The sequence below is a fragment of the Pipistrellus kuhlii genome, unplaced genomic scaffold, assembly GCF_014108245.1.
Source record: "Pipistrellus kuhlii isolate mPipKuh1 unplaced genomic scaffold, mPipKuh1.p scaffold_m20_p_2, whole genome shotgun sequence".
Lineage (NCBI taxonomy): Eukaryota > Metazoa > Chordata > Mammalia > Chiroptera > Vespertilionidae > Pipistrellus > Pipistrellus kuhlii.
Window position 1 is genome coordinate 129,525,418 of NW_023425515.1, and position 213,580 is coordinate 129,738,997.

The 213,580-nt window shown below is 40.2% G+C and overlaps 3 protein-coding genes across 24 annotated transcripts; 1 reads left to right on the forward strand and 2 right to left on the reverse strand.

Moving 5' to 3' along the window:
- Window positions 1-40,464: 40,464 nt before the first annotated feature.
- Window positions 40,465-137,387, reverse strand: RPAP2 (RNA polymerase II associated protein 2). Of its 15 annotated transcripts, none has more exons than XM_036444293.2 (13): window positions 137,274-137,387; window positions 136,557-136,602; window positions 131,780-131,894; window positions 130,336-130,434; window positions 130,098-130,163; window positions 125,836-125,924; window positions 111,559-111,594; window positions 108,520-109,456; window positions 103,577-103,659; window positions 101,368-101,448; window positions 89,886-89,954; window positions 51,265-51,414; window positions 40,465-40,732 (listed from the first exon to the last, which is right to left on the reverse strand). In XM_036444293.2, the coding sequence occupies exons 1-12, from the start codon at window positions 137,332-137,334 to the stop codon at window positions 51,273-51,275; spliced, it is 1,824 nt and encodes a 607-aa protein (XP_036300186.1). In that variant the 5' UTR covers window positions 137,335-137,387; the 3' UTR covers window positions 40,465-40,732; window positions 51,265-51,272. The 15 variants fall into 15 exon arrangements, 12 of the variants coding, with proteins under 12 accessions (XP_036300186.1, XP_045440300.1, XP_036300189.1 ...); XM_036444294.2 differs by lacking the exon at window positions 40,465-40,732 and adding an exon at window positions 41,846-42,632; XM_036444295.2 differs by lacking the exon at window positions 40,465-40,732 and adding an exon at window positions 43,788-43,832.
- Window positions 137,388-137,562: 175 nt separating this feature from the next.
- On the forward strand, window positions 137,563-184,404 carry GLMN (glomulin, FKBP associated protein). 8 transcript variants are annotated; one of them, XM_045584348.1, is made up of 19 exons: window positions 137,565-137,619; window positions 138,639-138,711; window positions 139,349-139,474; window positions 147,334-147,450; window positions 148,524-148,632; window positions 150,189-150,429; window positions 151,688-151,790; window positions 160,362-160,549; window positions 161,211-161,264; window positions 163,727-163,757; window positions 163,856-163,945; window positions 164,869-164,910; window positions 165,016-165,089; window positions 167,048-167,132; window positions 167,887-167,996; window positions 168,843-168,933; window positions 182,906-183,029; window positions 183,651-183,733; window positions 183,841-184,404. In XM_045584348.1, the coding sequence occupies exons 2-19, from the start codon at window positions 138,673-138,675 to the stop codon at window positions 183,955-183,957; spliced, it is 1,824 nt and encodes a 607-aa protein (XP_045440304.1). In that variant the 5' UTR covers window positions 137,565-137,619; window positions 138,639-138,672; the 3' UTR covers window positions 183,958-184,404. The 8 variants fall into 8 exon arrangements, 7 of the variants coding, with proteins under 7 accessions (XP_045440307.1, XP_045440304.1, XP_045440306.1 ...); XM_045584350.1 differs by having other exon boundaries at window positions 137,566-137,619; window positions 168,843-168,906; XM_036444289.2 differs by having other exon boundaries at window positions 137,568-137,619; window positions 138,636-138,711.
- On the reverse strand, window positions 184,378-197,335 carry CUNH1orf146 (chromosome unknown C1orf146 homolog). Its single transcript, XM_036444303.2, has 5 exons — window positions 197,229-197,335; window positions 189,169-189,262; window positions 185,897-186,065; window positions 185,231-185,309; window positions 184,378-184,653 (listed from the first exon to the last, which is right to left on the reverse strand). The coding sequence occupies exons 1-5, from the start codon at window positions 197,295-197,297 to the stop codon at window positions 184,522-184,524; spliced, it is 543 nt and encodes a 180-aa protein (XP_036300196.1). The 5' UTR covers window positions 197,298-197,335; the 3' UTR covers window positions 184,378-184,521.
- Between the last annotated feature and the right edge of the window lie 16,245 nt (window positions 197,336-213,580).

Genomic DNA, 213,580 nt, shown 5'->3' on the forward strand with positions numbered 1-213,580 from the left:
TAGTTACATATTTGTTGTTCATAATTTTTATCTTTATTTTCTTCCTCTTCCTAAAGAACCCCCTTCAGCAATTCATATAATTCTGGTTTGGTGGTGATGAACTCCTTTAGCTTTTTTTATTTATTAGTGAAGCTCTTTAACTGGCCTTCGATTCTGAGTGATAGCTTTGCTGGATAGAGTATTTTTGGCTGTAGGTTCTTGTTATTCATCATCTTGAATATTTCTTGCCATTCCTGTCTGGCCTGCATGGTTTCTGTTGAGAAATCAGCTGACAATCATATGGGTGCTCCTTTATAGGTAACTACCTGCTTTTCTCTTGCTGCTTTTAATATTCTCTCTTTGTCTTTTGCTCTTGGAATTTTAATTATGATGTGTCTTGGTGTGGTCCTCTTTGGATTCCTTTTGTTTGGGGTTCTGTGCGCTTCCTGGACTTATAAGTCTATTTCTTTCCCCAAGTGGGGGAAGTTTTCTGTCACTATTTCTTTCAGTGTGTTTTCGGTATCTTGCTCTCTGTCATCTTCTGGGATGCCCATAATTCTGATGTTGGTTCGCTTGAAGTTGTCCCAGAGGTTTCTTACACTATCTTCAACTTTCTGGATTCTCTTGTCTTCTTGGTTCTGTGGAGGAGTGTCCTCTGGCTCTTTGTGCTCCAAATCTTTGACTTGATTCTTGCAATCTTCCATTCTGTTTTTAGGCTTTGTATAATATTTTTTATTTCAGAGAATGTATTCTTTATTTCTAGTTGATCCTTTATTATTTCTAGTTGATCCCTTTTCATATCTTCATAGGTCTTGTTTATTTTATCGGCCTTTTCTAGGAGATTCTTGAAAAACCTTATAAGCATGGTTTTGAACTCTATATCCAGTCACTTTTTGTCCTCCATTTCTTTCGTTTGTGATCTGTTTCCTTGTCTCGGCATTTTCGCTGCTTCCCTGAGTTGGTAGGGTGGGAGGATCAGCTGTATCTATGCCAGGAGACAGCCTTATTCCATTAGACTTGGAAAACTGCAAGAGCCTCTGTGCTCAGCTTGGATGGGGCAGAGTTTCAGGGTGGAGCCTACAGCCTTGGCTTCTGGTTAGCCCCACCCTATGAGGTCCCTGAGTCTCAGTGTTCCCCAGTGTTTTTTGGTACTCGCTGTAAGCACCTCTGAGAGAAAGGTGCCCTAGAGTTTCGCCCACTACCAGACAGTCTAGTCTCTCCCCCAACGAGCCCGCAACTGGGGTTCAAGTGCAGTTGGAAGTGGGGTTAAGAGCAGTCCGGAGCTGAAACTGGTTTGGCTCAGTGGATAGAGTGTCGACCTGTGGACTGAAAGGTCCTGGGTTCGATTCTGGTCAAGGGCATATACCTTGGTTGTGGGCACATCCCCAATAGGGGGTATGCAAGAGGCAGCTGATCAATGATTCTCTCTCATTGATGTTTCTAGCTCTCTTTCTCTCTCTCTTCCTCTTTGTAAAAATCAATAAAATATATTTTTTTAAAAAAGAGCAGTCTGGAGCTTATGTCTCCTTCCCGCTAGGGCAATCCAGCAGCTCAATCAACAGTCTGTCCTCTGTGTGAAATGTGGCAACTCTGGGGCTCTGCCTTTCACCGCTCCTCTGAGCTTCTGCCTTACAGCCCAGATTCCCTCTGTATGAGCCTGGGGCCCAACACAGTCCGGAGCTTTTATCTCCTTCCCGCTAGGGAACGCCAGCCAGGCTCTCAGCCGCCCCCTCCTCTCCAGCTCTGTACTCTCCATGTGCGCACCATGTCTCTACCTTAGGCTTTTACAGCTCCTCTGATTTTCCTTCTGGTTTTCTCTTTCCTTCTCGTTGTAGAATTTCCCGTCAGTCAACTTTCCTGTAGTTCTGGATAATGTCCACTTTATATTTTAGTTGTATTTTTTGAAATTGTTGTGTAAGGCTGCAGTTAGGCAGTTACCTATGCCGCCGTCTTGGTTTCTCCCTTAGTGCTCTGTCTTAATTTAAAAATTTGAACTGACCTGATTGTTTAGTCAATTTTACCTATATGTTCCCAAAAATTCTATCATACAATAGTTTAGCACTTCTTAGTTGGTATTTTAACTTTCTTAGCAATGAGCTTTAAGGATGGCTCACCCACACGCCAGGATGGGCGGGCGGTGCAGAGAGCAGCAGCCTTCCTGAGACGTGTCTGATCCTAAAGAAGCCAGCGCCTCATTTGGGATGAGCTCTGGAAACAAAGATGTGACAAAGCCCCTCACAGTGCATTCCCCAGGGCCAAATGCTCTGAGAGCATCACTCTAAGGAAGAGGGGCATGTCCACATCTCTGATTTATGTAAAACTGTCCGCCCCAAGCCAACACAGACCCTCTCCCTCGCAGCCTGGCCGCCTCCCAGCTGTTCCCAGTCCCCTCTCCCGGCAGGCGGAGGCCCCCCTTGCTTCACAGGAGCCAGAGGAAAGCAAACAGCTCGGTGGGCAGGCACCGCACCCACCGTATTATTTTCCTAAATCACTCCTTTAGCTAATGTTTCAGGGGCAGACACGCGACGCAGCTGGCTCCAACCAAATAGTTTCAGTCACTCGGATTCCAAGGTAAATATTTGCCAAGGCGATGGCAGTAACATCGGTAGCGCGGGGAGCCACTTATCAATTTTCAATGGGGCGGGCCCGCCTGCTCCCGGCGCGGGCCACGCCCTCCTGGGAGCCCGGTCCCTTCCTTTCTGGTTCCCCAGTTTAGGGTCTCAGCCTCTGGGAGGCCCTGGAGGAGAAGCCTGGGGTGAGAAAGCCAGCCGCGGTTGCTGCGTGGCTACCTTTCAGGAGGTCATTTCAGCTGGTACTGCCTCGCCTTATGCTCTACCACTTGCCTTGGGGCTGTGGCCAGGTGAGATCCAGGAAGTCTCTCAGAAGGACTTGGTGAAGGGCCAGGAGATGGCTCCTATGGCCTGTTCTATGGCATTAATGACCGCCTTAAGAGACTCTTGACCTTGTGCTACCAGTGAATAAACAGTGCCCTGGGCATTGTGTCTTAAGTCATTTGCACTTCAATCAGAATGACTACATTAGCCTCTTTCTTTCCTTTTTTTTTAATCCTTACCCATTGATATGTTTTTATTGATTTTAGAGAAAGAGAGAGGGAGAGAGAGCTAGAAAGAAACATCGATGTGGGAGAGACCATCCATCCATATGGGTATCAGGTGCTCTGTTCGAACCCCAACTGAGGTATGTGCCCTGGCTAGGAATTGAACCCTCAACCTTTCAGAGTAGGGGACCATGCTCCAACCAACTGAGCCACATCGGCCAAGGCTATTAGCCTTTTTCTTAGGAGGCACATTTTATGTGGGAGCAATAGTAAAGTGGGACGAGGACACAGGGAAATTGGGCCTAGGCTGGGTGTGCATTGAAAGCAAACTTCCTGCCTCATTCTCTGACAGAGGTTCTTTACCTTGTTGGGCTCCTTTTGAGACTCTGTGAAAACTAAGGACCATTTATTTCCCCAGGAAAAGAATTGTGAGCTCAATATTTTGTCTCTAATCTAAGGAGATTCATGGATTCCCCAGAACTCATCTACAGACGCCATGGGAGAGCCGTGGACCCCGGTTAGTAAGCCTGGACAGTCAGGGACAGGTTGCGCTGGTGCAGAACTGGGACAGTCTTGTCTCACTCAGGACAGGCCTAGTGTGAGGAGAGTGAGGCCCTCACCTTGGGCACAAACTGTAAGGGGCCATCAGGAAGTTCAGAAATCAAAGTAAGTCATGTTTTAATGCAACATTTTAAACAATCAAACTATGGCTGTGGTTTGTCTCCTCCTTTTGTAAACAAAACTTTATTCTAAGCAGGGCTAGGACTAGGATGACATGGGTGAGGCAGGGCTGCACAGTGCAGGGGCAAATTCCATCTTTATTTAAAATTTAAGTATTTTCTTTATCATAGATTTTTTCTTTTTAAAATAGTGCATTGATATTGTTTTGAATACTGAGTTTTTGTGCTCCCTGCCCTTTGCTTTTGGACTGGACACTAATACCTCTTTGCCCTAACCCTAGCCCAAGCCCTGCTTGTGTCCAGGATGCTGTTCCACAAAAAAAACAAACTTAAATGATCACTTGCTGTGTGCTAGGCCCTGAGCACCCGCCCTCTCCCATTCCCAGACGGCAAGAGTGGCTCCTTAACAACCAATCAGGATGCGGGAAGCCAATCAGGACAGTGATATTTTGACTGATTAGACGGTGCAAACTTGGATCCTCATTTGCACAAAAGTGGACCAATCTGGAATCTGGGTGGGAACTTTAAAAAAATAGGTCTCTTGTGTTGGCTGAGTTGCTCAGTTGGTTACAGCAATGGTTGGCAAACCATGGCTCGCGAGCCACATGCGGCTCTTTGGCCCCTTGAGTGTGACTCTTTCACAAAATACCATGTGTGGGTGTGCACGTACAGTGCGATTGAAACTTCGTGACCCATGTGCAGAAGTTGGTTTTCGGCATGGGCGAGTTTGTTTTGAAGCAGTGGCGTTAGAACACTCAAGGGGCCAATGAGCTGCATGTGGTTTGAGAGCCGCAGTTTGCCGACCATTGGGTTAGAGCATCATCCCAATAAGTTTCAGGTCCCATCTCTGGTCAGAGCACATACAAGAAGCAACCATCCTATATAATAAAAGGGTAATATGTAAATAGACTGAGCAGTAGAACAGCTGAACAACCAATCACCGTGCAATATGCTAATGATATGCTAAGGGTGCTCAACTGCTCCCTATGATGTGCACTGACCATGAGGGGGCAGACAGTCAACTGGTCAACCAGTTACTATGATGTGCACTGACCAGCAAGAGGCAGATGCTCCAACTGATAGGTTAGCTTGCTGCTGGAGCCCAGCTGATTGGCACTGAGTGAGATGGGCCAGACACAGCCTGGAGCCCTCTTGTGGTCCCTCCCCAGCCTGATTGTGCACTGGTGGGTCCCTCAGCCTGGCCTGTGCCCTCTTACAATCCAGGACCCCTTGGGGGATGTCAGAGAGCAGGTTTCAGCCCCATCCCACAGGCCACTCCCCTTGGGAGGGCGCCATGTGCAGGGCTCATGGCTAGCAAGCACTGCTATACTATAGCAGCGTGAGGCTCTCCTGATCAGGACCGATTGAGCTCAAGCCCAGGGCGGGCACAGTGGGGCCGGGATGAGTGGAAGCGGCAGGTAGGAGCTGCAGGCGACATTGACTGCAGGTTTCAGTGCAGGCCACCCAGAGGTACACCACCCATGCATGAATTCATGCACTGGGCCTCTAGTCTAAATAAATATATATATATATATATATATATATATATATATATATATATATATATATATATATATATATATATATCCCTGATATGCAAATTGTCCCCACAGGAGTTCAACCAGGAATCCGAATGCTCGATATGACATGTGCTGACCACCAGGGAGTGTTGCTGAATGAAGGAAGGCCCTGGCCAGCAGCCAGGGAAGGGAGGCCATGGCTGGCAGCTAGAAGGCTCCAATCTGCCCTGATCGCCAGCCAGGCCTAGGGACCCTACTTGATGCACGAATTTCGTGCACCTGGCCTCTAGTGAATATGTAAATAAATGGAACAACAAATGTTTCTCTCTCTCTCTCTCTAAAAAACAAAAACAAAAACAAAAAATCAATAAATTAAAAAAAAAATTGGCCTTACTTTGTCTCTGGGAAGTTAACATTTAGTTTCCACCAGAGCCTGAGTCTCCCTTATAAAGTTTCTCTTCTTTCCGCACCCCTGGTTTGGGGCTTTCGTTGATGTTAGATTGGTGGCAGCAAACTCTTGTGGACAGCTACAAGGTATATAATCTTAGAAAGCTCATTTCCTCCTTGTTTCCTTTGAAAGACATTTTTAAACATGGAGAGAACAGTGATACATAACAACTCTCTGAGGTAGGTACTGTTATTATTCCTATTTTACTGATGAAGAAACTAAAGAACAGAAAGTTGTGATTTGGGTGAAGAATTCATGGGAGAAAACCACTGACAGTTGCATTGCAAATGCACTGCGAGCAGGCTACCTTGACAAGAAGTACTCATCTAAAGACCGTGCTATTGCTAAACATGAGAGATTTGGCCCACTGATTCTGAAAGAAATGGAGTCACAAGAAATTCACCAGGAAATTCAGGAATTGGATTGTTATGATGATGTTCCAGAAGATGATGACATGATTGTCATTGAATAAATGAGTAAATTCTTGATACTGTAGAATTCACAGTTTGTCTGGTTTGTGTTGACAACTACCGTACTACTGTACTGTATACAGGTAATAAATTTCCTTTATTTTCATTTAACAATAAATGTGTACCATATTCTTCTTCATGGAAAAATAACATATCTTCTGAAAATAAGACTTAGCGCATCTTTGGGAGCAAAAATTAATATAAGACACTGTCTTATTTTCAGGGAAATGGGGTATTTTTGTAATTGAACAAAGCATTGTAGGAAATTTAAATGCACATCAATAAGAAAATGGCTAAATAGATAATAAATAATAAAGTAACTTTACTTTGAAATATTTTATAGCTATTCAAACAAAAGGAAGCTTTTTATGTACTAACATGGAAAGATGTCAGTAACATAGTGTGGAATTTAAGAACTAATTTTTGTGATTATTTGTACAAAGAATGCTTTTATGTGGTATGCATTGAAAAGTGATTGGAAGCATATACTTCAAAATATTAACAATGGCTACCCCCTGGGTGGAAGTGATTATGGAAAAGGCGAGAAAACCTTCAGTGAATCACGATCACCCCATTACCTTTAGGATTTTCTGAGCACCTTGGCTCAGATTCAACACCTTCTGAATGTTCAACTACTGTTTGTTGAATTGATTGGGAAACTGGATCATATATTCAATATATATTGGTAAGTTAAAGATTATTGCTGGTACAGTAAATTATCATCTTAAGGAAAAAAAAAACCTATTCCAAATCATTGATAAAAAGTATCAATGTTGCTTCTCTGCTATTCAGATTACTTCTTTAAAAAAGTAGTTTATTGGGGTGACATTGGTTTATAAAACTATACAGGTTTCAGGTGTATAATTCAACAAAAATCATCTGAACACTGCGTTTTGTGCCTGTCACCCAAAGCAAAGTCTCTTTCTGTCCGCATTTCTCTCCCCTTTTGCCTCTTCCTCCTCCTCCAACCTCCCCATCAATCCCTCTGGCTATCACTAAACTGTTGTCTGTGTGTATGTTTTATATATAGCATTTCCCAAAAAAAATGTATATACACTCTACCAGCTGGTTTTTACTACACTTTAGTAATGAAATATATATTAATAAATAGTGCCTTTATAATTATTTAAAGTGTTTATGCATTTGAGGGACACTCTATGTATAAATTTCTTTTTGCTTAATCTCTTTACTTTTTTTCACCCAAATCCCCTCTCCTCTGACAGCTGTCAGTCTGTTCTCTGTATCTATGAGACTGTTTCTATTTTGTTCATTAGATTCAACATGTAAGTGAGATCATATGGTAATTATTTTTCTCTGACTGGCTTATTTCACTTAGAATAATACCCTCTAGGTACATCAATGCTGTTGCAAAAGGTAAGATCATCATCATCTTCTTCTTCTCCTCCTCCTCCTCCTCCTCCTCCTCCTCCTCCTCCTCCATCTCCTCCTCCTCCTCCTTCTTCCAGCTGAGTTCTATTTCATTGTGTAAATGTACCACAGCTTTTTTTATCCACTCACCTACTGATGGGCATTTGGGCTGTGTCCTGATCTTGGCTATTATGCTATTATAAATGCTGCTGCTGTGAGCATAGGGTGCACATATTCTTTTGATTTGTGCTTTGGGATTCTTCAGATATATTCCTAGAAGTGGAATTGCTAGGTCACAAGGCAGTTTCATTTTTAATTTTTTGAGGAAGCTCCATACTGTTTTCCACAATGGCTGCATCAGTCTGCCTTCCCACCAGCAGTGCAGGAGGGTTCCTTTTTCTCAACATCCTCGCTAGCACTTGTCGTTTGTTCACTTATCATAGCCATTCTGATGGGTGTATTCAGACTACTTTTAACTATTTTCAATGCATAATATTAAGATAAAGTCCATTTTTACTCTGGAGAAAATCATTATTAACATTTAAAAATTGGTGCTTAATGGCCTATTATATCCCTTCCATTGTCATCCCAGTGGAGTTACAACAGTCAACAAAATTTCCCAAAGGTTCATTGAAGAAAATGTGGAAAATAAAAGTGTAAAGAAGAAAACAAAGAACCCGTGATCCCATATTGTAAAGAAACTTTAAATGTGTTTTATATATAACATAGCATTTGCCATTTTAACCATTTTTTACTTCAAAAAGATCTTTTTATTGATTTTAGAAAGAGGAAGAAGAAAGGAGGAGGAAGAGGAAAGAGAATGAGAGAGAGAGAGAGAGAGAGAGAGAGAGAGAGAGAGAGAAGAGAGACTGATTAATTGCCTTCTGAATGTGCTCCAACCAGGAACCAGGAATCAAGTTTGCAACCAACTGAACCACACCAGGGTTATAATTTTTTACCTTTTAAAATCTAGGTAAAATTGCATCTAACATTATATTAGTTTTAGGTATGCAACGTAACAATTCAATTTTCGTGTACATTAAGTGATCACCATAATATGTCTAGCTAGTTACCATCTGTTACCATACAGATGACTTGCTTTACTCATTTCATTAACCCCCAACCACTCTACCATCTGATAACCACCAATCTGTTTTCTGTACCTATGGGTTTTGTTTTTATTCTTTTGTTTTTTATATTCCACATGTAAGTAAAAGTATATGGGATTTGTCTTTGTCTGACTTATTTCACTTAGCATAATACTCTCAAGGCTCATCCATGTTGTTACAAATGGCAAGATTTCCTTTCTTATGGTTGAGTAGTATTCCATTGTGTGTGTATAATATATGTACTAAAGGCCCGTTGCATGAAGATTCATGCAATAGGCCTTCCTCCCCCAGGCTGCCAGCACAGGTATTCCTCTGGCACCCGGGACCCAGGCCTTCACTCTGACCACCGCCTTCTGTCTTCACTCTGGCCAGAGCCTTCAGTCTTCTCCGTGCCCCTCCTCATAGCAGGCACCTGCATAGGCCAATTAACCCACCATCTTTGTTGGGTTAATTTGCATACTCACTCCTGATTGATTGGTGGGTGTCATGGAGGTATGGTCAATTTGCATATTTCTCCTTTATAGTAGAACTATCTCCATATTCTATCTAATAAAGAGGGAATATGCTAATTTACTGCCCTGCCCTCAAAGATGGTGGCACCCACAGCCACAAGATGATGGTGCTCAGTCCCCTCAGTCCTGCCAGGGCAGCAGGTGCACAGCTAGGCTGGGCCCACCCCCAGGAGGGCCTGACCACTCTGCCTGCCTGCCTCTGGAGTTCCCCAGTCCCTTCAGCACCCCCAGCCACCCGGGGCCGCCCAAAGTTCAGGTAACCAGGGCCAGCTGAGGCTTGTGCTGCCGGAGTGGCAACAGCAGAACTGTGATGGGGCGTCGCATTCCCCCAATTGCCAGGTCACGTCCCACCCCTGAGGGCTTTTGGACTATGAGAGGGGGCAGGCCAGCTGAGGGACACCCCCTCCAGTGCATGAATTTTCATGCACTGGTCCTCTAGTATATTATATATAAAATATCTATATATGTAATAGAGAAATATGGTAATTAACTGGGACACTATAACAGATCAGCCTGAAAGGAGGGGACTGCACATGCAGCATCAGGGGTGGGGCGGCAGGGGGTTCCCCACATCTGTGTTGGGGGCAGGCCTGATCAGCAGTCGCCACGTCTGCTGCGAGGCCCAGAGAGTAAGGCAGGGCTGGACTGGCAACTCAAGGGTGGGTGGCATCATGTGATTTTGAATAGTGTGCTGGGCTCCTAGTCTATATTAGTAAAAGGGTAATATGCAAATTGGTTAGGATGCCCTCATAGTAATGACTGAACAGCAGGCTTTGTGGGGTGACAAGGCTGGCAGAAGGGTTTGTGAGGGATGACTGAATAGAAGCAGGCTGTGTAAGGTGACCAAGCCATCGGGGGGGGGGGGCATTGAGGAGCAACCAGGCAGGCAGAGGGGGCATTGAGAGGCAACCAGGCCAGCAGGGGGGTCAGTTGGTGGCAACCAGGCCAGTGGGGGGGGGCATTTTAGAGCCACCAGGCCAGCAGGGGTGCAGTTGGGGACAATCAGGCCAGCAAAGGGGCAGTTAGGGGTGATCAGGCTGGCAAGGGGGGCAGTTAGGGGCAATCAGGCAGGCAGGCAATTAAGCAGTTAGCAGCCAACAGTCCAAGATTGTGAGAGGGATGTCTGAGGGGTCCTGGATTGGAGAGGGTGCAGGTTGGGCTAAGGCGACCACCCTGTGCATGAATTTCATGCACCAGGCCTCTAATAATACATATAATATATATATACAATATATATGTATCTCCATCAATCGATCGATGGACATTTAATTTTGGCTATCTATCTATATAAAAGCCTAAAAGACTGGAACAACCAGAATGACCGGAAGGACCAGTCACTATGCTGCACACTGACCTCCAGGGGGCAGGCACTCAATGCAGAAGCTGGCCCCTGGTGGTCAGTGCGCTCCAACAGCCAACTTCCTCTGGCCAGCCAACTTCCTGTTGTCCCTTCCTCCCATCACCCCCTCCCCAACTGGTCAATCTCCCATAGTTCCTCCCTCTGGCTGGCAGACCCCAATTGGACCACCACCCGCTGCCTGCCCATTGACGATGGTGGTGTCAGCATCTAGCATCTGTTCCTTCTGCGCTCTGTCCAGGGACCATGGCCTCCTCTCTGGCCTAGCCCTGATCAACCTGGCCCCGATTGCCAGCCAGGCCTAGGGACCCCACTCATGTGCAATTTTTTTGCACTGGGCCTTTAATTGTAAATAATGAACATAGGGCTGCATATATTTTTTTCAAATTAGTGCTTTTATTTTATTAGGATAAGTACCCAGAAGTGGAATAGTTGGATTAGATGGTAGTTCTATCTTTAATTTTCTTGAGGGAACTATGCTGCTTTCCATAGTGGCTGCACCATTCCCACTAATAGTATGCATATAAGGGTTCCCCTTTTCCCACATCCTCTCCCACACTTGTTATTGTCTGTCTTCCTGATAATAGTCATTCTAACAGATGTGAAGTGATATCTCATTGTGGTTTTGACTTGTTTTTCCCTGACAATTAGTGATGTTGTACAATGTCTCATATGCCTGTTGGCCATCTGTGTGTCTGCTTTGGGAAAATGCTTATTAAGATACTCTGTCAATTTTTTAATCAGATTTTTTTTGCTGTTGAGTTGTTTGAATTCTTCATATATTTTGGATATTAACTTCTTATCAGATATGTGAGTCTGACAAGAAGTTAATGTACAATTCAGAATCCAATAGCTTCTCCCTTTCAGAATGTTGCCTTTTCTTTTTGTTGACAGTTTCCTTTGCTGTACAGAAGCTTTTTAAATTTGATACAGTCCCACTTGCTTATTCTTGTTTTTTATTTTTGTTTTTTTTTTTTTTGCATTTGCTTTTGAAATTGGTTTTTAAAAATTAAACACCAGGACAGATATCAAGGAGCTTACTGCCTATGTTTTCTTCTAGGATTTTTATTGTTTTTCAACTTACATTTAAGTCTTTTATCCATTTTGAGTTTATTCTTGTGTATGATGTAAAATAGTGGTCTAGTTTCATTCTTTTGCATGTGGCTGCCCAGTTTTCCCAACACTACTTATTTATTTTAATATTTATTGAATTTATTTTGGTGCCATTGGTTTCAGGGGTACAATTCTATAAGACATCATTGTGTGTTCACCACCCCAAGCCAAGTCTCTTCTAACACCACTTATTGAAGAGACATTCTCCCTGCATTGTATATTCTTGGCTCCTTTGTTGTAGATTAATCGACCATATACGTGAGGACTTATTTCTGGGCTCTCTATTCTTTTCCACTGCTCTATGTGTCTTTCATGTGAATAGCATGTATTTTGATTACAATAGCTTTCATATAGTTTAAAATCAGGAATGGTAATATCTTTGTTTTTCTTTCTCAAGTTCGCTTTGGCTATTTGGGGACTTTCGTGGTTCCATACACCTTTTAGAACTGTTTGTTCTATTTCTGTGAAAAATGCCATTGGAATTCTGATAGGGATTGCACTGAATTTGTAGATTGCTTTAGGTAGTATGGATATTTTAACAATGTTAATTCTTTTCTTTTTTTTAAATATATTTTATTGATTTTTTACAGAGAGGTAGGGAGAGAGATAGAGCCAGAAATGTCAATGAGAGAGAAACATCGACCAGTTGCCTCTTGCACACCCCCTACCGGGGATGTGCCTGCAACCAAGGTACATGCCCTTGACCGGAATCAAACCCGGGACCTTTCAGTCCGCAGACCGACGCTCTACCACTGAGCCAAACCGGTTTCGGCAACAATGTTAATTCTTTAAAAAATTAATTAATTTTTCAGTTACAGTTGACATACAATATTATTAGTTTCAGGCATACAAGATAGTGATTAGACATTTATATAGCTTATGAAGTGATCACACCAGTCAAGGTTAATTGTTTTTAATTAACCCTTTAAGGTGAATTATAATGATTATACTGGTCGCATAGGAAAGTCTGATCTGTTTATTTATGAGACAGGAATACCTTGTGATCACCTACTTGGAAAGGCCAATGTGAAGAGAGGTTTATTAGCAGGCATCAGTACCAGTGGCCCAGGAAATAGCTGGCTATGTATGTTGGCCCAAAATACACAGCCAGCTATTGTGATGTTTTAACACTCCTCATTTGGGCTGATAAAATGCCATTTCCCCAAACCCCTTTTCATTTTAGTACCGTTGCTCATCTCCTTTACTGATTTTTTAAAAGTAATGTTTACAGTGACGATGTACAATTGTCCGAGGCCAAACTACAAGAGGCAAGCAGGACTTGAATCAGTACATTAGGATAGTCCTTAGTGATTGTGTTGCTCTGGGCCACATTTTCTGGTTATTACTTAGACGTTCATTGGGTGGGTTCAGGCCACACATTTCCTCTTTGGCTGTGGCTAATAAATTAACTGGCAGCGGATCAAGTCCTCGTCCCCAGTGGCAGGTGGGCCCTCCCTCGGGGCCCCTCTACAATCCCTTCATTTATTGCTAATTGACTTCCTAATTCCCCACAGCAGCTGTTGTAACCTCTTCCACTCTCCTGCATCCCCTTAATCTTCTCCCTGTTTCACACACACACACACACACACACACACACACACACACACACACACGGGGTGGCAGGTGATCGTGCCTCCTGGTCAGTCCTCTTTCCCACTGCCTTTGGGTCCTCTGCGTCCTCCCGCCTCTCCCTGGTGGGAGGGCCGTCATCCTCAGGACCCCTTTCCAGGCCTGGCTCCCTCATTTACTCCTTTCTTCCAGCTTCACTCTCTCCTCTGGGTTTCCCTTCAGCCATGAACAAGCTCAAACCTTCCTCAACCTGTAGGAGCCGACCATGTTTCCCTTGAAGTTCATTCCTTTCTCTTTTCATTACTGGCAAGCTTTTAACATCCCCCCCCCCCCCCTTATTCCAAAGTAATATTGTAGAAAATTTGGGGAGTAAAAATAATCCAACATGTTTCAAACACCCATAATCATACTTCTAGAAGTAACCACCAATGCTCACATTTGGTTTATCTCCTCCCAATCTTATTTCTAATCATAGATAATAGGCACTTATTTCGACCTTGAGAGCATTCTGGATGTTCTGTTTTGTAACCTGACACTTTCTTTTACAACACGATTTTTAATGATTCAGTAAAGTTTCCATTGTGTGGATGCATTGTAACTTACTCAGCCATGTTAAGCCATAACCATAGGGTTATGTCCAATCATTTCCTATACTTAACATTACATACAACCCTTGTTAATGAGTCTTTGTACATATTCCTAATTATTCCTTCAGTAAAAATTTCTGAACAGAGGTTCTGGAGAGCATACGTTAAGTATTTGGATACAGGCTTTATTGCACAATACAGACGTTTTGGGAGAGTAGCCTACTATCACCACGTCAACTTCAACTCTCGTTCACTGAATCCCAGGCAATCCTGGCCCTTCACCTTCACTGAAGCGGCTCGGTCAGAGGCCACGGCCACCATCAATCACAAAACACAGGTCTTCTGAGGCCTTATTCTGCCCTGTCTCTTCACGGAAACAGCCACTTTGTCTTCTTTTAAAGATGGTTTTTTTCCTTCTGTTCACCCGAGCCCTCTGCCTCTCTGGCAACAAACGCATTTTCCGGCTCTTCCTGGTTTGTCTTCTGCCTGATCTTTTCTCTATTTCCTACTCTTCCCTGAGCATTTCAACTATCAAATGCATGCCAGTGCCACCTAGATCTCAGCGTCAGTCTGTCCGATCCCGGGCCTGCTGGCCTCTGCAACCTCCATCTCACCACCCGTCCCTGGCTCTTCCCCCTCCCTCTCCCTCTCCCTCTCCCTCACGCTCAGGCACTGCGCACCGCTTGTGTCTCTGTGCCTCTGATGGTGCAGTGCTCCGTGCTTGGAAATTCCTTCTCCCCTTCTCCCCTGATAAGGCTTTCCTAGCCCTTCAAGGTTCAACTCCTCGTTGGGGAAGCTCCATGACAACCTTCCCTCCCACCTGTGTGCCTCTTGCCCCGTGGCCTGGCGGAGTGCTGTGCTGCCCCAGTGCATGCTCCCCTCCGTGCAGCGTGGGGCTGCCTCCGCCTCTAGGCTGTGGGCTCCTGGGCTTGGGGATTATATCCTCAGAGCGCAGGGAGGTACTTGTCATCTAGCAGAGACCTGCAGTGTCCGTCTTTCATCCCTTGGCCAAATCATACTCTGGTCTGGCCTCTGCTCACTATCTAGGTTGGGTGGGTCTGACGTAAACCCACCCTCATCCTGCAGGGGCGGGTCCTTACTGGCCATACCACCCAGTGACAACCAAGGACAAGAAAAACCTTCTTGCTGTTCGGTGACAGCTTTCCTACGTGCTCCTGGTTTCCCTACACGACAGAAAGATCTAAGGTGGAACGGTTCCTCCGTTTTGCTGGCGTAAAGGGTGCCTGGGTCCACCCGAGAGCTGTGTGCGGAAGATGAGGTTCGTGAACTGGAGGACAGAGCAGCCACGCAGCGAATCAGCATGTGTGTGTGTGTGTGTGTGTTATTATTTGATTAACAACCGTGTGTGATGGTCCTTATGTGCCAGGTGCTGTTCTATGTGCTTTATAAATATTAACTCGTGTAATCATCATGTAAATCTGATACTATTACCAGCCCTATTTTTATGGCAGAGAAAGGCTGTCCATAGAAAGGCTAAATCACTTGCCCCAGGTCACACAGCCCCTATGTGGGGATTTAGAGCTGGGCTCAGTCACCGGTCTCTGCTGACTGTCATTGTACAGTGGCACCAAAGGAGGGCTTTCCGGGCAGTTGGGCATGATTCGGTGAGCGGTCCTTCCTTCATTGTGTTTGGAGCCTGAGGACTCAGGCCCCGCACCTGGGTGCGAGTGAGGGGGTCTCCCCGAGGCCTCTGCTCTCTTGCCCGTGGCCAGGAAGCTTTTTGCCTCAGAAAGCCGGAGTTTTCAATCCTCCCTGCTCAGGAAGAGCTAGGCAGGAGTCTGTCTTTTCCTGTGGTTTATTGGCCGGTGGAATATGAAGGTGGAAAGGGCTCGTTCAAGACAAGCCCCTGTGACCCTGCACGTTACCGCGGGGAAAGCTGTGTCTCGCTTGGGGGCAAAGGGAGGGACGGTGGCACCAGGACCGGTGTCTTTCCCAGGATGCCCAGGGGCAGTCTCCTTGCTGTACCGCTGGTTTGTAGCCCTCTCCATGTGAGGACACTTTCTAGGACTCGGAATGCCCCCGGCCAGGCGGAGAGAGTGCACAGTAGTGACACAGTCTCGGTCCTGCACAATCGGGACCAGAAAGCAAAGGGCGGGGTCAGCTCAGACACAGCGCAGGCAGGGCGGAGGCCCCACTGTCTGACCCTCCCGCCTGGATCATTCTGAGAGACGCCGCCCAGGAAACCCGAGATTTTTATTTTTATTTTTTTACAGAGAGGAAGGGAGAGGCATAGAGAGCTAGAAACGCCTTCTGCACACCCCTCACTGTGGATGTATCCACAACCAAGGTACATGCCCTTGACCGGAATCGAACCCCGGACCCTTTACTCTGCAGGCCAACGCTCTGGCAGAAACCCGAGATCTTGATGGCCATGCCAGGGCCGCTTTTGAATCTTCATCTTCCTTGCCGTCTCAGAAGTGCTGACACGGTTACTCACGCCCTCTTCCGAACTGGCTTTTCTCCGGGGCACCCCAGCCTCTTGGCTTTCTTCCTTTTCCTCTGGCTGCTCCTCTCTGACGCCTTTGGCAGCGCTTTTCCTCCCCCTGACGCCGTGTCCATCCCGGGCCTCTCTCCCCTCCCTGCTGCATTCTCCCCGAGGACAGGCAGGCGTCCTTTGTCCTCGTGGCTGTAATGGTTTACGTGCTGGTATTTCTCACTCATTCTCCTAATGGCCTCTCCCCAGAGTCCGTCCCGTGTGTTACCAGCGGGACAGCCCCACGCAGCATCCCGGGCACCTGGGACACACGGACAGGAGGGTTCACGCTGTTTCTGCCTCTCCTGCCCGCGCGCGCTGTCTCAGCAAAGCTGCCACCGCCCACACAGCTCTGCAGCATTAAAATGTTTCTATTGAATTCATTGGGGTGATATTGGTTAATAAAATGGGTAAGTTTCAGATGTATAGTTCTATAGCACATCATCTGTACATCATTGTGTGTTCACCACCCAAAGTCAAGCCTCCTTCCATCACCATTTGTCCCCCCTTTACCGTCTACTCCCTCCCGCCTCCCCATTCCCCCTCCACCCCCCCACCCCACTCTCTCTGTAATCACCATACTGTTGTCTGTGTCTACGAGTGTTTTTATTATCTTAATCCCTTCACCTTTCCCACCAGCCCTCCCCTCTGACAGCTGCCAGCCTGTTTTCTGTATCTATGAGTCTGTTTGTATTTTGTCTGTTGATGTAGATGCCGCATATGAGCGAGATCGTATGGCAGCGAGAACTGGTCTCCCTGCTCCCCAGCTCCAGAGTCTCCCACTCCTGGCTGTTCCTTCGCCGCGTCCCCACCGCCTCTCACCTGCGTTAGGACTTCATCGCCTGCAGGATCCCGGGCCTGGTCTCCCTGCTTCAGACTCGCCCCACACCAACTTGTTCTGCACATTGCAGCCAGAACTAATCTTTTAAAGAATATTTTCAAAAGCGTGTACTTTTAAAGTATAAAATTGTGACGTACAAATTTCAAACGACACAGTGGAGTGCAAAGTACACACTGGAAGTCTCCCCTCCGCCGCCTTCCCATCCTCTGTGCGGGTGAAGCTTGTTGTGTTTTCTACAGACTCTTCACTGAGCTTCCCAAGCAAACATACCCGGGCATCCACCACGGGCCTTACTTTCTCACCCAGACCTGCCGCTGCTCTGCCCACGCCAGGAGCTAGGTTCCTCCTAGATGTTGTTCCTGCCTTTTCCTCTGCTCCTCCCTCACGGGCCTTCCTCCAGCCAACACCCAGACCCTTCAGCTTTTCAGGTCCACGGCCCTGAGAGGGGGCTACGAGAGGCTCTAGTTTGTACTGAAGGAGTGAGTCTTCCAGGCAGAGGCCAGCAAGGCTTTGGAAGTCTCCCCCAGCCCAGCCTTCCCCAAACCTCCCTCAGGCAGCCGTGCCTCCCCCACCTCCTCTGGCCCCTCCAGCCGGATCAGCCCGGGTGGCTGTGTCATTCCAGGACCTGCTGGCCAGATCACACCGATGGGACAGCCTGGGGCCCCAGCCCCTCGACACCTGAGCTTTGGGTGCTTCTTGGCAGCTCCGAGCCCCTTGAGACTGGGGAGGGCACCATGGGACGGGTGGGGGCTAAGAAGCTATGTCCGGGGGTGAGACTGACACTCAGGGTGGCTAGTCCTTCAGTCCATAGATTTACTGATGCTGCCTGGGTTTTGTGGGTCTCTGCGGGCAGTCCCGAGAGAGGCAATGACAACAATAACCACCACTTTTTACCCAGACCATGTGTGTCAGAGGCCACACACACTGTCATTTAATTCTCCAACAACTCTGAGAGCGCTAATAATAGTAAAAAAAAGAAAAAAAAAAAAAAAAAAAAAGACTCTGAAGCTCAGAGAGGTTGCCCATAACCACTGAGGGAGTTGGGATGTGAACCCAGGCCCAGATCTGTTTGTCTCAAGCCTGCTAATCTGCCTCGGGAATATCGACTCCATTCCCACCCTCAGAGCTGGCAATCCTTGTCTGCTCTCCGCCCAGCCGCTCAGCGCCCTCTCTCGCCCGGTCCGTGTCACGCCGCTCCAGGTGTGCGGGAACGCCGCAGTCCCAGCATGCTCCGGGGTGTCAGTCTCCAGAGCCTTCCACAGGCTGTTTGCTTTTCCCACAATGCCTTCCGCCCTCCTGTCCCCGGGTCACTCCTTTTCATGCTCCTGGTCTCAGCTTGCTTGTCATCTGACTCTTCAGGGCTGGGGACCTCACGCCTCTCTTGGAGGGAGGGCCTTAGCTGGTTCGCTCAGCACTTCCATTTCCCCTCTTCTCTTGAAGGAGGTCCCTGGATTCCCCACTTTAGGAATTGCACTCCTCCATAGCCCATCTCCTTTCTTCCCCCCGAGCCCCCTTCCCACACACACACACACTCCAGGCATGGGTCTGATTGTCTAAGTCAATCAGCACGTCTCATTCTGCCCGTCACTGTGATCAGTTCAGGGATGGGGTTAAGCTCAGAAACAATGAGCCAGGGAGAAACTGGAGGTTTTAACAGTTACCAGAAGAGTCACCTCTTTTCTGTGAGATTGAATGAGGAAGGATGTAGGGATGCAGCCTGGCTATGAGCAGCCTAGAGCTTAATAGAGGAGAGAGGCTTCAGAGTTGACAGTCTGTGTAAAAACAACAACAAATACACCATGCACTGACTGGTAGGAATACAGGCTAGGGGACTTAGCCTCTCTCATTAAAAATAGGGTATTTTGTTCCCCATATCAATCCTTTGTTTACTCTCAACTGTCGGAACCTTAGAAAAGAAGAGGGGTGCTACTCATGGAGGCCCCTCTAAGACCCAACCTAATCTTTGTAGACACACCCTCACAGAGTCTTGGGTCATCCTATCTAATAAAAGAATAATACGCAAATTGACTGTACCTCTGCCACGCCCACAAACCAGGCCCATCAGCCAATCAGGAGCGAGTATGCAAATTAACCCAACCAAGATGGCTGTGGCCATGGAGTGAACAGGAGGCTTGGATTTCCCTGGCAATGGAGGAAGCCAAGCTTCTTGCACACCCTGGCCAGCCCAGGCCTCTGCTAAGGCTACAAAGTTTCAATTATAGAAGATAAATAAATCCCAGATACCAGGGCCTCCACTTGGGTGGCTGTGGGGCATAGCCGGCCTGAAAACCACCATAGGCCCCTTGCCCAGGCCACCCCAAGGGAACCCCCACCCTTATCCAGGACACCTTTCAGGGCAAACCAGCTGGCCCCCACCAGTGCAGCAGGCCTCTATCCTATATAATAAAAGAGTAATATGCAAATGGACCATCACTCCAACACACAAGATGGCTGCCCCCATGTGGTCAAAGATGGCTGACCCAATGTGGATACAAGATGGCTGCCACAAGATAGCCAGCATGGGAGAGCAGAGGGATCAGGCCAGCAGGGGAGGGCAGTTAGGGTTGACCAGGCCTTCAGAAAAGAGAAGTTAGGGGCAATCAGGCTGGCAGGGGAATGGTTAGTGAGTGATCAGGCTGGCAGGCAGAAGCAGTTTGGGACAATCAGGAAGACGGGCTGTTGTACATCCCTCGAGGGGTCCCAGATTGGAGAGGGTGCAGGCTGGGCTGAGGGACACCGCCATGCCAGTGCACAAATTTTGTGCACTAGGCCTCTAGTTTAATATAATATGCCTTGGATCATATTCTCCTACCTTTTAAATAAATATTATCTTTGAAAATCTGTCTTACAAATGTTTTCTCAGATATTTTATTTCTCTATGGCCTTTGTTTATGCTACAAAAGTCATAAACATATAGTCAAATACTTCTTCCATCTCTTTCAGCCTCCAACTGACCCTCTCCCCTAATCTCTGTTTATAGTAGAGTCTTCAAAGTTTTCTTACAATATTTTTTTCACTGTTTTATTCTTTACTTTAAAAAAAATTCATTTGGAAGTTTTTTGGAATTGTGTGTTTGGGGCACGGTGTTAATAGGTTTCAGTCCCACTGTGAACAGCTGACACAGAGAAGCAAAAAACAGCAGGGTAAGCAGAAGGACATTTACTTCTCTTTTACATGAAAGAAATCTATTGCAGGCCGTTCAGATGCTCCAGTCCTCAGGAACCCAGGGTGCATTTAGCTTTGCTGTATCCTGCTATCTTTCAGACGTGATCCTCATCATTAAGGTCCAAGATGAACTCCAGGCCTCACATCCCATGTTTCGAGCAGGAGGATTGAACAAACAAAGGGCACATCCCAGGTATATCATAAAGAAATTCCCCAGAATCGGCCACACAATAATTCTACCCATCCTGTTGGCCAGGACCGAGTTATTTGGTCATGTCTAACTTCAGGAGATGTGGGGATATGTTTTTATTTACAATAAAATCAAAATTCTAAAGACTGTAAGATTTTTATTCCAAATCGAGATTCTGAAATGGTGGTAATGGACATGGGATCAGCTCTCAGCAGTGCAGGCACTGGGGGTGCGTGATTGTTTCTGTAGTTCTCAGCCACCAGGGCAGAGAGGAGGAGGAGGTGAATGGCACATAGTACAGAGGGTTGAGGAGCAGCAGAAGAATAGGGTGCCAGGCATGGATGGTATGGGCGAGTGAGCAGTTTAAGCTTGATTGGAGAGCAGGTTGTTTGGGGGATGAGGGACCAAGAGGAAGAGGGAGGGGTGGAGGAATGAGTGATCTCAGAGAGACTGAGGTTGAGGTCACTGGATGTAAGGAAGGTCAGGCCTGGCATGGAGGGGTCGTCCCGTGCACACTGACCTGCTCCGGGAGATGGCAGGAGTGGGGGACAGGAATATAGGGAAGCTGGTGAGCCTCAGAGTGTGAGTCACCTGGGAGGAAAGCAATGGTGTCCAGGCCCATTGAGTGTGAGGACACGGATGTCACCTTATGGCTTCATCTGCTGACACAGGCAGCACAGGCATGAGACAACAAAAGGTCATCATTGAGGAGATGCCTGTGGTCAGGGGAGGACCGTGTCTCAGGGAGCTCCAGGAGAGGAGAGAGCCCCCTGTGAGGCGGTGAAGGATGAAGGGGGTCTGTTTTCCATGGAATGGGGGGTCACAGAGGAAAGCTCTGAAGGGAAGAGGAGCAGCTGGCATTTGGGAGAAGAGACATAGAACAGTCCCTACGAGCTTCAGCATGAGAGAGAACAGATGAGAAGGCTTACGTTTTTTGCAGTGACCTGTCTATGAGATGTAACATCTGGGCGTGGAGGATCCGCACAGGTCATTGGCGTCAGGTTGTCTTGGGGCCCCAGGCTGGGATGTAGAGTGAGCTGGGCTGGTGCAGGACTGCTGGCTGTGGGCCAACCCCGGGATGGACACTGGGTGGTCAGGGGCCACACCAGGAGGCGTCACAGACTCACATACAGAACAGTGCCGGCCCCGAAGAGATCTTTCTCTTCCTTGGAGGCCTCCCTTGTCTGGCTCCTCCCGCTCCCAGGATGAAGCTGAAGCCAGAAACAACGAGCTGCCCAGCAATGCCGGGAATCCTGCTCTTCTAACACCCGTTTTGATTTTAAATCTTTTATGTTTGAGATGGACTTTTCTCTGTTGACAATGGGCTGGGTTTTGCCTGTTCATGAGGCGTGGAACGCCTGGCTTGTGGTAAATCCTGATTGGAAAACAATATAAACACATTTCCTGGTAAACGTACACATATATATGGATGTTGGTTGTACCCCTCCCCGCCACCAACACACACAGCAGAAGCCATTTAGGCGTGCTCCGCATCTGGCCCTCATAAAAGACCTTGGGTGAGTCATGATCCTGCACCAACAGAGAGGGCTTGTCCTGCTTGTGGAGAGAATTATATTTACCTCCCATTCTGCCCGTGACCCTCTCTATTGCTTTATGATGATCAGCCTGATTTGTATGCAAAGAGGCTGGTGAGATAAGAATTTGAGGAAGGGGAGCAAGAAGAGGGGAAGGACCCACACAGCTGCAGATTCAAGGCAAAAACCACAGTTTAGGGGACAGTGATCTGATTTTGCTTTTGAAGAGCCAGCAAAACAAAAACAAAACCCCAAATCAAATAAACAAACCAGTGGAAAGAGCTTCGTCTTGGGAGTTAGGAGAGGCCGCTACTGCCAGCTGTAGGCTGCTCAACCTCTTGGCCCTCAGCTTGCTCATCTGACCAGTGGGACCAATACTGGTGACCCCATGCAGCTGGGAGAGGAGAGGGGAGGGGAGGAGAGGAGAGGAGAGGGGAGGAGAAGAGAGGAGGGGAAGAGAGGGGAGGAGAGGGGATGAGAGGAGAGGAGAGGAGAGAGGAGGGGAGGAGAGGGGAGAAGAGTGGAGGAGAGAAGAGAGGAGAAGACAGGAGAGGACAGTGGAGAAGAGGAGAGGAGAGGAGAGGGGAGGAGAGGGGAGGGGAGGGGAGGGGAGGAGAGAAGTGGGGAGGGAAGGGGAGGGGAGGGAAGGGGAGGGTAGGAGATGGGGGAGGGGAGGAGAGGAGAGAAGTGGGGAGGGAAGGGGAGGGGAGGGAAGGGGAGGGTAGGAGAGGGGAGGGGAGGAGAGGAGAGAAGTGGGGAGGGAAGGGGAGGGGAGGGAAGGGGAGGTAGGAGAGGGGGAGGGGAGGAGAGGAGAGAAGTGGGAGGGTAAGGTGAGGGGAGGGAAGGGGAGAGCGTAGGATGAGGGAGGGGAGGGGAGGCAAGAGGGGAGGGGAGGGGAGGAGGAGAGGAGAGAAGAGGGAGGAGGGAAGGGGAGGGGAGAAAAGGGGAGGGGAGGGGAGGGGAGGGAGAGGAGGGGAGGGGAGGGGAGGGGAGGGAGGAGAGCTCTCTCTCGCTTGGGAGCACTGTTGTGTGCCAGTTGAGGAGTGAGCTTCCAATGCCATCTGGTTTAGTGCCCGAGACAACCCGTGAGGACAGTGGCATCAAACCATTCTCCAGCTGAAGGGACTGAGCCCCAGAGCTGATCAGGACTCAAAGACATCCGTCTGGCTTCACGTCCCATGTTGGTCCCATTGCTTCAGGCTGGACACAGGCCAAGGGACACACTACAGTCTCCTCTGGGGTGGGGTGGGGGGGGGGGGGGTGGAGGGGAAGCACACTTGTGGCTTCCTGCTCCAAGGCCAGAGGGGTCCCTGTGTCCTTGTCCCCACAGACAGCCCAGCCCAGCCCAGCGGTGTTTCCTCAGAGCCCGCTCTCCGCCGCGGGAGCGGGTGGGGTCTAATCTGATAAACGGCTTCCTGCAAAGGGGGTGGGGGTGGGGGCGAGCTAACGGGCCGCGGCATTGCCCGTCGGGTGGCAGGTGGGAGACACCAGTGCCTGCAGCCGCGGATCCTCCAGGACTGAGTGATCGGGAAGGAGGAGGGCTTTGGGGGCCCTTGGCCCTCAGGGGGAGTCCTGGCTCTGCCTCTCGCTAGCATGTGACCTTACTGGTCCCGCCTCTGAGACGGTGTGGGAGATGTGCCTCGCACCTGTGTCACACACACGCTACACACAGCCTCGTAAAACGCAGCTGCTGTTTCCATGGCGGGGACCTCCCTGGCGTTGGGTGGTTTTTGTGTCCCATCCCCTAAGTCCACATCCCAGTTGATCCTTTATTCATTTGTTCAGGAAAAGCGTTTGACACTCAGGGCATCAGCTTCCGGGGAGAAGCAGGTAGGAGGCAGCGGGTCCTTGCCCTTTGACCTGGAGCCACGTGGCAGGGGCGCCTGCCGCAGTCACACAGGGGCCCGGGGCGGGAGGCAGGCCTTTGGAACCCAGGCGTCCTCTTTAGGTGCCGGCAGGGGTCTTACTGTGGGTGGGCCTGCCCCTCCCTCCGTGGAGGCAGAGAAGGCCAGGCTGACTGACCGCTGAGCCAGGAGGCGGCAGAGCCCTGGGGTGCATGGTCCCCAAGGCCATCCTGGGGTGCTTCCCATCTGGTGCTGACAAACCCACCACCTTCGGCAGAGGCAGACACGCCTCTAGCTCAGAGTTTGTGGGATGATTTGCTGGTTATCTGAGGCATTTGCAGAGCGGTGGGTGCTGCCATGTCTACCATGGCGGTAAATACATCAGGGACCTGTTGTTGCTCCAGCCTGGCTCACAGGCCACTTTGACGGCGGGTGATCGGTGATGTCTCCCGAGGCAGTGAGCTGGGTGCCTGGGTCCATGGAACTTGGGGAAAAGGCTCATTGATTGCCCACAATCCAGCCCATTCCCAACCCCTTTGCCCCATTATTCTGCGTATTTCTCAAGAACCCACTCCTACACCACACTCGCAGGCAATTCCTCAGGAGCCCCCAAGAACATGGAAGCTCATCCCACATCACTGGTTTTGTTTGCAACTGGATCCCGACTGTTCCACTGGTTAGCCATAATAGCTCATCTCTCAAGCCCAGTTCTCACGCTGCCTCCTTCAGAAAGCTTTTCTTTTCTTTTTTTTCTTTTCTTTTTTTAAAATATATTTTTATTGATTTTTGTACAGAGAGGAAGGGAGAGAGATAGAGAGTTAGAAACATCGATGAGAGAGAGTCATCGATTAGCTGCCTCTTGCACACCCCCTACTGAGGATATGCCCGCAACCAAGGTACATGCCCTTGACCGGAATCGAACCTGGGACCTTTCAGTCCCCAAGCTGACACTCTGTCCATTGAGCCAAACTGGTCTCGGCCAGAAAGCTTTTCTTAACTTCTATAGCATCTGCTGACTTCTCTCCTCTTACAGCTCCTCACTTCAGTGATTATTCATTTATAATGATCTCATTCATTAGTGCATTCAAGGCATTGGCAAGTCTTACCCATTCTGTATGAAAAATACTTTGTGTTACTTTGAAGCATCCTATCTAATAAAAGAGTAATATGTAAATTGACCATACCTCTGCTACACCTACAAGCCACAACCACCAGTCAATGAGAAGCAAGTATGCAAATTAACCCAAGCAAGATGGCTGTGGCCATGGAGACAGCAGGAGGCTTAGGTTTCCCCAGCAATGGAGGAAGCCAAGCTATCCGCCTGCCCTGGCAGGGCCAGGCCTCCACTCAAGGCTACAAAGTTTCAATTATCCTATCTAATAATGAGGGGATATGCTAATTGACCATCACTCCATCACAAAGATGGCTGCACCCACAGCTGAAACCAAGTTCCCAGAAGGAGCCTTAACGAGCAATCAGCAGGGACCTGAGGCCATGCCCCCAGCCTGGCGGGGCTTGATGGGGGATCTCAAGGTGCTCTTCCCATCCTGGTGCTAGGCTAGGGGACCTCAGGCCATGCTCCCCACCCAGTGGGGCTTGACGGGGGACCTCAAGGTGCACTCCCAGTGCTGGGTTGGAGGAACTCAGGCTGTGCCCTCTGCACAGCAGGGTGGGACTGGGGACCTGAGGCTGCACCCCACTGCCAGTGGGGCTTGACGAGAGACCTGAGGCTGTGCCCCCTCCCAGTGCCAGGCCAGGGGACCTAAGGCTGCGCCTCTTCCCCCACCTGGCGGGGCTTGATGGGGGACCTCAGGGCATGCCCCACCCCTTGATCTGGGCTGGAGGACCTCAGGCCATGCCCCCCATCCTGGCACCAGGCCAGGGGACCTGAGGCTATGCCCCCTGTCTGGTGGGGCTTGACAAGGGTGGGACTGGCCAGGTTTGGATCTAGCCCAAAGGGGGTGGGGCCGGCTGGGTCTGGGTCTGGTGCAATTTTGAGGCACACATGGGTGGGCAGGGACTTGATTCTGGTTCCCAAGGCATGTCCCAGACTCTGACAGGAGATATACATTTTACTAATTTTTTTCATACTTCTATTATAAAGAAAGGGCAAATAGCAATATTAAAATACTTCCTGTAATTAATCCCCTTTTAACGTGCACGATTTTGTGCACCAAGTCACTAGTTTTCAGATAAAGATGCTAAAGCTCAGAGAAGTTGACCACCTGTCCAGGATCAAGCAACCAGTTGCTGCCAATTGCTGTGCTGTTAGCATTTCAATTGGGTCCGTCTGGCCACCAGTCGCAGCCTTTTTTTTTGGCCTCCTGTGCTCGTGGTTTTCTGAATGTTTTATAAGCCTGAGCTAACCCAGAAGCTCCGCGGGGAAGGAGGGAGCGAGCAGGGTGCCTCTCTCTCCCTCTCCCTCTCTACTTGACTCAGAGGAATTACACTGGGCCCTGCAGGGGCTCTCAGTGAACGTCCCGGAGGGGAGGCCTGGCCCATGGTAAGTGCTCAGTGAATATTTGCTGAACGAATGAATGAACGAATGAATGAATGAATGAATGGATGTGTGTGAGTGGTTCTAAGGCCTGGGCAGATGTTAGGATGCTTCCCAGGAATGCAGGTTTTGTGTGTGTGTGTGTGTGTGTGTGTGTGTGTGTGTGTGTGATGGTTGGTGGGGGGGCAGAGTGGACAAGGGGAGATCAGAAGACCTTCCCGCTGCCCATACTCCAGGCTGTATAGACTCGAAAGAACTCAGCTGCCCTCCAGCCTGCCCTCCTCCAGGAGGACCTCGAGTGGAACAAGGCCGAGTCTTTCTGCATTTATTCAGCCAGTACATTCCATGAGTTCCCGAAACGAGATCTAGAAACCTGCACACACCGTCATATTAATGTTTTTATCACCGCCCCCTACCCTGGAGCAGCTCAGCATCCTACCCCTGTGGCTCTGTTACTTCTCTCAGCGACACGAGCAAGCTGGCTTTCCTGGTGTATGTGTGGCTTCCATCCCAGCTGTGACCGGCGTGTTTGCTGGCTTTATTACTGGGCCTCAGCGGAGTGGGTTAGGAAGGTCTTCAGTGACAGCTTCCTCTCCCTTAGGGAACAGTCCTCCTCGGCCCTGGAGGCTTTTCCTGAGAAACGCCCAGTGACACCTGAACGGAAATGCCAGGGCTGCTCAGTGGCCCCGGAGTCTCTCGGCCACTAACCAAGCCCGGAGGCTCCATCCCAAACGGTTCTGGGCCTCACAACCCAACTGCGCTCTGACCCAAGCCAGGGCCCTGCACGGGCACCGCGCCCCGCAGTGACCCTGGCTCTGCGGTGGAAGGGGGGGGGGCAGGAATTGCAGTTTCGCTCTCCCCCATGGCCGCTGCCCTCAGCCAGGGGGGCTGGATGGAAAGAGTCCCATGTGGAGGTCAGAGCTCCTGGGCGTTCTGGGGGCCGTAGATTGGGGGATTGAGGCTTGGTTTCTAGTAACTGCTCTGCTAACAGTGTCTGACCTTCTGTCACGTAAATCTGTTCTAAGGTGAGAGGTTTAGACTGGCTCCGTGATCTTCAGACTTTCCCTGGGAGCAGGGTTTTGTCTGAAGGAAGTCTGCAGTATCCGGATGCCCGACGGAAAGAGGCAGAGCCGCTCTGCTGGACTCAGCAGGCACTCTCTCCCCGGGTGTGGCCAGACTGAGTAGCTTCAAAATCCTGTGTTTTATACCCCCCTTTCCCCTGAAAGATGAATAACCTATTAATAGGACAGAACATGGGGAGAAAACATGAACAAGGATGTGGGCGGGAGCAGGATGGCAGGTCATGGGCGATGCTTGTCCATATCAAACATGAAGACATGTACGATATTAGCGGTACCTTTTCTCTGAAAAAGTCTTACAAACGGTGGCATGAAGCCACATGAAGCTGTATGTGTGCTAACCCCAAAAGAATCACGTTTTAGTGCTTTCAATGGACACGTGGGCTCGCCTAGTAGGTGAAAGGTCAGACGAGCACTCAGGGGGCTGGCTCTTCCTACTCATCTAAAGGACAATTTCACTCCATTCATCTGATTTCTGTCACAGGCCCTGTGAGCTTGGTTGGGTCAAGGGTTACCCAGAAGACAAGCAGCTTCCACTTTCTTTAATTATGCGAACCAGAGCGGGCTGGCTGAGCTCCTGCCTGTAGTCTGCAAGGCAGAGGGAGTTTTGCAAGCCCAGGGGAGAGCAGAATTTCCTGGAGGTGTTGCAAGGTGGCTGGGTTTTTTTTTTCTTCTTTTTTTTTTTTTTTTCTGAAGTCACACAATATTCTCCTTCGGTTTGGTTATGACTGCAGAGGTGCTAGGAAGCAAAGTGAAAACTAGCACCTTGGAGCGGCTCCTCTGTCGGCCCAGAGGTGAGACGCCAGCTGGTGTAGGGGGGGTGGGCATGCCCATGCCCATGCCCATGCCGGCTCATTTAAAGACATTTTGACCCAGTGCCACTTCCCAGCTCATTTCCTCACATGTGTTTGTTTTGCTGAGGCAAGACGGCTTGGAAATTGATAGAGCAGATAGCTGGATGGACCAAATTCTCAGAGAAAACGAGCCGTGTTGAGAAAGAGAAAAAGCAACCACACAGGGCGCACCCTTAGCCTCCGGGCTGCACTCAGTCGGGGGGCCTGGGCAGCAGCAGGCTCCTGGGCTGTCCCGCCTCCCGCCCTCGCTCTGGCTGCCTTGGCACATGGCAGTGGGCCCAGCGGCCTTCTAGACACTGTTGCTCTTCCCTTTTTCCTGGGCTTGCCATGGGAGGCTGTCGGACATTGCAGACTTCAGAATGGCACCCCTTTCCTTGGGAGAAGGCAGACACTCAGAGAACTGGTCCCGTTCTCCAGGGAGGAGGGCCAGCTGGTTCTGGACATGACTCCACCAGGCGGAAGGTGCTAAATAATGCCCTGGGGAGACTCTGCTCAGTGGATTAAGTCTAGTTGGGGTTTTAAGTGTTTGAGAATCTCATGGGAATGGAATTATTCAAAGGGCAAGATTAAAAAAAAAAAGCTTATATATATATGAGCTATAAATATATATACCAGTGTATGAACTCATTTCTGAGATATTTAAATAGAAAGTGAAACTGAATCACACTGTTTACTTTGCACAGTAAAAATTCAAGTCTTCTTGCCGGAAAGGGCAGCAGGGTTTTCCTTCCATTCTTGGAAATCTGGAGTTCACCAGAAAACCTGGGGGCTGTGCTTGCTGGAAGGTGACATTCACCGCAGCAGGGAGGTGTGCGGGGCCGGGGAGCGGCCTTCTGGGCGGGGGCGGGGGCTCTGAGTCAGCAGAGCACGTGGCCGAGCGGCAGACTGGACCTGGGGACGCGAGCATCTTTCTCAAGAAAAGAGAACGCGGAGGTTTGTCACGTGCAGGGTGGTGGATGCTGATCGATGATTCTCTCTCATCGATGTTTCTAACTCTATTCCTCTCCCTCCTCTCTGCTGGAAAACACATGCTTGCTCCAGTAAAGTTCCCGTGCTTTCAGCCTGCTCCACACCCTCGTTGTCTCCATCTTCCGAGTCATGCTTGTCATGTTCCTCTCGGTCTTCGCCAGCTGCGGGCTTGTCTTAAAAGAAAAACACACCCCTGGTCCCACCTGCCTCAGGGCCTTTCCTCAGGAGGCACCCTGCTGGGGCCAGCCCCTCCATCCTGTCCCCTGGACGACCTCCACTCACAGCCCCCTGAACCCTCCAGCCCACTGCGAAGCCCCCTCCCCTCTCGGACCCCCACGGCGTCCCCTCTGCCTCTCAGGTGATGGGACCGTAGAGTTTAATGTCCAAACCACAACACTTCCGGAAGGAAAAGCTTGTCTTTGATAACGATGCTGAGCTGATGGGTATGAGGCAGGGACTGTCCCAGGCAGGCCAGGATGGGTGTTCCCTTTCAGGGTATTTACCCTCATGATGCCGCCTTCCCACCCGCAGGCTGAGGATTCTGAGAAGAGTGACTGCCCTGTCTCTGAACCCTTCTCATGTCCAGTCAGTAGTTAAAATATATATATATATTCATTATTGATTTCAGAGAGGGATGGAGAGGGAGAAAGAGATAGAAACATTAACGGTGAGAGAGAATCCTTGATCAGCTGCCTCCTGTATGCCCCCCACTGGGGATCAAGCCTGAAACCTGGGCATGTGCTCTGACCAGGAGTTGAACCATGACCTCCTGGTTCATAGGTCGATGCTCAACCACTGAGTCAGACGGGCCCAGCCCAGCCAGTAATTAAAAAAAAAAAAAAAAAAAAAGACACTTTTTTTTTTAAAAAAAACACACACACACCTTACATTTATATATATATATATATATATATATATATATATATATATATATGTAGATATATAGATATAGATATAGATATATAGATATATAGATATATAGATATAGATATATATTTTTAAAATAAATTTTATTGATTTTTTTACAGAGAGGAAGAGAGAGGAATAGAGTTAGAAACATCGATGAGAGAGAATCATCGATCAGCTGCCTCTTGCACACCCCCTACCGGGGATGTGCCCACAACCAAGGTACATGCCCTTGACCGGAATCGAACCTGGGACCTTTCAGTCCACAGGCCGCTCTATCCACTGAGCCAAACCGGTTTCGGCACACCTTACATTTATAGAAAGTTGCAAAGATAGCACAGAGTTCCTGTACACCCGTCCCCCAGTTTCCCTATCACTTACACTCTGTATTTCCATGGCACATCTGTTAAAACTAAGAAACCACATTGGTTTATTACGATTGACTCAACTCCAGACTTTATTCAGATTTCCCCAGTTTTTCCATGAGTGTCCTCTTTCTGTTCCGATGCGGACCAGGACACGGTTCTGCGTTTAGTTACGTGTCTCGCTGGGGTGCGACAATTTTCCAGCCTGTTTTTCATGATCTGACGGTCCTGAGGGAGCACTGGCCGGACTTCCTGTAGAAATATCCCCCAAACTGGGCTTGTCTGTTTTCTAATGATTAGACTGAGACATCACACAGACCAGGGGCACGCGCTGGGCACAGGACATCACTGGGGACGGGGACCTTCAGCACGTGAACGTGGCATTTCCCTGCCCCATTCTTGGGGGGCAAATCACTGAGTTTAACCCACTCTCCAGCGGTGCGCTCAGCGCCGCCTCCTGGGAGGGGTAGCATCTCCATGTAGTTTTATTCATTTGCTTCTTTCAAAACTGGCATTTATTTTCCGACAACTTCATTGCCACTTTCTGCTGAAGAGCCTGTGAAGAACAACTTGAGACCACGCAGCAGCTTGAGCAATGGGAGTGCAGACCAGTCTCCAGCAGTAAGCACTTTGCTTCCTTGCTGGTGCGACAAGATGCTCCAGGTTTTTCTCTTGTTGCTGCGCCAGCCTTAGAACTAGCAATTTCCCCAAGAAACCTTGTCCCCTTTTATTGGAGAATGACATTTAGAAACCAAGATCCAGCACAGTTCTTTGGGCTGAACGGAATTCTGCTCCAGTCCTTCCAAGCAAACATAACTCCGGGAGGAGTGCGGGAGGCAGATGCAGCGCCCCAGAACGCTGCTGGCCCTGTCAGTGACCTGGCGGCAGAGGTGGTAGTGGTCTATCTGGCTTCTTAATGCTTCTGTTGTGAGCTACTGGCTCCTCAACTAGGGCCCAGACCTGCAGGGTGTGGGAAATAACTAAGGTGGTGTCTGGGCAGTGGGGAGTGAGATACAGCCGATTCCCTTCTTTCCCCAGGAGAATTGTTACTAGTCAGAGGGAGGGGTCCTGGCAATCACTTGTGACTTTTAAACATTTATTTTTTAAGTTATTTGAGGTATAATCTATAATAATAAAAGTATAATACGCTAACTAGAACGGACAGCTGAATGACCTTTTTGATGTCATTCCAGAAATCCTTCCGCATGAAGCCTCAGCAGCAGGGGCAAAGGCAGAGGTGGTTAGGGACGATCAGGCAGGCAGGTGAGCAGTTAGGGGCAATCAGGCAGGCAGGCAGGCAAGTGGTTAGGGGTGATCAGGCAGGCAGAAGTTGTTAGGAGCAATCAGACAGGCAGGCAAGTGGTTAGGGGTGATCAGGCAGGCAGAAGTTGTTAGGAGCAATCAGACAGGCAGGCAAGTGGTTAGGGGTGATCAGGCAGGCAGAAGTTGTAAGGAGCAGACAGGCAGGCAAGTGGTTAGGGGTGCTGAGGCAGGCAGGTAGAGTGGTTAGGGGCAATTGGGCAGATAGGCAGGAAAGTGGTTAGGAGCCAGCAATCCTGGATTGCAAGAGGGATGTCCAACTGCTGGGTTAGGCCCAATCCTGCAGGGATCCTTGTGGGATTAGGCCTAAACCAGCAGTTGGATATCCTTTGAGTGGTCTTGAGTTGTGAAAGGGTGCAGGATGGGCTGAGGGACCCCCAACCCTCATGTATGAATTTCATGCACCAGGCCTCTAGTCTACGTGTGTGCCTGTGCCTGTGTGTGTAGTGTCCCCAGGGGAATGTGATTGGGAGACTGGGAGTTTGATTGCTTGCTATGATGTGCGCTGACCAGCAGGGGAAGGTATGGAAGGAAGGAAGGCCCTGGCCAGCAACTAGAAGGCCCTAATCAGCCCTGATAGCCTGCCAGGCCTAGGGACTCTACCTATGCACAAATTTCATGCACCAGGCCTCTAGTTGACCTATGTTAGTGTTAGGTACACAACATAATTCTTTGATATTTGTATATATGGTGAAAAAATTACTAGAGAAGGAGTTAACAAATCCCTGTACATAGCTACAATTTTTTTTATGATGAGAACTTTAAGATTTACACATAACAACTTTTAAATATGGAATACAGTATTAACTATAATCACATTGCACATTACATCCCCATGATCAACACTGATAAAAGAGTAAGATGCAAATTGACCGCACCTTTGTGATGCCCACCAACCAATCAGAAGTGAGCATGCAAATTAACCCAACAAATATGGTGGGTTAATTTGCATATGAATGTGCCAAGCAGCCTGGGGTGGGGCAGACACTTGTGTCATTGCATGGTGATGACACAGGTGTTCTGCACAGCCCCAGCAATTCTGGGCCTCTGAGCAGTGTAGGAAGGTGGAAAGGCAGCTCTGGTAGGAGTGAAGGTTGTGGCGGCAGCCAGGTCAAGGAAGGCCCATTCTTGCACAAATCTTTGTGCATCGGGCCTCTAGTTTATTAATGATTGGAAGTTTGTACTTTTTTTTTTTTAATCAATCTTTATTGTTCATATTATTACAAAGGTTCCTCATTTCTTCCCCCCTCCACCAGGTTCCCACCCCACCTTCCGCCCCCTCCCCCTCCCCCATTGTCCTCATCCATAGGTGCACAGTTTATGTTCAGTCTCTTCCTCCCTCCCTTTCCCCGATAGTAAATCCCTTTTCAGATAGTAAATCAGTTACTTAGCATTTTCTCATATCAATAATACCACCACATGCCCAAAGATACACTTCACACAAAAGACATTTCCAAATAGGTCAACCAACCTCATCCCGGCCCCGCACAAGGCACTCACAGATCAACACCCCAGCGCTATACTAACTCAACACATCCAGATCTAAGCCTTCATCTCTTGATTCAGCAGACCCTCAAGTTCCCCCAAAAGTTTCCAGCCATGTCTGAGAGGCAGCCTTGGGGCGGGGGCAGGCGAGGAGCGAGCGGTTTCGGGCCTGGCTGCTCTGGGCCTGGCCTCTGTTGCTCTGGTCCGTTCCACAACCAGCTGCTCCGGGTCTGGCCACTGCCGCTCCCGACCTGGTTGCTCCGGGCTTGGCTGCTGCTGCTGCTCTGGGCCTGGCCGCTCCCAGCCTGGCAGCTGCTGCTCCGGGCCTGGCCGCTCCCAGCCTGGCAGCTGCTGCTCTGGGCCTGGTCACACCTGACCCAGCGGCCCGGCCGCTCCGAGCCTGGCCGCTCCCGGCCTGGATGCTCCGGGCTTGGCTACTGCTGTTCTGGGCCTGGCTGCTCCTGACCCGGCTGCTCCGGGCCCGGCCACTCCGGGTCTGGGTGTTTCTTGACTGGCCACCCTGGGTTTGCCCGCCTCCGCCTCAGGCTTGGCTGCCACTGCCCCAGGTCTGGCTGCTCCAGGCCCGGCTGCCAATGCCTTGTGTCTGGCCACTCTAGGCCTGGCCACCGCTGTTCCACATTCTGTCCTTTTTTAAAAAAAACAAAACACGCATTTATGTTGCAATGTTGGCTGGTGAGTTGAGTTCTGACTTAGTCTTTTGATTTTTCAAGATCTTCTTTGTGTTCTTTCTTAAGTAATTTTCCTATCTTTTGTTCTCACTTGATTTCTTCACATTGAGACCTTTGGTTTCTTCCTCCTTGTCCTGGGAGCTCAGCAGGTTGGCCTGTGGCACCCCTTTGTTCTCCGCGGGCTCCTGCGCTGCTCCAGCCTGTTGCCGGGGTCGGCACCGCCGCCCAGGAAGCAGCCCCCGGCCTCGGCTCCGTTGCCCGCGCTCAGCGGTGGAAGGCTTGGGGACACCCCCCTCTGGGGGCCCCGTTGCCCGGCTCTTTGCTGGCGCCTGGCTGGCCGGTGTCCGGCAGGGGCTCCTGCTCCTCGTCGCGTTCCTCCAGTCTGGAGCTTTTTTTTTCTCCTTCCCGCTAGGGAAGTCTAGGATCAGAGTCAACAGACTGTCCTCTGTGCGCAATGTGTGTGACTCTGGGGGCTCCACTTTTCGCCACTCCCCCAGGACTCCACCTCACAGCCCCGTCTCCCTCTGCTTGAGCCTGGGTCCCCAGGGACTGGCCCAGAACTGGAGTTCGGGGCGGTTGGGAGTGGGGCTCAGCACCGCTGGAGGCTTTGTTTCTTCCCGCTAGGGCAATCCAGCATCAGAGTCAACATTCCGTCCTCTGCGAGCAATGTGCGCGACTCCGGGGGTCCTGCTTTTCGCTGCTCGCTTGGGATTCCGCCTCACAGCCTCATCTCCCCCTGCCCGAGCCTGGGTCCCCAGGGTCTGGCTCATATCTGGGGCTCAGCGCTGCCGGTTCGGGGGTTCAGCCCAGGCTGGGGGTTTTATTTCCTTCCTGCTAGGGAACGCCAGGCAGCACCCAGCCCTCTCCTCCTCTCCGGCTGTGACCTCTCCTCACGTGCGTGCGTGCGAGTGTGCAGCATGTCTCCGTACCTTAGGCTTTTTTCAGCTCCTCTGATTTTCCTTCTGGTTTTCTCTTTCCTTCTCGTTGTAGAATTTTCAGTCAGTCGACTACCTGTAGCTCTGGGCGATGTCCACTCTACATTTTAGTTGTATTCCATTGAAATTGTTGTGTGCTGCTGCGGTTAGGTGTCTACCTGAGCAGCCATCTTGGATCCTCCTCGGAAGTTTGTACTTTTTGACCACCTTTACCCATTTTCCCTACTCCCCACCTCTGGCAACCACCAATCTGTTCTCTATATCTATGAGCTTGAGCTTTTTCATTAATTAATTTTTAGAATCCACATAGAAGTGTGAGCATATATGTCCTTTTCTGCCTGATTTATTTCACTTAGCATAATTCTCTCAAGGTCCATCCAAATTGTCATAAAAGATAAGATTTGCCAAAACTAGTTTGGCTCAGTGGATAGAGCATCGGCCTCCGGACTGAAAGGTCCTGGGTTTGATTCTGGTCAGGGGCATGTATCCTGGTTGCAGGCACATCCCCACTTGGGGGTTTGCAGGAGGCAGCTGATCGATGTTTCTCTCTCATCAATGTTTCTAGCTCTCTATCCCTCTCCCTTCATCTCTGTAAGAAATCAATAAAATATATTTTTTAGAGAGAGACAAGATTTCATTTCTATTTATGGCTGAATAATATGCCATTATATATATATTTAAATCCTCAGTTGAGAAGTGAGGATGTTTTTCCATTGATTTCTAGAGTGGATGGGAGAGGGAAAGGAAGAGGGAGAGGGAGTAAGGAGGGGAGGGAGAGAGAGGGGAGAGAGATATCAATGTAACAGATACACATACCCCAACAGGGGGTGGGAATTGGACCTGCAACCTACGGTAGGCACATGCCCTTGACCGGGAGTCAAGTCCATGACCCTCCAGTGCACAGGCCAAAGCTCTAACCACTGAGAACAATGGTCAGAGCTCTATAATATTCTTTATCCACTCACCCATTGATAGACACATAAGTTGTTTCCATATCTTGGCTATTGTAAATAATGCTGCAATGAACATGGGAGTGCATGTTTTTTCAAGTTAGTGTTTTTGTTTCCTTTGGATAATTACCCAGAAGTGGAATTGCTGAATCATATATATATAGTAGTTTTATTTTTTAATATTTTTAGGAATCTCCATACTATTTTCTATAGTGGCTGTACCAACTTATATTTTACAAGGATTCCTCTTTCTCTACATCCTCTCCAACACTTATTTGTCTTTTTGATAATAGCCATTCTAATAGTTGTGAAGTGATAATCTCATTGTAGTTTTGATTTGCATTTCCCCAATAATTAGTGATGCTGAGCAGTTTTGCATGTGTCTGTTGGCCATTTGTTGTCTTCTTTGGAAAAATATCTCTTCAGATTTTCTGCCATATACAGTACATATATTTGATGTTTCTATCATACATATATATATATATATATATATATATATATATATATATATACACACACACACACACACACACACACACACACACACACACACTAATGCCCAGTGCACAAAATTCGTGCATGGGGAAGGGGGATGTCCCTCAGCCTAGCCTGCATTCTCTCCAATCTGGGACCCCTGGAGTGATGTCCGACTGTCCTTTCACAATCCAGGACTGCTGGCTACCAAATGCTTGCCTGCCTGCCTTCCTGATTGCCTAACCACTTCTGCCTGCTAGCCTGATCATCCCATAACCACTCCCCTGCCAGCCTGATTGATGCCTAACTGCTCCCCTGCCAGCCTGTTTGCCCCTAACTGCCCTCCCCTGCAGGCCTGGTCACCTCTAACTGCCCTCCCCTGCAGGCTTGATAGCCCCCAACTGTCCTCCTTGCAGGCCTGGCCCCTCCCAACAACTCTCCCTTGTTGGCCATCTTGTGTCCACATGGGGGCAGGATCTTGTGTGTTGGAATGATGGTCAATCTGCAAATTACTTTTTTATTAGATAGGATAGAGGCCTAGTGCATGGGGTAGGGGCTAGCTGGTTTGCCCTGAAGGGTGTCTCAGATCAGGGTGGGGGTTTCCTGGGAGTGTGGGGTGGCCTGGGTGAGGGGCCTGTGGTGATTTGCAGACCGGCCACGCCCCCTGGCGACCCAAGCGGTGGCCCTGGTATCTGGGATTTATTTACCTTCTACAACTGAAACTTTGTATCCTAGAGGGGAGCCAAGCCTCCTGCTCACTCCCTGGCGGCAGGCATTTCTATTTGGGTTTGTTTACCTTCCATAACTGAAACTTTGTAGCCTTAAGGGGAGGCCGAGACAGGCCAGGGCAGGTGGAAAGCTTGGCTTCCTCCATTGCCAGGGAAACCCAAGCCTTCCTCCTGCTCTCTCTGGCAACAGCAACCTTGGTTAGGTTTATTTGCATATTTTCTCCTGATTGACTGGTGGGTGTGGCTTTGTAGGTGTAGCAGAGGTACGGTCAATTTGCATATTACTTTTATTAGATAGGATATTTGATGTTTTACACACACACACACATACACACACACACACACACACACATTTATTGATTTCAGAGAGGGAGAGGGGAAGAGAAAGATAGAAACATCAGTGATGAGAATCATTGATGGGCTGACTCCTGCATGCACCTTACTGGGGACTGAGCCCACAACTAGGGCATGTGCCCCGACCAGGCATCAAACCGTGACCTCCTGGTTCATAGGTCCCTGCTCAGCCACTGAGCTATGCCAGCTGGGCTCTGCCCTTTTAAATAATGGATTGCTCTTCTTTTAGCTATTGAATTGTGTGATTTCTTTATATATTATGGATATTAACCCCTTATCAGAAATATGATTTGCAAATATCTTTTCCCGTTCTGTAGTTGCCTTTATACTTCATTAGTTTCCTTTGCTATGCAGAAGCTTTTTAGTTTGGAGTTTAATGGTTTCATGTCTTATATTCAGTACTTTAATACATTTTAATTGTGTATGACTGACGTATGTGGTTGACCAATTTTCCCAAGGGCACTTATTGAAGAGACTATCCTTTCCCCACTGTATATTCTGGCCCCATTGTTATAAATTGACCACACACACACACACACACACAGTATGGTATAGGCATAAAAACAGACTCATAGATCAATGGGTCAAAATACAGAGCTTAGAAGTAAACCCATATATATATATATTTACTTCTGAGCTCTGTATTTTGACCCATTGATCTATGAGTCTGTTTTTATGCCTATACCATACTGTTTTGATCACTATAACTTTAATATAGTTTTAAATCCAGTTATATTCTTCTTTCTCAAGATTGCTTTGTTTATTCGGGGTCTTTTGTGGTCCCATACACACTTTAGGATTATTTATTCTATTTCCATGAAAATGACATTGAACCTATAGATTATTTTCGATAGTATGAACATTACCTATAATTTATTGAGATGATTTATATACATAACATTCACCTGTTTTAAGTGCACAAAGCAATTATATTTAGTTTACAAAGTTGTACAAAAATCATAATTTAATTTTATAACATTTCATCACCCCCATTTGCAGACGATCCGTTCCCATCCATGTCCATGCAACCACCAATTAAGTATCTAGTTGAGATTTTTCTTTTTTGATATTTTATAAAATGAAATCACCCCTTATATGGTTTATTGTGTCAGACTTATTTCACTTAGCATAATGTTTCTGGAGTTTAGCTGTGTTATAGCATGTATCAGTATTCCACTGTATGGATTTTTTGTTTATCCATGTACCAGTCGATAGTCATTTGGGTTGCTTCCCTAATATGAACAATGATGCTATGAATATTTGCCTGTAAGTCTTATAAACATGTTTTCATTTATTTTGTGGTAGGACACCAAGTACAATATAATTTCTAGGTCATATGGTAAACTTATATTTAACTTAGAAACCTCCAGATTGCTTTTTGAATCTGGCTGCACCATTTTACATTCCCACTAGCAATGTATTGGGGCTTGTTTCTTCACATCTCACCAACACTGCTTTTTTTTCTTTTCTTTTTTTTTTGAAGAGAGGGAGAGAGAAGGCTAGATAGAAACATCCATCAGAGAGAAACATCACCAATTGGCGGCCTCCTGCACGCCCCCTTCTGGGGATCGAGTCCATATCCAAGGCATGTGTCCTGATTTGTTTTTGGAATCTTATCTAAGAACTCTTTTCCTAAACCAATGTCATGTAGGTTTTCTCCTAAAAGCTTTATAGTTTTAGCTTTTATATTTAGGTCTCTGATTCATTTTGAATTTACTTGTGTATGGTAGGAGGTAAGGGTCTAATGAGTCATTTTTGCATCTGATATCCAAATGTCCCAGCACCATTTGTTGAAAAGACTATCCTTTCTTCATGGAAATGGCTTGACACCTTAGTTGAAAATTAACTAGCCACAAATATGAGGGCTTATCCTAGGTGCTCAAATTCTGTTCCACAAACTTTCTGTCTATCCTTATATCAATATCACACTGTCTTGATTATTGTAGTTTTGCAGTAAGTTTTGAAATCAGGAAGTGTTCCTCATTTTTAGAACTGTTTGGGCTATTATGGATCCTTTGCATTTCCCTAGAAATTTTAGGATCAGTTTGCCAATTTAAAAAAAAAAAAAGTCTGCTGGGTTTTTATAGGGTTTGCATTGATTTTTAAATAAACTTTTAAAAGACAATTGCCATCTTAACAATATTGAATCTTTTAATCCATGAACATGGAATACCTCTATTTACCTCCCTTAATTTCTCTGAATGTTTATAGTTTTCGCTGTACAAGTCTTGTACTTCTTCTGTTAAATTTATTTTTAAATACTTCTTTTGTTAATATTTTAGATGGAATGATTTGCTTTCTTTTTGAGGAGAGTATGTTTATTAAAACTGGGGACAATGAAACAAGGAAGGACGAGCATGCCTAGAATTATTTTCTTAATTCCATTTTTGGAATTTTCATTGCTAGTATACAAAAACAATTGATATTAGTGTATGAATATTGTAGCCTGTGACCTTGCAGAGCTTGTAGATTCCTGCTTGTGTGTACCAGGCTGCTTTCCGGTCCTTTCCGTGGCTGGGCTTTTAGCAGCTGGCATTTCTTCTATGTCCCCGAGTATAGGTCTGATTTTGTTTTGTTTTCCCTCCAGTAAAGCTGCTCAAATTGTCTAAGATCCCTTTAACTACCCTGAAGGCCCTGTTAACCTGTATGCTTCAATACACATTTTGAGAAAGCATTGTTTCTAGAGATTGTCTCTCTTGAAAATAAACTCTAAATTCCACACTCTGCCCCTCCCCACCTCCTTGCCTTTTAAAAAAATTTCCTCGAGTCCAGAAACTTCTGGGACACTTCTGTTTGGACGTGTGAGGTTAACCACATTATAGCACAGTCAGCTTCTTTAGAAGACCAATGAACGGCTTTCAAAGGGCTTTTTCTTCAACTGCATTTACTGACCGCTTTGCTGTTCTTTAGAGTCTAGAGTTTAGACTATGAGGCCAAAATAGGACTTTTCTCAAATTTTTTGTCAAGTGTTGTGATGGAATCATTCAAACAAACAAGCAAACAAACAAATGGTCATCATATTTTCTTAAATATTCATTTATTTTCAGATAAAAATCTTATGTCTTATAGGCAGGGATGCAAGGACTTGCATATCCTTGTTGGAATAATGGCTCCCCTCTAGGGCCTGGAAGTCACTCTGTAGAGTTAGGGGCTGGGAGGGAAGGGGATGAAATCTAAGAAGATTTCTTGGAACAAAGCTAGTTGCCAGTCATCACCAGACCATTATTGTGGCTAGAATTTTGGAAATGGTGTACAGATTATTTTCTATTCCTTCTTCGTGAAATACACCTGTGAAGCAAAAAAAGACAGTCTGAATAAAACACCTAAAATATTTTACCAGCTTTTGGAAACACTGTGTTGTTTCCCAATATACACCAAGTGGCCAGATTATTATGACCACCCCATCAGTACTTTGATGGGCCACCTTTTGCCTTCAATACTGCAGCGATTCTTCTTGGCATTGACTCCACAAGATGTTGAAAGGTGATGCGAGGAATCTGACACCATGCCTGATGAATAGCACTGTCCAGTTCTGTGAGATTTGATGGTTGTGGAACCAGCTGCCTGATAGCTCTTTTAACTTTGTCCCATAAATGCTCAATTGGATCGAGATCTGGTGATTGTGGGGGCAAGGTAGAGTCTCCCTCATGTCCTTGAAACCACTCTTGCACAATACAGCACCGTGGCATGGCGCAGTCTTGTTGGAAGAAGCCATCTCCATTTGGATACGCCATCAACATGATAGGATGAACTTGATCAGTAACGACACTTAGGTATGTTGTGCTATCAGACGTTGTTCCACACAAATTAAAGGGCTCGAATCATGCCAGGAAAACATTCCCCACACCATAACACTGCTCCCACCAGCTTGAAGAGTTGTACTCATGTATGTGTGGTGCATGCTTTCATGCTGCTTCCGCCAAATTCTCACTCTGCCATCTGCATGATGCAACTGAAAACGTGATTCATCGGACCACATGACTTTTTTCCAATGCTCGACTGTCCAATCCTTGTGTTCCTGTGCGAATTGGAGACGTTTTATCTTGGTAACTGCAGACAGCAGTTTCCATGTCCCATACGATGCAGTGTACGGCTAATTTGCCTCCGAATGTCAGGTGGTCATAATAACCTGGCCATTCAGTGTACATTCCATTTTTCATTATATAGCAAGAATGGTTGGAGTGGAATAGACCCAAGTTCATAATACAGGGGTAGGCTTTGATGGATCTAGCAGGCGTCTTCAAACTACGGCCCGCGGGCCACATGCGGCCCGCAGAGGAGTCTGATCCGGCCCGCCAGGTTATTTGGGCAGTGAGCGCAGCCGAGGTGTTACAGTAGGAATTAGTAGTTCATATAGTCCGGCCCTCCAGCTCTCTGAGGGACCGTGATCTGGCCCCCACTTTAAAAAGTTTGAGGACCCCTGACTAGGTCAACAAGAAAATCCTCCTCTGCCCCATCACTTCATAGAAGGAGTGGGTTAGCTTATAGCATACCTGTGGCTACATGGATTGGTTCAGGGGTGCCCTGAATTTAGTGTGAAGCTCAAGATTTCACTTGGACAGTGTGGTATTTTATATAGGATGGGGCAAAAGGAGGTTTACAGCTGTGAGGACACAAAACAGTTTATTAATTATTGTATTTCCCATATGAACAACGTTACTTATGCCCCACTCTGTATAAAGCTGGGAACTTTGCCATCTATTGATATATTAGACAGCTTCTAAGTTGGCCCCCAATGATCCTTGACTCTTGGTACTCACATCCTTATATCGATACAATCCCCTCACTTTAAGTGTGGCTAGACCTGGTGATTAGTTTCTAGTCAGTCATGAAATACAGCAAAAGTAATGGGATGTCACTTCTGAGATTAGTTACAAAAAGAGTGTGGCTTCCGCCTTGGGTACCGTCTCACTTTGAGGGGAGCCACGTGCCACGCTGTGAGGCGCACTGTAGAGAGACCCATGTGGAGGAAATGGGAGGGGCCTCTAGACAAGGGTCAGTGAGAGACAGGCCCCGAGTTCAACAACCTGTGAGGAACTGATCCTGCCAACAACCACACGAATGAGCTTAGAAAAGGGGATCTTCTTCCATTGGGCCCTCAGATGGCATCACAGTCCCGGCGGATAGCTTTACTGCAACCTCGATGAGACTCTGAACCAGAGGCCCTATGCTAAACTATGTCCAGATTCTTGGCTCATAGAAAAGATACGGTTAAAAAAAAAAAGTTTGTTGTTTTAAGCCACTAGTACACCATAAAAAGAAGAAAGTTTGAGTTGGATTTTTGCCCCCTGATATTTGTAAATGAAAACATACTTACATATATTAGTTAGAAGTAATTTAATCTTTAAAAGGTTCTTAGACAGCCCTGGCTGGGTAGCTCAATTGGTTAGTGCACTGTCCTGAAAAACCAAGGTTGTGGGTTTGATCACCAGTCAGGGCACATACAAGAATCAACCAATGAATGCATAAGTAAGTGGAACAACAGAATGATGTTTCTCTCTTTGCCCCCTCCCTTCATCTCCCTCTCTCTAAATTCAAGTAATAAAAGATTATTAAACATTAAAATCTTTATATTCAAATAAATTTACAGCTTAAAAATTCATGCAAGCAGAAAAAATCCATCTGCCTACTCACAACCATCTCCATTTCTCATATGAGAAATTAAATAATAAGACTTATTTATTCAGAATTTCCTGTAATACTAACAAAGTCTGGGCTTAGGTTTACTTTGATTATTTACACAAATAATGTAAATAAATATTAACAAGGTAGTTAAAACATATTGTTGGAAGTCCTTAAAAGAACTTTAACACAATCTGTTCATATACAAGTTTTAAATATACTAATTAAAGATGATTTTTAATTGCTACCTATTTATTAAACTAAGTCTGGAAGGGCCTCTGGCTAGGCATTCTTTGTTTTTAGTCTATCTGGAAAATACCCCACCTTTCACTTCATGGAGAAAATATGTTATGAACCAAAGAGTATGATTAATTCAATCCTCTATACCTGAAGCTCAATAAAATAAAATAAAAAACTCCAACCTCACTATATTCTTAGAAGGGATTTTGAGTTGATGCTTACACAGGCCATTTTGAGCTCACTGCTAAAATCCTTTGTTTTACAAGATCTTCAAGGAAGCAGGATCATTTGAAAAGGTCACTCTGGGTATAAGTTGGGAGGCAGGTATAGTGCTAATTCCTTATGTTATTTCCTTATATTTCATTTTTTAGAAAGTTCAATAAAAGAATACCATTCTTTCTTGCTTACCAAAAATACCTCTCTTAGTATTCTTTTCATGTATTTAAAGATTTGCTCGAAGGCCATGTTTTTTCTTTTACAAAAATTCAAAAAATAAAAAATAAAATGACAGATAACAAGTGTGCTTCTGGAAAAAAGACAGGATAGAATTGAAGGCAGAGGTGAGGGAGAATTTTTTTTTTTTTAATCTTTTTTAAAAATATATTTTATTTATTTTTTACAGAGAGGAAGAGAGAAGGGTAGAGAGTTAGAAACATTGATGAGAGAGAATCACCGACCAGCTGCATCTTGCACACCCCCTACTGGGGATGTGCCCACAACCAAGGTACATGCCTTTGACCAGAGTCAAACCTGAGACCTTTCAGTCTGCAGGCCGACGCTCTATCCACTGAGCCAAACCGGTTTTGGCTCTTTTTTAAATCTTATATGCAATTATTTTAACTTTTATAACAAGGTTGTATGTTTTTATAATTTTAAAAATAATTGAAAGTTGAAAAGAAAAAGAGAGAATGCTCCCTGAGAAGGTCTTATTTGTAATTTAGGATGAATTTCTTTAATCACAACATTAAATCAAAACCTATCAGGCGGGTCCAAACTAGTGGCATAGAAGGAAACTAAATTGCCCCATCTGTGAACAAACCTACATTTAGAATAATTTCTCCTCAAAGACAACTCAGGGCCAACTGAAAAGCTTCTACACAACAAAGGAGAGGGAGGGAGGGAGGGAGGGAGGGAGGGAGGGAGGGAGGAGAGAGAGAGAGAGAGAGAGAGCGCGCGCGCGCGCGTGTGGGCGCGCGCGTGCGCGCGCACGCGCGAGAGCACAAACATGAAGGTTCAAGAACCATGACAATGCTCTGCGATCAGCAGTGCCAGGTGAGTGCCAACTTCCCCTCCAGCTGGATGCAGGGCGAGTGCTATGGTGGACCTACAGGCTATTGCAGTGAATTTCCAGGTGCCCTGTCCAGAGCTTGTTTCAGTGAACCAAATGGTGCTGTAGTTGACAGCCTAGCCTGGACCGCAGCTCTGGCTACAGATGACTGGATCAAGAGGGCTTTGCCTCATCCAGACCTTGCTCCTGTGGGAACTAAAAGGTCACCAAAACACGCATGCACTGGGGCTTCCCTGCCAGTGCTTTGCTCTGGCCAGGACAGCCAGACCAATAGGGAGCTATTGTATGCATGTGTGTGCACTGGGCCACCGCACCCTGGGCTAGCACCTCCGAGGCAGCTGACACCAGGCACTCAGGTGTCCTCCCTGACTCCACCCACCTTGCCAAAACCCAGCACACAGTCTGTACCAGTCTGCCAAAGGCCATACAAAATTATCAACTTAAAAATTAGCCTGCTATATTTGGTCAAACATTTAATTAACTTGCCCCTAATGACTTTGCAGGGCCAGGCTAAATTATTTCCTGGGCCTACGTGGCCCGTGGGCTGGATGTTCCCCACCCCAGGTTTATACAGAAGTTGCTTCTACACAAGGCCATCTTTTTGAGATTGGAAGAGATGGGTATCACATCTACTTAACAGGAACAAACACAAAATCAAAATGAGAAATCAGAAACATGTTCCAAATGAAGGAACAACAAATCAAGGGGGAAAAAAAAGCTGAATGAAATGGAGATAAATAATTTGCCTGATAAAGATGCAAAGGAATGGCTATTAGCATTTTCACCAAATTTGAGAGTGGAAGAGAGGAACTCAGAACTTGAACAAAAAGTTAGAAAATAAAGAACTAATCATAGCTAAAGAACAACTGAAATGAAAACTACCCTAAAATAAATGAGCAGATTAGATAAAACAGAAGAATGGATTAGTGACTAAGACAGAATAGTGGAAACCATCCAATCAGAAAAGCAAAGTAACACAATAAAGGATAGTTTAAGAAATCTCTGGGACAACATCAAGCACATGAACATTTTGCATTGTAGGGATTCCAGAAAGAAGAGAAAGGGGCAGGATGTTAAGACATAATGACTGAAAATAATATGAGAAGAAACAGATATCCAGGTCCAGGATGCACAGATTTCCAAACAAGATGAACCCAGAGAGGCCAATACTGAGACATACTGTAATTAAAATGGCAAAAGTTAAAGAGATGATCTTAAAAGCAGCAAAAGGAAAACAACTTGTCATATATAAGGGAAACCCTATAAGGCAATCAGCTGATTTCTCAGCAGAAACTTTACAGGCCAGAAAAGAGTGGTATGATATATTTAAAGCTCTGAAAGAAAGTAATCTGCAACCTAGAACACTATACTCAATGAGTTTATTATTCAGAATTGAAGGACAGAGTTTCCCAGACAACCAAAAAATGGTGTTTATAACTCTTAACCCATTTTTACAAGAAATACTAAAGGGTCTTCTTTAAACAGAAAACAAAGGTCAAAGGCCATACAAGCAAAAAAAGATACATGAAAGGAAAAAATCTCACAGGCAAAGGATAATAGACACATCAAATTAGTCATTTAAGGAGCTAGTATGAAGATAAAAGTAGCAAAATTATAAATGGTTAAGGAATACACAAAACAGATCTAAAATATGACATAAAAAACATAGAGCATGGACAGGAGAGTAAAAAGGTGGTGTTTTTAGAATTCATTTGAACATAAATGCTCATAGCCTTCCAAGAATGGGTGAGGAGGGAACAGAAAACCTGAATAGACCAATTACTAGCAATGAAATTTAGTAATAAAAAAAACTAACAAACCAAGCCCAGGACTAGATGACTTCACAAGCAAATTCTATAAAAAAAATTTAAAGAATTAATACCTATCCTTCTCAGACTATTATAAAAAATTGAAGAGGAAGGAACACTTCCAAATGCATTCTATGAGGCCAGCATTACCCTAATAACCAAAACCAGACAAAGACATGACCAAAGAATTCCAGACCAATATCCACGATGACCATAGATGCAAAAATTCTCAACATGTTATTAGCAAATTGAATTTAACAATACATTAAAAAGTTCACACATCATAACCAAGGGGGATTTATTCTAGGGATACAAAGCTGGGTCAACATCTGCAAATAATCAACATGATACACCATATCAACAAAAGAATAAAAATCATACAATCATTTAAAAGATGCAGAAAAAACATTTGACAAAATTCAACATCCATTTATGATAAAAACTCTCAACAAAGTGGGAATACAGGGAACATATTTCCATCATACTCAACGGTAAAAAGCTGAAAAGCTTTTTTTGCTAAGTTCAGGAACAAGACAAGGATGCCCATCCTCACCATTTTTATTCTACACTAGAGGTCTGGTGCACAAAATCTGTACACAGGTAGGGTCCCTAGGCCTGGCCAGCGATTAGGGCTGATTGGGGCCTTCCTTCATTCCGCACCACTCCCTGGTGGACAGTGCATGTCACAGCTAAATGAAATAAGCCAGTCAGAGACAAAAATCACATGATCTCACAAATACGTGGAATCTAAAGAACAAAATAAACTGATGGAAAAAATAGATCCAGAGACATAAAAGCATGGAATAGACTGTCCAATCTTAGAGGAAAGATGGGAGTGGGTAAGTGGGGAGAGATTAAAGAATTTATAGTCATACTAGAGGCCCGGTGCATGAAATTCATGCACAGGGGTGTGTGTGTGTGGGGGGGGGTGTCCCTCAGCCCAGCCTACACCCTCTCCAATCTAGGACCCCTAATTGGGATCGGGCCTAAATGGGCAGTCGAACATCCCTCTCACAATCCAGAACTGCTGGCTCCCAACTGGTATTCCTGCCTGCCTTCCTGATTGCCCCTAACCGCTTTTGCCTACCAGCCTGATCACCCCCTATCCACTCACATGCCAGCCTGATTGATGACTAACTGCTCCCCTGCCAGCCTGTTTGCCCCCAACTTCCCTCCTCTGTCAGCATGGTCACCCCTAACTGTCCTCCCCTGCAGGGTTGATCATCTCCAACCGCCCTCCCTTGCAGACCTGATCCCTCTCAAATGCCCTCCCTTGCAGGCCTGGTGCCTCCAAACTGCCCTCCCCTGCTGGCCATCTTGTGGTGGTCTCCTTGTGTCCACATGGGAGCAGGATCTTTAACCACATGGGGGCAGCCATCTTGTGTGTTGGAATGAAGGTCAATCTGCATATTACTCTTTTATTAGATAGAGGCCTGGTGCATGGGTGGGGGCCAGCTGGTTTGCTCTGAAGGGTGTCCCGGATCAGGGTGGGGGTTCCTTTGGGGCTTGGGGCGGCCTGAGCGAGGGGCCTGTGGTGGTTTGCAGGTCAGCCACGCCCCCTGGTGACCCAAGTGGAGGCCCTGGTATCTGGAATTTATTTACCTTCTACAATTGAAACTTTGTAGCCTGGAGCGGAGCCAAGCCTCCTGCTTGCTCCTTGGCTGCTGCCATTTCTGTTTGAATTTGTTTACATACTATTACATACTATAATTGAAACTTTGTATCCTTGAGTAGAGGCCTAGGCCAGCCAGGGCAGGTGGAAAACTTGGCTTCCTCTGTTGCTGGGGGCAACCCTAGCCTGTTCTCTCCAGCTCTGTGGCTGCTGCCATTTTTCTTGGGATTTATCTTCTATAATTGAAACTTTGTATCCTTGAGTGGAGGCCTATCTCCTCAGACAAGGGAAACAATGTAAAAATAAATGGATCTCATCAAACTAAAAAGCTTCTGCACAGCAACGGAAACCATCAAAAAGAAAAGACAACTGAATGAATGGGAGAAGATATTCATAAATGATATATACCGTGTAGTTTATATCCAAAATATATAAGAAACATCAACATAAAAAAAACTCCACAAAACAATCTGATGGGAAAATGAACATAAGATCTGCATAGACATTTCTCTGAAGAGGACATACAGATGATCAGCAGACAAAAAGATGCTCAGTACCAATAATCATCAGGAAAATATAAATCAAAACCACAATGAAATTCCACCTCATAGAATTACTATCATAAAAAAGTCAACAATAAGTGTTGGAGAAAATGTGAAAGAACAAGGAACCCTTACGGAACCCTTGTGCACTGTTGGTGGGACTGTAAATTGTAGCAGTTGCTATGGAACACAATATGGAAATCCTCAAAATATTAGAAATACCATACAACCCAACAATGCCACTTCTGGGTATTTATCTGAAGAAAATAAAACACTAATTAAAAAAGATATAATCACCATTTTGTTCACTGCAGCATTATTTGCAATAGGCAAGGAAGCAACCTAGGTGTCCACTGATATATGAATGAATAAAGATGTGGGACATATATACAATGTAATATTCCTCAGCCATTAATAAGAATGAGATCTTGCCATTTGTGACAACATGGATGGACCTAGAGAGTATTGTGCTAAGTGAAATAAGTCAGACCAAGAAAGACAAATACTATATGATTTCCCTTATATGTGGAATCTAAAAAAACAAGACAAAGGAACAAACAAACCAAGAGGAGAATAAAAAGGGAGAATAAACTAGATGGTTGCCAGAGGGGAGAAAGTAGGGGAATTATTAAAAAAGGTGAAGGGAAATAATAGGTACAAACTTTCAGTTATAAAATGTAGTATAGGAAATACAGTCATAATATCACAATATCTTGGCATGATGACTGGTGGTTACTAGCACAGTGTGGTGATTACATCATAAAGTATATAAATGTATAATCATTAAGTTGTACAGCTGAAACTAATATACTATTGTATGCCAACTAAACTTGAATAAATTAAAAAAAAAAACCTATCTGAGCACTTGAGAGTATGTGAAATGAGCAGCAAGGAGAGGAAAAGATGAAGAGTTATGATTAAAATAATACAGGCAGTTCTGAAAGAGGTGTAGAAGAGGGTCATGATTCAACAAAGCCAGACTTGTAAATATATCTGTTTATCTGCACATGAGATTACTAGGGTGTTGGCTGGGTTGGGGTGATTTCTTTGAAGAGGGAAGTAAGATGAGGATGTTCTCAATTGATCATCGCAGTAGTTGGGTTGAAGTTAGTTGCTACTTCTTGGAAAAAAACTTAGCAGGTGGGAAAGGGGGTTTGCGTATGAAAATGATAGTGGATTGCAAGAATCAGAATTAACTGTAGTAAGCCTATAAAGGAGGAATAACAACAACAAAGTAATAAAAGAGGATAGGAAGTGAGTATGGCAGCTGAGAACTAAGGATGTCATTTTCTCCTTTAGCAAGCTGAGGATATTCTGATGTCTATACTTGGTTTTTATTTTTATACTAGAGGCCCAGGGCACAAAATTTGTGCATGGGGGAGGGGGGTATCCCTTAGCCCAGCCTGCACCCTCTCCAATCTGGGGCAGCCCTTTCACAATCCAGGACTGTTTGCCTGCCTTCCTGATTGCCCCTAACCGCTTCTGCCTGTCAGCCTGATCACCCCAGTCACTCCCCTGCCAGCTTAATTGATGCCTAACTGCCCTCCATTGCAGGCTTGATCACCCCCAACTTCCTTCCCTTTCAGGCCTGGTCCCTCCCAACTGTCCTCCCCTGCTGGCCATCTTGTGTCCACATGGGGGCAGGATATTTGACCACACGAGAGCAGCTATATTATGTGTTGGAGTGATGGTCAATCTACATATTATTCTTTTATTAGCTAGTATAGAGGCCTGGTGCATGGATGGGGGCTGGCTGGTTTGCCCTGAAGAGTGTCCCAGATCAGGGAGGGGGTTGCCTTGGGGCATAAGGTGGCCTGGGCAAGGGGCCTGTGGTGGTTTGCAGGCCAGCCACACCTCCCAGCAACCCAAGCAGAGGCCCTGGTGTCTGGAATTTATTTATCTTCTATAATTGAAACCCTGTAGCCTGGAGTGGAGCCAAGACTACTGCTCGCTTCAAGGCGGCAGCCATTTCTGTTTGGATTTGTTTACCTTCTATAATTGAAACTTTGTAACCTTAAGGGGAGGCCAAGCAGGCCAGGGCAGGCGGAAAGCTTGGGTTCCTCAATTGCCAGAGGAAACCCTAACCTCCTGCTCTTTCCAGCTCCGTGGCTGCTGCCATTTATGTTGGGATTTATTTATCTTCTATAATTGAAACTTTGTACACTTGAGTGGAGGCCTGGGCCCGTCAGAGTGTGTGGAAAGCTTGGCTTCTTCCATCGCCAGGGAAACCCAAGCCTCCCTCCTGCTTGCTCCATGGCTGCAGCCATTTTGGTTTGGGTTAATTTGCATACTAGCTCCTGATTGGCTGGTGGGTGTGGCTGTGACATGATGGTGTAGCGGAATGATGGTTAATTTGCATATTACTCTTTTATTAGATAGAATTGATGTTTTTAGAGAGAGGGAAAGGGGGGAGGGAGGGAGGAAGAAAGGAAAAGGGGCAAAAGGGAGAGGAGGGAGGGAAGGGGGGGGAGAGAGAGAGAGAGAGAGAGAGAGTGAGTTCAAAAGAGAGAGATTTGTTGTTCCACTTATTTATGCATTCATTGGTTGATTCTTACATGTGCCCTGACCTATCTTGGTGTATCAAAACGATGTTTGAACCAATTGAACTTCCAGGGCCTGAACTTGGTTTTCAAAATTTCCAAACTAAAAAAAGTATCCAAAGAGGCTCAAATGAAAAATAAAAAAAAGTAAAGCACAATCCAACTCACCACTCTATTTAACAGCTGGTTCTAAATATGATGGTTAAATTTTCAAGGTCTTCATTCTTTAAATGCAATTCTTCAAGCAGGGTGGCTAGAAACTGTGTAAACATCATATTTTCCTGAGAATGCTTCTGAATGCCAAGAATCGGGGTCAGTCTGAAATACCAAAAATAAATACATATCCATGAAATGGAAAGGAATAAGGGAGCTTCTGTCCTCAACATGTTTTTGTCATGGCAGAGAAGTCTTTCTGATTTATCAACATTCCCAGGGAGAGGCTTTCCTAATATAAGCAGAAGAGAAATCGCAGGAGAAAAACTGGAAAGATCAAACACATTATTAATTATTGAAAGAAGCCTAAAAGTCTGCATCTATAACATGTTCTTCATGCCAGCAAAACCCACAAAAATTCTGGTCAGAAAGGAAAATTAATGAAGTCTTTTCTTTCCACTTGGGGAAAGGAGGTTGTGGAGAGAAGCTTTAGCTGAGAATTGCTTTAAAAACATCTATAATAATAAGAGCATAATATGCTAATTAGACTGGACAGCCAAACAACCTTCCAGACGAAGCCGTGGTGGCAGGGGCTGAGGCAGAGGCAGTTAGGGGCAATCAGGTAGGCAGGCAGACAGAATGGTTAGGGGTGATCAGGCAGGCAGGAGAGCAGTTAGGGGCATTCAGGCAGGCAGAATGGTTAGGGGAGATCAGACAGGCAGGTGAGCAGTTAGGGGGTGATCAAGCAGGCGGGTGAGCAGTTAGGGCAATCATGCAGGCAGGCAAATGGTTAGGGGTGATCAGGGATGATCAGGCAGGCAGGCAGAGGCAGTTGGGGGAGAGATCAGGCAGGCAGGCAAGCAGGCAAGCAGGCAAGTGGTTGGGAGCCAGAGGTCCCAGATTGTGAGAGGATGTCCAAAGGATCACAGATAGCGAGAGGGTGCAGGCTGGGCTGAGGGATTTCTCCCTCATCACCTCCATGCATGAATTTTGTGCACCAGACCTCTCATAATTTATAATGAATGTTTATCGATAGATTATATCACCTGGAAAAAGACAATAAATAAAAGAATAGGACTGCCTTTTAGATAAAACCTTAACATTTTTACTCTTAAAACACTAAAGAGATGAATTACATAAGGCACTTAATGCAAACTTTATACATAACAGTCTGCTTTTTTCTTTAACCATTTATAGTAAATATCCCTAAAGATTGATTGCATGTAAAATATTCTTAAAATTGAAATTTAAATGTGATTAGCAAGTATGATTTTTTAAAAGGGACTAATCTAATTACAAATACTCAAGACCATTACTTTCACAAATATTTTTTATCTCCAGAAATCATGATTTATAGAACCTCTGCAAATTACTCACATTCCTAGAAAGCTTTTTGGAGAGAAAATCATTTTTTTTTCCTTAAATAGCCTTACACCTTACACAAAGCTCTTCCAGATGCTTAATCTTTTAAAAAAAAAAATCAATATTTTTATTGATTTTCAGAGAAAGAGATAGTAATATCAATGAAGAAAGAGAATCATCAATCGGCTGCCTCCTGTACTCCCCCTAATGGGGCTGAAGCCCACAACCTGGGCATATGCCCCGACTGGGGATTGAACAGTGACCTTCTGGTTCATGGGTTGACTCTCAACCACTGAGTCACACCGGTTGGGCAATGCTTATTTAATCTTGGTCATTGCCTCTGGGCACATAAAATATAAATAAGAAAACTCTGATTTAAATCAATAACAGTCAAGAAATCAGAGCAGAGCAATTCTGGAGCAGTGTGAGTAATATGGGAAAAGTTATTTTCCGAGAGACAGATTTCATCTTTGCTTAGCCTTTTCATAGAGAATACAAAAGTAAAAAATTGTCAAAATTGTTCACAGATGGCCAGGACTTTGAGAAGGTGGTAAATTCTCTATTTCCCTGAAGGAGTCTTAACCAGAACTAGAGGCTAAGTGACTCCAGTAATAAATACAAGCAGTCTAGTGAAATCCACAAAGTTCTAAATGGGAAAACTACTGTAATGTGTACTCTCCCCACCTCTCTGTATTTCTGTAGAGGTAGGGGATGGAGGACCAGGTCTCATACTTTCTGAGCTTTGTCTGCTGATATTTCTCACAGGTAGTTCATACTGGGAAACAGGGCTACCTAAGCCTTCCAAAGCCTAGCCCAACCTGGGCACTTGGTTGAATGTAGGCAACTGCGGCCAGCTTTTCCTGAAGCATCTTGCTGTAGAGAAGATGGACACTGGAAGTCAACTCTTCCTTTTCTCACTCTTAGGTAAGTTGATATTTAAAATACAAAGTTGCTACTTTCCCACAATAAGACCAAAGATACTGGGGATAGGATAATATCGGCTAAAATAAAATCAAGAAGTCAGAGGAAGTTTTGTGTGTATTTAAAATGGTTCTTATATCACACATCTTAGACAACTTCTCTCACCTTCAAGGAGACTAATAATTGGTTCATATATGAAAACAATTTCTTTCTAAATTACTTCTTAAAAGTGCCATGTTTTAAACTTAACCCTCAAATTAGAAGTAAATGGTAACTACTAGATTTTTCAACCCGTGTGCTCATGAGAGCAGAAAATGAAAAGATGATAGAGAAACAGCTTGTAAAAAAATGTTCCATCAATTGCCCTAGTTAGAAACTATTTTAGAAATAGTAATACTTCTTTAGCAAACTTATAAGGATATATTTACACTATAAACTAGTAAGTTCATTAAATGATGTGTTAAAATGTACCTAAATGTTTTGTTTATAAAACAAAACAAAACTGGAGTTAATGGGAAACTTTAGCTAGGAGTTAGAAAAAAGAAAAAAAAGAAAAAAGAAAAAAAAAAAAAAGCAACAATGCAATCCTGCTCCATGCTCCTGGGCCCATGGCAAACAATGCTTATCAATCAGGCATTCTCTTCTTAATGAGCTGGACCTGCTTTGAGAATCTTCAAAAAAAAGCTCTGAGCATCCACTTTGAATGTTTTAGAGCTGACTCTTCAGATGAAACCTGTTCCCCCCTCAGTCTAACTGCAAGCACAAGAATGCTGTCTCTACGCAACACAGTTCTAATCCTAGATCTGCCCGGAATGCTTGTTAACTATTTTGGGCAAGTTGAACATAAACACCTTAGGTTCTATTATCTATAAAATGGGGCTAATAATACTTAAGTTCCTTAAAAGTTATTGCAAAATTCAAGTAGGATACTGTAGATGAATAGGCTTTAAAAAAATAGTATGACATACCACTTCTGATGGTGACCACCTCCCCACAGCAACATGCCTCTCGCTAAGGATCTCCTCCATCCCTCTCCGGAAGAGAAGAGAAGAGAAACAGAAGCAGCAGCTCCTGGTGTAGAGTCCTAATTCCCACTGCATGGATGTGAAACACCCAGCATGCTATAGAATCTTCAGCCATGCACAAACAGTAGTTTTGTGTGTTGGCTACTCAGCCTACTGGAGAAAAAGCAAGGCTTCCATAGAATGCTGCTTCAGAAGAAAGCAGCACTAAAAGCATCCCGAGCCATTCCAATAAACACATTCTGGATTAAAAAAATAGTTATGGTAACGACTATCAATTAATACTTACCACATGTTATCTATAGATACTATTTACATGTTCTTAGCATGAATTATGGCTCCCATTTTATGGATGAGCAAATGAAGGCACCAAAAATTGAAGTACCTTCCTCCCTTCTCCCAGGTCACAAAGATAGAAAGTGGAAAGTCAGAGCTTTGCACCTCGGCAATTTATCTTAAAGAATCCCATTCTTCTGGCTAATATGCTAGCTTTCATTTTTTGCAGGCTATAGAGCACCCTAAGTTTAATCTTTACCTGACTGATGTGTACTGAGCCCTGGATGAAAATGCAAAAGGAACAGAAGGTTTTAAGTTTGCTTTAGAAAACTAAAGGACTACCCATATAATAAATGACAAGTACCAGGCAGGCAGGCAGAAGTACTGATAGAGAAATCCTACAAGGTCTGATATCTGTTGGGAGAGATCAACCTGGTGCCTGGAGATTTCTGCAGCAAGCTATCAAATGGATAAACAGCAATCCTTAGGCATCTGGAGCCTCTGAACACTGGATCCCCAAGTGGTGTTGCATAATTATACTCCTGGAAAGTTAGCTAATGAGATTTCCTTTAACCTTACTCCTTGTGTTTCTCCTTTGATCTTTAACTGAAAAGACTAATTCCCCTTGCCAAAACCAGTTTGGCTCAGTGGATGGAGCGTTGGCCTGTGGACTGGGGGGGGGCGCGCGCGCATGTACAAGGTTTGATTCTGGTCCAGGACATGTATCTTGGTTTCGGGTACATCCCCAGTGGGAGGGGTGCAGGAGGCAGCTGATCGATGTTTCTCTCTCATCAATGTTTCTAACTCTCTATCCCTCTCAATTCCTCTCTGTAAAAAAAATCAATAACAATAATAAAAAAGACTACTTCTTCCCCATCCCCCAGTTTCTAACACAAAATGTAAATGATTATAGAAATATATATTATTAACTCTCTAAAAATTTTAAATTGACTCAAAATAAATCCTTTTTGGAGTAAGGTGAGGTGTAAATGAATAAATGCTCTCAGTTCCTGTGTACCACTAAACATTAATAAGCAAGTGGAGAGTCATGTAAAAATTCTGTTCCCCCTTTAAAATCTTTTCTAGAAACCAGGCTCATGAGTACAAAAACCTGAAGACTGCTTTGACAAGTTATAAAGTCATAATGAATAATGTATCAAGAAAGATGATGAACCCTAAAAAAATCTTACAGTATACTATCATTTTATGTCCGGTTCATTCAAAAGAATTCGATTTGCTTCTATCTCCAAAGTAATTTACATTTAAAGTAGAATAAGGACTATATATAATCTTTATGTTTTCCAGATTCCTCGGCTCATCTAACATGATTTATTACTTCACAGCAAATGACTACAAGCCTGCTCTAGTTTAGCCTGCTGCTCACTGGCCATCTGCTGACTTTCCATGTGATCTTCATAGCCAGAGGCTTTTGTTCCTACTTGCATGGATGAATCAGAAGCAAGATCAGAATGTTTTATCAGTTTATTATGGTTTTGGTCAATGATAAGATTGGTTATAGCCATTGCCAAGGTGCTACTGGGGTTTTTTTTTTAGAATATACGATGCCCTAATGATAGGTGCTATTTGGCCGAGTAGAGTTTGAGGGCTGATGTGATGTAGAAGAGCACTGTACTGAGCTTGGAAACAAGGTTCTATTGTCTGCTTTTGTTAGGAGTATGGTCGAGAGCTTTGGAAACCACAAAGCACTAAGCAATACTGTTCCTACATATGTTACAATTAGGCCCGATTACAAATGAATAAAGACTTATTACAGGAATTGCTCCTTTCATGGCCAATAACAGTTTCTTAATTGGCACATCCAAAAGCCAGCTCTTAGTTCTCTTCCCAATTGACTCAATCTATTTTGTAGGTATTTCTTGTTCCAGCAGCCCATGAATGATAGGTCTTACCTAAGGTTTCATAAGGACCTTCTTTTTGTACTACATCCCATCTTATGACTTTGACTATCAATGACTCAAATCTGTAAGTTACCTTCTAGAATTTTTCTCCCCCTGGGTATCTAAAAGGTATGTCAAATTTTACATTACGTTCAAACCTGAATTCCTGACCTCTTATTTTCATAAAAATCTTACAGTATTAGAAACTAGTTATCTTTCTTAATGTAGTGATTTGGTTCCTTTTCACAGACTGCAAGTCAACTATCTTGAAGGAAGGGGATTCTATACCTCTGTGTGTGTTATGTTGCAATGGTTAATAAACTTCTAGCCCTAAGGAATTTGATTCAAAGGATAGACCGTTGGCCTATGGACTTAAGGGTCCCAAGTTTGATTTGGTCAAGGGCATATACCTTGGTTGTGGGTTTGGTCCCCAGTGATGGGTGTGCAGGAGGCAGCTGACTGATGTTTCTCTCTCATCAATGTTTCTAACTCTCTATCCCTCAACCTTCATCTCTGTAAAAAATAAATAAATAAAAATAAATAAATAAATAAAATATTTATTCATTTTTAAAAATGAAAAAATTAAAAAAAAACTTCTAGACATTGTACTTCATATATAATCTAAATATTTCTTACAGAATTTTATTTTCTCCTTCACAAAACAATTTTTGGGGCATGGTCTTAACAGTTATTTCTTTAACAGTTATTTCTTTTCTGAATAATGTGTGTGAAATATTGAAGATCACATCAGGCACTTGCCTGAAATGACAGAGCACAGACATCCTTTCCTCTGGCCCTCCAAACTAGGAGAAGCAAACACTCGTGCTTAATCAGTTTGGCTCAGTGAATAGAGTGTCAGCCATGTGTCCTGGGTTTGATTTCAGTCAAGGGTACACAACTCGACTGCAGGCTCGATTTCTGGTCCTGGCTAGGGTGCATGCAGGAGACAACCAATTGACATGTCTCCCTCACATTGGTGTTTCTCTCTGTATCTCTCCTTCCCTTCCACTCTAGAAATCAATGGGAAAATATCCTTGGATGAGGTTGGTAAAAGTGGCATTTAACAACAACAACAACAAAGTTATTCCTTTATATTCTTGAAAATGGTTCTAAATTAATAGTAAGTCCTTTTAATCTTTCCCCAGAGATGCCATCTGACGATGACTCATTTAGATTGGTATTATTCCTTATAACCTCTTCTAGCATCTTATTTTACTAAAATATAGTGCACCAGAATATAAATATTATTCAAATTCATTAATTTAAAACATAAAACAACATATCTTCCACCCCACAGGAAACCAAGAAGTAAAATCTTGCTTGTCTTAAGTTATTTCTAAAACACAATCTCAGAACCTTATCCAATACTCCCCTTTTTTGTTAAATTAACTCTCCAGACTTCTTTCCCCTTGACCCTTTATCCATACACTATTAATTATAATATGTTCATCACTTATCTGTTTAACCTTTTTATTAAAAAAACAACTCCTACCTTATTATATATTGAAAAAGACTCTAGCATCTATTCTAGTCCTGCAACTTCTAGTAGTGTGTATCAAAGAAAGCCACAATACACTGGGCCCAAATAACTACTTCTACTTTAAAAACAGCAATATACCACAGATGGTATTTTAACAGTGTGTCTTATGTAGGAAATATCTTTAAAATAACAGAAAATGTGATTGGCCATGAGTAAAAACAAAAAAATTGTTATGTTTCAATTTATTTCTTTCAAGTACTTTTAAGAATGAATAAAAACTTCTAAAGATGGCACTAAAAGGATGGCTTACCACAAACAATCTGTATGCTGGAAAATATATTAATAATTTGAAAAAAAATGACATAACTTGCAATATATAAATCACAGATAAGAGAGGAAACTTCTCATGAAACGCCACTGATTCAAATCTCCATTCTGAAAAGACAAAAAACCTTCTATAACCAGTTCTTTACCATATGGTAAATGGCATGACAACACAAGCAAAAAGCCAAGTATCTGTATCTTAATGATAAGCCTTTATTTAGCTGACTGCTCCACATATGCTGCACATCAAAAAAAGAGAATGCAAGACAGGTTAGGACATGGACTCTCCATTTGTTATTACCGAGCTATCAAACAACATCTGGTTAACAGGAATTATTATGCATAGTAAGAGGAGTTTCTAAATTTGACAACTGAAACAAGAGAAAGATTTTTAATTAGAAAGTTGCATTTAAAAAAAATAGAATCCTTACATCCAAGGATTTAGAGTTGTACAAATTCTTGATTAAGCCTCAGAGTAAGTTATCACTGGTTTGTATCTTACCAACAGAGAAAGCAATATAAAGAGTTCAAGTTGTGGTTTACTGAGCAAGTGGAGCTGAACAACTGATGGAATAATGGAACTCTGTTGTGCATCTCCCATACACAATAAAAATTAATGGAAAATATCTTTGGATGAAGTTTTTAACAACAACAAAATGATTTCTTCATATTCTTGAAAATGGTTCTAAATTAATTGTAAGTCCTTTAATCTTTCCTCATAATGCCCTCTGACTACTCCTCATTTAAGCCAATAATGAACTCGGATTTTTAGATGGCCTTTTCAATAATAGACCCTGTTGCTTTGCTCACTGCCCTCATTCTCCCCCAGGGAATAAGCAGTGCAGCTTCTGGAACACTGGAAATCACAGCACAGTCTGAATTATTCTTTTCTGAATAATCTGTGTGAAATATTGAAGATCACATCAGGCACTTGCCTGAATTGATGGAGCACAGACATCCTTTACTCTGACCCTCCAAACTAAGAGAAGCAAACACTCTTGGAGTTTTCTGAGTTATTAATTTCCAAACTTGCAGAATCAAACTGCTAGGCTGTTGTAAAATGACAATGAACAACACTCCTCATACTCAATCTTAAGGGGAGAAAAAGCTGTGAGATCGTCCAGCAGACTAAATGTAACCAGAAAGCATGCTTCTCTATGGTTTGGGGTTGGAGGAAGGGACAGGAAGTGAAAAGCCACACACTTTCTGTACCTATCAGATTTGAGAAATTGCTGGGTTCACATAGAGTTCTGTTGCAGGAGGGAAACCTGTTCTGCTGATTACCGTGCATAAAGGTGATGACATGCAGAGACTACTGAAGATAATGTTCAGTTTAAAAAAAAAATTTTTTTTAACATTCTCTTGTCCTTTATCAATTAAAACAGAACAGATAATACAATACTAGACATTTTGGGAGCTTAGAATCAAACAAAAACAAAAGCCTTATGGGAAAGATGAGGCATCCTTATTAATAACAGCCTGGGTAAATGAAGAATCTAAAAGATGAGTTACCTCTTAGGAAAGTTAGGAGGTAACTACTTTCCTAAGCTGTGTTGATGTTGTTTTTAAGTAAAAAGTAAACATGCCTTTATAACTGACAAGGAAACAGATATCAAGTGGTCAGAATTTAAAAGGCAGATACTTTAAAATGGGTGGTGGGTAGGTTTCTAAATGGTAGGTTTCTAAATAGTCTTATGAGGCAATCCCACTACCGAATTTCCTCAGGCGTGACTTGGTCTCAACCTAGCTGGTTTTCCTTTGACAGCTGAAGTAACTGAGGTTTTGGACAGAGTAAGGGATTTATCAGGGTCACAATGGTTAAGAACAGTGCTAAAAACCGACACCTTTATCACAAAGTCATCTTATTATCAAGTCTCACTATTCCTTTCTTCCTGCATGGCAATAACAATCGTCACTTCACCTATACTTTGTCTTCTTATAAAACGTGAGTTGGGATTTTCCTACCTTCTCTATATGAACAAGTGCTAAATGATAAAGGATTAAACCAGAATACCTCTGCACAAACATACACTCAAAACTGAAACAAAGAGCTGTGACCAGCAAGTAACACAATCGGTCAAAATGTCATCTATTTTCAGAAATCTGAGGGCCCACACAAACCTAAGACATTTTGTAAAATGCCTCTCTCAGATAGCAACAAAAATTTTAAAAATTCTAGGTACAAACTTTCAAAAGGAATTGTAGCTATGTATTCAGGCTCTTTATCATGCAAGTCATTAGGGTTACATATTTAACATACTTTTTTTCATCTTGCTTTTTTCTTACTGGGGAGAAGGCAGAAGAAGATTCAATTCTGTCAGGATTCTCTAAAAACATTTGTCTAATCTGTGGCCCCTTGGCTTCCTCCCTGAAGCACCACAGCCAGGGGAGGGGGCGCAGGGAACGAACAGAGCCGCCCTGTGGAGAGCTTTTCCTTTTCCTGTTAAGAACGAGGACTGGGCCGTGTACAGAGGTAACTACTTTCCTAAGCTGTGTTGATGTTGTTTTTAAGTAAAAAGTAAACATGCCTTTATAACTGACAAGGAAACAGATACCAGGTGGTCAGAATTTAAAAGGCAGATACTTTAAAATGGGTGGTGGGTAGGTTTCTAAATGGAAAAAAACGTATGTATTTCCTTTAAAGAATGCCAGTTCTTTTTCCCAGTTCCCTTTCTGGCAAGGTCTCAACCACTAAGTCAAACATAAGAAACATCAGTGATTTCCAAGTTTGTAAAAAGATTTTTTTCTTTTCTTTATGAAACTAACTTGTTGATTGTCAACCTTTATGTGAAATTGCATCGTGTTAAGTTCAGGAGACTTTCTTAAGGTCACGTAGTCAGTAACAGATGAGCAACTAACCCCAGAAGCACTCCCCACAAGTCTACCCTCCTAACCACTATACCACATAAGCTCACATCTGATTCATTTTAAGAAGTGAGCATACCTTATGATTTCAAACTTGTATATGTTCTTCAAATAATTTTTGAAATCTATCATTATAAAATAAAATGTGCCAATGAAAACTGACAATTCTATTGTTCCTAATTCATCCCTTCTCCTGACAGCCAAGAAGCAACTTCCAATACCAAGAATTAAGTGAAGACTTTAGAAGAAAGCTAATTAGTGCCTCTAAGCAAGCAAATCCTGGCAGCCACAGCTAAATTAACTGAGTTAGCATATCTCTACCTAATATGCTAATAATTGAACTACAATTAAGGATGGTGGTTCTCAATTGTATCTGCACATATTACAATCACCTGGGGAACTTAAAAAAAATACCCATGTCCTGCCCTATCCCAGACCAAAATCTTTGAATCAAAAATTAGCATTTTAAAAAAGCTTCTTATGTGATTCTAATGTGCAACCAGAGTTGAGAACCACTGTTAAATTTTCGCAGTGAATAAATTTGTCAGTTCTGATCATTTGTCATACTTGTTGGAAAAAACTGAATAGCAAAGGAATCGAGATATTTACTAAATACCTATGTTGTGAAGCAGAAGATAATATGGTCCAAAAGAAAGGTCTCCTCTATAGGAATTTATACAAGTAAGGCAATACTTCTGCCTGTGGGAGGTTAAAAAAGGCTTTTTTAAAAAATATATATTTTTATTGATATTTCACAGAGAGGAGGAAGGGAGAGAGATAGAGAGCTAAAAACGTCGATGAGAGAAACATCAACCAGCTGCCTCTTGCACACCCCCTACCGGGGATGTGCCCGCAACCAGTGTACATGCCCTTGACCGGAATCAAACCTGGGACCTTTCAGTCCGCAGACCAACGCTCTACCACTGAGCCAAACCGGTTTCGGCTTAAGGAAGGCTTTTAAGGAGGTGGTGACTTTTGAGCATTTGACATTTGAAGATGAGGAGAGACAGATACAAAAATGAAAGGCAACAAGAAATAAAAAATACATTCTCTGAAATAAAGAATATTATACAGAGTCCTAAAAACAGAATGGAAGATCACAAGAATCAAGTCAAAGATTTGGAACATAAAGAGCCAGAAGATACTCCTCTGCAGAAGCAAGAAGACAAGAGAATCCAGAAAGTTGAAGATAATGTAAGAAACCTCTGGGACAACTTCAAGTGAACCAACATCAGAATTATGGGGGTCCCAGAAGAAGAGAGTAAGATACCAAAAACATACTGAAAGAAATAGTGACAGAAAACTTTCCCCACCTGGTGAAAGAATTAGACCTATAAGTCCAGGAAGCGCACAGAACCCCAAACAAAAGGAATCCAAAGAGGACCACACCAAGACACATCATAATTGAAATTCCAAGAGCAAAAGACAAAGAGAGAATATTAAAAGCAGCAAGAGAAAAGCACATAGTTACCTAGAAAGGAGCACCTATACGATTGTCAGCTGATTTCTCAACAGAAACCATACAGGCCAGACGGGAATGGCAAGAAATATTCAAGGTGATGAATAACAAGAACCTACAGCCAAAAATACTCTATCCAGCAAAGCTATCACTCAGATCGAAGGCCAGATAAAGAGCTTCACTAATAAAAAAAAGCTAAAGGAGTTCATCACCGCCAAACCAGAATTATATGAATTGCTGAAGGGGGTTCTTTAGGAAGAGGAAGAAAATAAAGATAAAAACTATGAACAACAAATACCTAACTATCAACAAGTGAATCTAAAAACCAAGGGAATTAAAAAAAATCTGATGAACAATATTAACAGGTGAATATAATAGAATCAGAGGTATGGAAGAGGAGTGAACTGACGATTCTCAGGGAAAAGAGGAGTGGGGGGTGTGGGAAGAGACTGAACATAAACTGTGCACCTATGGATGAGGACAATGGGGGGTGGGGAAAGGGCAGATGGTGGGGTAGGAACCTGGTGGAGGGGGGGAAAATGAACTTTTGTAATAATATGAACAATAAAGGTTTATAAAAAAAAAATCTTTTCCTTCGACTTACAAACTTACCTATAATCACATATTCTTCACTTTTTTTCTTTCTGTCTCTCCTGTTCAAGCTATTCCATCTGCCTGTGACCAGGATTCCATTTCTTTGTGCCTCCTCTAGGACTCTGTTTATATATATATATATATCCCTCACCACACCAAGCTTCACATTATTTTTCTTACTGGCTCCTTCTCCACACCCTGTCAACATGCTTAAGCTTCTTATCCAAAACAAACTGTTACTGTTCAATCTCTCTGCTACCCTTATGGAGTTTCTAAAAAACAACAACTACATTTGCTATCTCTACTTCCTCCTCTTAACAGGATATAAGGGTTCATATATCCCTTCAAATTATATAAATTGTTTTCCCAAATGTGCAATTTTTTCCCTTGAGGAAAGAATGTATATCTTTATTCCTACTTTCAGTGTATAACTATATATCTCAATGTATAACCTTAGCTATAGAGGATTTGTTAATGGCATTTGACTTTACAGTCTGGAGAATTTTGGAGCATGTGTAAGTCTTCGTGTTTCAGATAAGCAGCATTTCTCAGTGCACTGAAACCATAGGAATTCTAGGTACAACCTGGTGGTTGTTCTATTATTACAAAACTTTTTGCAGTGTGGTTGACTTGTCACTCATTGAAATTAAAAACCTCCAGGTGATGCACGACATCATAAAGTGGGGCCTGAAAAACTCAACGGAAAGAAAATCAGTAAATAAGGAAACTGAAATAGTGCAGGCAATTTAGTTACTGAAATGTGATTTCACCTCCACAGAAACTGCAGGTGTTCACCAAACAGTTTGTAGTAGTTTCCTGAGTACTTGTGCTCCATAGGAATACTGACATTAAGTCTAGTGTATTTTCATACGTCCTGTCTTTTAAAAATTTTTTAAAATATTTTTTATTGATTTCAGAGAGGTAGGGAGAGGGAAAGAGAGAGAGAAACATCAATGATAAGAGAATCATTGATTGGCTGCCTCCTGCAAGCCCTCACTGGCAATCAAGTGCAACCAGGGCATGTGCCCTGACCTGGAAGCAAACCAGGACCTCCTGGTTCAATCACTGAACTACACTGGCTGGGCCATAAGTCTCCCCTTTTAAGGCAGAGTATACTTGAGCTGTACTAAAATGACAAGGAGCCAACTCTGAAACTCTATTCAAAATGGATAATGGGATAAATATACATCGGCCCAGTGCATGAATTGGTGCTGGGGAGAGGGCGATTGGTGTGAGCTGGCTAGGGGGAGGGGCTGCAGGCAGTTGGCTGGCTGGCCTTGCCCCCTGGTAGAACTCCTGGTGGAACTCTTGGTCGAGGAGACAATTTGCATCTTAGCCTTTTATTACATAGGATACATATACATATATCTTCTATAATAATAAAAGCATAATATGCAAATCTGCTGAACGACCAAACAGCAGAATGGCCGTCTGGACGACATTCCAGAAGACCACGCTATGACATGCACTGTCAAGATGAGTGTGATGCAATTGGTCAGGAGGCCCTGCCATCACCCCACGATCACCCCTGCAGAGGGGCCACCCTCTGTAGAACGATCAATCGGGGAGGGGAGGGAGGTTTCTGTGATTGATCACTGCAAAGAGGGAGGCCCAGGCTACCCAGATGGCAGCTCTGGAGAAGGTGGGCGGGGCTTCCCTCGGTGCAGCGATGGATTGCAGAGCCCCAGCCAGGTGGCGGGGCCTCCCTCTGCTGGGCAATTGATCGCGGAGCCCCAGACTGCGAGAGGGCACAGGCTGGGCTGAGGGACCGCCCCGCCCCACCCCTGAGTCCATGAATTTCATGCACCAGGCCTGTAGTATACACACACACACACACACACACATATTGTATGTGAAGTACACATATACATTCCTAACTCTGGTTTGTGGGTCATGAAAATGAGAAGGTAGGGAATGTAAAAAACAGCCAAAGAACTAAACAATATCAAGCCTCATTTTATCCTCCAGGCTTTACCATTTGCTCTAAACTTATGTAAAAATATTTAAACACTGAGTAAAATGGAAGCACTTAAATTTTGCTTACAAGAATCATATGACTTAATTGTTAACTAGGACTATCAGATTGAGAAGGGTTAGAAGCAGAAAGAATATTTAAAAAGGTGTTAAGTCTCTATAATACACAATTTAAGTGGAAGTGTTTAAAGACAATAGAGGAAAGACACACTAGGCGAATAGGAATTTGAATTTAATAAGTACTCAATACACCCGAGAATAATCTTTTTTTCCTCTTTATGACTTTCAAGTTTGCAAGACTAGTTAATACAATACGTTCAGTAAAACTAGTTAAAGGAAGAGTTTGCCTCAAGAGTGAAATTTTCCATTAGAATCAATTAATATTTGATAAGTGCTTCCAATTCAATGAACAAATACTAACAAGTAAAACATTTAAAGGATTCTCCAGAATTGGGTCTGTGATGCATCAGATAAAGATTTAGTGCCATATGTACACTCTTGGTAATTAACTGCCTTTTAACCGAGTTTCTTATTTTATCATCAGCCCACAGAAGATAAGAGAGCAAGTCCATGATAGACAAGAGAAAAGTAGTATTTGGAATAAAGTTTTTAAATCAAAGAAACATTAAAGAAAATTAAAATGTTCAATTTTATAATTATGAGTTAAAAAATAATCTCACAGTTACATCTAGCTTTGTGTTAATTTTAATAAAGATTTTACAAAATTATATTTGCAAAAAAAAAAGCAATGCTAGATTTGGTTAAAAGTGGCAATTATTTTTTAATTTTTTATTTGATTTTGAGAAAGAGATCAATTTGTTGTTCCATTAATTTATACATTCATTGGTTGATTTTTTAAAAAAATATATATTTTATTGATTTTTTACAGAGAGGAAGAGAGAGAGACAGAGTTAGAAACATTGATCAGCTGCCTCCTGCACACCCCCACTGGGGATGTGCCCACAACCAAGGTAACATAACCTTGAACAGAATCAAACCTGGGACCCCTCAGTCTGCAGGCCAACGCTCTAGCCTAGGGGTGTCGAACTCAATCAGAGAAGGGGCCAAAATCTAAAATCCAGCCTAAATCGCGGGCCAAATGGTTTACTGAACAGTCATAAACTGTCATTGTGATGGAAACGCAGTGGAGTGCAGTGATGACAGCGCGGTGCAGGCCACATTGCAAGGCCTGGCGGGACGGATTTGGCCCGCGGGCCTTGTGTTTGACACATGTGCTCTAGCCACTGAGCCAAACCCAATGGGGCCATTGATTGATTCTTGAATGTGCCCTGACCTAGGATTGACTCTACAACATTGTCGTATCAGGATAACGCTCTAATCAACTGAACTGCAAAAGTGGTAATTCTTGTTAGCCTAAATAGTCACATTCCTTAGACTAGGGGTGTCGAACTCAATCAGAGAAGGGGCCAAAATCTAAAATCCAGCCTAAATCGCGGGCCCAATGGTTTACTGAACAGTCATAAACTGTCATTGTGATGGAAACGCAGCGGAGTGCAGTTATGACAGCGCGGTGCGGGCCACATTGCAAGGCCTGGCGGGACGGATTTGGCCCGCGGGCCTTGTGTTTGACACATGTGCCTTAGACTATACCCACCCTAGAAAATATGAATCATTACAGAGACACAGGATCACTGTTCTCCCTTTCATTCATAATAGTAAGCAACTATTTTTGTTTTTCCCTGTATAATGAAATTTTACCTGTTTACCAATTCTGTGTTTAAGTCTGTGACATTAACAATAAGTTATCCAAGGCTGTCCTATCCATACATTCATTTGATTTATTTTACAAATATTAACTGAGAGCTTATGAAGTGCCAGATTGAGTGCTTGGCACCAGGGAGATAAAAGTAATCTAGGTAATGTTCTTGGCTGCATGGATGCTATCCTATGTAGCAAAAGCTTAATAACTAAGTGTCCAGTCGTCCGTTCAACCAATCAAAGTGTAATATGCTAATGATATGCTAAGACTGTTCAACCACTGGCTACACAGCATACACTGACCACCAGGGGGCAGATGCTCCAACTGGCAGGTTAGCTTGCTGCTGGGGTCAGCTGATTGGGACTGAGCTAGACAGGCCAGACACAACCTGGAGACCTCCCATGATCCCTTTCTGGCTGGCCAACCTCCTGCGCCCCTCCCTGGCTCCGAAAGTGCACCAATGAAGTCTTTTGGCCTGGCCTGCACCCTCTTGCAATCCAGGACCCCCCAGGGGATGTTAGAGAGCTGGTTTTGCCCAATCCCACAGGCCAGGCCAAGAGACCCCATTGGGGCGCCAATTCATGCACTGGGCCTCTAGTGTTTTAAAAAGACAATAGTTTCAAATTCATCTCACTGTAGATATCTTTCCTGACTTAGTACTGTTCAAACATTATCCAAACACATTTTTTTTTTTTTTGATGAGTGGAAAGTCTCTGATTCTCATGTAAAAATCTCTGTGTGTGTGTGTGTGTGTGTGTGTGTGTGAAGTACATGTATACGTCCCTAACAGTGATTTGTGGGTCATGAAAGATGAGAAGGCAGGGAAGATAAAAATCATACACATGGGGAAAAAAAAAAAAAGTCACCAGAATTAGACATTTAGGTCAAATGCTGCCCTGAATTAATTCTCCTAGGGCAGATCACTGACCTGTGGATGAGGGGTAAGAATCAATCAGAGCAAGTAATGGAACAATAATACTAATATGGATTTCCAGAAGGAGACATAAAAGGTTTGGTTCATTCACTTTTTAAGTTAAGTACAGGAGGCAAATGTTAGGAAATAACACTGACATTCAAGGTGAAAGGAAAGAAATGGGTGGAAGAAACAATGGGAAAGAAGATGGCCGACAGGGATTAGGGAAGAAAAATGAAAACCTAAATATATCTTTCTGGTTTTTTCGTGGGCCACATTCTGCCAGTCACCCTATGTCTTATGAGTAATCTCAACCTACCTAACAACTCCTGCCCCTGCTTTCAAGATGCTCAAGCCTCCACTATCCTGATAAGTCTTCTGAAGACCTGCCATGTCAGATCCAGTTATAATCCCTCTCTCCTTTCCTTTTCTGCCCACTACGTGAAAAGAATGGTCAACATTTGCCACATCTACTATTTTTACAGCTGTTTACTATAGCAGCCCTTGCAATTTACTATCATTCTAAAGAAACTGCTTTCTTCAAGGTCATCTACAATTGCCAAACCACAGCCTGTTTTCAGTCCTTCTCCATGTTGGCAGAGAATAAGGACTGCTTCTCAGAAAGATAGTTACCACCTCTCTTTTGAACCTCAAATCCACTTTGGATTCCTCGAGAGTGTTCTGGTTGTACACATACCTTCCTGAGGTACACTGTGCAGTGGAAACTGCATGCATTTTGACCTTTGACTAAGTGCTTATCTTCCCAGAGTCTGTTTCCTGCTTCTGGGAGTCAAATATGACCACAGACCTCACTGATATGGGGATCAAATAAAATAGCTTATATAGAGAATCTAGCTAAGTATTTGCACATAGTTGATGTTCAGGAAATGTCCATCTCTTCTGCTTCCTCTGTATCCTCAGGCATCCTTGGCATGGATGTGCATGTCCCACAGGTTCTATCTCATTTGACTCTTCACTTAACACCCTCTACCCCTGCCATCTCACCCATCACAATGCTTACTCCAAAATCTAGGTCTTTTATTTTTCTTACCATTCTTTAGCTCTAATTCCACATTTTAAAATTCCTACAAGGGAATCACTCAACTGGATAATCTGAACCTTACACAGAACAAAAATAGTCCCATCCTTGTAGAACAGGTATTAATTAGTTCTTCCTATTCACTTCCCTTCAGGCAACAGTATTTTTCCAGCCATCTGTCTTAAGTGTTGTGAAATCAGGGCTGACTCTCCCACACCCCTCTGCTAAACCGTATAGATCTGGAGCTACAATGTCTCTCAACATTTAACATTTAACATTACTCTGAAATCGTTTTAGTTCACTGTCTCAGTGCTCTTTGGTTAACTAGGCTATTATAGCAGAAGCTTTAAAAAAAAATCCATTTTATAAATGGTATGGACAAGAGCCAGAATATAAAGGATTAATGAAAAGCAGACAATTACTGACAACAGACTAGCTCTCCAAGAAGTTTGGCTAATGGAATAGTCTGAGGGGCTAATGAAGTTAAGAATAAAGGACAGATGTGTGCTTGCAGGCAGTAGGGAAGGAGTCAACAAAGAGCAAGAAATGACTGTTTCCTAATTAATCTCATTCATTTTCTGCCAGATATTTATTATAAATCTATAATATTCTAGGCATAATGCTAAGCTATAATGGTGAGTAAAATCAGATATGGAACCAGTCCCTAAAATCTTCAAGTTGAGTGAGGGAGACAGACATCAATAAAGTAATCATACAATTAAATGTGAAACTGAAAATAGGACAAGTGCTAGAAAAGTTAAGTGCCTGGTGTTATGAAGGTCTATTTATAAGGATATTTAATCTAGTTCAGCAAATCGGAAAAAGTTTCTTGAGGAAGAAACACTTTCTCAACTTCTGAAAGATGAAGATAAATTAGAGGAAATGGGAAAGAAAAAACATTTTGGACAGAGGGAACAACCTGTGTATTATGGCGAGAAAGAGTATGATGAGAAAGACTGAAAGAAGGTACAAGTGGCAGGAATGGGGAGAACATGATAGGGTGATGTGAGATGAGACTGAAGAAGGGGCTGGACCACACAGGGCCACAATGGCAGCCTCTGAAGGAACCAGTACAAGGCAGAGGACAGGAGCATATTTGCCTCCAGATCTCTGGAAGACTGATCTTCCTAAAGCACAGGCTGCATGATGGTACCCTCTGCTCAAAACTTAATGACTCACTGTCCACTGAAATAAGTTTAAAGTATCCATCTCTACAACAGACCCAACTTCCCAACCACTCTTTCCAATTATCTTGTACTTTTACTACAGCTCTTCTTTTTTTTATGCTATAGGTACCCCCTAGAACAGCGGTTGCCAACCTGTTGACAACCTCTGCCCTACAATGCCCCATCTTTTCATTTCTGTTTTTTAAAACCCAATCTATCTTTTGGGCCCATCACAAATGCTACTTCTGTGCAACCTCCTTTTGATGTTCCTAGTCAAGATCTTTGCTTCTTTGAACTCCTACCACAGTTTGTGCTTCTTTTTGCCATTTAATACATTCAACTTTTTTATTGTAGTTACCTGTCCACTAATTGATTTCTCCTTTTCTCAATCTCCAGCAGGCTGTAAGTGTTTAAAGGCAAGGGCTTTGTTTAACCTTTATATCACCCACAGTGCCTAGGTCACAGTCTTACACACAGCAGCTGTGCTAAAAACATTTGCTGGCTATTTTTTGAGTGAGATTTCTATGTATTTGAAACGTTGCCACTGTCATGTAGAGGACAGCTTCTACACTGATTTATAGTTATGATGCTACAGCAAAGTGTGAGCCTCATTTCCTTTTTTGGTATACATGGGCACTACTTATGATGGTTTTCACGGCATGATATTAAAGAAAGAAAAAATAATCCAAATAAACTCTTTAGAAGAAAAACCAGCGCTGCAAGTAAGGTACTTATTAATCTGTTAGTTAACAATTCGATGATATTATTTCAGAGAAGAAACTCAAGTTACTCTACCATACCTAGTTAACAGAAGATGTATTAATGAATTTTTGGGATATTTTCATCAATAAGAAAAAAAGTAGGAAGCCAAAAAGGAAAACGTCATTTTAGAATTATTTAAAAAATTTCCTTAAATGTGATCTGAACACAGAATCAAAAACTCACATAAATAGCTTTCAAGACATTTCTATTCATTGATAGATTTATTTCTAGAATAAAATATAAAAATAATGTGGAATAGAGAAAAAAGGTTCATGATTGTGGTGAGAATTCTATAAGCAAAATATTTCAAAGAATATTTTCACATTAAAAGATCAACTTACATATTTCATTTTGCTCTTCACCACTTTAGTATAATGCTGATGTACTAAACCACCCAGCCTCCTTCTGCATCTAGGGAAGATTCCCCATCTTTGATGTAAAGAGCAATATAATGTCATCTAAGTCTGTACAAAGAGATAAAGAAATCTTGGGGGTATTCTCCCCATTTATTTAATGAGTATTCGGTAGCACTTCCTCAGAGAGTGACTAACTATATTATCCCATGCATATCTTGGTCAAGCTTAATAACTAAGGTACCTAACAAAGCAGTAATACTCAGGCAGTCTCACCATGGCTCTCTATCAGCAAAATCCAATTGTTTCCCATGCTAACTGTTCCTCTGCCTTGCCTCTTTCAGTAGCCGTGGACATTATTGAAAGCTCCTTACTTATAACATCTCAAAGTTGAATTTATACTGCCAAGTTGATATAACATGGGTTTAGTTCAACCCCTCATTTTGCCAACAAGAAAAATAAAGCACAGTGAGGTTAAGAAATTTGTGCAAGGCTACACTGCTAGTACTGCTAGTACAAGGCAAAAAACAGGATATTACACAGAATACGACTGAATTTAGGGTTTTTGCATAGCTAAGGTGGTTACTGGGGTTAGGGAATTACATCTAATAAAAATATAATGCTCGATAAAAATTATTTGTATAAATTTAAATTGCTCTTAATTTTATCGTAGGCACAAACCTAAAGTCCCCAAATTTGAAAACCAAGAGGCATGTGAGGCTATTACTATTAAAAACTTCTAAGAAAAATAAAGTAGACAAGAACATACCACAAAGAAATATGCCATTATGGGCTTTCTATTTTAGAACTATTATGTAGAATATTGAGATAAAAACTTTGATTATAAAAGACTATGGATAGCCAAATAAAATAAAATGCTTTTGTTATAACAGATGGTTTATATCCTGATCATATTTGCATTTAATGCTTTAGGATTACCTATTAATAAGGAAGCAGGGATGCTTTCCATTGATATTTCTAATTCAAAAGAAACAAGTTCTTTGTAACTCACTTTGTAGTGATATATTTACACACAGGTTTGTTTAAAGGGCTGGGCTGTGGTGACTTTAAAACTTTATATCTAAATCCTGTTTGTGACAGATCTATAGAGGAGCTTTGTAGATGAGTGTTGGAAAGCTTTTTGTCATAACTGTTGTTGTGTAACAATTTTCTCAGAATAGTGGCTCTAGCTTTTTTCCCTACGCTCTAAGATTGAAAGCATGCTCACAGTCTTACAGGGCAGAACACTGATGCTGAGGAGAATAGTGCCCATAAGGCTCATGCTTCTTGGCTGCCCTGCCCTGTCCCATCCTCTCAGTGAGCTCAGTCAGGATGTGAAGATGTCATGGTAGACATGGAAGCTGACTTCATAGGTCAAGGCTGTGACTTGCAAGGGCAAGTGCTACTTACTGACACAGTGCTGCCGTCACTGCTGCTGGGATGAACAGTGGGAGAGCACATGTTTTGGCTGAGGATTCTTGGGAACTTTAATATGTATTGTGGCCAGAAGTTAAAAACAAAACACCTAACATTACAAAATTATAAAAAATATGGGGAATTCTGAGGGGGGGAAAGTAAATAGCTATTATTTTTTCTTGAGAAAATATTTGGATTCCCACATAGCCTTGGTGGCTGAGGGCAAATTCTCAACAATGAATATAGGGAGTTTGAAAATAATCTAAGTATTGCTTAATCCTCAATAATAAACTTTACAATGAAAAAAGTACGTGATAGTGTATACCATAAGATAAATCCAAGATTTACACAAGCAAGAAAAGCAAACAATAAAGGAATGGTATGGATAAGGAGGAATCCAAAATAAATACCACTAGTTACGGTTCAGACATTTAACTTATATGGTCTCATTTCGACACTATTATCTTTATTTCGGTATGTGTGGAGGTGCTCACAGGTACTCATTTTGCATGTGTAATAGAAATTTCTAGAACATAAGAATTTGTTATTATAAGCCCATGAAAGTCTAAAATCAATTTGAATAGATATTTAAATTAGAAAAAAATTGCAAATATAAACCTCTATGACTAGTGGGTATGAGGCAAGAAGTGATGACAGTGGAAATTAAAAACAGTGCAGCCACTGTGGAAAACAGTCTAACACTTCCTCAAATGGTTAAACACAGAGTTACCATATGACCCCGTATTTCTGAAAACATATGTTTATACAAAAACTTGTACCAAAATATTCATAACACTCAAAAGGTAGAAACAACCCAAATGACCATCAACCAATAAATCAAATGCTGTATTACCCATAAAATGGAATATTAGTCAGTCATAAAAAGAAATGAAGTACTGTTATATACTACAATATAAAAGAACCTTGAAAACATGATGCCAAGGGAAAGAAGCCAAAAACAAAACACCACAAATTATGATTCCATCTACATGAACTGTTCAAACAGGTAAATCTATTCACAGATCAGTGGTTTCCAGAGGATTCAGGAAGGGGAAATTGGGACTAAGCTAATACATCTGAGGTATTTTTAAAAAAATATATTTTATTGATTTTTTACAGAGAGGAGGAGAGAGGGATAGAGAGCCAGAAATGTCGATGAGAGAGAAACATCGGCCAGCTGCCTCTTGCACACCCCCTACCGGGGATGTGCCTGCAACCAATGTACATGCCCTTGACCGGAATCGAACCGGGACCTTTCAGTCCGCAGACCAACGCTCTACCACTGAGCCAAACCGGTTTCAGCCTGAGGTATCTTTTTAGGGTAATAGAAATGTTCTGGTTTCAGAGTATGGTCATAGTTGTATATATAGTATACTGAATATATACTAAAAACCAATGGATTGAATATTTTATTTTGCTATATGAATTATATCTCAATAAAAATTCACTTAAATATAAAAAAATTCATAATTATAAGGCAACATAAAATTTCTTCCCAATGATCTTCTATTATGATTTCAAATACTCAGAACTAAATAGGGATGTTAAGAGAAAGGCCTTGGAATACTTTTGAGAACCAATAAATTTCTAAGGAACCATCTCTTCATATTTCATTGTGTGCTCACACATTTTTCCAAGGATATTAGTGATGGGTGGGGGGGTGCTATAAAAAACAATATGCTGAGGCAAAAAGCCTTAGTCCCATCTTTCCATTCATGCCTGTACCCTAGGGAAGCATCTCTCCCGAGTGCCTATCTGGATGATGGTTACCTAAAGTGGCTGCCCATGTCCAGGGAAGGCTTTGTTTAGTGATCATGGTTAAGTTGAGCTTGTTTAAATACCATTTCCCAGGACTAACATGCTACTCCCTGAATGACTGGAATACTCAAAGCTTTTACGGGGAATAAACTATTGCATGGTCTCTGCCTAGGAAGTGGGCCACAGTTCATTGGAAGCAGACAGTTCACATAAATAAAATGAAAGCAGACATTTCTGAAGATGATCTTGAAAGCTTTCCATTAGAGAACATCAAGGTCATAAAACTAGGAATAGCATGTATCTATGTTTGACTATCAAAAGTCACTCTCTACCCTCTATTCTTTCTAAAACAAAGTATTAATCTCCTTCATTAGATAACCAAATCATTTCCATGGAACATAACATGTACCTCTCTCCCTGGCTACCCAGTAAGAGACATTAAAAAAAAAAAAATCTTTATTGTTGAAAGTATTATAGATGTCCCTTCCCACCACCACCTTTGACTCCCTCCAGCTTACCTCTCCCCCCTCCCCAGGCCTTCCCCTATTGTTTGTGCATGGGTTATGCATATATGCAAGTAAGTTCTTTGGTTAATCTCTTCTAGCACCCCTTGCTCCTTCCCTCTTTTTTTTTTTTTTTTTTTTTAATATATTTTATTGATTTTTTTACAGAGAGGAGAGAGGGATAGACAGCTAGAAACGTCGATGAGAGAGAAACATCGACCAGCTGCCTCTTGCACACCCCGTACAGGGGATGTGCCTGAAATCCAGGTACATTGACCGGAATCGAATCTGGGACCTTTCAGTCTGCAGACTGACCCTCGACCACTGAGCCAAACTGGTTTCGGCTGCTCCTTCCCTCTTAAACGTGTCAGTCTGTTGCATGTTCAATGGCTCTGGATATGTTTTGTTCCTGTTTATTTTGTTGATTAGATTTCACATATAGGTGAGATCATGTAATAATACTTGTCTTTCTCTGACTTATTTTGATTAACATAATACTTTCCAGGTTCTCCTTGCTGTCTCAAAAGGTAAGAGATCCTTCTTTTTTACAGTTGCATAGTAATCCACTAAGAGACATTTGATACTTCTATCTACAATTAACCATAGATCATCAAAATACAAAGTAGTGGCCTATTTACATAGGTTCCATATAAACTTGGGTGGAAAAGTTACATTTTTAAATACAAGAAGTCAGGGGCTGGGAGGAGGGGAGTAAAGGAGAGAGAAATGGAGATATCTGTAATACTATCAATAATAGAGAATATTTAAAAAATATAAGAAGTCTTTGAGGAAACCGATTCCCATTTCTGGTATGTGGACTGCACATAAAGAAAGTCAGGCTTGGTCTACTTGCTTCTCCATATACTTCTCCATTGGCTTCTCATTGGCTGTCAGCCTTGGCCTGAACCTCTCTCTAGACTTCTCAGCTTTAAGTCAACACCTGCATAGTCCCCTCTTGTGTTACAGGCTCAAGTATAATGACAAAGATCAAAGAAGACTGGGAAGACTAAGAGCAAAGGGAATATATATATATATGTGTGTGTATATATGACTATGAAAAGACCTAATAATATGTGGAAAAACCAGATTCAGCTTTGTATTATTTCAACATATAGTATGTCAGAATCAAGTGTGATCAAGTTCAATTAAGATATAAAATTACTACTATAATCAAGTGCTTATGCAGTAAATATCAAGTTGGTGTATTGCACTTGTAATCAATTATTTTTTAAAATATATTTTATTGATATTTTTACAGAGAGGAAGGGAGAAGGACAGAGAGTTAGAAACATCGATGAGAGAGAAACATCGATCAGCTGCCGCCTGCATACTCACTACCGGGTATGTGCCCACAACCAAGGTACATGCCCTTGACCAGAACTGAACCTGGGACCCTTGAGTCCTTAGGCCAGTGCTCTATCCACTGAGCCAAACCAGTTAGAACTGTAATCAATTATTTAAAAAAAACACACAACAAATTAAAACTGGATCAATTATCGCTATATCTATATATAGACCCTAATATACAAAAAGACCGAACTATGGAACAACCAAACAACTGGTCACTATGATGTGCACTGACCACTGGGGGCGTGCACAGAACATGACAGGCTGCAGTGGGATGGTGGAGCAGGTGAGCAGAGGTGTCAGACCAAGGCAGGGTGCTAGTCACTGTCATTGGGGCGAGGCTCTGGAGGTTAATAAAAATTCTTTGCTCTCACATGCCATGGTCCTGCCCAGCACTCGCACCTGCTGCTGGTGCCAGCCCCATTTGCCCCTGCTGCCAGCACTGGAGCCACCACTTACACCCACTGCCAGAACCGGCCCCAATTGCTCCACGCTGTTAGGGGGACTACAATGGGAGGGACTGGGTGGGGGCAAGGAGGATGGGCCGAGATCTGCCTCTGTGCCCACCACAGCCTTGTGGCCCACAGTTCCTTTCAAAGTGCATGAATTCGTGCACTGGACTGATAGTTATATATATTCTTCTATGCATAAGGAATTCTTAAGAATCTTTGCTAACTATAACATTAAACAAAAATTAGAGAATTTAAGGGACATTTTTTCCTTTACTACTGATAAATAAATGTACACTGCTTCCCTATGTTATTGGTAACTATTTAGGATTTGAATACATAGTATAAATATAAAAAAATGTTACAGTTCCACTGGCTATTCAAATCCCATGAAAGTAAATGAAGTGGGAATGGGTCATAATGTCTTTTTATAGCTACATTTCATTGAGTGTGCAAAGATCAAGTATATCAATTTGATCAATTTCTTCCTTAGATTTTATGGATATAACATTTTCATCAGTATATACTGATAAATTACACATTGTAGTTAAAATTTTTTAAAATGTTCATACATCTGTTAAAACACAAGGGAAGTAACCAGAAAAATATGATTAGCTATAGAAACGCCTCTTACTTTTTTTTGTTTTGTTAATCCTCACCTGAGGATACTTTTTCATTGATTTTTAGAGAGTGGAAAGGAGGGGGAGAGACAAAGAGAGAAAAGCATCAATGTGAGAGAGACACATCAATTGGTCTGCAACCAACGTATGTGCCCTTGACCGAAATTGAACTTGCAAACCCTGTAGTCCACAGACTGATGCTCTGTCCACTGAGCCCAACTGCCTGGGCCTTATTTACTTTCAAAATGCAAATGTGAAAACTCAAGACCCAGCTTTCTTTCTTTCTTCTGGACTATTATGTTTTGCTAAAAATGTTTACTCCCCCCCCGCCACCGCTGCCCGATAAGAGACTTCAGCCAGTATAGCAACATATTAATAAAATTATATGAGTGTATCCAAGGAAGGGTAAAGGTAGGCTTACAGTTGTTCTTATGGAACATAATACTATACTATATAATAACTTATATAATAAAAGGCTAATATGCAAACTGACTGAACGGTGGAACAATGGGTTGCTATGATGTGCACTGACCACCAGGGAGCAGACACTCAACACAGGAGCTGCCCCCTGTGGTCAGTGCGCTCCCACAGGGGAACTGCTGCTCATCCAGAAGTCGGGCTCATGGCTGGAGACACAGTGGCAGTGGCTAAGGATGTCCAACTGACGGCTTAGGGCCACTCAGGAGTGGGCCTAAGCCATCAGTTGGACATGCCCTAGGACTTTCGAACTGCAAGAGGGTGCAGGCTGGGCTGAGGGATCCCCCTAAAGCCCGAATTTTGTGAACTCCAGGCCTCTAGTAATCTATACTAATAAAAAGGTAATATGCTAATTAGATCAATCATCTTCTGGACGACCTTCCTGACAAAGCCGGAACTGGGAGAAGCTGCCTGCCCCGCAGTCATGGGCACCAGTGGCTGTGGTTGTGGCCCAGGAGAGGGAGAAGCCACCTGGCCCGTGGTCCCGGGCGCCAGCAGCCAACCCGGGCAAAGCCGCCCTCCCATGTGGCTGTGGCTGTGGCTGGCCCAGGCAGAGCTGGCCCAGGTCCTGGGTACCTATGACCAGCCAGAGGGAGGGAAGGCCCTGGGTGTCTACGGCCAGCTGGGGGAGGGGATCCTGGGTCCTGGGTGCAGGGCCAAGGCAGAGGCAGTTAGGGACGATCTGGCCAGCAGAGGTAGTTAGGGGCAATCAAGCAGGCAAGCAGAGGGGTTAGGGTGGTCAGGCAGTCAAGCAGGTAAGCGGTTAGGAGCCAGCAGTCACAGATTGTGAGAGGGTGCAGGCTGGGCTAAGGAACCCCCAACCCCATTCATGAATTTCATGCACCGGGCCTCTAGTCTCTCTATATAAAAGCCTAAGTGACCATTGTGACCGAATGACCAGAGTGACTGGTTGACCAGTCACTATGATGCACACTGACCACCAGGGCGCAGACGCTAAATGCAAGAACTGCTCCCTGGTGGTCAGTGTGCTCCCACAGCCAACCTCCATGGCCTTCCCCTCCCCCGGGCCTGCCAACCTCCCGCAGCCCCTCCCCCACTGTTGGTCAACCTCCTGCGCCTTCCCCCCTTGGCCAACATCCTAGAGCCCCTCCCCCCGCCAACTTTCTGCAGCCCCCATGGCCCTGATCGCCAGCCAGGTGAGGGATCCCACCCGTGCACAAATTTGTGCTCTGGGCCTCTAGTTAATAAATAATAATACAACCATAAACTGTTTTATGATTTCATAACTATAAGCCTACTTTTGTCCCATCCTGTGTGTACCCTTTTCTAAGCTCTCGTGAGAAATTTTGAAAACAGCTTTCATGTATTAAACAAATACTAGTAATAAAAAAAAACTTTGCAATTTTCATATATAAAAAAGTACCATTGTTATAATATGGAACAATTATACTCATTTCAGTGACTACAATTGCCATTCAAAATCTTTATCCTAGCTATAAAGACTTTTAAATATATATTTAATATAAACTCCAGAAATGTCTACAGATAATGACTAAAAAAAAAAAAATCCATTGAAAGTTTAAGAGTAGATGTGAAGGTTTTCCAAATCATAAGCTAATTATTTTTAAAAAGGATAATCCTATGTATGCCTATGTTTAATCTTAGTGGTGATAAGCTAAAAGGCTGAATGCTGGGTTACTATTCCACAAATATGTATGAGTGTATCACTCTCTTTCTCTGTATGTGTATGTCTCTTTGGGTGTCTAAAATCTCCCTACTTTCCACTGTGTTTAAGGCTCTTCATGCAATGCTGGCCCTTATGCCTGCTTTTTATCTCCCCAATGAAGTGCTTTCTTAATTGTAAACTGTAAGTGGGAAGAAAGAGGGGTACCAGTATAAAGTATAATTATACTTTATAGAAGTCAATAGGATTAGTTTTAACAAGATACAATAGATATGTATTTTAATTTTATTCCCATTTCATATAGTAATATTTATTCTAAAAGGGTGATAAAAGGACAAGCTGAGAATGAAAGGGGTTTCAGTTGAGCCATACATTCTCTGGGGGGTAGGGGAAGAGCAGGGGGAGAGAAATATGAAAAGCCAAAGGGGACTTTCTGAGAAAAGAGGAAATAAGAAATAAAATAATATGGGGACAGGAGATAGAAGTCTTAGAAGATGACAACCAAAGCATAAGGAGATTTAGCTAATGAAGATATAGAATGCAAATGCAGAATAGGAAGGATCAATAATAACTTATAATGAGGGCCTATAGTGAAAGTTAGAATTATGAGAAAAGATTTGAAAGACAAAAACTAAGAAAGTGGCATCTGACTTGGTATCTATAGTGACTGAAGATTAAAAAAAAAAAAAAGATATAAAGGGTCCTAACTATAAAGTAGTTTAGTTGTATAGGTATCAAAAAAACCAAGGACTAAAAGAAGATGGGTAGCCGAAACCAGTTTGGCTCAGTGGTAGAGCGTTGGTCTGTGGACTGAAGAGTCCCAGGTTCAATTCCAGTCAAGGGCATGTACATTGGTTGCAGGCACATCCCCGGTAGGGGGTGCAAGAGGCAGCTGGTCAATGATTCTCTCTCATCGATGTTTCTAGCTCTCTATCTCTCTCCCTTCCTCTCTGTAACAAATCAATAAAAATATATTTTTTTAAAACTTAAAAAATAAATAAAAGAAGATGGGTATATCTAGCTGTAAGGATTAGAGAGTAATGAAAGGATTCAAGGCAAGTGACAAAAAGAGAGCATTTACTGCTACAACCTCAAGATGGATTGCACAATGTGAAACATGCAATACATCTAATTGTTTCTTGAATTGAATTACTAGTAAGTTACTGTTTTTATGAGACACTGACCCCTGAAATAAGAGGTTCCCTACATTACATCCAAAGACAAATAGTGCATCAAAGGACTGGGAAAGCTTTCAGTGCTTTTTGCCACATGGTGCCTCCATTAAAATCAAACATTAGGGGGGCGGAGCTTGAAGATGGCGACCGAACAGTCGGACTTGTTCTGACTCTGGTCCCAGAACAGATAGAAACAGCGTGAGTCGCTCAGGGAATGTTGATTGGCAGCTAAGGGGCTTCGGAATTCTCTAGGAAGGTAAGGAAAGGTCCGCTGGACAGGATTTCCTGACCAAGAGGCCAGCACTGCCGCGGCTGCAGCGGCTCTCCCAGCGAGCTCTCGCGGAGAGAAGACAGCGCCATCTTACCAGGAAAGGAGGAGCATCCCTGAGGCCTGGAAAAACACGCAGCGGGGAGGTCCATCAAGCAGCTGAGAAGCCCGAATCGGCACGGGCGTGTGGAATCCGGGGAGTTCTTCGGTCACCCACGGAAAGGTCAGAGTTTGCGGGGACAGCCTAGGGGACCGGGGTCCCGCGGCCCAGGCAGCTACGGTAGCCGGGGATCTCCAACCCCTCCCTCAGGGTAGCCGGGAGCGCGCACTACCGGCCGCCGAGCGGCACCCAAAGAAGGCTGCAGCGACACCTAGTGCTGGGTTTGACGTAATCCTCCCCAGAAGCGGGACTTGTTTAAAACGCCACAGGTCACTGGACAGAGCGTTAAGAATCTCGGCTGTTTCGCCAAGGGCGGAACATCTGGACACCTTGGTGCCTGATCCCCTTCACCCCCTTGCTTCTGAATACTAGGGAAGGACTGCCCAGTTGGGCATATCCGGGGAAATTGCAGGGGGAAATTGCCTTCCTGGAAACAAGGGATCTGTACCAGAAGAGATAGTCTGGGAGCCAGCTGGCACCCTGCCAGCTAGAGCCATAGAGAAAGAAGGCCAGAGCAACCAAAAAGACTGGGAGGTCAAACCAGTAACACTGACACCTAAGAGCTGAATTACAAACTGCCCCCCCCTTTTTTTTTCCTTCTCTTTTATTTTCTTTTATCTTTTAATTAATCAAAAATAAATGGACACAAATAACTAAGATATAGTCTACTTAAAATTAAGGATTACCTTACAAATCTGAGGTGCAGTGGAATGCTGGGAACTGCAAGACTTTTTGGGCCGAGAATCAGGAGTGCCAACTACATTAACAGAGGAAGTGAATGACCACTACTGGACATTTTTATGCTAATTTTACTATTATTTTATTTTCATTTTTTACCTCTTTTATTTTATCTTCATTTTTTATATCTTTTACTTAAGAAACGATTTTTTTTTCCTTACTTGATTTTACCTTTTTAATTATTACATTTTTCAATCTCTATCATCACTATTACTACTGCTATTTTGCAATTTTTTTTTTTTTCCCTCTTCAGTACCATTTTATTTTTTTTTCTTTATTTTACCTTGGGAGTAACCTTCATTCTATTTTAATCTCTACTATAGCATCATCCAACCCTATCTCAACTCGACCTTTACACCATCACTCTCTTGCTAAACTTTACCCTTTTAGTCTACGGTTTATCCTATCCCTTTCCGGCTTTAGTTTTTCCTCTATTCTTTCTGTATACCCCCTGCTAAAACTCTCACTATACTTATAGACCTATGTTCCAACCCCTGATCCAAGTGTATAAATACCAATCTCTGCACTATATTAACTAGTTAAAAAAAAAAACAAAAAGAAAGAAAAACTGTTCTCCCCTCTATCCTTTTCGCATTGTTTGTGTGAAGGTTGATTATTGTGAATTTTTAGGCTTGTTAGTGAAATTGTTATGCTTATTACTGTGTTGTTATTGTTGCTTTGTATTTTTTTAAAAAAAATACTCTGTTCTTGTTTGTATCTTTTACTTCTGTATATCATAGCCTTACTTAATAATAGGGGATATTGTAGTTTGTATTAATCTCCAAGTATTGTTACTGGCATTAGCTGGGTTCAGTGGTTGTTCTATGGCAGTTTTCTCCACATATATATAGTTTGTTTCCCATTTCTCTTTTAGTTTGCTTCTTCTCTCTCTTTCTCTCTCTCTCTCCTTTCTTTTTTTCCCTGTTTTCCAACTTTATTTTGTCATTACGTTTTTTCCTCTTTTTCTATCTCTTTATCCCTCTTTTTTTATTTTATTTACTTAATTTTTTTTAATTTTAATTTTTACTTTTTAAAATTTTTCTTTATTTTATTTTTACCTTTCTTTCTTCTCTCCTATCCCCTAAGTTGCCTTTCTCTAGTGGTCACCTTTACTAAAGGTTATTAATATTGTAAGTACATTCCTGTTAAGTGCCTCTTGTGTTGTACCAGGTAGTGTTTGTATTTTGAAATTTTAAATCAACGCAGGAGAAGGAACACCACATAACCAGACATCCTGAGAAGAGAGGCCATGGGGAGACAAAAACATAGTCCGCACATGAAAGAAAAGCAGGCATCACCAGAAAAGGAAGTAAACGAGCCCGAGGTAAGCAGCCTACCAGAGCAAGAATTCAGAATAATGATCATAGGCTGGCTAAAAAGAATGGAAGAGAAATTTGACAATAACCAAGAAGAAATGAGGAAGAACCATGAGGAACTGAAGAAGAACCATGAGGAATTGAAGAAGAACCAAGAAGAAATGAAAAATGACATTGCTACCATGAAGAACTCAATAGAAAGCATCAAGAGTAGACTAGAGGAAGCAGAGGACCGCATCAGTGAGCTAGAAGATAAGATGGAAAAAAATACCCAAGTAGAGCAGCTTCTAGAAAAAAAGATTAAAAAGCAGGAGGAGAGCCTACGGGAGCTTTGGGACATTACAAAACAAAATAATATTCGAATAATAGGGGTTCCTGAAGGAAAGGAAACTGAGGTAGACATGGAAAAAGTATTTCAAGAAATAATGACAGAAAACTTTCCTGAAATAGAGAAGAAAAAACCCACACAAATCCAAGATGCTCGCAGAGTCCCAAGCAAAATGAATCCCAGAAGACAGACTCCAAGGCACATTATAATCAAATTGGCAAACAACAATGACAAAGTAAGAATCTTAAAAGCAGCCAGAGAGAGACAGAAAGTTACATACAAAGGAACCCCCATCAGACTAGCAACTGATTTCTCAACAGAAACTTACCAGGCCAGAAGGGAATGGGATGAAATATACAAAGTCATGCAAAGGAAGGGTCTGAATCCAAGAATACTGTACCCAGCAAGGCTATCAATCAAAATTGAAGGGGAAATCAGGAGCTTCACAGACAAAAAAAGACTGAAGGAATTTATCTCCACCAAACCAGTAATGCAAGAAATGCTAAAGGGTCTACTGTAAAAACAAAGAAATAGGAAGTGAAGAAGGAACACGGGTATAGAATAAAAATGGCGTCAAATGTGTACCTATCAATAATAACCTTAAATGTAAATGGATTAAATGCTCCAATCAAAAGACATAGGGTAACAGATTGGATAAGAAAACAAGACCCATACATCTGTTGTCTACAAGAAACCCACCTCAGAAAAAAAGATGCACACAGACTGAGGGTGAAGGGATGGAAAAAAGTTTTCCAGGCAAATGGAAATGAAAAAAAAGCTGGGGTAGCAATACTTATATCTGACAATTAGATCTCAGAGTGAAGGACATAATAAGAGATAATGAAGGCCATTTCATAATACTAAAGGGAACAATCCAACAAGAAGAAATAACCCTGGTAAATATATATGCACCCAATACAGGAGCAACCAAATATATAAAAAAACTGCTGGAGGACATTAAGAGAGAGATTAATAGCAATACAATCATAGTAGGAGATTTTAATACCCCACTGTCACCCTTCGACAAATCATCTAAACAAAAAAACAGCAAAGAAATATCGATCCTAAGTGACTCACTAGACCAGATGGAATTAATTGACATCTTCAGAACACTCCACCCCAAAGCCACAGAATATACATTCTTCTCAAGTGCACATGGGACATTCTCAAAAATAGACCACATTTTGGGACATAGGCAAAGTCTCTTCAAATTCAAGAAGATAGAAATCATATCACGCATCTCAGATCATAATGGCATAAAACTGGAAATTAACTACAATAAAAATAATCCAAAGAAATCAAACACATGGAGACTAAACAGCATGCTATTAAACAAGGACTGGGTTACCAGAGAAATCAAGGAAGAAATTAAAAACATCCTGGCAACAAACGACAATGAAAACACAACAATCCAAAATCTATGGGACACAGCAAACGCAGTTTTGAGAGGGAAGTTCATATCCTTACAAGCCTATTGCAAAAAACTAGAAAAAATGGTAACAGATGATCTAACTCTACAACTCAAAGAGTTAGAAAAGGAGCAACAAGAAAAGCCCAGTGTAGGCAGAAGGAAGGAAAGAACAAAAATCAGAGCACAGATAAACGACATAGAGACCAAAGAAACAATACATAAGATCAACCAAACCAAGAGCTGGTTCTTTGAAAGAATAAACAAGATAGATGAACCTCTAGCCAGGCTAACTAAGAAACAAAGAGAGAGGACCCAAATAAACAAAATCAGAAATGAAAGAGGTGAAATAACAACAGACCCCAACGAAATACAACGGATTGTTACAAAATACTACGAACAACTCTATTCCAACAAACTGAACAACCTGGAGGAAATGGACATATTCCTAGAAAAATACAAACTTCCAAAACTCGATCAGGAAGAATCTAAAAATCTCAATAGACCAGTGACTTGGGAAGAAATTGAAACAGTCATCAGAAAGCTTCCAGCAAACAAAAGCCCAGGGCCAGATGGCTTCACAGGAGAGTTTTACCAAACATTCAAGGAAGAACTAAAACCTATCCTCCTCAGACTTTTCCAAAAAATTCAAGAGGAAGGAACACTTCCAAACTCCTTCTATGAAGCCAGCATCACCCTAATACCAAAACCAGATAAAGACAACTCAATGAAAGAGAATTACAGGCCAATATCCCTCATGAACATAGATGCCAAAATCCTCAACAAAATCCTAGCAAATCGGCTCCAGCAGAGCATCACAAAGATCATACACCATGACCAAGTAGGATTTATTCCAGGAATGCAAGGATGGTACAATATCCGCAAATCAATAAACGTGATACATCACATAAACAAATTGAAAGATAAAAATCATATAGTCATATCAATTGATGCAGAAAAAGCATTCGATAAAATCCAACACCCTTTCCTGATAAAAACTCTTAACAAAGTGGGAGTACAAGGATCATACCTCAACATAATAAAAGCTATATATGATAAACCCACAGCCAACATTATACTCAATGGGCAAAAACTAAAACCATTCCCTCTAAGAACAGGAACAAGACAGGGATGCCCACTTTCGCCACTCCTGTTTGACATAGTACTGGAAGTACTAGCCATTGCAATTAGACAAGAGGACGAAATAAAAGGCATCCAAATTGGAAAAGAAGAAGTAAAGTTATCCTTATTTGCAGATGACATGATATTGTACCTAAAGAACCCAAAAGACTCCATTAAGAAACTAATTGACTTAATAAATGAATTTGGCAATGTAGCAGGATACAAAATTAACGCCAAAAAATCCATGGCATTTCTATACACCAACAGTGAAACTACAGAAACAGAGACTAAAAAAGCAATTCCATTTACCATCGCACCAAAAAAATTAAGATACCTAGGAATAAATTTAACTAAGGAAGTAAAAGATCTATATGCAGAAAATTACACGACATTGAAAAAAGAGATAGAGGATGATGTAAGGAGATGGAAGAACATACCATGTTCATGGATTGGTAGAATCAACATCATCAAAATGTCCATACTTCCTAAAGCAATCTATAGGTTCAATGCACTCCCCATTAAAATACCAAGGGCATATTTCACTGACCTAGAAAGAACTCTCCAACAGTTCATTTGGAACAATAAAAGACCCCGAATAGCCACAGCAATCCTGAGAAAGAAGTGTAAAGTAGGAGGGATCTCAATACCGGACTTCAAACTGTATTACAAAGCCACTGTTCTCAAAACAGCCTGGTACTGGCACAAGAACAGACATATAGATCAATGGAATAGAATCGAGAACCCAGATATCAACCCAAATCAATATGCTCAATTAATATTTGACAAAGGAGGAAAGAATATACAATGGAGTCAAGACAGTTTCTTCAATAAATGGTGTTGGGAAAATTGGGTAGACACATGCAAAAGAATGAAACTAGATCACCAACTTACACCATACACAAAAATAAACTCAAAATGGATACAGGACTTAAACATCAGACGGGAAACCATAAAAATACTAGAAGCATCCTCAGGCAGCAAAATCTCAGACGTATGCCAAAAGAACTTCTTCACTGATACTGCCCCTAGGGCAATGGAAGCTAAAGAGAAAATAAACAAATGGGACTACATCAAAATAAAAAGCTTTTTTACAGCAAAAGAAACCATCAACAAAACAACAAGAAAGCCCACGGTGTGGGAGAACATATTTGCAAATAACACCACTGATAAAGGTTTAATCTCTAACATCTACAGACAGCTGATACAACTAAATAAAAGGAAGATGAATGATCCAATTAAGAAATGGGCAAGGGACCTAAATAGAATATTTTCAAAAGAAGACAGAAGGAAGGCCAAAAGGCACATGAAAACATGCTCAAAGTCACTAATTATACGAGAGATGCAAATCAAAACAACAATGCGGTACCATCTCACACCTGTCAGAATGGCCAACATCAACAAATCGACAAACGACAAGTGTTGGCGAGGTTGCGGAGAAAAAGGAACCCTCGTGCACTGCTGGTGGGAATGCAGACTGGTGCAACCACTGTGGAGAACAGTGTGGAGTTTCCTCAAAAAACTGAAAATGGAACTCCCATTTGACCCAGTAATCCCACTCCTAGGAATATATCCCAAGAAACTAGAAACACCAATCAGAAAGGATATATGCACCCCTATGTTCATAGCAGCACAATCTACAATAGCCAGAATTTGGAAACAGCCTAGGTGCCCGTCAGCAGATGATTGGATCCAAAAACTATGGTACATCTACACAATGGAATACTATGCTGCCATAAAGAAGAAGGAATTCTCATCATTTGCAGCAACCTGGATGGAATTGGAGAACATCATGCTGAGTGAAATAAGCCAATCAATGAAAGAGAAACACCACATGACCTCACTCATTTGTGGATAATAAAGAGCATTATAAACTGATGAACCAAAAGATAGATATAGAGACAGTAAAGCAACAAGCAGATTGTCAAATTACAGCGGGGAGGGGAGGAGGATCTGGGGGAGATAATAGATCAACCGAAGGACTTGTATACATGCATATAAGTACAACCAATGGACATAAAACTATGGGGAGGGAGGGGATATGGGGGAGGGAGGGAGGGGGGCAAAAAAAAAATCATTAAAATATGTAAAAAAAATAAATAAATAAATTAAATAAATAAATAAATAAATAAAACAAAAAAATAATAAAAAAATAAAATAAAATAAAAAAAAATAATAATAAAAATAAAAAAAAATAAAAAAAAATAAAACAATAAAGGAAGAAAAAAAAAATCAAACATTAGAGGTTTATTTTTTGTATGGAAAAATCATGAAATTTTATGGTTGCCTTTATTACTTAATTTTCCACATTTTATTTGTTCCTTGTTGTACATTTTGGAGATGCAGCAAAAGTTTGACAGACAAAGAGAAATAGGACTTAACATGTGTCCTCAGTAAGCAGCTGCTCAATAAGATAATATTTCCAGTTACTGGCTTAGAAAGCAAGATTCTGAGATTACTGCTGGACGTAGGCCTCTGACTTGTCAACCAAAAAAGTTACTTCCTCTTCAGTATAATGAATTGCAGAAGTACAGTTAAACAGTTGTCTTTGAGGGTTTATTAGCAGGCATCGGATATGGTGGGTGAGCAGATACTGATTTTTTTTTTCCGCCAGTGACCAAAATATTTACGAATTTCATAAAATGGAAAGAACTTTCTAAAAAATTAATAAGATCTGTTTCACAAGTAAGCAATTCAACTGGAACAGTGAATAGTAGAAATGATAAAGATTTGTTCTTATGGTTCATAAAAAATTTATATCAGGGCATTCAAGTAAAGTTATTTTCTGTGTTCTGATTTAATGAATCATGTGAGGTGTATCTGGTTGGGTGACACAAATGCTTGCTCAGTGAACCCTACCCTAATGTTTCCCAGCACAGCCTTCCTTGGGACAGTAAATCCACAATAACATGTCTGACTAAAGTAATATAAGAGAAAGAGAAAGCAGCACTGGAGAGGCTGTGAGGCAGGCTCATAACATTTCTTGACCTGTGAGTGTCCAGTATGTATTCAATGTCCTATGGGCTTGAATGATCTAACAAGTACCAAAAGCAACAGTAATGCAGTAATGAATGGTCTTCAAAAAAGACTTTTGCAATTCAAGCTGAAAAACACACACTTACTAGATGGATTTAACCCTGCTGAAAGACATCCTAAGAAACCACTAGTGATTTCTTTAACCCTTTGTATGCCGTAGACACAAGGATGGTTTCCGTTTTGGAAGCATAGTAGTTAATTGGTTACGGGTGAGTGAATATTAAATGTTTTATATATGCTTGTGTAGTATCTATTTTAGTTCCTTTAAATATTTGATTTTAAAGATATACATTAATTTTGAAAATGAAACTTTTATTATACTATTGATGATAAAATATGTTGAAGAAAAATGAAATAGCATTAGATATTTTGATTACAAATGTAGATTTAAAATAATGTGGTCCATTTATTTTTAATAAAATACACTGTTAAAAATGAAACTAAAGGAACCTCTGCATATATCCCACATACGGATGCTTTTCTCTTTCAAAAGATAAGTTATTTGCAAAGAAAAAGGCCATCAGGAAAAAAGACAGTTAAAATATAGAAAATGATTACAACTTATCAAAACATAGTATATCACTTTACATAAAAGTTATTTTATTATAAAGGAAATAAAAATAAGACACAAAATAGAGGTACAACATTTTCTAAGGATGTGTACAAAATCAATGAACAACTCTGTTTTTCCCTAATCAATGTTCTTTTTATTTAGTATTTAGTTAAAATCTGAAAGAGTACTTACAATGACAGCAACACCATAGCAATTAAGGTCCATTCTGCAGGTTTGTGTATAATATTTCTATTTGTTAATCTGAAAGATAGTAAGATAAAATTTACCAAAGGATTGTTATATTTTTCTATTTATGGAAAAGTCAGAAATATGACATCCTGTGTCAAAGAGCACTATTTTTTTTTTATTCTTGTTCAACTTGATAGGAGTCAATCCTATATAATAAAATGCAAATATGCAAATTGTTCCTTTGATCAGGAGTTCAATTGGGAGTTCGACCAGCGAGCAGAGCTGGCTGGCCAACTGCCCACAGCTCCTCCCTCCCGCCAGCCTGGCCAGACTCCACCCATGTACAAATTCATACACTGGGCCTCTAGTAGCATAATAATATAGCTTGATATTCACTATCTAATAATGACCATCTCAAAAGAAAATATTCCAGTCCTACAATTATGTATTTATAACAATAATACTATTACACATAATGGAAATAAAGGAACAACATGGGAAACTAAATGGCAGGGTTTATTAAAATACACACATCCCTATAACCATATGCTTTATGTTTTCCGTAATCAAACGTTTTATTAAAGCTACAAGGTAAACAATTTTTTATTTTAATTTTAATTCATCTTTTGTGCCTTTCTATCTCATGCTAGGTTGCCAGTAGTCAATTAAGGGATGTCATACTCCATAATATACAGAAATGAGCACTCACTTAATACATTTTAAGGCAAGGTTTCTATTAAAAAAAACCTTAAGTTTTAAAAAATCAGCAGTAAATTCTACCACTTAGCAGTTGATGACAACAAAATGTTATAATTACCTTAGTTTCTCAGGAAGCATTTAAAAAGATTGCTCTAAATAAAAAATAGTATCAATCAATCAGGAAAAAACAGCCAATAATACCTGATAAAAGGATGTTATCCAAAATATACAAAGAATGCTTAAAATGTAACAAGAAAACAAACAGCCCAATTAAAAAAATGGGCCAAACACCTTAATAGACACTTCACCAAAGATAAACAAATGACAAATGGCTCCGTATTATATGCCATCAGAGAAATGCAATTTAAAACAAGTTAACACTATATACCCATTAGAATGGCTAAAATCCTAAACATTGACAAAACCAAATGCTGATAAGCATGTGGAGCAAAAGGAACTCTCATACATTGCTGGGGGGAATGCAAATGGTGCAGCCACTTTGGAAAACAGATTGGATGATTCTCACCAAGTAAACATACTTCTACCATATGATACAGCAATCACGCTCCTTGGTATTTACTCAAAGACGTAAAAAAATCATGTCTGTACAAAAATCTACACACAACATTTACACAAGTTCTATTCATAATTGCCAAAACTTGGAGATAACCAAGAGACTTTCAGTAGGTGAATGAATAAATTGTGGTATATCTAGACAAGGAAACATTATTCAGCTGTGATAAAGAAGTGAGTTATCAAACCAAGAAAAGACATGGAGGTACTTTATATGCATATTACCATAGTGAAAGAAGCCACTCTGAAAAGGCTACATACTGTATGATTCTAATTATACCACATTCTTGAAAAAGGTAAAACCATCAAGATAATAAAAAGATCAGTAGTTGCCTTGGGGGAGAAAGGGATGGGGAGTGGGTTAAAGAGGGATAGATGAATAGGTGGAATTCAGAATTTTTAGGGCAGTGAAAATACTTTATGGTACTATAATGATTGATACATGTCATCATACATTTGTCCAAACCCATAGAATATACAAAATCACTAGGTGATAATGATGTTGTCAATTTAGATTTACCAACTGTAGGAATGTTGATAATAAGGTATACATCTAAATAAAATGTTACAAAATACTATATCATCCATTAATTCTGAGTAGAGAATATGTATATCTTTGACAATCTGAATATTTTTTCAATAGTTAAAATGTTTTACAAAATTTTAAAAATTCTAGATGATATAAAAAATACAGTACAGTGGCTAAAAGGTTTGACAGACATGGACTCAGTACTCATATCAATCACTTAGTAGTGTTTTACCCTGGTCACACTCAACAGCTGTAAAACTTTTTTTTTAATTTAGTAAAATAGAAAAAATGTACTACCTATCCCAGGTTTTTTTTTTTGTTTTTTTTTTATGAGGATTAAGTGTACAAAAGACGTCCACGTTGCAAAATTCAACTGACATCTCTGAGTCCTCTTACTTTATCAGCAGCATTTGACACAGTTATCACTCCCTTCTCCTTGGAACACTTTCTTCAGTTGGTTTCCAATTGCCTGATTTCCCTCTCTCTCACTAGCATTCTCTCCCAGACCTCTTTTTAAAAAATATATATATTATTTTTATTGATTTCAGAGAGGAAAACAGAGGGAGATAGAGATAGAAACATCAATGATGAGAGAGAATCATTGATTGGCTGCCTCCTGCACCCCCTACAATGAGGTCACGTGCCCTGAATGCCTTCCCAGACCTTTTAATTTTGGTTTGCCCAGGGTCTCTGCCCTGGGGTCTCTGTTCTCCTCTATATATGCTCATTCCCTTAGTGATGCCATTTAATCTCAAAGCTTTAAATATTAAATAACTATGTGCTATACTGAAACAAATGTTGTATTTATTTCTTAAACATCTTCCTATAATCTATTATAAAGTTGAAATTAAATATAGAGAATGTTTTCACAGTTTTTTAACTCAAAATTTGTTAATCATTTTTAATACTAATTTGTGTTTTTTTTTGTTTTTTTTTGTTTTTTTTTTTAAGAAAAAGGGATTTCAGGACAGGCAGTACCTTCTTTTAAAATTTATCAACAAAGAACCATTAACTGCACAGTTGCTGTTAGCTGCCTGTTCTAAAACAAGTCTTTTTATTGAAACACAAATAAACTTTTCTGTAATATTTTATGGAATATAAAGAGACTTCAATTGTTTGACTTATTTAACGTGGCACTGTTAGTTTTTATTAATAAAACGCACATGGACGTTTAAAAACAAACAAAGAAAAACTATGTGCTGACAATTCTCAAATTTATTATCTCCAGCCTGGGCCTTTTCCTTGAATTCCAGACTTCTGTATTTAATGGTCTACTTGACATTTCCACTTGAATGTAAAATAGGCTTCTCTAAACATAATACAGCCCAGACCGAATTCCTCATTTTCCCCCTACAAACTGGTCCTTCTGCAGACAGCTCCATCCCAGTAAATAGCTGCCCAATCCAGTTGCTCAAGTCAAAATTCTCGTGCTTAAACTTGTCTCCCTTCATGTCCTATGTCAAATAAGCCATCAAGTTCTGATGGTTCTATCTTCAAAAAGAATCCGATTACTTATTACCTCCACTCCTTTCATCTTGGTCCATATCATCTCTTGTTTAGATGACCAAAACAGCATCCTAAAAGGTCTTTCTGCCTCTGCCCATCTATTTTAATTCTGAAGTTATCAGCCAGAGTGCTGCTGTATGTATCATTCCTCTGTTCCAAATCCACCAACTGTTCTCCATCTCAGAGTAAAAGTAAAAGAATGACCATGGCTACAAGGTCTGTATAATCTGTACCATACCCACTCCCATCCTATATTTGTTTGACTGTATCTCTTTGTAGCTTTGCCTCTGCTCATTTCTCCAGCCTCATCAGCATCCTTAATGTTCTGTGAATACACCAGGCCTGCTCCTGCTCCTGCTCCAGAGCCTTTGTACCTTCTGTTTCTGATCTGACGTATTTTCATAGATAGTAGCATGGTTTGCTCTTTCACCACCTCTTAGATCTTAATACAAATGGCATCTTCTCAATGAGGTATTCCCTGACCAACCTATTTAAAATGACTTCTTCCCTCGTCAGTACTATCCCCTTTTCCTTCTTAGGGGAAAGGGAGGAGAATGAACTGGGAAAGGGGATAGGACATATCACCACATAATAATAATATACATAGTGTTTTTAAAAATTTACATATCCTTTTTATTAGAATAGTTCCATGAGAGAAGGAACTTTTGTGTTTTGTTCACTGCTTCATTGGTAGCAAAACAGAATCTAGCACATAACCATAAAAGGTTAAAGAATAAGCATGTGAGGGGGGGGGGGGAAGGCAAATACAGTTAAGTAGAATCCAAACATCTAAAATTAAAACAAATTTAAGATTTAATGAATTTCTTTATTCATTCAGCAAAAATGTATTGTGTACCTGCTTTATCTAATCTACTCCATTTCAGGCACCAAGGAAAGCATGACAAGATCTTTGCTTTCACTTTAAATACTTCAAGTGGCAGACTCAAAAATTTTATTTGCTCTCATATTTTTCCTTTTACTAAGTCAAAATAATTTCAAGCACAGACGCTAAGTAAATGTATTTATTATTGTCTGAGTAATAATTTCAATATGAAAATAGGAATATTTGATATAATGCATTTAAAAAGCACGGTTTCAAAATATAATTTAAAATTCAATACAAACATTAGGAAAAAGGCTTGATTTATCACTGATGAGATTTAAAAATAACTTTTGTGTCAAAATGTAATTTTAATTCAAATTTGACTTAGAAAAGTCTCTTGAGTCAACACGGAGGACAGTGAACTATTACTGAACAATTTCAGATGGAACTACTATGACAGGTAAATCAATATAACATTCCGGATAAATGACTGTGATGCAATTCAGTGGAAAGGACAGCTCTAGTCACTGGGGAAAGATTCTTCAAAGAGCTGAAAAAGCTGCTTGATGTTTAAGTTATAACAGGCTTTCAAGTTTGGCTGCACATAGGAATCACCTAAGGGGCTTTAAAAGAAAATACTAATGTTCAGGCGTCGAATAGGAGGATACTGCATGGACATGCTTCCAGGAACAAGCTGGAATTACAACTGAAATATGGAAAGGCTTCCAAATAATCAATAGAAAATTCAAAAGAGAGAACTCTGATACTCAAGGATTGAAGGTGGAGACCACATAGAGACTGGTAGGAGGGCGGGTGGAAAGGGCTGGCTGGGCACCCACAGACAGCAGCTGAAGTCCCGGAGAGCTATCTTAGCTGTGGGAGGAGGAGAGGTGCCACTGAGAACTCTGGGATCTAATCCCCAAGCTGGGCTCCCCATCAGAGAACACCAAACCGAGGAGGGTACCCACATAACAGCCTACCTAATAAAAGAGTAATATGCAAATTAACCACCACTCTACTACACCCACCAGCCATTCAAAGCGAGTAAGCAAATAAACCCAACCAAGATGGCTACACCCACAGAGAGCAGGAGGGAGACTTGGGTTTCCCAGGCAATGGGGGAAGCCAAGCTTTCTGTCTGCCCTTGCTGTCCTAAGCCTCCACTCAATGTTACAAAGTTTCAATTATAGAAGGTAAACCAATCCAAATGGAGTGAGCAGGAGGCTTGGCTCCACTTCAGGCTACAAAATTTCAATTGTAGAAGGTAAATAAATTCCAGATAGGAGAGCTTCTGCTTGGGTCACTAGGGGGTGTGGCCATCCTGCAAACCACCACAAGCTCCTAGCCCAGGCTGCCCCTCCACCCTGATCCAGGACACCTTTCAGGGTAAACCAGCGGGCCCCCACCCCATGCACCAGGCCTCTATCCTATCTAATAAAAGAATAATATGCAGATTGACCATCATTCCAACACACAATATGGCTGCCCTCGTGTGGTCAAAGATCCTGCCCCTATGTGGACACAAGATGGCCACCACAAGATGGTGAGCAGGAGAGGGCAGTTGGGAGGCACCAGGCCTGCAAGGAAGGGCAGTTGGAGGCAATCAACCCTGCAGGGGAGGGCAGTTAGGGGTGACCAGGCCAGCAGAGAAGGGAAGTTGGGGGCAAACAGGCTGGCAAGGGAACAGTTAGACATCAGTCAGGCTGGCAAGGGAGTGGTTAGGGGTGATCAGGCTGGCAGGCAGAAGCGGTTAAGGGCAATCAGGAAGGCAGGAAGGCAAGCAGTTGGGAGTGAGCAGTCCTGGATTGTGAGAGGGATGTCCGACTGCCCATTTTGGCCCAATCCCAGTAGGACCTTCCTTGAGGGGTTCCAGATTGAAGAGGGTACAGGCTGGGCTGAGGGACACTTCCCTGCCCCTGTGCATGAATTTCATGCACTGAGCCTCTGGTCTAGCTATGAAAAGCAGTGGGATGCAGTCTGCCAGGGAGTGGCAGCTGAAAGTTGGACACCCTCTTAAAAGGGCCAATGCACAATAATTCCCTGTGGAGCCACCCACCTTGTGCTCTGGCAGAAGGAGGGTGAAGTGGACTGGAGCTGTGAGAGCATAACTCAAGACTGGAATTCAGGGAATAGAGCTAAGAAGGCAGACACCCCAAGTTTCCTAGGCTGAGTCCATTCCCTTGGGCAGCGGAGAACATCTTGCCCACATAGACATTTGCCTTGCCTGGAGGAGACAATTGATACAACCTATTGGGAAAAACCTTGCCCTGAGGCCACTTAAGAGATTAAAAGTAACAATTAGCCTCCAGGCAGAAGCAAATGCCCCACCCTGTTGAAAAACTCCTGCCACACCTGAGGACAATTGCCTGGGGGCAATTTAAGTCAGAATCCTATCAGTCTGTAGTACCACCTGTGTCAAACACAAGGCCCACGGGCCAAATCCGTCCCGCCAGGCCTTGCAATGTGGCCCGCACCGCACTGTCATCACTGCACTCCGCTGCGTTTCCATCACAATGACAGTTTATGACTGTTCAGTAAACCATTCGGCCCGAGATTTAGGCTGGATTTTAGATTTTGGCCCCTTCTCTGATTGAGTTCGACACCCCTACGACAGAGATGGTCTCTGGAGGCTTTGAGTCTTTGCCTGACCCAATGAATCAGAAACAGCCTTTAACACTATCCTGCATTAGATATTGAAAGGTATAGAGGACCTACCTAAAACAGAAGTCACAAACCCAAATAGACAACCAAAATGAGAAAACAAAGAAACAACCCCCAAATGAAAGAACTAGCAAATTCTCCAAAAGAAGAGATAAATGAAGCAGAGATAAGAAATTTATCTGAAACAGAGTTCAGAGTAATGCCATTAAAAATACTCAACAGTATAAAAAAAAAAAGATATAGTAACTATGAAAAAAGAACAGTCTGAGATAAAGAATCACATAACACAAATAAAGAGTACATTGGAAGGAATACATAGCAGGTTAGTGGAAGCTGAGGATTGAACCAGTGAATTAGAAGACAGAGTTGAAAATATCACTCAATTAGAGAACCAAAAAGAAGAAAAAAATTAAAAAACAGGACAGTTTGAGAGCTGTGGGACAATGTGAAATGTAACAATATTAGAATAGTAGGTGTGCCAGAAGAGGCAAAAAGGGAGAAAGGGATAGAAAAGGTGTTTGAAGAAATAATGGTAGAAAATTTCCCTAACATGGTAAAGAAAAAGTTACACAAGTTCAGGAGGTACAGAGAACCCTACACAAGAAGAACCCAAACAGACCCACACCCAAACACAACATAATTAAAATGCCAAAAACTAAAGACAAAATCTTAAAGACAGCACGAAAAAAGAAAACTGTTACCTACAAAAGATTACCCATAAGGCTGACGCCTGATTTCTCATCAGCAACTCTACAGGTCAGAGGAAATGTCATGAAGTATTCACGTTAGTGGAAAGCAAGGATCTGAGACTAAATTTACTATATCCAGCAAGGCTATCATTCAAAATAGATGGTCAAATAAAGAGCTTTTCAGACAAAAAAAAAAAAAAAAAAAAAAAAAAAAAAAAAAAAAAGGCTAAAGGAGTTCACCACCACTTAGCCAGCATTACAAGAAATGCCAAAGAGATTGCTGTAAGGAATTGGTGAGAAAAAGAAACACAGAGAGAAAACTAGCCATACAGAATTAAAGTGGCTATAAATAAGTACCTCTCAATAATAACTCTAAATGTAAGTCGATCAAATGCTCCAATCAAAAGGTGTAGGGTAGCTGAATGGATAAAAAAAAACATGACCCTACTATGTGCTGTCTACAAGAGACCTAACCTCAAAACAAAAGACACACACAGGATGAAAGCGAAGGATGGAAAAAATTTTTCCATGTAAATGGAAAGGAAAAAAAAAGCTGGAGTAGCAATACTCATATCTGACAAAATAGACTTTAAAAACATCATGCTAGGTGAAATAAGCTGTTGGAGAAAGATAAATATATTATGATCTCACTCATTTGTGGAATATAATGAACAACATAAACTGATGAACAAAAACAGAGCCAGAGGGGGGGGAAATATTCTAGAATAGAATAGAAGTAATCCTGTTATTGGCAGATTTTTAACATTTCCTATAACTTTTGTGATATTATATTATGTTAATAGAGTTCTGATAATATTTCTATATTTAAAATCCTTGTATTCTTGAAATATTAATGTTTATTGCATGTAATATTATATGTAAGGTAATTTTTCTTAAATAATTGGTATTTATTGCATGCAACATTATCATATTTAAAATAGTTTTTCTCGCACCCTCCCTCCAGTTTTACTAAGGTGTAAATGATGCAGAATAATTGTATACATTTAAGGTATAAAGTTTGATGTTGATATGTTATATTGTGAAATTATTATTATTATAGCCAAGCTAATTAATATATTAATTACCTCACATATAGTTATCCTTTTTTTTATTTTTATGGTGAGAACATTTAAGATTTATCCTCTTGACTTTTACTTGGGGTCTAAATCCAACTATTAGTTGTATGACTTGAGATTCCTGAATCTCTTTTCCCTCATCTGTAAAATGGGATAATACCACTATTTTCAGACATTAAATGAGATAATATATGTAAAGTGCCAAGGACAACCTGGCACACGGTGAGTAATGACCACAGGATTGACATGGGCTAAACATTATTAACAAAAGACCAAAAATAACATCCTGGAGAGTGGTTTCTAACTGAAAATACCTAAATTCCTAGAGTATATTGTAGTAATAATGGGTCAATCTTGCAGTAGAAGTCTAACTTTTTTTCCCCAGTGGGTTACTAGTAAGTGCTGAGAACTTGAAAGCAGTTTAAAAATACAAGCTATCCAATTAGATCTATAGAAAGATAGCTCTAGAAAATACAGTTTAACTAAATCAAATTGCTACTTAAACTATCCTTAGTGGGTGGAATAAAAAAATGAAGTACAGACTTAGTATTTGTAATATAAGATCAAAGGTCTTATCTAATATCTCTTCTGATATGTCTTCAGTGACTTTACCAGTTTATTCAGAACAATGAGTAAATAAACACTGTAAGAAACTGAATGGGAGATCCTTTTAAAATCGACGAAACAGGGCATCCAGTCTTCATCTCCCCTTAGCTAACCTTTCTGTTAATGATATTCACTTCCTGGAAATCTTAAGTGAATCCTAACCTTCAGTGCTTCCATATTGTATGTATCTATTCGAACTTTATCACCAATGCAGACAGTTGAAAAACAGCCCTCTCCCCGTTTTTGGATGCATGGTTCTGTGATATGTATGAGAGAGCATCTAAAAAAGCAAGTTATCTCTCTCTTCATCACTAATAGGGATACAGAGAAGTTCTACTTTAGTCTTGGTATTTGGCCCAAACTCTTTTTGACAAGGCATTTAGTAAGTATTCCAAAGGCCTAGGCCAATTTGAGCATCACTTGTGGCATTCCTAAACTTGTATATGATCAGTGATCTTGTGATTGTGTAGCTTCCATGATATCTAACAATCTCAGTAATGAGAACAATCACATCATTCAGATTTACTGTTATTACCTGAACATTCACTTTCAGATATAAACATTCTAGATGAAATGAAGTGAAAATGTCCTTACATGTTTGTGTTATCAATAGCAGAATAAAATGCTGCAGTAATTAATGATGTTTGCAAAGTTAATTTTATGTATAAAATAGTAAAATATTTCAATTATTTAGCAAAATAGATGGCTACTCAATATGATTAATATATTTAATAGATTACTTTCTCAATAACATGTATCTTTAAATTTTTTATAAAAATTCAAATAATGTAACATAATAATTAGGTTTAATAATAATTCAATCTTTGCAGAGTTGTATTATGTACTAACATTTATATATATATTAAAGAAAATAACATTTAAAGAGCTGTATTTAAATTTTAGTTACTTCCATTTAAGTCATAAATCTTTTCAGAAAAAAATGACTTAAAAATATCACCTCAAAATACAAAGAGTTGGATATTATATATAAATTATATAAACAACAGATGTACAATAATCCAAATATAATTTCTAATCAAAATAATAAAAGATGTTAAGGCCAAACTATTAGAGAAAATTGAGGTACACCAAACATTTTTGGGTCAAATTTCAAAATAAAAACCTATAAGAATGTCTTAAGATAACTCCTAAAGTCTTGAGTCTATGAAGGCTAAACACATAAAACGTGAAATGTAATACATGATCCTTTTCTGTATTTGAAGATGAATTTTTGAGATTTGCCTAAACTGAATCCTAGCTCCTAGTAAATACCGAGCTGAAAAATGTTTTTTTGAACTATTTTGTGACACACAAAAAGGTTAGTGATGTTATTAAATGTGCATATTGAAAGTTGTCTATTTGGTATTTCTGATGTACAGTATAGTGATTGCAGTAGAAATCTAACAGCTTACAGTGAAGAAATTATTCCTGCACTATAATCTTAAACTTTTCAAATCTTCCTATTACTGTTAACAACAATAAACCACAATGATAATTGATTTTTTTGGATGAAATGATTCTTCTACCCTAAAAGTTCATTTTATGTTAGTGGTATCTGGCTATTAGGTATATCTGTACTATTAGGTATTTAATGGCCTATCTTTATGCTTCTTAGAGAACCTAGTCTTAGGTTGGTTGAATATTTTTACATTGACAGTTTTAGAAAAATCCCAAGTGCTCTACTTCACAATATTCTCTATTCTTTCTTTCTGTTCTACACAATTCAATATTAAATTATTACTGTTTGTACTGTTCACTGTGTTTATCTTCTCACGGGAGAGTTTTTCTTCAAGGATGGCTAATTTAATATTGTATGATGCTTCTTTTGTATTACCCATGTGCCTAGCACAGTGCTGGTCATCTAATATGTATTTACTAATTCACTAAAATCCAAGATTAGTAGCCACCTTTGGGTTATAATATAATTTTCCTCCATAGTTTAAGCTATTCTATAAATAAACTAGTCAAAGCTAAATATCTCACTGTGTGAGCAAATGAAGGATTGCATTTAATAAAACACCGAAGTAATATTGTTTAGTGGTAGAGAAAATAGACACTATATTTAGATTTAAGACACTATAGGTAAGTCACTTACTTTCTTCATGCCTTAGGTCAGTGGTTGGCAAAATGCAGCTCGCGAGCCACAGTTTGCCTCTCTGCTGACTAATGAGTTTGCCAACCACTGGGATAGGGGTTTAATCACAAGGAACAACAACAACCTGCAATTATTGGAATCGAGAGTCAGTAGCTCTACCTATGGTTTCTGCAAGGCAATAACATTATAGTTAAAATACTGAATGAAAATCATAATATTAACACCAACCTGAAAGTTCGAACAAGATTTTTAAGTTGTGTGTAAATATCTCCTAATGTAATTTGAAGAGGCCCCAAAAGTCCAGGCAATCTGAAAAAAACACACATTATATTTCTTTTAAAATATAATTTAATTATATAGATTTTTTTGGGTGGAACTTGCCTAAGTCTGAATTTTCCATAAGTAATAATGGCACTTAGGTGAAGGCAGTTAAGCTAGGTTGTAACTGGTAAGAAGTCATAAGGAAATATTTTGTAATAACCCCACACTCAACTTTGTAGTCTATGCTACAGTGTGAGGCTATGAAATACAAAAATATTATTTTGGCTGCTATCTATAATCTTGTCTCTAGCTGTCTCTTTACTTTCAAACATTAGGCCAAATGGAAAGAATACTAGACAAGAGGAAATACCCTCCAACTGAGAGTAAAAATTGGTATATTTCTAGAGAGCAAGGTGACAACATATACACTAACATTTTAAATGTCGATATTCTGCTGAAACTGGTTTGGCTCAGCGGATAGAGCATCAGCCTGTGGACTGAAAAGTCCCAGGTTCAATTCCAGGCAAGGGCATGTATCTTGGTTGCGGGCACATTCCTAGTAGGGGGTCTGCAAGAGGCAGCTGATCCATGATTCTCTCTCATCGATGTTTCTAACTCTCTATCCTTCTCTCTTCCTCTCTGTAAAAAAATCAATAAAATATATTTTAAAATAAATAAATGTGGATATTCTTTGACCCACTAACTTTTCCCCACCAAAATATTTATTCTGCAAAAGTGATCAGATAAACATAAAAAATATGCTTGTTGTAGGAATATTTTTAGTAATATTAAAGTAGAAACAATGTTCATCAACACATGATTGGTCAAATACATTATGACATACATATATATATAATGGAATATAACAGAATGTTTAAAATGATATGTGGTCCAGCTAACGTGGCTCCGTGATTGAGCACTGACCTATAAACCAGGAGGTCATGGTATGATACCTGGTCAGGGCACATGCCCGATTTATAGGTTCAATCCCCAGTGTGGGGCATGCAGGAGGCAGCCGATCAATAATTCTCATCATTGATGTTTCTATCTCTCCATTTTTGAAATCAATAAAAATATATTTTAAGAATGATAATGTGAATCTATTTTCTTTTTTTAAAATTATTTTATTGATTTTCCTACAGAGAGGAAGGGAGAGGAATAGAGAGCAAGAAACTTTGATGAGAGAAAAACATCGATCAGCTGCCTCGTGCAGGCTGGGCTGAGGGACATCCCCCTCCCAGTGCACGAAATTCATGCACTGGGCCTTTAGTATTTAACAGAAATGTGTAAGTATGAGAACATATAAAAGGCAAAATTAATAACAGATTTATCATACTTGAAGAGCCTAACATATAAAAGGCACTCAACAAATATTAAAATTACGTATAATTTAAAATGTAAAACTTAGAGAAAGGAATAAGCTGCTCATAATACTATGGCTTCCAAAATGTTTTTGTTCATTTGAATAAATCACATAATTAAGACTTCTCCACATATATAACACCTTAAGCAAGGACTAAAAACACCTTTCCATCTTTCCTACTAAAGAAAGAAAATGCAGGCTAAAAAGTTCAAAACAGCTCTCATAACTCTGGAAAAAAAGATTGAAAGCTTCTTTTGAAAGAGAAACCAAAGCTGCAATTTTTAAATGTCATTTATGACTGGGCTAATTACAAGAACAGTAATTTCCACCACAGGAAGCTTAAAACTAAAGTGCAAAGTTGAGTTGAACAAAAACTCAAGTTGCTGAGTGTGAAATTGTTCTATGAATATTTATGCAGAGTGAGTTAACAGACTGTTAAAACTTTATAAAGTCTTATTCCATGTGAAACTGATGTGACACATTTACCACAAATCAGTAACTAAATGGGTCTAGCTTTGATATTTTTCCCCCTGACTTCATTGGATTATTTAGTTAAGTGAGGTAGTTTGGTTTTCTACTCCCATAATCTCAATCTTCCTCTTTACTATGTGCATCTTGTACACAAAACTTAATTTCAGTATTTCCTTGGTAGGATGTCTTAAAAATCAAAATTTCTCAGGTGAAGAAATCCATGTAAACCTTTCACATTATTCTTCACTGTTCAAAATCCAATAACACCTATATATTATGAACCCATAAAGACGTAGTTAACTTAAAAATATTGTAAAAGTGGAATGACAATTAAATACTTACACTTTACTCAATTTTTCGAGTACGATGCGTTTTCTAATCTGGTTCTGAGAACTTGAATCTATCAGTGGAAAGGTGGGATCGTGCTGAATCACATTTTTAAACAAAACAAAATAAAAACATGAATTTACATTCTTTTATAAGAATAATTAACATTAAAATACAAAAATTAACACCTGTGGTATGGCAGAATGAAACCTAGACTTGAAATTTATAAAATTTAAATTCTAGTATCAGTTCAGTCATTAGGTTTATATAAACTTGCCTGAATCATGTGCCCACTTTTGAGTATTTTCTCATCTGCATTAAAAGGAATACTAATACCTTCTTCATTGAATGAGAAAATGCATACAAAAAGACTTTGTAAACTACTAAATACTATGTAAATGTAGGAAATTAAAGGATAAAAATTAGCAAATAATACAAATATATTATGGGGAATTCCGCTTCTAGAAATGGCAAACAAGAAATGGCAAACCACTCCTCCTGCTGAGAACTGAAAAGGCTGGGGGGAAAAACGCATTTGAAAGCATCAGACTGCTAACAAGGCAGTAAAGAATCATGGCTGAGATTCTGGAGAGGTAATTCCAGAGAGGCCACTGACTAATTTCAGAAGAGACAATTTAGAAACTGAGAACCCAAGCATTGCTCTTCTAATAGACATTGGGGCATGCCAAGAAAGGAGAGGCACCAGCAACACTCCAAGTTAGAGATCAGGACTTAGAAGGATCACACTCTCTAGGAGTAAGAATGAATAGGAAACAGGCTGGCTCTTATAGGGACTGAAGCCCATCTCCAAATCATTATAACTCCTGATTGGATTAAGGAGATTTGGCACTAATACAACTCTGCCAGAAGCAAACATAAATACATTCTAGAGGAAGATGTGTTAGCCGAGGTCTCAAATTATCTCTGTAACTTCTACTATACAATGTTTGCTACATAATGAAACACTAAAACAATGTTACCGAAATAAGAAACATTAGTCCATAAAAGTCAATCCTCAGGGAATCCAGATAATGAAGTTATCAGTTTTATTTAAAATAAATGTTCAATATATTCAAAGAAATGAAACAGTGCTCAACTCATTAATCACCAGAGAAATGTAACCAAAAAGCAATGCCACCAGAATGGTGAAAACTAACAATATCAAGTATTGTGAAAGTATGTAGTTATGGAAACTCTCATAGTATGGTAGGGGAATATAAACTGCCACAGCCATTTTGGTAAACCATTTATCATTATCTAGTATAGTTGCATGTATACCCATACATTATGATCCAGAAATTCTAGTCCTAGATACATACCCAACAGAAATGCATGCACATTAGCAGAGAGATATATAAGAAAGTTCATACAGCAGTTCATAATAGTCTCAAATTGAAACAGCCTAATGCTCATAAATATAAATAAATTATTTATAAATAAATAATTTCTATAATGGAATACCCTCTATACTAATAAAAGGGTAACATGCAAATCAGCTGGGACACCCTCACAGTAATGAACGAATAGCAGGCTGCATAGGACGACAAGGCCAGCAGGGGGGTTAGTGAGGGACGACCAAATGACTGAACAGCAGGCTGCATGGGGGACCAAAGGGAACAGGGGGGGGTGGGGGGGGCGGCGGACAGTGAGGGCCAACCAAACAACAGGCTGCGTGGGACGACCAGGTTAGCAGAGAGGGGGCAGTTAAGGGTGACCAGGCCAGTGGCAGGGGGCAGTTAAGGATGATCAGGCCAGCAGGCAGAGGCAGTTAGGGCTGATCAGGCTGGGGGGGAGGGGGGGGCAGTTAAAGCAATCAGGCAGCCAGGCAGGTGAGCAATAATTAGGAGCCAGCAGTCTCAGATTGTGAGAGGGATGTCTGACTCCCGGTTTAGGCCTGATTAAGGGTTCTGGATTGGAGAGGGTGCAGGCTGGGCTGAAGGACCTCCCTCCCCTTGCATGAATTTCATGCACTATGTCTCTAGTGTAGCAATAAAAGAATAAAACTAGAGTTAACAAATAAGTGATTCACAAACATAATGTTGCAAGAACTAAATTAGACACCAATGAACATATATTATGTGAATTCATTTATATATAGTTCAAAATTGGCAAAACTTATCTGTGCTATTATAATAGTCATTCATTTTGGAAAGAGGTAATGCCTAGGAGAAGAGATAGCGTGGCTCTGGTTTACTCAAATTTTTGTCTGGGTAGTGCTCATTTATGATAATTCAATGAGCTACAGTATTGAGCTATTCTTCAATGGAAAAGTTCTAAAACGTTATGCAACAGAGGAGCAGTCAAAGTTCAGGAATTAATTTTTCCTTCTTAAGGCTTGTAAGCACAAAAATGATAAAACAAGTTATGTACTAAGATAGGTTTATACAACTGACAAAAATTAATGTTTCTTCAAACTTAAAATAAAAGTTATAGATACTGTCTAATAATACTGTTGAAGTGATTTCAAATATAGTACTGAGTTAGGCAATATTCTCAAGAAATATAAAAAATTTCTAAACTGTTATATTTTCACTTTCATCTTCTTTCTAAATCTCCAAATGTTTTCAAAGCCACATTTATTCACAAGTCTTTAGTAACAAAGTTTTGTGGTTAAAACCAGATTATTGCCTACTCCTCTTTATATCAAATGACTTCAATTCCCAAACTACACATCAACCAAAATGGGGTACTAGAAATACTGAAAAATCTCCCTGAACCTCAGTGGCATACATTCAGTCTCCATATGTATTAGGTCTAGTAATAATTAATGTCGTTTTCTAATACTTTTGAAAATCGAATTTTTTAAACAATACAACAAAATTTAATCAACAATATAGTTGCCGTTGTTTTCTACTACTTGTGCCCAACGCTCAGGAAGCATTTTAATCCCTCTGTTGTAAAATTCTTGTGATTTTGATGCAAAAAATTCGGTCAATGCATTTTTGAGGCATTCTTCATTATTAAATTTTTTTCCAAGAAGAAAGTTTTGCAAAGAACGAAACAAATGGTAATCGGAAGTGGCAATATCAGGAGAATATGCAGGTTGAGGGAGAACTTCCCATTCCAACTGGCGCAGTTTTTCAGCAGGGATTCTTGCAGTATGCGGTCATGCGTTATCGTGGTGAAGAATTACACCCTTCCGATTAATCAGTGCGGGTTCTTTTTCTCTTAAAGCTTGGGCTAACCTTTCCAATTGGGCACTATACACTGCACTTGTAATGGTTTGGTTAGATTAGGGGTGTCGAACTCAATCAGAGAAGGGGCCAAAATCTAAAATCCAGCCTAAATCGCAGGCCGAATGGTTTACTGAACAGTCATAAACTGTCATTGTGATGGAAACGCAGCGGAGTGCAGTGATGACAGTGTAGTGCAGGCCACATTGCAAGGCCTGGCGGGACGGATTTGGCCCGCGGGCCTTGTGTTTGACACATGTGGGTTAGATGGTAAAAGTTCATAATGAAGAATTCTTTTAAAATTCCACCAAACACACATCACTTTTTTCGCATGCAAGTCAGGTTTTGGCGTGGGCTGCGGAGCCTCATTTTTGTCCAACCATTGAGGCTGCCTTTTCAAATTAACATACAGCACCCATTTTTCAACTCCGGTAACAATTTGCTCTAAAAACGGCAAACGGTTTTGACGAGAGAGGAGCGAACTGCAAATTGTGACTCTTTGATTACGGTTGTTGTCGGTCAACTCATGAGGAACCCATTTTCCAAACTTTGGGACTTTGCCAAGTGCACGCAATTGATTGGAAATTGTTTTTTGTGAACAATTTAAAGTTGTCGCAAGCTCTTGTTGGGTAATTTGAGGATTTTGCACCAAAAGAGCTTGAAGAGCTTCTTGATCAAAATTGGACACAGGGCCTCGACCACTCTTGTCATCTAACGAAAAATTTCCCTCGCGAAATTTCTCAAACCAACGCTGGCATTTTCTGGCGCTAACTGCATCTTGACCAAGAGCACTACAGATGTTTTTTGCAGCCTCACTTGCTTTTCTTCCTAATTGGAACTCGTAAAGCATGCAGTGCCGAATATGCTCTTCATCCGCCATCTTCTTAGCCCTAGTTTTGCAACAAAAACCAAACCAAACACAAACTTTTTCAAGCAAAACTTGTTAATTGCACTTCACACGTTCTGTAGATACCACGTGTTTGAAGGTTCTGTCAATACAAGTCAACGCCAAGCAAGATTTTAAACGAATGTTTAAAAACGACATTAATTATTACTAGACCCGATAATTACTGTTACTGAGTACCAATTATATGACAGGCACTGTGATAAATGCTTTATATTTATTATCTTTAAAACACGTAACAACTGAGCAAGAGAAGCTACTTACAATCCCATTTACAGATAAGCAATCAAACTCAAGAACTAACTTTTCATACAGCTAGTAAAGGACAGAGCAGATATTCAAATCTAGGTCTTACCTGAATGTGTTATTTCCATTTTCTCTATTATTTCCCAATAAGTCTCCTTTAATATATTATTTTTCATTTATAATATCTTAAATGGGCATGTTTGCCAAATATTATACAAACAAATATCTTACCACTCAACTCCATTGCATACAGCCCCACTGAAAATAACACAAAGATATGTACTTCATGTAGAAATCGGAAAGAATACATATAAAGAAAAAGCAAGCCTCTTTACAGGTTCTACATATATACGAACTATGTTTAAAGAACGTTCTGTCCCACAATTAGAGCCTATTTCTACATTACAGAAAAATGTTCCACATTTATGAAAATTTTCAGGGGCAAACTTCAACTTATTTGGAAAACAGTAATGACATTATTAGAAATGGCATTTTAAATGAAAAGACTGACCAACTAAAAAAGCCTTCTGAAAATTTAACAACTATCTCTCCAGTATTTTTCTTCCTGGTCTAAGATTTGCTATGAGTGTTCCATATGTTAGCAATAAAGAAAACTCATCACCATTAAGACGTACCTCTTGTGAGTCTTGCGATTTGGTGGTTTCTTCATTTAAAATGTATTGTCCTCTATAAAACTCTCTGATCCTTAGGTTTAATGTTTCCGTTTCCTTCTTTAAGCTCTCATAACTTGGCAGTGGTTTAATGGCTGTATCTGAGGTTCTGAAAGGCAAAGACGCATCCAAGCTGTCCTGAGATTCCCGCAAGGAGAGGGAGTGACTATCTGGGTCAGAATTTATGTCATCTTCATCAAGCTCTTCTTCTTTAACCAGAGGGGCTGACGAGGGTTTTAGACACACAGAAGCATAATTCTGGCCATACAAAAACTTCAAAGTTTCTTCTGTCTTCCACTCAATCAAAGTCTCCTTCAGTACTTTAAGTAAGTTTGTCTTTGCAACTTCAGGACACACCTGCACTGAACTAGAAGCTGACCTGGAAACTTGGTTTGATTTGACAAATTTCCTCTTAAAATGCTCAGCACTTTTCTTACTTATGCCTACTAAAGTTATTTCTGAACTACTGTATTTCTTTTCAGGAATTTCTGAAGCATCTAATTTTTCTCTTGAAGGACTATTTAAAGAAACCTGAGTATTTACCTTTTGTAAAGGAAGTTCACAAGGAATAGCTTTCTCCTCACTATCTAATCTGCAATTGCCTAACTGCTCAGTAATATTTATTACTGCCTGTTCTTTGTCTTCTTGCTTGAAGTTAGATTTTTGACAAGCTTTCTTTTTCATGATGCTTTTTTTGTGAAGCTGTTGCCTTATACCCTTTGCATTTGGTTTGTTTCCTGGTAGAATGGAGGAAACAAAGTCTTGCTCATTATCACTGCTACTATCGCTATGAGTGCTAGAAAAATTAGATTCATACTGCTTCTCAATATGGCCAGGATTGTCAACATCTGATGTTTTAATGGCCTTATTGAATAACTGTACTTCTTCTCCAGAATGGCCACTGTAAAAGAAACAAACAAACTAACTGTAACAGAAAAGCACAATGTCCCATGTATTTACACTTTGTACCTTTCAAGGTAGATATTTTTATTCCTTATGCAAAGCCTTATTTCTAGGCTTACATAAGTAAAAGCTTGTACACATACCAGTACACACACACTTCAGAAAAAAGCTATAATTACATAATTTCTTCAGTTCTTATTTATTCGATATCATTATCTTCTTTCCTTGTCCTTTCCCTATAATTATTTTAAAAATGTTAAAAGAGCCCAGACCAGTGTTGCTCAGTGATTAGCACATTGGCCTGAGCAATGAAGGGTCATGGGTTCAATTCCTGTTCAAGAGTACATACCTGGGTTGCAGGTGCAACCCTGCCTGGTTTGGGCGAGTGCGAAAGGCAAACAATCGATGTCTCTTTTTTACATTAATGTTTCTCTCTCTCTCACTCTCTCTCCAACCCCTCCCTCTCTTTCTTCCACTCTCTCAAAATAAATTAATTAATTAATAAGAATAATAGCAACAACAACAAAACAACCTATTGAATTATTTTTTTATTTTAGCCTGATCCATTTCTGTTTCATATATCCTTTTTTTAAAAGAAGGGTTTCTTTTGAGAACTTCATTACTGGTTTCTCAAACAAGCAAAAAAGCATATATTTTTATATATGTACACACACACACACACACACACTTACATATTACAGGGAACTTTGTTTAGGCTTTGAAAGATATAAATATAAAAAGAGATATTTAAACATTTTCCAACTCTAACTGATAATAATACAGAAAGTTCCAAAGAATGAAAAACACAAGGAAGTCAGTCACAATAAAAAAATAAAGTTGGAAAAATCAACATTTATCAATGAAAGATATTTACATTTTAAACTCTAGAATTACAACATAATGCTAAAAACAAAAAACAACTTTTCCTTTGACTATATTTCTTCAATTTTCAGGTTTAAAAAATATTAAGAATTATGAAAGAGTGAAGGCAAAGAGTAGCTTTGTCTATACAATCTTGAGGTAAAGAAGGATAGATGAGCAGTTACTCTTACACAAATTCAAGGATAGGAACTTTAAAGATCAAAATGAGGGGGATTCTGGACCAAGAAGCATGTACAGGGGAATGAGTGTATGGAAACTGCTTTCTGTGCAATTTTTCTTTAAACCTAAAACTGCTCCTCCAAAAGGCTATTACATTTTTAGAAATGATTTTTAAAAATAAAGTAAAAGAATGCAGCAGTTTAATAAAAGTATGTGCGACTGGGGAGTAAAAGAAGAAAAATAGAGTTGAAGGTAAGGTTGTGAATGGAAATGGAGAAAAGATGGCAAGTTTATTCAGTAGTAGATACAATTTTTTAATTTAGAATCTAGCCTATATCATAAGAGACTTGTCTCTTGTACATATAATTTTAAAAAAAATAGAATAAGTAAGCTTTCATATATTTCAGACTCTTCCCTGGATTTGAAGTTATTATGTTTTTCTGTACTACTTTGAGCTATAAATTAAAGAAATATATCAATAAGTCAATATCTCTCACTTTATGGCTCAAGTCCATGTAACTAAGGTAGTGACTAATAACCAGGAAAATTTATTCTCAGAGATAAAAGGATGTATTTTGAGAGATGATTAAGATTGGGAAAGCAATATCATGAAGGGATTTTAGGGGGGGGGAAATCACAACTTGGAACCTCTATTAATGCTTTAGACACTCTTTCAAATAATTAAATAACAGATACATTAATGTTTTGAAATCCTATAAGGCTATAAAAACCTTTCAACAATGTAAATTGGCACAATCTGGTTGACAAAGCAGCATATTATCTCAGATGGAAGCTGTGTTTGAGTCATATTTCAACAGGTTCAATTAGACTTTCTTGGTAGAAAGAGCTGTACAATAAATCATACAGAGCAAACACATCATCTTACCATCAGAAAAGAAAAAGCTGTACAAGGCAAATATTTCTTTATGTGGGCTAGAATGAGCACTCACATAATACATCAGTACAGGAAGTCCAAGAGCCCATACCACCTGGTTTACTCTTAATGTTTTTATTAACATGAATATATATAGAAGGTAAGTGATACTGATTCAACCATACCTTTGTCCCTCCTGTAGCAGCTGAATATCAGGGTGCCTGTGACCAACACACAGAAATAGAAAATTGAAGGTAACTGATATGTCAAATATATTCAAGTGTTTACTATAATTACATTGGAGAGAAAATATAAAGAGTTTTTAAAGAAAAAAAATTAAGGGCTAAAGTACTATGAAACTCATCCACAAGAAATCTGGATTAATATCTCTACCCAAAGTTAACTAATAATTTAGTTCAAATTCTATGAGCCAAATAAAGGTTTCCCTGTCTAACCTGCTAATGTAAATCACTCCCTCCTCTAAATTGCAATGTACAATTATTATATATTAATCATGTTCTCTTTTATGACCTAATACTAGAATATTATCTAAATGTCTTACTTTTCATGTTTAATTCAGATTTCTTAAATAAACAACAAGCTCTTTGAGGGCAGATATTATAGAAGCTCTTGTATTTCCTTTATATGGTTAGTAAAATTTTTTGCCCTAATTTCTGATAAAGCAGTTATATTATAGTATAGATGTAAACTACGTATACAGATGGTTTAATTTAACTAGAAGAAAAATTTTGCTATGCAATACCAGTAATCACATTTGGCTGAGCATCATGATGTTAAAAATGGGGAAGAAAAAGCTCTTAGAAAGCCAGGTATACTAGTAAAAAGAAACAAATATAAAAGCAAATAAATCCAAGAAAACAAGAAACCTGTAACATACTTCTAAAGTGACTCAGAAAAAGTGCCTTCTGAAGACTATAAAATGGATTAAACAAAAGTAAGTTTACAAATAAATAAATAAATGAAATGATATTCCATGTTTATCAACAGGAAATGCAATCCAACCATAATTTCAGCAAGTTATTTTGTTGATGTCAACAAATTTATTCTATTTTTATTCTAATGTTTTTATATAGAGGCAAATACCCAGATTAGTTAACACAATATTGAAGAAGAACAAAGTTGGACAATTAACATTCCCTGACTTCAAGTCTTACTATCCTACCTAATAAGAGTAATACGCAAATTAACCATCACTCTGCTACACTCACAAGCCACATCCAACAGCCAATCAGAGCGAGTATGCAAATAAACCCATCAAGATGGTACAGCCCCAGAGAGCAGGAGGGAGGCTTGGGTTTCCTAGGCAACGGGAACATCCTCTAGACCCAGGCTGCTCCTAGCCTGTAGGCCCATAGGCCCTGAGCAGCAGGGGTCCCAGACCACCCCCTGCCCACTTGGAGCCTATGAGTGCAGGTGCCAAGCAGTTGGGGGTGGGGCGGGAACGTCACTGCATCACTCTGCCCCCCACCTGCAGCCACTTGGGAATGCTCCAGCACTAAGCGGCAGTTTGGATCCATGCCCCCAGCCTGGGGTCTCAGGCTGGCAGAGGCATGGATCCATGCAGAGATTCCTTCATGGCCCAGCCTGGGTTCGCAGCCACTGAGTCACACCAGCCAGGCAGATATGGAGGAATCTGAATTATATATATATATATATATATAATAGATGTTTTACAGAAAGGAAAGGAAAGGGATAGAGAGCTAGAAACGTCTATGAGAGAGAAATATCGATCAGCTGTCTTCTGCACAGTCCTCACTGGATATGTGCCCCCAACCAAGGTACATGGCCTTGACTGGAATCGAACCTTGGGACCCTTGAGTCTGCAGGCCATTGTTCCATCCACTGATCCAAATCAGTTAGGGCTGTCCAATATGTTAAAGAAAAAACTCTATCTAATAAAGAGGAAATATGCAGGGGAGAGCATTTGGGGCAAACCAGGCTGTCAAGGGAGGGCAGTTGGGGATGATCAGGCTGGCAGGGGAGTGGTTAGAGGGTAATCAGGCTGGCAGGCAGAAGCAGTTAGGGGCAATCAGGCAGGCAGGCAAGCAGTTGGGAGCCAGCAGTCTAGGATTGTGAGAGGGATGTCCGACTGCCTATTTAGGCCTGGCAGTCGAACACCCCCTGAGGGGTCCCAGGTTGGAGAGGGTGCAGGTTGAGCATGAATTTCATGCACCGAGCCTCTAGTGGTTATATAAGAGACCCCTCAATTCTTAGGAAATACCCACTGAAATACTTAGGGGCAAAGGGCCATAATTTATATAGCTTACTCTCAAATACTGATGCAAATGGAAGTAAAATATTAACAATAGGAAAACCTGCCGGGACCAGTTTGGCTCAGTGGATAGAGCGTCGGCCTGTGGACTGAAAGGTCCCGGGTTCGGTTCCGGGCAAGGGCATGTACCTTGGTTGCGGGCACATCCCCAGTAGGGGGTGTGCAAGAGGCAGCTGATCGATGATTCTCTCTCATCGATGTTTCTAACTCTCTATCTCTCTCTTCATCTCTGTGAAAAATCAATAAAATATATTAAAAAAAATAAAAACAATAGGAAAACCTGAGTACATGAATGTTCCTTGTACTATTGTTAGTTTTAGAATTTTTGATAAGTTATAAATCACTTCTAAATTAAATGTCAAGGAAATACATGTGATTAAGTCACTAAGGTGTTGGGGTTTACTATTGTCACAGCATAGTCCATACTTTCTTGATGGAATTGGGAATTTATTGCAGGCTAGCAAGTTAATTTAGTGGATGAGGGAAGAGTTTCTAGAGGAATATGGTTTGAAAAATAAGTAGGAATTAGCCAGTGAAGAGGGAGGAGCATTCCAAACAGTGAAACTATATGAAAGCCAGCAGTAAGAGAGAGTATAGTACATTCATAGGACAGAAAGAATTCAACATGGCTAAGACATAGAGTTTGGAGAGGGAAGAGGTGAGAAATGAAGCTGGAGATATAGACGGCCAGGTCCGTAAGGGCCATATAAGCATGTTAAGGCATTTGTACTTCATACAAAGGGCAATACAAAACCATGAAGAGTTTCAAGCATTTTAAAATGGATTTGTAGGGAAGAAGGCTACCTCAGAAAAGGTCAATGGGGTAGTGGCCACAGGGATGGAGAGGTGTGGGAGATGTGAGGTTTGAAAGCCAGTGGGAGATGAAGTCTAATGTTCTGGGTGATTGATGAGTGAGAAATGGGAAGAGTGAATAATTCCCTAATCTGGCTAGGGGAATCTGGTATATGTTGCTACTGTGTTTCCCTGAAAATAAGACATCCTCCGAAAATAAGACCTACTTACAGGTTTCCTTCTGAGTGAATATAAGGCATCCCCAAAAAAATAAGCCCCCCCCCCCCCCCCCCCCCCCCGCCCAGGAGTCACAAGAAATTGACCAGGAAATTCAGGAATTGGATTGTTATGATGATGTTCCAGAAGATGATGACATGATTGTCATTGAATAAATGAGTAAATTCTTGATACTGTAGGATTCACAGTTTGTCTGGTTTGTGTTGACAACTACCGTACTACCGTACTGTATACAGGTAATAAATTTCCTTTATTTTCATTTAACAATAAATGTGTACCGTATTCTTCTTCATGGAAAAATAAGACATCCCCTGAAAATAAGACCTAGCGCATCTTTGGGAGCAAAAATTAATATAAGACACTGTCTTATTTTCGGGGAAACAAGGTACCATTCTCAAACTAAGAAACACAGGAAAAGAATCAGGTTTGTCAAGAGAAAATAATTTCAATTGGGAGCTCCAATGGAAAATGGCCAGGAGGCAGCTGGATGAATGGGCAGGAAGCTCATAAAAGAGATTAAGCTGCAGATAGAGATGTGGGGCTCTTGGCATCTTTATGGGAGTGGTAAGGCCACCAGCAAGAGGGAAAAATGGAGAAGAGGGCCCCAGGCAGAACCTGCATGGACAGTAGGAATATGAATGCGTAGAGTAGGGGTGTCGAACTCAATCAGAGAAGGGGCCAAAATCTAAAATCCAGCTTAAATTGCGGGCCGAATGGTTTACTGAACAGTCATAAACTGTCATTGTGATGGAAACGCAGCGGAGTGCAGTGATGACAGCGCGGTGCGGGCCACATTGCAAGGCCTGGCGGGACGGATTTGGCCCGCGGGCCTTATGTTTGACACATGTGGCGTAGAGGATTTGACACTAATTGATGTTTCGCTCTCTCTCTCTCTCTTAGCTCCCCTTCTTCTCTCACAAAAAAGAATAGAAAAGAAAAACAAATATATACATATGGCAAATAAACATATACAAAGATGCTCTACATTAGGGGTGTCGAACTCAATCAGAGAAGGGGCCAAAATCTAAAATCCAGCCTAAATCACGGGCCGAATGGTTTACTGAACAGTCATAAACTGTCATTGTGATGGAAACGCAGCGGAGTGCAGTGATGACAGCGCGGTGCGGGCCACATTGCAAGGCCTGGCGGGACGGATTTGGCCCCAGGCCTTGTGTTTGACACATGTGCTCTACATCATCTCATCAGCAAAATGAAAATTAAAATGAAGCACCACTATATACCTATTAGAATTCCACAGTGCCAGTATAAAGAGGCTATTACCACACTTGTAAAGCTATAATACTCAAGATAGTGTGGTTATTGGAGAAATAACCACAAATAGGTAAGTAGAATAGAATAAAAAGGTACAGAAATAGACCCGTCCCATATAATAAAAGCCTAATATGCTATGTGTCCAGTCATCCAGTCGTCCATTTAAGCAATCAAAGTGTAATATGCTAAGACTGCTCAACCGCTCGCCATGAAGAGCACTGACCACCAGGGAGCAGACAGTTGCCCAGTCGACCAGTCACTTGATGTGCACTGACCACCAGGGGGCAGATGCTCCAAGTGTAGGTTAGCTTGCTGCTGAGGTCCAGCTGATTGGGACTGAGCAAGATGGGCCAGACATGCCCTGAAGCTCTCCCACACTCCCTCTCCAGCTTGCCAACCACCCAAGTCCCTCCTCAGCCCCAATCATGCACTGGTGGGATCCTTCAGCCTGGCCTGCGCCCTCTTGCAATCCAGGACCCCTTGGGGGATGTCAGAGAGCCAGTTTTGGCTGGATCCCACAGGCTAGGCCAAGGGACACCACTGGTGCATGCATTCATGCACCAGGCCTCTAGTGTGAATATAATCAACTGATTTCTAACGAAGGAGCAAAGGCAACAAATTCAATGGAGAAAAGAAAGTCTTTTCAACAAATGGCACTGAAACAACTGGACATCTATATGCAAAAAAATAAACCTGGACACAGACCTAACACCCTTACAAAAGTAACCCAAAATGAATCACTGATCTAAATGGAAATGTGAAAGGTTAAACTAGAAGATAACAAAGCAGAAACTAGATGACTACTTTGATCTGACACCAAAGACATGATCCATGAGAAAAAAAAACAAAAAAACAAACCTGAAAAGCTGAACTTGATTAAAATTAAAAATTTCTGCTCTACAAAAGATACTGTCAAGATAATAAAAAGATAAGCAACAAAGTAGGAGAAAATAATTACAAAAGACATATCTGATAAAGAACTGTTATCCAAAATATGAAAGAACTCTCGAAATACAACAATAAAAAAAACAAACAATGCAATTAAAAAATGGACCAAAGAACTTCACAGATACCTCACCAAAAAATATACATAAAAAAATGAAGAGGTGGGAGGGTGGGAGAGGTGGTGGTGGCAAGCCAGAAGTCTTTCAGGAATATTCTTGCAACAGGTCACTAGTCTATATATATAAAAGCCTAAGTGACCGAACGACTGAATGACCAGTCGACTGGTCCCTATGAAGTGCACTGACCACCAGAGGGCAGATGCTCAATGCAGGAATTGCCTGCTGGTGGTCAGTGTTCTCCCACAGCCAAGCTCCCTGGCCAGCCAACCTCCCGAGGTCCCTCCCCCAAGTGAGCCAGCCCCGATCGCCCTGATGGGGACTGAGTGAGACAGCCCTGATTGGCCCAATTGTCGGCCAGGCCAAGAGACCCCACCCATGCATGAATTTGTGCACCAGGCCTCTAGTTTCTCTATATAATTAAAACATCACAGCATTAGGCATATAACTCTTACCTAGATAACCCATTCATCTTTTGTTCGGTTTCAAGCATAGGAGGCATTGCAGACTCTCTTGGCAATCCTCTTCTTAGTTATGGGGGGCACTGCTAGCTGACAAAGGCATTCTTTTCGACTATACTCCTTTCCGGTGCCACACACCAGAGGCATACAAGATAAAACCAGGATTTGGCATCCCTGCTCTAGAGACTGCCCTGCAGTTCAGGAATTCCCCAAGAAAGATAATAAAAACATATAAAAGGAAAAGGCAGAATAAGGCAATGGCCATGAGTTGCCTGAGAGTAAAAATTTAATCTATTTTTTCTCCTTCCTTAAAGTCCCTCAGCCAATTGAGGAGTATGCTTTCCCAATCATCCAAATTATTCTGTTTACCCTACTTCTTCCCACTCACTAAAACTATAATCATAGAAGCTACCATGGTTTTCTTTCTCAAAGAAAACAAATGACACTGCTTGGGTGGTGATTAGCCTTGACTGCTACAGGGATATTTATAACTCCCTTGTAGAGGTTTTTTTTTGGCCTAAATAATATGCTAAAGTTTACAATTGTGTTTTATTCCCGGTTGACAACGTTCTCCCACTTCCACTTTAGTTCTCTCACTCTTATTATCACATTTCCTGGTCCAAGTCTTCATGCCTAAAATTATGAAGGTTCAGTACTATGTAGCTGTCTGGCATTTGGTCCTCTGGGGTCTGAGTATCACTGTAAGGAAGAAAGTATGTGCAGATACAGTGATTCTCAATTGGATTCTTACACTAAATGGCTAACCTGCAAATACAGAGTATATTCCATCATTCAACAAATTCCTAATTATATAAAATTATGAACTATTAAATATATAGACCATGAGGGGTATGGTGGTACAAAGAATAGTTTCCTATTCATCAGGATCTTATAATTTAGTAGAAGGAAAAACATATGTTCTAAGAACTTTATAAATATTAATCCTTATAAGAATCATATACCTGCTATTATCATCCTATTACAGATACAAAGACTGAGTACCAAAGTCATTTGCTGAAAGTCACACAGCTCATAATTGGCAAAGCCAGCAATCAAACACCAACAGCACAGCTCATGAGAACTACACTGTTGCATCACTAATTTCACGAGTACTTGATAAGTACCAGGAGAGATGTATGAGCTGCCACAGGAAATTAGAGAATTTTTAAACACTTCCTGCTGAGCTAATGAAAAAAAGCTTCAGATTCAGCTAGGTCTATAAAGATAGTTTGTACAGTAAGGCATTTGAAGCTAATCCTATGTATTTTACTTTGATGTTTTACTTCACTCTTCCTTTTCCTCTTTCCTTTCGTATGTTTTCCTTTTAGCAAATGTACCCCATCTTTTTAACCCTGTTCTTCAATTGTACAGCCCTGTCTCCTTTCAATATAAGCCTTCTTTAAAGAAATCTGCACTCATCATTTTCTATTCAATCATCAACTCTTTGCCTCCTGGAATATATTTCCTCTATTTCAGTAGAGTAGGCATTTACTCTACTGAAATAACTCGCAATGACATAACTAATTACTATAGGACTACTAAATTTAATTGGTATTTTTTAGGATTCTTTTGCTTTTTAAAACAGAGGAAAAAGAATCTATATAAAATATCTAGAAACAACAATTACTAGTTGTGCTGTTTTTTTTTAACCATTAGACAGAAAAATGAAACAAAGGAAATTTGGAAAATAGTAGCTTGTAAACTATATTGAGTTTTTACAACAGGGGTTAAGCAAAGTTGGTATTCTCACAACTTTTGCATTATTTTCTGACTTTGGTTAGAGGCAGCATGTTGTAGAAAGAGCTTAGACTTTAAAAGACCTAAATTCAGACCCTAGATTTACTACTTGTTAGCTGTAGTGACCTTAGGAAGTCAGCTAACCTCTGAAAGCTTCCATTTCCCCCTCTATAAAAAGTTATGTTATGTGAGGATTAAATGAAATGATACATAAAACCACGTAACAGAAAGTGTGGGAAGATGAAAAAGTTCTAGAGATGGATGGTGGTGATAATTACAGGGCAATATGATTGTACTTGATACCACTGAACTGTACACTTAAAAATGAAAAATGGTTAAAAGGGTAAAATTTGTTATATATTTTATCACAATTTTTAAAAATCTACCTACTATTCTAGTTTCCCCCTTGCCTTCTTTAGAGATTAATTTTTTAAAAAATATTTTTATTGACTTTTTACAGAGAGGAAAGGAGAGAGATAGAGAGCTAGAAACGTTGATGAGAGAGAAATACCGACCAGCCACCTCCTGCACACCCCCCACCAGGGATGTGCCCGCAAACAACGTACATGCCGCCCCTGACCGGAATCGAACCTGGGACCTTTCAGTCCGCAGACCGACGCTCTACCACTGAGCCAAAAACCAGTTTCGGCAGAGATTGAATTTTTTTTAACTCATTTTTTTTTTCTCAAAGAATATCAAGTTGTGTAGCTGGAGATTTCTCATAAAACTATCTTGAATTGTAAGCATGATTTAGAATCAATCAATGATTTAGTTTACATTTTGATTTCCCCCTGATTCAGCCATACTTAAACCTCATTATTTGAAACTATTTGCCTCCAAAATCTTGAAATAAGAGTTTTCCGTCTCTGACCACAACCTCTATCTCATCTACAGCTATCACTCCTAAGTGTGCTTTGTGACCTCATTTTGACCTCCTGCCTCTACATTAGCTCTGTCCTTCTAGGTTGGCAGACCCTCATTAAATTTGTTTTCTTGAGTTCTACAATTATGAGTTACAGTATTGTCCTCTCAAGTAATCCCAGATTCTTTCTCCCTAAACCTTCTACAATGTCCACCTTCACTTGTCATCCTTTTTTTTTCTGAGCTTAGGTTGCTGAAGATTATTGGGTAAGTCCTCAAATAAGACGTTTAGCACTTTAAACAAGCTGTCTTATTTAATTCAGTTCTCACAACATCTTTCTAAGTATCTTCTATTCCCTTAAAAGTTTTTGTTGTCCTGGAGATAATTCTCAATTTAACTGAAATAAGCTCACTTCAAAAACCAAAATTAGTAATCATGTTAGTTAAGGGTATTATTAAATACGCTTCAAGCTTGTTCTTCATAAATGTTTTCATATTATTTTACTAAAGTATAAATTAGATGATTAATAGTGTAAATTAGATGATTAACTGTAACTTCAGCAAAATAAATCTAAAACTAGAAATAACATACTGAAAAATCTTTTGTATCTATTGTATGTTTGTATGTACATCTGTTTATCGCTTAGAATATGTATACTAGAGGCCTGATGCACAAAAATTCGTGCAAGAGTAGGCCTTCCTCCCCCCTTCCCCCCCCCCCCCCCCGCCCCCGCTGCCAGCACCGCTTCCCCTGGCACCCGGGACACAGGCTTTGCTTTGTTCCAGCCACCGGCAGACACCCAGGACCAGGGCTGCTTCCCTCCAGCCTGGGTCCAGCGCTTCGTCTACAATGGTGTCTGGAAGGACTTTCAGTCTAATTAGCATATTACCCTTTTATTGTTATAGATAAACCAACAGAAGCAACAGGCCACAATTGCTCCTTGAAGTGGGAATTTTTCAAATATAATTTAAGACATGTTAAACTTTGTTTCAGAAAGTCTTTATTCTGTATATCAAGCAACAGAGTTAGCAGTTCAGGAAGAGGTTATAAAAGTTGTTCTGCAGAGGTTTTTGGCTTCCGCACATCTGAGATTACACTATGTTTATTGCCAAGAAGTATGTGTGAAAATCCCCTAACCTGAGCCACATGATGGCGCTTTTAGCTCTGTCAGCATTAACCATTCTTTTCACACCAATGTGATCTTTTAAATCACAATTTGATTCTGAACATATGTCCTTCTTAGTTTTAACTCCTGATTTTTTTCTGTTACAAATTCAAGAAATTTCCCTCTTTCAAAAATTTGTCAGAGCCTACAGTCAACCAAACAGAATTTATAAATACAACTATGCAACTACCTGAATGAATACACTGTCTCACAGCAACAAAACCATATGTGGTCTGTTTCTGGCTACCAAGTGGGTAAAAAGTCTCTAACATGAGAAGCATCATACTGCATCAGGAGCATTTTTGTCTCTGACGGGGCATCAGGAAACATTTTGTGAGAAGCACTACTTTTCTCCATGACATTAATATACTCCACATATTTTTTCATACCTGAATAATAAAAATGAGGGCCTAGAAAACCTCTAAGGCCCTTTATGACTCCAAAGCCTTGATAGAAATATGGAGCTAGAATTCATAAATTTATCTACATGTTTCTTGATCTATTTATACATTTTTATTGTGATAGTGAAATTATGATATAAAACAATAAAAAATTTTGAGACATTATAGATTTTAGTATTTTAGAATCTGGTGAATAAGTTTATATTTGCTTTCATAGTAATCTAAGAAAGACCAAACTCTGTCAAATTCAGTATTCTATTTCCAAGTGGTGTATAATATCATGGTGTTCCTGCAGATGTCAACTTCAAGTTGGACATAGAATAAAGCTCTCCTGGTTCCTCATAATTTAAAAACTTTGACCCAATCCTTTATCAGTCTTCATCTTCACAAACTGAAGTAACTTTTATTCTAAATTCTTAAATAACTATAGAGACTTCCCTACAAGGACAAGATAGTATAAGTTTCTCTAGATAATCATTTAAATTTAATTATTTCTATAAAGGAGACATTTCCTTACTAGAAGACTTTCACTGTAAAAAGAGACTAAGTGAGAGCTGTAAAACATCAGAACTAAAGGGAACTAAGACCACAAATGCAACTTTCTACTTTACAAATGAGGAAACTGAGGCTTAGTGTTGATAACAGACTTTGCTATAGTATAAGAAGAAACCCTAAGCTAGATGCAGCAAAGCAGTGCTCTTAAGACTGCAGATCAGGACTAACCAATTCAGTGCTACCAGCATTTTTAAAAAGCAACAGAGTACAAAATATCAGAGGCTTTTCATGTAGTGAAGATAAAGTATTATTTCATAAAACTTTTGTTTCAGTTATATGTATGTGAGGAATCATAATGTAAAATGCATTTATTATAGTAGTCAAAAGTTTTGGAAATCAGTGCAATAAAATATCAATTCTTTGAGTGGATTTTAAAATCTATTCTTATTTTAAAATTATTATTATTAAATAAGTACTCAATAAATATTAATAATAAGATAACTATCATTAAAATTTGTGATTTATTTTTTATTATGATAATTCATTTTTAAGCTAATAAAAAATATCTGCACTAAATACTAAATGCCACCATTTAAAAGAATTTTTCCTGCTTTAAAAGAAAATAGGTTCTGAATATTATAATCCTATATCAATTTGAATAGACTTTCTTTAAAATATCACATTCCTGTTGAGCTTATTATATGTGCAATAGCTAGACAAACTCTTAAAATATTGACTTCTAGAATTCTGATCATTGGCACATAAAAATATCACTCTCTGTGAAAACACAGTGACCTCTAGTGGACTCATTAAATAAACTGACATAATCCTTGCCCATAAGAATTTAGAAATCAAGGTAACTCTGATACTTCTAGGTATAAAATACACTGATATGGTTATATACTAAAAAGCATTATACATAGTAAGGGCTATAGTTGCATTATGTACAATGTGACAGTGTATATTGGTTACTTACAATGTGACAATATAGATTGGTTACTTACAATCAAGTGGAATATGATGAAAGAATCCTGGCCTTGCTCAGAATCTATCAATAGCTTAAGAAATAAATACTCTTTCTGAGCTTATTTGTTAGTGGTTGGATTAAATTACCTCTAAGGATCCTTTCTGCTCTTAAATTATAATCCTTTCTTTAATTTATTTTGTATACCAATGCCAGATTAAATTCGGTTCAAAAACATTTGATGGCTCCCCAGGACTTGAGGACATACCAAACTTAGCTTGGCCCCTTGTTATCTATCATTATCTTCTATTTTTTACCAAAACATAACCTCTTTTTTCCAGTGAGCTAATGTCCTCACTATCTACTTCCAACATCCCAACCCACTCCTGCAAGTTTATTTTCTCATATCTGCTTAGAGTTTCTTATTGTGCAATGTTTTATTCTCACTACTTACATAACAGGTCACTATTAGAATAAGTACAAATTTGTTTCACTCATGGGCTATCCCAATGAAATTTAAATTTACAGGTTGGACTTTATACATGTGTGTAATCTGCTATGTACTAAGCACATACTACATATTTTGAATGTAAACTCAATTGATGCTTAGATTAGGGAAGCCAAGGCCATTTTCATGTTTCTATTTCATTTTTTAAATTTTTATTATTTCTTAAAATATATTTTTATTGATTTCAGAGAGGAAGGTAGAAGGGAGAGAGAGATAGAAACATCAATGGTCAGAGAGAATTAGTGATTGGCTGCCTCCTGCACCACTTTTTGGGGGTTGAACCACAACCTGGGTATTTACCCTTGACCAAACCCGCTAGGGCCATCTTTCTTTTTTAGTGAGGTAAGGATGTATATATAGGTAAGGTAGAAGTTCAAGAGCCACAAATAAAAAGTGACAGGGTTTCATATTTCAGAAAAAGTGGGCATTCTGAACATAGAATGGTAAGATTTTAGAAAAAGATTAGAGGGAAGAACTATTTTAAATTAGCTAAAGGAAGTAACTATGACTATATTTGAAGAAAAAAGAGATGACAGAAAAGGTGGTTTGGTAAATAGTTTTGAAGCAGATATGAAGATTGGCTAAATGAAAGGGCTAAATTTAAGTAGAGAGATATCTTTGGATGTAGGGGTAAGGACAATGTAAGGATACAGTGGTTTTAACAGTAGAGAATGGAATATATTGCTAATGTAGGGCTAAGGAAGGTAATGGACAGCTCTGGTGATATAAATGCTAAGTAAGGAGATAAAGAGTAAAAGTTTAAAAGGTGCTCTCAGCTTCCCAGTCAACTTGGACAATGCTACCATCTTTTATCCTCCAAACAAGAAAGTCAGATGGCTGGTGGGAAAATGACTAACAGTTTAGTCTTCCTTATGTTTAATTCAATTAAAAAAGGCCATAGGGTAATTAATATATTTTACATATTCTAAACCACACGGGATGGATCATCAGGCAAAGGTGTCTGCCTACAAAGATACTGTCATCAATACAATTAGGGCTAACTGAACCTGCAGTAGCATGGTATTACACCATTCATCAGGTAAGACCAAGAATTTTTTTTAATATATTTTATTGATTTTTTTACAGAGAGGAAAGGAGAGCGATAGAAAGTTAGAAACATCAATGAGAGAGAAACATCGATCAGTTGCCTCTTGCTACTGGGGATGTGCCCGCAACTAAGGTACATGCCCTTGACCGGAATCAAACCTGGGACCTTTCAGTCCATAGGCTGACGCTCTGTCCACTGAGCCAAACCGGTTAGGGCTAGACCAAGAATTTTGTTTTGTTCTTTTTAGGTAAATATCTTTCATCAACTCGCATCTCAGTATATTTATGTCATTTACTCTATTTAGAAAAAATCCTAACTATTTTACCACAAATAACAATGCCTAGTGTTGTTATAATATTCGCTATCAAACATGAATTACTTAATATATTATCTCATTAAGCCTGTGTTTGGAATTTCTAGAAAATATAGTTTAATTATATAACAATAATTTTTGTTACTGATTTTTTATTTTATTATGCCATTTGTCCCCACAATAATAAATTTTATCTCAAATTCAGCAACTACTAAAACATTGTAAATGCTTAAACATTTCCCAAGAGGCAAAATCCCAGGAATGTCCATAAACCTTTTTGCTAAAAATGACTCTCAGTTGGGGTTCTTTAAACTTATAAAATATTATACTGATGTTTAACAAAGATTGACCAAATTAATAATCTGAACTTTTAAATCTTAGAACATAGTTTCCTAACAACAAACTGAGTTGAGTTAGATATCAAAATCTAGTATCTTCTGAAAAAAGTTAACATTCTTACTCTAGGACTACTATATTAATAGGAATATTGAAAGAAATAACTGGCGATTGCACCTTTCTATTCACTAGATGGGATGCTACCCGATTCATGAGTCACTGAATACATCCAATTATCTTTTAAAAAGAAAGAACGAACCAGTGTAGAAGGAAGCAAAGTTCAAATTTTGTGATTAAAGCTAAAACAACACACAAAACATTTGCATGTATTAATTTTCTGATTTTTAAGTGTAAAATCCTTAATAGTTATTCTTAAAATATAACAATTTCCCTACAATTAAAATGTATACAGTGGTAATATTCCAAAGAGACTTAGATCTATTTGCTATATACCTCAAAAAGCAGAAGGAAATTTTTAAAATATATGGACAAATGTATATACAATGATTTAAATTACCTTTCTTCTTCTCGAACCCATACTGGAGTTTTAGGAATTTGTGCTTCAAAAAACTTAGATGCTTTATAACAAAAATTGCTGCAAAAACACTGAAAAAAATGTAAACTGGTTAGTTTTTTTTAATTGTGAAACACAGCATATGTACAGAAGAGAGTATAAAACATAAATATGTAGTTCAAAAAAAAAAAGAAAACCCATGAATCTACCACCCAAGGTAAGAAAAAAGGTAAGACCTTTAAAGGCCTCTATGTGCCCCTCTCTGATGGCACCACACTCCACATTCCCCAGAGGTAACCAGTTAAATTTTATTGCTCATTTCTTTGCTTTCTCTTAGTTGTGTTGCTTATACATAACCCTATCCTATATACTAAGTATACCGGTTAATAATGCGGATTTTTTCTAATAGCTGGAGTTACACATGTGTTGATATATATCCGATTTGATAGTATGCTATTGTGTTGTATTAACAAGCTTCAAAACTTCATATGTCAAATTTGCTGAAGATGTTAATATCATAGATATTTTTACACTTAAAAATGTTGAATTTTGTGCCCCCAAAAAAGAGTATTTGCGGGAAGTTTTAATTCATTACTTTATTTTGAAGAAAAGTGCTGCTGAATACTTTGGGAAGCTTATGGTGAACATGCTCCATCTCAAGATACTTGTGAACACTGACTTAAACGCTTTAAAAGTGATGATTTCGAGGTGAAAGACAAAGAACATCCAGGTTAACCGAAAAAGCTTGAAGACCAACAATTACAAGCAGAATTGAATAAGAATGCGTGTCAAACTCAAAAACAACTTGCAGAAAGATTAAACATTGCTCAGCAAACAATTTCCGATCATTTACAAGCAATGGGAAAGATTTTAAAGGAAGAAAAATGGGTGCCACATCAACTGAATGAAAGACAAATGGAAAACCAAAAAGTCATCAGTAAAATGTTGCTTCAACGGCACGAAAGAAAGTCTTTTTTTGTCTCAAATTGTGACTGGTGAAGAAAAGTGGATTTTGAGAATCCCAAATGCACAAAATCATGGGATGATCCAGGTCAACCATCAACATGGTCTGCAAGGCCAAATCTCTTGGGAAAGAAGACAATGCTCTGTGTTTGGTGGAATCAGGAAGGTGTGATGCATTATGAGCTTTTAAAACCAGATGAAACAGATAATACTGATAGCTACCAACAACAAATAATCAATTTGATCTTAAAACGACCAGAATGTTCCAGAAGGCATGGCAAAGTAATTTTGCTTCATGATGATGCACCATCACACACTTTAAAACCAGTTAGACTCGTTAAAAGATCTTGCCTGGGAAGTATTAACCCACCCGCTGTATTTACCAGACCTTGCTCCTTTAGATGGCACACACTTGTCCCTATCGATGGCACACACACTTTCTGAGCAGCACTTCAAAACGTACGAAGAAGTGGAAAATTGGGTCTCTGAATGGTTTGCCTCAGAACAAGAAAAAAGTTCTATTGGGACAGTATCCACAAATTACCTGAAAGATGAGGAAATGTGTAGCTAGTGATGGGCATTACTTTGAATAAAGCAGTTTTGATGTTTATCTTGAAATTATTGTGTTTTCTTTGATTATAAAATCCGCTATTATTAACTGGTATACCTAGTAATTAAAGGTTAATATGCAAATCGACTGAATGGAGGAATGATCAGTCGCTATGACGCACACTAACCACAGTGTTCAGACCTCCACGCAGGGGAGCAGGCCTAAGCCATCAGTCAGACATCCCCTGAGGGCTCCCGGACTGTGAGAGGGCACAGGCCAGGCTGAGGAACGCCCCGGACCCCTGCTCCTTGCTGAGTGCATGAATTTTGTGCACCAGGTCTCTATTTTGTGTGTGTGTGTGTGTGTGTGTATGTGTGTATATATGTGTGTATGTATATATGTACATATGTGTATATGTACTTATATACTATATACACATACATGCATACATATACATTTATATATATATACATATACATATATATGTTCTTATAAAATTTATCAGTTTTCCCTACTTTTAAACTTTGCCTAAATGGAATCATATTCTTATATATTCTTGTCATTTTTTAATGTGTTTTTATTGATTTCAGAGAGAGGAAGATTGAGATAGAAACATCAATAATGAGAGAGAAACATTGATCAGCTGCCTCCTGTACACCCCTACTTGGGATCAAGCCTGCAACCCGGGCATGTGCCCTGATCAAGAACCAAATCGTGATCATCTAGTTCATGGATCGATGTTCAACCACTTAGCCACATTGGCTGGACATATTCTTGCCATTTCTTATTCCATATTATGTTTTTTGAGATTCTTTCATGAAATTGTAGCTTATTCAGTTACACTATATGCAAGTACTCTACCCTTTATTGTTTATGGACAATTGAGTTGTTTCTAATGTTTTTGCTATCAGTACAGTGTTATATAAACTTTTTTTTAACAAATTTTACAATTAAAAATGTAGTAAAATATGCCAAATTTACCATCTTAATCATTTTTTAAGTTACTTAATGTCACTGAATCATTAGTTCAGTGACATTAACTTTCTCACTGTTGTACAATCATTGCCACCATCTACTACCTGAACTCTTCATCTTGCAAAACTGAAACTCTACACCGATTTCTGCCTCCTCTGACAACCACCATTCTACTCTCCCTCTATGAATTTAATTACTCTAGTTACCTCCTATAAGTAAAATCAGGTATTTGTCCTTTTGTGCTGAACTGTTTCATTTAGCATGTCTCTAAATTACATCCATGTTGTAGCATGTGTCAGAATTTCCTTTTTAACTTTTAAAGGGGGATAATATTCCATTTTATGCATATATTATAATTTCTTTATCCATCTAGGAACATTCATATACACAGCGTGTCCCAAAATATGTATATACACTTTATCAACTGATAACTCAATTTTGAAAATGAAGTGTATTTTAATAAAGACTGCTTTTATAATTATTCCAAGTGTATATGTATTTTTTGGAGGACACCCTATATACTTGTGCACATTAGGAAGAATTTCCTCAGATATACACCAAAGAATAGAAAGGCTTGGCCATAAGAGCATGAAAATTTGACTTTACCAGATAATGCCAAACAGTTTCTCAGAGGTTGTACCAATTTTTATTTTATCAGCAGAATACAGTTATTAATATTGTCAGATTTTTATAATTGGTGGCAAGCTCAATCAGCCAATCAATATGTCTTTTTCACATCCCTGGTGGTCAGTGCACACCATAGCGACTGGTCATTCCACCATTTGGTCAATTTGCATATTAGCCTTTTATTATATAGGATTTTCCCATATGTCTTTTTTTTTAAATATATATTTTATTGATTTTTTAGAGAGGAAGGGAGAGGGATAGAGAGCTAGAAACATCGATGAGAGAGAAACATCGACCAGCTGCCTCCTACACACCCCCTACTGGGAATGTGCCCACAAACAATGTACATGCCCTTGACCGGAAACAAACCTGGGACCTTTCAGTCTGCACACTGATGCTCTATCCACTGAGCCAAACCGGTTTCGGCTCTCCCATATGTCTTGCCAAAGGTTTGTCTTTTACACTTAGGTCCTTAATTAACCTAACATTGATCTTTGTGTGTATATTGAGATAAAGGTTGATTTTTATTTCTTACATAGGGTAACTAATTGTGCCAGTGCTATTTATTGATTCATCCTTTCTTCAGCAATCTTTAATATTGCTGTTGTCATGTATCACATGTTCAAAAAATATAAGCCTGTTTCTACTTCTCTATTCTGTTCCATGATTTACTTGCCTGAATTTATTCCAATAAGCACTTTTAACTTTTAAATGTTCAAAGATTAATTAAAGCATAAGCAAAGAGTTTTTTAAAACATCTTAAATGGAAATCTATAAATGAAACTTTTAATGTGACTATTTTCTAAAAGGCAAAATTTTTAAACAGTTGTATGTGTGTTTTTTGTTTTCTTTTCTTTTTTTGTTAATCCTCACCTGAGGATATTTTTCCATTGATTTTTTAGAGAGAGTGGAAGGGGAGAGAAACAGAGAGAAACATGGATGTGAAAAAGACATATTGATTGGCTGACTGAGCTTGCCACCAAGGTACGTATAAATATCCTTGACCAGAATCAAACCCGGGACCCTTCAGTCAGCAGGCTGACACTCTATCCACTGAGCCAAATTGGCTAGGGCTAAACAGTTGTTTTTAGAATCATTTAGTATAAGATTAAAAATTAAGTGCTAAATTGAAAATAAACTTTAAACTTACCTTTCTTTCAGTAATATCATAGACCTTATTGGTTTTGGTAGAAATTTTATATTTTTGTTTTGGTACCTAAAGAAAAAAAAGTATGGCTTACAGAAGAATTCAAGTAATAAATTTGAACTTATGTTACAAATTATCTATATAGCATGTCATTCATTTATAACTTCAGTTTCTTGTTCTTTCTACAAAGTAATTCATTAAAGATAAAAATTAAAAGTCTATATATTTTAAAATTACTTACAATTCCTAGCTTCTTGTGACATAAGGGATAACCACAGAGCTTGATAATAGAACGTTCATCCACAACATCACTGTAGTGAGCAGGTGTGATTAAATTCCCCTGTAATAAAACAAAAGGGGCATCCCCCAATCCCAGATTATTGAAAAAAGCTCATATCAGCTCTCTAGGCCCCATAAATCTCATCTGAAAATATTGAGATAACAACACTATCTATCTCATAGGTTTGATGTTAGAATTGGAGGAGAAATACAGAAAAAGAACTTAGAAGAGTGCTCAACATGTAGTAAGTACTCAAAAAACGTTAGCATTATTTAAAAAGAACAAAAACATCTTTGTAGATTATATAGTTCATAAAAAAAGTCTGAGGTAGAAGGAAAAGATGGCGTTATAGTGAGTACCAAAGCAAAATACTGATAGTATATTTTATTTTAAAAATTATTATTATTAAAAAAATAAAGCACATAAAATAACAAGATATAATTTTACCTATTTTTAAAGCATAATGTAAAAAAATAAAGTATAACAAAGGTCAAAGTGACTCCAAAACAAATTTTTGTGCAAAATCTTCCAGCTTCTGAAAAAACTGTACCAGAGAATGCTGAAGTGATAGTTATAAGCTAACAGCAAATGTTTTTCCATTGGTATCTTCCTCTTCAAATAATCTTACTTTTAGAGATTTTTGAAGATGTTTTTCTGTATTAGCAGAGACTGAACAACTTTTTATTGAGAGTACTATAAGGTACTTATTTCAAATGAAGCATTTCTAGTTTGTGTTTGTATTTAGAGTCATTATGGTACACAGATTTTGATGCAGTTACCTATATCAATTTAAATTTATCACATTTATATTCCTCTTATTTAGAAAAATCTATGAGCCACATTAAAAATTACATTTGCAATAGAAGCTCTGAGTTTTAATTTTCTATTTCTTTTTTATCTTAAGGATTATGAGGACATAATATAAATTTCCATTCACAAATTTAATGTAATAAAGCCATTAAAGAAAAAAAGCAAACAAAAATGCAGATTATAATTTTCTTGTTAAGTGTTAAATCATAAAGGATCTATATTTGAGGTTTTAAAAAATCCAAATTAATGGAATTACATTAACAAATATAATCAGTTACTAAAATAGGACAATATACAGAACATGGAAAATGACACTGGAATCATTAGTGCAAAAGATGAAAATAAAATGAGAATAGCAGAGTGGTTAAAACAATTACTACTAAGGGTTGAAATATTTATGTTATTCTTCATTAGTGCACTTAAAGTCATTATAAAAGAAATACATGTGATTATTTTTAATGCACGAATTATATAGCATGTTACCTGCATGTGGTGACTAAGAACAGATTTCAAGATTTCAATAATGCAAGTAAGTTTCACGTTGCACATATTTAAAGATTTTCTACTACAAAAATAATAATTTGTGAACACATACACACTCTATTAAGAATTCTTCTGTAATATTTTCTTCTAAAAGCTGTTCAACAATATGTAGAGCTTTTCTCTCAAACTCAATCTTCTTTCTCACAGTCTCTTCTAGTTCTGCTTTCCTAAAATTAAAAAAGAATTATTTAAAATGTAACTTATTGTATTTATAAGTTTTATATAGCCAATTTTCTGTTTTAAAATACACTAAGAACTTATTTGCTACTTAAATTTATATTTTTAACTAGAGGCCCGGTGCATGAAATTCATGCATGGGGGGGTGTACCTCAGCTCAGCCTGCACCCTCTCCAATCTGAGACACCTTGATCCCCCCAACTGGGATCAGGCCTAGATGGGCAGTCGGACATCCCTCTCACAATCCAGGACTGCTAGCTCCCAACAGCTCACCTGCCTGCCTTCCTAATTGTTCCTAACCGCTTATGCCTGCCAGCCTGATCGATGCCTAACTGCTCCCCTGCTGGCCCAATTGCCCCTAACTGCCCTTCCCTACTGGCCTGGTTTCCCCCAACTGCCCTCCTCTGCCAACCCTGTCACCTCTAACTGCCCTCCTATGCAGGCCTGATCACCCCCAAATACCCTACCTTGCAGGCCTGGTCCCTCCCAACTGCCCTCCCCTGTTGGCCATCTGGTTGTGGCCATCGTGTGTCCACATGGGAACAGCCATCTTTGACTACATGGGGGCGGCCATCTTGTGTGTTTGAGTGATGGCCAATTTGCATATTACTCTTTTATTAGATAGGACGCTGTTACTTTTGACTCAATACTTTTCAAAAAGGAAACAAGCTACTTGTTGTACTAGATACATAGGTCAGTCATAAAACAAGATTATTTGATTTCTAGAACCCAGAGTACAAAGAACTCCAGAGATTCCTACAGAAAAGGAAATGAGGTGAAATCTTTTTGCCAGTTACAAGTTTATACTCTATTACTTTTGTGGGTAACTAAAAACGAAGGCTTTTCCTTTGAAATCTTTATAAATAAGAAGAGATCAGAGAGGAAAAATATAATTTTGGTTCTTCTTACAAGTAAAACTTTATTTGTGTCAAGTCTCAAAGGTCAACAGATGGCCCAGTTTGACAAGAGAGAATCATATTTGCAAAGAAGTGTTTATTTACTTTTGTTGTAAGTTTTATTAAATGACTGTATTGATATAACTATGGGTTAAGGAAACAGAATTTTCCTAGAAAGGCTGGTCCTTGTCCTGGTACCAAAGGGGCTCTGTCAGCTTTTGCTTGCCCCACACATTATGAACATAAAGCATGGGTTATCAGATCAAACAATGGTCCCAGACAGTGGTTCTCAATCATAGCTCCATCTGATGAGATTTTTCAAAAATATACTATATCCAGGTCACACTGCAGGCTCATTAAATCAGAATCTCTGAGGGTGGGGTCTGGTTATTGGTGTTTTCTTAAACGTGCTCCAAATAATCATAGTGTGTGACTGGATTGAAAATCACTGTCACAAGACCAAAGATACCAACTATCTTGGTGATGCATTTGGCTCCTTTCTAGCACTGGTTTCCACTTGCCCCTTGAACCAACCTTTGCTGACCTCCTGAATCTTGACTTGGCTCTCATATCTGGACACGGAATGTACTCATCTTTTCTCCCTACCTTCAAAATGTTAGGTTCTAATTCCTTGCCTGGAACAATATGTTTTACAAAACAATTTGGAGAACTGGCACAAGATTGCTAACTAGAAACACATAGGACTTAAAGTAAGTATAAATTTGCAACTAACACCTGTTCTCCCATCATTTTATAAAGGCCATGTTTACATCAAAGAAGTATAAAAGTTGCAGATGCAGTTAAAAAGCAGTTCTTCATACTGATTATATTTATATTTAGCTTTATGAAAAACATTATTTTATTATTCTCATTTTGCTGCCTACCAATGAAAGTTATGTATGTCAGGTACTAAGATCAGTAAATAATCGGCATTAGGAATTGCTGACTTAAGCATCAACTATCTCAAAACCACAATAACTTTTATTAACTGATAGATACTTACAGCGGCTTCCCATGGAGAGCCAAGTCTCACAGCTGTCCTCTGTCAGAAATATTGACAGGGAGTGTGGTATACCGCAGTGGTTTTTTGTCTCAACATTCCTTTACACTCTTAAAATTAGAACTTTTGCTTATGTAAATTATATCTGCTGAAACTTACCATATTAAAAGTGAGACAATTTTAAAGCATTTGTTAATAATATACTTGTTACATGTTAATATAAATATTTAAATATTTTTATTTCAGAGAGGAAGGGAGAGGGAGAGAAAGATAAAAACATCAATGAAGGGGAGAATAATTGATTGGCTTCCTCCTGCACGCCCACACTGGGGATGGAACCTGCAACCATGTGCCTCGACCAGGAATCAAACTGTGACCTCCTGGTTCATAAGTTGGCACTCAACCACTGTGCCATGCTGGCCAGGCTATGTTAATATATTTTATATAATAAAACCATAATATACAAATTGACCAAATGGTAGACTAACGAATCACTATGACGTGCACTGACCACCAGGAGACACACGCTCAATGTAGGAGCTGCCCTCTGGTGGTCAGAGTGCTCCCACAGGGAGAGCATTGCTCATCCAGAAGCTGGGCTCATGGTTGGCGAGCACAGCAATGGCGGAGCCTCTCCCGCCTCTGCTGAAGGTGAGCAGCAAGGAGTGAGGGGTTCCGGACTATGACAGCCCGGGACTGTGAGAGGGCACAGGCCCAGCTGAGGGGACCCCCCCACCTCAGTGCATGAATTTCGTGCACCAGACCTCTAGTTTTTAAATAAAAAATTTAGTGTGAAAAGTGGAATTGTTTTATATTTTTGAAAACTTTATGGCTTAAAAGTATTCACAGATCGAATGTGGATCTGCAGCCTCTGTGGCAGCTGTTGATCAACCGTTGCGTCTCTCTTTCTCTCCAGGCTTTCCCAGCAGCCTCACCTCTGTTTCTCTCCAGGTCTTTGTGGGGGCTGCTGATCAGGACCAGAGATGCTGACTGGCATAGAAACTGACCAATCAGAACCAAATCTGGGTGAACCATGAGGAGCCAATGGCTGCCTAGGAGGCAGAGCTTTTGATGCTGACTGGCATAGAAACTGACCAATCAAAACCAAATTGGCCAGCAAGGGAGGGCAGTTGAGGGTAAGATCAGGCAGGCAGAGAGGTTAGGGGCAATCAGGCAGGCAGTGGAAGCCAGCAGGGGGTGAGATAAGGCCAGCAGGGGAGGGCAGTTGGGGGCGAGATCAGGCCAGCAAGGGAGGGCTGTTGGGGGGCCTAAACTGGCAGTTAGATATCCCCCAAGGGGTCCCCGATTGGAAAGGTTGTAGGCTGGGCTGAAGGAACAACCCCCTCCATGCATGAATTTCGTGCACTGGGGCCCTAGTAAATTTATAAAAGATCACTCCCCTCAACAACTATTTGGTTATCCCCATGGCTATTTCATTGTTTCATCGTCTTGAATGGTCTGTCAAAATACATTTCAGCTTGTTTATATTCTGCAAATTATAGTGCTCAAAATAAGACAATCTCCTTAGGTTTGTGATCAAATCAGTGTTAAAGACAGTTTCAATATCTTAAAACAAAGACAGTATAATCAAGCTACGCTAAGGGAAAATGCAGGTATCCCTCATTTTACGCTTTATTGCACTTGACAGATGTTGCATTTTCAAGACCTCCACTAGCAAAAAAAAAAAAAGATTATGACTTGCTTTATTGTGGTGGTCTGGAACTGAACCTGCATTATTCATGTACTGAGATATGCCTGTACTCATTAAAGCAAATCTCAAATCCATCCAATTTCTCCATCCTATATGATCTCCATTCTAGATGATCACCATCCTTAAAACTTTTAAAACTTAAATTTCATCACTTTATTGAAGTTTTCTAATTTGCACATAGAAAATCTAAATTGCTCACATAACCTACCAGGTACCGTATGAATGGAATCCTGCATTTCTAACCTTTTCCCTATGCTCCGTTCTTGCCTTGCTCAGAATGCTGCACACCACCCGGAACCTCTCTTCTTTCTTTATGTGACCAAACCTTTTCTTGTCACACACACGGCATCTCTGGCTGGAGGTCTCTCCCCTCACTACTCTGTCTGGTTAATGCCTACTTAGCCTTCAGGACTCAGATTATTTACTTTCTGAGAAACCCTCCCCTGAAAACCCACCACCCTCCCTGCCAACCTCCAGCTAAATTAGATTCTGGTTACGAGTTCCTACTACTTTATGGCGCTTATCATTATTCGTAATTATGTATTTCTTTGGGATAATTTAATCGGTATGTCTCTGATCCACTAGATAGAAGCTGTGTCTATTCTATTCAAAATTATATCCCCAGGACCTAATAGGTCTGGCATATCTTACACTAAGTAACTTGAAAAAAATTAGTAAATTAAGGTCAAAGCCAACATTTCATAAAATACCACAGATATGTATTTTTAAATTCATACCCACAGACTATTACTATTCTAGAAAACTTTTGTGACAAGAGATAAAGCCAAGAGACAGGACAGGAGAACTTTCTGCTGAAAATATGCACCTTTCATTAGAAGTCTAAAAGTGTCTGATTTTGGTTTTCTTAAAACATGGAGCAGGGGGTTGTAATCGTCTATGTGAGAATTTATAATGCTTCCCAGATCTTCCCCTTCTCATAATAATTTTCTTTTAAGGTAGCATCCATTACTGTTTTTAATAATGGTTCAACTAATAGGAGATAGTCAAGTGAATACAGTTATCCAAATATTAGTAGTTCTCATACCTTTTAGAAGCATCTTCTTGTTTCAAGGTACTCCTCTGTTTAGCACCTAAAATTAAAACAAAAACAAACAAGAAACAGTAGGTTTTGTTCTACCCAAATACATTAGATTACAGGACAGATTCCTGCCCAAATAAAGTGCCATTTTTTCCTCCTTTCCACATATTCCATTTCCAATCCTGTGCGTAAATCAAGTGAAATGGAAAGGGAATCCAATTCGAATTTAATTACTCCAGAACTGTTTCTGGTTAACATGCATCTCTTTCGGGGTTGAATTTTCTCTTGTAACATAGTTGCAGTTATGCACTCCTGAGAATCTGGGATATGGGTACTTTTAGGGGTACCCTTTCTCTGTCCCCCAAATAATTCACTCCCCTAAGAGGGGAGGAGGTTCGCTGATACCCCAGGGGAGCGGGGCCCCAAAGCAGCAGTGCGACTGGAAGGAGGACCTGGGCCCGGCTCCAGGGCGGCTGCCCAGCCTGGCGACCCCAGCTCTAGGCCCCCGGGCCTCCACCGCCCTTTCCTCAGAGCCCGGGGCACAGCCCAGAACGCCAGAGTAAGGAGCTGGGGGTCTTTCCCGGGAGGCGCGAGGCAGCGCTGGGCGCTCCCGGCCTTCTCCTGCCTTGGGAGCCTTTCGGGTGCTCCGCGCGCCTCAGTCCGGAACTCAGTAGGGGCAGGCTCTCGGGGTCCGACGTGGGGAGAGGCCCGCCTGGAGCCTACCTGCGGCCTTTCGCGAGCCGCGGTGGGCCCGGGCCTGGACGCCGGCGGGGGACTCAGCCATGGGGCGCGCCGTCAGAGGCTCGGGACGACCCTGGCGACTCTCTCCGAAGCCCCGCCCCCTGTCGTAGCGCGGGGCGGGGCGGGCCCAGGGGCGGGGCGGTGCTGGCCACTGGGCGGGGCCTGAGGCGGGGCGGGGGCTGGTCAGTGGGCTGGGACCGGGGGCGGAGCGGGGGCGGGCCAATGGGCAGAACGGGGGCGGGTAAATGGGCGGGCCCAGGGGCGGGGCCCAGGGCGGCTGCGCGGCCGGAGAAGGTGGAGGAAGACGTAGAAGCGTGAGGCCCGGCTGGTAAGTGGGCGCTGACGGTGGTCCTCGGCTGCCGGGGCCGCCGCAGACCTTGAGGCGCGGGGATGTGGCGCGACGGGCGGATTAGGCCCGGCGAAGTGGTGAGGCCGGAACGCCGAGGCTATGGACAATCGGGAGAAATGGCTTCCCTGGGATGTCGCCCGCACGCGCGCTGGGCTTTAGCCGCCCCGCTGCGGGGCCGGGGCCGGGCTTCCACGCCCGGGGAAGGATGGGCTGCGGGAATGGGACGGGGTTCCCCTGGGTTCACGGGCTGGGTTAGTCAGTTTGGGGACCGCGTCTCCTAAGGAAAATGCCCCGATCGCTTGGCGTGGGGGGCATCTGAACTTTCCCCACCGCTAGGTGAGTTGTATGGACTTCAGTTTTTGTCAAGTGGGGACATTACAATATAAAAAACTCCCTATTGATTAGGAGTGATCTCAAGCCCAACTTTTGGAAGTAGTTTCAGAAATGAAATACTTTGCATTTTTAATGCACTTTGTATAATCTATATTTGCGATCCTTTTGGTAGTGCTCCAGATTATTATTTTTTTGTTCCAGTTGTTTCTTTTAGAACTTACTCTCAGCAAAACCATGCTTTTAGAAAACCTAAAAGATGCATCAGGTTTAAAAAAAAAATTATTATCTTAGGCTAACGTATAACTAACTCTCAACAAAAGCATTTTAGCTCGGCCGAGACCGGTTTGACTCAGAGCGTTGGCCTGCGGACTGAAAGGTCCCAGGTTCGATTCTGGTCAAAGGGCATGTACCTTGGTTGCGGGCACATCCCCTGTAGGGGGTGTGCAAGAGGCAGCTGATTGGTGACTCTCTCTCATCGATGTTTCTAACTCTCTTTCCCTCTCTTCCTCTCTGTAAAAAAATCAATAAAAAATTTTTAAAAAAAGCATTTTAGCTTGAAAACTTTTTCCTTCATTGTACTTACTAATAATTTATCAGAATGAAATATAACATTAATACTTCAATGTAATATCTGTGGTAGTTAACAGTGTGCTTTCTATTGATAGATTTTAGCATCAGAACTAGGAAAAATAACAAGGAATGGCTGTGGAAGAACTTCAATCCATAATAAAGAGATGTGTAAGTAATTTCTTCTTTTTTCTTGTTGTAAAGTTAATTGCCTTCCAAAATACTATGGGAAGGACACAGGTTATTTTTAATTACACTTCCTGTCATTCATATTGTTTATCTTCTTTAATCCTTGCTTATTTTGACCTATGGAAAAGCATGAGGACAAAAAGGCAGATTGGATTATTTGTCCACATGACATACTCCTCTAAATAACCTTTAAAATATTTAATACTGGTCCTTACAGATTTTTTTGACATAGAGGATTTCAACATCATTCGTTAAAGTGTTTATTAGGCCGAAACCGGTTTGGCTCAGTGGATAGAGCATCAGTCTGCGGACTGAAAGGACTCGGGTTTGATTCCCGTCAAGGTCATGTACATTGGTTGCGGGCACATCCCCGGTAGGGGGTGTGCAGGAGGCAGCTAGTCGATGTTTCCCTCTCATCGACGTTTCTGTGGAAAATCAATAAAATATATTTTATAAATAAATAAATAAATAAATAAAGTGTTTATTAGGCTAATAAGAATTTTCATATATATGTTTATGTGCAACTTACCTAGAATTTTCAGAGATAAAATAAATCAAGTAGTTATTGCATTTTTATTTGCCTAAACACGTTTGGTTTTGTTTATTTTGTTTTTGCCAGCAAATCTTAGAAGAGCAAGACTTCAAGGAAGAAGATTTTGGCCTATTTCAGTTAGCAGGCCAAAGATGCATAGATGAAGGGCACATAGACCAGCTATTAGAAGTTATTCAAAATGAAAAGAATAAGGTAAGTATGATCTTTGTGTGTAGTTTTCAGTCTTTTACTAGGAAGGGAATAGTCACATGATATTATTATTCATCCATTCATTTATTCATCAAACATTTAAAAATCAACTTAAGGCCGAAACCGGTTTGGCTCAGTGGATAGAGCGTCAGCCTGTGGACTGAAGGGTCCCAGGTTTGATTCCGGTCAGGGGCATGTGCCTTGGTTGCGGGCATATCCCCAATGGGGGTGAGCAAGAGGCAGCTGATTGGTGTTTTTTTCTCATCGATGTTTCTGACTATACCTCTCTCTTCCTCTCTATAAAAAATCAATAAAAAGTGAAAAAATCAACTTAAGCCCAGCTGGCATGGTTCACTGCTTAAGCATCGACCTATGAACCAGGAGGTCATGGCTTGATTCCCAGTCAGGGCCCATGCGCGGGTCCAGGTACTTGCCTGGGTTGTGGGCTCAGTCCCCAGTGAGGGGCTTGCAGGAGGCAGCTGACCAATGATTCTCTCTTATCATTGATGTTTCTATCTCTCTCTCCATCTCCATTTCCCTCTGAAGTGCTATAGTTAAAGTAAAAGTACTTTAGAAGAGCAGGGATTAATCCTGGTTAAGCACCAAAAGTGGCATTTGGATCATTAATTTACTTTGAGAAATATAAATATCAGGAAGGCTAGAAATTCATTTTTGGTGATTAGCACATTCTTTTCCTTTAGCCAGTTATACATAGAAAACCAAATACCAAGTAATTTAGTTTTGACATGAGGAGAGTTGGAGCGTAGGATAACCTAACTGACCAATATCATCCAGCTACAGTTATCTGAGAAGTCCTTTCCCACAATGGAAAAGTATCTTTTTGGGATCAGAAGCAACTTTTTTTCAGACAGTTTTGGCAACACTGCCAAATATTGTGTCTTTGGACTTCTCTTACACAAGGGAAGACTCTTCTTTCCAGGAACACACTTTTTTTTTTTTTTTTTTTTTTATAGTGCTTTTATTTATTATATACAGAAGTTTTCTTTGTTGCCATCACAATCTAGTCATGCTGACCTGTGATTATATCCAGGGCACCTTAATTGTGTTTAGGAAAAAAAATTAGGACATTTTATTTAAAACATTTGTTTGTTTTTTAAATATATTTTTATTGATTTCAGAAAGGAAGGGAAAGGGAGAGAGAGATAGAAACATCAATAATGAGAATCACTGATTGGCTGCCTCCTGCATGCCCCCCACTGGGGATCAAATCCAGGAACCTTCAGTCCACAGGCAGAGGTCCTATCCACTGAGCCAAACCAGCTAGGTTTGGTACTTTATGTGTTTACAGTTCCTTTATAGCCCAAAATAAAGTAAATGTAATGTTTTCTTTAACTCCTCGAGGATAACCTTTGAGAGTACCTTTTAGCTAATAATAATAAAATTAATAATAGCTAATTTTTATTGTTTACTATGTGCCCAATGCTGTCTTAAGTGCTTTACATCTGTTAACTCATTTAGCCTCTCCAGAATCCCATAATATACTACTATTAAATTCATCTAATCTAATACTAGAGGAATATGCAAATTTGTCCATTACAGTGTCATGCCACAGCTGAATCAGCAGACTGTGTCCCCGCCCTCTGCTCAGGCTGCTGCAAGGCCTGGGGTAGAATAGGATACAATAGGAGGGGATAAGAAAGGAGAGGGAGAGGAGGCAGGCCTGCATGCCGACAGGCCGAGAGGAGAAACGGAAAAACAGAAAGGGAACAAGAAAAAGACTCAGGAATGGAAAAGGGGAGGAAACCGCATGCAGAAGGTGGTGACTGCGGGGTTGGGGGGGTAGGGGGGAGGATGAAAGGGGGAGGGCAGAGCAGGTGCACCCTGCGGGGCAAGGCGCAGGTGGCGCTGAGTGCGGAGGCCCACCCAGACGTGAGGAGGCACCCATGGATCCGGGTATACAGAGTGGAGGATGCTCCAAGGCCTTCGCCACAGCAACGCCCGGGCTGCGTGGGAGGGAGAAGGACAGGGCGGGGAGGCCAGGGAAGGGGGTGGTGTCGAACCCCTGGTCAGGACTGAGCCCTGGGATGGGGGTTAACACCCCCCACCCCCACCCCTGCCGAATGGAAGCTTTAAGAAGGGAAGGAGGGAAGGACTTTATAACGGAGTCAGCAGAGCAGAGTTAAAGAAGGAAAGAGGCTGTGTGAGTGAACTGTAGGAGCTATAATGAAAACCAAGTATAGTTGTGAACTGGGGACAGATTTTAGAAGTAGGAGTCAGAAAAGAAAAAAGATAAATGATAGTGAATAACTAGGGAGGTAGATCAATATTAAAGAAGTAAGTAGAGAAAGAGGGAGGAAGAAAATAAAGGAGAGCTGATAGAGCTTAAAAGGAGAATGGGAAGAAGGAGGAAATGGGGGAGGGAGCAAAGCAGGGAGGAAGTAAAGAAAAAAATTAAGGTGGGAAGGAAGGAAAAGGGGAGGGAAAGAAAGGGTAAAGATAAAGAAGGGGGAAAAAAAGAATGTGGGGAGGGAGAGAAGGTAGGAGAAAGATGGGAAGAAGAATGATGGAACAGAAATATGATATAAGAAGGAGCCGAAGCCGGTTTGGCTCAGTGGTAGAGCGGTGGTCTGCGGACTGAAAGGTCCCGGGTTTGATTCTGGTCAAGGGCATGTACCTTGGTTGCGGGCACATCCCTGGTGGGGGGTGTGCAGGAGGCAGCTGATTGATGTTTCTCTCATCAATGTTTCTAGCTCTCTATCTCTCTCCCTTCCTTTCTGTATAAAAATCAATAAAATATATTTTAAAAAATATAAAAATAAAACTTTAAAAAAGTGAGATGGGCTTATTTAATAAGTTAATGATGGAATAAATATTTAGTAATTTTTAAAAATTTTACTGCATAACAAATTCCTGATTAGTAAGGACCTAAATATTAAAATTCAAGCTTTACACACACACACACAAAAAACACACACCCAGAATAGAACAGAACAGAATATCAAATCTTTGATGGGGGATACTTTGTTACTCTTAAAAAGTACAGACATTTTCACCTGTATTTATGGAATAAATATTTTGTAATAAGCCCTACTCTAGATGCTGGGAATAGAAATAGAACAAGGCTCAGTGACCCTGTGAATCTTAAATGCTAAGGAAGACAAAATATGTATAAGATAAATAAATTATATAGTATGTTAGAAAGTGATAAACACCATAGAGCAGTGTTTCCCAAAGTGTGGTACGCGTACCCCCTGGGGTACGGGAAGAGTTTGGTGGGGGTACGCGTTGCACCGGAGTTTGGTGGGGATATGCACTGCACCGTGCTTAACTGCGCCTAATTCTACGTTCTCGTGAGTACAAGAGGTACTCAGCATTACGAAAATTATAGAAGGGGTATACATATGTCAAAAGTTTGGGAAACTGCATAGAGAAAAATAAAGCATGGTTAAGGGGTTGCATAGAGATTTGAAGGAAGCAGGCGTATAAGCTATGGGACTATCTGGGAGAAGAGAGCCAGGTAGAACTAACTAGTAGGAAAAGAATATTCAGAGAGATCAACTGGGCTGTCTTTCCCATTAAGTAAAAAGCATGATTACTATTAGCTTTTAAAATATTTAAGTCTTGCCCTAACCGGTTTGGCTCAGTGGACTCAAGGGTCCCAGGTTCGATTCCGGTCCAGGGCATGTACCTTGGTTGTGGGCACATCCCCAGTAGGGAGTGTGCAATGTTCTCTCATCAACGTTTCTAACTCTATCCCTCTCCCTTCCTCTCTAAAAAATCAGTAAAATATATTTTAAAAAATAAAATAAAATATTTAAGTCTTCATTTTATACCATAGTTCCAACATATCCTCATTAAATAAAAAGAAAGGTGAAATAACCTTTTTTTAAAACTTAAATGAATGTTTATAGATCAAAGGGAATTTCATTTTAAACCTAAAAGAAGAAAAGGGACCACCACCAACAAAAATCAATGTATTTTGCTATTTAAAAATGACCAAAGCACCAAAATATTATTTGTCATAAATAGATCTAAATGAATATTAACATCTAGGAAACTCATGCAGATTGAAAAAAGGTTTTTTTTTTGTCTTTTTTTTTTTAATTGATTTTAGAGAGGGAGGAAAAAAGAGAGAGAGAAAAAACATTGATGTGAGAGAGATACATTGATTGGCTGCCTCCTGTGCCCCTGCCGAGGATTAAGCATACAACCTAAATATGTGTCCAGACTGGGAATCGAACCCATGAGCTTCCTGTGCACTGGATGATGCTCCAACCTATCCAGCCACACTGGCCAGGGAGATAAGACAGTTCTGTTTGTTTGTTCTTTTAACTAAAATGTGCATTTAATAAATGAGCAAAGATGGAAACAGAAAATTTCCTCTCGTGAACTGTGTGTTCATGTACACTAACATTTTGTCACTCGTTCTCTAGGATATGCTAAGTCTTAGACCTTCACACATTCCTTTGCAGAGCCTTTAATGTATTTCCCACCTACTTAGACTTCTCTGTTTCTCTAAGAAGCCTTAGCTTAGCCATTGCATCTTCTGGGAAACCTCTCTTGCCTTCCCCAGATGGAAGTGACTATTCTCCTGCTATACCTTATACTCTACTGATATTACCTTATCAGGTTAGGGTGACAGAGGGGTATTGGACCTATTTGTCTATTTGTCCTCTTTCTAGATACTTTTTTTTTTTTTTACAAATAAACTAGAATGTAAACTGAGGAAAGATTTTAACAGATGTGTTCCTTGCTTTATTTCTAGCACGTAGAATATTCTAGGGACTTGACATAGTCCATGTTTGATACATATTGATGAGTTGAAGTACTATGCAGGTCAGAGAAGTGGAATATATTCGTGATAGTTTTGAAAATCACTGATTTTTATAATGAATGTGAACCACTAATTATGAAGATAAACTTTTACTTGTGTGGTAAGCATTCTGAAATATCTTTGAGAATGGAAGCACTATGTATATAGGAGAGAAAATTAATGAAATGGCACCCTCTCCTTTTGCAAGTTACATGATTAATAATATATTTAGAGTCCAGGGAACTTTAAGAGGTATGTGATCATTGGCTAGATTTCTTTATGGTAAGAGAGTAAAATCCTCCATGAAAGTTAAGTACTTGCTCATATTAAGCTAATGAATTCTCTTGTAAATAGAGGACTTATTTTTTTTAAATTCTTTATTTTTTTATTATTATTTTTTTAATAAGTTTTTATTGTTCATATTATTAAAAATGTTCCTCCCCACCCCCCCCCCCATTGCTCTCCTCCACCAGGTTCCCACCCCACCCTCTGCCCTTTCCCCTCTCCCCATTGTCCTCATCCATAGGTGCACAGTTTATGTTCATTCTCTTCCCACGCCCCCCTCTCCTCTTTTCCCCAAGAATCGTCAGTTCACTCCCCTTCCATACCTCTGATTCTATTATATTCAACAGTTAATATTGTTCATCAGATTTTTTTAATTTCCTTGGTTTTTAGATTCACTTGTTGATAGTTACGTATTTGTTGTTCATAATTTTTATCTTTGTTTACTTTGTCTTCTGAAAGAACCCCCTTCAGCAGTTCATATAATTCTGGTTTGGCGGTGATGAACTCCTTTAGCTTTTTTTTATTAGTGAAGCTCTTTATCTGGCCTTCGATTCTGAGTGATAGCTTTGCTGGGTAGATTATTTTTGGCTGTAGGTTCTTGCTATTCATCACCTTGAATATTTCTTGCCATTCCCTTCTGGCCTGCATGGTTTCTGTTGAGAAGTCAGCTGACAATTGTATAGGTGCTCCTTTATAGGTTACTACCTTCTTTGCTCTTGCTTCTTTTAATATTCTCTCTTTGTCTTTTGCTCTTGGAATTTTAATAATGATGTGTCTTGGTGTGGTCCTCTTTGGATTCCTTTTGTTTGGAGTTCTGTGCGCTTCCTGGACTTGTAAGTCTAATTCTTTCACCAGGTGGGGGAAGTTTTCTGTCACTATTTCTTTCAGTATGTTTTCGATATCTTGCTCTCTCTCATCTTCTGGGACCCCCATAATTCTGATGTTGGTTCGCTTGAAGTTGTCCCAGAGGTTTCTTACATTATCTTCAATTTTCTGGATTCTCTTGCCTTCTAGCTTCTGTGGAGGAGTGTCTTCTGGCTCTTTATGTTCCAAATCTTTGACTTGATTCTTGCGATCTTCCTTCTGTTTTTAAGACTCTGTAAAATATTTTTTATTTCAGACAATGTATTCTTTATTTCTTGTTGATCCCTTATCATTTCTTGTTGACTCCTTATTACCGTATTTTTCGGACCATAAGACGCACTTTTTTCCCCCCAGAAGTGGGGGGAAAAAGTCCCTGCATCTTATGGTCCAAATATAGCCTACACATATACTTTAAAAAAAAAGTTTTTTTACTTGCCCGGCTCTGTGTGGTCTCTGTGTGCTTGCCCGGCTCTAAAATGGTTCTAAAGGCTGCTGTTTACTTTACAGGGTTGATTACATGTGTTTATGACTGTGATGTTGGGTTTTAATGCACATAAAATATTTTAGGACACTATTTGTTTCAGAATCTTTTTTTCTTCATTTCCCTTCTCTAAAAACTGGTGCGTCTTATGGTCCGGTGCGTCTTATGGTCCGAAAAATACGGTAATTGTAGTTGATCTCTTTTCATATCCTCATAGGCCTTATCCATCTTTCCTAGGAAATTCTTGAAAAACCTTATAAGCGTAGATTTGAACTCTATATCCAGACGCTTTTTGTCCTCCATTTCTTTTGTTTGTGATCTATTTTGTTGTCTCATTTCGCAGTTACAGATGGGATGGGGTTTCAGGGTGGAGCCTGCAGCTTTGGCTTCTGTCAGCCCCGCCCTATGTGAGTCCTTCAGTGCTCGCTGCTGCTGGCGCCTCTGAGAGAAAGGTGCCCTCGATTTTCGCCTGCTGCCAAACGGTCTATGCTCTCCCACAATGAGCCCGGTATTGGGGTTCAGTTCAGTTGGAAGTGGAGTTGGAGGTGGCGTTCAGAGCAGTCTGGAGCCCCAGTCTCCTTCCCGTCAGGGCAATCCCACGGCACAGCCGACCGTCCTTCTCTGCGCGCAGTGTGTGCGCCTCTGGGACCTCCTTTCGCCTCTCCCCGGGGTTCTGCCTTACAGCCCGGCTCCCTATGGCTGAGCCTGAGTCCCCAGGGTCTGGCCTAGAACTGGGGTTCAGAGCAGTCGGGGGCCCAGCACAGTCGGAGTTTTATCTCCTTTCCGCTAGGGAACGCCCGCCAGGCACTCGGCCTCCCTCCTCTCCGGCTCCGTCCTCTCCGCGCGCCACGTCTCCGTACCTTGGGCTTTTCCAGCTCCTCCGCGCCTCCTTCTGGTTTTCTCCTTGCTGCTCGCTGTAGAATTTCCAGTCAGTCAACCTTCCTGTAGTTCTGGGCAATGTCCGTTTTATATTTTAGTTGTATTTTATTGAAATTGTTGTGTGCGGCTGCGGCTAGGTGTTCACCTGGGCGCAGCCACCTTGGATCTTCTAGAGGACTTATTTAAATCTTGGGGAAAACCAACTTACCTGATTAATAGTTCTTCTGACTTTTCTCAGTGAAAGTTTTAAAATATTGATTATCTGTTAGCAGCCAATCCTAGGAATTCAGTGATGAAAAGTAGGATCTACTTAGAAGAAATTCTAAATTCCTCCAATTTACGAAAGCTTTTTTTTTTTTTAAATACATTTTTATTGATTTCATTGATGAAGGGAGAGGGGAAGGGAGACAGAAACATCCATGATGAGAGAGGCAACCTGGGCATGTGCCCTTGATCCGAATCGAGCCTGGGACCCTCAGTCTGTGGGCTAGCACTTCATCCACTTAGCCAGAGAAACCTCACTGTGAGCGTCCAATAGATGGAAGTATTTGCTTTACTCTGAAAATGTAATTATTACAGGTCATCATCAAGAATATGGGCTGGAATCTTGTTGGTCCTGTTGTTCGATGCCTTTTATGGAATAATAAGGAAGATGATAAAGTAAAATATTTTCTGCTGCTTGACTTATTGGTAAAGGTAAGTTAACAAAACTGATCTTTCTGTCACAATACGTATCAGTAATTTATAATTTTATTTACTCTTTAATACTTGTTTTGTTTTTGGTGAGAAAGCTTTTAGTTGATGAAAATACAGGAGGGAACTCTGAAGAAAGGTGCAACCTTATTGATTGGATGTACAGGTCTATTTCAGTTTCCCCAAATTTTCTGGATATAAGAAGTATCTAACCTTCAATTTAGAATCTCTATTTTTAATAAGTAATTTATTGTATAGATGTGGAACTCAAAGCTTAGAGAGGTATTCCAGGCCACACTGATCTTTTGGCAACATTGGAACTAGATTCAAATTTCAGTCTTTGCTCTGTGATATGTTCCCTAAAAAAATATGAAAAACCCAATCACAGTGAAAATAGGAATAGGGAGTAGATTAGTTATGACTAACAACTTTAGAAAGCAGCTCTAAAAGTTTAGAATTATAGATAACAAATGCTGATCAAGAAAGAAAAATTCTGAGAAAAATGACGTTATAAGAATCTACTTAGAGATCAGTGCAAATAAATAAAAATATATACCTGAAAAGAGTGAACTCCATCTACATATTAACTTATTAACTAAAAAGGTTCTTTAAAACACAAAGCAAGTGAGGTCATAAGATGCAGCCATGCTTCGAAAGAACAAAAGAGACTGTACATTTATTTAAATACCATGACCATGTGAGATTAAAAAAAAAAAGATCCACCTGCCGGGAGCTCTGGAGGCGCCTTCAGAGTAGACAAGCAAAGCTCAAAGGAAACAGCTCTGGTGATCAGACTCCCTTCACATTCCTTTACCTTTCCTTTAGCAAGGAAGTTATGTCTCCAAAATGTAGTTGTCTGTTATAGACCCTTTAACTTTTGACTTCTTGTTTTATATTGCCTTGACAATCACAGATTCGGTGTTCTGTTGTATTTTTTTAACAAATGTATGAGGTGTTTTACTGATAAGCAAAAAATAATCATATTTTCTCAGTATATGTTTTCTTTTAAAAATAGTAATCATGTGGCTTTAAATACAACTTGTATTAAACAGGTTCAATTGTGAATATTTTTATAGTTATGTAATCCAAAGGAATTATTGTTGGGTTTGCTTGAACTGATTGAAGAACCCTCTGGAAAACAGATATCCCAAATTATTCTTCTTTTACTTCAGCCATTACAAACAGGTAATGAGTATTTTGATATCTAAGTGCTTTTTATTTTCTGTGTAAGCACCATGATGTTATTCTAAAATGTCAATAATATTGTGAGGGGGTTCTTGATCCAGCATATATAGATAGAAGGGTCCAGGAATCTGGAGATTAAATAAGAGTCCAGAGACGAAACATAATTTTGCCAGAGAAGATTTAGCTAAAGGAACTAAGTTCCCCTTGTCTCAGGACTCCTTGCTTTTTTATTAACACAAATTGTCCCAAGGCAAAGTAGATATACACTTCAAAGGCCAGGGGAAAAAACAAACCCAAACAACAAAACGAAACCAAACCCAAGTCAGAGGAAAACAGGGTTTCATACAATACAGTTATCAAAAAGTAAAAGGAACACACTAATGCACAAACTGGTGGCGAGTAAGCCCATAATCTATTGTGATAGGTCCTACAGAATCCATTGTCAGATTATTGGCCATAACATGTAGATTAAGAAGCCCTTAGCTGTCTGGCAGTAAGCAATCAATTTATGCATCCTTTTCAGGCTTGGGGAAATGTCCTCATTCATTTCCAGATGACTTAGCCCTGCTTACCTGCTGGAATTGGCTTCCAACACAGTATACCAAAGTAAAGTTTATGTCTAATTATTGAATACTCTGCTTAAACTAGTCATAGCAATGCCCAGTGGAATCCAACTGCTCATAGAAAAATAACAATACCTGACTCAGAGTGGGTTCCCAGTAAATATTCCGTTGACAGGCGTAGCTTTTTGTCTAACCTTATCTGCAAACTACATTCTAAAATTTTCTCTGTAAACATATTTAAAAGATTGCCTCTCTGGTGTCTGCAGTGCTCAGACTAACAGCATTGTGATAGTATGTTGGTTAAGAACAGTATCAAGCAGGGCATTGCTCACTCTCGGCATTGGGAGGTTAGGTTTGGGAACAGCAAGAGGACTCTGAAGAATGAAACAACAGGTGTGGAAAGAAAAGGCTTCATGGCTAAGTGCCGTAACAGTATTGGTAAGTAAGGGGTCTTGGCCAAGGCAGGCAGAATTTATCCCTGGAAAGAGACTGCTTTTTAATTTTATGACCTTTTTAATTTCAGAGTCTGATGGAAGGGCCCAGAATCAGAAATTAGAGTAAATTTGTTTTAAATGTGAATGCCCAGCAGTGTTATACAACTTGAAATATTCAGTATTCTAGAAATATTCAGTCTCACATTTTTAGTGTCTTATAGTTTACAATACACTTTCACTTATTTTATACTTACAACAGCCAAAATATGTGAGAAAACGTCTTTCTCTCTTACGTATGTAACCTGTTGTAAACATACCTAAATGAGATTTCATGGCATCTGTTGTAAAGTGCCATAATTGTAACATGTTCCATTAATTTATGCATCATAAAGAAAGAATAAAAACACTGCCAATTAAGCTACCATGTCATTCTGATTCCAGACTTGTTCAAATATGAAAAAAAAAAAAAAAGTGTTATAATTCTACATTAACTGGATTTTTCTCATGTTCATTGTGCTTGATGAGGCTACCTCAGCTAACAACTCGGTCTCTGTTTTAGTGATACAGAAACTTCATAGCAACAAGTCATATTCCGTTGGATTAGCATTGTCTACCATTTGGAGTCAGCTATCTCTTCTTCCTGTTCCATGCTCAAAAGAACAAATACAAGCAGATGACTATGGCCTTTGTCAGTGTTGCAAGGTCTTAATAGAGTTCATAAAGCCTTTTGTGAAAGAAATCACTGATGACCAAGAAAACTCACTGGAAACTCAAAGGTTAAAGGATGAATTACTGAAATTGTAAGTATATTTTTAAGAACATTTCACAATGGACTTCAGTTATCTTATGTTTCTTTGTTTTATTTGTTTGCAATGGAAATATAAACCTAGTTTCAAAATTTAAATTTTCAAAGAATATAGGGTTCAGTTGATATAACATGGACATTAATATTTTTTAAAATTAAAAACCAAAATCTATTTTGTTTGCTTTATATTTTATAAAATACTTTTATTCATCAGAATAAGTGAATAATAGAAGCTGGGAAAATATAGAGACGCAGCTCAAAGGAGCTGGTCTGCTTTGGGGAAATTTTGTTTTAACTCTCCCTTTGAAAGCAGAGGAAGCACCAGACAATTTAACATCTAACTTGACTGTAAAAACAGTGTGGAGCATTCACTTTGGGATATTATAGACTAATGGTGCACTGTTCAATATGGCTTTCAACCACTTGACATGGCTAATCCAAATTATGATGTGCTGTAAATATAAAATATACTTGGATTTCAAATACTGGTTATAAAAAAATATGAGAATACCTCAATTTTTATACTAATAGCATATTGAAATGATAAAGTTATTTGGTTAATGATATTTGGTTAAAATATATAAATGATATTTGGTTAATGAGATAAATTATTAAAATTAATTTCTTTTGTTTCTTTCTACTTTTTTAATGTGACTGCTAAAATTTTTAAAATTATATATGAGGCTTGCATTCTATTACTGTTGGGCAGTTCTGGACTAGATTATTGAATTATCTGGACCAATAATTTTATTTTTAAAATTTAAGAGACTAAAACTACTTTTAGCTTTCTACTCTGTCAGGTTATGACATAAAAATAATAGTATTTACTATTTATGAAACTCATTATTTCATGAGAGAAAATGTATTTTAACTAAAGAAATAGGGAAGGCCTAACCACAGAATAGTTTGTTTTTTTAAATAAATACAGCTTTATAAAACATTACTATATTCTATTTTTCCCTCGAGCTAACAAAAACTACATCATGGACTAGCATAGGTCCTCAGACAAACATTCCGTATCCATTGGTATGGTCCAGACCCAGAACTGAATCCTGTCACTTTGAATCTGATTTTCTGATGCTCTGTCCATTACTAGAAAGAAGGATCTTACATCGCCAGTTTGACAAGTCATTGAGTTGTTGGTGCTTATGTTATTTCTCATGTTAAGTTAACTTAATAGGTATTTTATATTTAGAAAGTATTTTATATTTAGGAAGTTCTATATTCATAGTTTCCCATTTCTTATACCTTAGTTGTTTCAAAAGCTTGAAATGCCCTTTGCTGACAGCACAATTCCTTGAACAGTCTGAAGAAGCTGAAAATGATCCTTTAAGGTCTTTTGCATCTGAAATAATTGTAAGTAAATCTAACTTAATCTGTTATAAAATATTCTGTAATCTAGAATGTCATCCTGCTGAATACTCATGTACTTTACCTGAGCATGTAAGTTAATATATTTATTAGTAATATGTGTTTTTGTGTGGAACACAGGAAAACAAAATAAACTAAATAATAATAATGTCATTACCCAAATGTAAATAATACTAAAGTACTGGTGCACGAATTTGTGCACAGGTGGGGTCAGGCCAGCCAACCCCGATGGGGATCGATCAGGCTGGCAAGGGAAGGAGGCATACAGAAGATTGGCCATCTGGTCTCACCTCCATTCCAGGTGCAGGGGACCTATCGGGGCCAGGCCAGCTGGGAAAGGGGCCATGGGAGGTCAGCTGGGAGAAAGGGCTATGGGAGGTGGACCGCTGGCCCCACCTCTGATCAGGGCCCAATCAGGGGCAGGGGCAGCGGGAAGTGGGGGAGGGACCTCCAGCAGTTGGCTGGCCAGCCCTGCCTCCAATCCGGCTGGGGGGAAGAGCCACCCCCTGTTTGGGCTGGTTGGCCTGCTGCAGTGTATGTCATAGTGACCATTTGTTCCAGCATACCGGGCACTTGGCTTTTATATATAGGTTAATACTTTCCAGACTTCTTTCTGGTTTTTATAGTTATAAGCAAATAAGCACTTATATAATATATATGTTTTTAAAAATTCTATCATATTGTACGTATTCTTTTATAATTACTTTGTTTCTTTTAGCATATTATGATTATTTCTCCATTGATGTAATAGTATTCCATGGTATGGATTTAGCATAACATATTTAACCTGGGCCATGTAGTACAACATGTATATTTTTGAAATTTTTTGGTTATTATAAAATACTCCAGCCTAACAGGCATGGGTCAGTGGTTGGGCATCAACCTATGAACCTGGACGTCACAATTTGATTCCCATTCAGGTCACATGCCCGGGCTATGGGCTCAATCCCCAGTAGGGGGCAGGCAGGAGGCAGCTGATCAATGATTCTCTCATCATTGATGTTTTTATTTTTTCCTTTCCTCTCTGAAATCAATAAAAATATATTAAAATAAAATACTCCAACTTTATTTTTTTAACTAAGTCTGTGGCAAGAATTTTCGCAACCAAATCTTCAAATATTTTTTGGGGGGATGTGGCTTTTTTGCATATCTCTTCAATTGTTAAAATAAATTCCTAGAAGTGGAACTTTTATGCCAAAGAATATCTTCACTTTTAAGGCTCATGATAAATATTTTCAAAATAACTAGAGAAATTAGTAAATTTTATTTTAAAAGCAACTCATCTTTATGCATAAACAGTATTTTAAAATGTTCTGAGATTCTGTATTAGGGAACTAACTGAAGTATAGAAAAATATGTACTTAAGATAGATAGTCATGAATTTCAAGTTAGAGCTTTAAATTGTGGCTGTTAGTTTTCTTTACCATGTTCATCTGCACAAATACAGGTGCAATGTAGGAGGAAAGTTGGATTTAATTAGGTTGGGGTATTGAGAACTATTGAGTTCTACAAATCAAGGAGAGGCAAGAGCATTGAGCATGTATGCAAAGGATTTAAGCTAAGTAGGGAAGCTAGGACAAACTAAAAGTGAGAGACAGTGAAAAGATGATAGGATCACTAAATTGTAGGTCCTGATGTACTTCACAAGATGTTGGACTTCGGTTACTAAAAGGAGTGAGCTTGAATATATCAGTAGTAAAAGAACAGAATGCTTGAAATTAATATTTTGGAAAGGTTATTTACTAATAATAATGTCTGGATAAGACCATGGGAGTGAGCATTGCAAGGATAGGATGGAAACCAAGATCATTGAACTAGACACCAGTAAAGTGCCTGAGGTTCCAAGGTATTAGAGGCTTTTTGGTTGTACATTTAACTCACACAGAATTATAAAAGTAATGTCAGAAAGCCAGTTAATGGAATGGCCTTTGGGTCTGCTAGTGACTGCAGCAAAGAAGAGTAGAGGTGATATATTCACATGCAGTGTGTTTCAGAGCTAAGAGAATTTTAGAGAGGAGAGAGGAGAATGATCTAGAAGCATCAATGAGAATAGATATTTTTATTTTAGGCTCAGTGGTGCAATGAATATGGATGATAAAAATAACCCTTTGAAAGGGTTGCAGGGAAAACAGGTGTTTTCAGAGGACTAGATTTAATTTAGAGCAGAGGAGGAGAGAGATCTTTTATAGAAGAATGAATTTTGCTAATGATAGTGAGTTTCACAGGCCATAATTAAAGGATATCTAAAATTTGAGGGGGCTTAAGAGAAAAAGTCAGAAGAGGAAATGCCAGAATTTTAGGGTTACTAGATTCTGAGGATGAGCAATGATTTGGTGACTGATATAAATAGGGATGTATACTTCATTCGGGTGAATACTGGTGTCAAGATAGTAGTGAGGAGGTTGAGGTTATCAGTAATGAGGAGGGGGTGGGAAGGGATTTTCCCAGGAGCACGTAAGAGTATGGAGCCTCTTCATTGTATAATCTCCTGGATACAATATAAAAACCATCATATATATGTGCCCAATTTTGAGAGATGGCTGTGGAAGTTGGAAACAGTTAAAGGTTATTAAGCCTGGGAATGATGTAATTAAATTGTGTTTTGTACTCATCACTTGAGTGGAGAATGTACTTAATTGAGATAAGATTGGAAGTTAGTTAACTTTTTGGAGTTATGTAAGAACTAGAGGCCCGATATTCGTGCAAGAATAGGCCTTCCTTCCCCTGGCTTCACTCCCAGCTGCCCGGGAACCGGCAAGTCCCTGCTCCAAGCCAGACTGGGAGCTGGCAAGTCCTCGCCACTGTCCAGAGCACCTCTTCTATAGCATAGTCCGCCGTTCCCCTCCCCCTCATAGTCAGCATCCCACCCCTCTCCTGGGTGCTCCATGTCTGCGTATGCAAATTAACCCACTATCTTTGTTGGGTTAATTTGCACACACACTCTGATTGGCTGTGGGCAGAGCAGAGGTATGGTCAATTTACATGTTTGTCTATTATTAGGTAAGATGATGAGAGCCCAAATATGGAAATAGTGGAGACAAACAAGAGCAGGCAGATTTTGGAACCTAAGAGTAGGTAAAATAAATAAAATTTGGTCAATGATTCAATTTAGAAGAGTAGTATAAAGGTTGAGTCATGGATAAGGTTTTTGCTTGGGAAACTGGGCAGGTGAAGCTGTCAATATTTGAAATAGAAAATACAGAGCAAGGATCCAAGGGGATTTTGTGCTTTAAAAACATTTTTTAGTTATAGAAATTGTAAAAGTTCAGAAATTAGAGAAAACAGTATAATGTACCCTCACATACCCATCATCCAGCTTTTAACAATTATTGTCAAACATCTTGTCAATCTCGTTTTATTCTCACTCTTTTTGTTTTGCTGTAGTAATTTATAGCAAGTCCTAGTTATATAATTTTATCCATGAGTCTTTAAGTATGCTTCTCTAATTGGTAAGGACTTTTTAAAAAACATAATCACAATGTTGTTATGACACCTAACAAGATTAATAATAATTTCTTAATCTATATCTGATACCCAGAGAGAGCAGGTTTTTAATGAGTAAATTTTCATTAAGATTAGATGAGATTTTTTTTAAAAAGAACATATTACATTAAACAAATACATTATTAAAAAAAAATTTTTTTTTTAAAGTATAGGTGAGATCACCTAAAGGGGTAGATCATTGTGCAAAGAGAAAAGGGTTCAGGATTGAACCCTGCAGAGTACCAACTAAGATGAGCCCACCAAAGTGACCAAGTAAGAAGAATAGAAATATTACAGAAACCGGGGTAGCAGAATTTCGGGAAGAAAGTACTTGATATAGTTAAATGAGCAGAAGGGGCCTGTAAAGTAAGAGTTGAAAAGCATCCATTGGCGGATCCAAGATGGCTGCGCCCAGGTGAACGCCTAGCCCTAGCCGCACACAACAATTTCAATAAAATACAACTAAAATATAAAACGGACATTGCCCAGAACTACAGGAAGGTTGACTGACTGGAAATTCTACAGCGAGAAGCAAGGAGAAAACCAGAAGGAGGCGCGGAGGAGTTGGAAAAGCCCAAGGTACGGAGACACGGCGAGCGGAGAGGACAGAGTCGGAGAGGAGGGAGGCGGAGTGCCTGGTGGGCGTTCCCTAGCGGAAAGGAGATAAAACTCCGACTGTGCTGGGCCCCCGACTGCTCTGAACCCCAGTTCTAGGCCAGACCCCGGGGACTCAGGCTTAGCCATAGGGAGCCGGGCTATAAGGCAGAACCCCGGGGAGCAGCGAAAAGGAGGTCCCGGAGACGTGCACACTGCGTGCAGAGAAGGGACCGTCGGCTGTGCTGCGGGATTGCCCTGGCCGGAAGGAGACTGGGGCTCCAGACTGCTCTGAACGCCACCTCCAACTCCACTTCCAACTGAACTGAACCCCAATACCGGGCTCATTGGGGGAGAGCATAGACTGTTTGGCAGCAGGCGAAAATCGAGGGCACCTTTCTCTCAGAGGTGCCAGCAGCGAACACTGAAGGACCCGCATAGGGCTGACGGAAGCCAAAGCTGCAGGCTCCACCCTGAAACCCCGTCCCATCTGTAACTGCGAAATGCCACAACAAAATAGATCACAAACGAAAGAAATGGAGGACAAAAAGCATCTGGATATAGAGTTCAAATCTACACTTATAAGGTTTTTCAAGAATTTCCTAGAAAAGATGGATAAGACCTATGAGGATATGAAAAGAGATCAACTAGAATTAATAAGGAGTCATCAAGAAATGATAAGGGATCAACAAGAAATAAAGAATACATTGTCTGAAATAAAAAATATTTTACAGAGTCCTAAAAACAGAAGGGAAGATCACAAGAATCAAGTCAAAGATTTGGAACATAAAGAGCCAGAAGACACTCCTCCACAGAAGCTAGAAGGCAAGAGAATCCAGAAAATTGAAGATAATGTAAGAAACCTCTGGGACAACTTCAAGCGAACCAACATCAGAATTATGGGGGTCCCAGAAGATGAGAGAGAGCAAGATATCGAAAACATACTGAAAGAAATAGTGACAGAAAACTTCCCCCACCTGGTGAAAGAATTAGACTTACAAGTCCAGGAAGCGCACAGAACTCCAAACAAAAGGAATCCAAAGAGGACCACACCAAGACACATCATTATTAAAATTCCAAGAGCAAAAGACAAAGAGAGAATATTAAAAGAAGCAAGAGCAAAGAAGGTAGTTACCTATAAAGGAGCACCTATATGATTGTCAGCTGACTTCTCAACAGAAACCATGCAGGCCAGAAGGGAATGGCAAGAAATATTCAAGGTGATGAATAGTAAGAACCTACAGCCAAAGATAATCTATCCAGCAAAGCTATCACTCAGAATCGAAGGTCAGATAAAGAGCTTAACTAATAAAAAAAAAAAAGCTAAAGGAGTTCATCAACACCAAACTAGAATTATATGAATTGCTGAAGGGGGTTCTTTCAGAAGAAAAAGTAAACAAAGATAAAAATTATGAACAATAAATACGTAACTATCAACAGGTGAATCTAAAAACCAAGGAAATTAAAAAAAAAATCTGATGAACAATAGTAACTGTTAAATATAATAGAATCAGAGGTATGGAAGGGGAGTGAACTGACGATTCTTGGGGAAAAGGGGAGAGGGGGGTGTGGGAAGAGACTGAACATAAACTGTGTACCTATGGATGAGGACAATGGGGGGTGGGGAAAGGGCAGAGGGTGGGGTGGGAACCTGGTGGAGGAGAGCAATGGTGTGGGGGGAAAAAGGAACATTTGTAATAATATGAACAATAAAAACTTATTTAAAAAAAAAAGATTAAAAAAAAAAGAAGAAAAAAGAAAAGCATCCATTGGATATCTCTATATATGAAAGGCTTTGTGTCCAGCCTTCCCTCCAACTGGGAGCTATGATGTGCACTGACCATCAGGGGGCAGAGTCTTAAAGCAGGAGCTGCCATGACACACACTGGCCATTTAAAAATAAATGACACCATGGACCCAGCTCCTACAAACCAACACTTGGTTTCCCCCAAGTAGGACACAGACCCCACCACCATCCCGGAGTGACACCCCACCAAATTGAAACCAACACTGCCAAGACTCCATTGTGCAAATGCGGCCCCCAGCCCAGCCCGGGAATGGTTGCTGTGGGTGCCAGGATGGATTTAGTGCCCAAATGGATTAGAAGAAGTTAAAGTCACTAAATTTAGAAATCAAGAACCAGGAAGCTGTCCTATTAGAAGAGTTATCTGCATGAACATTCAACTTTTCCAGAATCCTAGTAGGAATTGGATAGAGAAAAAAGATTGTAAGCAGGTACCAAAGTTTTTGATAAATGTTGAGAAATGAACAGGAAGTCAGCATGTGACAGAGATAAGTACAGATAAAGGGCAGGATGGTATCTGCCTCAGAGGAAAAATATGCTTATCCTTGAGAGTACTGGAGAAACCAAAATAATACTAAGTCTTTACCTATACCACCCTTCTCCATTGCTACCTTCATAGCTGTGTGATGTAAGGTGTGAGCAGCTCCTATCAGAAATCAGTCATATTCAATTAAATAAGTGAGATAGAGCAAGCATCCTGTGCAGAGGTTGAGGGATATGCGAGAATTCCTAAAATCATAGTGGAAAGAAGGTGAAATCAGGGTAAGAGATGAAGTGAGGAGCTGTGACATGCTTGAGATTGATGGTCTCAGCCACCCCTCCGTTGGTACATTTTAAAATATATATATATTTTTATTGATTTCTGAAAGGAAGAAAGAGAGAGAGTGCAATAGAAAAATCAATGATGAGAGAGAATCATTGATTGGCTGCCTCTTATACACACCCTGTTGGGGACTGAGCCCACAACTTGGGAAGTGCCCTTGACCAGGAATTGAACTGGGACACTTCAGTCTGTAGGCCGACACTCTATCCATTGAGCTAAACCAGCTAGGCCTCATGGTACAAGTTATTTTGATATAGAACTGTTTGACTGTCCATGGACTGCAGCATAGGAACATTTCTGAAATTTCAGGAGCTGACATGAAAAATTGTAGATGGCAGGTATGTCCTGGGATGAGCAAGACGGTCAAACGGTGGGTGGATAGGTAATGAAGGCCCTGATTTGAACACAGGTGGCCCCCCGATATCCAGAGCAGCATGTAGAATCTGGTTGCATAGGATGATTTTCAAACAGGCTAACCATACTCTGGGGAAAAACATGTGTAGCATTGGCTGAAGAAGTGGAGCTTCATGATTCAGAGGACATTTGATTTCTGAACACAGGAAACTTTTTATGTTATAGTTATAACAAGAAAGTATGGCTTTGAAAATCAGTATAGCAGTATCTATCTATATAAAAGGCTAATATGCAAAGTGTTCTCTCATGAGTTCGACCGGGAGACCAGGAGTTTGATTGCTCTCTATGATGTGCGCTGACCAATAGGGAATGGCAAGGAATGAAGGAAAGCCCCAGCCATTAGCTGTAAGGCCCTGATCTAGGGACCCTACCTGTGCACGAGTTTTGTGCACCAGGCCTCTAGAATATTTACCTATTTGGCATCAGGTAAATATGTATATATACTGGCAATGAAAAGTGGATTTATGCTGAGAATTCCAAACGCACAGGTCAACCATCAACAATGACTGCAATGCCAAATAGCTTTGGAAAGAAGACAATGCTCTGTTTGGTGGGATCAGGAAGGTGTGGTGTATTATGAGCTTCTAAAACCAGGTGAAACTGTTAATACTGATTGCTACCAACAACAAATAATCAATTTGAACCATGCTTTGATCGTGAAACAACCAGAATGTGCCAGAAGACATAGCAAAGCAATTTTGCTTCATGACAATAAATATACAATTATGTTATGTATATTTTATCACAATTTTTTAAGTGTTTCAGAGAATTTTGCAAACAATCTGGAAATGTGAGACAGACAACTAACAGGAAGTCAGCATGTGACAGAGCTAAGGACAGATAATTTACTGTTTTAACTATTTGGGGTATACAGTTCAATGGCATTAAGTAGATTCATATTACTGTGCAACCATCACCACCATCCATCGCCGGAACTTTTTCATCTTCCCGCTCAGTTCTTTCAGAGTGTTGGCAAAATTTACTTTCTTGAAACTATAGGATTGAGGTCCGCATTTTCTTGCTGGCTGTTGGCCCGGACCACTTCCAGCCCCTAGCGGCTGCCAGTAGTTCCTAGTCACACAGCCTCTCCATGAGCCCTCTCTTAATACAGCAGCTTAGTTCTTTAAAGCCAGCAGTGGTGAGTTTTTGACTCAAAGAGAGCCTGGACTCTGTTTTTAAAACCTTCTACCTGATTAAGTCATGCCCACAAGAATAGTCTCCCCATTTCCAGCACCTCAAAATCAACTGACTGGGAACCTTAATTACATCTGCAAAAATTCCCTCACTTCTGCCAAATAACATAATCTAATCATGGGGAGGCATCTTGCCATGTTCTTTTGGTTAAAAGCAACTCAAGGGGAGGGGATTATGCAGCATGTGAATGGAGGAGCACCCTAGCGTGTTCCTGCCAGAGCTTCCTTTTCCATCCTTTTCACAGGGTTTTTTATCAGCAATTGGATACCCTTTCCCCAAAATGATTCTTAATCATGGAAAGAAAAAGAGGACTTGGGATTATCTTGAATTTGAAGAAGAAGAAGACAAACAATTCACAGACTCTCTGGCTTCCCTGGCATATCTAGTATTTGTACAGGGCATCAGCATTGATCAGCTGCCAATGGTCTTAAGGTAGGAGGTTGTGTTTGGTTTATTCATAGATTCTAAAGGGAATATCATCAAATTCATTTATCTAATGTCCAATATATGTTTATTAGTGTACTAATACATTTTAAATGAAGTAGAAACAAAAGCTCTCTTTAAGTAATAATCTCTATAATCTGTTAAAGCCAGTAGTCAAGTAGTGAAAAGGGGGTAAGAGTGGTGTTAAAATAGACATAAGGGAATGATAGGGACAAGAATGAGAAAGTTGTTAAGTTGGGCTTGGTTTTGAAGCTGTTGGGACCACCCTGGACTATAAAGGAGGGAACTAGCCAGTTACTTCTGGGTGAGTCTAAATCAGCAGCATGTTTTCACTGGATTAGTGATGTAATCCTGAGTGCAGGATTATATCACTAATCCTATAGTATACCTTTTGGACATTAAGGTGCATAATAAGGATTACCTATATGCCTTGCATAGCATGGATGTATTCCTTTGTGTACATTTATATATTTATGTATGACTATGCCCCAGATTTATTTGTATGTAAATATTATAATAATGCTACCATTTGCATGTTCACCATGTATTAAACACTGCAAACAAGCTTTATATATGTTACCTAATCTGTATAGTAACCCAGTGAAATAGAGCATTAATGCATGTGTATTTTTTTTCTCCCCTATTTTAGCCCATCATACCTTTTGCAATTTAATATGGGGCACATTGAAGTCTTTCTGCAAAGGTAAGATCATTTGCATGGCATCTCAGAATTAAGTAGTAATACTAAAATAGTCCTTGTCGAGATCAGGGGAAACTTCCTTCTCTTTGCCAAACCTTAATTAATTGGTTATTTTATAAAACAACTAAGAGGCCTAGTGCACGAATTCATGCATGGATGGGATCTGGCAGGAGGGGGGAGGAGGGGAAGGCAGTAGCCACCCGCCTTGCTCCTGACCAGAGTGGGGGACTTATGGGGGGGGTGGAGCTGGCTGGGGGGAGGGGCTTAAGGCCTATGGGGGTAATGGGGGCTTATTGAAGTGGAGCTGGCCTGGGGGCAAGGTGGTGAGCCAGCCAGCCCCACCCCCAAATGGGGTGGGGGAGCAATCTGGGGCTAGTGGCTGGAGGGAGGGACCATGGGTGGTTGGCTGGCTGGACCATGGGGGGCCCGATGGGGACAGGGCAAGCTGGGGGGAGGGGCCGAAGGCGGTTGGCTGGCTGCCCCACCCCCTATTGGGGTAGGGAGGGTGATGGGGGCGGGGCCAGCCAAGGGAAGGGGAGGGGGTGTTGGCTGGATGCCGCACCCTGGATCTGGCCAGTTCGCTGGCCGCAATGGGCATTGTAGCAACTATAGTTCCAGTCATTACAGCATTCCGGTCACTGGGTGTTTTTTTTTTTTTTTTTAACATTTCATTGATTTTTTAACAGAGAGGAAGAGAGAGGGACAGAGAGTTAGAAACATCGATGAGAGAGAATCATCGATCAGCTGCCTCTTGCACACCCCCTACTGGGGATGTGCCTGCAACCAAGGTATATGCCCTTGGCTGGAATTGAACCCGGGACCTTTTAGTCTGAAGGCTGATGCTCTATCCACTGAGCCAAACCGGTTTTGGCTGGATTTTTTTTTTAATTTCTTTATTGATTAAGGTATTACATATTTGTCCTCATCCCCCCATTACTTTCCCAAACCACTCCCTTCCACTCATGCAACCAAAGGACTTGTATACATGCATATAAGCCTAACTAGTGGACACAGACAACAGGAGGGTGATGGTTTTATATATATATATATATATATATATATATATATATATATATATATATATATATATATGTGTGTGTGTGTGTGTGTGTGTGTGTGTGTGTGTGAGAGAGAGAGAGAGAGAGAGAGAGAGAGAGAGAGAGAGAGAGAAAGAGAGAGAGAGAGAGAGAGAGAGAGAGAGAGGGAGAGAAACATATATGCACAACAAAGACAGAAATGAATCAAAAAGGTTTTACATCAAAATCTCTTCCGTTTTCAACCCAGTATAATATAAAAATATTGTCTTAAAAGGGGATTTCCAATCTTCTGGTTTTGAGGTTTCTTCCCTTATTTCAAAAGTTGGTTAATTAAAACACCTTCATTCCACTGTAGCCTTCTCTGTCTAAGGAGAAATAACCAATAAAAGTAATTAATCCATGATTTTGCTTAAGGAGAAATAATCAATAAAGGAAGGAAGTGCCTTGAGTCCACCTGTTAAAACTTAGATTATTGACAGTTATATCATTCAACTTTTTTTTCATTTAAGATGCTAAGAAGCAAGGCTTCCTCTTTAAAAAATTACAAAGTGACAGGTGTTAAAGAATTTCCCAAAACTCTATATGCTTTGATTTCTTTTCCTATAGCAAGTTTAAATTATCTCTTGAGGTCAGTCAGAGCCTTTCATTACTGTCCACCAGACATAGTAGTGACAGTTTATCAATCCCATCTCTTCCCAGGTGAAGGGAAATTTGTAACATGGCAAATAACCAAAACCTGGACCCATAAGGCAGGACTTTCTAAGAGTCTCCTGGCACAAGTGGTTATTAACTCTAAATCTGGGTCTTAAAGATTTTACATTCTTTCCCCTTAGTTTCTGTTATATTCATTCAATGAATATAATCTCCCCCCAAAAAATGTATATACTCTTTGAGTAATTATAAAAGCGGTATTTATTAAAATACATTCACTTTACCTGAACTGGTTTGGCTCATCGGCCTGCAGATTGAAGGATCCCAGGCTCGATTCCGGTCAAGGGCATGTACCTTGCTTGCAGGCACATCCCCAGTAGGGAGTGTGCGGGAGGCAGCTGATTGATGTTTCGCTCTCATTGATGTTTCTAACTCTCTATATCCCTTTCTCCTCCTCTCTGTAAAAAACAACAACACATCAATAAAATATATTTTTTTAAATTATTAAAGAACAAAAATAAAGTACATTCAATTTTTAAATGTAATAGAATAACATTAGCTTTGAGGGTGGAGGGACAACCCTATATGTATGAACTTAAGATTTCCAAACTGTTTAGTCATTGAGCCCAAACCATAACTACTTCCTTGCAGGGTTCGAATAAGAACCTAGACTCAAGCCTGAGATAATTAAGTCTTTAAATTTCAATTTTTTGTTTATTTTTTCTAAATAAAGAAATGTAGAAAATCTTGTCAGTAAATTTTAATATTCTCTTCCAGAACAGAAGAATCTGTTTTCTCTAAAGGACTGGTAAGATTTGTTTACACCCATCGTAATTTAATTACATAGTCACACCAACAAATAGAGCTGTTTACCATATATGTATGTATGCATATATTTTAATCTAGGATCTATTGGAGAATAGTCTGTTGAGAATGGAAGACAATAGTCTACTTCACCAATACTTAGAAATCAAGAGTTTTCTTACTGTACCTCAGGTAAGTGAAATGTGGATCCTAATCTTCAAAATAACCCCTTTCCTATTCTAAATTTAAGTAAAAGTCTTGTCAGATTTCTCTCCCACTTTCTTTTCAGTATCCTTTGAAAACTTTAGTGCCATGCTGTGCAATAGAACTTTCTGTGATGGTAAAAGTGTTTTATTACCTGTGTGGTACAGTATGAAAGCCATTAGCCACATTGAGTACTTGAAATGTGGCTAGTGTGACTAAGGAAATGAATTTTAAATTTAATGTAATTTAAATTGATTTAAACTTAAATTTCTTATATGTGGCTAGTGGCTACCATAGTTGACAGCATTAGTATTCTGTGGATAAACATACTTTCTTCTTAAACATTTTGTTTTTTTAGGGACCTTGGAAAATGAAGCTTCTTTACTTATATAATAACTGAGGTTCTCAAGGCTTCATCAAGGCATAGATGACTGCTTACTAGAAAGACATTTTAGTTTTCCCTCCTGTGATAAATTTTGCCTAGTACTGTTTGTTATCATAACAAGTAGGTCCTTAGATATTGATGTAGAGACTTGTTCTTCCACTATTTAAAGAGAAAACCATGGCTTTTGTTAGTATTTTAAGCCTAAATATTTTTATAATGGATTATATTTCTGCATGTTTTATATCATTTTTTGTCTACTCTAGACAAAATTGAAAATTAGCATTCGCTTCTAAATTTACAACTTTGCAATAATGCATTCAATTTCACTTAACCAAATGGATTATACTTAGTTTCCTAAAGATATAACAATGGAATAATAGGCTTGGGGGGAAATTTACTTTAATTTTAAATCTTCTACTCTCACTTTTCTGAATTTTTAGTACCTACCATTGATGATATAGTTGTTTCTTTGCTGTCAATGTAATCTGTTCACATCTGAATTAAATTTTTTTATTTTTATTTTCAGGGCTTAGTCAAAGTAATGACGCTTTGCCCTGATGAGACATTGGTATGTAAATGTTTTAGGACTAAATAATGAGTTATAATGAGAAATTTTAATAAACAACTTAATCTTTATTCAGTTTATGTAACAATATTATTTCTTCCATTTTAGAGGAAAAAGGGTTTAGCTATGCTGCAGCTTTATATTAACAAGTTGGATTCTCAAGGCAAATATAAATTATTTAGGTATGTATCAAAATGGTTAATTGTGAAGTGTGTGATTTATTAAAAATCAAATTAATGCCATTTAATCCAGATTATAGTATTTTAATATTTTTTTGATGTAATTTACCTCTACTTGGAAGCCATCTATCTATCTGTCTATCTATGGCTAAGTGACCAGCCTACCAGCCAGTAGGTATGACATGCACTGACCCCAGGAGGCAGACACTCAGTGCAGGAGCTGCCGAGTGACAACTTCACAGAGTATCCTCTTGCACTCCAAGACCCCTTGGGGGATGTCGGACTGCCAGGTTCATCCTGATCCCTACAGGCCAGGCCAAAGGACCACAGAAGGTTGGCACCAGGGTGTGTCTGGCCCATCTTACCCAGTCCCACCCTGTCAGCCACCTTCTAATTAATTTCCTTTCAATGTGCACGAATATGTTCACTGGGCCTCTAATCCTATCTAATAAAAGGCTAATATGCAAATCGACCTAATGGCAGAAGTACCAGTGGCTGTGACACCATAACATGCAATGACCACTAGGGGGCAGACGCTCAGCACAGGAGCTGCCCTTGGTGGTCAGTGCACTCCCACAGAGGGAGCAGCTCAGCCAGAAGCTGGGCTCACAGCTGGCGAGCGTAGCAGCAGTAGCAACAGCACTAAGGATGTCCAACTGCCCACTGGGAGCCCCAGACTGCAAGAGGGTGCAGGCCAAGCTGAGGGAACTCCCTCCCCCCACCCCCTGCCCGGCCCAGTGCACGAATTTCGTGCACTGGGCCTCTAGTATTATCATAATTGTCTTATCTGTGATAGATAGAGAAGGGTTAATTAAAAATTATGAACACATAGGTACATACATATATATTATGTGAATAATATATTTTATTCAGTTAATTAAATTACTCTAAAATTAAAAAGGACTTAAAAGATTAAACAAATAGATATGGCTCCTTCATGTGTCAATAATTTCCATTATTCACAGTTGAAATTAATGGCTCAGGAGTCATTGACAGGCTATTCATTTTAAGTTAATAGTAAGCTTATTAATAGTGCTGCTTGAGGGTAAAAGTAACCATCCGAGTTAAAGAAGAACCAACTTTGCCCTGGCTGGTGTGGCTCAGTGGGTTGGAGCATCATCGCCTGCACCAAAAGATGTCGGGTTTAATGCCTAGTCAGACTGTGGGAGGCGGCTGATCAATGTATCTCCGTGGTGTTTCCTTCTCGCTCTTTAAAAAAAAATAAAAATTAGAAAAAGAGCCAACTTTCTGTAGAAGGCCAAATAGTAAATATAGGCTTTATGGGCCAGTCTCTATTTTAACTGATCAATTTTGTCTTTGTATTGAGGGTAGATATGTTCCAATAAACACAGCACATTGAATTTGGCCTGAAGATCTTATTTTGTTGACACCGATGTAATAAAAATTAGTTGTTAAAAGTAGATTTAGGCATGTTAAAGTGCTAAGAAGTCTTCTTTGGAATTGGCCAAAACTAACATTCTTGAGTCTATTCATTTCTATTGATAGTCAGAGAAGGTTTATGAAATCTTCATACCTGCATTCCTAACAATAACACCTCCCCTTTTTCCTTTAGCTAGTAAGATTGAGTTATTTTCTTTGCAACTAATTTGTCTAACCAGACTAGTGTACTTTTCACAGGGACTAATTTGGGGAGATTTTAGGTGATTATACTAATTCCCATTCTTGTCATATTAAGTCATTGCAACTATGTGCATAAAAAGATTCAAATATGATTTGATAGAAATTTCTTGTTGGAAAGATCCAGGTTAAATAGAATTTGCTAGTCAGAGCAATAACCATAATTAGGTGAGTTTGTAATTGGTTAATCATCTTGCTAATTTTCTTCACTGGTTTTTGTATTCCTAGAAATAACACATGGCCTATTTGAATTTGTAAAACTTGTGTCGTCATTATAATGCAATCCAGGATAATTTCAAATGCATTGTAATTTTGCTTTCAAGGTGCTTATTGAATACAAGTAATCACTCAGGTGTGGAGGCCTTCATTATTCAAAATATCAAAAATCAAATTGACATGTCATTAAAGGTAAGAGCATAGATAAGGTACCAACTACCAATTTATCTTATTTTGTAGGATGTATTTTTTGTGTGGAATACATTGATATAGATTTTGACCTATGGATTTTTTCCTCTTTCTAGTATTAGGGTATATATTTTTTTCTCATTTCTACTATTTTTTTTTCTTTCTTTTAATATTTATTGTTGAAAGTATTGCATAGGTCCTCGTTTTCCCCTCATTAATCTCTTCCAGCCCACTCCCGTCCTCTCCCTTCTCTCCCCCCCCCCCCCCCACTCCAGGCTCTCGACACCCCATTGCCTGTGTCCGTGGGTTATACATATATGTATATATTTCTTTGGTTGATCTCTTCCCACCCACCCTCCCGTGCCTTCCCTCTGAGGTTCAATGGTCTATTTCTTTTTTTTTTTAACCTTAATTTTGGAACTTCCTTGATTATAGATTTAAATGGTGTTCTTTGTGCTGATAACATGATTTCTTTTTGTTTTGCCGTACACTGCTGAAATAGCAATGGAAACTGAAGTCTCATCTGTTTGTGAACACTCAGTGATTCCATATAAAAAAGAGAGAAAAAGAACACACCAGTGTTCACAAACTGGCAGTTTGCTCCAGATGTCTGGAAATAGTAAATGACAGAATGGAAATTAAAGTTAAAAAGTATATATTTTAAATGTGTAATAGTTTATTTTTGTAGTATCAGGGTATTAGAAAGCACATTTATCAAGCTGTTATAGCCTTTTTCAGTTTTTCTTTTGCTTTACAGAGAACACATAACAACAAATGGTTTACAGGACCACAGCTAATTTCCCTTCTAGATTTGGTACTCTTTCTCCCAGAGGGTGCTGAAACAGACCTACTGCAAAACTCAGATAGGTGAGGTGATGACTGCTAAGGTTCACATAGTAAACTGAGAAGTAATAAACCGTATTTTCCTATGATGTTATGTGATCTGTGGTTAATTCATAAAATTACATAAAGATTTTCATATTTAAATAATTAGGTATTATGTATTATAAAAACAAAATAAAAACCCCTTCTTTCCACTATTTATTCAAATTTGTTTAATACACTTAATACAACTTTTAAAAATAAAGATTATGCATTCTTGCTAAAAAACAAACAAACAAACAGCCCTTATTTCCAGAACTGTGACAAGCAGGGTAATGCTGTGCCTTTAACGTTCCCAGGTCCCAGTAACAGCTAATAGACATTTACAGCTGCAGCATTGGTGACTAAGAATTTCTGTGTACACCTTATACAAAGCATATGTGTTTAGGTTTTATTGTTTTGTTTTCTATATGAAAAACATCATGTTTTGTCACTCTTGTTATACTCAAATGGATATAAAGAAATGGTTGTAAATGGAACCTTTAAATTCAGGAAGCAATAGATGATACTCTCAAATATTAAGGATAATAAGGCTTCCTTCGGGGGGGAAAAGAATAGTATTTTTCACAGCTGTATTTTGCGAACTTGAAGAACAAGAGTAATGAGCTATTACTACTCAAAAGCCTGTGGTGAAGAGAATACATAGTTAGACACAGATTTTCAAGTGTGTGAAGTTTGGCACCCTGCACCCCTGCATCGTTCAGGGTGAATTGTGCTTCCAGTGACAAGCATGATTATAAAAATATATCCAAAGTTCTAGTTTACTTTTTCATTGAAATTGCTATTGATTTTCTACAACTGTACTGTAACACATATATTTTTATTTAACAGGATAATGGCTTCATTAAACTTACTGAGGTACTTGGTTATCAAAGATAATGAAAGTGACAATCAAGTAAGTGAATTTTTTGAAAAAGAAACTGTGAGTATATTAACAATACATAAGAAGTGTTTCAAATTTTTATATCAATATCCACTTAAGACAGTATTTCATCTCTTACCCAGCTACAGAGGCTGGAGGAAGTGCCAACAGTTATTCTGAAACCTGAAGTTCATTCCCAAGAGCCCTTCCACCCCCCACCCCGCTTCCCTTTCCTTCCCTATTGTACCTTTGCTCTCGCTGCAAGCACTGCTGAGACCTGGTAGGTAGGTATGTTAGAAGTCCTAAGCCAACTAACCTCCTTGAGCTCAACATATATTTATGTGGGTATCTTGTTCAGTTGCCTCCACCTATACTAAGTCATAATTTCAGTCTGAGCTGTATAAAATAAAACCATCTGTTAATTTGATGTCCCCTCATTAGTCACGACAAACTAAAGCATTTTAAACACTAAAATCAGTTAATAGCACTTTTTGGATAATGTGTAGGAAGTTGGATTATTTTTAATAGTGTATCATTAGAGGTATTCAAGAAATTAGAAACTATTTGAGGGAGCTTTGTCATACACTAAAGTTACATTTGCTTTTTATCCTTTCTTCCTACCTACTCTATTCGGATAGCTGGTTTTCCTGTGTGTCATGTCTATTAACTTTAGCTACCTGAATCTTATGTGTTGTTAGTCTATTTCTTTTTTTTTAGGAAGTAATAAAAGAAGAGAAAGTCATTAACTTATATTTATACTAGAGGCCGGATGCACGAGATTCATGCAAGAGTAGGTCTTCCTTCCCCCCACCGGTCAGTGGCCTGGATCTCCCTCTTTGGGGTGATTGGGGAGTTCCCCCCCCCCCCGCCCCCCAATGGATCGCCCCGAGGCCAGTGGCCCGGACCTCCCTCTGTGGGGCAGTCATGGGGCGATGACTGGGCCCCTGACCAATGGTAATGCACCCGCCTTGGCTGGCCTGGCACCAGTGGGTGTCGTAGCGTAGTCATCAGGAAGGGGATCCTGAAGGTTGTTTGGTCTAATTAGCATATTATGCTTTTATTATTATAGATAAAGTGCCAAATAGTTTTTTTAGTTTCTTTTTTAATTTAAATAAATAATCATTTGGAATGAAGATTTTATGAGAAAAGTAACATTTTGTTTCCCTTTTAATTAAATCTAATCGATTCAGTGATTTGACCTATTAATCATCCCTTGTCAGCCCAAAATACAGGGTGTCTTCCCAAAAATGTATACACATTTTAAATAATTATTAATTCCAATGGGTTAAATCTGAAAAGAAAGAAATATTAACTGAGCTACCAGCTGTAAAGTGTGTATACATTTTTGGGGACACCGTTATTGTTAATTGCTCTCATTGATTAGTGCTGGGGTGATTTTTTTCATTTCTACTATTGTAAAGTTTTTCAAACATACAGCCAAGTTGAAAGGACATTACAGTGATAACTGATTTATCTACTTATTCTATTTTTACCTTGTATCCACCCATCAGTCTCTTAAATTTTTTTATGTATTTTAAGGTAAACTGCAAGCATTAGCATAATTTCCCCTAAATATTTCAGCTTGTATTTCATTAGAGTAAAATCTGTCTATAGTTCTTCTTTGAGTTAAAATTTACAGAAAATCAAAAGCACAGATTTTACTTATATATTAGCCAGTTTTAACAAATAGATCTATATTATCCAAATCCTTATCAAAGATAAACCATTGCTATCATCACATGAAGTTCCCTATTTCCCTTCCCAGTTAATTCTGACCTCATCACTCCACAGCCCTTCCCTCCCCCCTGCCCATGGCAACCACTATTCTGGCCAGGTGCTTCGTACCATTTACCTTCACAATGCCATAAGCACTCTTTGTTTTTTACTTTTCATAGGAAATGTAGGCATAGGAAGGTTAAGTTGCATAAGGACACATCTAGTGGCCAGAACCTTTGAATCACAACTAACTCCTAACGGAGTTTCTGATAGAAGTAGAAAATATAACAAGTAAAATTCAGCCTCAGGGGAGGCCCTTCTTTAGGAATGTACCCTTCGGGTGAAGTATCAGTTTTTACTTTTCCATAATCCAGTAAGGCCACATCTACAGATGGTCTCTTTGCCTGATTGGAAGACAAAAAATCCTCTTGAATAAGAGTTGACAGCCCCAAAAGGTTTGGCTTAGTGGATAGAGCATCTGCCTGCGGACTGAAGGGTCCTGGGTTCGATTCCGGTCAAGGGCATGTACCTTGGTTTCGGGCACATACCCAGTAGGAGGTGTGCAGAAGGCAGCTGATCGATGTTTCTCTCTCATCAATGTTTCTAACTCTCTATCCCTCTTCTTTTCTCTCTGTAAAAAATCATATATTTTTAAAATTAAAATAAATCAATAAATAAAATGTCATCCTACTTACCAATTAAAAAAAAAAAAAGGAGTTGACAGATGATCAGGTGTGGAAGCCAGGGGCAGCATATGGGCCTCTGCCTAGACAGGGAAGGCAGCGATTTACACTGTGCAGTGTCAGCTATGATAGTCACAGTTCATGCCTCACTTTTATTTGGCTTGAACATAGTATATGGTAAAGAAAAGGTATAAGCAGCTTATAAGATTGTTTCCTTATTTAATGGTTTTTAAATTGCTTTCTTAGGGGTCAAGTATTCCAAAGTATCATTTCCATGCAAGTTATCATAAGAATTATCATACCTAGGAAATTAGCAAAAAACAATAAAAAAACAGTCCATGATGGAAACCTGACATCTTCCAGGCAGTGTAAGAGCCCGTTCACCATGGAAGCATTTCCAGTGCAATAAGTCATGTGTATAAATGAGAGGCAAATCTGTTCGTTGTGGATAATTAAACAGTGACAGCTTCTGAGTTTTTAGAAATTTTGATTAAAGGGGAAACAAGATATTCCAGTGATTCTGAATGGTGAGTAGTTCTGTTCTAAAGGCCTCCTACCAGAACCTATTTTTGAGCAGTAAAGTGTGCTGAGAAGGTATTATAACTAGCCAGATGAAAAGCTGAAAAGCCGTTCAGAAAGGTGTATGGGAAAATTAAATAAGAACAGAATCATTCAATACAAAGCAACATGATTCATAATTGATTAATAATCCATTTCTTTTTCTGCTATTTTGGGTCACTGTCAACTGACTTATTCTTTTAGTAAGTCATTCCCCTCCTCATCTTACCATTTCATGCCTCTATCTCTGCATAAATTATAGCACCTTCTCCTACACTTTGGACCTTGCACCTCCATCTCTACTGGTAAAATCAACTTAGCTTTTATACCTAATGTCCTCTTTTATTTGGTAGTGTCTTTAAATATGGGTTAGTTGTTTATTTTTTGTCTTTTTATTTTTATTTAATACTCACCCAAGAAGTGAGGATATTTTTCCATTGATATTTTAGAGAGGAGGAGAGTCAAGGGGGAGAGAGAGAAACATTGATGTGAGAGAGATGTGAAACATCCGTTGGTTGCCCCCCACTCACACCCTGACTGGGGCCAGGGATTGACCCTGCAACCGGAATCAAACCCAAGACCCTTCAATGTGTAGGCTGATACTCTAACCATTGAGCACACTGACCAGGTCTGGATTTGTTATTTGAATTACAATAATATTCTAATACATAGCCTATAGTAATTATTATCTCTTACCTTTGTATTTTCTACTCAGACCCTTTCCAATCCTTCCTCTTACCCCGTTCTTTTTCTTAAGTTGTGATTGTAATATGTAGAAAGAAAACAAAGTCAAGGGAGGCAATGTAAATTTGTGAAGGCCACAGGTATCAGGAATATTTAAAAATTCAATTAGGCAATATGTGCATATATGCTTTTTATTTAGGGAAACTATATCTGGTGTGTGTGTGTGTGTGTGTGTGTGTGTGTGTGTGTATATATATATATATATATATATATATATATATATATAAAATCTATATAACCCATATTTTGGATTCTCATTTAAATTGTTTCTTTCTCCAAGATTAAAGCATGCCTTTTTTTTTCTTTTTTCTTTTTTTTTGTCATTTGCAAAGCCAAATTAGTTAAGGTGAAAAATGTTACTTAATATTAAAAGTGATAGAAGTTCTACAACAGTACTTCTTAAATAGCAAGTCACATACAAATTAGGAGAAAAGGGGATATTGGGTTTCATGCATTTCCTTCTTTTGTCCTTTGCAAGGTCCTATTTGTTCTGGCAATAAATTTAATTGTGCTGTAAAACTGCCTAGTCTTCCTTTTGTAAGATAAGCTGTAGTGAATTTTGGAATATAGAGTTAAGCTTTATAACTGAAAAGATTTCAGAGCTATTTCATCAGTGAGACTACTTGGTATAAAATTAAAAGCAAGTATTTGTGAACAGTTCAAATTTTTATTCACACAACTTTAAAATATTGTTATTTTTTCTAGACATTTGATAAAAGAAATTTTAAAATTATTTTCTTTGTAGTGTTTTAAAAGATCTAATACCCATAATGTTAAAGAGAAAATACTCTTTTTTCCATAGTTTCTTCACTCCTACATACTTCTAAAAATATTACTGTTGTTCATCATGTGAAGGATTGTGGAATTATGTTGAACAAAATTTAACCTAACTTTGGCACATGTTTTTATTACCTTATTTTAAGTTTTATGGTTATGAGCTATGTATTAAATTACTGCAATGAAAAATAACTAAGGTCTTAATAAAGACCTAGATTCTCACTGTCCAATATAGTAGACAGTAGCCACATATGACTATTTAGATTTTAAATTAATTTTTTAAATTTTAATTAAAGATTTAGTTCCTCATTGGCATTGGACAAGGCCATTCTAGATCATTGTTTCTCAACATATGTTCACCAGGTTATTGCTGAGTTCAGCCCAAATCTTATCAAAGCCTGTGATAAAGCACAGAAATATGCAATTTTAACTTAGTGAAGCTTGAGAACCTCTATATATTATGAATTTTAAATAAAATCTATTTTATGAGATAGTTTATATGATTAAAGAATATTAACTATTTTAACCGAATGATAATGAAATGCTGTGTGTTAAAACTTGTGGGATATGGCTAAGAGTGGTACTTAGAAAAAAGTTTCCAGCTTTAAATGCTTATTTTAGAAAAGAATATACAGTTACTAATGAATTCTGGCAAGATTTCAAACATTTACAAAGATACAATATGTTAATTAAAGAGTATAATTATTAATATAGTACAGATTGAAAAATAGTATAAAAATTACATGAAAATGTATCAGTAAATTTGAAAACTTCAGTGAAATGAAATATCTTAGAAAATATAACTTAAAACTGCTCCAAACAGTCTAAGAGAAATCACAAGGTCAGATAATTTTATAATTTAAAGAAACAGATAACTCAAATTTTATATAAAATGTTGGAAAGGATAGAAAAAGAATAATTTTTCTGAGTCTATTTAGTAAGATATGACTTTAATGCCAAAGCAGACAAGAATAGTAGTATATACTGTTACAGAAGACTGGGGGGAAAAAACAAGCCATGCTTAGAGAAAGGGAGTTACATTTTATTAAGGGCAGGGCCAGAGAAAAATGTGCCTTTCAAATTCTGGGCCCCCCCACATGGAGGAAACCTTTTCTATTTATACTTTTCCTAGCTCTTTTGTCTCCCAAATTTGGAATGAGACCTCCAGGCTGGGAAGGGGCCATGAGACCATCTCTCAAGGCCTGGCCTGGTGTCAGCACTGACAACTCTCTCTGGGGCACAGTCCACGGCCTCTCTGGAATGGGAGTAGTCTTATTTTCCTTATTATTTAAGCAAGCGTTTACTGAAGCCAAAATAGCAGGGTTAAAATTTCAAACAGCAGTTTTTATATAAGATGGATGCTTCACTAACAACAACAAAAAGATTGATAAACATAAAAATTTTAATGAAATAGTATTTCAAACCCATCAGAATGGCAAATATTAAAAAGATAGCATAGATAAGGATATGGAATAGCAATGAAACAAATAGATATAATCACTTTTGGAGAGCAATTTGGCATTATCCAATAAAGTTGAAGAATGACAACTCTCACTTAGCAACTCCTATAGATATATAACTTAGAGCAGTGTTCTTCAAACTTCTCATCATAGCCAAGCATATTAGTGAGACATTAAACCAGTTTAGTGGGTCAGACCAGCAATTTTTACAAACTGGAATACAGTGTAATTAAAAACATCAGGTTGCTTGTTCATATTTTTAATAAAGGTTATGGGTACTGCAACCAACTTTGTGGCCAGTTGCAGGGAACAATATGAGAAAGTGACAGATTGGTTAGGATAAGATAAAGATGCTCAGTGTGTTGCTTACCAAAATCTCTTCTGTGTTTAATGGTCAGCTCGACCATTACCAGAGAAGAAGAGCTAATATTGTACATTTTATAGTAATATAATATGTAGTTAGTTGTGAAGCTAAATTTACCCACTTTCTGTAAAATTGTTGTTTATTATCAAATTATTTTAGTGATCTATTTTCAGGATGAATTTTATTGAGATACCTTTTTTCTCAAATTCATGACAATTGCAAAACTCTCATCCAGCATGTATAAAATTGCACTCAAATATTTCTATTAGAAGAAAAATAATAAGGAATAAAGAATACTGAACCATGTTCAAGATGAACTGTTGACCTGAAATTGTAAATAGTGACAATATTCAGAAATATATTGACTATAATTAGTAAAATTTGACTTCATTTGAGCCACATTTTAAAAAGAAAGAAAATAATTATAAGACTTTAAAGTTAAGATTATTAAAATAATTTCATCAAAACTAAATGTCCAGCCCAACTGGCATAGCTCCGTGGTTGAACATCAACCTGTGATCCAGGACGTCACAGTTTGATTCCCAGGATAGCCATATGCCCAGTGTGGGCAGACCCCAGTGGGGGGCTTGCAGAAGGCATCTGATCAATGATTCTCTCATCGATGTTTCTATCTCCCTTTCCCTTTCTCTTTGAAATCAATAAAAAGCATATTAAAAAAAAAAAAAAAAACTAGCAGGCTTAGCTCAGTGGACAGAGTGTTGGCCTGTGGACTGAAAGGTCCCAGGTTTGATTCTGGGCAAAGGCAGGTACCTCAGTTGCAGGCTTCTCCCCAGCCAGGGCCCTGGTCAGAGTACGTGCAGGAGGCAACCAATTGGTGTGGTTCTCGCACATCGATATTTCTCTGTCTTTTCCTCCTTTCCTCTCTCTTTAAAAATCATTGGAAAAATATCCTCAGGTGAGGATTAAAAAAAAACTAAATGGCCAATGAAAACGATAGGTAATATGTTATTGATCAGTGTTCTTGACAATATTTACTGAAATGGAAACAGGGTGGGTCTTTAAAACTTAAAATGAAAATTTTTTACAGGAATGACAAGTGACAAAAGAACTGTAGCAATTCATTTTATTTATTTTTTTAATCTTTATTGTTCAGATTATTACAGATGTTCCTCTTTTTCCCCCCCATAGCTCCCCTCCACCCGGTTCCCATCTCACTCCAGGCCCTCGCCCCTCCCACTGTCTTCATCCATAGGTGTAAGATCTTTGTCCCATCTCTTCCCGCACCCCCCACATCCCCTTTCCCCGAGAACTGTCCATCCGCTCCCTTCCCATGCCCCTGATTCTATTACATTCACCAGTTTATTCTGTTCATCAGATTTTTTTTTTAAAGATTGCTGATCTCTTTTAGTCGTATTCTTTTTTTTTTTTTTTAAATATATTTTATTGATTTTTACAGAGAGGAAGAGAGAGGGATAGAGAGTTAGAAACATCGATGAGAGAGAATCATCCATCAGCTGCCTCTTGCGCACCCCCTTCTGGGGATGTGCCCGCAACCAAGGTATATGCCCTTGACCGGAATCAAACCTGGGACCTTTCAGTCCGCAGGCCGACGCTCTATCCACTGAGCCAAACAGGTTTCGGCTATTTATCAGATTTTTTTATTCTTTTGATTTTTAGATTCACTTGTTGATAGATATGTATATGTTGTCACTTTGTTGTTAAGAATTTTTTAACTTTACCTTTTTCTTCTTAAAGAATACCCTTTAGCATTTCATATAATACTAGTTTGATGGTAAATGAACTCCTTTAGCTTTTTCTTGTCTGTGAAGCTCTTTTTCTGACCTTCAATTCTACCTATAAAGTAAAAACATTCTCCTGTATTTCTTCTCTACTCTCAATACTTTACTCTAAAACAAAAAAAAGTGAATGTGTTGTTTACTAGTACATTTGACAAAATGAGGTGCAAATAAAAGCATGTTTTCTCTTTACTCTTCTTTGTGTTTGGATGCGTTTTGATCAAGAGGGTTATCAGTGCTACCTTTGTAGCCATGAAAGCCTTTAGTTATACTGGTTAGTAGTAATTGGTTCTTTCTATAAGCTTAGAGATAAAGGGAAAGAATAAGGTTTAAAAAAGGGGATAGAGAAATGTAAAATACTGGAGAGAGGGATGCACAGACAACTGAGAGCAGTGAGTAACATGCACAATATCCTCTGTGACTACACTGGTTGATGAAGTGCCTGTTGCGTTACCACATAACCCACGTTTTCCATAAGAAGACAAGAAAACTTTCTATTATAGAAAAGGAAGTTTAAAAACTATTTAAATGTTTTTTAAAGCATACAATTAAAATAGGTTTATTGTTTTGAAATCAGGTTAAGTAAACAAAAGCAAAAGTGATAATCAAAATCCCACTATCCATTGTTGATATTATGCTGTATGCCATAGGCTTTATGCCAGCACATTTGTACATATTTTTTTCTTTTTATAAATGAGATCACACTTTAGGAATTGTATTGTTTATAATCTTTATTCACTCACCAATATGTACCAAAGAACAATATTTTAATAGCTGTGTAGTTTCCTATTGTGTAGATGTATTACAGTTTACTTAACCAATCTCCTATTGTGAAATAATTCCAATTTTTCATTACGTAAACATTTTTTAAACATTTCTGCTATGGAATCATTACATCTTCAATTATTTCCCCAGGATAAATTCATATATGCTGAGTGAAAACGAGTATATGTTTTTGAGGTTTTTAGGTTGTTAATAGTTCCTCCCAAGAACTCCAATTTTCCTAGCATTCTAAGAGTAATGAGAAAGGTCATTTAAATTAAAATTATATATGTGATAGTCACTGAAGTTATCAATTATTCTGTGTAGATATGGGTAGGTCTTGTTTGAAGGGCTATATGTAAAATGTCATACTACTTGAATCAAAATAAGTTCATTATAAAATGATCTTCTAGTGATCCAATTCTAGTTAAGAATAAGTGGTTTTCTAAGTTTTCTTTTTATTTTACATAATTTTTTTTCTTTAGTTACAATTCACACAATATTATATTAATTTTAGGTGTATTAGACATTATATAACTTTTTTTTTTTTTTAGACATTATATAACTTACTAAGTTGTCACCCCAATAAATCTGGTATCCATCTGACACCATAGTTATTACAATACTAGAGGCCCAGTGCATGAATTCGTGCATGGGTGGGGTCGCTCAGCCTGGCCAGTGATCGGGCCCATTGGGGTCAGGCTGGACATGGGGAGGGACCTCAGGAGGTGGGCCAGACGGGAGGGGGCTCCAGAAGATTGGCCAGCCAGCCCCCTCCATCAGGCCATCAGGGGAGCTGGCCAGCCAGGGGGCTGTAGGAGCTTGGCTGTGGGAACACACTAACTACCAGGGGGCAGCTCCTGCATAGAGGCCCTCACGAAATTCATTCATGGGGGAGGGGTTCCTCAGCCCAGCCTGCACCCTCTCCAATCTGGGATCCTTCGGAGAATGTCTGACTACCTCTCTAAATCCGGGACCACTGGCTCCTAACTGCTCATCTGCCTACTTGATCGCCCCTAACCCTTCTATCTGATTGCCCCTAACTGCTCCCCTGCTGACCTGATCACCCTTAACCGCCTCTGCCTAGCACTGTATCCAAGACCCAGGATTCCCTCCTCCAGCTGGTCACAGGCACACAGGACCCAGGGTTAGCTTCACCAGCTTCTCCTGGGCCACAGTCAGAGGCACCCAGGACCATGGGGCATGTGACTAGTCCCTCTCACAGGCTGCAGGCGCAGCCGCTGGCGCCTGGGACTGCAGAGTGGGCGATTGTCCCTCTCCTGGGCCGCAGGCAACAGGTGCAGCCTCTGGCCCAGGACCATGGGGCAGTTGGCTTGTCCCTCTCCCAAGTCACAGCCTGGCTGGTCTCCATTCTTCTCTCACAAACTCATTTCTTCCTGGCTGGTCCCCATTCCTCTCTCCCCGGTGTTGAGTGAGCTGTTAAAGCGTGAGGGTGTGATGATCATTTGCATGTTAACTCTTTATTGAATAGGATTATTGACTTTATCCCCTGTTCAGTACTTTATATTCCCATGACTATTTTGTAACTACCAATTTGTACTTGTTGATTTTGAGAGAGGTGGGGAAGGGAGAATAGAGAAATAGAAACATCAATGAGAGAGAAACATCATTAATTGGCTGCTTCCTACATGCCTCCTGCTGGGGATCGAGCCTGCAACATAGGCACATGCCCTGATTGGGAATTGAACTGGTGACCTCTTGGTTCATGGGTTGATGCTCGATCACTGAGCCAAACCGGCTGGGGCCAGTTTGTACATCTTAATCCCTTTTTAACCTGTCTCCCCTATTCCATCTTAAAGAAAACCTTTAACATTTCTTCTAATACTAGTTTTGTGGTGGTGAGCTCCTTTAGCTTTTTCTTGTCTGGGTAACTCTTTATCTGTTCTTTGATTCTAAATGATAACTTTGCTGGGTAGAGTAATCTTGGTTATAGATCCTTGCTTTTCATCACTTTGAATATTTCTTGTTAATCCCTTTTGGCCTGCAAAGTTTCTGTTGAGAAATCAGCTGACCATCATATGGAGGCTTTCTTCTAGGTAACTGCTTTTCTCTTGCTGCTTTTAAGATTCTTTATCTTTAACCTTTGTCTATTTTAATTATGGTGTGTCTTGGTGTGGTCCTCTTTGAGTTCATCTTATTTAAGACTCTGTGTTTCCTGTACTTGTATGTCTGTTTCCTTCACCAGGTTAGGGAAGTTTTCCATCATTATTTTTTCACATAGGTTTTCAATTCCTTGATCTCTTCTTTCTGCACCCCTATAATGCAAATGTTGGTACACTTGAAGTTGTCCCAGAGGCTCTTGACATGATCCTCATTTGGGGGGATTTTTTTCTTTTCTTGTTCTAATTGGGTGTTTTCTGCTTTCTTATCTTCCACATCTCTGATTTGCTACTCTGCTACATATACTCTACTGTTGATTTCCTGTAATATATTCTTCATTTCAGTTTATGTATGCTTTGTTTCTGATTGGTTATTTTATGTTTACTAGTTAGTTTCATTTTTATGTTTCCTATCTCTTCATCTATTCTTCCTGTAAGTTCATTGAGCATTATCATGCAGTGTTTTGAATTCTTCCTCTGGTAGATTGCTCATCTCCATTCTGTTTAGTTCTTTCTCTGGAGTTTTGTTCTGTTCTTTCGTTTAGGAAATGTTTATCTCCTCATTTTGCCAGTCTCCCTGTGTTGGTTTCTATGCATTGGAGTTGCTCTATCTCTAGGGCTTGGTAGAGTGGCCTTATATAGTAGTTGTCCAGTAGGGTCCAGTGGCACAGAGACCCTGATTACCCGAGTTGGACACTCCAGGAGCACCCCTTCCCATATGGACTGTGTATACCCTTCTGTTATAGTCTTGATTGCTGTTGGCACATCAATGGGAGGGATTTATCCCCAAGCTTATTGGCTACAATCATTGTGGAGGATCAGCTATGCAGCAGTGCCCACTGAATCTGCCTCTTGAGTGTATTGTTAAGGAGATGGCTCCTGGGAGGTGCAGACCATGGTCAGCCACCACCTGTGTCCTTCCCGGGACTACACAGCATGAGCTACAAAGGATCTGCAGATGGCTTCTGTTTGTGTTGGACATGAGGTGCCCACGATAAGCCAAGCTGCTAACCAAGGCCACTGCCCCTAGTGCCAGGCTTGGGAGCATTTAACAAGTGGTATAGAGCATACTGAGGGCAGATGCTGCTTGAGAGATTTTAGGAAACTGAAGAATGAGCCAAGACAGCCTGTCTTTATGGAAAAGCCACTGGAAACAGGTTGGGTAGGCCCACAAGTTGGGTGAAGCAGGATCTCGGAATCATCAGGGTAAGGCACAAACAGTGTGAGCCAGGTTAATGGTGCCTACTTGTTGGCTCTGTGCGGGAAGGGCTCAGAAAAGGAATAATGGCCTCTGCTGGCACTTTTATCTGGAAGAATGCTGCCCTCCCCACAGCTCCTGCCCTTATGCCAGACAATTAAGTTCCTCTTGTATGTCCCCGGCCCTTTCCAGCTGCTGCCCCAGCACTGGAACTTAGAGCCACTGCGTCCACAAAGTCCATGCACAGGCCCTTTAAGAGAAACACCTGGGCCTCCAACAGCCTGTCCATCTCACTCAGCTATCATCCCTGCTGGTATCTATAACCAGAGGTTAAGGGGACTTCTTTTCCTGGTATTAGAACCCTGGCCTGGGAGAGAGGCTAGGGGACCTGGTGTGGGTATGGGACTCCTCGCTACCCATGGAGCACCTCTGCAGCCAGGCTATCCCTCTGCTACATCTTGGTGTGGGACCAGCCCATTCCAATTTTCCACCCCTCCTACCAGTCTTAACGTGGCTTCTTATTTATAATCTTAGTTGTAGGACTTCTATTCAGCTAGCACTCAGGCAGTTCTGAATGGTTGTTCTGTAATTCAGTTGTAATTTTGATATAGTTGTGTGATTCAAGTACTGTGTTTATCTATGCTACCATCTTGATCAGAACTTCCTAGGTTTCCTTTTTGTTTACCTTTTTGTCTAAGATATTTTCCTTTGTAAAGAGTACCTGGAAATGTAATAATGCCATGAACTTTATGATTCTCCACCTTTAGTACTATGGGAAGAAATGCTCTTAGAATAAATCTAATATGTAATAGCAAATAAACCTAAGCTGTTGTGGGCAGGTAAAATCTCCATCTGCACTTAACATGAAGAATGTCCATATCAGCTCTGTGTTAGAAAAGTTTCCATCAACAAGGAAAGAATCTTCTAGAACTAGATCTGTGACCAGGGTATCAATTGTAAGATCAAGAGTTGATGGGTTATATAAGGTAGAGTCATTGTGGGAATGTTTATAGGAAAGAGAAATGTCTTAGACATGTGTATTGTCCTCAAGTAACTTTCTCATGGATAAAACATGTAAGTTACTGATCTCAGAACCAAAAAACTGCCCAAATGGCACAGCAGTGAGTGTACTAACCAAAGTTTTGTTTTGATTGGTAGTCACATAAAATACCAGATGTAGTAATCAATGTGTTATTAAACAGTAAACTCTACCTTGAAAGGCAAGAATCATGTGATTAATACTTGTTTCTCCAACTCTCAAACACATCTATAATAATAAAAGCATAATGTGCTAATAGACCCGACAGCCAAACGACCTTCTAGATGTTATTCCAGACCGAGCTGAGGCATAGGCAGTTAGGGGCAATCGGGCAGGCAGGCAAGTGGTTAGGGGCAATCCAGCAGGCAGGCAGAGGCAGTTAGGTATAATCAGGCAGGCAGGCGAGAGGTTAGGGGCAATCAGGCAGGTAGGTGAGTAGTTATGGACAGTCAGGTAGTCAGGCAGAGTTAGACCAGACTGCTGAATGGCCTTCCAGATGAAGCTGAGGCAGCGGTGGTTAGGGGCAATCAGGCAGGCAGCCGAGCAGTTAGAGTGGGCAGGTGAGTGGTTAGGGTAATCAGGTAGGCAGGCAGAGTGATTAGGGTGATCAGGCAGGCAAGCAGGCAGGTGAGCGGTTACTGTAAGTGCCAGAAGTCCTGGGTTGTGAGAACGTTGTCCGCCTGCGCCTGCCACCTGCCGGTTTAGGCCTGATTCCCCGAGGGTGCCTGGATTGTGAGAGGGTGCAGGCTGGGCTTAGCCCCTGAATTTCATGCACCAGGCCTCTAGTATTTAATAATATAAATCAGTAAATTTCTAACCTTTTATCTAATTCTTTCATCAATTCTTCTGAACAGACTGGATTATGGACAGAACTTGGAAAGATTGAGAAAAATTTCTTAAAGCCACTCCATACAGGACTTAATATGTCAAAAGCACATTATGAAGCAGAAATTAAAAATAGCCAAGAAAATAGCCAAGGTTGGTAATGCGCAATTTCATTTTTGCTTAGGTCTAACAATAAAATAGTCATTTTTTTTAACTGCAATTTATATTAAAAATAAAGAACTTCTTAATCTTATACTTGACTAATTTATAGCAAACAAGGAACCATGACAGCTAAGTCATTTTATTTATAATTAAAATTATTCTTAGCAGATCTATAAGCCAGTTAACACTGAAATTGGATTAACAAAGATTTAAACCAAACTGAAACATATTCTGGTTTTAAAATCTCAAGTCCTAATTAGGAATCTAACTGTATTACAGGTATTTTTGTTTGAATATCATTGTATTTCTTTTGTTATTGTTTGTTCCACCATCCCTTTATTCCCCCCCACCAAATTTATAAGTTTTCATTCATCCTATACATGCCAAAATAATGCTAGTCACTTAAATAAACATGTTAGAATTTTGATATTTTTATTTGCTAATTGCTTGATTTAAGCATACCCTGAGATATTAAACATTAAGACTTAATTTATATAAATAAAGGACATATTTTAAAGTAATGGAATGATGAAAGGTTACTTAACTTATTACTGAGATCTGAGAGTTGTTTTAAGATTAAAAGCATGACACAAGATTTTTTTTCTCTTACAGAAGTCCAGAGGTCTAAAGATTTTTGTTCTGTAACCGTAGGTGGAGAAGAGATGCCTAATATGCCTCCCGAAATGCAGCTTAAGGTAAATCTGAAAATTTTCTAAGCTACATCCACTTGAAATCTTTTCTTTTTTTACTTTGCTTTGTTTTAATGCATACTTAATGACTCTAAAATTTCTTGGCATTGTAGGTCCTACATTCAGCACTTTTCACATTTGATTTGATTGAAAGTGTTCTGGCTCGAGTAGAAGAACTCATTGAGATAAAAACGAAGTGTACCTCTGGAGAAAACACTGGGATAAAGTGAAAGCTCCGTCTCCTAAATAACAGCCAGTAAAAAAATGTGACTTAATACCTTCACAAACTTTTTTCTGTAAAACACCAATAGAAAAAAACACATCAGTAGAAAAATAAATGCAGCCTTTCTCATCTGTTCTGTAATGACACATTATGGATGAATAACATTTGGTTTCAAAAAGATAATCTCCATGATAAAGAATATCCATATATAATAAATGCTACTGTAAAAATTCAATACAAATTAATAATTTTGTATTATAAGTTTATAAAATATAGTTGAATTGCCTTCATTGGTATAGTTGTAATGAGTTTATAAAAATGCTGATGCACTTTATGTTCCAGTTTGAATCTGTGTTACATTTTAGAATTCCTAGTGTTAAACTGAATTATCACTCCAATTTTTTGTGAGAACATTATTCAACAAAACTCCTGAAAATAAAATCTTTTAATTGTATATATTTTATTATTTTAAAATTTTTAAGTCTTTGAAGTAAATATATATTTGAACATTATAATTCAACCAGTCTAATTATTTTAATAATCTTCCAAAAGAAAATTTATAATTGATACTCTAATTTGGGTTAAATGAGTCACTGAGATTTATCTGTTGAAGTGTTTTCCAAACAGGACTTTGCTCAATGATGTAAGCTTTAGTTGTTATCATTCTGTAGCAGATGCTATCTATGTATGGTTTGGAGGTAATCTGGAAAAAGATAAAAATATGCAACATTATTTATATTATTCAAGTATTGATCACTTTCTGTGTGCTCAACACAACATATGACTCATTAGAATAATAGATACCTGGTCTCTGTCTTTAAAGAATTTCAAACATGCAAGCCAAAAAGTAGACTGCTGTAAGAATTGCTTTAATGGAGTTCTCTTCCAGTGTAAGGGTCAGGAACACCTAACTGCTAGAGGAGTTGAGGGCACACTTCACACAGGAGGATAAGCATGAAATGTGTGTTTGCACTCTTGAAAACTACAACCTAACCAATATTTACACTTAAGAATTTGATGAAAAGTTTAACCAATATGGCCAACCCTTATATGGCCAAATACTGTTTTGGCCCAAAAGAGTCGTTCTTAGCTACCAGAAATAAACTGAAAAGACGTGAGAGGCTGAGTTCAGCATGGGGAAGGGTTGCACACTGAAACAGCAGCTGCTCTGAGGGGAACTAAAGCAGAGTATGCTCAAGAGGGGAATGCATTTGAAGTCAAGAACAAAGTATATGACTGTGTGTATGTAAGTGTCATTTTTTCCTTAGGTAAAAACTCACCTTAGCTATAGTGCACATTAGATCAATAGCATTTACTGTGTTGTGTACTGGAAGTATCCGTAAGTTACTACCCAGGAATCTGAAAAACAATTCATAAGTTCAACAAATCTTATAACTTTTTATACCATCTGCTATCTTAACACCTTGCTGACTGGTCACGAGATAACTTGTGTTTGCACTTACATTAAGTAATTTTAAGGTCTGAAAGCAATATAGAGTTTTAAAATTACTTAAGTTAATGTAAGTGCAGACATGAGATATCTCATGACCAATGTCCAGACATGGAAACAAGTTATCTCATGACTGGTCAACAAGGTGTTAAGTGGAAAAAAGAGACAAACCTCTTACTGCTTCTCTTTTGTTTACTCATTCAGGCCCTGCCTTATTTCACAGAGGAACTGATATGGCTTTGTAGTCAGAACTTTAATGAATAAGAAGTGTTTACTTTGGGTTTGATCTTGCAGAAGAATCCCAGAAATCAGCATGAACTCTGAAACTTGTCACCTTGATTCATAGAATAGCCATGTGGCCTGCATTTTATCAAATATGACAGGTTAACATTATAAAGATTATCTTTGGGGAAAACATAACTCAGCTGCCTAAAAGAATCAAGAACAGGTAAACACAATATAATTTAACAAAAATAAATGTGGTGCTCTTCCATACCTCTGCTGAATCCTGAACATCAGTTTCTGTTCCTCAAGTCCATGGAGGGCAGCAAACAGAACCAAAAAACTATTTTGGTGAATGTTAATAAACTTTTCAATTTTGGCTAAAAATACTTCTTCAGCTGACATAAAGCATTCTTTAGCATCCATCAATAAAAATGCAACTCCTAGGAAAGGTGAATGTCACTTCATCATTAAAAATAAAAAAATGTAATAAAAACCACCTCAGTAAAATCAACAAAAATAGCTGTAGGTATAACATAGCTATAAGTGTTTAGATCCTAAACCATAAGAAGTAGAAATCACTATAACAAAATTCTTAACAAAACAATTTAGGTGGTTCTCTGAAGTGCTCAGTATAAAAGGATGACTTACTCTAAATATTTAAAGGGGAAAAATATTTTTTAGACAAAGGCACAATGAGGATAATACCTAATTTTACTTAAAAGTTAACTTTCCAAGTTATAATGATATTTATAAAATATTGTTTAGAGTACTACAGATGTCTCCCTTTTTTTTCTATGTTCCCCATAATGATTTTAAAAGCTGGAAATCAAGAAAGATAGTTTTAAGCAAGCCAACTATTTATTGGAGAAATCTTGAAACTATTGCTGTATATAAATTAATACTCAGTAAGCAGGTTCCTAAGATCTCTGAAATAGTATGAGCCCTATTAGAAGGGTTCCAAATAAAAACTTGATCTAACTAGCTCTTAAAAGATGATAAAATTAGTTCTTTAAGAGAATTGATCATGCTAATTGAGGAACTTGGTCAATTTATACAACTAAGGAAATTGATCATGCTAATTGAGGAACTTGGTCAATTTATACAACTAACCTCTCTGAAACTAAATTGCGTCATCTGTAAGATTGTAATAATAGTTCTTCAATAGATTTGTTGAACGGATTAAAAGTTAAATAATGTATATAAAGTGGTCAAGACATACATTTAAAAATATTTTACTTCTCCCTTGAGGCATTTAAGGTGGTTCTAATTAGTTTCATCCTGGCGGGTCTATTTCTAGGAGCTTTTCAAAGCACCTGTCTTCCAAACCTGCTAGAGTACAGGTCCTATTTGCAATCCTTCTAATAAAATCACCTCCACCTCTTCTTATTCTAATTAGGGGCTTGGTGCATGAAATTCAGCCCAGCCTGCCTCCTCTCACAGACTGGGAGTCCTCAGGGAATGTCCTACTGATAGCTTAGGTCCGATCCCTTTGGGGAGCGGGCCTCAGCTGCAGTCTGGCCTCCCTATGCGGAAGGCAACTGGGCTGATCAGGGGAAGATGCCAGCCCCATCACCCCACTGGTGCAGCCGCCAAGGTGTTTTCATCAACACAGACTCCCTTCCCCATGAAAAAATACCTTTCTTTAGGATATAACTTTTTTTTTTATCCTCACATGAGGATATGTTTCCATTGATTTTTAGAGAGTGTGGAAGAGAGAGAGGGAGAGACAGAGAGAAACATCAGTGTGAGAGGGACACTTTGATTGGTTGCCTCCTGCATGAGCCCTGACCTGGGCGCTGGCCAGGGAGGAGCCTGTAACCGAGGCACATGCCCTTGATCAGAATGCAGTCGGCAGGCTGAGGCTCTATCCACGGAGCAAAACCGGCTAGGGTAAGATATGACATTTCTTAGCCCCTCCAGCAGTGGACCTTTGTTTTTCCCTCCAGGAGTGAGGTGGAAAAACCCTAGATCAGTGATCGGCAAACTGCAGCTCATGAGCCACATGCAGCTTGTGAGCCGTATTTTGCCGCTCTGTTGACTAACAAGTTGGCCAACCACTGTTATATACTACCTTTTACCTCTTTGCACACAATATGCCACAACTGCCTAATCCTCACAGCTTCCAACTACACAGTAGCATTTAGTCTAGCAGTGGTCGGCAAACTCATTAGTCAATAGAATGGCAAACTGTGGCATGGAAGCTGGAGCCGCAGTTTGCCAACCACTGCCCTAGATCACCTTCTTGGATTCTTATTACCTAAGTTACCAAGAACATTGCAAGTGGCGGCATACAGGGAGCTTAGCCAATGAGCCGTCAGAAAAGGTGTTTACAGTGGAATTGGTTTGGCTCAGTGGATAGAGCATCAGCCTGCAGATGGAAGGGTCCCAGGTTTGATTCCTGTTAAGGGCATGTACCTTGGTTGGGGGCACATCCCCAGTGGCGAGTGTACAAGAGACAGCTGATCAATGTTTCTCATCGATGTTTCTGACTGTTTATCCCTTTCCCCACTTCTCTGTGAGAAATCAATAAAAATATTTTTTTTTAAAAAAGAAAAGGTGTCTTCTCTGCAGCTCATGCGCAGAGGACTCCTTGCATTGTGACCACTGGGCTGGGGCATGGCCTCAAGGCTGGCAGCCCCACATTGTGTCCGCCAGACTGGGGGCATGGACCCAGGCCACTTGGTGCTGACGCATGCCATTTGGCACCTGCACCCATAGGCCCAGAGTGGCTGGGGTTGTTCTGGAACCCTAGCTGCTCAGAGCCTATATGCGGGCCTACAGGTTAGGAGTGGCCTGGGTCCCGAGGATGTTTCTGGGACTCAGGCTGCTCAGCACCTGCATCTGCAAATTAACCCACCATCTTTGCCGGGTTACTATTCATTCTCACTCCTGATTGGCTGGTGGGCATCGTGGAGGTATGGTCAATTTGCATCTTTCTCTTTTATTAGTGTAGGTTGTTTCCCAATCACAAAAAGAGCTGTCTACTTCCCATGTCCCCAGCCTTCTCATATCCTAATCTAATTCCTCTAGCACTTTGCTCATGACTCACAGTTGTATGGTATTATGATTTAAGGAGCATTTGTATGTGCCCATTTGATTATTTTAGTTATTTGTTTATATTATATTAAGCAAAATCTTGTACAAAATTATGAAAAATACTATCTATTGTATTTTGTGTATAGATTTTGACCAATATTGTGATATTGGCTTTTTTGTCACTATGGGTAATACAAGTATTGATTATTGGGGAAGTGGCTTTGTTCTATTTTCATCTTAGTTCCAAAGTAAATAGTTTTTACCATCCTCTACCAAACTCCACTGGTTCAGCTTTAGTTCTACAATTGTAATCTTAAAAAGAAATATATTTTGTAATTGGCTAGATGTGCTGCTTTTGCAGCGGTAACCAAGTTTTATACATTAACCTCTCCCAAAAGATAACACCTTAAGCTTATTACTTGGTTAATGAACTACCAAATTATTCGAATTTATACTTACATATTTTATAAAAAACTTAAATCAAGGCCATTAGCAAATATACTGTACCAGTACGAGAAAATATAATTGATCCATTTTCCACTGAAGCTGAATACCGAACCTTGTGACTTCGGTTTTCCAGGGCAGTTGCAACTTCACAACTCTTCAAAAAATTTTTCAGAAATACAAACTTAAAACATGCTTAGAATAGTTTTTATTAAAGCTAATACATTAAAATAGGGGTGTCGAACTCAATCATAGAAGGGGCCAAAATCTAAAATCCAGCCTAAATCGCGGGCCGAATGGTTTACTGAACAGTCATAAACTGTCATTGTAATGGAAACGCAGCGGAGTGCAGTGATGACAGCGCGGTGCAGGCCACATTGCAAGGCCTGGCGGGACGGATTTGGCCCGCGGGCCTTGTGTTTGACACATGTGCATTAAAATAAGTTTAACAGTTTCTTTTATGACTATACCACTTAAAGATTTGATCATCAAAACATACAGTAAATGTTCTCTACGGAGAAAAAAATACCAAAAAAAAATTTAGGTCAGCTCAAATGCTGCAGGTTTGGAAATGAGTTGTGTACTACAGTTACATTATCTAGGGACATAAATTAAGGACATAATTAACTAAACTATGAAAGTTATAGTAAATGCAAACTTTAGAAAAAATCACATAGAGATAGATTCTGATGTGCATTAATGTATAACAGAATGTGGGTGGTGGTGTGTTTCTTAGATGGTTAACAGAAACATGAAGTGCCAGGCACAGAATACAAAGACACCAATTCTCAAATTCATCTGTTTACTTTAGTTATTTTTAGCATACTTTTAAAATGTCTTAATGCTTAGGTGAGTCAGAAAACAGCAACCAAACTTTTGGTTTCAATAATAACCATTCAATAATACATTCATCTCATTTCTGATTGTACCAAGTAATCAGATCATATTACCCAAGACATTAAAGTGGTTAATAGTTTTTCCTGATTGTTATTCTCAAAATATGTAAAAATCCCTTAGGTATATTAATTTTATATTTTTCTTCAGATCATGTATATTTTAAGGAATTAGGTATAAAATATATGCTCTCTTTCCTTCCTAAAGGAATATTTTGTGCCATTCAAACAGATCCTGATGTCAGGTTCAACTATGACACTTCCCCTGAGCTGCTCCTGCTGTTTTAAAATTATACATTGCTTCCAGTGATTGCAGTCTAAGTAATTTAGGCCAACCCTCCTGCTGAGGCAACTGGGAAGCTGGACAATTTTTTTTCTTTCTTTCTTCCTCCTTTTTTTTTTTTCTTTAAAGAGAACCTTTATTAAAGCAAGAGACAGGGAAACAAAAAGGGCCTGGGATAACAGGAGAGGGACTAGGTATTAAAATGAGCCTAGGCACCTGGCCAGGATGGGCCAGTGGTTGAGCATCAACCTATGAACCAGGAAATCACAGTTTAATTCCTGGTCAGGGCATATGCCCAGGTTACAGGTTCAATTCCCAGTGTGGGGCGTGCAGGAAGCAGCCAATCTATGATTCTCTCTCGTTGATGTTTCTATCTCCCTTTCCCTCTCCTACCTCTCTGAAATATTTAAAAAAGAAATGAGCCTAGGCTGGGTTGCTTTGGCTCACTAAGAAGTCAGAGAAAAGGGGGCCTTAGGGACAGGTTCAGGGAGTTTGCCCAGACGAATTGCTGCTGCCCATTGCTATTCTGGTTGCAAATCTTGTGGGATCCCTTAGAGTTTAGGACATGCACTTCTGTTGGGGAAGAAGAGGGAGGAGATCCTGGGAGGGAGAGCATGTCAAAGCTGGACAATTTTTTAAATCTGCTTGAATGCATCAGAGAGCTAACAGGATAGTGAAAAATTACAAGATCAAGATCTATACAGAAATTTAAAGATCTAAGACCAGCATTTAGGCCATATTTTCCCTGAGGGCATCTACCTGCCAATTAAGGAAGAGACGGATGAAAGCCTGAACAGAGCCTTTGACAAAAGTAGAACAGCTCTCACAGGGATTGCAGCCTTATCATTTCAATCCCTGAAATTGTATTAAGTTGATACTGTATTACTAATCCTCCTAAGCATCTTGCAGAAGCACTTTCTAGAGCAACCTTTCTCAAGCAGGTCTCATTTGAACTACAGAACAAACATAACTATTTCGGTGACTATTTCCTCACTTCTCCTATACTAGTACCATTCTAGATGTACAGGAAATAAGCTCATTTTACATATAATAAACACTTTATGGGTTAGGTCACTACCCTATTTCCCGGAAAATAAAACAGTGTCTTATATTAATTTTTTCTCCCAAAGTTGCACTAGGTCTTATTTTCAGGGGATGTCTTATCTTTCCATGCGCTAGGTCTTATTTTCAAAGGATGTCTTATTTTCGGGGAAACACGGTAGATTAACAAACAATATAATTTTTAGCATAAGTATGTCCCATGCAATATTTAGGATGTACTTATACTATAGTCATTGCTTATCTGAAACTTAAATTTAATTGAGTGTCCTGTATTTTATCTGGTAACTCTCTTAGGGCATTAGGGATTTAATTATCTTGCAGAATTTCTCTAGAGAAATAGAATACTATTTTAGGCCTCAAATTATTTCTAGAAATAATTGTTCAAATATAAAGTCCAGCACTAGCTGGTTTGGCTCAGATGATAGAGCATCAGCCTGCAGTCTGAAGGGTCCCAGGTTCGATTCTGGTCAGGGACACATGCCCAGGCTCAATCCCCAGCAGGGGGCGTGCAGAAGGCAGCAGATCAATGATTCTCTCTCCCCAACGTTTCTATCTTTCTCTTTCACTCTTCCTTACTCTCTGGAACCAATAAAAACACATTTTAAAAACATTAAGTAAAATAAAATATATAAAGTTCAACACAATAAAAAGTAATCAGACATACAAAGAGATAATATTACATGAAAGAATAATCAGAAACATCAGGAAATATAAAGACACATATGGGATACATATAGTGAAATTAGCAGATATACTAGAGGACCAGTGCATAAAATTCGTGCCCTCAGGGGAGGGAGGTCCTTCAGTGCCCTCTCGCAGTCCAGGAGTACTCAGGGGATGTCCGACTGATGGCTTAGGCCCTCTTCCAGGGAGCAGGCCTAACCTGGCAGTCAGATATCCTTAGTGTTGCCACGGAGGCGGGAGAGGCTCCTGCCACTGATGCTGTACTCACCAACTGTGAGCCCAGCTTCTGGCTGAGTGATACTCTCCCTGTGGGAGCACACTGACCACCACGGGGCAGCTGCTGCATTGAATGTCTGCCCCTGGTGGAGAATGCACATCACAGCAACCAGTCATTCTGCTGTTCGGTCATTTGTATGTTAGCCTTTTATTATATAGGATACCTTAAAATAGCAAATGTTCAAGAAGATAAAAGACTTGGTTGAGAATTTTTACAAAGAACCAGAAAGTATATTAAAAGGGATGTGTTGTGACAGATGTAAATCAGGAAAGTTTCATAAAGTCTGAGTCAAATATTTAGTGGAAAGCAGTTTATTAAGCAGATAAGTGAAGGAAGAAGACAAATGTGAGAACAGCCTGGACAGAAAAAATAACACAGGCAAAGGGGAGGAAACCAAGATGGCGGCATAGGGTAGACACCTGAATGCAGCCTACCACACCAAATTTGAACTTAGAACTGGAAAACAGGAAACATCACCCTGAAGCGCTGGACGGCTGGCTGAGAGGAGGCTCTATCATCTGGGAAAGAGAGAGAAGGCACGCTGAACCTCATGAACTGTGAAGGTGTGAAGAACCGTGCGCGCGAAAAGGTAGCTGTCCAACTTTGCTGCTGGCTTGCTTGTGGAGCGCGGAGAGGGTGGGCCAAGTTCACTACTGGCTTACTCCCTGAGTGCGGAGAGGGCAGATAATTAACGTGTGGCTGGCTTTCTTGTTCGGGAGGAAAACAGAACCACCCTATTGCTCTGATAGACGGCCCCAGACAGGGAGAGGCCAGACTGTCAGGCAGTGGGCAGAGATCTCTCGGAGGTGTGTGAAGCCAGTGGCCATTACTGCGGGTCTCAGAAACCAGACCCTCATAGGGAGGGGCTAAATAAAGCTTGTCTGCACCACCCGAGACTCCACCCCATCCAAGCGGAGCACAGAAGCCCTTCCAGTGGCTAACTTTCTCGTTCGCCACAAATAGGACTCTACTAGGAAGAGACAGACAGGAATCCAAAGCTTGTTTATGCCTACACCAAAGAGGTGCATGCGCCTGCAACAAATCTTGTGGGATTCACCAAAAGTTGGCTGTGCCACCCCGAGACTCTGCCCCATCCAAGCGGAGTACAGAAACCCTCCTAGCTGAGACACTTCTGATCCTCACAGCCAATTGGCTTGGAGATCATCGCTTCCCAGTGATACCAACAACAAGCAAGGCCTAACAACAAGACTGCACACACAGCCCACAAAGGGCTAAACCAAGACTCTCCACCCCAGGTAACTGAGAGGCTGACCCACTGAATTATATAGGACACCTTAGCACACAAAGCCACCCTACTAACTCAGGGAAGCTGTGAAAATGCCGAGACAAGGAAACAGATCACAAACAAAAGAAATGAAGGGCAAGAAGCGACTGGATATAGAGTTCAAAACCACACTTATAATGTTTTTCAAGAATTTCCTAGAAAAGGCTGATAAAATCAATGAGACCTATGAGGATATGAAAAGGGATCAACTAGAAATAAAGAATACATTGTCTGAAATAAAAAATATTATACAGAGTCCTAAAAACAGAATGGAAGATTGCAAGAATCAAGTCAAAGATTTGGAACACAAAGAGAGGACACTCCTCCACAGAAGCAAGAAGATAAGAGAATCCAGAAAGTTGAAGATAGTGTAAGAAACCTCTGGGATAATTTCAAGCAAACCAACATCAGAATTATGGGCGTCCCAGAAGAAAAAGAGCAAGATACCGAAAACATATTGAAAGAAATAGTGACAGAAAACTTCCCCCACCTGGGGAAAGAAATAGACTTACAATTCCAGGAAGCGCACATAACCCCAAACAAAAGGAATTCAAAGAGGACCACACCAAGACACATCATAATTAAAATTCCAAGAGCAAAAGACAAAGAGAGAACATTAAAAGCAGCAAGAGAAAAGCAGGTAGTTACCTATAAAGAAGCACCTATACGATTGTCAGCTGATTTCTCAACAGAAACCATGCAGGCCAGACAGGAATGGCAAGAAATACTCAAGGTGATGAATAGCAAGAACCTACAGCCAAAAATACTCTACCCAGCAAAGCTATCACTCAGAATCAAAGGCCAGATAAATCAAAGGCTTGACAAATAAAAAAAAGCTAGAGGAGTTCATCACCGCCAAACCAGAATTATATGAATTGCTGAAAGGGGTTCTTTAGGAAGAGGAAGAAAATATAGATAAAAATTATGATAAACAAATATATAACTATCAACAAGTGAAACTAAAAGCCAAGGAAATTAAAAAACCTGATGAACAATATTAACTAGTGAATATAATAGAATCAGAGGTATGGGAAGGAAGTGGACTTATGATTCTCAGGGAAAAGGGGAGTTGGGGGGTGCGGGAAGAGCCTGAACAAAAACTGTGCACCTATGGATGAGGACAATGTGGGGTGGGGAAAGGGCAGAGGGTGGGGTGGGAACCTGGTGGAGGGGAGCAATGGAGGGGGAAAAAATGAGGAACATTTGTAATAATATGAACAATAAAGATTTATTTTTAAAAAAACATAGGCAAAAGTATTCAGAACTGAAAATATGATACTGATACTGTAAATATGTAAGCTGTATATGAATCAGTTAATTTGAGGACAGAGTTAGAGTAACTGAGATGTATGCCATGTATGCCATGCTAATGAATTTCAATTATACCTTATTGGGGGAGCCCAATTATAATAATAAAAAATAATAGAAGAGTTTTAAAATATATATGTATAGATATATTTTTTAATAAAATGATATATCATGCTCACAGAATGGGAAAAATAAAATTTTCCCGAATTTAATTCAATTCAAAACAAGTGTGGAAGTTTTATGAGCTTAAAGTGATTCTGAAGTTCATCTAGAATAAAGTTTGTCAAACTTTTTCAGTAGAAGATCAGACTATAAATATTTTAGGCTTTTTAGGATGCATAAGATATGTCATATTTTTTCCTTTTCTTCCTTTCTCCCACCCCTCCTTTCCTCTCCGTCCACTTTCCTGTCCTATTTCCTTTCTATCCTTTTCCCTCTTCACTCTTTCTCTCTTTCCCTCCCTTCCTCTCTCTCTAACTTTTTTTCCCCTCTTTCTTTTTTACAAGCTTTTAAAGATGTAAAAACCATTATTACTCATTGGCTGTGAAAAAGTTGGCCACAGTCATAGTTTGCTGATTCTCTGGTCTAGAAGAATACATATATTTTAATAAACATAACAGTAGTATGGAAAGAACATGCCTTACCAGGTTTTTATCACAAAACTACAATGAATGAAAAAGTGTGGCAAGGATTCAATATTTACTAAACAAATCAAACAAACAGTACAGAATGAGACTCAAGACTACATAATATATAATGGTTATTTATATATGAACATGAGTATATAAGTAGCACATATTTAAGCTTAAAATATGAAAATTTTATAATTAGAGCTATTTAATGAATCTCAAAAGAAAAAAAAGGTGTGAATCTAACTTTATAAGAAAATCAGCTGCCTTAATTATTCAAGATTAAGTATAAATAAAAATTTGCAACTTATGTCATAAATATCAAATACTGAAAGGGAAAAGCTTGAAAACATTTATAATCAATGCTATAATAATACATTTGCTTATTTTCTATTTTCTCTTTAGCTTTCATTGCCCTAAGAGCAGTATGAGTGAAGAAGTTCTTTCAGCATATGCCTGAGATTTTGCTGCCTGTTGATTCCTCTAGTATTTTTATGGTTTCCCGTCTTATGTATAAGTCCTGTATCCATTTTGAGTTTATTTTTGTGTATAGTGTAAGTTGGTGATCTAGTTTCATTTTTTTGCATGTATCTGTCCAATTTTTCCAACACCATTTATTGAAGAGACTGTTTTGACTCCATTGTATGTTCATGCCTCCTTTGTCAAATATTAATTGAGCATAGTAGTTTGTGTTGATATCTGGATTCTCTATTCTATTCCATTGATCTATATGTCTGTTCTTATGCAAGAACCAGGCTGTTTTGAGAACAGTGGCTTTGTAATACACTTTGAAATCTGGTATTGAGGTCCCTCCTACTTTATTCTTCTTTCTCAGGATTTCTGTGGCTATTCGGGGTCTCTTTTTTTTATCCCAGATGAATTTTTGGAGAGTCCTTTCTAGGTCTATGAAATATGGCCTTGGTATTTTAATGGTGAATGCATTGAATCCATAGATTGCTTTGGGTAGTATGGACATTTTAATGGTGTTGAAAAAGGAATCCTCATGCACTGCTGGTGGGAATGCAGACTGGTGCAGCAACTATGGAGAACAGCATAGAGTTTCCTCAAATTATTAAAAATGGAATTCGCATTTGACCCAGTGATCCAACTTCTAGTAATATATCCCAAGAAACTAGAAACACCAATCAGAAAGGATATAGGCACCCTTATGTTCATAACAGCACAATTTACCATAGCTAAGATTTGGAAACAAACCCAAGTGCCCATCAGCAGATGAGTGGATTAAAAACCTGTGGTACATCTACACAATGGAATACTATGCTGCTGTAAAAAGGAAGGAACTCCTACAATTTGAAACAGCATGGATAGACCTGAAGAGCATTATGCTAAGCGAAATAAGCCAGAGAGAGATAAATATCACACAATCTCACTCATTTGTTGAATATAGTGAACAACATAAACTGATGAACAAAAACAGATCTAGAGACAGAGAAGCCTGGAGTGTCAAACCTTAGAGGGAAGGTAGGGGATGGTGGGGGTTAGGGGGAGAGATCAACCAAAGGACTTCTATGCATGCATATAAGCATAACCAATGAAAACAGACACCAAGTGGGTGAGGGCATGAGCGGGAGTGTGTTGGGGGTGGGGAGGCGGGCAATGGGGAGATAAACACACATATGTAACACCTTAATCAATAAAGGGGAAAGAAAAAGATCAATGGCCCAAATGCCTCTTTCTTTACCTTAAGAGATGAACTCATAATAATGGTGGTTGTCCATTTTATGTTTTCTTTTTCAGTACTTTCAGCCATCTGTCTTTGGATCAATCCAAATTCTAATGGTGCCACAAAATAAGAAAAATAAGAGCAAAAGAACACAAAAAAATGTCTGTTTGATAAATAAGTAAATGAAAGATAGAAATAAAACTAGAGTAATTTTAGACATTCTTAAAACTATCTGAAAGTCAAAATTGGACATTGAAAAGTATCTGTCTTGTTATATATTAAATTTATTTAATACTATGCTTTCTATTAACAATTATTAAAAGCAATGATTCTGACAACTCACATTTTTCACCTTCAGTGTGATATTAGCTATGGGCTTGTCATACATTGCCTTCATTATACAGTCATGCACCACAAAACATTTTGGCCAACACAAACTACATATATGGTGGTGGCCCCATAAGATTATAATGGAGCTGAAAAATTCATTTCATGTAGTGCTGTCATAACTGTTCTTTGGTTTTGCAACCATAGCATAAAGTCTGCAAAAATCAACAAGGCTGTGGTGACATGGCAAACAACTTTAACCTGGGCATGCATGACAGTGACATTGAGGAGCTCCTAGAGGTGGCTTGTGAGAAATCGACTACTGAGGAGTTGTCCAAACAGTCAGAAGACATATCACTAAAGAATATGCAAGAGCCGAAACCGGTTTGGCTCAGTGGATAGAGTATCAGCTTGTGGACTGAAGGGCCCCGGGTTCGATTCCGATCAAGGGCACGTACTCTGGTTGCGGGCACATCCCCAGTGGGAGGTGTGCAGGAGGCAGCTGATGAGTGTTTCTCTCTCATCGATGTTTCTAGCTCTCGAGCTCTCTCCCTTCCTCTCTGTAAAAAATCAATAAAATATATTTTAAAAAAAAGAAAAAAGAAAAAAAAAAAGAATATGGAAGAGAAAAGGAAACTACAGGAGAAAAAAAAGAACCTCCAGAAAATTGACAGTGAAGGGTTTAGCAGAAGCTTCTACATAGCTCAACAAGCCCCCTAAAAAGTTTAAAACATGGACTCCCAACAATAAAAGGTCTTGTCTAATAGACAAGAATGTTTATTGCCTTATCTATATATATATAAAAGCCTAGCGACTGGAATGACCAGAATGACTGGTTGCTATGAATGCACTGTGGGGCCAGCCAGTCAACATCGCATGTCCCCTCCCCGCTGCCAGCCTGGCCCAATTGGCCCCCATTTGGGAAGGCTGGCCAGACCCCATCTATGTATGAATTCATGCACCAGATCTCTAGTAAGCTTATAAACAAATGCTTGATAAAAAAGAGAGAAAAACTAAGCAAACCATTATAGTTGTATTTCTGAAAAGAGTGACATTTCCTTAAGAAGATGAGCAACTTCCAATCCTGAAAGCTCCATTCATAGTAAGTGCCCTATACAGGTGGTACCATTTTAAAATCTTTTATTCTATACTAGAGGCCTGGTGCACAGAAATTCGTCACTCAGCGGGGGTGGGGGACATCCCCCCTTAGACTGGCCTGCGCTCTCTCACAGTTGGGAACTCCTCGGGGGATGTCCACTTGCCAGTTTAGGCCCACTCCCCAGGGATGAGGCCTAAGCTGGCAGTCATACATCCTTCTGGCAGCCCGGAAGCCCTCACGGGATGTCCGACTGACAACTTAAGGCTAAAATGATCCATATGGTAATCAGTATGAACTCATTGGCAACATTAGTATGAACTCATTGTTAGCTTGATATACAGATGAATACACATAGAAATACTTATACATATATATATGTGTGTGTGTGTATATATATGTATATATATATATATATATATATATATATATATATGGATTAGTATACACTGGTATACATACATTCATTTCTTTGCTTTGTCAGTTGAGAGAGGTCTAAAAAAAAAATGATACGCTAACCAGACTTTGGTTTCTAATACCTTTCTCTGATAAAAGGAATGATGGCTCCTTGAAGAAATGGTTGATTCTAGGGTGAGAACAGGAAATATGCATGATGAGTCTTGTAATGCCAGAAATTAAGGAAGTGATTTAAAACAAAAATAAACACAGAAAAAAAAAAAACCATATTGAGAGGGGTATGTCAAGAGTGGTAGAACAAACTGAAAGCGATCCCAATAGTCAAATCTGGAACAATCTCAGCAGCAAAATAAAATAAAAAATTATTACCTTATAACTCTAAGTATTAAAAATATACCCATAAGTGCATACTGATATAAATGATTAAATAAATAAATGGGAGACAAGAGATAAATCTGACACTTTCCACAAAACATTGGAGAAACCTGACAAACACTACCTCAGCCACATGGTCAAAATTATCAGTAATATTCATAAATCATATTGATAGTATGTACCCTTGATATGATGTATCTTTCCTTTAAATAACCCCAAACCCTAGTCCCATCTTGAGAAAAACACCAAATTCCAGTAGTTGGGCATACTACAAAAAAATCCAACCAGCACTCCTCAAAACTGTCAAGATGATCAAAAACAAAGAAAGTCTGATAAACTGTCTCAGCCAAGAGAAATCTAAGGAAACTCTGCAACTAGTGATATACTAGTTGGAATCCTGGAACAGAAAACACACACACACACACACACACACACACACACACACACACACAGGAAAACTAAATAAACTATGGGTTTTGGTTAAAATTGTAGTACTATTGGATCACTAATTGTAACAAATGTTCCATACTAATGTAAGATGTTAATAGAGAAAATTAGTTATAGAATATGTGGGAATACACTGTGCTATCCTCTCCCTCTCCCTCCCTCCCTCCCTCCCTCTCTCTCTCTCTCTCTCTCTCTCTCTCTCTCTCTCTCTCTCTCTCTCAATATATTTTATTAATTTTTTACAGAGAGGAAAGGAGAGGAATAGAGAGCTAGAACCATCGACCAGCTGCCTCCTGCACACCCCCTACTGGAGATGTGCCTGCAACCAAGGTATTATACATGCCCTTGAACCTGGGGCCTTTCAGTTCCCAGACCAACGCTCTATCCACTGAGCCAAACCGGTTTCAACTATCTTCTCTTTTTTTTCTGCCAATCTAAACTGTTCTAAATATAAAGTCTATTAAAAAAATATTCTACCTCTCTTTCAAGGCCCGTTATAAGTCCTGCCTCCTGCAAGAAACTATCTCTGAGCCCCTCAAACTAAATAAGACTTGTCCTTCCTCAAAATTCACCTTACAACTCCTCTGTTGAGCACTTACCATACTTGCTTAACAAAATTATTTAAAAATATATTTCATTTCCCCTAATTCGTAAGTTTCTTAATGTCAACCAAAATTATATTCGCCATGTTACTCAATACAAAATTAAAGCAATATTTAGAAACCAACTAATCCAAATGAAAGTCACAGGTGGACGACCAGGTTTCAGTGATGGTGAGTTAATATCTCCTAGGTGGTTTTATGCTCCTTTTGAATAACTCTAATAATTAGAAAGTTCCTCCTGCTGAGTTGAAACCAGCTGCTCTATAATTTCCTCATTTATTGCATGAACGAATGAACAAGTTAACTGGCTCTAGGAGAGGAAGGCCACCTTCTGTTTATTCTAATACTGTATCTCCAACACCTGATACACAGTAGACATTCAAAAAATATTTGTTTTTGAATGTTTTGCTAGCTACTTGGGGGAAGGACTATAACTTTTATTCCCCTAGCCCCATTAAATTTAATAAACTGTTTATCTGATGACAATTTACTGTGTATCTGATGGCACAAGCATAACATATATTCATTTAAATCTTTTTAAAATATATTTTTATTGATTTCAGAGAGGAAGGGAAAAGGAGAGTGAGACAGAAACATCAATAATGAGAGAGAATCATTGATTGGCTGCCTCCTGAACGCCCCACACTGGTGATGGAGCCCACAACATGTGTATGTGCCCTTGGCGGGAATCGAACCTGGGATCCTTCAGTCCCAGGCAGACATCCTATCCACTGGGATCCCTCAGTCCCAGGCAGACATCCCATCCACTGGGATCCTTCAGTCCCAGGCAGACATCCCATCCACTGGGATCCTTCAGTCCCAGGCAGACATCCCATCCACTGGGATCCCTCAGTCCAGGCAGACATCCCATCCACTGGGATCCTTCAGTTTGCAGGCAGATGTTCTATCCATTGAGCCAAACTGGCTAGGGCTAAATCTTTTTTGTTGTTGTTATTCCTCACCCAAGGACTGAGCGTATTTTTCCCATTGCTTTTTTATTTTTTTTTATTTTTATTTTTTTAGATATATTTTATTGATTTTTTTACAGAGAGGAAGGGAGAGAGATAGAGAGCTAGAAACGTCGATGAGAGAAGAACATCGACCAGCTGCCTCTTGCACACCCTCCACCGGGGATGTGCCCGCAACCAATGTACATGCTGCTGACCGGAATCGAACCTGGGACCTTTCAGTCCGCAGTCCGACGCTCTACCACTGAGCTGAGCCAAACCGGTTTCGGCCCCATTGCTTTTTTAGAGTGGAAGGGGTGGGGGGGGGGGGAGAAGGGGAGGAGAAGGAGAGAGAGAAAGAGAGAGAGAGAGAGAGAGAGAGAGAGAGAGAGAGAGAGAGAGAGAGAGAGAGAGAGAGAGAGAGAGAGAGACTTCAGCGTGAGAAAGACATCGACTCGTTGCCTCCTTTTCCCACCAGAAGCGCGGGGGATTGAACCTGCAACCCATACGTGCCCTTGACCAGAAATCCAATCCACCACCCTTTGCCTCCCCTTACTCTAACCACTGAGCTTACCGGCAGTGCTGGAACATATATTCATTTAAATCTTTACACTCGTATACGTAGGGTTTTTTTTTTATGTATATATCTTGTATTGATTTCAGAGAGGAAGGGAGAGATAGAAACATCAATGATGAGAGAGAATCATTGATCTTGCCCTGACCCGGAATGGAACCATGATCTCCTGGTTCAAAGGTCAGGCTCAAACACTGCGCCCCTCCCGCCGGGCTGTATGTAGGTTTGATAAACAATTTTAACTAAAGCTAAGAGAGGTTAGGTCGTGCCGTGCGTTAAAGGAACTGGGATAGGTAGATCCCCAAGAGGGTACGTGAACGACCAAGAATGAATCTTTAAACCAGGCTGAGGCCGAAGGCTCCCTCAGTCCCGGAACCGCCCCGGACCAGCAGGGGGCGCTCCCCGGGGCTCCGCACCTCGGCGGCTCCCAGCCGAGGGTAAAGAGCTGGATTGGACCCCGTGGTCCCCTAATCCTTTTGTTTGTTTCTCCCCAAGTTTTCAAGTTTAAATACATTTAATTCTGCACAATAATCTCCCGTAAATCCTTATCCCGCTCAGTCGGCTCAGTTCTCAAATGAGCAAAGAGGTTGGTCTACAAAGATCTTCATGGCCTCTTCCATTCTTAACTTTTTTTTTTCTGGGGGCAGGTGTGCAAGAGATTATGAGCAACATCTATACATAAAATAAAAACATTATATATTTTTTTTAATTTGCAGGTGGATGGCCGGGTTTCTGAAATGGTAGCCGGTCAACAAATCCTACGGGAAAAACCTGAGGAAACCCCTTTCCGGACACAAGACTCCGGAGGCAGAAAAGGGCGGGAAGGACCCTCTCGCACCCCATCCGGGCCCTGAGGCAAAGATCTGATCTTGGCAAGTCTGCGGAAACACACACACTGCCTGGAGATCAAAGAATTAAGAATGCAAAGTGCCTGGTCCTCAGAAGCCTCATCCCCGAGGCTGCGAACATACCAGGTCAGTAGGTCCTTGAAGCCAGCCCGTGGCTCCCAAGCTCCCAGAACCTCCTGTTGGAGCGAGAAGCGCTGCTGGCAAAGCGGACAGGCCCGAGCTTGTTCTCTGGCCGCTCTAGCGCACCAAGCACCAGCTCCACTCTCTGGGCTTCTGCGCAGCCGCAAACCCTGCCATCATGGCCCCGCCCCCTGTACCGTGACCCCGCCCCCTCTACCATGGCTCCGCCCCTCTGTCGTGACCCCGTCCCCTCTACCATGTCTGCTCCCCCCTCCATGATTCTTGTTCTTCAGGTCGCAAATTTGCACCAACTGTCCTGGGTAGGAAAAAACAGGGTGGCTTTTTTTGTTTTGTTCTGTTTTTTTTTTTTTCCAGTCAGACTTAATTGCGTGGAATTGATTTTTCACAATTTTTCTAAATTTTTGACCTGCTACTATAAACAACAGAAAACCAAGTTGTGAAAAAATAAAGACTAACATATTCATTAATGTTTGCAAATATAACATAGAGAAGTCTGTGTGTTTGCAATTTGGCACTTCATTGTTTTTAGGCCTAACTGAAGCTCAGCAAGTTATGCGCTGGTGCTCAGAATTGTAAGGATTTAACAAGGAAGAAAAAAAAAATGCTTTAGTAACTTGCTTGGAGCCTAATAAGGTACAAAACTGCCTATGTGTCTAACTTTATAAAACATGTATTCCTGAAAAGGAAAAGAAAAAAGTGCTCCAGGAAAAATCCTTTGAAGTGCACTTGTAATATGGATTAATTATTCCCCAGGATACCCATTTTGAAAAATTGGAGTTTGGTAACACTGATACTATTAGAATTAAGTGCACGCTTTTGCTGCCCCTGTTGGATAGTTTGTTAGGACAGATCACACTTTCTGGTTTGGGAACTCAAGGAACTGACTCAATGGCTGGTATGGGCAGAAGAGGTCAGTGTTGCCAGAGGATTCTCTTTGGAAGGCCCTCTGTTTCAGAGCAGTGACCCCACCATCAGGGGAAGGCAATGCCCCATCACACCTCTGTTGCTGCCACGGACCATAGCCCTGGTTACCTGAGCCTTGGGTGACCCTGGGCAGCTGGGCAGCTGCTATCTGAGGCTTGCCTGTACCTCAGGCTGGCCCTGGGCAGCTGGGGGGTTAAGGGGACTGGGAGCCACCATTTTGTGGCCGTGGATGCCACCATCTTTTGTGACGGCGTGAGGGTCAATTAGCATATTTCCTCTTTATTAGATAGGATGATTAGATTTAAATGATTTATTGTTTTGAAAACACAGGCTCAATTTAATTAGCATAGGATGTTTTTGTTGTTATTTGGCTTCAAAACTTTTCTTTTTCCAAATAGGTCTGGGTATGCATGTAAATGGTTTATATAATCAAAGCAAAACATATTTATTTCTCTACTCAGGCACTAAGAAAAAGTTTTTTGCATTTTCCCACCTCACTGGTCCTGTTCATCCTCCTTGAATTAAGTCTCCCTGGTTCGCACCTGATTCTCAGCCGACTCTCAAATCCTGTGTGCTTTAACTACTGTTGGTTTGTTGTGATTATTGAAAATAGCTGTAATTCAATGGTGAATTCCTCAAAGCTGACATTTTGACAGATTGTGTTTGAACATGGGAAGCTATCTTCATTCCTCAGTCATAATGTAAAAAATTACGATGAAAACTCAATACACCAGCAAGCACTAAGTCTGAGAACATACAAATTCCTAAATTTAAGGCATATTGAACTGGATAAAGAAATTCCTACCTAAGCTTCCCTTCAAAGCCTAGTCAGATCTTTATCATATAAATCAGACACCGTCTGAAAAAGGATAAAAGGTACATAATATCTGTCTCTTTGCCCCCTGCCTCAGATCAAGGGTCTGCACCAACTAGAAATTCTGTGATTATTACTTTTGCAGAGACACATTGCTTTCTGAGGTAACCAGAGTGAGTAATTACCTCTTCCTCTTGCCCTCTTTTTACCTCCATTATTGCTCTCCTGTTGTTCTACATTGATAGAAGATCTCCAAGAACACAGCTGGGCAGGAAGGAGGGCACAGGATCCATGTTGAGAAATGTAGTGCCTCAATGATAACCTTGTATACAGGAGCAGAGAGTGGATGAGCTAAGAGCAATGCAAACCAAGAATATTGTAGTTCTTCATGTGCTCAATCATTTCAAAGTAACAAATAATCAGACTCTGGGATAGAAAAAGGCAGCAGAGAGAAACTGCAGTAGGTCAATGTCTAACAGACATGGAATTGAAATAAGAAGTGGCATACATACAAATGGATAAGGAACAGGACAGAGAAAAATAAACACATTCTGCCTGTTGACAAACATCAATTTTTAGGACCCTTACTTATGGAAAGGTGAATCAAAGAAGGAAAAAATGTCACCATGGATCATATGAAAACATAGGTCAGAAAAAGGCAAAGGAAACAGCATCATAAAGACTCAAAGAAAAGGCATCAGAATGATCTACTGCAGGATCCAAAAGAAAACTTCAAGAGACTCACATTCTGAAAACAGTCCAAAATGTCATGTAAGTTCTATAAGCATGCATCCATAAAGTGCGACAAGAAAGATAAGAGTACAGGCTGAAATGGAAAGTCAACAGAATGTAATGAATGAAATAAAGAAGGGTGGAATGAATGATACAAAAATGATGCAACCACAGAATTAAAATCCACATTGGCAATAAAGAAAGACAATTCTGGAGAAATATGGAATCAATAATGAGGATTACTTGACACACTTCAGAATGAAGAGATAAAAGTTAAAGGTAGGTGGAGGAGATAAAGGCAAGAAAACTGAGAAAGATTATTTGTATTCATGTTTCATTGGTCACATGCTTACAACTATCTGCAAGCAGGGTAGAGAAATGTAGTCTTCATTCCGGGTAGCCAAGTGCCCAGCTATAAAATTTCTATTAGGAAGGAAAGGGAGAATAGATATTAGGGTAAGGTATTAGGGGTTGTACAATCAGGGTTTTCAGAGAAACAGTACCAATAGGATATACACTGACTGGCCAGATTATGATGATCTCTGAATGTATAATAATCTGGCCACTGAGTGTATACTCTCCTCAGAGTTGGGATTTTAAAATAAGGTTTTTCCATGTATAAGAACTGCATTGTGGGTAGTTAGAAAGAGGCAGAGGACTTACTAGCCAGAGGCTGGTTGCCACTATCTCCTGCTCCCTTGACATACCAAGATTTGCAAGCTTTCCCATATACCTAAGCACACTGAGTGGCCAGATTATTATGCGTTCAGAGATCATAATAATCTGGCCACTCAGTGTATATCTTAAGAGGTTTATCTTAAAGAATTGGCTTACTGAATTGTGGGGACTGAACGTTGTAGGGCAGCCTAGGAGCTCGGCAGGAGTTGATGCTTCAGTCTCAAGGCAGAATCTTTTCTCTGGGAAGCCTCAGTTTGTACTCATAAGGCCTTCAACTGATTGGATGAGGCCCACCCAATTACCAAAGACAATCTACTTAAAGTCAAGTGACAGTAGAGGCTAACTTCCTCTACAAAATACCTTCACAGCAACTCCTAGATTAGTGTTTGATTAAAACACTAGGTACTATGGTTTAGCCAAATCTACACATAACACTCTCACAGCAGTCCTTATTGTAGATACTACATATATGCATTAATATCTAGCTCTATTTTTTTAATAAATCTTTATTGTTCATATTATTACAAAAGTTCCTCATTTTTTCCCCCTCCAACAGGTTCCCACTCCACCCTCTGCCCTTTCCCCACTCCCCACTGTTCTCATCCATAGATGCACAGTTTATGTTCAGTCTCTTCCCGCACCCCCCACTTCTCTTTTCCCCAAGAATTGTCAGTCCACTCCCCTTCCATACCTCTGATTCTATTATATTCAACAGTTAATATTGATCATCAGGTTTTTTTAATTCCCTTGGTTTTTAGATTCACTTGTTGATAGTTACATATTTGTTGTTCATAATTTTTATCTTTATTTTCTTCCTCTTCCTAAAGAACCCCCTTCAGCAATTCATGTAATTCTGGTTTGGCGGTGATGAACTCCTTTAGCTTTTTTTTTTTTTTTTTTTTTTTTTATTAGTGAAGCTCTTTATTTGGCCTTTGATTCTGAGTGATAGCTTTGCTAGGTAGAGTATTTTTGGCTGTAGGTTCTTGCTATTCATCACCTTGAATATTTCTTGCCATTCCTGTCTGGCCTGCATGGTTTCTGTTGAGAAATAAGCTGACAATTGTATGGGTGCTCCTTTATAGGTAACTACCTGCTTTGCTCTTGCTGCTTTTAATATTCTTTGTCTTTTGCTCTTTGAATTTTAATTATGATGTGTCTTGGTGTGGTCCTCTTTGAATTCCTTTTGTTTGGGGTTCTGTGTGCTTCTGGACTTGTAAGTCTATTTCTTTCCCCAGGTGGGGGAAGTTTTCTGTCACTATTTCTTTCAATATGTTTTTGGTATCTTGCTCTCTGTCATCTTCTGGGACGCCCATAATTCTGATGTAGGTTTGCTTGAAATTGTCCCAGAGGTTTCTTACATTATCTTCAATTTTCTGGATTCTCTTATCTTCTTGCTTCTGCGGAGGAGTGTCCTCTGACTCTTTGTGTTCTAAATCTTTGACTTGATTCTTGCAATCTTCTATTCTGTTTTTAGGACTCTATATAATATTTTTTTATTTCAGAGAATGTATTCTTTATTTCTAGTTGATCCTTTATTATTTATAGTTGATCCCTTTTCATATCTTCATAGGTCTTGTTTATTTTATCGGCCTTTTCTAGGAGATTCTTGAAAAACCGTATAAGCGTGGTTTTGAACTCTATATCCAGATGCTTCTTGTTCTCCATTTCTTTCGTTTGTGATCTGTTTCCTTGTCTCGGCATTTTTGCTGCTTCCCTGAGTTGGTAGGGTGGGAGGATCAGCTGTATCTATGCCAGGAGACAGCCTTATTCCACTAGACTTGGAAAACTGCAAGAGCCTCTGTGCTTAGCTTGGATGAGCGGAGTTTCAGGGTGGAGCCTACAGCCTTGGGTTCCAGTTAGCCCCACCCTATGAGGTTCCTAAGTCTCAGTGTTCCTCAGTGTCCTTTGGTACTCGCTGCAAGCACCTCTGAGAGAAAGGTGCCCTAGAGTTTTGCCCGCTATCAGACAGTCTAGTCTCTCCCCCAACGAGCCGGCAACTGGGGTTCAGTGCAGTTGGAAGTGGGGTTAATAGCAGTCCAGAGCTGAATCTGGTTTGGCTCAGTGGATAGAGCATTGGCCTGCGGACTGAAAGGTCCTGGGTTCGATTCCGGTCAAGGGCATATACCTTGGTTGCGGCACATCCCCAATAGGGGGTGTGCAAGAGGCAGCTGATCGATGATTCTCTCTCATCGATCTTTCTAGCTCTTTTTCCTTCTCTCTTCCTCTCTGTAAAAAAATCAATAAAATATATTAAAAAAAGGAAAAAAGAAAAAAAGAAAAAAAAAAAAAAAGAGCAGTCCAGAGCTTATGTCTCCTTCTCGTTAGGGCAATCCAGCAGCTCAATCAACAGTCTGTCCTCTGTGCAAAATGTGCACAACTCTGGGGCTCTGCCTTTCACCACTCCCCTGAGCTTCTGTCTTACAGCCCAGATTCCCTCTGTATGAGCCTGGAGCCCGAGGGTTTCACTCAGAACTGGGGTTCAGTGCTGTCAGAACTGGGGTTCAGCACAGTCCAGAGCTTTTATCTCCTTCCCGCTAGGGAACTCCCACCAGGCACTCAGCCGCCCCTCCTCTCTGGCTTCTGTCCTTTCCGCGCAGGCAATGTGTCTCTGTACCTTAGGCTTTTACAGCTCCTCTGCTTTTCCTTCTGGTTTTCTCTTTCCTTCTCGTTGTAGAATTTCCAGTCAACTTTCCCGTAGTTCTGGATAATGTCCACTTTATATTTTAGTTGTATTTTTTCAAATTATTATGTGAGGCTGCAGTTAGGCAGTTACCTATGCTGCCATCTTTGTTTATGGTGGTTGCACCTGTCTGCATTCCCAAGATGAGCAGGAGGTAAGAAGTAAAACTTACTCAAGGAGCCTGACTGGAAAAAAGACAGAGGTAGTGTGAAGATACTGTTGTTTTTAAGATAAAAGTAACTTAAGCAGTTTGAAAATAAGTTGGAGATAATCAATGAATTAGGGACCATAGAGGAAAAGGCAGGAGGCAGAATAAAGCACAATGAGTACTCTCTAATTAAGGGCATTTCTAGGAACTTCAGGTGTCTAATTTAAGCACCAAATGCACGTGACTCAGCAGTGGTAGGTAAAGCTGAAAAAGTGCAGGCAGGCCAAAGACTGTGCGTCATGCCAACGACTGTGAGCAAGCCATTTAGGCAAACATATTTAAAAACTTTTTAATCAAATACATTATAGGATTTTAGCTGTATAGTGTGAAAAATATTTTGGAAAGTCAAGAGACTGGAGGAAGGAAGACCTATAAGGGAATCATTGGAATAAAAAGACGCTTTCTCATCACTGATGTTTCTCTCTCCCTTTCGCTTCTTCTCTGAAACCAATAAAAATACATTTAAAAAAAGAGAGAGAAAGAAAATAAATAGGCCCAAAATAAGGAAGTAATAGTGAGCAAAGAAATAAGGATGGATGAGAAATGCAAATCAAAACAACAATGAGGTACCATCCCACACCTGTCAGAATGGCTGTCATCAACAAACGACAAGTGCAGGCGAAGATGCAGAGAGAAAGGAACCCTCGTGCACTGCTGATGGGAATGCAGAGTAAGTTTTACTTCTTACCTCCTGCTCATCTTTCAACCCACTTTAGTCTAATTTTTCCCTTACTACTGTTTTAAAAAAACAAAACATCCATTGGCAAAAACTACCAATAAAATCCTAATGTCCAAATTCAATGGACTAGCTGTGCACCTTGACACCTCAAATATAATTTGACACTGTTAACTGCTACTACCTACCTGTAAAAACACCTACCTACTTATTTTTCTGTGCTTTCTGAAAAATATGTTAAAGGATAAAAATAATAAGCACCACTTAACCATTACCACCACTAATATTTTTATTTCCTTCAAGTCTCTTTTTCTATTTACCCAGAAGTATAAAAAATTGGATATTATATTTTTAAGTATACATTCTAGTTTTTTTCTTATAAATATCTTCCCTTGGCATTAAATATTTTGGAAATGATCTTAATCATTGCATAATATGTAGTATAGATGTACCATAATTTATTTAACCTTTCTCCTATTGCCATTTAGCTACTTTTCAATTTTCACTAATGTCTAGTTTTCTGATAAACATATTTATAGACAAATCTTTGTCTCAGATGTGCCTGAAACCAAGGTACATGCCCTTGACCGGAATCGAACTTGGGACCCTTCAGTCTGTAGGCTGACGCTCTATCCACTGAGCCAAACTGGTTTCGGCAGAAACCTGAATCTTTAAAGATGACTCCCTCATCTCATCTCATCTCATCTCATCTCAGTCACTAAATTCTTCCAACCCACATCTTAAATCTCTCAAATATGTGCACTGTTCTCTATCTCCACAGCCACTGCCTGAATTCAATTCTTTATTATTGTAATATCATCATCAGTGACCCTGCCTGCCAGGGTGTTTCCCAGAATCTAGAAGGGTTCTGGAATCTGGAGAAGGGCTGCATATAAATTAATAAAGAGACTAGACATGAAATATAAATTCAGAAGGCATTTTGGGGAGCCAGAGGAGGGCTTAGCTTTAGTAACCAAGTTCTCTGAGTCTCTGGAACCCTCGCTCTTTATTAGCACAAATTGCCTGAAAGCAAAGAACATATACATATCAAAGGTTAAGGATTGGCATACAGTAGGCATTGTCAGATTGGGGGAACTGCCTTCGTGCTGTCTCAGTAGCAGGCAATAATATAGGCAAATCTTTAGGTTTGGGGAATTGCTTTTGGCTATTACATCAAGCAATAACATTTTTTCAGCCCTGCTGAAGCTTCAAGGTTCCATCAGCCTTTTGATGACACTTCTCACATTTATGACATGCTGGAATTAGCCTCCGGCACCAGCCTTGTCACTCTGCTCCATTCCATCCTACATATTGCTTCCAGAGTGATCTTTCTAAAATGCAGACCTGACTCCTTAAACTAAACATCCCTATCCAACTTCATCTTTTGTCTTTCCCCTTCATTCCCTTCTCCTTTCTAGTCAGAAGGATCAGAATTCCCCACTACCTATAAAATCTTTTTCTGCCAACACTATGCATCTTCTTTGTCTTGTGAATTCCTATTAATCCTAAAATAGTGAGGGAGCCTATACAAGTGTCATTGCATCACTTCTCCTTTAACCACTGCTAAACTTTATACAGAGCTTTATTATGACAATTAAGATGACAATTTTTTACCAATTTCTCTCCCTCAACTGAGATACTCAAGGACTAATACTATGCCATTCATCTTTCAATCCTCAGCACTAGCAAAGTCTGGGAATATATTAGGCCTTAAAAATGTGTAAGGCCAAAACCGGTTTGGCTCAGTGGTAGAGCATCTGTCTGCGGACTGAAGGGTCCTGGGTTCGATTCCGGTCAAGGGCATGTATCTTGGTTGCGGGCGCATCCCCGGTGGGGGGTGTGCAGGAGGCAGCTGGTCGATGTTTCTCTCTCGTCGACGTTTCTAGCTCTCTATCTCTCTCCCTTTCTCTCTGTAAAAAATCAATAAAATATATTTTAAAAAAATATGTGTAAGATATATTTTTTAGAGCAACTTAAAAATTCATTTCCATCTCTCCCATCATCTAATCATTCACCAATTCTATAACCTCAGTCCATCTAATATCTCTATTAACAAGTCCTCTTCCATTCCCAATTTCTAAGGTGGACAAAATGATTAGATTTGCATTTTGAGATTTGGGTGCCTCTACAAAACATGCCATTTTCATTGCAGCTGATGGTCATCTTTCTAAAACACACGTGATTGTGATTATGTTACCTAACTACTTAAGAAACAACTTTGGTGACTATCCATTGTGAGTTATAGGTGGTTATTTCCCAAGAAAAAGGAAACAGATTGTCCACTGAGAAGTAAAAATAAATGAATGCATAATGGAGAAATACATATTGCCTACCAAATCTAGGGCTTTGGCTGCGTAAGTATAGTATTTAATAACTTTTAGAATCCAACTCCAGCTCAGCTCTTTAGTCCTTTATCCAACACACATCCTAGTTACCAAACTTTTAATGTGTAGTTGTGGCTAGAATGCCCTATCACCAAGCAAATTCCTATTTATCCTTGAAAGCTAGCATCAGATATTACCTGGTTGCTCCAAAAGATAGAATAAAGAAACATTAGACTCTCTCCACCATCTTCATCAATCCTCTCAAGCAACCCAAATCAAAATACAATTAATAAGATTACTTTTGGTATGAATTAGTTTTTATAATCTCAGGTAAACTAGTATAAAACCATCTTTTAAAAAACATTTCTATTTTTATTGACATGTAATATATAACCTAGGTAAAAGCGAAGTACTCTCTATGCAAGTGCATCTTCAAGAAAAGAGCTTGAGACAGGTGCAGCCACTGTGGAGAACAGTATAGAGTTTCCTCAAAAAACTAAAAGTGGAACTCCCATTTGACCTGTGATCCCACTTCTAGGAATTATCTCAAGAAACTAAAAACACCAATTAGAAAGAATATATAGCAGCATAGTTCACGATAGCTAAGATTTGGCAACAGCCTAAGTGTCCATCAGATGAGTGGATTAAAAAACTGTGGTACATCTACACAATGAAATACTACGCTGTGGTAAAAAAAAGGATATCTTAACATTCAAAACAGCATGGATGGAACTGGAGAGCACTATGCTAAGTGAAATAAGCCAGTAAGAGAAAGAAAAATATCACATGATCTCACTCATTTATGGAATATAAGGAACAACATAAACTGATGAAAAACAGATCCAGAGATAGAGAAGCATCAATCAGACCATCAAACTTCAGAGGGAAGGTAGGGGAGGATGGGGGTAAGTGGGGGGAACGGGGGGATCAACCCAAGGACTTGTATGCATGCATATAAGCTTAACCAATGGATACAGACAACAGGGTGGTGAGGGTATGAGTGGGGTAATTGGGGAGGGGGGTAAAGGGGGGATAAATACACATATGTAATACCTTAATCAATACATTTTTTTAAAAAAAGTGCTTGGCCTATACTTCCAAATAGATTGCAGCCACTAAGCCCCTTCTTTAGGGAGATTCTGAAGCAGTCACTGAATATTCTTGCTCTAAGCAGCTTTCTGTAATCTCTTCCTGACAAGCTGTTCATAGCTCCTCTCTCTGGGCTCCCACAACTCTGTTCATATACAGTTATCATCTTACCAACAATAAGATAGTGTATTCTCTTTTAGTTTCTTTCACTAGGGTAGCTCATCCAGGGTAGGGACACTACAAATTCTCTCATGTGTAAAATAAAGATAAGACATATCTTAATAAATGTTATGCATATTTGAAGCACTTAACACAGTGCCTAACATATAAATGCTAAATAAATGTTAGCAATTATTTTTCAATATGTTTGTTGAATGAAGAAAAGTAGTCCAGAGTCCCACAGCAAACAGACTGGTAGATGTGTCATTTACAAAAGAGCATGGTAAGAAAACACACATATCCTGAAATTAC

Bases quoted from the DNA above. Each gene is read 5' to 3' on its own strand.
- GLMN (XM_045584348.1), top strand. From the start codon at position 138,673: ATGGCTGTGGAAGAACTTCAATCCATAATAAAGAGATGT. The intron at 147,451-148,523 runs GTAAGTTAACAA...ATATTTTTATAG, and splicing joins TGCTTGACTTATTGGTAAAG to TTATGTAATCCAAAGGAATT. The intron at 160,550-161,210 runs GTAGGAGGTTGT...CCCCTATTTTAG, and splicing joins CAGCTGCCAATGGTCTTAAG to CCCATCATACCTTTTGCAAT.
- RPAP2 (XM_036444293.2), bottom strand. From the start codon at position 137,334: ATGGCTGAGTCCCCCGCCGGCGTCCAGGCCCGGGCCCACCGCGGCTCG. The intron at 103,660-108,519 runs GTACGTCTTAAT...AATGTGATTCAG, and splicing joins AATCGCAAGACTCACAAGAG to CACGATCCCACCTTTCCACT. The intron at 51,415-89,885 runs GTAAGTACTCTT...TTGGTATTTCAG, and splicing joins GCTATGGTGTTGCTGTCATT to ACTGACCCCGATTCTTGGCA.
- CUNH1orf146 (XM_036444303.2), bottom strand. From the start codon at position 197,297: ATGGCTGAAAGTACTGAAAAAGAAAACATAAAATGGACAACCACCATT. The intron at 186,066-189,168 runs GTACAGTATATT...CACCTTTCCTAG, and splicing joins AATTATATTTTCTCGTACTG to GAGTTGCATTTTTATTGATG. The intron at 184,654-185,230 runs GTGAGTTTTTAC...ATCTTTTTCCAG, and splicing joins TAATGTGCACTATAGCTAAG to ATTACCTCCAAACCATACAT.